The sequence below is a fragment of the Ochotona princeps genome, chromosome 1 (assembly GCF_030435755.1).
Source record: "Ochotona princeps isolate mOchPri1 chromosome 1, mOchPri1.hap1, whole genome shotgun sequence".
Classification (NCBI taxonomy): Eukaryota; Metazoa; Chordata; class Mammalia; order Lagomorpha; family Ochotonidae; genus Ochotona; species Ochotona princeps.
The window spans coordinates 55,550,053-55,838,410 of NC_080832.1; the positions used below are offsets into that span (position 1 = coordinate 55,550,053).

General features: G+C 43.1%; 1 protein-coding gene across 4 annotated transcripts; it reads right to left on the reverse strand.

Moving 5' to 3' along the window:
* Nucleotides 1-6,268: 6,268 nt before the first annotated feature.
* On the reverse strand, nt 6,269-126,294 carry PRDM1 (PR/SET domain 1). 4 transcript variants are annotated; one of them, XM_058660287.1, is made up of 7 exons: nt 126,266-126,294; nt 24,970-25,218; nt 18,516-18,635; nt 15,028-15,280; nt 9,233-10,377; nt 8,797-8,925; nt 6,269-8,408 (listed from the first exon to the last, which is right to left on the reverse strand). In XM_058660287.1, the coding sequence occupies exons 2-7, from the start codon at nt 25,150-25,152 to the stop codon at nt 7,833-7,835; spliced, it is 2,406 nt and encodes an 801-aa protein (XP_058516270.1). In that variant the 5' UTR covers nt 25,153-25,218; nt 126,266-126,294; the 3' UTR covers nt 6,269-7,832. The 4 variants fall into 4 exon arrangements, with proteins under 4 accessions (XP_058516270.1, XP_004580406.3, XP_058516275.1 ...); XM_004580349.3 differs by lacking the exon at nt 126,266-126,294 and adding an exon at nt 26,823-27,135; XM_058660292.1 differs by lacking the exon at nt 126,266-126,294 and adding an exon at nt 25,471-25,763 and having other exon boundaries at nt 24,970-25,220.
* Between the last annotated feature and the right edge of the window lie 162,064 nt (nt 126,295-288,358).

The following is a 288,358-nucleotide window of genomic DNA, read 5'->3' on the forward strand; positions in this document are numbered from 1 at the left end:
AGTTGGGTTGTTGGAGGGTTCAAGGCGGCAAAAACACTACCCGCGCCCCGACCTTCCCCCCTCCACTGCCGCCCTCCTCCCCCAGCCTGGGCCTGGGATGGAGGTAATCACAGTGAAACTACACACTCAAGTAGAGAACGGCATCCGCCTACAGCAACTGCTCTGTCACCAACTGCTGCGCTGCAGGGGAGGGCGCGGCGCCCGGGGGAACGGGGGCGCGGCGCCCAGGGGAAGGGGGGCGCCCAGGTCAGCCTCGGGCCTCCCTGAACCCGTGATTCAGTAATAACTGGAAGCACAATCGCCTTTTCACTCACTATTTTTTAACGGTTTATTCATACAACAATTTTTCACTTTTCACTTATTTTCAGCCCCTTTCACATCTACCGACTCACAGTTTCTGTCTTGGCTTAACCTTTCTCTCGCTGACTCTCTTTCTCTCTCAGCTTTATGAGTCTTCATTCCCTTTTTTTTAAAGATGTTGAACCGTTGAACAGTTCAAGGCCTCCATGGCCTTGCTCACGGAAGAGCTTCTCTTTCTTCATGGGGTTTTAAGTCACTTTGCCAATGTTCTTGTCTGCCCTTCTGGTGGGAGGCAGCAAACTTGAAATCTTTCTCGGTTGTCTTCCAAGTCTGACTTTGCTTTGAAGAGAGAGAGAGAGAGAGAGAGAGAAGAAAGGAAAACAAAAGTCAAGAGCCCATGAAACCAAATATTGTAGAATTCCTGGAGCTAAAGTCAGGCAGAGGCTTGATTAAGACATTACATGTAATTCTATTAAAAGAATTTTGATTCCTTTCAGATGAGCTGATTAGTTTCCTAGGGAAACTTCATGGTTCTCACGAATTGGTAGGACTTGGCAAGCTCAATCTCTTTTGCCAGAAGAAGCCAAAAGAGTCGTTTCCATATAGTCTCACACCCGCCCCCCCACCCGTTTCCATTTTCTCTGACATCTGCTCCTAAAATCTTAGTATCAGCCCATAGCTGCCATCAGAGTACCAAGGTAAACAAACCCACAGGGAATAAGAGAATGACAGAATCTTAGCATCATTATGGGCGTGAGCATTCCAAAGAAACAGGAAGATGCTCTAGGAAGGACTGCTTCATTTTAAGAACCAGGAAAATCAGCCCTTCCTCAAGCTTTTAGAATTTTCTTGAGTGCACACAGCCTCTGAACTCCCAGTTCTGTGCTTTTCCCATGGATAGGAGCTCATATCCTCAGGTCCCAGCTTTGGGGTATGCTCAGAGTCCACGCCTGTGTGCTGTGCAGGATCTTACTCCAGATCCTCAATTGCTCTTGTAGCAAGTCACCATCAGCTAATTTCTAAAATGGGAGGCCACAGGAAGCTTTAGTGGGAGCTGCCTTTGCTCATGAACTCAAGAAAGTGGTGCCCATGGTGGCAGAGAAGACAGACTTGTGCCCTTCTCGTCCTGAATGGCAAATGCCCTGAGTGACTGCACGCCTGGAGGTTGCCTGGCAGAGCATCAGGTGCTGGGCTGGCTGCGTGGCCCTGAGGAATCATGTTCCACCCCTCAGAACTCAGATGGGAAATAGCTTTTGACAATGTTTTACAAAGCCACATGGGTGCAGGGTGCTTCATTTTGGGATGTGGTGGACTGTCCCTCAGAAGAACATGGGCTCCCAAAACCTGTGTTTATGTTCACAAAGCAGTTCCTAGGAGGGCTCAGCAATGTTCAGGAACCCCGTGAGCTCTTCACCAAGACCTCCTCTTTCTCTTGTGGGCCGAACCGTGGTCATTGATGAGGTGGATAGATACCTGTGAGATGTGGGCCAAGAAAGGGCCTGCCAGAGCACAGTATCCTGTCCTTCCTTGGTTGTCACACAGTTGGCTCCTCACTAAGCCTTTAGGGATTCGGGATCTCCCAGGGGAAGGAGCTGGCTGTGTTGCAAGCCCTAAAGCCAGGCGTTGGCCTTTGACATTCAAACCCAGGGCCCTTGGGTCATGCTTGATTTCTCTGCGCCTCACCTAGAGGGGGAACAACTGGCTGCCATCATACCCAGGTGGCTCCTTCGGATGTTTCCACACAAGGAATTTGGCCACCTGTCCATGAGAACACAGCCCCTGCCACCAACACCAACTTCACCCTTTCATGAACACACTGAAGGATTTTTTTTTCTTAAAGATTTATAATTTTTATTTCTTTATTATTTAAAAAAGATTTATTTATTTTCATTGGAAAGGCAGGTTTACAGAAAGAAGGAGAGACAGAAAGATCTTCCATCTACTGGTTCACTCCCCTAAATGGCCACAAAGACCACAGTTGAGCCAATCCGAAGTCAGGAGCCTGGAGCCTCTTCTGGGTCTCCCACACAGGTGCATGGTTCCAAGGCTTTGGGCCGTCCTCGACTGCTTTCCCAGGTCACAAGCAGGGAGCTGGATGGGAAGTGGAGCAACTGGGACACAAATCAGCACCCATATTTGATTCCAGTTTTTGATGGGGGAGGATTAGCCAATTGAACCACTGTGCAGACCCACACTGAAGGATTTCCGACCCACATCACCCACTGCTCCTTTATCTGTTACTTCCTCTTTCTTTCATGTTGGGGAAAAGAGAAACGGACAGACTCATGTTCTCATGCATGCTGAACAAGCCCTGGTAGATGAAATTCAGAGAGAAGGTTCCATGTGGACTGTGGTTCACTTCTTGTCAACCCTGGAAGAAGCAGCAGAGTAGGAGGGTTGGCTTGTTTATAGTATTCTCCAAGCAACCCTGGAAGGAATACCAAATGAGGACAGGGCTCTGAGCTTATAGTATTCTGGGAAACTGGGCAAAGGAGATCATTTGCATAAACAGGGTTAAAAATATTTTTTGGGATCTTGCTTCTTTTTTGCCTGAATTACACGATTAAGGATGTATTGAGATTAAAATTACTTCTCACTTATTCGAGGAGCAGCTGTCAGCAGCACTTCAAGCAGAGGGACTTGTGGGTTTTGAGGATTTCAAGCTTGAAAAATGGTGTGATGGGGGTGGGTGTGTGGTGTGGTGGTTTCAATGCCTTGGGATGCTCCTGTCCCATATTAAGAGTCGGTTCAGATCCTGGCTCTGTGTGCGGTCCCACTTCCTGCTAATGTTCACTCAGAGACAGGAGGTAATGGGCCACATACTACTCTGCTCTGCTACTCGTGGAGGAGACCCAGAGTGAGTTCTGGCCTCCTGTCTTTATCCTGGCCCAGCCGTGGCTATTGCTGATGGTACAAGAGTGAACCCAGCAGCTGGAAGCTGCTTGGGGTGGGGGTGTGTGACTTTTTGTCTGTTTTAACAGGCAAGGGGTACAATGTGAGGCCTTGCCAAGGACCCTGCCCTCTAAGAGACTGCCAGTGCTCAGGGTGCACAGCTGATAGTGAGGTGTATGAACCTGTAGAAGAGCTTGATCATCTCTGAAGAGACACAGCAGCGCCTTTTGGATTTGTTGGATTTGTTCACTAGTTGCTTCCTCTCTAACTTTCCTCTTATTCAGGAAGTCTCTTCGCTCTGGGATACAGCCTTTCTTTGTAGGCATAATTATGCTAGAGGTCTGGTTTTACATTGGAAATCTTCTGCCATGTGCCTCTAATTATTTTCATTCCTCTCTCCCCGCCTCTTCTCATTATCTCTCTTAGAGAAGGCATTAAATACACACACACACACAGAGAGAGACTTATACCAATTTAGAGTCCTGAATTAACTTAATTTTCCCCAAAGGAAAAATCATCTAAAAATGTTCAAGAACTCCCACTTTTTCTGTATATTGTCTCAAGGTGAGGGAATTAAATGCACCATTTCTGCAGATAAAAGTTACCTTGTGATGGGAAGAGAACTCAGCAAGGGGGACTTCTTCAGTCTTGCTCTGCCCTACACAGTTGCATGAAGCCTCCATCTTACAGCATGGACTTCTAGCCAGGTGGATTTTGGGCTCATAATGAATATTATCTTTCTATGTAATGTTTCATTAAACAGCTAAATCTGCAAGTGTTCCCAAGATATATAACTTTCACGGAGGAAAAAAAAAAGACATGATTTGCTATGATTTATGGTAGTAACTGTTACACCCTGGATGTTACTGGGCTTTGTTTTGACCAATTATTACCACAATGGTTCTGTAGGATTTAGGAACATAACCAGCACCATTTGGCACGTTTATGACAACAGGGTTCTGTTTTTCTTAACTCCACAGTTACATGTTGGCAGCATTTCAAATTCTTGGCACAGATGTTTAAGTGAATTTAAAGAAGCAGCATTAAAAACACAGCTCAGGGCAGCTTTAAGTATCCAAATGCAAGGAGTATATTAACTTGTAGTTAGCAAGGGAATGGAACATGTACTTTGTGATGGCTGAATGAACTGAGATGCACAAAAATACTTACAAGCAACTTTCAGATTTTTTTCAGAGGGTGATATCACCTTTTTAGAATCATCTCCTGCTAGAATCATTATAGCTTCCAAATGAGGCTCACACTGACTCAGATTTTCTCTGGAGACAGGTTAGTTTCTGTAACATCCATGAATCAGCAAGTAGATACATTCTCATCATGTGTCCCATCATGTGGTCATACCATCTGAATCTTGGGTGTCATGTCAACAATGTCCTGATTTTTCTGAGACAGCTTTCTTGAAATTCATTTTAAATTCAGTTTGAAAGTAGCCAATCCGCTTCCTAGCTTAAGATTCAAACAGGGGTTGCTGACACTGTGGCTCAGCAAGGTAACCTGCCTGTGTTGCCAACATCTAATATGGGCAGTGGTTCGTTCACTGGCTGCTTCATTTCTGATTCTGCAACCTGCTGACGTGCCTGGGAAAGTAGTGGAGAATGGCCCAAGGTCTTCAGACCCCTGCACTCACAGGGCAGACCCGGAAGCAGCTCCTGCTTTGGATTGGCCTAGCTATGGCTGGTTTGGGCCATTTGGGGAGTGAACCAGAGGTTGAAGATCACTCCTTGACTTTTTTTCTCTGTAACTCTTTCAACTAAAATAAATAAAATCTTAAAAAAAAATTGAAACAGGAAATCACGGAATGTACACACATTCGCTGGGGCTGACATCAGTGGAGAGTGGAGTCGTACTCCCTCCCACACACTGGGTCAGCTGTGGAACAGGTCTGTCTTCTTTGCCTCCTCACTACTTCGTGTCATCAAGATAAAGCAAACCAAAAAGTCCACTGAAAGCAAAGCAGTCTCCCTCCACTAATTAATTGGCTTATGCTTGAAATGTCCTTAGGAAAACATTTGTTATAACTCCTAATTAAAGAGAAACTTTCACACTATTGATGGTTATGTGTGATCCCATAAATGTGCTGTTAGACCCTTTCTGAGAACCATCCCAGAGGGAGGTAGACACATTTGGGGAATCCTGGCTGTACTGCCAGAGTAAGGAATAAGCAGGCCAATGGTGTCCTTGGTCAGAACCTGTCCTGGGGCCACCACTGCAGCCATGAAGAGTTGTTTTTTTTTTTTTTTTTTTGCCCATCCCTCAAGACACCAGACACACATTGGTAAAGCAGGAACATTTATATTTAATTTACATTTTTGACAATTTGCACATAAATAACAATGTAAACCAGTACGTAAACATAAGATAGTTTGTTGTTCTAGAGAAGTAAAAAGCCAGTAACTTTGGTCAGTTTTAACTTTGAGGGGAAAAAAAAAAACCACTGTTAATTGTGGGCTCAACATTCACATGTAAGAGGCTGAAGAAGGAAAGACAGAAGGTTATGTAAAGCAGGAAGTCTTTATAAAAAACCTGAAATATAGAGCCAATGAGGAGCTGACATTCAAAAGCATTTGGTGTCACTGTCACGCTTTGGTTCGTCTACAATTCAGGACTCTTGTCAAACACTCATGCTTAAGGTCTTGTCAGTCTTGCCGGTTACAGAGACTGATGGATAAGGCTTTGAGGTTTCCCTGGATTGCAATAAAATTTGTTATCAACCTGCGCAGGTTGACACTAAGTGACCTGAACAATGTTGAATACATAAAACAGACTGAACAGTGATAGAGCGGTGCATAGTAAAGGGGCTGCGACAAGAGGAGTGACAGTGATGAAGGAAGAGACTGAGAGTGACTTCTGCTATTTGAATGTGACCACATAAGGAGCAGGAGGTGAAAACAAAAATAAAAGCTGTTTTAGCTGATCCTGAATCCCAAAAAGTGATACATGTCTTTCTCCAGTATTGGGATGTGGTCCCCATCTCTGCACCAGGTTTTTGGGTCTCTCTAAGTAGGCAGAGGGTGCGGAAACCTAATGGTGGGATTTAAAGCATAGATTCAGAAAGCAGTTTCTTTTTTTCTTATTTTTTGCCCTTAGGAAAAGCAGGGCCTTTTACATGCCTTGGCTCACAATTTAAGTGGTTATAAATATATTATATATACACATGGTATAGTGGTATAAATAGATTCATAAATACACATCATCCTCTGCTACACCTCGAATGCCAACATGGAGTGAGTCTTTGGCCTTGGCGGAGTGAAAGACGGAATGACACGCAGTCAGTCCATCTCTGCCGAGCACACAGACTCGGTTCTTCCCGGAGAGTAGCAAGTCATAGAAGACATCATTTCCTGCACGACTGGACGCACTCGATGAGGTAATTGTTGTTGAACAACTTAGCAATGCCCTTTCATCTTCAATTAAATTAACCATAAAATGCAAAAGCACAAATACTGAGGAGAACCACAGTTTTATAGAGAAGCACAACCGATGTGTTCAGCCTAGCAATGTTTATGACCAGCTTTGACCCTAAGACCAGAATACCCGTTTTCATCTTTTTGTGTGTTTGCCCTTAAAGTGTGGCCTTGAGCCCACCTACGTCAAATCCTTCCTGGTAGACAGGACCATGTTTGTGCAGTTTTGACTTCAAAATAAAACAAAACTCAACAACAAAAACCCTTTCCCTCCCACCTCATACACACACAAAGCCACCTGTGCTTTGCGGGAAATTCCACAGTGGATTTACACTTGGCAGTTGTTTTTTTTTTTTTTTTTTTTTTTTGTCTTCACATTTTCAGCTAGTAACATCAGGATGCAAAAATCACATGGATTTGAGGAGTGGGGAGGAACAGGCTGGAAGAGCCTTCTTGTCACCTTCTTGATCAAATTGTGGCTAGGGACCAAAATATGCATGAACTATCAACAGAAATATCCCAAGATTCCCTTTCTGACTTCTACTCATTGGGTAATTCTGCACACACACACCCCCCACCCACCGCATGCTACATGGGTGTTCAAACAGTACAATCCTATCCGTGAACACATCAACTTTCTAACTTTGGCAACATCAGGACCTGAAAACCTCATTTCAAATCATTATTATCCAGAGAGGTTGACGTATTTGAGAGTCACGTATTTGTTCAGTCATCTTAGGTACTTAGAACAGCTGTGCAGAAAGAATGGCCACAAGGCAACAACAACAAAAAAATACAACATTTATACTCAAATTACAAGAAATCTTTCCAGTCATTGTAAACGTTTTTTAATTATTGCTTTTTTGAATGATAAATTGTATAATAAATTATGAAGGATTATCATTGAAAAAATAATTATGGCTAGGCAATAGTCTTAGTAATAGGAAGGCTATGCAAAAACACATCCACACAAATAGTCAAAATACACAGGTTCAAATATATAGACGTGGGTGTAAATAAGTATATATAATATGCATATATATATATATATAGTCTACCTCTTTGTACGCCCTGAGATTGTAGAGGGGGAGGGGAGCCACCTGCTGTCCGGTGCACTTTGCAGAACTGGAATCATAGACAGGTCATATGCTGCAGGCACCTGCACTTGCTACCAGTCGTAACTGGAGAACCACGCACCACACTTGCTTGCTGACCACCTTAAGGATCCATTGGTTCGACCGATTCCTGTTTGACCTTTACTGGTACCAGAGGTAGTGGGTTGCTGTGAGGCAACTTGAGGAGGGACAGGTCTGATGACTCATAAAGGCCACACCCTGAGGACAGGAGTCCGCTCCCCGCATTTCTTTGCAAAGACACTTTCAGGTCAGTTTCTTCTTTCTCTTTTCTGACCATGGCCAGAATTTCTTTCTCCACCACCGAGGTCACATCAATGTTGTCCTCCATGTCCTCAAGCCGGTCCGCGTTGTCGCTGATGTCGAACTTCTCGATTTCTTCGTTGATGCGAGTCAGGTCATCCAGGGGCAGCCCGCTGGCCGGGGCCATGAGGCAGTTGCCCTTGAGGTGGACCTTGAGGCTGCAGAGATGGATGTAGCTCTTCTGGCACTGGGCACACTTGTGGGGCCGCTCCCGGGTGTGGAGGCGCTTGTGCAGCTTCAGGTGCACAAACTGCGTGAACTTGGCAGGGCACACCTTGCACTGGTAGGGTTTCTCTCCTGAGTGCAGGCGCAGGTGCGTCTTGAGATTGCTGGTGCTGCTGAATCGCTTGTGACAGACCTACAAGGAAGGGTAAGAGAGGGGCAACAAGGAGGACAAGAGATGATGAGCTGCCAACGGGAGGAGAGAGCCGACAGGCCAACACCCAGCAGTGCCCGGGGAGGGAAGCAGCGTCCCCAAGGCGCCTATCAAGCAAACAGGATGGGGGAGGGATGTGGACACAGGGGCACCCGAGGTGGTATTTATTTATTTCCCCTGCCCTGTTCCCACCCACTGGAAGCTAGCTGTGTCATCATCTTAGCTTATCAGCAGGCACAGGGCAGAGCCCCTGGGGTGTGCCACAGTGCCATCCACCCTGACAAGGTGGAATTCTGGTGTCACTACACGTGACACAGGAGGGAGGGGAGCAGTTCCCCAGACGTTTGCCAGAAGAGGTCAAAAGTTCTACCTGGCATTCGTGCGGCTTTTCTCCCGTGTGTACCAAGTAGTGTTTCTGCAGGTGGGCAAGCTGGGTGAAGCCCTTGTTGCACGTCTGGCATTTGAAAGGCCGCTCTCCGCTGTGCACTCGCAGATGGACCTGGGGAGGAGGTGGGGAGAAGCCACACAGGGTTACCACTGTGCTCTGTGCCCCATGCTCTGTTCAAACACCGGCGTGTCTTGGATGCGGCTGTCCTAAGGAAGAGCGTCCAAATCTCCAACGTGAGACATAAAGCCCCAGGCTAGCAGGGATTTTCTGAACCCAAAGGAGGAAGGGAACTTGCCCAGAGCCCCAAGAGCAAGGAGTAGCAAAAGCACAGGAGAAGCCACATGGACCCCTTGCCAACTAGCTGACCTTGCAGCTCCTGGCCACAAACACCAACCTGAACCAACACTCTGGAGCCTACCTTCAGATTTGACAGCTGCCCGAACGTCTTGGCGCACACATTGCACTCGTACTTAATCTTGCCGTTCTGTTTCTTCAGCGGGTAGGGCAGCGTCTTGTAGCCGGTCATGTTCCTCTTGTTCTTGATGAGATTCATGGCCTGGTCATCACCGCTGGCGACGCTGCCGCTGCTGCTGCTGCTGCCAGCGCCCGGGGCCGCCATGACTGCTGAGGTAGCTTTGGGTTGTACCACGTGTTCCGACGTGGCGGCCGTGCCCGCTGTGGGAGACCCGCTGGTGGGGCTGCACGTCTTGTCCTTGAGGCTGGCGGCTGCCCCGGTCAGGGAGAAGGCACTGTGGGGGGCAGGCACGAGCACATCCCGCGGATGCTCGGGTTGCAGCAATCTCCGGGCTCCTTCGGGGGGCAGGGAACTCGGGAGAGAAGCTGGGGTGAGCATGGGGTGCGACAGGTTCCCCCCGCTGAGGAGGTTGCCGTAGACCGGGTACAGCCTCGGGAAGAGGCCCAAGTTGTTGATGCCGTTGATGTTGCCCATGGCGCCTAGGCCGTTGCAATTCATGCTGTAGTGGGGTAGCAGGAACTTGGGGTAGTGGGCGTTGTAAGAGGGGATGAAAGCCGGTGGAAGGTGGGGTGCGGCCGGGTAGCTGGGATAGGAGCCCAAGCCTTCCCCAGCGGCACCGTAGGGTGTGTTCAAGTAAGTGTAGGAGTCAGAGCCAGGGGCCAGCGGGGACACGGTGTTGCCAGGGCTGCTGTGGGGGCTGGAGCTCTTGAGGCTAGGGTTAGGGCTGCTCCCTGCCGAAGGGCTCGGCGTGGTGGAGGATGGGATCGGGGAGTGGGTGATGTAGGTGGGTCTCTCCACGCCATAAGCCAACGAGGCTTTCAGGAAGTCTTCGGGGAGAGGGGCCCGGATCGGGTAGACAACCCGGGGGTAGAAGGGCATTTCAGGGCTCCCGTTTTTCCTGAAGTCATCCACGTCCTTCTCGAAAGCCAGGGGTGAAATGTTGGAACGGCGGTACAAGTCCTTGCCTTTGGAGGGGTTCGAGTCCAACTTGAGAATTTCTTTCACGCTGTGCTCTCTCTTTGGGGCGCTCTTGGGGCACAGTTCACCCTTCTCAGTACCCAGTAGCTTTGGGCTGCTCTGTGTTTGTGCTGAAAGAAAGGAGACAGGGGTCCGTTACAGGGACAACCCAAGCACCAGAGACCCCAATCCCCGGGGGGCACTCATGCCTTCCAGAGCCCCTGAGCCACTCTCTCAGAGGCTCTTGGTAGGTGGACAATGGTAACATCTCTAGAACGAGTAGCATCATGAGGCAGTTGTGTTTCCATTAGCCAGAACTACATTGTAGGAAAGTGCTGTTTGAGTTCAAACAAGATTGTGTCATGGGGAAAAAAAAATGGGGTGGGCATTGTCAGAGGAAATAAAAGCCAATTCTGCTGTTCGTAGTTTACCTCAAGGAAATCTGCACCCACTGTTGCCAACTAGATGTGAAAGATGAAGAGTCATTTCAAGTAATAAACAGTCATCAATTTTCACCTCAGTTCTGTTTAATACGAATTTGATAAGGCCCTGGTTTCAATGGCGTAGGCCCACAGCAGCTCCGTGGAGGTCATCTCATGGCTTCAGTTTGCCTGGGCACCCAGCAGTGCTATGGTCCCCTTGGGAATCACAAGGCAGACAGTCACCCCAGTCACAACAGGTACTTCAGAGCCAGTTCAACTCACTGAGCAACAAAGAAAACAGGCAGCCGAGAACCAGTGTTTGTTTCCAAAGAGAGTATCTCCTGACTTGGTAAATACACTATGTAGGAGCGGCAGCCAGCAGACAGTCCCAGGCCAGCCCTACCCACAGACACACAGGACGAATGATGCCTTTTGGAAAGCACCCGGCCAGGGCAGGAAAAAAGCGAAACCGCCCCTGCTCAGCCTTCCCTGGAAACCAAAAGTAAAACACAGCCATGCCTGGCCATGAGCTCCGGTCGCTGGAAGGTAATCACTCAAGCTGGGACTCCTGCCCTACGAGGAAGTCCAAGGCGGTGATTGCTTTGGGGGGGAAGATGGTGTCATTTCTCTCTCACTCTTGGACTAGCCACCAAAGAACTCAAAAGATCCAAAGCCCAGGAGAAGCACCCTTAATGTTTAAAAGTTTCCGGCTTGTTTGACTTCTGGCTATGGGAGAGAGAGGGGAAGTCTAGAAAACAACCGGTGGTGGAACTCCATTCTCCAGGCTGATGGGCCTGAGGGTCTGGGCTGCAGGCTGGAAGTCTGGGAGAATGTTATCTCCTGCCAGCTGTTATCAGTCACTGCGGGGAAGCCAGCAAGTCAGCGGGAGCCCCTGAATAAACACCCGGGCACAATCACTATCGGGGAAGATGCGGATCAGGGGACAGTGATGGAAAACTTGTTGAGGGAAGAGGGATTTCTGAAGGCACTAAACCAAAATAAATAACCTCTTATCAGGCCAATATCAGCCTTTCAGGGAGGCCCAGCAGGCAGGAAGTTCAAATTGTCACTTTTGTTTTTTAAAAGCTGAAATGGCAAAGGAGGAGTATGCTGATAGGCAAAGGCAACCCACCCCCCCCAACCCCGGAATTGCAGGGAGGTGAAAGAGAAATTGATCTGGAAGTATTTTTGTTTTAAAAGATACTGTCTCTAGAAAATGAAGAAATAGACACCTCATCCTCATAACTTGTGCCATTCCTGACTGGCTAATTACATCGAAGGTTCCTAATTTTCCCAAAGCCTTCAGTACTCTCCTGGTTCTAAAATTCAACAAATTAAAGCACGTACATTTAAGTCTGTCTCCCCAGTTGACTCAAGTGATCTTTCACGGAAGCCTCCTTACTGAACTGATAGAAAACCAACAAGGCGGGGAGCAACCAACAATGAAAAGTCTAAATGTTTAATTGTCTATGCCACAGACGTAGCACAGGTGCTTGCTAGAGAAGTCAATCCACATGAAATGACTACGTCCCCTAGGCCTTAGGATCCACGGATTTATGATGGAGCGACTATCCAGGGCAGAACTTTCCCCAGGGCCTTTTGGCAGGTGGAAGTCATGATGGAGTCCCTCGGAAGGCGCTCACGGTAAAAACTCATCCTTCAGCAGCTGAGTAATCAGGGGAGCGCGTGTCATTTCTGACTCTCCCACTCAGCAGCAGCTTGAGTTAACATGAAAAAGAAAATCAAGATCTGTTTTTGTTCTTAAATCTTAAATGGCTGTAGGCGGACGGAGTCATTTCAAGAGTGAACTGCTTCTGAAGGCTCTGAAAGGCTTGATTATGCCGACTCACATTTTCGATCTATAATAAGAACCCCCGAGACTACAAGAAAGAACCTAGAAGTTCTGCAGTAGGCAAAACAAAGTCTGTTTTCAACTGAAACTGAGAAAGCAGACTAACATTTAGAAGTTTATAATTTGGTCAACTGTTTTCTAGATGGGTTGGCTAGATAGGAAAAAAAAATACCCTGTCCCCCAAATTGGGCGGGTTGAGGGGCTTCACTTAAGAGCTATTTTACTCTAAATTTTCTTTCTTGTTTGAAAAAAAAGGACCCACATCATTCATTCTATGATTTGCTCTGTGCTTATTTTTCTTGATTTCAGTTTGTTTCAAGTCCCTTTTCAAAACTCTACCAGTTGAACCATCCCCGCTGTTTTTGAGTTCTCCTGGCCCGGTCTGGCATCAACCTCTGTGCTCTAAGCATGGAACCCCGACATATTTAGGAACTCAGATGGAGACACAGTCTACCCATTAGGGCTGATGAAATAGTGGAAATTTTCCTGATCAGAGTCTCAATCATCATCCCTTGCCACACCTAAGACAACAGGTTTCACAATCGGTAGCAGGAGTCTGGTAATGGGACTAGTTATTGTTAATTCTCATTCTTTACTATGAATATTAGAAAAGGAGAGGTTATTTGAAAATGCTAAATCACCATTTAGAAAAAAATCACACACAAGTGGAGGAACAAAAGAGTCACTTTACTGTACACATGACACTTCAGGACCCAAATAATCAGCCCTTGACTTGTGAAAATACTGGGTAACAGCACCTCCAGTTTGGAGAATAAAAAATGTCAGGCCTTTGGAACCTTGCTGTGACTGGCACAGGCTGCAAGAAGTCTGTAGGAAGCTTTGGGATTGGTGCAAAGTTATTGGGGTAGGACATTCCAAATGGCCTTACCATGTTAAACAACAACAACAAAACCCAGAAACCCACCACAACAGAGAAAGACATTTCCTGAATCCATGAATGATCGAATTCCAAATGCGTAAGCAGACCCCCAAGAGGAAGTAGCTGCCTTTGCTAAGCAAGTTGGGAGGAAGCAGCATCTCTTCTTAAGAAGAGATACCCTCAGTTCCTCAGAATGGTGACTGTGCCTTTGTGACTTCTGCTACCAGGCCCTCAGCACTGGGCCAGGCACATGCGAGCTCCAGCAGGGCAGACTGCCTCCTGGAATGTTCAGGCCCAAGGGTATGGCACAGCCTCTCAGTGACAGGGTGTGGGGAAGAGAGGGAGAGGAAGCAGAAAACTGCTACCTTAGCCAGGGCCTAATCATGATGTTCCTGCTAATGTTGAAGCCAGTCAGTTTCCAAACACTCCAGGAACTTTTCTGGGAGCTCAGATGTGTCCACTAGGTGCATTTATTACAAATTCAAAGCTGTGACCTTATGGGGAAAGCTTATAAGCTGCTACTTAGCCCCAGATTTTAAGAGAACTGCAGGAACTGTCTTCTGGTTCAAAGATTAAGGAAACCAAACAGCATGAAATGAACCCCAAATACAGATCTGGATTGGCTAACACAGGCCTAGGATGAATAATTGGCTCTAATGTTGAAGTCAAAATTCTAATTTCCATTAGAATCGATATTCATTCCAAAGTCACATCAACTATTTAACCTTTAGATAAAGCCAGATCAAGAATTGGTCAAACCAGGTAAAGGATAACCGGAACTTTTGCACTTTTCCAGAAATGCTTCCTTTTCTCATAAGGATGAGATGACATCCTTATAGAAAGGGACAAGCATTTCAAACACCGGAGTTTTTACCCTTACACCAAAAGAAGCTAGTTTTCCAAACTGCTACAAAATAAATTAGGCCGTCTGTAAGAACCTCCGAGTGTAGGCCTGGCGGAGGTGAGGATTTTATGTGACTCTGAAATCATTCATAGAAATTGCTTGAGAATGACTAAACCCAAGTAGCCTTTGCAGACACAGGCCATGGCAGCAATTTTGACACCCAATAAAAAAGTAAAAGCTTACGAACCTAAGTGACCAAGAATTTGTAAAGATAAAGTGAGAGGTGGTTACGGTAATACTGATCAGGAGAGTAGATTAATTTTTACCATAAGGAAGGAAGTGAAGATATGAAATCTTCAGGGTTATTCATTTAGAACAGTATTTGAAAAATTATGACATCATTTTTCTAGAAACAATTGTATGATGTTCCACATCAGACTGTACCTTTATGTTCAAATATCTACTCTAACATTTCAAGGTCTCAGTAAGATTGTCCCAACTGCCCACTTCTGCATCAGTGAGAATTAGACATCTATTCCTATAGGTGTATCCCTGGCACCTTCTGAATTCAGCTCTCCAGTGTTTTATTTTTGAATGAACCAGTTTCCTAAGAGAAAACAGGGACTAAAATATTCTTTTTCCTTGCCCTAGTCCCTGGTGTAAGCCACCTACTTGGCCCAACAGATGGTGAAGCCATGTAATTAAACAACATGTTATTAGCTCATAAGGGCAGAGCTGACATTACTGGCATTTTTGTATTTTCTTGTTCTGTAATCCACTTACTGAGATTCATCATTGTCAGCTCTCCAGGATAAGGGTAGTGAAGCCTTCCTGCAAAGTCCCGGCAATACCACACAAGAAGTTCCTGGTTGGCAGGGATAGGCTTGATGGTGTAGAAGTACACATTCATGCCGTTCTGACACGCAGCCAGGTTTTGCTCCCGGGCAGAATGTGCTGGATTCACGTATCGCATCCAGTTGCTCTTCTCCTCGTTAAAGCCATCAATGAAATGGTGAAGTTCCCCTCTGGAGTAGATCTGTCCAAAAAAACAGAAGAGAAAAACAAAGTCAGCCCAGAGCAATGAAAACCCGCTCGGCCCCCTCTTGCAATCCACACACAGCCAGGACTGTGTGTGTGTGTGTGTGTGAGATTTCTGATCCCCTGGCTCCTAGTTAGAAAAGAAAACAGCATCGGAACGGGTAAGCCAGAGAGGTCTCTTGAATCAGCAGAAAGAAGGGCGGAAACAGGTAAGGCACAGTTTGGCAGTTACCTTTTCCATTTCGGTTTTTTATCATCTTTTCATGTGCGGGAAAAATAACAGAAGAATGAAACTCTCCCCTCCACACCCTCGATTTCATTTAAGAAGCTGTCCCAAGCCGTCTGCTTCAACCACCAGCGAGTACTACTTTCGCTACAGCACTGAGCGGCCAATGGGCGAAGCTCCGGCCTTCACTTCGGATTCTGCTGACTTGGAGTGCTTTGAGTCACTGGGTAGGAGCCCAGGCCGGCTGACTGCGTCAAGCTCAGCCTCTCAGCTTTTTCTATGGCCTCTGTACTTGCCGTTTCCTACACCCCCGCCCAAGGCTTAGACTATGCAAACATCCTCCACCCCCAACCCTCCAGAGTCCCAAAGTAACACTTGTTCATATGAATACTTGGAACCTGGCCTGTCGGTGGAAACGCTGGGTGGGGCAAAGGTGAACTTCACCTGCCATAACAAAGTGAACGTGGGGAAGGCGGCCAGCGTTTGACAGTCTACCGAGAAGTCACTTTTTCTCCTGATCCACACGTTCAGTCTTGCGCTCTTCTTTTAAACCAAAAACAAAACAACAAAACAAAACAAAAAACGGAGAGACAGAATAGAGAGCGAGCTCTTATCTGGGAAGAGGGTGGCTGAGCACCACACACAGAACTCCCAGAGTGCGAGAGTGCTTTTGGGAAAAGGGCAAGGACATGCGCTCAGGCCGCTTGGCAGAAAGGCAGAAAGACACGTTCTTACTGGATCGCCTTGATGAATGTCTCCTGACCCTCCACGGCATGTTTCTCCCTCTCCCTGTTTTTTAAGAGACACCTCCTCTTCTTGAGCTGTCACACTTCTGCCTAGCCCTGTGCCAGTCCGCACCTGGTTACCTGCAACTTCTGACAGCAGGGAGGAGCAACTGTTGCCAGATCAGGGGGACCTGCTCTCCTCTTAGTCACTCACTGACTAGGCTAGTCTATGAATTGGCTCTGTATGTCACTCCCACATTATCAGAAATAAAAAGGAACTCTGTCCCTTTAACACGGGCAGTAAACACCAGAATCACTTTCTTTTCAGAGTAACTTCCTGTAAATTGTGAAGGGGGAAATACATGTGGCTTCATCAAAGCGGCTTGTGAGAGCTTTTGCGGTGTGTTTTGTTAAGAGAAAATGGAACAAGGCTGGGTGAATTCAGCTATCAAGAGGGGTTTTCAAGTTTGTTTACTCTGATGTGCAAACTTCCAGGAACTTGGGGTTCCAGCGCCCTTGCACAGTGCTGGGGCGGGCGGAAACTGCTTTCTAAAGCTCTGGGTCTCTTGATTCCAGGCAGCCTTCCTTGGACTGCAATTTACTGTATCTTCATTGACAAAAGAAAAACGCTGAGGCCATGAAATCACACACGCACACCCCCACTCGAAAAAAAAATCACGCACGCGGACCGTGAACGCCGCCGCCTGTCACCTTGCTGCATTTCCACAGGTATTATCAAGAAGATTAAAAAAACGTGCTGACTCATGGTACAGTTACAAGAAATGTCATCGGTTTCTCAACTTGAACATCCCTTCTCTTCTTGGACGGTGTGGCATTTGCATGAAACGTTTTTTCTTTCTGCATGACAGATGTTCGTATCACTGCCAGCAAAATCAGGATGCTTTTAACAACATGTGGGAAGTGATCTCCTACAACATCCTTTGCATGTGAAAGACTGATTCAAATAAATCCTCCCCAGGAAAGCCTCGCAGTGACTTAGAGTGAATCTGTAAGCGAAACAGGGAACTGGGCTCAAGATGGGAGAGTCTCAGGTGCGTCTTGGGTCTTATGAAAATGACCACATGTTAACGACACTTATGCTGAACTGTCTGATTTCAGACCTTCCACTCCAAGATTTATACACCTGTGTGGCTTGCTTCTGAGAAGAAAGGCCAAAACGTGTTCACACTTTCCCCACTGATAAGTCATGGAGTGAATATGAAATAATAATAAAACCTCAGCAAACTATTGTTAGTGAATCTGTAACTGCTCTCCTTTGATGAGGAAATGGTTAGATACATTTTTTAAAAAAACTCAAACTTTTCTGGATTATGCTACTCATCCAAAAGATGTTTTCTCTGGGCATCTCAGTCGAAGCGAACACTAGCCAAATTGATTATTACCACACACTTGTTTCCTGCAGGGGTTCAGATCATGTACATTTTCTGTCACGTGTTTTAAAAGATTTGCTTTATTGTACAATTGAGGAAAGTGAATATTCTGGAAGCATCTGTGGGGAGAGGGAAAGCAGGCTGGTCTTGCTTTTCTCTGTTCACTCCTTGCTCTGACTCCAGAATTCTACATCCGATTATTTCAGCTGGCAGGGGAAGTGGTGGTGAAGCATCTTGGCCAACCTGAACATTCCCAGGGCAATGGTCTGAGCCAGAAACAACCCCTCCCCCATAGGACAGGAAGGCATATAGCCTCACAGGACCACATACGTTTTCCTTAGGCCCTGGGAGTGATTTACATACCATCCAATCTGGTAGTTTGATGGTGCCCGTGCATTTAAGCAGCACCAGTCCTTTAAGCTTAATGCCTCTTCTGGTCCTCTTTCCTTACAAATGTCCATCTTCAAGAGAATTCCTTTATGAGAACTCCGCCATTGGATTAAAGTTAACTCAGCAAGAAACCAAGAAGGGGGGAGGAGTGAAATCTAAGGCTTTGGTGACTCACTACTACTTCCTAGCAGAGAAATGCAAATGAATGTAGCCTTGAAGCTAGCAGCAAACTGTTTCCTTTCATCACAAAGCTCTAATGAATTGCAAAAAAACCAACATTCACGCAGATCCCACAGCTCCATCACTAACCACCTAGAAGCCTCGTTTCCAAGGCCAAACGTGCAGCCAGTTTCTTCACAGCTGTTCAGAATCCCCACAGTCCACAAGGACCCCAAACACGCAGTGTTTTCCAGCACAGGTTGAAAAAGGAAGTGGCCTTGCTGTGCGAGCATGGTTTCTTCCCTAGCCCTTTATGAGTCTGGAGAAATTTTCCCTACTTACCCGCCAAAAATATTTCCTGTTGGCATTCTTGGGAACTGTATCATTGGTGTAGATTTCTCCAATTAAGGGTCCAAATCGTGTGCCCTTTGGGATGTATTCCTTACTCACCACTCCAGTCACCTAAAGGGGGTAAAACAAATGAAGCAATCACTTGAATCCTCCTGACTATTAACCACCTTTTCTTTACAGTGACTTCAATCAAAAGGAAGCTGCGTCAGCAAAATTTGCAATATTTCGGGGAAAGCAGACAGTACTGTTGCCTCCCTAATGAGCAGCCAGCTTCACCTAAGACCTCCACACTTTATAGCCTGAGATGAGAAGGAGGTTCTGAATCAAGCCCTGTCTGTCTGCAAGACGCGTTCCCCAGGACTTGGTCAGAGGGGCGGTCCTTCTGGCCTTTACTTCTCAGGCTGGACAAACAGGGGAGTCATTCTCTTTAGAATGAGAGTAGGATACTGTATGCAGAATTATGTGATCAAGATCAGACTAGTCAGGCCTGCTCCCACTTTTCTATTTCTCATTCTCCCTCAAACCATAAACACAGTGTGTTTGAGGGGCATGAAATAGTTTTAACCTCAGAAACCAAAATAATGCTCTTTCACTGTTCCACAAAGGCCTAAGAACCAAAAAACCAAATACATTATTTTTTTTTTCACTGTAGATGAGGTTTTATTTTTTTTTTCTCCCCCCATAGTTTCTGAGTTCTCTTTAATAGAAGAAAAGATCTTTCAAGTAACTTTGTTCTTCTCTGACATGTTCTACTCAATAGTGGTCAAAAATCCTGCTTTGAAATAGAATTTAAACCAAGGAGAGCTGTGGTTTCTAAGATCTGAGGAAATGACCTTGGATTGGCTGTATCACACATTTTGACTTTGTGGGGCTTGGCTAAAGAAACAAGTCAACTATACCAGTTCCTCCTTGATCGTAAATTTCTTTTGAGGGGGTTAAAAAAAAAAAAGACACCAAACCTGGAATCAGGAAGCAATTCATCACTATTCAAAAGAACTCCTCTCTCTGTAGTCCTTTATAACATTTTGAAGTTATGGTTAGTTTTGGTCTCTTTCCCTCACTTTCCCATTTTTATTTTCTTGTGGTTCAAAACAGCCTAAAAACTACTTATGCCTTATTGAAATAGTAGAGGAAGAGGGGAGGAACGGGGGAGAGGAAGATTGAGGTAAAAGAATATTTATTTCCATTTTCTGATCCCCTGGTGTCTCTTGGATGACGTCCACCTGAAGTGGCAGACGCAAATGGGAATCAGTGGCCTCTAAGATGCAGGTCATGATTTATACAGGTCCTTCACTAAATCTCATCAAGAACCTAGGTCTCAGTTTAACCTGGACATGAAGTCAGCATATCTTCACAGGCCCATCTTTCTCCTGTGAGTTTCTTATTAGCCAACTGTTTTTCTAAAACAATTTGGTATTCGATGATTAAGTTAGACTGGAGACAAAGAAAATTTCCTATATCTAACACAAGTTGAAACAAAGCTAGTAAGTTAAGAGCGTGATTTTTGGTCCTTTATGAATTTCTGGAAGAGCCAAAAAAAAAAAAAAAAAAGATGTGTATCTCTTGTTCCCTCACGTACATCTATGCATTGGCCCTTTTGAGAATAGTTCATCACTGCCGGTGTGTGTAAGCAGCACAGCCACTGAGGGCCCAGAAGTACCTCACAGCAATTCAGGCCAACAATATATACTCAAAGCTTAACTAGGCTGACTTACTAAGAGGCTTACTGCTTAGGGACATGCTATTAAGCTAATTCACGTGAAAAATTCATGGAATTGACTTCTGTGACATACACAGCACTTGACATTCATATTTAAGTGATCATTCCATAATATTAAAATGACAAACAGGAAAAACAAATAATGCCATTTGTTGGTGAGCCAATAATTAGCCGCTGATATTTTCAACATATCCACTTTAAAGCAGTAATTTTAAGGAAGGTACTCAACTGGTTCATCAACTTTGTTGTAAATTATAGTCTCCTGCAGACACTGTCTCAGGAGTCAGAACTTGATTACCAACAAGGAACATGACACAGGTGGCATGATTTCTCTTCTAAATTGCCATTCTTCTACAGAATAGGCCTCCTGGGTTCTTAGCCATCAAATTTACACTGAGAGAAAAAAAATAATTTTCTTATGGCCAAAAACAAGTTAATCAGGATCATATTCCTGCAAAAGAAATGTGGGAAGGCCGGAGCCACCCAATACCTATTTGAACACAATTGTAGCCTAGTCACCAGGGAAGATTCCAAGCAATCTGGCAGCAGTTCTTGCCTTCTATAACTTAAATGCAATTCAGCAGACAGAGAGCAATTAAAAGGAGGAAGGTTTGTTGTGGAAGAGAGGTTTATGAGAATCCTCACGTCCCAGACAAAACAAAAAGAACTTCAGTAACAGATTACCTTTAATGATTGGGACAGAACTCTTAACATTTTAAAATCTTATTACACAGTTACAGGGCATATACAAACTCACACCATTAGACAAAGAGACATAAAATCAGACTTGCAATATTGGAAGGAATCCTAGAAATCACCTGTATCAGTTCCAAGTCAGCTTTCTATACATGTTTTCAATCTAAAAATCTGTGTCTGAGATGTTCTCTAACAGTAGACAAAAGCTGCAATTCAGGGATGACGGTGTTCCTTCAGGTAACTCTGGAGGACAGCAGGACTAGGCGCCAGCCAGGACTGGTGAAGGTGGGGGCAGTGAGTAGATCAGAGTTCTCCCTCTGGGCCTGCATCAGCCTACCCCAGGCTCCCAGACCCACCACTGGCAGCGTCCCGTGCTGGGAGCAAGCGGTTAGCAGAAGAACCTAGAAGAACCTATGGCACAGAGTGCCTAGTGAAGCCTGTGATCACCTAACTCAGGAAGGAAACTTCACTGGAACTGACCAGGGTCCTAAAGAGCGAGAGCTGGGGACAGGCTGCCCTGTGAACATGGATATGCTGGCCTGGGACTGCCTGAGGAGGGCTCTGGGTGTGCTCCTGCGCATAGCAGATCTCCCTGCCACCTAGGCGGGTCTGTCTCTGGCAGTGGCCTCAGTTCTAGAACCTACTCCAACATGATCCCATACAGCTTCCGGACCAAAAACAGTGCTGCTTCTTGGTTTTACAAAGTGATTTGACAGCTTAGAAAGGGATGAATGAACAATTTGACAGCAAAGATAATACAGGATAGCTGTTTTTGGGGGGGTGTGTGTGTGGATGGAACGGGTAAAGAAAGCCCTTCTTCATGCAAACACACATACATAGAGCAGTGGGCTGTAAGCAGAAACAGTGTTCAGGTCTAAATGTGATGCGAGCATTTTCACGCCAGATTCCATTAGAATCACTGTAATTACCAGCTATCTCTTTCCTTCCTTGAATGCCACCCCATGAAAGTGACTCATTCAGCTAAAATTCTGTTTTGACTGCACAGATACTGGAGTGAAGAGGACTAGAACCTCGCAGCGGACCAAGACCTTGAGCCTGTAATTCACCCTATTTTTAAAAGGAGTGAGGGGAACGGATATGTTTTTTTTTTTTCTTTAGTGGGGAGGGAGGAGGGTTTCCTCTTTCATTATCTTTATATTAAAGGAAGCGTGGCAATGCCTCAGCACATCGTCCCCCAAATAAAAGGCAGTCCTGGGAGGGAATTGCATGTTACAGCGAGATACTCGTACAGATGGCTTGAGTTAATGATGGACTTCAATTAAAGTGGACACCAAGGGCCCGTGATCAGATTGATATTTATCAGCACGCGACCTCTGGAGGTCAGACTCAGAGCGCCACAGTGCCTCTTGAGGGCAACCTCGACCCAGCTGAGGGCAAAAACTCTCCCAGGCCCCCCGGGCTGCGAAAATATAAACGTTGAAATTGATGTTTCTGTCAAGTGTTCATGTAAGAGTATTTCAGGAGGACCAGGGGAAAATCCCCATAAAAGAATAACCCCTCAGATAAAAAAGTTTTCAAAGTTTTGAATAGCATGTCTATATTCGGTTTGCACTCTGGAAATAGGAAGTAAGAACAGCTTCATTAAAGGTGCAGAATGATTCTGCACCAAATCTAAAAATGAGGGGTCAAGATCAGAAATGTGATTTGTATGTTTTGTTTTTAAACCAGAAAAAAAAAGGTGCTGACACATAGCACAAATTCATAATGAAAAATGGTTTTGTTAAAAAAAAATTCCCCAGGATGTCAGCACCACAGTACATAATGTAACCTCTCCTGGTATTTAGATGAAAACACTTCAAGAAGCATAAGATAAATCAGTCAGATAAAAACTAGATGTAAAAAGGTTTTTTTTTTTTCTTTCTATTTCCACTGCTTGTGGGACTTCAAGAACTAACTGAATAATAATGCAGGCATTTCATCAACACTAAACGTTTATCCTAGGACCAGTTTGCAGCCCTCGAACCCTCTCAATGGCTCAGTTCCACCATCCTTTCCCCCACCACCCCCCACCTCCTAAAGGGAACTGTCCTTTCCCAAAGTTTAACAAGGAAAAAGAAACAGAAAAACAGGTACAAATTCCAGAGTGAGCTCAAGACAGGATTACATTCAAGTTTGCCTCCTGGTCGCTTTCTCATCTATTCCTGGCTTTAGTTCAATGAAATATGGGGAAATAGGATAAGGGAACCCAGAAAGTTCGGAAGGATCATCTTCAGGAACACAGGTACTGTTTGTAGTTGCTTAACATTCTGAAATAGGGAGTAACTGCACAGACAACAGCCATCAAACATCCTTAATGAGGGCTTAGTCTGAAATATGTTACTGTGATAACTAAAACCACAGTGACACCAAGAGGGGCCAGTGCAGCATAATCTCAAAGCACTTCAAGGCAGAACTCTGCTCTAAGTCCTGCCTCTGGTTCAGACTGATGCCTTCTGTGCTGGGACTATCTTTCTGAACCTCGGGCCAAGTCACCTAAGAGCATTTTTTAAGTAGAATGATGGAAACAGAAAAACTTAGCCTAAGAGCTGAAGGGAAGATCAGAACATGATAGAATAGTAAAAATAAAAAGCAAAGATGACTAGCTGAATGGAGACCCTTGATCCAGTCTAAATGGGTTGGGGAGGACAATGTATCACAAATGAATCTTAGAAATAGACCAATAGTTGAACAAATCTGATATAAAGACAAAAGAAAATGAACATACATTATAAAGCCACAGCCAAACCTTAAACACCCAAACAAATCCTACAGGAATTTCAAGCACCACACACAGTAAGAGACTTGAGGCAAGAGCCCTCCTTTCAGGAAGTGGGATCATGAAGGCTGACCTTTGAAGTTATATTTTTTGATCACATTCACGCACTACTACAATTTAAATTCCACTCTGTATAAAATCCTCCTGCTTTCTCCCAGCAGTGAAGAAAGCTTGAACTTTTAATGTGACTGCGAGTTGGAGCTGCCCTCTTGAATGCTAGATGGCTGTGTCTCTCCCTCAGATGCAAGGCAAAGTGTTTCCCCCAATAGGTTTCCCAGCTCCTCCAAATACTGTTCGTTCCTTAGGGGAAGGGGGAAAGTGAGCTGGCTTGGCTCGGCTGTCAGAATAGTCCCAGGGCAAACTCTGCGTTCCTGCTCCACCACCATCTTTTCTTATTCTAGGCACTGTGGCACTGGGGCTGGTGTCAAGGCCAAGGAGGGGTCAGTGTGTTCAATCTGGACTCAGCAGTAGGCTGCTGGTAGCGAGGGCAGCTGCAGAAGCCACAGCCTCCCAACCAGAGGTGGTTCTTTAAGTTATTTCACAGCTAACCAGCACGCCTTGCTGTCATAGTTATATGAAAGGGTAAACACAAATCAGTGGCTCATTCCAATTTTGAGTTTTCGGCCCCTTTGAAACAACAAAGAGTGTACCCACTTCAGAGGCCAATAAGGCATGGCTCTGCCAGCCAGGCAGAGCAAAGGAGCTGCCGCAGATAAACAGTGGTTAGCTCTGTAGTCATCCGGCCAGAGGACACTGCGCTTTTACATGACCCTCCCCTCGGCTTCTACCGTCACCTCAATTCATAAACACGTCAAGGTTTTGAGAATAATTTTAGAAACCCAGCTCATAAAGCCGCTCGTTAAAAAAGAATAAAGCCATCTAATGACCAGAGGGAGACAAAAGAAACATGAAAAACTTTTTTCCCTCCTAAGAAAAAGTGTGCTCCTTCCAAAGAGGATGGCCAGTGGGTCCAGATATTTCTTGAAGCTCACCAACTCCAGGCTGCAGGCCAAGCCGACTTGCCTAAGACAAGTCCATTGGCCGCAAGATTTAAGTGTTTACTAATTAGCGTGGCACGGGTGAGGGCTGGTGCAATGAAGGAACTGACTTGCGAACAGAGAAAGCCATGAGAGATGCAAACAGGGACTAATTTTTGCCTGATACTTACAGATTCTGAGAAAGAAAGAGAGAGGGGCCTAGAGGACAGGTGGGAGAAGGTACCCACTTCCTTCAGCCCCAACTCAGAGGCTTACCTCTTTGCTGTTGGTGGCGTACTTGAACAGCAGGTTCCTGGGCAAGGATGCCTCGGCCTGTACTGGGGTCCCTCCATCGGGACCCGACTCCCAGGGGTGATCATTCACAATGTAGGTGCACTTCTCCTCAAACTCTGCCTCTGTCCACAGACTCATGTCCGCGTCCTCCATGTCCATTTTCATGGTCCCCTCGGTGCCCTGTGCCAACCCTTGAGACTTCACAGCGCTGGAGCTGCACTTGGGGGCAGCCTGGAAGAGAGAGGGAAAGGGCTTTAATCCCCCATTGTCCGGCCTCCCTGGCTGGCTGTGGCTCCCCTCCCAGCGGCTGTGACTAATGCAGTAGTCCGAGGGACTTTCAAAGCAGATGTACAGTGCTTGGTACAGTTGAGTAAGAGCCAAACAGCCGCATAAAGCACACTGTCTTGCAGAAGCAAGGGTTTTAAGTGCTTCTCTTAGTTAAAGAAAAAAAAAAGTGGCAACCTCACTTTGGAGGTGGGGATGTTGAAAATTCCCTGCATTTACCTCTCACGGCAGAAAAATGTTGTGGGTGCCCAGTGCTGTGTCCCAGAGCGCCTGGGGTCATGGCCGCCAGACCCTCAGCACTGTGGAAAAGCTGCCTCAGAAAAGTGTCACAAACAAGGAGAGGAAGAGGAAGGAGCTCTGTCTGCCTCTGAATGAAGCTAAAAATGGAAAGCGCGTGTGGTGCAGGAGCGGAACCCAGCCTGCCTTTTTCCAAATGGGGAAGACTGAACTTTCCCACCAGCTCCCAAGGCAAAACAACTTTCAAAACAACAGCCTCCCTGGCGCTGCGCGCGCTCGCTCATCCCCCGCGCCTGGCGCGCTGGCCCGGGACTGCAGCCGCCAGCATCCCCCTAGCCTTGCAGCCGAGCGCGGGGCCTCCCGAGAAAGGGGCGAGAGACCAAACACCCCAGCCGACCGGGCTGGCCGTCTCTTTAGATGTCTGGGCATCTCCCGCCAACTCCCTTGAGGTGGGCTGGGAGGAAGAGAAGCAAACAGGAAACCTACGGACTGCTCAAGAGAATTCCCTAAAGAGAATTCCTTCAGGAGTCCTAAGCTGCAAATAGCCCTTTCCACTGAAATCCGAAAGTGTATGGATTCCCAGAAGTCACGGATGCGCTGCAGTTTACTGTAACTCAAGTTGTAATACAGAAAGACTTGGGAGGATGAGTCCCGCTTCTCCTCGTAAATTGATCAGGATATTCCCGAACATCCTCTCCTCGTGCACAGAAAAAGTGCTTTTCGAGGAAGGGGATAAAAAAAAAGGAAACAACAAGGTAAAGAACGTCTGTAACGCTTTCCCCCTTCCCATTAGCCGAGGCTGATCAAAGTTAGGAGCCAGGGCATCCTCCCCAGGGCGGACGTGTAAACAGAATACGGGGAAGCATTCACCTAGCCCTGCGCGTCTTCCAATTCTTCTCTAAATAGGATGCTCTTAGGAAAAAAAAAAAAAAGGCAGAACTGTCTTTCCCACGGTTGCGATTTAAATAAACCGGCTTTAATTTTTTTTATAGTTCCAACACGCAGACTTTACAATGCCGAAGAAATGCTGAAATAAAAAGAAAATAGACGACTTAAGCCAACCCGGTAGAATTGCTTGGTTAGACGGGAGCGGCCAAGAGCCAGGACTGAAATGGCAATCTGGAAATGGAAGGGTTAATGATCCATAAGAAGAGGGGAAAAAGTCATTAAAAAATGTATGACAGTCCTAAGCGCACCCAAGCAGAAGCTTTTCTTTTTACCCCGAGTACGTGATCAAAAACAAAAACTAGAAAGAAAAAAAAAGTTCCCAGATCAATTTCAAAACCAAAAGAAAAAAAAATCAACTTCCTTACCAGGGTCGTCTCCACACGCTTTTCCAAGCAAATATCCAACATCGGAGACGCGTTCGGCTCAAGTGTACCCGGCCCACATCATGCCCGCGTCCAGGCGGGCGGGCTGAGCTGCACTGACGCGCGCTGCGCCGATCCCTGCTTGCCGGCGCCCGCGCCCCGGCTCTGGGCGGACAGGTGCCGCGCGCTGCTCTCACCGCTCCGCAACACTGGAGGGCCGAGTGTCACGGCTGCACTTTGTGTGTGTCAGTGTGAACCAGCTCGGCGGCTCCTTTCCCCTCCCTCCTGCTGTAGATTTCGTTAGCCACTCGTCTGATTCACTGCTACCAGCTGCCGGGAGTGGGGGCGTGGCCACTTCAGGCACCTGGACTCGCCGGAGCTTAGCCGGCTCAGGGCTTTCCCCAGCGCACAGCTTCCTCTCTTCGCATGTGAATTTCAACATGACTTGGAATCTTCCGACTTCCCTTTGAAGGCCCAGAACCCCGGCGTCGATTTAAGCCGGTATTGTATTCTAGAGGCAGACCGCCCGTCTTCCTGCTGCGGCGCGGATCAAGGGGGCGCACACTCCCCAAATGAAAGGAAACCTCAGAAGTACCTGGACAGACCGTCTGTGGTTCCTCAGCTCTGGAGCCCGCAGACCCCAGACAGCCGCGCGCCACGAACTTGTAAAGGGCAACTTCAATTGATTTTGCCTCTAAATGACACACCATGTATCTGTCCAGTCCCAAGCTAGCGCCCGTGTTAAGGCTCGTTCCCCTCTCCTCGCACTCCAGCACTCCTTCCCTTCCCCTCTACACCCCCCGCCCCGCCATCTCTCCTTGCTTGTAACTAAACACATTCATTTTTGGCAGGACTAACTTCTCTCTTTCAACTATTCAGTAAATAGGGAAATGGGAAAAAGTTAGGATCCTACAGATAAACCCTCTCCCCGCCATCCCACTCTGTTTCTTTTCTTCCCAGTACCCAAGGCAGACTTAGGAGCAATGGGCTAGTAAAATGGACAGAGGGTTTAAGGGGATACTGAACTGGTCACTGAGAGGGGAAAGCCATCCGAGGCAGTAATTAGTGGGGCTCACTCTGAGCCCTGGCTGGCTTTTCCTCCAGCCCCAGCCCAGCCAGTGCCTCTGTTGAAGGAAGGACATCCTGTGATGATGCCATACAATGTCCTGTTTGTTTATTATGAAGAGCGTGGACCTTGCATTCCTGCTTCTCATTACAAAACAAACCAGATGCTCGACTTCCTTCAGTGCTCTCTATGTGTGCCTTCAGCAAGGAATCTTCCAGTTCAGAGAAACAATGATGCAAAGACTCCATTTATAGCGAGCACCCCAGTACAATGACCACTATTAGATCACTGAAACATGAGTCTTCCACTTTTCCTGCTTGCCTCACCATAGGTAGCTGTGTTTGCTTTTTTCGTCTTCTCTTTCGACCTTAGACTTCAACATCTTTGCTAGCCTTTCAAATATACGTGTGCATACACCCCCCCACACACACGTCCACACCCACATACACACACCCAGTCCTAACCTGATGATACTAACTTAGTCATGCAATGAAGTGGACATCTGATGATTTGTTTACAGGAAGAAATGAAACAAAGCAAAACAAAAGCCCCACTCAATCATAAAAAATATGTCTGTTTATCTTTAAATAGTTTTTTTCTCTCTCTCAGATTTTTTGCTTGTTTTGGTGGAGGGAGAGAAGAAGGGGGAAGCCAAAAAAGTTATTTAGATTATTTGCCAGAAGATGGTATCTGTGTCTTAAGTCCTTGTAGAATCTCCGTAGCAGCACACAGCAATTACATTCCCACTAGGGGACATGCGTAGCACACACACTCTCCACTGACTGCAGGTCCGTGTTATTACACGTTATGCCAGAGGGGACGCTAGCACCAAGAGGAAGCGGGCCCTTGACAGCTGATGTGCTAAGGGTATAAAACTGAATGAACCCTCCCCAAGAGTTCTCGGAGAGCTCAAAGATGATAATTAAACAAGAGAAATCCAGCCTCCTCGAGAGGGTTTATTAGCTGATGCTGAGTCAGCGCTACAATGGACAGAAAAACAATGTAGTCATACTGAAGGCTGGCCTGCTGCTCACAGTCTCCCTTGCAGATGTGAAAGAGTATTTCACTTCCCTTTTAGGATCAAGCCGTCCTCTTAAAGCCACATAGACCAAGCAAATGAGCATGAGTCAGCCATGATGGAGGAAAGGCACAGGCAGAAAGTTGGGTATTTGAGGTGGGAAAGAGGGCTATTTTAGGCCAAATAGTTGCTTTAATGACTGGAAGAGGTCAGTGAATCAACTCACTGTTAATTAATATCAGCCTGCACTCACCTTCAGAGGTGGTGAAATGGGCTTGAGTCTGGGGAAGACGCAGACATCAAATACCAGTGTGAGGCTTAGCTAGGCAACCCTAAAATTAGTTCCAGGTGCTCCCTATGAGCTGGACAAGGGTGGAACTTGAAGGAAAGTAAAGGCACAGAGTAGTCGAATACAAAATCCTTCAAATGTTGACTTGTTGTCTCAAAGCGATAGGTAAAGAACAAAAAAGTGAATTAAGAAACCCCTCCAAGCAAATTTTGCCTATGATTACAGCGGTCAAGAACAGACAACAATGTCATTTAAGATGATAAGAAACAAAACAGAATCAAGGAATGGAAGCAGGCTCTGCAACAGGAAAGCTAACTGTTCACAGGGAAGAAGTGGGCCTGGTCCTTTGGAGTCCACTCAGCCCTTCTAGAAGGCCCGAGGGGCATGTCTGTAGGGCACTGGCAGGAGCTGGCAGCTACTGGCCATGGCACACTTGTGCCAAGAGCACTGTGAAGCTGTCATATCCTAGAACCCCAAGTGTCAAAATGTTTTTATCTGAGTAATACCTTAGTGAGATTTTAGTATCCCTCTGAGTTCCCTCCCTGTTTGAATGCCAGCAAGAAGCGTGGGTTACCTTTATTAATCCGCATTTCTCAGGCAGTCATGATACCACAGCAGGCAGCATCACAAATGTCCCAGAACTCTCTAAGAGCCTCCTCTTCAGCCTTAGACAACACCATTACCACAGCACAACCAGCCCCTGCGATTTCAGCGGCAGCTCCTGGGTCAGCTTTTTGGCTCCCAGTTCTCGGTGGGGTGGGCTGCGAGTGGCGATGTAGGCGGCCAGATGACTATATTGGAGGAGAGGAAGGAAGGGCTATTGTCAAGTGGAGGGGAGTATTCAATCTGGAGACCTGACTCCACTTGGGGAAATAATTTTTTTTTCCTAAGGAAAGTAAAAAATGGGATGAAATGTGCCCAAGATGAAACATGTTTTCATTTTCTAATTCAACTCCTGCTATACCCAAACAAGGTCAATGACAGGCTAACCACATCAAGAGAACACCCCCCACCCTCTGCTCCCCACTCCCTACCCACCCGCCCTCACCCCCCACACCCATTTCCCACTTCCTGTAAGTTAGGCATCTTCATGCTGGTAAACATTTGGGGACCAACTGTTAAGCTTGAGCCTGACAGAGGGGCATGTAGGCTTTGAAGCCTTCCCACATGTCTCAAAGCCAGGCTGAGCACCAGAGGGTTACTTGGAGTTTCAACTCCAACAGTCTTTTTAACTCAAATCGCTGTGCTGGACTTCCTGGTTGCTTTCCTTTTGCAAAGATGAACAAGAACGTGTGTGTGTGTGTGTGTGTGTGTGTGTATGTGTGTGTGTGAGAGAGAAAGAGAGAGAGAGAGAGAGAGAGAGAGAATGCATGCATGACACATGCTGTGTTACAATGCAGCCTGTGTGTCACTGGTATGACGTGTGTGATAGATTTCAACGATGTGTTTCATCCATTTAAAAATAGCCCAAATTTCCACCTTAAGACACAGCTCCCTTCTCCCCAAACCTTTAGAAAACATACCCGGGGCCTGAGCCTTGGGATAGTGAGCTAGGAGGGATACTAGAAGTTTGGCAATGAGGTCAATGGTTTGACTTCCTCAGTAAGGGAAACACAAATTAGGCAAACTGAAGAATCAAAATGCAGCGCCTTTCCCTGGTAGGCATGAAGACAGGGTAAATGCTATCTGGAGGACCTTATAAAACCCACACCATGCCTGAGGCCTCAGTATTTACCCAAGTCCCTGTCATTATGTCTAAGTATATTTTTCACACTACCTCAGACAGACGGCTGGATTCTTATCATATATGTATCTTTAAATTATTCATTTAGCTTGAGACCTGCCAACTTAATATATACCAGCAATAATAATCACTTCCATATGATTTGAGAGGGGGAACTGAGGTTGATTTCCAGTACTTTTTTTTTCTAATTATGTTTTTATCGTGGTGAATCTTCAGACATGGGAAGGACTTTAATATGTGACCAGAGATCATGTCTGAACCCTGAAGGCAAACAAGGAACTGTTAACAAGGGACCAAAGGAACTGTTAACAGATGTCCAACAGAGGCTGACACTGTGGTCCACTGGTTTAAACCATCACCCACCTGTGACACTAGTGTCCCATGAGTGCCGGCTTGAGTCCTGGCTGTTCTACTTTCTATCCTGCTCTCTGCCAATGTGCCTGGGAAGTAACCCAGTGGCTAGATTCTCTCTCCGTGAAACTCTGCCTTTCAAAAATAGAGAGATTGAGAGAGAAAAATTCTCCAGCTACTGGCTAACTCCCCCTAGGGCTGGGTCAGACCAAAGTCAGAAACCAGGAGCTTCATTTGGGCCCCCTACGTGGGTGCCAGGGGCCCAGCTGCCTATGTCATTTTCTACTGGTTTTTCCAGGACATTAGCAAGGAGTTGGATCAGAAGTGGAGCAGCAGTTGATGCTAGCCCGGTACTCATATGGGATGTTGGCTCCACAGGTAATGTTTTATTTATTGCAACACCAGTCCTGTAAATAAATCTTTAAAAAAAAAACAAAAACAAAAAACAAAAAAACCAGGGGACCAAGGGTAATGGGCCCTACTGTCACTATCTTGGTTGTCTATTTGGGGAAGAGAGAAAGGAAGATGCTTTCTTCTCACCCTGAGTGGGAGGAGACTGTTTTGGGAGAAGGGAGGACCAGAAGCCCAAAGAGAAAGGCGAGTGTGGCTGGGAGCATTTTACAGACTGAGATTAAAGAGAGAGCATGGGTTGAGTCCGGAAGGGGACCAGAGAAGGATGCCCAACAGCAGTGGGTGGGAGAGTTAGGGGTGGACAGGAGCAGTGGCCAGGGGTTCGCTTTCCCAGAACCACAGGATATTAACCAAGGGGGTAAGGAAGACTTCCTTTTTTCTTTTTCTTCTGCTTTTTTTTTTTTTTTTAATTAAAAAGGAAACTCTTCCCCTCCTTCCTACGGAAAGATTCAAGACTTCCTTTTTGGTGACTGCATCTTGGGTAGCACTGCGGACCTGGAAGATGCCAGCACAAACAGGCAGGGCGTGCGTCCCAGTTTGGCTCTCTGCATTGTCACCTGAGTGCTGGACCAGAAGCTCAGGTGCAGTTTTATTATGCGCCCAAGGTACAGGTTGGGGAAAGAGAGAGAGAAACAGGGTGCCTTACCGCTTTGGTAGAACCTTTTAAATACTAAGTTGGTGGTGACATTAAATACATTCCTTTTCAGTGCACTTACTCAGCGCCCAGATTTAGAAGAAGGTGACTGGTCTCTTAAATGCCACCTTCTCTCCACCCTAGGAGCTGAGAGGTGATGAAGCACAAAGGTATTACAATAACAAACTCACTTAATAGACACCTTATCTCTGGAAAAACTCTATTGTTGACCAAGAATAAAGCCAGGAAACCTTTTAAGAGGGAGATAGTATGGAGATTCCGAAGTCCTCAGCCCCAGCTTATCTGGTCTCCATCTCTTTCCCATTGTTCCTGGAAGAACACACCAGGGAGCACCAGGGAGCAGGATGGCCATCAGAGTTCAATGGGCCTCTGCCCCCTTCAGGTGTGCCTCTGGGGACTGACCAGCGCACTCCATTTCCCTAGAATGGGACCCTTCACAGAGCAAGTTAACAGCTCAGTGCTTTTGGCAGCCTGAGTTCCCAACGGCTTCTTGGAGAAGAATGGGCACTGCCTTTGGGAGAGATAATCCCACAATGGAGGTCCATTAAAAGTATTAGGATGTAGCAGGCCACAGTGATCCTCAGGAGGAAAGCGCCACTCTGACAATAGACAATTAAAGCTGATAAATCCAAGCTACTTGTTGCTGTTCTAATTCCTCCTAATTGTATGCTACTTGTCTCTGGCTCCTGCATTCAGGGATGAAGCAAGCTTCTCTAATCTCCAAAGCACCTGACCTACTTCCTACAGGATCTTCTCAGTCTTCTTTTCTTCCATCTGGACCCCTCTTCCTCTTCTGCCTCTCTCCTCTGCCTCACAGCCTGTGCAGAGAAGGAAGGATGGGTAGAGGATGAGGGAGTGGCATTGTGGTGTGGAACAGAAGGCTGCCTCCAAATCAATAACTCAGGGCCAGCTCTCTAATAGGTAACAGCTAATCAAGCTCCTGGGCACACACATCAGCAATTAGATTGCACTTTGCATTAGGCTCAACAAGTGGCACGGGGCACAAATGACAAGCCAACTGCCAGATTCCTGCCTGTTGCCAAGTCTGCGCATGCTGCCCAAGTGTGTAGAGGACATGCCTCAGTGATTCTGTTTGTAGCTGATGTCTCAGTAATTATGCTGCCACTGCCACTGACAGGCAGAGTAAAACATTCATTCTCACCCCGCATCCTAAAGGATATAATGCCATGGAAACAAAAGAGCCTGAAATGCCAGCTTGGTGCCTGTCCGCATGTGCACACTCTCCTTAGAATCTCCTTCCAGAATCCATGGGAGCAGTCAAAAATATGCTTGCCATATTTTGGGGGTTTATAAATATTAATTTTTTCAAAAGATTTATTTATTTTTATTGGAAAGGCAAATTTACAAAGAGAAGGAGATAAACAGAAAGATCTTCCACCTGCTGATTCACTCCCCAATGGCTGGAACTAAGTTGATTTGAAGCCAGGCGCCAGGAACCTCCTCTGGATCTCCTACGCAGGTGCAGGGACACATCTGGGCTCTCCTCGACTGCTTTCCCAGGCCACAAGCAGGGAGCTGGATGGGAAGCGGAGCAGTTGGGACATGAACCAGCACCCATATGCGATCCTGGTGCATGCAAGGTGAGGACTTTAACTACTAGGCTATCGTACTGGGCCCCTATGTATTTTTTTTTATGAAAAATATATTTATGGAGCCATCTCTTTCAACTCTTTCTTGCTCAGTATCCCAAAGCATTTATAATAACCTGTAATTTAAGAAACACAGCTTTGAAAATAGCAGGAAGTCCCACCATCAAGAATTTTGTGTTGGTTGCCCACTGGCACTTCAAAAAGTTCATGGAAAAATAGACTGAAAAGGTAAGTTTAAGTGGTGCCAAAAGCCCTTTCAGATTTATGTGTAAGAGGAGTCTTCAAAAAATTCACGGGCGTGGTAGCCTAGTGGCTAAAGTCCTCGCCCAGCATGTGCCAGGATCCCATGTGGGCACTGGTTCATATCCTGGCTGCTCCCCTTCCCTTTCAGCTCCCTGCTTGTGGCCTGGGAAAGCAGTAGAGGAAGGCCCAAAGCCTTGGGATGCTGCATCAATGTAAGAGACCTGGAAGACACCATTGGCTTAGCTCAGACAGTTGCAGCCACTTGGGGAGTCAATCAGCATTTAGAAGATCTTTCTCTCTCTTCTCTCTGTAAATCTGACTTTACAATAAAAAATAAATAAACCTTTAGAAAAAAAGTTCATGGGAAATACATATATTGGGGAACTATATGATGCCTCTCTAAGTGTTTTGCACAAAAAACCAAGTTTCCTCTCTTTGAAAGATTCCCCCCTATTTAAGTGAAATCTTTGTTTCAGATGTACATATTGAAATATTTACAGATAAAATTATATGGGTGGGTGTTGTGGCTGCTGTTTGGGATGCCCACACCTCACACTGGTGTGCTTAGATTTAAGTCACTAATATTTGGCTCAAATGTTTGTGTTCTTGGGAGACTCAGATTAACTGCCTGGTTCCTGGCTTCTGTCCAGCTCAGCCCCAACTCTTACAAGCATTTGGATAGTAGTTTGCAAGTAAAAAGGCATGTCCCTTGGATAATGAAAATCATCATCAAATAAGTTTAATTTTGCCCTTTAGATAGAAAGGAACATCCTGCTCATTTGATACAGTTTTACAGTGGTCCCATCAGGAGGTGATCATGAACCCCTTTTGGGACGGGGAATGTATGTATTGTAGGAGGTGAAACTCTCCCAGTCATCAGAATCTGTCCCAGAGCAAAGCAATCCACTCATCTTTGAACAAAGGGCTACGAACAAAACAATTGAGACAACTCACTTTTTCTTGGCAGTAGGCTGAGCAAGTGGCTGGCTGCGCTCAGCAGGGGATCAACTGATAAACTGTGTCAAACTCAAACCATTTGTCAGCTCCAGAGAGAAGAGAACAAGCTGAAAGATGGGCTCAGGAAGTAGATTTATCTGGAGCAACACATTAACTAGTATAAATACCAGTGGAAAAAAAGTAAATACATTTAGTCAGCCACCAAGAACTAATCACAGGGACTTTGCTACTTAGTGTTCTCCCAAAGCTTTCACCTCCTCCGACAAATAACACCAATTCATCTTGATGTTCTTGGGATATGTTTAAACAAATCAAAGGTTTATTTCCTTACTGCCCTTGACTTCATCCACAGCAAGTTTACATTCATCTAAAAAGGTTCTGCCAGACTTGAAGGAAAGCTTTCTCCCGTGAAAAGATTCCCCCTCCCATAGTTTCAAAGAGAGAAAGTTCTTCCAAAATGCCACTGCAGATGAAGACACTTCATGGGAAATGAGTCCTGAAATTGTGCATGCAACTTATAAATTCATTGCTGGGATTTGGGGCATTTCTCGGAAATACTTTTAAAATTTCAGAACTTCCGGCCAGCAAAGATGCAACACCACAGGCAGCCAGCAGCACTGGCTTGCTGTGTCACTGGGGAGTTCCTGGGGGGACAGTGCTGAGCCTGACTTCCAGGCTGAGCCTGTGTGTCCCATGAAAACGGGGGATGTTGGGCTCCATTTCCTTCTGAGGACCATCTCACTCTCCACCCACGATCCTCTCTTGCTGAGCAAGGCTCTCTCTCCATGGTCTTCTGCTTGTGGCACTATTAGTGATCACAGGCCTCTCTGAAAACCCAGCACTGGCATTGTGCCTGGCTATGATCTACTGGATGACGGATTCAGGTATATAGCATGAAAGGACCAAATCCAGGGCCGAGATCCAAGTTGTGAATGAGCTACTGCAGTAGGCTTGAGAAAAGCTGTCCTTTTCTAGAGAAAGTATACTACCTCTCAGTCCTTGTTCATGGGGCTTAAAAAATATTCTAGGGCAGGAGCCACAAACATGAAAACCACGTGTGCTTAAGGGGAAAGGAAGAACCTACCATTGACAACAGCGCTTGAAAGTAGGGTCACCTGGTGTGGTACCTCAACTGTCCAATCCTCTAACTGCCTGTGCCGGCATCCCCGATGGGTGCCGGTTCAAATCCTGGCTACCGCAATTCCGATCCAACTCTCTGCTTGTGGTCTGGGAGAGCAGGGATGGCTCAAGTCCTTGGGATCCTGCATCTATATGGGAGACCCTGACAAAGCTCCTGGCTCTTGGCTTCAGATCAGCTCAGCTCTGGCCACTGCAGCTATGTAGAGAGTGAACTAGTAGATGGAAGATCTTCTCTCTTGTTCTGTCTATAAATCTGCCTTTAAAATAAAAAGAAACAATTTTTTTAAAAAGGAGGTTCACCCACTAAATACACGTGTGAGAAGTTTCCCAACCAAAAGCAATGTGCTCTTGTGTACTCTCACCCATACGTGCCGCTGGATGCAAGCCTTCTTTGTCAAATGTTCTGCCAGTCCTTAGGGCCTCCCTCCTCTTCAAGGCCACTCCACCCCACACTAATTAGGTTTAAGTAGAGCAATTAACAAAACAAACTCCTTGCTGCTTAGTGGGCTGATAATTCTGATTGCAAAATTGTTTTAGGATGTGCACGGCAGTTTCAAACAAAGATAAATAAAGTTATGCAATCTTTCCCATATAATCCATTTGTTTGTGTGTAGGAAAGAGTTGAACACCTTAGACAATGTAGTCTAAAATGGCACCGTGTCTTACCAACAACTATGCCTTTCCTCTAACGATATTACTTGTGATCTAACAATTCTTGACTCAAATGCCTCATATTTAAAACAAAAACACGCCGATAGGTCTTATAAGTTTTTTAAGTAGGAGGTTGATGTGAACAGTCAAGATCATCCAATTTCCTGGATGCCTTTTACACAAAACATAATATAAAGTCTTATTTTTGCAAAGCCACCACTACTTTTTCTCTACGTAAAAAGTAGGACAAACCCAATATTTTCCTTACTGTTCAATAGTAGTATCACATAACATTTCAGCTACAGATTAGTAGTTTTACATAGCTTGATTTTACTTGTACTGTTTTTTTAATGATAGATTTATACTGTCTTCCTTGACTTCTGGAGTGGGAGAGTGATGATGGAAGTGTGAAGCCTCCACGTGCGATGCTGAATCCTCATTTCAGAGTAACTGGCTCTAGTTCCAGTCACTCTGTGTTTCTGACTCAGCTTCCTTTCGATGCATTTGGGAAGCAACAGATAAAAGACACAGTGACACAGTTTTCCACCCTTTGGGTCATTGCCTCCAAATAGCCAGAATGGTCAAGGCTAGTTCGGGCCAAAGGCAGGAGGCAGGAAATCCATCAGGGTCTCTCCTGTGGGTGGCAGGGGCCCAAGCACTTGAGCCTTTATTTCTTACCTCCCAGAGTGTGCATTAGCAGGAAGCTGTACTGAAAGCAGAGCAGCTGATCATACAGGATACTGGTGTGATAGGAGGCAGCTTCAACCATCCCATCATTATGCTGGCCCCTCAAGAATATAAAATAGAAGAAAAGGAAGCTGTCTGCCATTCTCCCTAGAAAGGGAAAGTCTGTTTCCATTAAAAATATGGTCTCAGGGGATAGCAAATTAAGCCGCCTCTTGTAATTCTGCTATCCCACACGGGTACTGGTTTGAGACTGGCTGCTCCTACCTCTGATCCAGCTTCCTGCCAATGGTCTGGGAAGGCAGTAGAAAAAAGGCCCAGTGCTTGGACCCCTGCACCCTCATGGAAGACTCAGATGGAGCTATGGGCTTCTAGCTTTGACATGAACCATGTTGGCCATTACGGCCATTTATGAAGAGTGACCCAGGGACGATTCAAGCTCCTGGATTTGGCTTGGCCCTGTTCCAACTGTGGCCAACTAGGGAATGAACCAGCAGGTGGAAGATCTCTCTCTTTGTGCCTCCCTCTCTCTCCACAATTACCTTTAAAACTAACTTTTTAAAAAAAAAAGATTTTCTTTATTTTTATTGGAAAGTCAGATATACAGAGAGGAGGAGAGACAGAGAAGAAGATCTTTCGTCTGATGATTCACTCCCCAAGTGACCGCAACAACCGGTGCTATGCCAATCCAAAGCCAGGATTCAGGAACTTCTTCCAGGTCTTCCATGCGGGTACAGCATCCCAAAGCATTGGGCTGTCCTCCACTGCTTTCCCAGGCCACAAGCGGGAAGCTGGATGGGAAGTGAAGCTGCTGGGATTAGAACTGGCACCCATATGGGATTCCAGAGCGTTAAAGGCGAGGACTTTAGCCACTAGGCCACGCTGCCGGGCCCTAAAATAACTTTTTAAAGAAAAATTTCTTCTTAAAAAAGCATGGTTTCCTTTCTACTAGAAGTTCTAATAAAGATTTGGTAGTAATAAAATTTTCAGTGTGTTAAAACTGGGGTAATCAGATCAGCGAAAAGATTTATCAGAGTCAAGATCATTTTATGTTTAATATAAGATTATGGAATGTATGTTTATCATTTTAATTTTCCAGTAAGTCATTATTGTAAAGCATTATATCCTTCTTTTGATTGTCATTAATCACTGTAGATAAAAATACAAGTCTCAAAATGTATAAAACAGTGTCCGGCATGGTGAGCTAGTGGTTAAAGTCCTCGATTTAATATGCCGGAATCCCATACGGGCACCAGTTCTAATCCTGGCAGCCCTGCTTCCCATCCAGCTCTCTGCTTGTGGCTTGGGAAAGCAGTCTAGGGACAGCCCAAAGCCTTGGTACCCTGCATCTTGCATGGAAGACCCAGAAGCAGCTCCTGGCTCCTGGCTTCGGATCAGCTCAGCTCTGGCCGTTGAGGTCACTTGGGGAGTAAATCATTGAACTGAAGATCTTCCTCTCTGTCTCTCCTATTCTCTGTATATATGGCTTTGCAATGAAAGTAAAATAAATCTTTAAAAAATATATATATAACACAGGTTAAGTAAGAAGTAGGTCCTAGAAATCTACATTAGCATGGGAAATTAAGATTTTTGAAAAATGCTTTGGAAATGAAGCCATTGAAGGTTACTAGCAACCTGTTTCTGTCTTAAAAATCTGGTTCAACTTATAGAAATTTGGTTTTAGAGAAAAGTTGCAAATATGATGTATGCTGACATATTAATTAACATACAAATAAAGTTCTGTTACGATGTTTAAAATTAACGCGTCACTTTTCATTTTATTATATTTTTTAGTTGATATAAAGAGGACTGAATACATGTGGTTCATGGATACTTCCCTTCCTCTCTTAACTTTCTTCTTTTTTCTAATTTGGTCAGTAATCAATCCAATCAATGCTTTCTCACCGAATAGAATTGGGACAAGCAGTACTGTAATTACAAGAACGGTGAGATCACAAACTTTTATGTGATGATAATTACCATCTTTAAACATTGTATGTGACACTTAATCAATGTCAGTTATACCTCTGATGCAGGGTCTACAGAATGGATCCCTTTCTGCCTGCAGTTCACTAGGCCTTTACCAATAATACTTCACCTTTCAGTACAACTAATCCAAGTGCACTTTTCTATATTTATAATCCTTCTTCTTCCTAACATTTTATTAGTATTTCACCTGTACCTGTTTAAATAACAGGATTTTTCAATCCATAATGATCATCCTTCCAAATAACTCCTCTTGGCTTTAATGGGAACACCTCTTATTTGTTTTAACTTGCCTTATTTATTTTGAAAGGTAAAGACACAGACACTGGAGAGAACTCCCATCCACTGGTTTCCTTCTCAGATGCCCATAACAGCCTGAGCTGAGTCAGTCAAAAGGCAGGAGCCAGAAACACAAACCCAAGTCTCTTACATAGATGACAAGGACACAAGTGCCGGAGCCATGACCTGATGCCTCCTAGTGTGCATACTGGATGCATTTTAGCAGGAACTGGATCGGAAGCAAAGGCGGGGCTTGAATCCTAACATGGATGCAGGCATCCGAAGCAGCATCTTAACTGCTAAACCAATGCCCACCCTGGCAAAAACTTACTACACTGTTTGGGCCCCTGTCCACCCACGGGGGAGAAGTGGATGAAGTTCGTGGCTTCTGGTCTCCACTTGCCACATACCCAGCCATTGTGGCTGTCTGGAAAGTGGACCAGTGGATGAAAATTCTCTTTTGTTCTCTAACTCTGCCTTTCAAACAAACAAACAAATACATCTTTTTTTTATTTTTTAAGAAAATACATAGCAGACATGTTCCAAATGGTTAGAGAGGCACCTCCTACAGAAGAATTGTAACTAAAAAGTCCTGTACTACACAGTGGGCATAGAGAACATTTAAAAACACAAGCCAATCATGCAGAAGTTCCTTAAGAGCACTTCTAGGCAATCAATAAATATGTAAATATTATCTTACTTGGGTTAATAAATTGTTTTGAAGCAGCTGATACTGTAAATAAGTAAAGAGGAATTGCAATTTTTTTATTTTTTAATTAAAAATATTTATTTTTATTTGAAAGGCAGATTTTGAGCAAGAGAGAAAAAGAGAGAGAGATCTCCTAGCCATGATGGCTAGAGCTGGGCTGGGTCAAAGCCAGGAGGCAGGAGCTTCTTCTGGGTCTCCCACATGGTACAGGGACTCAAGGACTTGAGCCATCTTCTGATGCTTTCTCAGGCCATATGCAGAGCTGGATCGGCCATGAACCAGTGTTCCTATAGAATGTCAGTGCTGTAATGGGGAGGGTTAACCTGATATGCCACTGTGTCAGTCTTTGGAACAGCGATTTTTAAAATATCAGGTGGGCATTTAGGCTGGCAGTCCAGACACCAGTTAAGATGCCAAGTTCCTCGTCTAAGTACCTAGGTTTGATACCTGAATTTGCCTCTGAGTCCAGCTTTCTGTTAATGCAAATCCTTGGAGGCAGCAGGAAATGCCTCAAGTGGGTTTGTCCCTATCATTTCTATGAGAGACCTAGACTGAGTTCCTGGCTACAGCCCTGGCCCTATCCCAGCTATTGCTGGCAGGTGTGAAGTAAACCAGTGAACAGAAACTTCCTCTCTGTTTTTCTAGCTCTCAAATGAATCTAAAATTAAAAAAATTTTTTTCTATTTTCCACATCTTTTCTCAACCACAAAAAATAAAATCTAATACTTTTAAGTTTGAAGTATTGACTTCATAAACTAAACATTATGACCTTAAAAGATAAAGGAATATAATACAATCCCAGAAAACATACACATAGTAAGTTGGGCAAGATGACGATGGTGGTTGTGCTGTAGGTAAACTGTGCCAATGAGATCCTTATTAATTCAAAATGTGGGACAGGCAGTGGGTGCAATGTTTATGCCACTGCCTGGGGAGCACGCTAAGCTGCTTGCAATACCAGCATCCCACATTGGTATGTCAGTTCAAGTTCTGGTTATGCCATTTCCATCTCAGCTCCCAGCTAATGTACCAAGGAAAGCAGCTTTAGATGGTACAAGTACTTGGGCTGCTGCCACCCATGTAGAAGACCTGGGTGAAATTCATGGCTCCTGCTTTAGCCTGAACCAGCTGTAGCTGGTTGTGGCCATTTGGGGCAGTGAACTAGTAGATGCAAGATTCTGTCATTCATTCATTTTCTCTCTCTCTCTCTCTCTCTCTCATTTCTTTCTCTCCCACTCTCCTGGTCAATCTTCTTTTCAAGTTGATAAAAATAAATCTTCATAAAAGAAAAAAAGCCATCCTTTGGGACACCTACATCCCATAATGCAGGGGCGGATTTGAATCCCAACTCTTGTTCTGCCCTGGCTTAAGCTGGTGCTTCCTGAGGAGGAAGTCAATGATGGCTCAAGCAGCTGGATTGCTGTTCACTACATGGGAGCCCTGGATGAATTTTAGGTTCATGACCTTGACCTGACTCAGTTCTCACTGTTTTTTCTTTTTTTGCACTTGGAGAGTGAACTGGTAGATAAGAGATCTCTCTTTGTCTTTCTACCTCTCAAAACAAAAGTAGATAATTTTTTGATGTTTAAAAAGATTGATTTATTTATTTATTTTTGGGAAGGCAGATCTACAGAGAGAAAGAGAGACAGACAGAAAGATCTTCTGTCCGCTGGTTCATTTCCCAAGTGACTGCAATGGCCAGAGCTGAACCGATCCAAAGCCAGGAGGCAGGAACTTCTTCCAGGTCTCCCATGTAGGTGCAGGGTCCCAAAGACTTGGGCCATCCTCTGCTGCTTTCCTAGGCCACCAAGGAGCTACCTGCTGGGCTACTGTGTTGGGCCCAAGAGACATTTGAAAAGTCTGTGGAAAAAATGACTATCTTAGCATTTACCTACAATGCCATGATGCACTTAAATAGCAGAATGTTAAACTTATAACTGTGACTAAAGGAGTATAGCACTGTAAACATGGGGGAAATGGTGGGAAGGGAAGTGGACTAGGAGAAAGGGGAGATACCTAATACCTACAGAACTGTATCATGGAAAACAATAGCAATACATTTTTTTTTTTTTTTTACAAAAAGTTTGAAAGAGGTCCTGGCGTGGCAGCCTAGTGGCTAAAGTCCTTACCTTGCATGACAGGGATCCCATACGGGTGCTGGTTCATATCTTGGCTGCTCCATTTCCCATCTAGCTTCCTGCTTGTGGTCTGGGAAAGCAGTCAAGGACGGCCCAAAGCCTTGGGACCATGCACCCATGTGGGAGACCTGGAAGAAGCTCCTGGCTCCTGGCTTCAGATTGGCTCAGCACCAATCATTATGACTACTTGGGGAGTGAATTTGTGGATGGAAGATCTTTCCGTCTGTCTTCCTTCACTCTGTAAATCTGCTTTTCCAATAAAAATAAATAAATCTTTAGAAAAAAGATTAAAGAAAAGCATAAACTGTATCTCATTGATTTTGATTTTTTTGTTAGTTTCATCTCATCAAAACACTTTCTTCTGATTAAATTCTTGAGTGACTCACAGATCATACAGTAGCATCATTTTCTTCAAGAAGGTTCTTGAATTTCTTTTCATTTCTTCAGCGACACATTAGTCATTCAGTAGCATGTTATTTAACTTCATGGTGTTGTTAATTTCTTTTTTTGTTTCTTTCTTCCTGTTGTTGATTTTGTTTTGTGGCTTTTCATTTACAGGGATGTATAGTAACTGTGTAATGGAGACTGTCATTTCTAGCAGCTTGTAATTTAACTTCATGGCATTGTAAATGTCTTTTTCTTCCTGTTGTTGATTTTGTATAGTGACTTTTCATTTAAGGGTATGTAGAGTAACTGTGTAATGGAGACTATCATATCCAAATACAATGCAGTATGCATCTTTACTTCCAGACAAAGATGGACTCCCACTGAAACAATTTACTATATCCTGACAATAGGATGCTGGACTCTGCCATTGTCCATGCCCGCAATAATGGACACATGACTGTGTATGAAGAACTACACTACAGTAATGACATAGGGAAACTTAATGAGGGGGGAGGGAATTGGGGAGGGAATATGAGAAACTGTATCATATAATGATAATAATAAAAAGAAGTAAAATAAAAAAAAAGCAGAATTCAAAATGAGAAGCAAAAATTGTTGGCACTTGATGTTTGTCCTGGAGCTTGGAGTGTCTGATCACAAAAGTACTAGGTTTGGAAGCCACTGAAAAATCAGCAGATAAGAAGAACCCTCCGAAAAGGAGAAATAAAAGGGAAATCAAAGACCTACTGTTGGGAACCAGCAAGTTAAAGTATTGCCTGTAATGCCAGCCTCCCATATCAGAGAGCTGGGCCAAGCCCCAGCTACTCCACTTGTGATCCAACTTCCTGCTGAGGGGCGCCCTAGAACCTGCAGCTGATGGTCCAAGGCCTGGAATTCCTGCCACCCACGTGCAGATTCAGGCTTGGCCCAGTCGTGGCTGCTGTGGGTATTCGAGGAGTTGAGGCATGAACTGGTAGATCAAAGATCTCTCTCTTTCTCTCTGTCAAATAAGTAAAAACAAACATCTCAAGAAAGTTCTGAAAATTGAAAGCCGTCTGATGTTTTATTTGCATTGCTATAGCTCAACTCTTCCACTGTCATACTGCCATGGCTTTATAATTACCTCCTCCATTTCCACTTTCACTCCTTTGCAATTTTCATCACCCCCACTTGTCTCTGTAATCTCAGCCTTCCCATAGTCATTCCCACCCCTAAAACCTCGCATGCCTCCTACCTGGGTTCCCTCCTGCTCTCTACTCTGCAGTGCGAACAAAGACACCATGATGTTGGAATAGGCACATGTTATACAAGGCATCTTTATAATCATTTCGGTCTCCAGAAATCAGAAAAATTTCAAGTTTCAGGTCACATATGGTCCCTGAGGGGAGCATGTGAGAGTATGGGCCTCAGACAGGGTCAAAACGAGAGCCAGGCCTCCTTTCTTGGTTGCCCACTGGGCTCACAACTCCACGTCCAAAGATTGAGCATGTTCCCAATAAGTAAGGTCAGCTAACAAATTGCAACATTTTTTTAAATAAAAAATGTATCACAAAATAACTTCGCCATAAAATGCTTAGTTACATATCATCTAGACAAAACAATAAACCAAAAAAGTCATAGTTCCTTAACACCATACAGCTGAATAGAGCATATGCGGGAGCAAACTGCTTGATTATTTTAAAAACACTTATTAAAATTTTGGTAAGTATAGAGTATGACATAACAGGCCCTTTAACAAGAACAATCTAAAGAAAATTTGAGGCAGATTCTGATTTAGAATAATAAAGGAAGGGGTATTTGGCTTAGGGGTTAAGAGATCACTTGGGATGTCTGAGTTCAAGGCCCAGCTTAGACTTCCAATTTCAGTTTCCTGCTACTTCACATCTTGGGTGGTAGCAGAGATGGCATCCTACTGTCCATGTGGAAGACTTGGACTGCGTTTCCAGCTCTGGGCTTTGGCATTTCAGGAGTGAACAAGCAGATGGGAGATTTTTTTTTCCATATGTCTACCCATCTTTCTGTCTCTCACTCTCCTTGCTTCTGCCAAACACACAACTCAGGATGACACACATACACACTCATCCCTTGATTGCTGGGAGTTTGGATGCCTCCAGATGAAGGGAGGGGCCAGCAGGCCGCTCTCACCTCTTCTCCCACACCTTGGTTACCTCTCATGACCTCCTCTTCCACCAGAGCGCAATCTGTGCACAACACAGGCTATATCTTCTGGGGAAGCTCAGAGTCCTGTTGCCATAAGGCTTCCTTCAAAGCACCCCTGGAAGTCTGCGTAGGTTGAGGAGTATTGAAACCATCCCCTTTCCAGAGAAGAGCTAAATGCAGCCCACCATGTTTCTGTTCTCTTCTTCCTCGGGGGCTGTGACAGAAGTGGGTAAGGGTTGTTTTGAAGTTCCCCTACGCAGGCACCACCACAGACAGTAGCAGAAGCCACACACACATCTGGGCAGAGACTCCCAAGGGAGGGGAAGAAATCCCTGAATCTGGTTTGGAGGGTCTAAACACAGGAAGAGGGGATGGCTCTCTTTTTCTCAGCTTCTGCCTTTCTCTTCCTCTTCTATAACAAGAACCCAGAGGACTTGTGCTTGGGCACGTGAGCTACCTTAGCCCCAGGTGAGGCATAGATACTGTTTGGTGCTATACTTAAGTACTGAGGACAAGGCCATAGTTCCAAGGGCGCCACTTAGTTTTTCATCTGGGATCTGGCCTTGAGAGTCACAAAGAACTGAAGCAGTGTGACCAAGCACATGTGTGACCAAGCAAATCAGGTAGGCTGGCTTGAGTCTATGGCCATGGGGTGTGTCTTTAGCTCCAGTAACAGGTGGAGAGGAAGATTTAGAAAGCAAGTTCCAGCAACAGTGTGGATGAGGAACACAAATGCAGTACCCAAAGCTAGAAGATCAATTCAAACTCTTACCTTCGAACAGAAATAGGTGCTGTCATCTTCATGATTTTTTAAGTTGGAATTTAATTTTTTTTTGCAGTCTCAAACATGTTTTAATGGAGTTACTTCTTATCTAGACCAGTGCTTTCATTTCTGGCCTGAACAAACTGAAGCCATCTTTCAGGAGACCTTGGCTCATGCAAAGTGCTTTTAAAATCTATTTTCATTATAGAAACTGGAATTACAACTTAGACATTCCCAGCTAGCTTCCTAGAAGTCTACAGGAAAATTCAGAAGTCTGTGCAAGACCTGAAGCTGGTGGATGTCTCTGGGCCCTCAGCTTCTCCCCAAAGCACACTCTGAGCAGGCACATCCCTCTTCTGCATCTGCCTATTGGTCTTGTATTTTACATGGAGGTTGCCTTGTATCAGAGAGAACATGTGATACTTGTCCTTTTGGGATTGGTTTATTTCACTGAGCATACTGATCTCTACTTGGGACTATTTGGTTGTAAATGATAAAATTCCATTCATTTTAATGGCTGAGTAGTATTTTTACCAAATGGGTTCTTATTTTCTGAAAGGATAAAGTGGCAAAATGCATTGTTCATGTGGATTATTCAAATACATCACTGTAAATCATAAACATTTGAAGAATCAGTCTGCAAGACTGTCTTAAAAGTAGCTACTTGGAGGTGGCAAAAAGCTGCTCTTTGGAGTGATGCCATATGCCTGTCACACAGCCAGAGTCCAACATGTTTGTCATGTAAACAAAAGATTACACCATTGGGTACTTATCCAAATATTAAGAATACCACCAACATGTGCACAACAAAAATATAAGATGGAAATTTGGAATTAAGTATAATTTTTAGATATTTAAAATCTATATTTTGTTGGGATAACTTTCTGCAAAGAAATTTAGCTAACTATATCAACGGACTTGAAGATTCATAATCCTGATCCAATGAATATACGAGTGGGAATACATTCACAGGGAAATAATTTGAGCAGAGATATGAGCATATTAATGACAATATTATGTACAATTATGTCAAACTGCAAATAACTGTTAAATAGATTATGACATGGCCACATGATATGAGTATTATTGGGCCATTTAAAAGTCTTAAAATAAATGTAATGTGAGAGAAAGTTCATGATAAGCTACTGGATTAAAAAAAGCAGATGTAAATTTGTACTATAATTCCATTTGTATGCTTCCTACAACTACCAAAAATGTCCTACCTTTTATGTAACAGAAAAACATCTAAAACAATTAGAAGGGGGTATCTGAATGTTAATTCCCAATTCAATTCTCTAATTAGTCTTAATGAAGTCAGCAGTTGTATCATAAATTTCAATTAGCTATAATCCCCATCTGACAGAAGCCCACTGGCCCATATGCTGGATCTCCCAGTTCACCAAATGTAACCGCCTTTGAAAACTGGTTTTGCTGAAAAACACACAGCAGCCAAAACAGCAGCCACTTAGAGAATCGGAGAAGATCATCATTAGAAGCAAACTGAGAAGGAGGAAGAATCAAGTTACCCATTACATCTATGTTCCAATACTGTTCTAGCATACAGTAATCAATTCACAGCCCATAAATATCTTAGGGAAACTGTTTAAACTGAAACGGCACAGCAAGGTGTTATAAGCCAAGTCCTCACTTCCCATTCTGCTTACTAAAACAACCCCTCCAACTTGAAGCCAGGCAACCAGAGTCGAGGGAAGCACACCACAGCACATTTTTTATCCAGCAGAAATATTTAGCTTGGCTGTCTGCCAGGCAATGCTGGAAGAACGAACTGAATTAGGAGATTTACCTTCCGCGTGTTTGGCACGTGTCCTTTAGAGCATCTGAGAGCTCGTCTTTTCCTTTTCGCTGTGGCATCGGAGCAGCGCAGACAGTTGCCAAACTACAGGAAGGGCAATGTCATGCCTCACTGTATAAGATATGTCATGGGAAAAGCACTGTGTGCTTTTCTTATTTCAGATTCCAGTTTGCTTTCTTTCCATGAGAGATAGCACTATTAAAAGGACAATCTAGATATTTATTGCTGTTGGAAGTAAAATAAAAAACAACTAAAATATAAGGGATCTTCATAAAGTTCACGGAAAATACATATTGTGAAAAACCAAGTTTAAATCTCAAACTTTTTTGCATCACAATAAACATTAAATTCCATTATCTTTGAACTCTTTGAAGTATCTCTTTGTATTTTCCCTCAATTGGACATATTTTAAATTTAAATTTTTTTTCAAAGATTAGTTTTATTTATTTGAAAGGCAGAGTGAGACAGAGATCTTCCATCTAATGCTTCATACCTTAAAAGGCTACAATGCCCGGGACTAGACTAGGCCCAAGCCAGGAGCCAGGAACATCATCTACGTCTCCTACATGGGTGGCAAGCACCTAAATATTTGGGCCATCATCTGCTCCTTCCCCAAGAGCATCAGCAGGGAGCTGGACAAGAAGCAGAGTAGCTGGGACTCAAACCAGTTCTCTGACATGGGATGGTGACATGCAGGTGGCATCTTCATCCATGCACTGCACTGCTGGTCCCCATTATCAAATTCTTGCCATCACTATGGAGTTGTAGAAGTCCAGAAACCATTTTGATAAACTTGATTTTAAAAAAATCCTCTGTGTGATAAGGCAGTGTTAACATTTTCATGTATGGCTGGCTTTACCAGGATTTCTTTGAAAAATTTTTAAGACATTCCTGGAAGACACATAAAATCAAGTGATTGATTTTGTCCTTCGCTGAGTGTGTTCCAAGTTTTTTCATTGATTAGAGGCCCTGTGATAAGCCACTAAACACCTGATGGACCCTAATGCCAGATATTGGGATCCTCCAGATTCCATTCATTTTATGAGAGGCAAAATGATCCACCAAGACAATGGTCAGGGGTAGTGGAGCTGACTATAGATCTGAAGTCTCTTCTTCAAGTCTCAGGGTGCTCTCTGCAGTCCCACACAGCTTGCTCCTCAAGAGGAAATCACTTACTGCTAAGGAAGGCTCTGAACTTACTGACCTAACAATGGCCAAGGGTGGCAGACAGACAAGAGCCTCCAACAGCGGATGTCCATCAAGCACAAAGCCCTAAAGAAAATGAAATCAGAAAACAAAAGAGGATGACATTAATTTTGTTATATGGAGGAAAGAAAATACCTGCTTAGCCTCTTCTTGCAAGAGGCCATCATAGTCTTTTGTGTTGGAAGGTGAGCCTGAGAGAGCTCTGTGTTTCCGGGCCAGGATGCCTATCACTTGGCCCAAACTCTCCACTCAGTACGGCCAGGTTAGGAGCTACATTTGAGGGAAAGACCGTGGTTGGCAAGAGAGAATTTATCAGGCTTTGAAATAGTGCAAAGAATTAAAGGGGGATTAGTTTCTTTAAATAGAAGTTTAAAGGAATCTTCAGCAAAAAGGAGAACATATATTCTGTACACAGAAGCTGCATGGGAAACTGCACAGATCTGTTACCTCTCAGAAAGAACCAAGTGCCTCAGACTTGTTCGAAGATTTCACTGTGTACTTTTGTCATCTGTAGAACTTCAAACTATGTGACTACATTTACCCAGGCAAAAATCAGTATATTTTAAATAGATTCATGCAAATCACTTTACATTTAAGAAATAATGCTGCTGGAGATATGCTAAATCTTGATGCAAGGCAATCTGACAATCTTACACATTTTTTGAGCTGTAGTAAGCTAAATATTTACCATTTTAATCTTTAAAAAATTGATTTATGCACGAGCCAGAGAGAGACAAACAGAAATGAAGACCGCTTTCAATCAACTGTTGGTTCACTCTCCAAATGCCTGCAATAGCCAGAGCTGGGCCTGCCCTGGAACCAGGAGCAGGTTAACACAATCCAGGTATCCCACATAGATGGTAGAAACCCACACACTTGAACCATCACCTTCTGCCACTCAGGGGCTTCAATAGCAAGAAGTTGGAACTGGAACCTGGAATTGGGAATTAAATCCAGTGACTCCAGTGTAGGACATGGGCATTCTAACTGGCATTTTAGCTGTTAGGCCAAATATCAGTTCCTTAATTGCTTTATGATTTTATTTAAAGACCTATTTATCTTTACTTGAAATGCAGATTTTACAGAGAGAGGATAGAGCAAGAGAGAGAGAGGTCTTCCATCCACTGGTTCATTCCCCAAATGGCCATAATGGCCAGAGTTAAGTTGACCCGAAGCCAGGAGTCAGGGTTTCCCATGTAGATGAAGGGTTCCAAGGATTTGGACCATCCTCTGCTGTTTTTCCAGGCCATAAGCAGAGAGCTGGATGGGAAGTGGAGCAGCCAGGACATGAACTGGCTCATCTAAGGGATGCTGGAGCCACAAGGCAGAGGTTTAGCCTGTTGTACCAAGACACCACGCCACCCCTCACATAATCACTTTAAGGAGTACACTTCACTAGTATTAATGATATTCATACTATTACAAAACATCACCACCATTTCTGAAGTATTTTCATCAATGAAACAGAAACTCTGTACATATCAAAGAATGACCTCCAATTCTTCCCTCTCCTGGCTCCCTTGTAACCTTTATTTTATTTTCTGCCTCTTGATTTTATCTTGTTAGATACCTCACAGAGGTAGAAACACATAATGTTTGTCTCTCTGTGTCTGGTTTGGTGATTTACCATAATGTTTTCAGACCATCCACATGTAGCATTTATCAGAACTCCACTCCTTGCCATGATTAATGTATCTTGGTCCTCTGTTCTTTTGTTGATGGACTTTTGCGTTGCTTCCCTTCTTCAGCTGTGCAGAATAATGCTGCCCTGAACATTAGGATACAAATATCTGAGTCTCTGTGTTCAATTCCTATGGGTATACATCTCATAGAACTTCTGGGTCATATGGTAGTTGTATGTTAGTTTTTTTGAGGAGGTAAATTTACTATGCATTTCAACACAGATATTACATTTATAGGAAATGTGTTCTAGAGAAGTAATTGTGGACAGCCTACTCTAAATCATCCAGTATACAGGAAGCACCCGCCAAGCACCTGGCACACAGGCTGTGCTTAGGAAACACCGACAGGGAGGGTCTGAACACTTTGAAATGAGCAGGTCCAAACTGTATCGGATACATGTGTCAAAAGATAGGCAGTAACAGAGAAAACAAACTGAGAAAATAAGAACACTAATGAGCATTACTATATACTCATTTTTGGTGGAAACCATATATACATGAAGGCACCTCAAAAAGCCTGCGGAAGGAAAAGTGCTAGGGCACCAAAGCTGGCTAAGCCACAGCTTGTGACACCCACATCCTATGCAGAGGTGCTGGTTCAAGCCACGGCTAATCTGCTTCTGATCTGGCTTCCTGTTAATACACCCTGGAAGGCAATCGATGACAGCCCAAGTTTTTGGGCCCCTGCCACCCACATGGGAGACCTGGATGGAGTTCCAGGCTCCTGGTTTTGACCTGGCTGAGCTTTGGCTGTTACAGCAATTTGGGGAAGTGAACCAGTAACTTGGCTGTTATGGTCATTTGGGGAAGATCTTTCTGTCTCTTGGTTTTTCAAAATAGATAAACGTTTTAACCAAAGTTTACAGAAAAAAATGGGAGGGGTATAAAAATACATTTTTAGATTCATAAATACATTTTATAATTCAGGCCATTATTCATATTTATTTCCTTTTATAAAAGGAATGTTTACTTATAAAAACTTGGAAACTCAAATTATGAGAAATTGGAACAATGCTAGAAAACCAAATTAAAAGATAATTTTATTTTGGTGCAAAAATATTTGAAATCCATGCACAGCTATTTCATGATATGCATTTTCTAGGAACTTTTTCACAACCCCTCATATGCATTTCTTAATTTTTCTTGCATTAAAATGGAACTCACTTTTTAATTGCATTGTCCATGACTTTTTGGGGTCTCTCATTTATATCCACAGAAAAAAGATTAGAAACATACACAAAATATTGAAATATTAAAACACATATTTATAAAACATCAAATGCATTTAATATTTAAATTAAAATAAAACTGAATGGTAGAAAACTAACCTTTTTTCACCATAGTTTTTGAATCTTTCTATGCTTTTGGTAATACATTGTACTCCAGAAAAAAGTTAAAAATTAGGAGAGGAGCTGAGAAACACCCATCACATATTTCAAATGGATGCCTAAAATCAAGTACAGGGTATTGTACTCTTTTTTGAAATGGATTTGAAAAGCCAATGTACTCTGAGGAAAAATAATAAAGCAGAAAACTCCACTTCACACAACTGCTGAGTTCATTAGAATCTTGCTTTAAAAATCTTCATTAGAATCCCGTAATCGTCTTTGCCGGTGAAGTTCTGAGACGGCTGTGGCAGGGCCCTCCTCTCAGCCTCCTCCTGCCCTGTGACATGATCAGCAAGCTCCCGTCCACCCGTATGATGAATTAAATGTATGACAGTTATGACAGGTGAGGAGTACATGGAGGGGCTTAACCAGTAGGGATAAGATAAAGCCCCCATTTATGAACAAAGCCCCCACCAAATCTCACCCATTAACGACCAGGCACTGAATCGCTTTATTTGCCCCATTTGGAAGGAGCAGGCGGAAACCAGACACAATGAGTGGCTGGGCAAAGTGGCTGCTTCTGCAACCAACTAATTGACAATCTTTGATTTTCTGCTCAGTACACAGGACAGGCAGGCTCAGCTTCTGTGTCCAGGACAAGCCTGCCTTTCAATGTTATATTAATTCAATAGACTTACTTTTATAGCTGTACTAAGTGGAATTATTGTATATAAACCATAATATCTATCTGCAGGGATCTGGCTAAGCCCTAGAGAGACAAGGCCCGCAGGACAAATCCAAGGAATTTTGGAAGTCAATCCATTAGGATTATGTAGCAGCCCCCTGATTTTGGAAGTCATAGGCTCAATCGAGGGAAGCAACAAAGTCTCAATCTTCTTTTATCCTAACCTCTTATCTGCACATTGACCCAGTTTTTATTTAAACAAATTGATAAAGTACAGATGACATTTTAATAGTTTTCTATAATATTTATACGTGCCAGGCAGCCTGATCATATTTTAACTCTTGTGCAATAATGTCAAATGTAGTTTTAAAAACTGCTTGGCATACCCAAAACATAGCTCATCTAACATATAATAATGTGAACCTGATTAACAATACATACTACTAAAACAACTAACCACTGTTGGTTTCTATCCCCTCCTTCAAGACTTTTGCCATTGTTCATTTCAGCTTATTAAAGACACAGGTATTGCATAACAGGCTAAATGCTAGGATGCCGTCTGAAAATATCCTATTATCTAGGGTCTAAGGGTCTAGCTCTGATAGATTTGTTTATGTGAGGACAGATCTACACCCAGTTGGTACTCGAGAAATTTCTACTGAGTGGCTGGCATTGTGGCTCAATGCGCTTGGAACACCCACATTCCATACCAGAACACTCATCTGAGGGTCTGCTACTCTGCTTATAATCCAGCTCCTTGCTAATGTACATGGAAGGCAGCACTTGATAGCTGAAAGACTTGAGTCCCTGCCACCCATGTGCGAGATCCAGATAGAATTCTTAGTTCTTGGCTTCTCCCAGTCCTGGCTGTCACCATCATCTGGGGAGTGAACCAGTTGATGGAGTATGTCTGCTTATCTCTCTCTCTCCCTCCCGCCCTCCCTCCCTCCTAGTCTATCTTCAAATAAATAAATCCTTTTTAAAAATTCCCCATTGAGTAAATAATTGTAAAATTAACAAAAGGACTCAAAATCCTACAGACAACTCCTAGTCATCCAAAACAACCTCCAAGTTCCTTGAAGATCAGAATAAACCAGTGGATGAATGCCCTCAGCCATTCCAGTAGTCTGTATGAAGTTAGTGAGACACAGACTGAACCCATAGCCAGCAGAAGTCTTGTTGAGAATCAAGCAGACTAAGAAAAGGGAGCATCAAAACTTTCTGTGGCAGGTGAGCCAAGAGCGACTCAGTTGAGCAACTGTCCTGAATTCAAAAAACAATACAGAGGCTGGCCTGAGAACCCAATCTATGTGTGCAGGGGTCTCTCAAACTCTTTCCAAGAAGGCTCTTTTCTGTCCAGCTGGTCCCAGCTCAGCAGAATGCTCCTGATGACTGCCACATGTTAGTTCAGCACTTGGGAGAACTTCAGCTCAGGTGGCCTGCCTGCCTTCCCATCCAGCTCTCAGAACCTCTGAAACGCAAGAACCTAAACTATGTCTATGCTGAAAAACCAGAGACGGGGTCTCCCTGACCCTACTGGTCAAGAGAGATGGACACTGCCTACATGCTCTGGAGGAAGACAAGTGTCCCTTCTTGCATTGCCTGCTTGTTCCAGTTCTACACATGAGTAGAATTCTTCCCATAGTCATCAAAACAGAGATTTAAGTGCCTTGGCAAATACTGCTCAAATCTCTGTATTTGGACCACTTGGACCAATCGTGAAGACAGCCACCTGTGTGTAAACAGCTTTCCCGTTTCCCTGCTGACCGGGCCTCGCACCAAGAGTCTCAGTGATTGCCGGGGCCGCCCTGTGAGCAGGCCTGGCTTTCATCTGTCCACGGCTCAACACCAGAGAGGACATTTTGCAGAAGAGTCAGATAGACACCCAGGCAAACTGCTCTGGGCTCTTATCTGAATGACTATGCTTAACTTTCACCACCTGGCTTGGGTCTTGCACAGGAAACAGTCACACTCAATTATTGTCTCTTCTTCCCAGGCAACTACTGTTTAATCCTATCTCCAGCTGATAGACACTGGTGGGTCACCCACTGCTATTTTTAGACAGAACAGTGATTTGCTCTTTCATCTATTCGCAATGTACTTCCTCTCATGGCTGCATTCATTCCAGAGACTGGATGTAGAGTAACATTTTTTAATATTATGGCATTATAACCCTTTGCAGAATGAATAAGTTTTGAGCTTTCTAATTCAGTTTTAGATTCAAAATCAACCTGTTTATGTACTCTTTAAAAACAGAGGTAAATATATCCCTGCAAGTCACAACCTGACACAATGAGGCAGGATAATTTCCTTTTAAATTAAATAAGATGAGCATCTAAGGAGGAAATTCATCAAAATAACATCATAAAAGTTTCCCGACACATTTTTTTCCCTTTATCCACCTCTTCCCAACTGTTAGCCTTCTCCCATATTTTTGAGATCAATGATTCAGCATATGGTAAACTTAAAAAACAGAATTCCCAGAAATGATTAATAAAATAGTTTTGGATTTATCATCGTTTGTTTCTGTTGTTCTTTTCAGGACTTTTTAGGAATTGCGAACTTCTCAAGGAACCGGAAATCATGCATTGGCTCCCAGTTCTTCACAGAAGATAGGATACTTTATAGAGAAAATAGACCACACAGGGCAAGCTGTTATTGCTCATTGTGAGTGCCCCAAAAGGAATGGAAAACTCATGCGTAACATAGTAGCATTTTTTGTTTTATTTATTTATTTTTAATGTGACTACCATTTCTTGGGACTGGGACATTTATTGGCAGGATACGGATTAAGGTAAAAAAATTCTACTTGTGAAACAGACTTCAGATCATACCCGTGGGGCCAAGACAATCTGCTCTGTGGCCTGCAAGGATTGGGCATGCAAATGTTCAGTGCACAAGGCAGCCTTTGAAAATTCTATTATATTATTTCCCCTGGTGCTTTTTTGCCATTTGAAGAACGATCGGGAAAGGAGGTGTTGAGTTAGTTTACATTGACCTCGGCCTGACCTAGAGGTAGAGGTTTTAAGAGGCGAGTAGCAGTCAGAGTATGAAAGCCCCAGGAAAACAACTCAAGGAAAGCACTGCATTTGCGGGGACCCCAGAATCACCCCGCCATTCTTAATGTAGAAAGAGGGCAACCCCTTCACCCTCTAGGGAGAAGGGAATCCATCCATCTTCATTTAGATTTGGGGTGGGGGCAGATGGGAACGAGAGGGGACTGCCATTTCCTTTGGCTCTTAAAAACAGAAACTAGCAGCGATTATTCATTTCTGGCCCCAGTGCACCCCACCAAACTTTTGGCGGCAACCAGGGAGGAAGGAACATTCTCTGAGCACATTAGAAGTATTAGCAGTCCTCCAGTTTGGAAACCACAAACTGAGCAGCAGCAAGCCAAAGCTTAGTCTAAAGTCGACCACTCACAACGTGTGTGGATTGCTTCAGGGTCAGGGGGTGTATAGACAAGAGACCTGAAAATCCATTCATTTTCAACTACTCTGGATAGGAGCAACTCTCCTTAGGGCAACTGGCTATGAAGTGTATTTCAATCTAACAGGGGCCAAGTGTAACTGACATTTTTTTGGTACACATCCCGCTATGATGCAAACAGTGAAATTCTGCTTCCTTCACATTTCCCTCTGCAACTGTGCCCTGGCATGTTGAGAATGGGACAAGTATCGAAATTGCTCTATGGTGGAAATGAACAGAAAAGTCAGTTTCAAGATGTGAGATTTTATATTACAAATTAGCTTCTAGAAGGAATTATGAATTTTCCTTCCCTGTAAGAAGAAATAGCTTCTCAATTTTCATTACACCTGTCTGTTTCTCTTTCTCTCTCGATCAGGGAGCATCAAAAAACTCATGGCAGGGCTGGCAAATGGCTCTACTGGCTCCTCTTCCTTCCACAAGCAGTAGCATCTCATTCAGGTGTCAGTTCCAGTCCTAGCTGCTCCACTTCTAGTCCAGTTCCTCACTTATAACCTGGGAAAGCAGAGGAGGATGGCCCAAGTCCTTGGACTACTTCACACATCTGGAAGATCCGGAAGAAGCTCCTAGCTCCTGGCTTTGGACTGGCTCAGTTCTGGTGCTGTGGCCATTGGGCAGTGAACCAGCAGATAGCAGATCTTTCTCTGTTTCTTTTCTCCACAAATCTGCCTTTCCAATAAGAATAAATCTTTATTAAAACAATCCTCATGGCATAAAACCCCCTTCATCCTGTATGTTGTAGATTAAAAACTTCACTTGATAGTTCTAACTTTTATAGCTGTTCCCCTCCAACCTCAAATCTACATTGGCATTTTCCAGCTATTTTCATCTTTTGCAATCTGCTAAACAAAATGGGCTGGGATATTAGCTTCAGATTAGAATAGGTTCTCACCTAAATATATCTTGTGGCTGCATTTTAAAAACTGTCTGTTTCTCTTTCAGGTCTCCTGGTGGGGTCCAAGTTCTCAGCCCACTCTCCAAAGTAGAAAACTGACTGTAGATAGGGCAGAGCTGAGTCTGCCTGTTGGATACCATTAAAGTCGCAAAAAGTCTCTGAAATGCATGAAGACCTCTGCCCCTAATTAGCTGAAAGCCTTGAGCTCATCACTCAATGTCTCTCAGCCTCAATTTTCTTATTAAGACCTTCAACTCAAACAAGAAACAGCATATTTTTATACCATAGTATTTGTTGCTGAGGTCTAAGACACAAACGTATTGTTAAGGGTAGCCAAAAATTGAAACAGAAGAACTCCAACTCAAATTACAAACTACAAAATATTCTCAAAATAGCAACCGGCCACAGAACATGATTGTCAAACCCTGATACTGTTGAATTAAGTTGAGCAAAGTAAGGGACATGCTGGGAATGATAGTAAGTTTAAACCAGGTGTTTTAAGGACAAGGAGGATGTGAACTGCTGGGAGGCACTCCAGATTGGTGGAGCCACTTAACTGTTTTAGCAAAGTCCAGGGACATGAACTGAAAAACCACAAAGGAATCAGGGGATTTGGTATTGGGGTGCTTGCTTCTGTAACAGTGTCTACTCATTTCTCCTGACCCTGGCCCCAACCCCAGTTCTGTTTGGGCACAAGACCTTAGGAATCTGTTGTACTTTGGTTATTGTGGTCATCCACAATCTCCACTTGTACCCTTATACTGAGGGAAAATTTTTATGCGCTACTATTACTTCTTTGACCTCTGATATCATCTGTCTTCCTCTCGACTTAGCCCGCATCCCAGGCACACACTTCCAGTCCTCTTCAGTGGTCATCTCCCCATGAAGTTTACTTCCCCCAAAGCCTCTGAACTCCTCCTCTTGAGTCTTCACAGCACTTTTCATACTCTGACTCCAAACATTTTTCAAATCTTATCAATCTTCTAATCCAGTGATACTGCCCTACTTTTTCCTTCTCCAATATTAGTGACTCATTCTCATTTCCCTTGTCACCTAACTTCAAGTTTATGATCCGCCCTCCCTTGCATTCAATTTTCTGTGACATAGTCACTACACTTCAGACTTATCCAAATCCCTAGTACTCAAATGAGTTATCAGTGCTTACAGGCACCACTTCTTTCATCCTAGTCTCTTTCCAACTCATTGTAAGCAAGCGTCCCCTCCCACAATTGCACTGAAATAACTCCAGATGTTCACCAATGACTTCCGTCTTGCCAAATACAAAGGCATTTCTCTGTTCTCAGCTTGTTCATCTATGAGCAGCACTTCACAATCATGTTCTCCTTCTTGAGATTATTCTTCCTTTGAGTTTTGACTACTACACTTTCCTGTTTTCTTTCTACTCCACTGGCCACTGCTTCTCGTTTCCTTTATGGAATCTTTGTCTGCTTCCTTGAGACAATAACATGACCTGGATCTCCACTGCCATGTCTAATGCTTGAATTTAAATAACTGTCTACAGTCAGTACAGGCTAATAACTCTTGATTTTAATCTTCCATCTAGTACATTATGCTGAGCACCAGAGACCTATGAACACTTCCTCCTTGTCTTCTTTATTTGGGTATTTTATGGACAACTCAGTCTTCACAATCCAAAACTCTGCCAAACTGCTTTTCTCCCTCACCTTCATTCACCAAGATCAAGTTTAGATCACCAATCATGTCTGGATGCCTTGGCTCTGCAGCTACACTGTCCACAATTAATCCATTAGCAGGTTTTACTGGCTTTACCTTTCAAGTATACCCCAAATCCCCCAATCATAGCCCACCATCTCTTCTACTACCATCATAGCCAACAACACTACCTTAATCCTGCTTGAACCCTTTTGATAAGTGTGTCTAGTAACTGGTTCTTCCTCTCTGATTCTTGTCCCCTACTGTCTAAATTTAACCCAACATTCAAAGATCTGTGAGAGCACAAGTCCAATATTAACACCAACGTAATAAAATCTTCCAAGGGCTTCCCATCATTCTTAGAATTAAAAAAAAATCCTGATGTACCATGTATACCTAATGGTATACAAGCAAAGCCTTCTATGGTCTACATACTCCTGGGATCTTATCTCCTTTCTTTTTTCCCACAGATTTTTTAGGTTCTGCTCACACTGTTTTTGAGTTTTGCTCATCTTTGCTGTTTCTTTAATAATAAATAAGCTAGTTTCAACCTTTGAGTTTGTACAGGTCTTCTACCAGATACATACAGATTGGTTGGTTAATCATCTCACTGTGATTTTTACTCAGATGCCGCTTCCTGGGGCTGGCGTTGTGGTAGTTAAAGCTGCAGCCTGTAACACTGGCATCCCGCATGGGCATCGGTTAGAGGCCAGTTGTTCCACTTCTGATCCAGTTACCAGCTGATGCATTTGGGAAAGAGCCAAAAGGTGGCCTCTGCACCAATGTGGGCCTCTGCACCAATGTGGGCCTCTGCACCAATGTGGGCAAGCCCAAGGAGGGTTCAGATTCCTGGCTTCAAACTGGCCCAACCTTGGCCCTTGTGGTATTTGGAGAGTAAATCAGCAGATAAAGTCTCTCTGTCCTTTTCTGTGTAACTCTGAGTTTCAAATAAATAAATCTTTTTAAAAAGCCACCTCCTTAGAGAGCTTTCTTGTCTGCCCTTATCTGAGGTAGCACCCAATCCTGTTCATTGTGTATCCGTTTACACTGCTTAAATTCTTTTTTTTAAAAAAAAGATTTTTTTTTTTTTTTTTTTGGAAAGGCAGATAGAAAGAGAGGAGGAGAGACAGCGAGGAAGATCTTCTGTCTGATGGTTCACTTCCCAAGCAGCCACAACGGTTGGAGCTGAGCCAATCTGAAGCCAGCAGCCAGGAGTCAGGAGCTTCTTCCAGTTCTCCCACGCGGGTGCAGGGCCCCAAAGCTTTGGGCTGTCCCTGACTACTTTCCCAGGCCACAAGCAGGGAGCTGGATGGGAAGCGGGGCTGCCAGGATTAGAACCAGTGTTCATATGGGATCCAAGCACATTCAAGGCGAGGACTTTAACTGCTACATGTTACGCCAGGCCCAATACTGCTTAAATTCTACTATAATGATCGCTTTCTTATTTTCCCCCAATATCTCAATCTGACTAATTAATGTTTTAGTGGACTTGTCCATCTTTCCCACTAGAATATAGTAACCACTGGAGTTACAAATGTGGTGGTTTTTGTTTTATTTTGCTTTTATGCATTTAGAATGATGCTTGTACACACTGGTACTCAAGAAATACTTGCTGGATGGAAGAATTATTGTACAATGGATTGAAACCTTGAATGCTATAAATGTTAATTCATTGCGTGATTGTTGTACAAGTTGATTCACTGATTTCTTGAACATGAGGCTGACATTTTAAGGAGGAAGTTAAAAGAAATACTTGGGCTGCATGTGTGGTAATGCTAAACTGAAAACAAATGAAGGTCAGAAGCATTTGTTCTGAGGCTGTCATGGATTAAATGCTTGTGTACTCTTAAAATTCATCTGCTTGAAATCCTAACCCCTACTGTGTGATGGTGTTAGGAGGTGGAGCCTTCATGAATGACTTCAGTTCCTTATAAAAGGCATCCAGAGAGCTCTCTTGCCCTGTTCCCACCACGTAAGAACACATTAAGAAATTGGCAGGTAGAAATGTAGAAGAGGGTCCTTACCAGAATCTGGTCTTGACCTAGATGCAGACCTGTGAGCAGTAAATTTTTGTGGTTTATAAGCCACTTGGTCTGGGGTACTTTGTTATAAAGCCCCAGCTGACTCAAGAGACCCCTAAGAGTTGAAAAAGACTTAGCAAATGCAGGGATAGTAAGAAACATAAGGAAGGCCAACGTGAGAGAGTGGGGAAGCATTTCAAGAGTGTAAACCTATTCAGCAAAAAGGTGCTCTCTGCCCATGGGAAAGCCAGGAAGAACTGACCCAGGGGCCAGAGAGCAAGTCTGCATTGCCAACTTTACCTACTTTTTTAAACTGCAAAAGTTCAGCTATGATTTGCATAATATGCCCCTTTTATTTTTGGTTTTACCTGTATTAGTGTAATTGAAAAGAAAACAGGAATGGGTGTTTGGCTCAATGGTTAAGGTGCCAGTTGATCCACTGGTATCCCGTATCTGAATGTCTTGTTTTAAGATCCAGCCCTAGTGTCAATGCTAGTTTCCCTGCTAACACAATTCCTAAGAGGCAGCAGGTAGTGGCTGAGTATTTGGATCCCTGTTGCCCATGTGGGAGACCTGAATCTAGCTCCCACCTCCTGACTTTGACCAGGCTCAGACCCAGATCGGATCATCAAAAGCATCTGAGGAATTAACTAGCTAAAGGGAGACTTACCTCTCTCTCAAATTAACAAATAAAAGAGAATGGATTTGAGGCCCATTTTTTTACAGTAAGTTACTTATGACTGAAACTAATTTATAGAGAGCAAGAATCATTCATTACAACATGCAGTATCATTTCAAAAGATGGTTGATGATTCTGCTAGGCAACCCGTCATTCCAAATGATTTACAATGGCTTTTTCACATGTTTTCTTTTAAGACAATGTACTTGGCATTCTCTTTGTAGACATATGTAAAGATGATTTATTAGAAAGAAAAATCAATACTGTGTAATCAACCAATAAATTATCCTAAAAATTCAGGAGAACACACACACAGTTCTACGAACTCACACTCCAGTCACTATACATATGAAGCCAACAATTGTGATCAGCTTAAAACCACTGCCTACTCTTCAGCGTCTACAAGAAATAGCTGCATTTTTGTGAATGTATTTGGCAGGTGTATGAGGCAAAAGGTTTCTCTCCACCTTTCTGCACAAGTATAACATTAACAACAGTGCTTAAACATGCTTTTTTTCTAAACCACTCATAAAAATTCTTGAGGTTCTCAACCTTACTGGAAAAGAAAACCTCAGATGACTATAAAGTAAATACACAGCATATTCTCAATATCATGGCCATCTTCAAGCAATTTCTCACACTTATAATGCATTTATTTTTATATAAAGCAGATGCGTGTCTTTGGGGCAAACCATGCCTTTTATTCTTATGTTGTGAAAGTCCCTTCTAATTAAAACAGGAAATACAAATTTCCTTGTCTAGTTCTAAGGATGAAGCCCACTTAGTGCAAGCAGCTGTCTGCAATTTCTGCCGAACACTCTCTGGCTTTTCTAACCATGCACTGCTGCTGAATGCATCTTTCTTAAATACCCTTGAATCCACGTTCCCACAATAGAAGCCACACCCATTGTCCCTGCAGTCTCACCTTGGGTGCCTTCACAGAGCAGTGCTGCACCTCCAACACCTTCCTTAGAACAGAAGAGGCTTACTAGGTTCCAGAGGAGAGGCTAAAGAAAAAGTGTAAAAGAAAAAGCCCTTCAAAGAAAAGTCTTGGGGTTGAAGATGGCAAAGAATGCCAACGAATTTCTTTTTAAAGGTCACTCTTCTTTAAATGCTTTGTATTATAGCTCAAATTGCAATTAAGAAGAATCTGGTCCCACCCTTTAATTAAAAAGCACAAGTAGTCTCTCTAGTGGCCACAACAAAGGCCCAACAGACTCAAACCCACTTCCTCTGCAGGAGCTGTGCTTGCTGTTCCCTAGCAGGCTGTGTGTGTGGTTGACAGAACAAGCCATGGGGTCTGCAGGAATTAAAGTTCCCCGAAAGTATATCACACACAGTGGGCTGGAGATGGTATCTGATTCTGAAGCCATTTTCTCACCCATCTAAAGGCAGATTAAGATTTTCTACTAATTGCATTTCAGAAATGATCAATTAGTTCAAGTCAAATTTCTTGTACTGGGGAGGTGGCAAGAAGTGGGGTAGCCAGAAACTGCCCTCCTCTTAGGAGGTAGCTGGGAGTCCAGCTTCTTTGGGTTTCTTCCATTTGGCCACATAGCAGCTGGGCCTCCTCACTGGACATCAGAAGGAGACCAGGGACCTTCTGTCCTTCTAGGCTGTACAACAGAGATTTGGAGATGAAAGTTTGCCCTTTCAACAATGAAATAAAACTGCTCTATAACTTCATCTGTAAAGAATTATGATACCTAAATTCCTTACTTGAAAGAGATTTCTTTTCATCTTAAATATTTCAAGTTCCACCTTTAAAGCTGAAGCAGAAAAAATTTTTTTTTTCCTTTTTGAGTGGTAGAGTCTTGTTTGCATTTCAGAATGAAACACTCTGGAGCAGGTATCGTGGTGCAGTAAATTAGCATGCCCATTGGGATGCCCACACCCCATTGGAGAGTTGTGGTTTGAGTTCTGCCACCTCTGCTTCTGATCAGGCTTCTTGTTAATGTGCTCTGGCAGGCAGCAGATGAGGCAGTTGGGTCCCCAGCACTCATGTGCAAACACAAGACCTAAATGGGTTTCTGGGCTCCTGGCTTCAGCCTGGAAACCAGTAGATGAAAGATACCTCTTTCTCTTTCTGTTGCTCTGCCTTCCAAGTAGATGACAATAAGTAAATAAATATTCAAAAAGAAAGAAAGAAAGAAAGGATGAACCTCTCAATCCTTTCTCACTCTCACACACTGCATTCATTTTATTTGGACTTTCAGTCAAAATAATCTTATTGCTTAAACTAAATTGTAATTTCAGAAAAAGGATAGTTGTGCCTTGAAATAACAACAGGCACACTGGCAAGTAAAGTGTCAATAATGACTTCTAAGCCTCAAATAATCTTAAGTTGGGGCCAGGAGTTGCACCCTTGACTTTCCATAAACAAAGCAAGAAAGTTAGTTAATAAACACCAACTAACTTTTTTCAACTGCAGCAATAAATTGTTCCGTTGGGTAAATGTCCACAAATTCCACTCAAAACATAGTATGAATTGTTTAATTAGCAAACTCTTGCAACACTCAACAAATAGATATTGGCAAGTTCAGGAGACACAAGGTCCCTTAGGTATTAACTATGCTGATAATCTAATCTGTGGGTTTTTTTCAAGGGGACATATAATACATTCTTTTCTTTTCCCCTTTGGTTTCAGAAACTCAAGTGACAAATATTTTCCACTGTAAATGTTCTAGCAAGTAAATTAAAAACTAAGAGACAAAGAAAGAAATAGCTACAGTCGTGAGCCAGGTTGCTAATTACACCCTAGGCCCTAACCAGATGAATCCTACGTCTCACATGTATGATAACGCAGGACATGAGTGTACCCGCCCATAGCAATGACCGCATTTTGATCACACAAATATAATCAAATTAAAGAAAAAAAATTCCTCCGAAAGTCATCTTTTTGTCTCAGCTTCAGATACACAGTTAAGGTCCATCCCCACTCTCCCCAATCTCTTCAGAAGGTTCAACGTAAGTTTTGAACAATCTCAGGTTAGAACTCTGGATCTAGATGGGAAGGGGTCATCCTCACAACAGCTCTGTTTCCAAAGAGGCCAACCATTTGTGTGGGAGGCACCAAGTCCTAACTCCGGAACTGCTGGGAAACACAAGGTAGAGCCACACTTGTGGGTGTGACTTCCTTTCACGGCTCAAGACAGTCCTGCACAGATCACCCTGGAAATTGCTGGTTAGCTGATGGAACCCAGGTCACGGATGAGCCAAGTGTTATGGATCAATGCAACACATTTTGTCCAAGAGTATAAATGAACAGCCAGCACTCCTGGTACAATTTCTGATGTTTAATGGAGTGCATGGGTTGTCAAAAATCTATTCTCACTATGAATCCAAGATATGAGTCAGCTCTGTGGAAGGATCAGGGATAAGTTTTTACTTAGGAAGGAACACATAGGTACAATTCTCATAAAATCACAGAAATTTACCTAATTTCTAGACACAGAAAAAATTGGAAAACATCCAATTCAGCTTCTTCTTTCTCCTTATAAAGTGTAGTTCATTATAATCACTACAAAATAATTCAGTTGCATTTAGCTATTCTTAGCCCCACCTGAAGAAATAAAATGCATACGGTCCTTATCTTCTCAGAGCTTACACATTAATCTGACTCTGATCCTCTTAGGCGAAAATGTCTCTGTCTTTCATATATTAGTTTGAAAACCACAAAAGGAAATGTACAGAATTTATGTTTTAGTTGAAGAGCTATGCTTTTTTACTCATCTGGTAGTCTTTTTAAACACTTGACATATTCTTGAAAGAAAACCAAACACCACCAATGATATTCCTTGTCTTCCTGTCCCTTCCACCCTTCCCCGGGCCCGTTCAAAGTTAGCTGTAAGGGAGCGACAGACAGATGGGAACAAGCAGCAATTTGATTCTCAGTTTTAAGCAGAAGCATACCAGGCATACATACACAAAATTTTAACAAGAATTAAAATATTTGTATTTCACTTACTTCCTAGACAAAAAGTATTTGAAGACCCACCCAGAAAATATCTAAATTTGTATCTTCCCGACTTTCTTTATGCAAACCGTTGATGTAAAAAAAAAATAGATGACCTTGTGATCTATTCTGTCGGCTCCAATGAAATAATGACAGCTACCTCATGACACCATCCGTCTTTGGCTTCCAGTTACCCAAGCAATAGGCAGACAGATGCTGCAGGCAGATGACCTATGATCCAAGATTTTAGTCTCCACGGGAAAAAAAAGGACCCCAACACAATGAACGTGCTCTGTAATGAAACCCCAAAGGGGCTTTTATTCTGTAGCTTTTTACAAGTAGTCCATAACCTTTGTACTCTAGACACTCATTCAAACTATCTCAACACTCTGTAAACTAGGGGCTAAGGATGCTTGAAGGCATGAACTTTCTACCCAAACAAAGTATTGTAAACATTTGAGGGAGGCATGGTGCTACTGCTAAAATAAACCATAAAAAAAGGGGGCATTAGCCAAGACACTTTTATTCAGGGAGCTTCTCAATTCAAGGAACTGCATTTCAGCTCAAGAAGCAGGTCCTAATGAGATTGAGTCAACTTCCTTAGAGTATTGGAAGTTAAGTTTTTTATGTATCCTAAAGTGCTAATAAGTCTATTTAAGAGAATGAAAACAAGCAGGATACAATAGAATTGTGTATTTTACAAGGCTTGCTCTAAGCAACATTTATTCTTTTTTTTTTTTAAGCTGTAAACGGGAAAACAGGGAGCAATCACATAAAAGGAAGAATGCTATTCTTCAGAGATTATTTATTACTTAACATTTCTGCTTCCTTCTAATTTGGTTGCTTTCATTTGTAAGTCTCCACTAAGAGATCTTCACTTCCATCAGATTTTAAAATATTTTCAACATAAATTCAAATGATCTGATTTTCAACAAGATTTTTTTTTTTTGGGAGGAGGGAAAAAGTAGAGAATAAGGAATCATCAGTGCTGATGTCATTGACCTTGCTCTAAAGCTGGCGTAGGTGAAGTCATCAAGTTAAGTAGGAAGTGAAGCTGGGAAACTGGGAACTTGGCTAAACCGAACAAAAAGGACACACTCACAAACTCAGATATAATTTAAAAATACTAATTCCAGTTATTATCTTAAGTAATGAACTTGTGGAAAATAAGGTTTATAAATTTTTGGGTTTTAATCACCACGGGATTGTGACCATTATCTTTTAGTTTTGAATTTATTACGGTGAATTTTTTACTATGCTATAGTGTGATGAAGACAGAAATTATTGATATCAAGTTAGTAATTATTTTTAAGAGTATTGTTGTAAAATGCTTGAAGCATAAAACACAAGAGACATCATTAGCTAGAAATTGAAGAAGACTATGTCTTAAACACATGGACATTAGTCTACCTTCCATAGACTAAATTAATTTTGACAAAATCTTCAGTTCACCTACAAGAAAAACAAAACACACAATGTGATAATCAGAGTTACTGGACCAACTTTTCACACATTTCCTTTGGTGTATCTTGCAATAATATTGATAAATATTACAGAACAATATTGATAATTATTGCTTTTTTATCATGGTAAAATATACATAATGTTGTATGTGCCATTTTAGCTACTTTTAAACGTACAATTCATGATGTTAATGTCTATTCACATTGTTGTGAAACTGCCACCACTATCCATGTCTAGAATGTCTTCATTGTGCCCAAACCTACTAAGCAATAATTCCCTGTTCAATAATTCACTCTCCCTACCCTGGTCCTTGGAAGCCCTTCCTCTACATTCTGACTCTATAAATCCGACTATTCCAGATACAGCCTAGAGGTAGAACCATATCAAGTGTATCTTTCTGTGTGTGGTTTAGTTCATTTAACATAATGATAATTTTCAAATATGCAAATCTGAGTTAGCCAACTTATATATGAAGAAAGAAGACTTATTACCCAGAAAATAAAAGGACCACACCATTTCTAAAATCCAGTCTTGTCATTACAGGTCACCCGCTCATCTTTTTGAAAATAATTTTTGCTTTCTATAAAACAGATTCCGGTTTCAGCATTTCCCCCATCACGGTCCAGACTTTACAATCTTCCTAGTCCAGCCATCCTTTCTTATCCCTTCTTTCTTCCCGACAAGAAGAAAGTTATGCCAGCTATCCTAAGCAAGCCTTTGCTGTGGCACACACCTGTTCAGACAACAGGTCAGTTAAACAAGCAAAATAACAGCTGAGAAAGTCAGGTCAGCTACCCTGTGATCTTTAAGACATTTCCAGAACTGGTCCCCCTCCTCTGCTCTCTTTATTTGGAAATAGCAGTGTGAGTAACAGGACTCCTTCCCTTCCTGTTTGAAGACAGTGAAAGCCCTCCTGCTGTGCCTCCACCCTAGAGTCTAGGGAGGGATGCCTTAATCATCCAGTCCCCAAGCTTGAGTCTACCTGGGGAGAAAGGCACACCTCTCTGGAGTTTGGAGTTTGCTAAAGGAGACAGGTCCAATCCTAGAGTTACCCATTAACAGGGACCATATTGTATGTCACATATTCTTGTTACTAGGATTTTTACCCTAGTTATAATCAAGGAACCTTTGGGGTGTTCTGATCCTTCTGAAATTTCTCTTCAATTGGACTCGAATGCTCTAAATGCAAAAAAAGAAGAAAAAATACAGAAACTGAGAGAATAATATTGTGTACTTATGACAGATGAAATCTTGACTTTTCTAGGGAAACAAAACACTGTTACAGCGCTATAGGATAGTGATAACACCAGATAGTTAGACAGAAAGGTTTTTTTTTATGGGTATACCTCTTTCAGATACACTTTTCCACATTTTCCCCAGGTACAACTTATCACTGGATCATGAATACAGAAAGCATACCATTTTTTAAAATAAGAATATGACCTTAGCATCTTTCTTCCTGTTAGTTGTAACTTCCAAATAGTGTGCCTCTCACTTCTTCACTGTGGGCCAATTGGTTTGTTTTCACTCAAGGAAGAAAACAAGGAATGGCCCATGTGCACCTGGATGCTGACTGTTATGAAGGATGTCCCTGGAGGTGAAACATGGTGGGACATGTGCACTCAGTCAGTGAGGCCACAGGGAGCCTTTTGTGGAGAGACATGATTCTCCTAGCAGGTCAGATAAATGATGTGAGCCAGCCTGGCGCTCCCAGATAGCAACAGTTCAAGAAAATATGTTCTTGGGTCTAAAGTCATGGTGCAAAGGAAGGGCAGAACACAGGCCCAAATTAAGTACTCAGACATTTTTGGGGAGTATGTGAGCAAAAGGGACTTTGGTGGGGTCCTTGCCATGGTGTAGTAGATGAAGCCATCGCCAGTGGTGCTGGCATCCCTTATGGGCACTGGTTCATGTCTCAGTTACTTCACTTTCCATCCAGTTCTCAGCTTCTACACTTTCTATCCAGTTTCCTGCTTATGGCCTGAGAAAGCAGTGGAGTCATTGGGAACCTACACCCATGTGGGAGACCTGGAAGAAGCTCCTAGTTCCTGGCTTTGGATCTGCTCAGCTCTAGCCAGTGTGGCCACTTGAAGAGTGAACCAGCAGATGGAAGATCCCGTTCTCTGCTTCTCCTTCTCTCTGTGTAATGCTGCCTTTCCAACAAAAATCTTTTTTTTTTTAAAAAAGTGACTTAGGAAGTGTTTACAAATGTAAGACATGGGGAACTCATTCATGTAGACCCAAAATGTTTACAATTATGTCAGCAACCAAATGAAGTTACAGATTTCAACATTTAATGTTAAGGTTTTCTAGTATAGAAATAGTGAAGGTCACATAATTGGTTTGGAGGGTTGCAACTAGCTTGCTTTCCAGTCTCAGTTGTTTCTCTCATACATATAGTTACTTTCCTGCTCCTAAACATGCCAATAGAAAGTCATGTAACAGGGCGGGTGTTGATGCAATAAGTTAACATCCTGCTTGGGATGCCCACATTTCATATTAAGAGACTAGATTTGCGGCCCAGCCGGTAGCCTAGTAGTTAAAACCCTTGCCTTGCATGCACTAGGATCCCACATGAGTGCTGGTTCATGTCCTGCTTGTCTACTTCCCTTCCAGCTCCCTCCTTATGGCCTGGGAAAGCAGTGGAGGACAGTGCAAAGCCTTGGGACTCTGCACCCATGTGGGAGACCTGGAAGAAACTCCTTGCTCCTGGCTTTGGATTGGCTCAACTCTGGCCACTGTAGTCACTTGGGGAGTGAACCAGCAGATGGAAGATCTTTCTGTTTCTCCTTCTCCCTGTATATCTGACTCCCAACAAAAGATAAATAAATCTTTAAGGAAAAAAAGTGACTCAGTTTGAAGCTCAGGTCCATTCCTGATTTCACTTTCCTAATTCTTATATGTACCTAGGGAGACTGCAAACAACAGCTCAGGTAGCTGGGTCCCTGCTGCACCCATGTCAGAGACCTGGAATGAATTTGAGGCTCCTGACTTCAGTTTGGCTCACACTGGAGCAGCACTGAATCAGTAGATGGGAGATCTCTGCCTCTCTGCCTTTCAAATAAGCAATAAAACAACAAATTAAAAGTCAGTCTTTCCTTCACACTAGGACATGGTAAAGGTTAAATCTGAAGCAAGACAAAAGTCACAACAAGGAACTAGAGGAAGGCCCTCACCGAACTTTTCAACCTTCACTATTCCATAAAACACACTTTTCTTCTGATAAGACCTCATTCTGAGCAGACAACCCAGTTTACTGCAGGTTCACTAACCGAACTCAGCTGTCTTTTTCAAGGATATCAACACAACCAGGAGAGTCATAAAATTGTGAAACTGCAAGAAAAAGGGGCTAAGTCAAACATGGGCTCGGCTTGGCCTCATCATGACAGGTGTGGAAAGAACTAAGCTGCTGACTTGGTGACATTGCAGCGTGGTCATTTGTGAATGTCCGAGTCCCACCCAGCTCTGTACACACACACACACACACACACACACACACACACACACACACACACACACACACCTGCTGTTGCTGCAACAGGAGCTGTCATTTTGAGAGACATAGGACTGCACCATCAGAAGTGTAGAAAAGGGAGACGAATTTTGCCCAATAAAATATAAACAGAGACATAACACGAATGTGCTAATTCCCACTACATTTTAGGATTTTCAGCACAAATTGTTCTAAGAAGAGTTGAAAGTGAAGCTTCATGGCTTAAAAAGAAAAAAAAAAGACAAGACTACCTCTTTATTCTGAATTGATTGGTGACAATGCCTCATACACTTAGAATTGTACAGACCTTCAGAGGAGCCCCTGGGTTTTAAGCTCCAAGGACAGTGAGGGTCGGAACTCAGAATTTGCTCCCACTTAGCCAATCCACAGCGGAAGTGTCTGCTTTCCAGAGTTCTCAACTCCCAGTTCTTACTTTCTCAGATACCAGAAATTATTTCCTTATTAGTCTTTGAAATTTAGAGAAAGCCCTTGTAACTTCTAACCTTTTGGTGCAAGTGTTATGAGAAATTACGGCAAAATGTGACTTTGGGGGCTGGCCCTGTGGCATGGAGGATTAAGCTACCACGTGCAGTACCAGCAACCCACATGAATGCCAGTTCCACTTTGGATCCAACTCTCTGGTAATGCACCTAAGAAAGCAATGGAAGATGGACCTGGGTGAAGATCCTGACCCCTGGCTCAAGTTTGGTCCAGCCGTGGCAGCTGTGGCCATTTAGAGAGGAAAGCAACAGATGCAATGTCTTTCTCTACCTCTCACTTTCTCTCTATAACTCTGCCTTTCAAATAAGCAAACAAATATTTTTGCTACGTCTCTCCTGTTGTCAAAAATTAAAAAGCTGCATTAATTGCCAAACAATGATCTAAAATGAGGGGACATACCATAGGTAGCACTTATGTGCTATATGCAGTACTTATGATTAAAACAACAAGTAAAAATGCCAAATTCCTTCTACCACCTTCTGTAATTATTCTTTGCTAATATTCCTGCAATAGATATTAGCAGAAAAATCAAAATGATTGGTGCAAGATGATAAAGCACTATGAACATCCAAGACACTTAAGTATTTAATTTGTTAAAAAACATGGAAGTCATTTCACATTACTGTCAATCTCTTAAGTTTTGCTTTTTAAACTTCTAAAGCCATAAAATAAGAGTTACAACCTATAAAGACCTTGTTGAAATTTCAGAATCAATATCATTAGGGGGCATGCCATCTTACCTCTATAGCCAAAAAGGGACTCTCAGGACATGTTTAGAATCTCAGAGAATTTATAACCCTGGACTGACTTGTCCCTCCATTTCCTCTAATTTAGCTGGAATACGACTCCGTCCCCACCTCCCGGGGATGGAATACTCACTTTCTGCTCAGGCAGCTTGCAGCTCTGGAGCAGTGCTCAGCCCTTGCCTGCTGCTCCCTCTGGCAGAGCCCAGGCCGGCAGCGGCCACTCGCTGTGCGCTCACCACACAATGTGGCTCTCTAGCAGAGGCCTGTGTCAACAGCCCTATGGCAGGAGCACATGACTGGCCTTTGTCTCCTTCCTGCCGGGGTGTCAGTCAGTGGTCATGGCCAATGCCTGCAAAAGGCTTCATCAGCTCACTGGCAAGTCAAGAGGGAGATGAGGGCCAATCCCCCTGCTCCCACCACAGCCTGCCAAGGACTGGTTTCTCCCACCCTGCTGCCTCAGTGCCTGCGAGCAACCAGAGCAAAGCAGATCTCCAGCCAGGAGCCCACCATGCTTAAGCCATGGAAAGGAAAGCCAAGTTGCTGGGTCCCCTTGGAGACCAACCAGCTCCTTCTACTGACCCTGCCTCACCAGCAGCTGCCTCCCCTCCCCCGGAGACAGACCCACTCCCTCTCCCGGCTTGAGTATCAGGCTAATCAGTTTGATCTGACAGATTTTAATTACATTAATTAGGGCTTTTCTGAATAGGCGTGATTAGCATGCTATCAAGGGGTTTTGGCTTGTTTTACCCCTTCTCATCTATAACATTACTGCTAGCATCCTTCAATAATGGTAACCTTTTTCTGTCTTCTCAAGTTAAACAAGCAGATATTTGGTAGCACTGGGTGTGGGAGTATATTTCATAGTAATTTCACACACAAGGATATGAGGTGGGCTCTGTGTTTACCTTGTGAGTCGGGAGATGAGATTGCTTTTAGAACTTTTTTCCTAAAACACACACATTGGTTTTCTTTAGCTTTTGTCTATTAGACACTGTATTTACATTTAGTTTGAGTTTTAAAGACTTTAAATTTGCTGTTTTATTGCTTATTTGAAAGGCAGAGAGGCAGAGAGCTCCCATTAGTCATTCTTTACATGCTCAATAGACTGAAACATAAAAAAGTAGAATCTTGGACCTTGTATTATTTTTTCTACCTGTTTTAGAGAGAATCAAAAATATACTTTAAGAATATCACTTCCTAAAACCGTCAGGATTAGCTCTGGCTATTGCAGTCACTGCGAGTGAAACAGCAGAGGGAAAAACTCTGTTTTCCCTCCATAAAATCTGCCTTTCAAACAAAAAAATAAATAAACTTTTAAATGACAAAAAAAAAGCTGATGGAAGTTTAGCAATTGTCTCTCCACTGTTTCTCAGAATAAAAACACCTTGAATGTCAATAAGGTTTGTACTAGAAATATTTCTCAACTACTTTTAGCCAGTAATAAAAGAGAACAGCACTGTTTTCTCAGAACCATGCACAATGATTAGCATGGGTGATACTTGGCCGTGCTGGTCATCTGCACTGGAATTACTACTTTAAAATAAGGTGCTTTGAATTAACCATAATAAATGAGGGCATAGTTCTAGGTACCAGGAAAAAAACCTACCCAACCAAATAAAGCAAAATTTGTTTGCTTTTTAAAACAGGCTAATATAAAACTAATTTTTTTTAACCTTGTATCTTAAAAGAAGCAGTAAAAGTGTGGACTTGCGACCCTTAATCCAGGTTTTGCATCCTACCAACGCCTCTATCACCCCATTGCAAATTGTGCAATAGCTTTTTCTCTGGGATGAAGAATGCAACTTCCGCCTTACTCCAACAGTACCTATTTTTTTTTAAAGAGTTATTTAGTTTTATTAGAAACGCAGATATACAGAGAGGAGAGACAGAGAGAATGATCTTCTCTCCACTGGTTCACTCCCCAGGTGTCTGCAACAGCTATAGCTAAGCCAACCTGAAGCCAGGAGCCTCTTCCAGGTCTCCCACATGGACGAAGGGTCCCAAGGACCATCCTCCACTGCTTTCCCAGGCCACAAGCACGGAGCTGGATGGGAAGTGGAGCAGCCCATATGGGATCCTGGTGCATGCAAAGCCACTAGGCTACCATGCCAGCCCCAACAGTATGTATTAATGATGGCATTTACTAGGCTAGTTCCTTCATTGGTTGGGACATTGGCAAGACAGCAGGAAAAATACATTTTCTAACCATGGTACCCTCCCAAAATGTCAAACACTTTCTAAAAAATCAATTAAAAACATATTTTAATGCTTTATTTTCTATTTAAAATGCATTCAGTCATTGTATGTTTATGGATTAATTTGGATTTAACATTTCAAGCTCCCTGGTTTCTAGTCACTTTAATAGAAGAGAACCTTCCAGAAGTGTGTCCATTTTGAGGGGAAAAACTATTTGCATTTTTTAAAATTTGAAAGCAGAGGGACAGACAGATCTGTTCACTGGTATACTTCCCAAATGTCCTCAAGAGTTAGTAAAGGGCCAGGCCAAAGTCAAGACCCAGGAACTCAACCTGGTTCTCTCAAGTAGTTAGCAGGCACCCAAGTACTTGGACCATTCCATGCTGCCTCCTGGGAGGCTCACTATCAGGAAGTTGGAGTTTGAAGCAAAACCTGGATTTGAACTCAGGCACTCTGGTATGAGAAGGTGGCACCAGCAGCATCTTAATTGTTGGGCCAAACACCCACCCTGAAAAAAACTAATGTCTGCTGCATTTTTGTTGTCACCTAATTATCACTGGAATTCACAGTGATTCTCTTCTTTTCTCTTGTCATCTAAGTAGACAGGATGTCCTTAAAGAATAAATGCAATTCTGTCTTTGGTAACTGCCAAGTTTATGCTTGAGCTTCACATTCTCAAGAATGGTAATGAGAGCCAGCGCCATAGCTCAGTTGTCTAATCCTCCATCTTCACATGGGCATCAGTTCATGTCCCAGCTGCTCTACTTCTGATCCTGCTCTCTGCTAATGTGCCTAGGAAAGCAGGACAGAATGGCCCATGTTCCTGGGATTCTGCACCCACATGGGAGACCCAGAAGAGGTTGCCCATTGTGGCCATTTGAAGAGTGAGCCAGTGGATAGAAGATCTTTATCTCTATCTCCTTCTCTCTGTAAATCTGCCTTTCCAATAAAAATAAACTAATTTTAAAAAGTATCAATGATTCAGTCACTTGCAGGGAAAGTAGCAGGAATTAACATCTTTCAGCTCTACTTCTTTGGTCCACTTTGAATCAGACAATTAAGCATTTCTAGGATGCAACTGTAAATTATCCTGGATATTATCTGTTGTACATTTAACAGTGATGATTAACTTCTGATTTCCCTATGCAAAACAGTGCATTTATTAAACACACAGCAACAACACAATATACAGCCCACACTTAATCACCTTGTGCCAAATTTTACCAAGTATTCAATTTATTTGCTTAATTACAGTTCCAAAATCTTCTCTAGCAGGGAAGAAATTGCAACTGATACTTGACAAACAAAAATGTAGAGAACAAAAGAATTTGGTCAAGGGAAAAGTTTTTTAAAGAGAGAGATGAATAACAAGAAGGAACAAAAAGAGATTAAGTGACTTGAGGGAGACCAAAGAATTTAAAGGTCTTGTTCTCCAAAGAAACTGATTGGTACAAAAGCCATAGTAAGTTTTAAAAAATAAATATGGACAAATACATATAAACAATTATGTAGCTGTTGTTGGGAATGGGATACAAAACCAATACAGAAAACAGATGAAGCTGAGGGACAAAAATCAAATGGAAAAGAAAGGGTTGTCTAGATTTTAAATACTCAAATATAGAACACAAACATCAGTATTTATTTTATTAAGACATATGAATAGTCACTGAAAAAAATCTCAATGTCATTTACAGATCATTTGATTAAAAAGTCCTAAAATCAAGGTGTAAGCTTTGCAAACCTATTTGTGCATTCAGTCAGTCAACTAGTAATTACTCAATGAGCACCTACTATGTGCTGGGCACTGTGTTAAACAGTGAGCACACAGTTTTTAGAAAAACTGACCCCACAGCCTTTGCTCTCAGTGGAACTCATACTGAAGAGAAACCAATAGTAAATATTAATGTAAAAATAAATACAAACTCTCACAGTGTCGAAAAAAATGGGGGAGTTGTGTGGGAGAAAAGGGAGTGGAAGGATACCGAGGCACCCCCTGAGAATGACTTCTAAGCTGTGGCTTAAACGAGTCAATTCTGAAGAATGGAGAGGGAGGTAAGACTGGGTGTAGGTAAGAGAAGCATTCCAAGCTCCAGAAGGAGGATGCGCTGGCTGCATTGTGAACACCATGGGGTACGGCTATGGCTGAGTGTGATGAGAGTCAAGGTGCACAATTTTGTAGCTCATGGGAAGCAAAGGATTTCTCTCTCCAAGATCAAGGTTTGTCTGAGGGCAAGTCTACTGGAAGTGAAAGTTAAGTGTTTATTCTTAAGTGTTCAGATTTCACAGTTTTTGTAGCACACTTAACTTTTTAAAGTACTGCAATGAAAGACCAGATGAATCAACTGGATAGATCTGGTGAGGGAATATCTAGTATGGTGATCAACCACATTAAAATATTTAAAAGAAAATATAATTATTGAACCCATCCTAATACAGTTATATCACTGAATATCAGGCACAAATTAAATGAAACAGAATATGTTATATCTAGGAAAATGACTTTTAGAAAGCTTTTTTCATCCTCTTGTTGACCAAAAAAAAAAAAAAAGACGCATAATAGTTTTCAAACACAAGGACAGAAAATAGGATTTCTCTATGTTAATTGTTCTATAGTTACACGAGTTTGCAGGAAGGGGACAAAAGATGCACACCATACTGTTAACAATGAAAACAGAGTTTTACTTTATAGCAATTTTTGCTACTGGAAGGAATAAGAAACAGTCGCCCTTGTGATCCATTACAGGTAGGCACACCTATGAGGACAACAGTGAACCGCTGGATATAGGTTAGAATAGAGGAGTTGTGGAGGCTGCAGGCAGGATTCTTAATCACTGGGAAAGTAGAACAGAAACTGGGGGCATATCTCTTAAGCAGACTATCTGCAAGTCCTTCAATCCTTTTACCAGAGGCTCAGTACACCCTGGCTTGCATGCGGATGGAGGCGGTATGTTCCTATGCGTGTGCATGGGCATACGTGCAACTTGTTTACTCTAGCACCACACTGCCCATTACTCTCCACTGGTCATACAGTCCTGGAAGAGAAGGGACGGATAAATCAGTTCAGCAGGTCACTCACAGCCTTCTTAAGGAATAAGTCCAATGCTATGATTTCTTCATGAATGTCAACAAAAGGAGAATAATAGGTCCCAGCCACTAAGCCCCTCACAAAGCAAGATAAGAAAGAGTTAAGCAGATGATAATCTGTGCATTTAGCTGGATGTCAAATGTTTGGCTGCTTAATCATTTCTTGCTTGTTGGGCAGTACCCAAACACATGGGAAGGCTCATGTACTGGTACTAGACAGGGGAGAGGAAGAGGTTTTCTAATGAGCCATGGAGAGTGTGGAAAGATAGAGAATTTACAATGGTAGAAAAACCGGGGAGATGTCACTGGCAAACTTTGCCAGGAAATGAAAACGTTTCTTAATTGCTATTTGGGAAATAGGCTAAACACAATCTCACTAAGCCGCAATGGACAAGCTAACTGATTAAGACAGTGATGTCAGCAGAAATACTTATTTCTAATATTATATGACAATAGATTTGTGACTAACCCAATTAGCACTATTGTTCTGCAAACTAGCTCATTTAAAAATCTTTAAGTAACATTTTAATCATGTTTCACTGAACACATCAGGGGTAAAATTATACATGTAACTTAATAAGGAGACAGAAGGAAGCTAATTCCGGGTGGCCTATATTTCAATCCTTATAAAATAAAACAATAAGTTAATAAAATAACAGTGGTTGTTTCCTGGAATAAGTGGATTTAGGAATGTGGATAATATGGATTTGTCTGATATATTGGCACAATGTTTCAGACACACTTACGATGAACCAAAATAGAAGCTGTGACAGATAATCCATCTTTGTTAATAAACGATGGATTAGATTATACAGAAACTTAGTAAAATAGAATCTATTCACTTATTTCAGGTGAAAAAAAAAAACATGCAAGAGGACTCTGGAAAGTTAATGGGTAAGAAGCGCCCCAGCTAGACAGCAGTCACCCTGGCAAGACCTGTATGATGCGACTATTTTTTTACTATATTATTTTTATTAGAAAGGCAAATATTTACAGAGACAGAGATTTTTCACTTGCTGGTTCACTCCCCAAGCAGCCGCAATGGCCAGAACTGAACCAATCTGAAACCAGGAGCCAGGAGCTTTTTCCAGGTTTCCAACGTGGGTGCAGGGTCCTAACACTTTTAGGCCATGCTCCACTGCTTTCCCAGACAACATGCGGAGCTGGATTGAAAATGAGGTAGCTGGGGCTCAGCAGCGTGGCCTGGTGGCTAAGGTCCTTGCCTTGATCCCATATGGCCGCTGGTTCTGATCCCAGCGGCTCCACTTCCTCTCTATCTCTTCTCCTCTCAGTATATCTGACTTTGTAATAAAAATAAAATAAATCTTTAAAAAAAAAAGAAAAGAAAATGAGGTAGCTGGGATGTGAACTGGAGCGCATATGGGATCTCAGCACCTGGAACTGGAGGACTAGTAAATTGAGCTGCTGTGCTTGACCGATGTCCGACGTAACCATTTTATAGCCCTGGAGTCTGCTGAGGATGTGCAACGCCTAGGGCAAGCTCTGGACGTTTAACTGTGGTTCATATGAAGTCTTAGCTCTGCAGGCATTTTTGAAACAGATTTTAGAAACACTGTGAGAGGCTGAGTGACTGAAATAGTCCCTATCTTCTACATGTCACTAACTAAGTTCTGATCACTAATTGTCACTCCTAACCTGGGAAGTACAGACCCAGCATCTTTGCTGCAACCTCTCTGTTGGTGGCAAGCTCTCCTCCCTCTAGTGAAAGCAGCTGCCGGAGGATGCCTTGGATCAAAACCCTCTGCCTTTCCAGTTTTTTTCTTTTTCACCTTTTGGGACCTGGACATTAAAAACTAGGACATTCAGAAAACAGAAAAAGTGATCATTAGAAAATGATCACTTGGGCCCGACGCTATGGCCTAGCGGCCTAAGTCCTCACCTTGAACACGCCGGGATCCCATATGGGCGCCAGTTCTAATCCATGCTGCTCCAATTCCCATCCAGCTCCCTGCTTGTGGTCTGGGAAATCAGTAGAGGACAGCCCAAAGTCTTGGGATGCTGTACCTGCATGGGAGACCTGGAGGAGGTTCCCGGCTCCTGGCTTGGATCAGCGCAGCACCGACTATTGTGGTCACTTGGGGAGTGAATCATTGAACAGAAGATTTTCCTCTCTGTGTACCTGGCTTTCCAATAAAAATAAATGTTTTTTTTTAAAGGAAAATGATCACTTATACCCAACATGATGTTAAGGTGAACAGAAGATCTAAAATGAACTTAAGTTTAGATCTGAGCTGATCTTTGGCACATAGTCTATAGCATAAAAACTAAACCAAAAAAAATCTCAAAAAATAAAAATAGCAATCCCTGATAAAGATGAGCTGATTTTCACGTTTATCTCTATTTTAGATCCAAATGTTCAACTTAAAAAAAAATCCACATGGCATATAAAGAAATAGGAAAGTATGGTCAATTACAAGGAAAAAAATAACAGTAACTGTCTCTGAGAAAGACCTGGAACCAAACTTACTAGACAGAGACTTTAAGACAACCGTCTTGAAGACGTGTGGAGAAAGCAATGAAAATCATGTAGAAATAAAACTGAAGTACCAAGGACAAAGAAAGCCTAAAAGAAAATTTAGACCTCTACATCTAAAAAGCATTAATGGAAATGCAAATTCAATGAAGAGATTGTGACAGATTTGAGCAAGCAGAAGAAAAAATCCAGAAACCTGGAGGTAGGAGAATGGACTGAATCTCAGTAACAGAAAGAAAAAAGATTGTAGAAAAGTGGACAGAGTGTAAGAGCTGTAGGCATCATCTACTTGGCCAACTATTCATCAAGACATGAGACTCTTCTCTGAGGAGAAGAAAAGAGGCAGAAAGAATATTTGAAGAAATAATGGCTGAATTATCCTCATTTGGTGAAAAGACATGAATATAAACATCTAGGAAGTATAGGTGAACTCAGAAACCAACACTGACATACGTTGTCTTGAAAGAAGTGAATCATATACAGGGAACTTCAATGAGATCAGTAAATTTCTTATCAAAACCTTTGGAGAACAGAAGACAAAGCATTAATATATTCAAACTGTTGAAGAAAGAAAACTCAGCATAGGATGCTATATGAAATGAAACTGCCCTTCAAAAGTATGGAGAAACTTACCCATCTCCCAGATAAACAGAAGTTTGAGGGAGTTAGTTACCATTGGATTGCCCTGTAAGAAATAACAAAGGAAGTCTAGCAGTTGACATCGAAGGGTAGTCTCCAGTAATTTGAAACCACATGAAAAAATGCAGATCTAAAAATAATTAAAGGTAAATACACAGGAAATCATAAAACTCAGTACTAGCATAACTGTTAATTCTACTGTTTGTTTTCTACAAGATCTAAGAGATAAATACATTAAAAGCATAATAATTAGCTTATGCTTTTGCACATATAATGCACAAAGATGCAGATTTTCAGTGTTGGAAACTGAAAAAGGTAGGGCTGGAGCAATAAATGAATAAATATATGCTGGCTAGTTAAGTTAATACAAATTCAAATGAGAATGTTATAACTTTAGGATATTAAATGTGAGCTCATGTTAACCTCAAAGAAACTGGCTGTAGAATGCTTGCAAAAGGGGCAGGAGTTGTGGCAGTGAGTTGAGCTACCACTTAGGACACCCACATTGTGTATTAGAATGCTTGTTTAAATCCTGGTTTCTCCATTTTAGATCCAGCTTCCTGTTAATGTACCTGGCAGGAAGCAGATGGTTACTCAAGTACATCTATATACTGAGTGTTACTCTGTCCTAAGCAAGGATGAAATCCTGTTAGTTGCAATAATTTGGATGGAACTACAGTTTATTATGCTGGATTCAGAGTCCAGAGTGCTCACCATTACACCATGGAACCTGCTACAGTTTATTATGCTAAGTGAAACAAGCTAAGCACAGAAATGCAAGTATCACAAGATCTTACTCATATGTGGGTTCTCACATAATTGGAGATCTTATACAAGTTTAAAATATAGTTATGGTTACTAGAGTTTGGAGAAAAAGGAAAGGAGGAGACAGGAAATGGTTGATGGTTAGTAGGTTCTATTACAGTTAGATGTAAGAATTCTGGGAGTTTATTACACAGTAGGCTGAAGATAGATAATGTTAAAATACTATTTATTTCTCTGTTAAAAAATCAAGAAATCGCTTCTCGGCCTTTTGGCTAAGATCAAGTGTAAAAAATCAAGAAGATATGATTTAAATGTTTTCTCTATAATAAAATGTTAAATGTTTGAAGACATATATTTGCCCAGAATAGACATTACGCAATTTATATACTTATAGAAACACACAATATCTCATAAATGTGTACAATGCTCCTATGTGTGCTAAAATCTTGTTAAAAATAAAAAAAACTTCTTTCTTATTTTTAAAATATTTATTTATTTTCAAGGCAAGTGATAGAAGCAGAGAGAGAGAGAGGTTTTCCATCCACTGGTTTACTCTCCATATGGCTACAACGGCCAGGAATGGGCCAAGCTGAAGTCAGGTCTCCCACATGGGTGGCAGGGAGCCAATACCTGTACCTTCTTCTACTGGCTTCCCACGAGCATTAGTAGAAAGTTAGATTGGAAGTGGAGAACCTGGAACCTGGACTGTCACTTTGATATGAGATGCAAATGCTGTAAATGGTGGCTTAATCTAATGCACCATAGTATGGGTCCTATTAGCAATAAGTGTAAGTCAACTGAATACTGAGGAGACAGTCATGTAAAAAATGGACAACAACTAGCGCCTCTATAAGTCATATGCAGAACAAAGAGCAAAATAACAAATAAGCCTGACTTTAATCCATTTATGGATTAAATTTTCCAAACAACTGAAAGACATTTAGGCTAGCAGTTAAGACGCCCACATCCTCGGGCCCAGCGGCGTGGTCTAGCAGCTAAAGTCCTCGCCTTGAACGCACCGGGATCCCATATGGGCGCCGATTCTAATCCCGGCAGCTCCACTTCCCATCCAGCTCCCTGCTTGTGGCCTGGGAAAGCAGTCGAGGACGGCCCAAAGCCTTGGGACCCTGCACCCGCGTGGGAGACCTGGAAGAGGTTCCTGGTTCCCGGCTTCAGATTGGCGCAGCACCAGCCGTTGTGGTCACTTGGGGAGTGAATCATCGGACAGAAGATCTTCCTCTCTGTCTCTCCTCTCTGTATATCTGACTTTGTAATAAAAATAAATAAATCTTAAAAAAAAAGGATGCCCACATCGTCATTTTTTTTAAGATTTATTTTTTTATATATTGGAAAGGCAGATATACAGAGAGAAGAGATAGAAAAGAAGATATTTCATCTGATAATTCACTCCCTAAGCGGCCGCAACAGCTGGAGCTGAACCAATCCAAAGCCAAGAAGCAGGAGTTCCTTCCAGGTCTCCCACGCAGGTGCAGGGTCCCAAGGCTTTGGGCTGTCCTCTACTGCTTTCCCAGACCACAAGCGCGGAGCTAGATGGGAAGTAGGACCACCAGGACACGAACTCATGTCCATACGGGATCCCAGCGCGTTCAAGCCGAGGACTTTAGTCGCTAGGCTACTGTGCTGGGCCTGTAAGATACCCGTATCTTTTATCAAAGTGATGGGATTTTATTCCAGGCTCTGGTTCTTAGCTTTTTGTTAACGCAGATCCTGTGAGGCAGTGGTGGTGGCCCAAATCATTGGGTTCCATGTAAGCAGGAGATCTGGACTGCATTCTGAGCTCCTGTTTTCAGTCTACCGAGGGCACTTGGAAAATGAACCAGTGAACAGGCACTCTCCTTCTCTGTTATTCTGTTTCTGTGCTTCTCAAATAAATACACAAATAAATATTTAAAAAAGAACTTGAGTTGAAACAAGAATTTTTAAGGAACAGATATTGGCAGATGAGACTTAAAAGCATGACTGAATTTTTTTGAGATTCATTTTAGATCCTAAAACACAAATAAGTTGAAAGTCGAGGTGGAGTGGAGTGGGTGGCTGAGGAACTGAATCTAGACAATTACATCAGAGAGTTGCAATTTTGCCTTCCAAGCAATAGACACTATGGAAGAGTTGGAGAATGGCAGTGCTGGTCAAACGGATCATGAGCAAGGTGCCTGTGGTAGTGGGGGTGGCACAGGGTGCGGTAGTCTTTTTTGCCTTTTGTGCTTCTCTTTCATTCAGTGTAACTCTACATCTAGTTTTTTTTATCTGGCTTTTTAAAAAAGATTTATTGCTTTTTATTTGAAAGGCAGATTTACAGAGCGAAAGACAGAGAGATCTTTTATCTATTGGTTCACCCAGTGGTCACAATGGCCAGAGCTGAGCCTATCCAAAGCCAGGAGCCACGAGCCTGGAGCTGCTTCCAGGTCGCCCACGTGGGTGCAGGGTCCCAAGACTTTGGACCATTCTCTGCTGCTTTACCAGGCCACAAGCAGGGAGCTGAAGCCAGGAGCCAGGAGCCTCTTCTGAGTCTCCCAAACAGGTGTAGAGTCCCATGGACTTGGGCCATCCTCGACTGCTTTCCCAGGCCATAAACAAGGAGATGTATGGAAAGTAGAGCACCCAGGACATGAACTGGCACCCATATGGGATCCTAACACTTGTAAGGATTTAGCCAGTGAGCCATCATGCTTGGGGTCCTGACTACTACTCCCGGCTAATGTGTCCTGCATGCACTGGGTGATGACTTAAAGTTCTTCAGCTCTTGGCACCCATGTGGATGATCCAGATGGAGTTCCTGATTTCTAGCTCTACTCTGGCCCAGTTCCAGTTGTGAGCATTTAACTAGTGAAAGAAAAATCTCTCTCTCTCTCTCTCTCTCTCTCTGTGTGTGTGTGTGTGTGTGTGTGTATCACTCTGCCTTTCAAATAAATAAATGAACAACAAAGAGACTTACCCCCCGGTCTGGGAGGCTTAGCAGTATGCTCCTGATATGTGCGGTGCTCTGGTGACGTCTGCCGTAGGCTAGAGAGCATCACAATGGCAGAAGTATGTGCAAGAGATTGTTGGATGCAAAAGAAGTCAGAACGATTTGCAGGACACTCTTGTTCTTTTTAACAACCTACTCCCATGGAAACTAAGCAGGTTCTTGCAAAAGCTGCCTGAATTCCTTCCATGGGCTGTACTAGAACGACATAGGCCTCACCTCTAAAATACACTACCATCAACACCATTACCCTGGGGACACATATACTTATAGGGAATACACTCAAAGCATATTCAGACTGTAGCAACAGCACTACAATAGTTGGAGACCTCACTATTCCAGTCCCAGTAATGGATAGATCAACTAGATGGGAAATATGAAAGATCTTCCAAAGTCCATGGCACACATTTTTTTAACAGATCCTAAAAAATTTCTGCACTAAATTAACGTTGGTTTTAATTCTACTTTTCCATGTACTTTTTGAAGTATCCTTGTAGAGTCCTTGAACAATACAATAAACTAATTAGATCAAATAGGCATATATAAGACACTGCACTCAACACCACAATACCTTCATCTCAAGTGCGTATTTTCCAGAACATAACATATGTTAGGCCATAAAATAAGTCTCCATAGACTTAAGAAGAAAGATGTTATGTAAAATATCTTCTCTGACAATAATGGAATAAAGTTTGATAACAGTAACAGAAGAAAAACTAGGAAATCAATAAATCTGCAAAAAATCAGAACAGATTCTTAAAACAAATGAATCAAAGAAGGAGTCAAAAGAGAAATTAGCAAATGCTTACAGAAGAAGGAAAACAAAATTACAGCATACCAAAACTGAAGGAATTCAGCAAAGCAAGGAAGGGGCTGGCAATGGAAGGTTCTAGTAACATGTACTTTCACTGAGAAAACAAGACAGACCTCAAATAAACAACCTAACCTTACAACTCGAGGAAGTAAAAAAGAACAACAACTTCAGTTCAAACCTAGCAAAGGAAACCATACAGCAGAGAATAGAAAATAGAGAAATCAACAAGGTTCAAGGTTGGCTCCTAAAATGTCAAAAGACTGAAGAATGTGTTGTATATAGACTAAGAAAAAAAAAAAGATTTTAGTTACCAACAGAGATTTAAATGGAATAGTATCAATGATTCTATAAAGACATAAAAAGAATTATCAATGGGGTTACTATAAATATTTGTATACTTACACATTTGAATATTGAATAACCTAAATGAAACAAATTCCAAGAAATATAAACCCTTTCCAGACTCAATGATAAAGAAACAGAAAATCTAAAGATAACTCTAATAACAAGATTGAATCAGTGATTTAAAAAAAAAAAATCTCTTGGGCCCGGTGGCATGGTCTAGCAGCTAAAGTCCTCACCTTGAACGCACCGGGATCCCATATGGGCGCCGATTCTAACCCTGGCAGTTCCACTTCCCATCCAGCTCCCTGCTTGTGGCCTGGGAAAGCAGTCGAGGAAGGCCCAAAGCTTTGGGACCCTGCACCCGTGTGGGAGACCAGGAAGAGGTTCCAGGTTCCTGGCATCGGATCGGCGTGCACCAGCCCCTTGCGGCTCATTTGAGGAGTGAAACATTGGATGGAAGATCTTCCTCTCTGTCTCTCCTCCTCTCTGTATATCCTGCTTTCCAATAACAATAATAAATCTTAAAAAAAAAAAATCTCTTGACTGTGACACAGTAGGTTAAGCCACAGGTTTTAAACAATGGTTAAGAGTCCCAGCTACTCTGCTTCTGATTCAGCTCTCTGCTATAGCACTGCGAAGACAACAAAAGATGTCTCAAGTACCTGGGCCACTGCCTCTCATGTGGGAGACAGGATGGAATTTCTGGCTCCCTACATCGTCCTGGTTCATTAGGGAATGAACCAGTAGATGTAAGATTTCTGTGTCATTCCAGCTATAGGCTACTGCCAAGGATGCCTTGAACCTAGGCAAGTGTTAACACTGCCGGAAGAAAAACAACCAAGGCTGGTGGGCATTCTGTGCCTGGTCAATGCCAAATTTGTGTTATATACTAGCATACCAGCATAGTTGTCTATCCTATTTTTTTAAAAAGATACGTGGGTAAGATTGGGAATGCTGGGCTGGGACACATCATCCTGGCCCCCAAGCAGGGAGGCTGCAGATTGTATGGGAAAGGGGTTCTGTGGACATAATGAAGTGGGAGTGGCTGAGGGCATGCTTGGCAGGGGAGGAATGACTTCTGGGGCTTTCATGAACCTGGCCACTGCACTTACAGGTAGGTGAGGGAGCTGAGATGAAGCGATTTAAAGGGGGGAGATCAGAAGGTGTGTCTGGGTCAGGCCAAGGCACCCACCCATGTGGGAGGTCTGGGTTGGGTAGCAGGACTAGCTGGGCCAGGCTGCAGTACCCACTTACCAGCATCAGAGCAGTGGGTGGGACAAGTCAGGTTGCACCGCAGCACCCACCAGAATGTAGGAGAACTGGATTTGGGGGCAGATTCTGTAGGCCTCTTGTGGGCTTTCGTCTGTGGAACTGCAGCACCTGCCCATTTGTGCAGAGAACTGGGTGGGGAGGGGTGGTGGTGGTGCTGACATGGCTAGGCTGGACCATGGAACTCATCTGACAGGAATCCATTTAGGACTTGAGGGAACTGGAGCTTGGAGGAGAACAGATTGGGCTAAGCTGCAGCACCTGCTAGCACATGCAAAGGCCAGCTCTGAGGGCCGACCATGCCAAGCAGGGCTGCAGGACCCATGGGTGCACGTGAGATCCTGGACCTGGTAGAGAGTCTGAGGAAATCCCCAGCAAGGCCACAGCTTCCACAACAGCCAGGACTGGGGGTAGGTCAGGCCAGGCAAGGCTGTAGCATTCATCAGCATTTGTTTGGGGGCAGGCCACGCTAGGCCACGCCATTACACCATTGGCACACCCAAGAGCCAGGACAGGGTGTGGATTATGTATGCCTGGCTGAGCTAGGCTGTAACACCCTCCAGCAAGAGCTGAGACTGCAGGTAAGCCATGCTAGGCTCGGTTGAAGCACTTGTGAGCATACACAAGATCCAGGGCTGGGAATGGTTCTGGCAGGAGAATTCTGAGGAGTCCCCCCTGAGGCTGCAGCTCCCACTGGTGAGTGTGAGAGCCTGGTCTCTGGCAGACTGGATTGGGTTGGGCTGCAGCACCTGTTGGTTTGTGTGAGATACAGAAAAGAGGTGGAACTGACCTGCAGGCAGCTGCATCCACCAGTATGACAGAACAAACCTGACCTGACACTGGCTGGGACACACATGAGTCAAGCCTGAGGTCACCCCAAGCAAGGTTTCTTGGGGGACTCCCTAACTAGACGGCTGGACTCAAATCCATATATTGTTAAATCACAATATATGTGATCCAACCTTGGGGTATATGTGTCAGGACTGCACCTCCTCAGTTGCTGATGCCTATGCAGTGGTCAGCATGCCTAGATGCACACTGGGGATGTGACAGCTAGGTCATCTAGGCCAGCAGAGGATGTCAAGTGCCCTGTCAGAGGATGGAAAGCAGAACAGGTTGGACCACTCTCTTAGCCAAGCTTTGCAACCTGTTCTTGGGCCAGTGGATGCACTAAGGAGGATTTGGTCAGCCAAACAGTATTGAAAGTTCTAGCTTATAGTAATTATGCAAAAACAAGCAAACAAAAAATGGTGTATAAGTTAGAAAGGAAAAGTAAGGTCATCACTGTTTGCAGATGAGATGCTCTTAAATGTAAAACATGTTAAAGGTTTCACAAAAAATCATTATAATAAATAAATTTAGCAAAACAGTAAGATACAAAGTCAATAAACACAAATTACATTTTCCCCATATTCCATAGAAAATAGAATAATCTGACAAGGAAATTAAGGTATCAATCACATTTAAGATAAAATTAAGAAGAAAAACATTACATAGAAATTAACCAAATGGTAAGAGACCAAAATAATGACAATCCAATCCATGCTCTTGGTTGGAAAGTTTGCTTTGTAAAAACACTAATGCAATCAAAACAGATCTATACATTTACTGTAAACAATCAAAATCCACACAGTGCATTTTTACAGACTAGAAAAATCCATCTTAAAATTTTGATGAAATCTATGGTTCCATGAACAGCCAAAAACTCTGAAACAGTACAAAGCTGAAAGTCTGGGCCCAGTGTGATAGCCTAGCAGCTAAAGTGCTCGCCTTGAATGTGCCAGGATCCTGTATGGATGCTGGTTTTAATCCTAGCAGCTCTGCTTCCCATCCAGTTCCCTGCTTGTGGCCTGGGAAAGCAGTTGAGGATGGCCTAAGGCCTTGGGACCCTGCTCCAGCATGGGGGACTCAGAAGAGGCTCCTGGCTCCTGGCTTCAGATTGGCTGAGCTCTGGCCATTGCGGCTGCTTGGGGAGTGAATCAACGGATAGAAGATCTTCCTCTCTGTCTCTCTTCTCTCTGTATATCTGACTTTGCCATAAATAAATAAATAAATAAAGCAAAGTTTGAGGTCTATACTTCCTGATTTCAGAATGTATTATAAAGCTATAGCAATCAAAATGGTATGGGGTAGGCATTAAGACAGACCTATACACCAGAGAGCTAGAACAGAGCTCAGAAATAAATGGGAATATTTATTCAAATTAGTTGTGACCAGAATTTCTTTTCCCAAGGAAAATCAGTCTTTTAAAAATATCGTGCTGGGAAAATTGCATATTCACATTCAAAAGTATGATGGTCAACACTTACCTAAAATTATGTATAAATATATATTTTTAAAGATTTATTTATTTTTATTCGAAATTCAGATATACAGAGAGGAGGAGAGACAGAAAGGAAGATTTTCTAACTGCTAATTCACTCCCCAAGTGGCCAAAACAGCTGGAGCTAAGCTGATTCAAGCCAGGAGCCAGGAGACTCATTCAGGTCTCCCATGCAGGTTCAAGGTCCCAAGGCCTTGGGCCGTGCTCAACTGCCTTCCCAGGCCACAAGCAGGGAGCTGGATGGGAAGTGTATCGACCAGGACACGAACTGGTGCCCATATGGGGTCCTGGCACATGCAAAGTAAGGACTTTAGCCAATAGACTACTGCGCAGGGCCCTAGTACAAACATTAACTCAGGAGTTAGTGTTGTAGCACAGCAAGTTAAAACGTCCATTTGTATGTCCGTATCCCATATCAGAATGGTTGTGATTCAGTCCAACCTCAGCTTTCAATCCAGCTTCTGGCTAAGCCACACTTGGTTAGCAAAACGGTAGTAGCCCAAGTGCTTAAGTTCTCATCACCCACAAGAGAGACCACAATGGAGATTGTGAATTCTGGTTCAAGTCTGACCCATCCTTGGCTATTATGGATAGATCTGTCTATCTTTGTCTTCCCCCCCTCTGTGATTCTGCCTTTTAAATTTAAAAAAAAATGCATAAAACATTTTTAAAGGGGTCCAGCACAGTAGCCTAGTGGCTAAAGTCCTCACCTTACATGCACCAGGATCCCATATGGGCACCCATTCGTATCCTGGTTGTTCTACTTCCTTTCCAGTTCCCTCTCGTGGCCTGGGAAAGCAGTAGAGAACAGTCCTAAGACTTGGGACCCTGAACCCAATGGGAGACCAGGAAGACGTTCCTGGCTTCTGGTTTCAGACTGGCTCAGTTTCAGCTGTTGCAGCCACTTGGGAAGTGAATCAGCAGACGGAAGGAGCTTCTTCTCTCTCTCCATCTCTCTGTAATCTACTTCTCTCTGTAAATCTGCCTTTCCAATAAAAAATAAAATAAAGTAAGTAAAATTAGCTTAAAATGATCAAAGATATAAATTAAAGACTGTGAAATTTTATAAAACTGCTGGAAGAAAATGAAGGGCACAAGCTTCAGAACATTGAAATTTGGCAATGATTTCTTGGAGAAAACATCAAAAGCACTGGCCAAAAAAAAATGAGGGACAAATATGATTTCACACAATTTTCAATCTGGAGCATCAACAGACGCCACCGAGAGAGAGAGAGAGAGAGAGAGAGAGAGAGAGAGAGAGAGAGAGAGAGAATATTAGCAGAGTAAAATAGGAACCTGAGGAATGGAGGAAAATTATCTAAAAAATATCTGAAAATGATTTGATAAAGAAAATTCCTGTAACTAAACAATATCAACAACAGTGAAAACAAGCAATCTAATTCAAAACATGGGCACAGATGTTAATATACTTTTCTCCCAAGAAGGCAAAAAAAAAAAAAAAAAAAAAACCAACAAGAACAAGAAAAGACGCTTGACATCATTAGCCATTAGGCAAAGGCAAATCAAACCACGACAAGATTCCATCTCCAAACTGCAAGGATAGCTACTATTACAAGAAAAGGAGCCCAGTAACAAGTGTTGAGAAGGATGTGGGGAAACTGGAAAACAGTGCATTGCTTAGTGAGAATACAAGGTCATCCAAGTGCTTCAGAAGCAGTAAAGCAGTTCCTCAAAAGTTGGACAAGAGGCAGGCACTCTGCCTGGTGGTTAAGCCGTTGCTTGGGACACCTGTATCCCATAGTAGTAGTCTGGGTCTAAGTTCTAGTTCCGCTTATCATTCCAGTTTCCTGCTGATGTGTAACCCGGGAGACAGTAGGTAACAAGTCAAGTAATAATAACCCTGTTACCCAGGTGGTAGACCCGACTGAAACCCTGGCTCCAGTTTTGTGGACATCTGGGGAGTGTACAGAAATAGATGGAAAATCTCTCCTCCTCTCTGTAATGTAAGCAAGTAAATAAAAAACTGTCATTTGATCCAGCATTCCATTTCTTTGTATATATTCAGAAGAACTGAAGGATATTCACATGTTCGCTGTAGCATTACTGACAACAGCTAAAACATGGAAGCAACCGGATGTCAAAATTTGACAGATGAATAGAGGCAAAATACAGTACATACATTCACACAAAATAGAGTATTAGCCCTAAAAGAAAAAAAATTCTGACATACGTTATATCATGGATGAACATGGAGAATAATATGCTAATTGAAATCAGCTAAGCCAAAAAAGACAAACATCATGTAAGTCTATTTATATAAGGTATTAAGAGTGGACAAAACTATTGAGACAGAAAGTAGAATGATGGCTGCTAGGGGCTAGCACATAAGAGCAATTCTTAATTAAATACAATTTCAGTTTTATAAGATGAACAACTACAGAGATACATGGTGATGATAATCCTGTAACATTACAACTTATGAATGTATTTAATACCATAGACTGAACAGTATATTTAAAAACTGTTGGATGTTAAACTTTATGAGCACTTAAAAACAGATCTTATTATTGGAAAGGCAGAATTACAGAGAGAAAAAGAGATATATAGAGACAGTCCATCTTCAGGTTTACTCCCCAAACGGCCCCATCGGCTGGAGATGGATCAGCCCAAAGCTGGGAGCCAGGAGCTTCTTCCAGGTCTCCCACATGGGTGAAGGGGTCTGTGCAATTGGGCTATCTTTTGCTGTCTTCTCAGGCCTTTAGCAGGAAGCTGGATCAGAAGTGCAGCAGGTAGGATGTGAATTGGCACCCATCTGGGATGTTGGCATTGCAGGTGGCGGATTTACTCACTACCCCAACACTGGCCTCATTATGTGCATTTTATAAAAACACAAAAGTGGGATAAAAATTACTCTTTTTAAGATCTGCTCTGCCACTCTAAGTATGTGTATAATTTCTGTGTCTCTACAATGGATTTTCGTGTGGCCCCAGTCCTTCAGCACAGTGCTAGGCAGACAGTAAATTTGTAGTACTGTTAACTCTTATTCTTACCTAAAAATAGCTTTAGTAGCTGGCATGTTGCCTAGTTGTTAAATGGCCACTTGAGACACCTGTGTCCCACATCAGGGTTCCTGGTTTGTGTCCTGACTACTCTGCTTCCTGCTGTTGTCCACCCTGGTGAGTGGCAGATTGCAACTCTTTTGCTTGGGTCCCTGACACATACTTGGAAGATCTGGATGGGTTCCTGGATCCCTGGCTTTGGTATGGCCGAGCCCTGGCTGCTATAGGTTTTTGGGGAATAAACCAGCAGATGGAAGACCCCTCTCTGTCATCTCTCAAACTTTCAAAGGAATAAAACAAATAACAAAAATAATAATTTAGAAAATCTTAAATGAGTAGAGAAGAACCAGAACTGAAATAATAATTGGGGCCCAGCGGCGTGGCCTAGCGGCTAAAGCCCTCACCTTGAACGCCCCAGGATCCCATACGGGCGCCGGTTCTAATCCCAGCAGCTCCACTTCCCATCCAGCTCCCTGCTTGTGGCCTGGGAAAGCAGTCGAGGACGGCCCAAAGCTTTGGGACCCTGCACCTGCGTGGGAGACCCGGAAGAGGTTCCTGGTTCCCGGCATCGGATCGGCGCGTACCGGCCCGTTGCGGCTCACTTGGGGAGTGAATCATCGGACGGAAGATCTTCCTCTCTGTCTCTCCTCTTCTCTGTATATCTGACTTTGTAATAAAATAAACAAATCTTTAAAAAAAAAGAAATAATAATTGATAACAACAAATAGTGAGAAATGTACCAGATAATACAAGGGAACTCATTTCTTCAAATTTACTGAAGGTTGTCATTGAAAATAGAATTATCAGTCAGTATGCCTAACTGACCAATGCTTACTACTTAAAATTTTAATTGATGATTTCCTAAACAAACATGTCCATTTCCTCTCTGTTTTAGGATTTCTTACTTATTTGAGAGAGAGGGCACTCTCATCCATTGGTTCACTCCAAGGGCCAAAGCCTGAAGCCAGAAGCCAGGAATTCAATCCGTGTCTCCCATGGGGGTGGTAAGAACCTGATCACTTGCGTTAGCAAGCTGCCTCTCAGGGTGCATAGCGGAAGGAGCCTGGGATCTAGAAGCAGACGCAGGAATTCAACACAAGCATTTCCATGTGGGATAAATGCATCAGTCACTGCCCCTACCCTTTTTTTAGCACAATAGGTTTCAGTAAGAGTTAGACTGTGACACCTTAGGGAAGACATTATCTTTAACTGGGTGGCAATGTATACTAAGGGAAGGAAAAAAAAAACTCACAGAAAAAAAGAAACAAGATTTCTGTGTCTGGTGGGTTGCAAACTAATAAAGAAGGCTGTTGGGATCTAGGTAGGAGGGGGTAGGAGTTGAGGGGTAAGCCCCACAAACAAGCATGAATGGTAATCAGACGACAAGGATGTAAGCTCAACCCTGCCTTCTTGTTTGGTTTCTTTTTCAAACTTTACTGGAAAGTCAGAGAGAGGGAGAGGTGGAAATCTTACCTGGCTGGTTTATTTCCCCCAAATGATCAGGAAGAAGTCAGGAGCCTGGAACTTAACCCAGGTCTCTCGCAAGGGGAGCCATCGCCACTGCCTCACAGGGTGCACATAAATAGGAAGCTAGGATTGAGAAATGGATCTGAGGCTCTGGATGTGTATGTCAGAAGCAGCCACTTACCTGCTGTGCCAAATGCCCTCCCTTGCCTTTTAGGAACCTTCCTGTCAAGGCCCTTGTCAGCACTGTTTCCTGAGAGCCTGCGATTCTACCTTCTGGGGCCTTGCACCCTTACCTCTCCATCATGCCGGCCTCCCCACCAGGGCTCTCATTCCTTTTCTACAACCTCCGTTTCAAGCCTGCCTTCTCAAGCCTCTGGTCCTTCTAGGAAATGCAGTCTAATTTACAGTTACAGGATATGGATCAGTATTTGCATGGAGATGTGGATAGAAGAAAGGAAGATGAATGAATGGATAATGGATAACAAAGAGGCATAAGAAAACTCGGGAGGTGGGATGCTGAAGGAAGTTTTATTACCTTTTTAAATTGATCGACTGCTATTGCAAATGCCCACACCAGCTATGGCAGGCGGAAGCCAGGAGCCTAGATGGATCTTCCATGTGGATGGCAGGGACTCATTTGCTGCCTTCCAGGGTGCATAGTAACAGGACACTGAACACAGAAGCAGAGCCACAAGCTGAACATAGGTACTCCAAAAGGAGATTCAGGAGTCCCAAGCACTGTCTTCCCTGCTGCGCTGAACACCCACCCCCGGTTTGTTATTTTGATTGGGATCATTTCACAGTTGTTTGCAGATGTCAACATTTACCATTTCATACACTTTAAGTATTTGTAGTTTAGTGTATTTCAATTATAAAAGGGGGGGAAGTAAGTTTCATATGTACTTACTATTGTTTAATGTGATAATGTGGTGTGATCACATTTCATTGTCATGCTTATGTTACTGTGTCATGTTTTAGTGTTCCATACATGAACACAGTGACTTCTGTAACCACACCCTTGCTATCGGACAGTCAAGCGGCTTCCAACCCTTCACTACTACAAACTGCAGACAGTATGTTCAGTGAGAGAAGTCCAGATCCTCAGTTGTACTGTCTCTGCTGGAATACTACAGCCATGAAGCAAGGGTTTCACATGAAAATTCTGTTTTACAGTCATGAATTTGAACTTGATCTCTGGTCTCAGATTGTTGCACTAAAAATGTTTGCACTTGAATCCAAGTTACCGGCTCACCTCAATATGAGATAAGACAAGCATCCACCTGGCCCCACCATAAGAAAATAAGGCATATGTTTACATGGTGGCAGTTTTCAATCTCTAAATGCAAAAGTTCAGCCTTAAAGGAAGAGTGAAAGAGAAACCAGCTATCTTACATAGTCAACGTGAACTAGGGGTGGGTGAGGGTAGAAAAGGACTGCAGGGAACCCTCTGGAGTCTTCCAGCCTGGATGCTGCAGCTGCGGGGACACTGAGAGAAGCAAGTGGAAGAAGTCCGCCATGTGCAAACCAGCCTGTGGAAGGAGCTACCTGACCTAGCAGTAGGAGACGGTGAATGATCAGCAAAGTGACCCAAAGACATTTCCCCGAGGCTTAAAAGCAAACAAACACAAAAAGTAGAACATAGATATTTCCCCTTTTTCTCCCTGAAAAGAAAGGCATTCTGTTCATGCACAAGGCATTCCTGAATGATGAGATCAAAACTGCTGCTTTAGACAGAGGAACTATGCATTATTCAATCGCACTGTGCCTCTTAGTGCAACACCTGAAGCTGCTGCGCGCTCTGCCTCCCTCCATGTGCCACTCCTACTTCTCCCCACAGTCTGTACTTTACAACTTCATGCCAAAACGGCCCTTTGAAGTCGGCCTCCCATTAGGGCTCTGGTGTAGGTATTCCGAGTGATCACACGGGTCCAGCAGAGCTCCCCAGCATCCACGTTCTGTCTGTCGGATACAGTTGTTTCATGTGGCGCGTGATTTACAGTCTTAATTAATGCTCAAAAGAAGAAGAGCACATCTTGGTGGAGTTTTTCCCCCCCTTTTTTCTACAAAACAGGACTCTGGGGGTTTCTGTGGACATTGTGCAGGATGGTTTTGCCAAATGGAATGAAGCACACTTAATACTTTTCCTTTATAACCTTTGCCATAAATCAGCTGGCACTCCGTTTGCACAAGTGCAGCGATTAATGTCATGCCCCTACCCCAGCACTTCCCGAATTTTAAACAAAGTAGGAATCAACTGAGGGTGAGCAGAGCCACGGGCCCAGTAAATCAGTTTAATGAGATCTGAATGGATCACATAGGACAGATTGTGGCGGAATAAGGTGGGTGGTGAGGATCCGCGCGTTTCAACATCGCAGGGAGCAGCGGGGTCGAGGGGGAGTAGAGATGCGAGTTGGTGGGGAGGAGTCGCTCAAAGCCCGACACATGTCTTTGGTAAAAACAGCACGTCTTACATCCTCCTTCCCCATTTGCCGAAACTGACTGCTGGGGCTCGTTTAGACTGAACGCTGCTTCCTGTCTGTGGTTTTGCTGCTCCATGTTTTCCCACAGATGCAGGGCTTTTGCACTGCTGCTTCCCACCAGGACTGTCCTGATCTGCCTTCATTCTTCTGTAACCTCCTTTCTACAGATCCATCTTCGTGGGCACAAATAGTTAATCAGAGACAAAAGGGGAGACCTGGAGATCTAAGGCCGAGCTGCGTAAGAGGTGGGAAGCTAAGGACGAGGTGTCACGCAGCCCTTCACTTACTGTCACGCACACCCTGCCCTCCTCTTCCCTACCTTTCAATCAATACACAGATACAATTTCTGCTGGAGCACAAACTATATTACAAGACAAAAAGAAACCTTCTTTCCAAGAAGTCTGATGATGTGTTTTCTTGAGGTCACTCAGGAACAAAAGCAAAGTAAACAAACATCTCTGTGAGGGCAGCTCTTGTGTGTTTCAGGACTTGAGGCAAGACTGTTGAAGGAAATCAACAAGTGAGAAAAAAATGAAGGGAAATAAATGAATGCCTTTGTACTGCTTCACTTCATTGATGAAACATGAGGTCTGTTTCAACACTCCCAAGTCCCTCTATACAGATTATCAACTTTTAGTCATGTTATTGTTCTTATTACTCTCCACGACTAAACACCAGAAAGACATTAGTACGTTAAAAGGCCAGCTGACTTTGTGGGAAAACTCCACAAACAACTTGCTAACTTGCCAAAGAACAAATGTGAGGGCAAGGAGATGTGTAACAAAGTCCTGTTACGACATCTCTGAGCCTTCGATATGGGAAGAAACAGATCATTCCGCTTTCTCTGCTTCTCTCTTTTTAAGCCTCAGCATGCTGAGCAGCCCCCCCCCCCCCCCGGGGTCTCATACAAAGTGTGTCATCCCAGCTCCCCCTAAGGCACCTGGGAAAGCAGCGGGTCAAGGGCCAAGCGCTCTCATGTGAGAGACCCCGACAGAATTTCAGGTTCTTGACTTCAGCCGGTCCATTTCCTGCTCTTGCGGCCACTTGAGGCCAGTAGACTGAGATCTCTCTTTCTCCCCTTCCCTCTCCCTGTCACTTCTCAAATAAATGCACATTTTAACAACAACAACAAGAAGTTTCTTCTGAAAAGCAGATTCATGATTTGTATATTCCAAATCTGTGTTTGAGATGGGAAACAATTAATTAAAGTAGCACTGTCTAAAACTTGGAGAACAAACAGTAAATAAACATTATTCAGCTTAAAAAATAGCCAGCACACTAAACCTGAGAAGGTCAGTGAGCTGAAAGTTACAGATCTCCTATGACAAATTCAGACCTCTTGTGCTTCCGGATTATTCTGTAGGATGGGTTGTGTCAAGCATATGGCATAAAAGTTAACAAATTCAACAACACAAAGGAATACAGCTTTTTACAGAATTTTGCATTTTAAGCTTTTAGTGCTTCTTTCAAACTTAACATAAGGTCTCCAGCTCCCCTTCCCTCTCCTTTTCAATGGGAAAAAAAAGTTGATTAATAGCATATTTCAGCATCACCAGATACTACAGTCATGGTGTGCCTGCTAAAAAAGCCCCAATTATAAAGTATACAAAATTAACAGAAAAAAAAAGCCCCAATTATATGTCATACAACTAATTTTTTTAAACATTTACTTAGTCTATATGAAAGGCAGAGAGAAAGATGGTTCACTCCAAATGCCCACAACAGCAGAGCTAGGCCAACCCAGACCCAAGCAGTTCAGACTTCACCCTGGTTCTCTCAGGTGGCTAGGAAGGGCCTGAGCATTTGAATCATCCCCTGCCTCCTCCTGGGGTACAAATCAGCAGGAAGCTAAGTGGAAAATGGAGTGGGCAACTTAACACAAGCACTGTGATAGGGGTGCAGGCATCCTAAGCAGGGACTTCACTCTTGAGCTGAACTCCTACCCCAATGTTATTTGTTGTTAAATCATGAATTTTACATTGTTTTCTGAAAGAGTTCAAAGATGCTTTACCTTGCATAGGTAATCAATATAAAACTTGGCCTACAGAGGCCAGGGGTTGTGGCAAAGAGAGTTAAGCCACCATTTGGGACATCTGCATCTCATATTATAATGTGTGGGATCAAGTCCCACCTCTGCTTTTGATCCAACCTTCTTAGGATGTGCTTGCTGGAAGCAGCAGGTGGGGGCTCAAGTACCCTGGGTGCTGCCAACCATGTGAGAAATTTCAAACGCCCTTGGCACTGGTCTGGTTTAGTCCTAACTATTGAGGGCACATGGGGAGGGAACCAGCATAAGGGAGGTGTCAGTGACTTGAATAAAATAAATTTTTCTCAAAAGTATGAATTTATACTATAACAACATTTTCAAACATCACATGTTTTGTAAGAAAATAATTCCTTTCATTAAGAGCAATCCAAGTTTTAATTTTCCACTACAATCTGTCATACTTATCATATCATGCAAAATGTTTAAAGATTTATTTATTTATTTTGCAAAGTCAGATATATATAGAGAGGAGGAGAGACAGAGAGGAAGATCCTCTGCCCGATGATTCACTCACCAAGTAACCGCAACAGCCAGAGCTGTGCCAATCTGAAGCCAGGAGCCAGGAGCTCCTTCGGGACTCGCACATGGGTACAGGGTCCCAAGGCTTTGGGGCTGTCCTCGACTGCTTTCCCAAGCCACAGGCAGGGAAAAGGATATTGAAATACAATGAAAGGAATATATGCAGTATCTTCAAAAATTCATGGAAAATGTGTATTATAAAAAAGTATGCATAAATTTCATACGGTTTTTGTCCTAAAGAAATTTATCTTTCCATTTCATTTTTTCATGAGTTCTTTGTTTTGATTTTTATTTGACACGCAGACAGATGGAGAAACCAAGACACACAAAGAGTTCATATGCATTTGTTTACTCTCCAAAAGCCTGCAAAGTCAGGTGTGGGCTAACTTGAAGCCAAGAATTAGAAACTCTATCTGGGTCTCCAACATAAGTGGCAGCCCCCGTCTGCTACCTCCTGGGGCGCATGTTAGCAGGACGTTGAATTGGAAGTGGAGCAGCTGGAACTGTCCTAGGGACTTCAGAATGGGATTCAGCTGTGCCAAGTCATGCCTTAACTTCTGCAGCAAATGCTTGCCCCATTTCCACAAATATTTAGAAGTACTCTCATAATGCTAGCTAGGTGGGCAGAAAAAAGTGTTATTGATAATGAAAATTATGCTAGGGTATAATTTTTCTTTTAAAGATTTAATTATTTTTATTGGAAAGTCAGATATATAGAGAGAGGAAGAGACAGAGAAGATCTTCCGTCTGATCATTTACTCCCCAAGCGGACGCAATGGCTGGAGTTGAGCCAATCCGAAGCCAGGAGCCTCTTCCAGGTCTACCACACTGGTGCAGGGTCCCAAAGCTTTGGGCCGTCTTCAACTGCTTCCCAGGCTACAAGCAGGGAGCTGGATGGGAAGTGGGGCCACCAGGGTTAGTTAGAACTGGCACCCATATGGGATCCCAGTGCGTTCAAGGTGAGGATTTTAGCCTCTAGGCCATGGCACTGGGCCTGGGTATAATTTTTTTTAAAGTCAAAGTTCTTTGCCCCTTTGAGTAAAGTTATAAGCATTTATAATGTTGCATTTCACTTTGGAAATTTATGGCCATTTTGGGGTAGCCAGGGTTGGGTTACATGACCCACAGGAGGAAGTGGTCTCTCCAGAAGCAAAAGGAATCAATCAGGTTTCAGAAACCCTTCAACAGACACAGTGGCACTGGCTTGGTGTTTCTGCATCATTCATGAAAGAAAAAGTAAGGATTCTGGTCACAGTGGAGATGTGAAAAGGCATCAGACGTCAGCCATCAGATTCCAGCGTCACAAGCAGGGCCATCTGTACAGCCCAGTTTCCTTCTTTGTACAGTGTGAGCAAGACCATACAGACCCTCCAGCCTGTGCTAACAAATAGGCAATTTTAGGCATGATGTGTGGCTCCCACCACAAGGAAGAGCTGAGGTTAACCTGAGTAGGTTAACCTTGAGTAAGGAATTGATAAAATAAGAAATTAAGTAAAACTGTTATTGAATGAATAAGAAGCCATGACCTCCACTGGCTAGTTAATTAAAGCATCTTAGATCCAGCACTCGAGTACCTGGTTCAAGTTCCAGCTACTTTGCTTCTGATCCAATTTCCTGTTCATGAGCCTGAGAGGCATGAATAATGGCTCAAGTACTTGGGTTTCTACCATCTACAGGGGACCCACACGGATTTCCTAGCTCATGGCTTAGACCTTGAATAGCCCGGCCATTGTGAGAATCTGGAGGGTAAACCAGTAGATGGAAGATCTGTCTCAAATAAATAATGGATCAAACAAACAAGACAGGTAACAAAGGTTTTGTCCTAAAATCATGGCTATTTCCTAGTCCAGGTCAATTTTTTCTTAAATCAAAGACTATGCTAAAAATTAATGAGCAAATTTCCTAGCACAAGAGTCAAAAACAGGAACAGACTTGAGTTGAAAGAAAACACTTCAATAGTGTTTTCTCAGAAAGCCAGAAAGACAGAAGATCTTCCTCTCTATCTCTCCTCCTCTCTGTATATCTGACTTTCCAATAAAAATAATTAAATCTTAAAAAAAAAGTGAAGGACAGAGAACCTAAGCAGTCAGTAACTCATACTTATGATGACCTTGAATCTTTGCAAAATACTGAAATAGTGTTCAATATTACATTTAGCACTTGAGAATCCAGGCCTGGTTTTCTAGATTTACATGGAACCTCATAGTTTCCATCCACCAGAACAGTTGCCCTTTCAATACAAACACCATTCTGTTTCTTCAGTTCATTCACTTCTCTTTCTCTTTCTCACCTTATTCTACTCATAAAATACATAAGCCAACCGTTCTGGTGGGGTGAACTGGAAACACCAGGCCCCTTCGTCAGCACCATCTCCCTCCTCGGGGAAATCTGATTATTGGCATATACTTAAACAAACATCCCAGTTGGGGAGGGGCAGGCTTGGGAAGTGTTTTCTTCTGGTTCTTAGTTAACTGAATGGCTTTCATTATATCCAATGACAGCACTCAAGGAAGCTTCCTCATTGCCCTGTTAAAGGAAAGCAACCTGCCTGGGAGCTGGAGTTCCAAGAGTAAATGTCCAGGAAAGGAATGATTTCTGCATTGCTGCCCATCCCCTCAAACCCACACGTGCCCACAGGTGCACAAGCACGCATACACACACACACACACACACACACACACACCAGTCTTCAGTGTCTCCCTCTATTCTCTGCATAATCTATTAAAATTGGGATGGAAGAGGGTCAGGAAACTGCTCAAATGTAGGAAACTGGAAATACTTTACCAAAAAAAGAAAATAAATAATGAAAGCCACTTCTGCCAGTAAGCCTGAAGTCTGTTCAGTTTACACTTGGCATCAGATTACAAGCTCTTGCCAACTTGACTTAATGTGCACACTTGTGTTTCTCTTCAATTATCAAAAACCAAATAAAATTATCTATGATGGATGGCTTAGTTTTTACTTTGCTTATTGATGCTAGTTTTCTCTGAGAGCCCAAATTCACACCAACAGAATGCAGATTGTCAGAGAATCCTAGAGCAGCCTGGGCCTGTGGCTGCTGCAGCATGGCATTCAGGTGTGACTGCTGGACTTCTTCTGGAGGTTTCTTTCTGTCCCTCCGGATACTGAAATTCAGGTGTGAAAAGAGTTTGGTAGCTAAGAGCCATCAATGGACTAGCGCATGTAGCCAAGGGCCAACGATCAGCCTAGCAATTATACAAGTCATGGGGCAGTGGGCTAATGTGATAAGAACACGGCCTTAGGATGTTCTATCAACCAGGGCCAATCCTGCCTCCCTCCTTTTTAACTTCACCATGAAGGAAAACAAAAGTTTGGTGTTAAGAGAAGCACAATGGGAATACAAACAGTGCCCTAGAGTTTTATAGACCTGTGCTGGATCCACATTGGTCTGAAAACTGCAGGCTTAATCTCATCAAGACTCAGCTTTTCCTTCTGTGTAATGGGGGACATGACTCTATAGTCCTTATCTTCTGAGTTTTTGTCAAACAATATAAATAGAAAGTGCCTAGCATACAAGAAGCTCTAAATAAATGTTTTTCTCTCACCTCAGTAAAATTTCAAAAGGAAAAGGAGAAAAGAAAAGCATGTTGAAAACAAAATTAGAGCATCATTTGTTAGCAGGGATTAAAAAAAAACGTTTGAGGAATATTCACACCTATTTCTCAACCATTCCAGCGTCCTCTTGGCACAAATGAATGAACATGCAAATTAATGAAATGACCAGTTCTAATTTTTTAAAAAAATTGTAGTTAAAAAAACTGAAAAGCTATAAATTGAACATTTGTGATTTAGCTGTATTTCAGTTACTCATTTACTTTGGGATGTCACTTAGATAAATATGCATGAGTAAATAACATGGGAAGCATACAAAAACATACAGTCACGCCTCATTAACAATGGGGATGCCTCTAGAAATACATTGTTAGGCATGCTCATGGTTATCAGAACGTCGCAGCGCATACTTACACAAATAACAGTTATGACTCACCAGCAGTCCAAGGGTCCTCTACCTTATCTGTGGTTGGAAGCCGACTAAACATTGTTATGCAGCACTTAACCATTGAAGATTCTACTTAGGATATAAAGCTCAGGGTGGGCATAGTTTGACAATGGTTAAGCTGTCACTTGGGGCCCCTGCATCTCATACTGAGAACTCAAGATCAAGTTCCACCCTTTCTTCCAATCTATCTTCCCACAAAGGTGCCTGGGAGGCAGCAGCTGACGGCTCAAATATTTGAGTTTGTGTCACCCATGTGGAAGGCCTGCATTTGGTTGTAGATGGCGTGCCTGGCATCTTGTTGCAACCTGGCCCAGCAGTGGCTATTGGGGGGCATTTGGGGAGTGAACTACCAGGTTGCAGATCTCTCACATGCTCTCTCTCTCTCTCTCTCTCTCTGGTATGTGTGTGTGTTTCTTTCAAATAAATTGATAAATAAAACAAAAAATAGAGTACACACTTTCATTACACCAAGTAATTCACATTGACACTCTCTCATCCTGGTGGTGCAGAGCTGCTATTTTCTGAAGTGTGAGCTGCATCTAGCGACTGACTTCCAAGAGGTAAGGTATGGAAGGGTGGAAAAGGGTAACTTTCTTTCTTTTTTTTTTTTAAAGACTTATTCATTTTTTATTACAGTCAGATATACAGAGAGGAGAGACAGAGAGGAAGACCTTCTGTCCGATGATTCACTCCCCAAGTGAGCCTCAAGGGCTGGTGCGCGCTGATCCGATGCCGGGAACCAGGAACCTCCTCTGGGTCTCCCACGCGGGTGCAGGGTCCCAAAGCTTTGGGCCGTCCTCAACTGCTTTCCCAGGCCACAAGCAGGGAGCTGGATGGGAAGTGGAGCTGCAGGGATCAGAACCGGCGCCCGTATGGGATCCCGGTGCGTTCAAGGAGAGGACTTTAGCTGCTAGGCCACGCCGCTGGGCCCCAAAGGGTAACTTTCTTATGCAGAAATACGTCAATGCTACCTAAGCCAGGTGATCCTGATCAACAGGAGCAGCAGTGAAGGCAGGCCAACAGTTGGTGCCTTGACAGGATGTGGTGAGATGGCACTTTTCTCTGTGGTCTTCCTCCCACAAATTCATCCAATCTAACCATTAAACAATAACAATCATACCAACATAAATGCAGCCAGACAAATCTCAGCTGATGAATATTCTGAAAAATATCTGACCAATATTCCTCAACACTGTCAAGGATCTGAAATATGAATAGTCAGAGACATTGTCATGACCATTCAATGCAGCATACAGTGTGCTGGACATGATCCTGGAAAAGAAAGATATCAGAGTCATATCTGAATAAAGTGAGAATCTGTCAAAATGAGTTTAACACATGTGAAGTGAATTAACACATGTAAGATGTGAAGAACTAAGGAAAATTCATGTCAGGAATATGGAAACTTCATGTACTATCTCCTCTATGTTTTTTTGGTAAATTTCATGTTCTAAATTTCATGTTCTAGCCTAGTGGATAAAGTCCTAGCCTTGCATGCAGGCATCCCATATGGGCGTCAGTTCTTGTCCCGGTGGCCCTACTTCCCATCCAGCTCCCTGTTTGTGGCCTAGGAAAGCAGTCGAGGACAGCCCAAAGCCTTGGGACCCTGTGCCCACATGGGAGACCTAGAAGAAGTTCCTGGCTCCTGGCTTCAGATTGGCTCAGCTCTGGCCACTGTGGCCACCTGGGGAGTGAACCGACAGACAGAAGATCTTTCTCTTTGTCTCTCCTCCTCTCTGTATATCTACCTTTCCAATAAAAAATAAATAAATATTTTTTAAAAAGTACAGTCTATTTAAGAAATACTATTTAAAATATTAACAAGCCATTTTAATAACTATGTATTTCATTGCTAGCAACACATTTCCAGCTCAATTGTACTTCATTTCAGCTGCATTAAAAAAAATCTACCTATGGACTAACTATCATTAAAAACATCAAGTTAGTTCATGAGAGCTGACCAATTCAGATGAAACTATCTTTGTATATCTGTACAGCTTTTTCTTCTAGTAATGATGACTGACAGAGTCAACCGTGAGGGGATTTCACTAAGTCAACATCCCTCCAGGGTTCCTTTTCAGAAATGAAAAAAATCTGGCAGCTGGCCTTGGAGCCAGGCTGGTTTAACTTGGTCAGAGCTGCTGCACCATCCATCATTGAGAGATGAGGGGACATGTGCCCAGGGTCAGGCAGTCTAGCAACTGTGTGAACTTACCAAAACCAACTACTGTGCGTCACGCACCCCCAACCTCCCTTGCCCTGCTTCTATACTTAGTTGCTTTGTTGTTAACCATGGTACCCCCTGCAGGGGTAGGGTGAGATACACAGGTCATCCTCCATGGTCAAGTCACTGTGAAGTCACACACTTGGGACTCAGGCATACACACAGCCAAAGTATTTGCCATTAGCTCATGGTCATTAATACTGCCTTCTGGCTGCCATAGTGTATTTAGAAAATGGCTATGATTCAGAAGCTACTTCCTTCTAAATGCCATCTAAATGTGCTCTGACTTCAAGCTGATTCCAAATTCAACAAGATCGTTGCTTCAAAATGGACAGAGATGAATAAATGCCATAGACTTCTCTTTGTCTTTTATGAAGCAAATTTGAAGCTTATTTTTAACTTACTGTTCAGTCATTTGACAGACATTAAAGTGCCAACTAAAACACCTGCTTGTTATTCTGCTAGTTCCCAGGACATAGAAATAAGCAAGACATAAAGACATGGCCCTGATGTTCAAATATGGTTCCCAGACTAGAAGGAGAGAGACTAATGTAAATAATGCCAAGTCATGAGTATGCAGGGCTATCAAGAAATCACTGGGAGGTTTACAGCAGGAAGATCCACAAGAGCCAAGAAGTGGAAACAAGCTGGACAAACAAATGTGAGCTGTACATAAGGTGGAATATTATCCAGCCATTTAAAAGAATGGAACTCATACCACATACATGAATTTTCACCGTGTGAAATAAGCTGGATACTAACGGCCATACACTGTAGGATTCTGCTTCTGTGACATACCTAGAAAAGCCAGATCTACACAGACAGAAAGTAAAGCAGAGGTTTTTAGGGCAGAGGGGTAGGAGGAGAGTTCATTGGTGGATACAGGTGGAGTATCTTGAATGACAAAAAAAGTTCTGAAAACAATAGTGGTGATGATTGTACAACATCATACAACATGAACTTACTGCCATGAAATTACATACAGAATTGCATAAAACTATAGATGGTATTATCACAATTTAAAAAAAATCAAATCCCATTCCACAAAAACAAACAAACAGAGGAGTAAGTAGCAAAGATACTCAGGGAAAAGGCAAACTCTGGTCAGCCTCTAACCATGCCCTTGCAGGGGCCAGTCCATCCCTTGCTGTCCTGGGAGGAACACTGCTGCTGCTTTCTCCTTCCCCATTCTTCCCTGGGAGAAACTGGCTCGACATTGTTATCTTTCAGTCTTTTGTATACAAAAGGTGGCAGACTATATGCATTGCTTCGCACCTTGGCTTCATTTAAATCTTCAGGGGTTTGACATTTTTAAATACAATCTGCTGTAGTCTACTACCTATTCAAACCAGAGAGGCACACAGACTTTTTCTTGAGGCAAGGGGCACTTTTTCACAAGTGCAAAGAAGTTCACTTTCTACTTCATTAACAAAAGTTAAAAGGAAAAAACACACAGGCACTGAGAAGCAAAGAAATGTTAACTGCAAGAAGCATTTAGGGTTGGCTGACTTGCCCTGGGGGAAAAGTTTACAGTGTGTCAAGCTCCTCTTTCAAAGCAGTCCTATTTCCCTAGCCCACTAAGAGATTACCACCTTGTAAAAGAAAGGAAGAAACACACCCTCCCCCGCTTTGAGTTATTCATCCCAGGAAAGGGAACACTAGTGGCTGGGCCTGGCCTCTAGATGACCAGGTCTCCAACTCCAAGGGCAAGGCTCCTTTAAATGTAAGGAAGTTTGCTGGGCACCCTTGGGAATGGTATCTTGAACTACATGAACTCAAGATGGTCTAGCTCATAAGAGCTCAATCAACCTTGTGGAGAAGGGGGTACCTAGCCCACCAACTTCCCAAACCATTTTGGTCACAATAATTTACAGCTTTGGCAATTTGAAAAAAAAAGAAAAGAAAGGCACCTGTCACCGGGAAAACAACTGCTGCATTTTAAGGTTCTATGAAAACACAACACTAGAAATGCCTATATTTATCATGGATATTTAATCTCTAATAAGACATTTCTATTATAAATGATGTTTAGATTGATACTATAAAGGTAGATAATGTACTTATCAAAAAAACATGGCTTCAAAGCTTTTCAAAATCCTAAGCACCTTGCCATCTATATTTTTTCAAGTCATGTATTTATATTTGTTAGTCAAGCATTTCATTGAATATCTTGTATGTGCCAGGAGCTGTTCTAGACACCAAAGACACGACAGTGAACAAGGCAGATGAAAGAACTTTCGAGCCTCATGACATTAGCATTCTGGTCAAAGATACAGACACTAAAACAAAGGAAAGCAATGAGTAAATAACTTTAGAGACAAAAACCTATGAAATCATACAATAAGTCAGGGGAAGTGGATGGGAGAAAAGCAGCGGCAGGAGACATTCTTGAGAAGGTGTCGTCAAACCCAAAAGAGAAAGGGGGAAAAGATCAAGGCGAAGACAATTCCACACTAGAACCAGAACATGGACTCTGGGCGGGAAAGGACAGAGGATGGTGTGGCTGGGTGGCGGTGAGTCGAAGAGAACAGGGAGCAGCCCCAACCACGTGAGCAGCCTAATCTCCAGCAGACAAGTGGTACCCTTGACAGGAACCAAGGACAGAAGCACTGGCCAGGGTGGTTAAAAAGCATTGCCATGCCATGCTGCATTTATATATCCAAAAGTTAAGCATGCAATGGTGAAACGAATGATTATGCTATTGTAATAACTTGGGGACAAATAATAAGAGGAAGAAAACAGGGAGGGAGGTGAAAGGGGGTTGCTTTCCTATGCCTATAAGAGATTTACAGGCTAAGAGAGAGAAAGAAAGGAAAGGAAGAAGAGAAAGGAAGGAAGGAAGGAAGGAAGGAAGGAAGGAAGGAAGGAAGGAAGGAAGGAAGGAAGGAAGGAAACAGAAAGCAGCAGCCATACGGGACACCTCTTCCTGTCCTGGAGTGCGGGGGTTCAAATTCCAGCTCCACTACCAGTTTCAGCACCTGCTAATAGAAACCCTGGGAGGCAGCAGGCGATGGCTCCAGCAGCAGGGTTCCTGTCACTCTCAGGGAGACTGAGTTCTCAGCTCATGGGTTCAGCCTGGCATACATTTTGGCTGTTGCTGGCATTTGTAGAGTGAACTAGCACATGGGAAATGTTTTATTAGTCTTGTTCTCAAATGAATAAAACAAGCATGTTAATTAATTGAAAATTGGAAATTAATATATCAGTTATCGATAACAGCGGCCCTTCAGTGAAAGCAGGGACATTAAGGATGATTAAAGAGCAATTACATGCACGCATGAAGATAAATTCAGTTAGGGCAGGTACATAGATAACATTTCTGATTTAGAAAGATTAGGAGAAATAACAGAGACACTGAAGCTATCAACAGTTTATTGTTCAAGGGTTAGTTTATAAGGGGAGACAAAAAGGACATGGCAGATCTTATATAGCCAACTGAATATTCCCATTTGACAACCAAAAACAAACGAACAAACAACCACAGGGAACAAGGGGGCGGCACTGTGGCACAAAGGGTTAAGGGACCACTTGTGACACTGGCATCCCCTATGAGTGCTGGTTGGCAACTTGGCTGCTCTATTTCCAATCCAGCTCCTTGCTAATGTTCCTGGGAAAGCAGCAGAAGATAGCCCAAGTATACTCACATAGAAGACCCAGCTAGCATTGCTGGCCCAACCATACCAGTTGTGGCCATTTGAGGAGTGAAACGATGGATAGAGTATCTCTCTCTCTGTGTCTCACATAGCACAAGTTCCAAAAGTTAAAAAATAAAACTAACCTGGGCTAGGTGCAGTAGCCTAGTGGTTAAAGTCCTTACCTTGCACCTTGCACACACAGGGATCCCATATGGGCACTGGTTCTAATCACAGCCACGCCACTTCCCTTCCAGCTCCCTGCTTGTAGCCTGGGAAAGCAGTTGAGGATGGCCCAAAGCCTTGGGACCCTGCACCCACGTGGGAGATTTGGAAGAGGCTCCTAGCTCCTGGCTTTATATTGGCTCAGCTCTGGCCATCATGGCCACTTGGTTAGTGAACCAATGGACAAATGATCTTTCTCTCTGTCTCTCCTCCTCTCTGTCTCTCTGACTTTCCAATAAAAATAAATACATCTTAAAACAAAAACTGAAGTTTGAACCCACAGGGGTCCAAGTACTCTTTTGCCATTGCCTATCTCTCATGTTTCAGCTCTTCAGAATTCCTGACGTCTCAGAAGTGGCTCTAGCAAGCCCTATATACCAGCACAGCTGCCCAGCGGCTGGAGGAGGAGGAGACATGGGAACTGAGGAGCCAGCAAATCAGTGGCTGTGTGTGCTTTGCAGGGGAATATATGTTAGTCAAAAGCACAGTGCATGGGTGATATGAATGTGTGGTATGAGGTGTGCTATGTATTTGTGGTATGTGGAATGTACGACAGGCTTGCATGTGCGGGGTGTGTGGTATGTGGAGTGTTGTGTTTTTTGTGGTGGAGTGTGAGGTGAGTGTGCCTATGTGTGTAATGTATATGTTAAGTAATGTGTGTGTGATGTAGGTGTGCTGTGCATTTTTGGTATTTGGAGTGCATGGCAGGTGCGCATGTGTATGGGGTGTATGTGGTATGTGGAGTGTTGTGTTTGTGGTGGATGGAATATGAAGTGAGTGGTATGTAGTATGCTGTGTATTTGTGGTATGTGGCAGGTGTGCACGTATGTGGGATGCATGTGGCAAGTGGAGTTTTGTGTAGTTGTGAGTGTGCATGAGTGTGATGTGTGTGGTATGTGGTATATTGTGCATTTGTGAGATGTGGAGTGTGTGGAGACTTGGCTGATCAGGAATAGGAGCTCTAGCCATTGAACATCCCATTTCCACTTCCACTGAATGCTGAAGTGTGCCTGGGTCACAGCCCAGTTCCCATCCCTTTGCAATGTCACTGTTGATGAGGATTAGAAATATCACTGGGTACAAGTACTTACACTAAGGCTTCTGCCTCTCACTCCTGTTCTCCTTCCAGCAGGGCAGGTAGCCTGGCGGGTGGGGTGAGACAGTGGGGGAGAGAAGCAGGTGCTCCTGCCCCAGGCGTCTGGGCGCCGTGGTCTGGAAGGGTGCAGTGTACTCAGTGTGCGGCCCACACTCCCACAGCTCACTCTCACCGGCTGCGCCTCCAGCTTCCACTCCAGGAAGGCAGGGCCAGACAGCCCTGTACTCTCCCAGGACAGAGACAGGCAGAAGTGCTGTGTCTCTCTCAAAAGACCAGCGTGCCTGCTAGATTTAAGGTGGCTCCGTGGAGAAATGCCAATGTGGTGTCAACTTCCCTTCTCACAGGCCAGGTCAAAATCAGGCAGAACACCTCAGACAGCCTTATCTCTGGAATATTCATACACAAAAAGTGATGTTAAGCCTCCTGCATATCTTGATTACTCCCTGTAATAATACTAATTCTTTAATAGAAAAGCTTGAGGCAGATGCTTAGACAAGCAGTATAGGCCCTGCCTGGGTCACTTCCATCCCATGAATTCCTGGGTTCAACTCCTAACCCCCACTCTCAATTCCAGCTTCCTCTAATGCACACCCAGGGAAGCGACAGGTAATGGTTCAGTATTTGTGTCCCTGTCACCTATGTGGAGGATCTGAATTCAGTGTTGAGTTCTGGCTTTGGCCCAAGCCAGACCTGCCTATCTCTTGTGGGCATTTGAGGGTGAACCAAAGATAGATCTCTCCCCTCTCCTACGTGTTTCAAATAGATTTTTTTAAAAAAAAGATTTAGGTGTCCCAGTTGATGAAAGGCTGTGTAACATCTATAGCCATACTTTGCCCTGGTTGGAGTACATTTTTAACAGTTGGATTGACTCAGCACATAATAAACAATATCTCCATGCAGATCTAAATGTGAGATTGTGCATTTTATTGATGAGATCAGGTTATTATGTGTATATATGTCAACAGTAAACACACACGTCCATTGTTAAGATTCTTGGGAAGCTTTTTGGTACAAAGAGGGTTCTGCTCCTTAAAGTAGCAGAGGATGGGAAATGCCTCCAGGGGCGTGTCCTCCCAGATTCTTGTGTTTCTCAAGCTGTGAGACTTAATTATACCAACTAAATTAGCCAGCTGAGGGCTTTCACCAGCCTCCCCGCACCCACTCTAGAGAAAGGGACTGGGGTTAGCTTTGGGGCCCATGGCTAGTCCAGGCTGCCCTTAGGCTGCCTGGGATTCCCCACGGTGGCCACTTGAATCTTGTAGGAGAGGAGAAGCATCAGTTCACATCCAAGTCAGATGCCCAACAACCTGCCTTCCCTGCAGGCTAGCTCCCTGTCTAGCTTCAGGGCTTTCTTCTGTAGGTGTATCCTTAATTCATCAACTCATTTTAATTCTTTCCTTGACATAGTTTCTTTCTTCCCCTGCCTAAATACATATGCAGCTGTATCTTTCCTCCTTTCTTCCTCCCCTGAATATGTGTGAAATTTTTAAATAAGGTGAGTTCTCAGGAACAATAAAACATAACCCTGGGGGAATGACTTGCCTAAAGAACGCTAATTATACACCCAAGTAAATGCTCAGCCTTTTACAATTTTTTTTTTCCTGTAGCCTGGTGTGATCCAGCCCTCTGGACCAGAAGGAAGAGCAAATAATCCTTTCCAAAACTCCCTCTTCCACTTAGCTGTGACTGACTGGGCCTTGCTCTCCTGCTGCCACTCAGAGGAAGAAGGGGAATCCTAGAAAGCAGCTGGTCTGACCTGTCTGTTTGCCCCTGTGCCAGGCACTGTTAAGTCTTCCCTGTAGTACAGTGGACACATTCAGAGCAGCAGACGGTGCGGTTTGTGAAAGCGTTTGCATGGGTGCAATTCCTGGGAGGCCCAGCTCCGCACATGCACAGTGTTCCTGCAGGGGTAAGTCATGTGGGATTCCGCGGGGGCCATTTCCTAAAAGGCTTTGAGAAGAATGTGAGATTAAGTTGCTTGAAATTCAGTCTGCACAGAATGTAAAGCCATTAGAGGGTCTGGGGATAAAGAGATTTAATAAAAATGGTGCAGTGGAGGTGGCTGTTCAGTCTCCCAGTGAAGAGGCTGCTTGGGAAGCCTGCTTCCGCTTTGCTGGAGGGCTGGTTTGAGTCTCGGAATGTGGGGAGGAAACTCTCACAGAAGATATCTATCTTCTTAATAAAAAAAATGGATAAATGAACTTTAAAAGTAAATTGTAATGTTTTTTAAGAATGCACTGAGGTCACTACAAATAATCAGCATTAATTTGAGCACAGTGTGTTCCAGTCTGCTGGGATGTCTTCCAAATCAGCCGCCAGTGGCATAGGCTATCGCTGATCAGGTTGGAAGAAACCACTGGTGTTCTTAAACTTAGCAGCGAAATAACCAGATGCTGTTGTCTAATTAGGAAGGCCATGAGAAAGATTTTCGCCTTCTTCTAACACTCCCTTCCTACTACAGCACAGTGCTTGAGCAGGAAGCTGACCAGCATCCTCGAGGGAGAGCTGGGAGTAGCTAGAACTGGGACTTGGCTGGCACCTGTGGTTGGTAGCTTTACCTGCTATACCACAACCCCTGTTCCTCTTCCCTTGGTTTTTACATTTTTATATTTTGGGTAGCAAAATGCAACAGAGAGACTGTATAGCAAGGTAAGAGAAAAGAGGAGATGTCTAGCTACAAAGGACGATTTGAAAACGATATCTGGAGTTAAAGGATGTTTAAGAGAATTTGAATCTCAAGAGTTCAGGTTTACCCCATACAGCATGTGAATTCTCAAAATAATGAGCAGGAGTCCTCGGAGGAGGCACAGTTGCTTCATTCTCCGCACAGATTTTGCTCCCTTTGATACCAAAGTCAAGGTTAGGCCTTAACAGCCACTACTCAACCACCTGGTGGTCTAGAGAAACCATTGATTCCTATCATCTATGGAGGAGAGAAACAAGGAGGACCCCCACTGCTCTTGCTGGCTGCCAATGTGGCACACAGCATGCACGCCTCAGTCTAGTCCAGGCTCTGTTCTCCCCAGCTTACAGCTCCTCCCAGGATTGGAGGAGACACACACACCTTCCTCAGATGTGTGGAAGCTGTGAGGAAGTAATATGCATTGTGGATGAGGACTGCTGCTTGGAATTCAAGAGGCTAGAAGTGGCTGGTCTGTGGTCACATAACCAGTCTGTGCCTAACTTCACAACCCTCAGAAAATTCTCAGATTGCAGAGAAATAATCTGCCTGTGAACTCCACAGAATTACAAATGCCAACAGAATCCCAACCCAGAAAGATATTCTACTCTAAACTCTTCCAGTTTCCACTGTTAAACTTAACATTTCCAGATTTAAATCCAGGCACAGCAGATATTTCATGGGGGTGGGAGACAGGAGGGAATCTTAATGTATTTTCCTATGGTACAGTATTTTTTTTCTTTTTCCTTATACAACACCTTTCAAAAAAACAGGGCTAGGAATGTTACAGTTTTACACTTATCCTTATATTTCCAGTAAAGCTTAGACTGAATGTTTTAAGGAAAACTCTCAGATTTGTGTATGTGTGAAAAATCGAATAGTCAAGTTTTTGAACTCAAAACTTTTGAACTGAAAGTTGCCCTCCTCCCAATTTAAAATGCTTTCTGGATTGTATTTACTTAAAACCTAAAATCCAAGGGGTGCCTGTGAGCTAACAGGAAATCTAAGCCTCACTGATTTAGAAAGTTATTGAAGGATGGGTACAAAATAAGTTCCCTTGAAATTAAACACCTGGTTTGACAGTTTCACTAGTTACAGTCCACCCTACAGAGGAAGGCCAAGGCCTGTGGCCAGGCAGACAGATTAGCCACAGTTACTCAATAAGACACCATTTAGTAGAGACAAACCCTGGGAGAGAAACCTAAGAAGTCCTGTGCATATCCAAACAGGAGGCCAGAGTAAAGAAATCCCCTTAAGTCACTTTCGGCTTCATTAGCACATGAAAATGGGGTAATTGAACATTCTTCAGCCTTCCATCAAGTGCCAAAATCAATCATTCATGGAAATTAAGTTTTGATAAGAGGTGTTTAAACACTGTCAAAGACTTCTTGAATGTGTCATTCTTCTAGCCTTAAGAAGATTCCAGCTAGTACTTAACTGTACAAAAGGACTGAAGAATTAAAGGTAGCAGTTGTATTGTAAACTTAACAATATTAGAAAACTCAGGAACCGGAAAAGGAAATCTAACAGAATTCATTGTCTATAAAGATACTTCTTTTGGGGTTGTTGTTCCCTTTTTCAAAAAGGTAATGTTTTGATAAGCTTATGAGGATATATGTTAAACTAAACAGAATCTAAGAAAAAGCACTTGCATGCCAAGAACATTTTTAATCACAGAGCCAAATGTATAAAATGGAAGGGGATGTAACTTCGATAGTTTTAGTATCTGTAAATACTTTAATACCCCCATTAACAACATAATGAGGCATAGCTTTACTATAGTAAGCATCCTCTCAAAAAATTTCACCTAGATTTTGTATTTCCAATGACTGAAAAGCAAAACCTAATCATTAATCATAATCTTCAACAGAAAAGAAAGAAAATTAGAAAAATCTATTACACCCGCACAAGCAAAACCTTCCCTTTTTTGCAGAAACGTTATCATCCAAACCACAGGAAAAGCAGAAAGTCAGCCCCTACAAAGTCACTGGGCTCTTTTGCCAAGGCATATTCTCTCAGCCTGCAAATATTTACAAAGTGCAAGAAGTCACTCAGGTTATGCTTATCTTGGGTGCCGCAAACATCAGTCTTTTAAACAATATAAGTCAACAGTTGCATTCATTAATCCCAAACAAAAGGATTCTGAACCTAGGCACTGAGCTAAAAGATGCACAATCTGCTTCAATATTTGTGTTGGCGTGAACATTCCTGACTCCTTCCTCCCTCCAGAGGTAACAGTTCCTACATGCATCTAGCAGTTCTGGCTCAGACCCTGAGCAAAACCTTGGGTCCAACAAATGAAGAGTAACAAATGTGCCGCCCAAGCGCCAGACCCCTGCCCCCCTTTCAGGTGGTGTAGTCCTTCTGACCATCTGCAAACACACACTCCCACATTTTGTATTCTCAGTTACAGACTTCAGAAAGGCTGGCAGGGCTGGGGGGTGTGAATGTGAGAGAGGCCGGTGTTGTGGTACAGAAGTCAAGCAGCTACTTGGGATGTCAGCATCCTATGGTGGAGCACTTGGTTAGAGTCCCCACTGTTCTGTCTGCAACTTAAGTTCCTACTCAGTTCCTGGGAAAGCAGCACATGATAGTTCAAGTACTTGGAACCCTGCAATCCAAATGGGGGACCAGGATAGAGTTCCTGATTCCCGATTTCAACCTGCCTCAGACTTGGCTATAAATGGGCATCTGGGGAATGAACCAGCAGATAGAAATTTCTCTCTTTCCTTCTGTCTTTGTCAGGCTGTCTTGAAAATGAATAGATAAATACATCTTTTAAAAGGTAACCCCCCTTTCTCCACAGCCACCTCTCACTGGTGACTCTCTTTGGAGAAGCATGCCCCGCATGTAAAGCAACAGTGCTGGGACATCCTGGAACACAAAGCCACGTGGCTGTGCAAGTCAGGTATGCTAAAGGCTAGCAAACTCCTGATGGGAAGGGCAAGTTTATGCTTCATTCAAGTAAAACCACCTACAAAACGTAAGACTTGACTGAGCAGGAATCAAAAGCACAAATGCTACTTGGAAATCTTCTTCCCCAGTGATCAAAGACAACAGCTAACCAATGTTGCCTGGAGAATGGTTCGGAGCTCAAAAAAATCACCTGACTGCAACCAAAGACAATTTCCAACGAAATACACAAGCTAAAGATCATTTTTACCAATTATCTACAGAAAATGAGGAAGCAAGGTAGAGACTCAAGCCCTAAGAAGCAGGACTGAGATAGGGCTTGTGAATTAAATGAAACAAGCAGACTACAGCAGGGCACACTTAGCACCCAATAAACCTGAAGTCTCCGGGGGTTGGGGCTTTATTAATAGGTGCAGTGCCTTCCCAGAAGCCTGCCCTTCCTTCTAATCAACTCTTTCCTTTCCTTCTCCATCCTGAGAGAGTTAACTAAATTATTAAACACTTCCTGACTGTAAGAAGCAGGACACAGCAGCCCGAGCTTGCCGGGGAGTCTGGTTTGTGTTCCTGTCCTGTGAAACACTTCCCAATGCTCCCTTTCACTCTCAGAAGCGCCCTGCTTCAGACAACAGATTCTATGATCACGTTGCTGATGATATGTAAACACCAGTATTCACACATGGTCCCACATGCGTCTGTAAAGGAATTTATTCTCTGATTACTTATGTCTTGCTCTTTGCTAACTTGGAATGTATGAACTGACATAACAGAAAGAACAAAGAGCCCAAAACTAACATCACTGCCTTTAACCAAGACTCCCAAACATCATAATATATAATCCTATTGAGTGTTCCACCAAAGAAGAGTCAACTCCAGTGCTTTTCTCTTGGCCACACTCAGCTGAGATACCTGGCCAAGCAAAGCCTAGATCTGACGAGGCTGAGAAACAGAAAAGTCTATGACTGTGCCCTCTCCAGGTACACACAGAAGCACCCGGAGCCTTTCCTTAGTAAGTCACAGTATGGAATCAATCTTCTAGTAGGCAAAAGTAACGGAGGAGAAACTTTAAATATTTGTGACACAATCCCACTGGATGCAGATAATCCAAAGTCGTCTTTAGGTTTGTATAAAGCAGAACACATTTCATAAATCAGAGCTCCAAGTATCTTCCTAGCTTTAACTTTCAAGTTTGTTTCTAAATTAGATGCCTTAAAGATGATTTAAAAATTTTCTCCAACTAAACCATGACAATCCTAGTTTTAGTCATTTCCCCAAATAAGTTATGAAATCTCATGTTGTCACCATTCTTTAACCACCTCTAACCCACAGCATCAACAAGGTAAATGTTTCTAAGCAATTCTCTCCAAAGTTAAACATTAAATCAAAAAATTAAAACACTGCTAAAAACCTGGCGATGACCTGAAGGCATTTTAAGAGCAGCAAAGGTTAGAAGGGCAGTTCTCAAATAACACCCATTGTTCTCTCTCTGCATAAGGACTGAAGGAGAAAACCCATTACCTGCTTTTACCTTGCCATCTTAATTCAAATGCTACTCAAGAAAACAAAAAACCTCAAGTTTGCAACCCAACACTCCTCAGCAGCTAAATCAAACTGATTTTTCTCTCCTTCGGGTGTGCTGGGGCAGGGTGGAAGTGCACAACAATTTACTGTTTTCAGGCATCAAAATTCAGAACATCCCAACTGATAGCACATTTGAAGCTGGCTGAGGTTAGGATCAATTTCCCAGGCCATTTCAAAGCAGACCCAACAATTAAAATACAGAAAATATTAAATGTTTCCAGCTTGGAAAAATCAGTGGAGTAATTTACAGATATGAGTATACAAGAAAATATTTTATAATGCTTAGTCACTTCAGAAAAATAATACATACTGACCATAAAACTCATGGAAGATCAAAATAGTATGAATAACTAAAACAAGTTTGAAAAATACAGTTGGGAAACTCACTGTACCTTGGCGTCAAAACACAGTTTATTCCACTGTAGAGAGATGAGGATAAGCAAACATTCCAATGAAAAGAAAAGGAACTTCACCAAGCATTTGTGAAAGTGGTGGGCTACTTAAATAAGGGTGCTTGAATAAGTAAATTTTCATTTGGGAGAGAAAAATACATTCCTATCTCACAAAACGTAAAACTGCATTTTACACAAACTGAAAATGGAGAAAATTGTTACGAAGCCTTTACAGGAGTAAGCGCACCTGTGACTTCAGCATGAGGGAAAGAAAGAAAAAAAAAAAACAATAGCATAAACTCAAAAAGAAAAGCGTAAGAGCCCAAAAGAAACTCTAAAGGAAAATTACATATCATTATGTTACAAATTAGGGTGGGCGTTTGATGAGGTAGTTAAGATGCTGTTTTTAGGGATGTCCACATCCCGTATCAGCACATCTGGCTGGAACCCTGCCTCCTCGCTCACATAGAGAGTAGAGGCCCAAGCACTTGAAATCCCATCTGCCACCTCTCAGAGGCACTAGCAGGGAGCTAGATCAGAAGTGGAGCTTCTGGGACCCAAACCACACATTCCACATATGCGATGCAGGTGTTGGAAGCAGCAGCTCAACTGACTGGGCACAATATTGCCCCCATGTCCCTGAGGGTTTTGATTTTTTTTTGTTTCTAAGATTCATTTATTTTGTTATTTGAAAGATAAAGTATTAGAGATAAAGAGAGAGACCTTCCATCACTGGCTCACTCTCCAAATGCTCCCAACAGCAAGTGCAGGTTAGGTGAAACTAGGAGCCAGGAACCCAATCCAAATCTCCCACCAGTAGAAGGGGACCAAGCCCCTGGGCCTTCCTCTGCTGCCTCCCAGTTACAACAGCAAGGAGCTGTATCAAATGCAGCAGTCACTGGCATGGAATCAGCGATAAGACAGGATTCAGAATTGCAACTGACAGATTAAATCACTGCACCATACTGCTGACACCATGTCAGATTTTTAAAAATAACTCAAATCATACTACAAACACATGCAAATATAACCGTAAAACTGCAAAAACTAGGTATAAAAGCAACCTTGGTGATGAAAGAATGAGAGAACAGAGGTAGAATATTTGGGAGACATAAAAATAAGTGTTTATTTTTCAAAACCGAGACAGGGTCCAGTGTGGTTGCCTTACAGGGTCAAACCGCTGTGTATGAAGTCAGCACTCTCACTAGACGTGTTCTAGCACTTCCATGAAGGTGCTCCACTTCTGTTCCAGCTGTCTGCTAACGTGCCTGGGAAGGCAACAGAAGATGACCCAGAGCTTGGGCCCTTGCCACTCATGTGGGAGGCCTGGCTGGAGTTTCTGGCTCCTGGTCTTCGTCTCGCTCAGGCAGGCCTGGCTGTTTCAGGCATCTGAAGAGTAAACTAGAAGCTAGAAGATCTCCTCTGTTTTCTCTGTATTTGCTTTTTTTTCCTCTGTCACTTAACCTTTCAGAAAACAAATAAATAGATTTCTAACAAAAAATTAACAAAATTGAGGCAAAGGTGGTTTCAATGAACCTTAAAATAGCTGCATAAAAGCTAGTATGTTCAGTATAGCTTTTGCTAGAGTTGAAATATATGAGGGACTTCAAAGTATGGTTTCAATAAACTATATTTTTAGTGGATTTTCTTTTGAGAGGCAGAGACAAAGGAGGTGTTTTCATCTGCTGGTTTACTGCTCAAATTCCCCCAATAGATGAGGCTGGATTAGTGTTAGATAGGGGCCAGAACTGGGAGATAGGAATTCAATGCAGATCTTCCACATAGGTGGCAGGCAAAGTCATCACTTGCTGCCATTCAGCGTATGCATTACCAGCAAGCTGGACTCAGGAAACAGAATCAGGACTTGAACTTATCTGTGCATTACCATATGGAATGTGAGTGGCTTAAGTAGCATCTTATCTACCAGCCCAAATGAAGTTTTTACAACCATCACAACGGTATTAAGATACTCTAAAATTTAAGTTAGATATTCTTTCAAATATCACTGAACTTCACCAGTCCAAAGGGAAACCAAGGCACTGCAGTTAGTAATCCCAAAGGTTACCTAGGCTTGGTGGTTAAGCATTGGGTCTCAGACTACTTTCCTCAGCACTCAAGGCCCTGAACCAGTGACACATGATGGAAGGCTGGGAACTGGAAGGTATGCTTAGTTACACCTGACCCATCACAATGACACCTAAGTCTGAGAGGACCAGGCACAATGCAAAGAACCCAGAGGTGCCAACGCAATAACCAGAGTTCATAGGAGAAATGCCCTGGGCCGAGTAAACACTGCCCTATGACATCAAGTCCAGGCACTGGCATCAAGGGTGGACAGGATGATGACCAACAGAGCACAGAGACCAGAGTGCCTTGAATGGGAAGCTTTTGGAAGGCCATTGGGTTGGTTTTGTATAGAAGGAACTGATTCTTGCTTATTCTGAGTTATAGTGATCTACCGAATCACCAGTGATTTTGGTAGCCCAGAAAATTCTGGAAGTGGTGTTTTGCTCCAGTTTAACGAGAAGAATTACATGTCATGTTGGCATACAAGTTCTGTTGTAATTGCTCACAATGCTTTTTCTAAATTTGATCGAAAAGAGTTCATGTTATTATCTTGAAAATTCCAGCGAAAACGCTACCAGATCAACAACCCTAGATGATGGGCCCGGCGGCGTGGCCTAGCGGCTAAAGTCCTCGCCTTGAACGCCCCAGGATCCCATATGGGCGCCGGTTCTAATCCCGGCAGCTCCACTTCCCATCCAGCTCCCTGCCTGTGGCCTGGGAAAGCAGTCGAGGACGGCCCAAAGCTTTGGGACCCTGCACCCGCATGGGAGACCTGGAAGAGGTTCCTGGTTCCCAGCATCGGATCAGCGCGCACTGGCCCGTTGCGGCTCACTTGGGGAGTGAAACATCGGATGGAAGATCTTCCTCTCTGTCTCTCCTCTCTGTATATCCGGCTTTCCAATAATAATAAAATCTTAAAGAAAAAAAAAAAAAGAACCCTAGATGATGACAAATGTCCTTCTGATGACAGTCCTTTGACCATGGTCTAACACAAGATGGCAGATGATGAAATGAAATTCTGATGGAGAACCGAGAAGAAGTGTTGTTTTATTTTAAATAAGGTGAACTGGTTTCTTTGAATCCAATTCAGGACGATAGTATTTGAGACTGGTAACCCTGTGATACAGAAACATGTAAATGAAGTAAAATTAACTGTCAAATATGTGGAAATATACCAAGAGTATCCATTTGTCTGCTGGGTGTATTTATGGTCCAAGGAGTGCATCAGTCAAAATGTTGTTCTCTGTTTAATTTTTTTGTCAGAACTAGGGATAGGAAATATTCTCAAATTCAAGGTATTCTAAAAGTTTTTTTCAAGTATGGCTCTACTATTCATTTTTAATTTAGAAAACAAAAAAATGTTTATTCACCCGCCAAGTTTCAATTTGATACCCAAAACAAGATACATAGATATTTCAGGCAGGAAAATCTGTGAGAGGCAGCAATGTTAACTTAATAAGAAGCACCTTGTTAGAAAACCGATTAGAAGAAAACTTAATTTGTAATAAAAATATTTAAAATTCATACAAACTTGTTGTACTGTTCCTGCATATGTTAATGCAAAATAGAAAGGAAGCAAACACACAGCTTCCCAATAGAGCATTTCTGAACTCTAATAACTGGCTTACTTTTTAATTCTGCTTAAGCACACAATGCCATTTTACTAACTGAATTAGTTACAAAATGTTGACTCTCAGCTGTCAGATGTGAATAAATACTATAAAAATTGATCTTTTATTTCAAGCAATGATGCTCATCATTACTGAAGTTTTAAGTTTCCCAGTCAAAAGAAACAAAAATATTTTTCTTCTGCACTGGTAATGTTTAACACACACGCTTTTGTTCTTATATTACCCACAGATTGCATTAGAATTCATAGAACCATATTTAAAATTTCATTAGGGAAAACCTCACACATATTTTACTCAGGCAACTGTTGAAAGACATTCTGCCTGGTGTACAAAAACCTTCCTCTGCTTATTCAAGTTTTAGAACTTTAAAGGCTAAGAACAAATGTAGCTAAAATATTGAAAGAAAAAAAATCTTCAAATTAATGAACTAAGAAACTAACATGTAAAATTTAACTACCGAACAATCAAATAGTACTGAAATACTATTTGAAATACTATTTGATCTTTTTTTCAATATATTCTCTGGAAACCCAAATGCCCAATGTAATGTCCTAAGATCTCACCTTTTGCTTTCCAGTAATTTCTACACCTTCTGATTCTATAGTTCCCAAAAAGTGAAGAAATACTTCTAAATCCCATTTATAAAGCTTGCTTAGGAATAGCACTCTTTAGAGAAGCACCCTTCCAACCTTCCTTTCCAAAACGTTGCTAAGTGAAGTGATAACTGAAAACAGTACACGTGCAGTCTCATCACCTCTAACCCATTATGGAGACCAAAGCCTGGCCTGAGAAACATCACTGACTTTACAGAACAAAGAAACGACTTGGCTTAGAAAGGACGAAAATTTTACCAACAACTAAGCAAATCTCCTAGTGTAAATAAAAATGAGAGTAGAAGCTAAATTTTTTATGTTTTCCATGACAAATGAAGAAGTTCAAGAACAATTTAGACAGCTAGTAAAAGCTATTTGGAACCAAATGCAAAAACAATGCCATTGAAACAATTTTCAGGAAAGTTAGCTTGAGCCATCCCAGTGGGTTCACATTGATTGATGAGACCTTTTTCCATGTACCAAAGTTCCTCATCACCCACTTTTTACTCCCATGCTGTGGTGTGCGCACAAAACCACGTGCCGTTTAAATCAGGTCACCTATCTAGGAAAGTTTTACTACTCAACTCCTGCAGCATGGAAACATGGCACAAGGCAGTGAAGTGAAAGAATCCCACAGCCATAAAAGCAGAAAGCAGCAGCGGCTTATGTGAGGCCAGCATTTGTTTTTTTTTATTTACTTAGATGTGGCAAGCCAAAATTGTGGTGATGTGACTCCAACCCAAGAGACAGTTTATTAGGCAGACACCAGTATTGAACTCGTGTCAGAAACATAGGATCCCAAGTCCCCTCTACTAGAAGTAGGCTCTGGAAATGGCATCACCAAGACAACTCAAAGCTGTAGCAGCCCAACAGGCTCCAAGAGATGTGGACTGCAAACAGCACAGGGTCCTCACTTTGTCATATTCTTTTCTGGAGATATATATATATATATATATATATATATATATATATATATATAAAATTTTATATATACATTTTATTTTATTTTAACTTTATATATACAAACATATAAGATATATATATATATATATATAAAGTTGAAATAGCCATATTGGAGGTGGGTGTTTGGTCTAGGGGTAAGTTAGCAAGCTGCTAAGACACCCACAGTTGGGTTCCTGCCACCCATGAGGGAGATAATTGATGCGGGTTCCTGGCTCCCAGCTTCAGCCTGGCCAAACTTCAGTCACTGTCAGGCTCTGGGGGAGCAGACCAGTGAATGGGAGTTCTGTCAGTCTCTCTGCTTCTCAAACAAACCAATTAAATAAATAATCATAAAGATCTGCCGGAGGATGATTGGTTATTCTTGCAGAAGAGGCTGAAGTCTGTTGGAAACCAGATTTGAAACACGGCATACATTAAAATACACACCAAATGGCAGTGGTTTTTGGGTGGAGGGGCTGAGTGCTACAGAAAACATGTCCACATTCAGCCTCTTTCTTATGTCGTAGTAAACAGATAATTTACAGTGACAACTCTTTAACACGTAACATAAAGAACTGCTAAGTGAATGGATATTACATATTGCATGGGCATGCCACTCAATATTTTGTCTTAGTGCTGTTTACTCAAATTTAGAAATGCTTATTAATGAGCTTCTACTGTACTGGCAAAACTCTTGTTTGTGACAGACCTGATAATGACTAGAGAATGATTTTCTGTGGTTGTAACTCAGGGTCCTAGAAGTTCGATGTCACTCAGATTAAATGATGCCATTTCAAAGCTGTACTGAGATGCACAGGTGCTTAAGCATGGTTCTGAAAAACATTTAGATGATCAGATGGAATGCAAGTTAGGAGAGTGACCAGGATTTCACCTTGTCCTGCTGACTTTTTAAAAATCAGGACCAAAAAAAAAAGTTTTCAGTGGCATTTCCTAAGACCAGAAAGAGATCAAATTAGAAGTGCTGGGAGCCAGGAGGGGAGCCTTGGCCCATTGATATATATATTTATATATATATGTTTATATATTTATATATATTTAGCATTGATGGTGGAAATGACGGTATGCCAAGCTTCTGGGACAAATGTTTACCGGTGTTGCTTGTGCCACAATGTTTAAAAACATAATATTTTAATTTTAAGCCCTATAAACTAAATGTCTCCAAAAATTAATTACACTTGTTATTTTGGATCAGAGTTTGTGGCTGACAACACGTGTTGGAGACTTCATTGCGACTCCTAATTAAAGGACCAAGTCTAGTTGACTGATGAAAAAAGAAATTTAATTCAAAGCGAGATGTCATACTGTGAAAATAAACCACTCTCCTCCACAAATCTTCTCCCTGGCAGGAAGGCGGTCAGAGGGAGAAGAACTGCTCCGCGGTGGGCACCGTGCATCTAGCATCTAGTTGATTCTTTTTCCCATTTACTGGGTCCGTTGTATTCGTTGCAGCTAAACGACAGCCACCTGTTTACCTGCGCTGTTAGTTTCAGGAAGCACTGCTACACAAAACACCTCCAAATTAATTATTTCCCCGTTTGTTCCTGTTTTGAAAATTTAAGAATCAGTTCTATAAATATCAACAATATTTTTAGGAAAAAAACATTTCCTTAAGTTCCTAGAAGGTTCCGTTTACAACTTAAGAATCAGAAACGGACACAATCCTCGGATGCCCGAAAGGGCTGAATCTTTGCGTCCAACCTGGGCAAGAGAGAGCGAGGCAGCGGGTGGTGGATGCCTGGAGCTCAGAGGAAATTGGACCGAGGCACGATAGGCGCCGGGGCTGGCACCTGCCCAGACCCTCTTCTGCCCGATCCATTCCAATACACTAGCCACCACCTGAGGGCTTGAAGCACAGGGGATAAGGTAAGGCCGAGGCTGCATTCACAAGGGCCAGTGGGAAGCCTTCGATCTAGGCGTTATGCATGCTGCAAAGAAAAAAAACCACATGCTGTGACGTTCTCAACCAACCGCCCTCTCCCTTCGCCAGAAAGCCCAAGCCTGGGTGTGGTCTGTGGAAGGTATTTGGACCTACGCACTGTACCCTGGCCAGGTAGGAGCACGCACTGCGGCACAGGGGCTGCTGCGAAATTTGCGCGAAATCCACAGCTCCAATCACCCACAGCCCTAACTCCAGCTCCGTGAAGGAAGTCTTTGGCAGGACTGGGGAGCCCGAGGCAAGCCCTTCCCCCGTGAGCTGATCTTGTCGAGCCCCCAGCGGAACTTTAGAGTCCCAGTTTCGTCTGCTCTCAGGACCCCACCTCGACTCTTCCCATCTCTTCCAAGGGGAAGCAAACATAAGCGCGCGATTCTCTTTCCCTTTTTGGTGTGAGTGACTTTACAATAAATAGGGCTAGGGCTTACGAGTTAAGGTGCATGCCTAACAGAGAGACCACCTCGGTCCCACCATGCGTCCTCACTCATCTCTGAGTGGAAGCGTCCGTGCCTTATATTATTATACAATTTGGGCGGATGCAATCCAACCGAGCTCGCAGCGTACTTTCAGGCTGTCATCCGGTGGCGTCTGCCTCTTCCAGGACGACCCTGGGGCCAGCGGGAGTCCGGCTTGGAACCCGATTCCCCTCCCCTGCAGCGGCAGTGTCTTACCTGGGCGTTGCCTCCCCAGGCGCCCCAGGAGGGTGCCTGAGCTCCAGGCTGGCCCTGCGCTCCTGCTCCGGGAGCCCCATCCCCAAAGCCGCTCCCCACCCCCCACGCCCCACACCCCTGCTCCCCGTCTCCCTAGTCATATTTCGCTGCGCTTTGGGACACTGGGTGCAGCTTGTACGTGACCGACGGACGGGGACTCACTGCCCCTGCCCCGGTTGCACGAAAGTCCACAGCCTTGCCCCCTTGACCATTTCACGAATTCGTAGCACAGAAAGTTTACATTTCCAAACAGGGGTAGATCCGAGTTGGCGTTGCTCACCCGCCTCACAGGGTGGACATGAAATCCTGCTCTTTAAACACACACACAACGCAGTGACCCAGACCAACGCCCATCTGTCTACCCCATCTTATGAAATACTACTACATGCCCCAGGAGAGTGAGCTGTACACATTCCCAATTTTTACGGATTAGGTGATAGCACAACCTCAAAATCCACGCTCTTGACCATATGCCTAACCCTGGGGCGTCCTTCTCACTAAAAATCCTGAGCAAAAGGGTTTTTGCCCTCAGGATCCTTGAAAATCTGTTTGCAAACGCAACCAATTTGGCTTTTCCAAGCCCCTGCGATTCCCCCTCCCCGCGCTGTCTCTGCGGCACACCTGCACGGCCTGGGCTCCGTCCTTGGCACCAGCGACCCTCGGCCTTCCAGAGTCCCTTCCCCGCGCGCCTCGATGGACTGGGAGAGCCAGCCACGGCTAGCAACTCACTGAGAAGCAACTCACTCTAGGTCCTCTGGCCGGCCACCCACGCGCCCCTGTCCCAGGGCTGGGGCCAGATGGGACTGGCGGCCGGCTTGGGGCCCGGGTGCCTTCTCAGTGGTGTCTTAAACCAATGCTATTGTTATTTAGGCTTAGTAGAACTCACTTTTTGTCTCGGAATAGCTTTTTTTGGGTTGTGGGGGCAAAACTGAGGTGCCACAGTGACACCTCCTAGCAGTTTCTGAAAATGCAGAAACCTTGCCTTAAATCGGAGCTTGAGTTCCTTAGGATAGAGAACGGAACGTAAAGGTCCAGGTGCCCTCCAGGGTCCTGTGAAAACCCTTTGAAAGGAGCGCGCACGCCTGCACCTAACTGCCCAGAAGCACCGGTGCACGCCCAACAACCTTTGATTCTGGGGAAATAGGGACGTTAGCGGGCCTCTTTGGGTCATGGCTTGGGCCCAGGAATTTCGGACTCCTTCCAATCAGTGCCTTGCGCTGTTGTCTGGCGGCCGAGACCGGTAACCCCAGCGAAGAACCAGACAGGACCGAGGCCACGTCCTTCCCGGGACCTCCTGGGGACCCACACCTCACTCCTACCCCGCCAAAAGAAGTGGGCCGGTGAAAGTGGTTGTGCACAACGACCAGGAGCCGCCGAAGGAGGGCCGACCGACTCTCAAAGTGGGCAGGTTGGGGGACACAGGGTCGAGCACTCGGCACCCGGCACCTGAGGCGACGGTACGCCCGCTTACCCGCTATTCGAGACTGAGGCTGAGGGAGCGTCTCCCAGCCGGCCGGCGCGCGTCTCGCGGGGACCGCCCTGGGATTGGGCGGCTGCGAGTCACGTGACGCGCGGCGCCTGGCGCCCCGCCCCGGCCTGGCGCGCTCCGGGGCGCGGCTGCTAGCGGCCGCGCGTCTGCTTTCACTTTCTGCGCTCAGGGCCGTCACACCTGAGGCGAGCCCGCGCGTTCTTTTTTTTTTTCTTCTTCTTTCTTTTTTTTTAAACAAAGGGATTTTGAGGGGGAATCGATGCTCCGGGAAGGCATTCTGAGGAAATAAAGAGTTGTGCGTGTGGCTGTGGGCGGGCGGCGCGCGGGAACCGAGGAGGGGGAGGGGAAGCTGACCCCCAACTCCGCCCTCCGGGAAGGAGCCGGCGGGAGACGTACTGGCTGGGACTGGAAGGGTAAAATGGAGCTTGTGGTTTTACACGCCTAGTTCTGCGAAGTTACTGGGGCTTCCAGGATCGCAGCACAAAGCAGGTCTGCAACCTTGCGAGCGCTGACTCGGTTTCTGGTGGGGTGGGGGGATAGTGGGGAGGGAGGTGCGCGTCTGGAAAAAGTAAGTTGGCCCCTCACCTGGGGTCCGGGGCGGTTGTTGGAAGCGCACCGCACAGCTCCGGCGGCGAGCCCCGGGGCGCTCGCAGCTCGCAGTCGCTGGGGTTGTGCCTCAGCCGTACAGCGCTTTCGGGGCGTTGGTCTGAAGCCATCTCCCGGGATCTCACACAACCCTGTTCCCCTCAGAGAGGAAACACCCCAAATGGCTAACGTGCGCTTGGTTTGTTCACCTGTTCGATCATGCGTGTGACCTGTCACGTAGTGTCCAGTGTCTGACCTGGGCACCGGTCAGAGGTTGCTGCGTGCGGTACCCAGAGCGGGTGGAAAGAGTTCTTTTCCGAGAAAGCTATCTCCACCACTCCTTAGTACAGGGACCTCCTTCCCGTTCAGCTCAGCCCTGTTTTTTTTTGTGTGTGTGTGTTTGTTGTTTTGTTTTCTTAACATTCGTACACATCCGGGGGAGGGGGGAGTAAGTGGAAACCAGGTGAAGTGCGCATAATTGCCTAGCGCGGTGCCTGGCACAGAGTAAACAGTTATTAATATTGAAGTTACACAGTGTACTTCCTCTGTGTGGTTTTAGCGACAACATTATAGTGTTCCCTCTTCCACGCTTTATTTTTATATCGAGGTTTGATTAGGGAGAAGGGAAAGCTCATGGAGCAATTTGCTTCAATTGTATGTTGCGATAGTAACTTCCACTAACTAATTACATGTCATTTTGAAAGTATTTCCTCAAATTTGTTCTGAATGTATAATATTGCCTTTGAATTTCTTTAACTTCTCCCATATACTTTTACAAAATGAGAGGGTATGGCTTTATACCACTGGTTATTTTGCAACCAAACATGGTGACTCCTTGAGAGTAAGACGTTATTATTTTTGCTAGGCAGTTAGCTGAAAAATGTACCAAAAGTGAAGTCTAGAATGAGAATTAATTTAATCACTCCCCATCACATTATTTTTACTATAGGCAGAAAGAGCAGATACATAGGATATTAAACAGCCGGTTGTATTTTTAGACTTAAAGAGTTTATTACTTTTGGAGAGAACTTATTTTCAACTTATGCTATAGTCAAAGGCTTCATGCTCCAGTAACCAGAGTTTAACAAATAAAAACTAATTACTGTATTTTGATCTCTGCTTTTGTTAGCAAACTTGAATGTTTGAAATGAAAGTTGTTTTCACTTTAAAATTAGTGGAGAGTTGGTAGGCAGAAAGAATATCTCTGGTCTAACTCTCCTGAGCTCTGAAGTCCCTGTTTCACAGATGGCACTGGAACCACTTAGCTGGACAGTTAGCCTTCTGCATGCCTGAAATGAACCAACTGCCAATCAGAGATATTGAGAGAAAATGTTCCGTCTACTGAGCAGGCACATCCTATTTTTCCTCGTCATTATTCCCTAAACAGTACAGCACTGCGACTGTTGACATCGCTTTTGCACTGTAGTAGACATTCTAAGCGGTCTAGAGGCAAAGTATCCAGTGGGATCAGCATAGGCTGTGTGTGTATCAAGCACTTGGGCAAATCTATAGATTCTGTTGACTTGGGAGTGGGTGGCAAGACCCTGGAGTCAGTCCCTCCTGGATAGAGAGGAACAACAACAGTATAGGGAGCTAAATGCATCCCCTTCCTTACCCTTGTCCATCTGCACATTCTAGAACCTTGCTCACTTCATCCTGCCTGCCATCCCTGCTACAAACTTAAGGGTCGTTTTTCTCTCTCCCTCCACTTGCAGTCAGTCCTCAGGTGCTGCCTGCCTTAACCTCCCTCATACACCCTGGCGACATGGCTTCCCCTCTTTCTCATTCCTCCTGCCCCAGACCAGGCTGTCCTTGCCTGTCATTATCATGCTCGCCTAGTCCCTGCCTTGAGTGACTTATCAGAAAAGCAGATCTGAACATGCCACTCACTTTTCAAGGCTTCCCATTACTTCCCAGATAAGAATCTAAGCTCTTCCCCACACCATTCAAAGTCCATCTACCTCTCTAGCATCTCCTCTGTCTCAACTTCTTGCCCTGTCCACACATTCCAGACCCAGTTCCTTCATTCTCTTCTATGCTGTTAGGTGCCTGCTGTTGTCCTAAGCACCTGGGGATACTTCAGGAGCCAAAACTAAGATGTGTGAGTTTGTGGAGCTGTGTGTGTGTCTCTGTGTGTGTGTGTGACTGAAGCATAAGCACATTCAACAGAAAGCGGGGAGAGTAATTCCAGATAGGCTGAAAAGGTCACTCAGTAAAGGAGGCGTGAAAGGAGCTGAGGCATCAAGCCCGTGTGGACCAACAGGAAGATCAACTAGGCAGAGTAAACAGGCAGCACAAAGTCTTGAGGCAGGTGTGAGCTTGCACATCAAGGAGAGAAGACATGAGACAGGGCAGAGAAGAGCTGCAAGGCGAATATCTAATCTGAAAATATGAAATCCAGAAGGCTCCAAAACCTGAAACTTGTTAAGGGCCAGTGTGACACTATGGATGGAACATTCCATAAAAGATTGCATTCAAATTGTAGGTGTGATAAAAATACTGTCTCTGTGAATAAGTCAAGGATGGAACATAAATGCATTTCTTTTTTAGACTTGAGTCTCATCCTCCTGGTGTTTGACAATGTGTATGCAAATATCCCCAAGTTTGAAAATACTGGAAATTCAAAAGCTTCCAGACTCGAGACATTTCAGACAAGAGTTGCTCAACCTATAGTTGGAAACAGGACAGACAGAAAGCAGAGGGTGTAAAGTGTCAGTGGGGCAGGCAGTTGTTACCGCTGGAAGAAGTTAGGGGTTTGCTTTGTATCACTGTGGAGTTAACTGCTTGTGGATGTACTCGCCCCACAAGCCCTGCTGTTTAGGCCTCATGTCTCCTCCAATGGGGCTTTCTGTTGGGCACACCGTTCTCTTAGCTAGGTTGCTGCTTCAAGCTATTCCTTTTGATGGTCTCTTACCATCATTTGCCATAATAGTTGAGACTTAGGTCTCAAGGAAGGGTTTTCCTGACCAAGTTCATATTTGGCTCTCCAGAACCCAGTGGAGACCCTCAAAGGCTTGACGAATGAATAAATGAAGGATAATGTTTGTTTGTAGAGCTCTTGTGCATGTCAGGTGTAGTGTAGTATATATGTGTTCTTTTTTTTTCTCCTCTGCTGCTTCATTCCCCAGATTTCCTTAGTGATCAGAACTGGCAGGGAGAAAGCCAGGAACACAACCCAAGTCCCATATGTGGGAGGCTGGAACCCAATTACTTGAGTCATCATGGCTGCCTTCTAGGATCTGTATTAAGTAAAAGCTGAAGTTGTCAGGTAGAGCTAAGACTCAAACCCAGGCATTCTGATATGGGATATTGGTGTCTTAATCACTGGGAAAAAGACCTACTCCTGCTTATTAAATATGTTTTTGAAAACATTTATTTATTTGAATGTCCAAGAGATTGAGAGATATCGATCTTCCATTTACTGGCTTCCTCTCCCAAAGCCCTCAGTGGCTGGGCTGGGTTGAGCCAGGTTGAAGCCAGGAACCTGGAACTGCATCTGAGCGTCCTCTGTGGGTAGCAGGAACTCAAGTACTTGAGACATCATCTGCCATCTCCCAGCTGCAAGTGTAGGGAGCTGGATCTGAAACAGAGGGGGCACTGGATCCCCATCACCGTGATGTGGGATTCAGATGGCCCAAGCTGGGCTTTCACCTGTTGCATCACAAGGCGCACTGCTGTGTAATCTTGAAGCAACCCACCCAGGCAACTTAATCATACTCATTTTGCAGAATAGGAAATGAAGTTCAGCGAGGTGAAGTGACCTACCTGGAGGCTCTGTGCTACTGAGCTGGGTTTCAGAGTCAGTTGGCCCTTTGCTGCCCTTGATCTCTTTTCATTGCTGAGGTGTCTTCACTAGACTGAGGCAAAGAGCTGGAGGGAACATAACTCTTAACTTTGTTTCTTGCTCTGGATTTCTTTATATGCCTGAAAAAAAAAAACAGCTCATGAAAAAATAGAATTAATAAATACATTTATTTTTGTGCCCCCAAATTGAGATCCAGCCATATTTTTTTCGTAAAAATGTGTTTGTCCATTTTCCCCATTTGTCTGTTTATGAAACCATATCCTATAATCCTCTATAAAGTTTTAGGTATTATATAAAAATCAAGATAATCTCGGCATATTGCTGTTCATTTTTTACCCTTCAACTTCTGCTAATGTGAATTTCTCTTCCTAAATGAGATCACAGTCTTTATGTATAAAATCTCAGAAACATTTTCATCTCTCTTTTTACATTTTTATTTGATAAGTTACTTGACCCGCTCATTTATAAAGAGCTAATGCAACATGCCTGTTTTTAGAAGTTATTAAATTCCAAAACTGTGAAATCTGAGGGTTTATTCAAATTATTTTCTTCTGCTGGAATTTACTGGTGTGTTGCATCATTGGCTAGACTTTGGTAACTTGTGGCAGAATGCACTCTTTTTGTATTATGCTGATGGGAATGAAATGTAGTTTTAATTACTGTTCAATGGAAGAAATAGCCCAGGAAACCAGGCAAAGTGGTGTGACTGCCCCAGGAAGAAGCCAGCTTGGAAAATCAGAGAGCCTCCTTCAGAAAGTAGCATTTTAGTGCTTTCTAGCTGGTGGAAAATTAATAGGTTGTTCTCAACAGATTTCCCTTGTTTTTCAAGTGGGGATATTGTATTTACCACCATAATAACTCTAATCTATGAGTTGATTTTCAAAATTAAAAATTTAAGGATGAAAATAGTTCCTTCGACAACTTGAAACTGGTGGTGGTGGCAACAGAGCAGTTGTTTTTAATAAGAAAATGATGGGGAAGATCAAAGAAGTGCAGGGATCAGGATGTGGGAGTGAGTCCTCTTTATTGTAAACTGCTCTGGAGGGAGGTGAGAGATGGAGATTAGAGATGATGAAGAGCTTTCCTTCGGGTCTCTGTGATCTAGCCACGGATGATGCGAGTCTCCCTGGATGAGCGTCAAAGAAAAGACATGGTTAAATGGGTCATAAAAAAAAATCAATGGCCCGTAAATACTAAGTGTTTTAAGTTTAAAAATTTCTCTTAAAAAAAACAATCAAGGAGTTCAGTGATTGCAGTCACCATCTATAGCTTGTAAAACATGGGGATCCCTAATGGAACAAGCCCTGCAGGCTTTGGTTACAGAAAAAGATAGGAAGATGTGAGAATTCTGATTTCTGGTCAGTAGGTGCTTGTAGGGCCTATAAGAGGGCCTCCGAAGAGGAAAAAAAAAGTATGCTGGAAAAAATTATGAAGTACTTTTTTAATATTAAGAAAAGGCAGGAAATTGTTCCCCCACTAATACTAAGCCATTTTCTCCATCTGGTGGAATAAAATAAGGCAGATATGTTATCCTGCATTGTTGTGGAAAAACACCACCAGCCAGCCAGTTCCATGCTTGGAGAGTATTGTGGCTGCTCTAAAACACCTCCCTCCCTACACACACACACACACACACACACACACACACACACACACCAGTGTCTGTGCTGTGTCTGTAGGGCCATTACAAGCTTCTGGCTGGTAACATACAAACATCTTGCTAAATCAGCTAACGAAGTAATAGAACTGTCTTCCTTACACAGATAAGGAAATCTTCTTTTGCCCTATTTACATCATTTTGATGGTGATTTTGAGTGGATGGGCCAACCAAGGGGACAGTTTCACTCTTAATCTTTCTTTGCTTAGGAGGTCTGTGTCCTTCCACATCCATTGAATTCACTCCATCCCTTGAGAAAACCTTATCTGCTGGTGACCCAGGAAGAAAGAGTAACCACCCCCAAAGGAGCCCTGGGAAATTGAACTTGATGTTGCCCTTGTGTGCTTCTCTGCAGAGATCACGTGTGTGCTCTCTTTTCTGTTGGGATCAGGGGCTGCATGTGTGATAGAGGAGGGTGTGTGTATGTGTTCTGGGAATGCTGAACGCATAGCCCATAGTGTTGTGTGTTTTCTGGGCTGCCATGCATAGCTTAGGCCCAATTATTGCCGAAACAGATGACGCCCTGAGGGTGAGTAACTGTTGCCCAGGACGTCCAGGCAAACATGGATGCATTGTTGCATGCTGGCAACTAGGTCACAAGAATAGAAGTGGGAAAGGATCCACTCCCTTTTCTTCTTTTTAAAATTTATTTACTTTTATTGGAAAGTCAGATCAACAGACAGAAGGAGGGACAGAGAGAAAGATCTTCCATCTGCTGGTCTACTCCCCAAGTGGCCACAAAGGCCAGAGCTGAGCCAATCCAAAGCCAAGAGGCAGGAGACTCTTTCAGGTCTCCCACGTGGGTGCAGGGTCCCTATGCTTTGGGCCATCCTCGACTGTCCTCGCAGGCCACAAGCAGGGAGCTAGATTGGAAGTGGAGCAGCTGGGACATGAACCGGTGCCCATGTGGGATCCTGGCACATGCAAGAGGAGGGCCTCAGTCACTAGGGCACCATGCTGGGCCCCTCCCTTCTCCTTTTTAGCACACATGACAAAAGGAGCTGTTCCCCCTGGGTAGAGGTTTTACAACCGGGGCAGGCACCATGTCTGGGGCTAGTCTGGCAACCGGCAAAGCCGTGGGGTGGCATTTTTGCTCACTTGCACCCAGGCAGCAGCACCTTCCCCTGTGTGCCACACAGCAGTGGAGTGTCTGGTACGGTACTGCCAGTAAAGAGAAGGTGTTCATATGGGATCTGCTGGGACCCAGGAAGAGGTGGATTGGGCTCCCTGCTCAGCCAGGGGCATGCCCTAGCATTGCCTCCCTGCCATGGTGATGCGTTGACCTGGGATTGTACGACTCACATCAGCTGCATTCAGTCTTTCCAAACACCTGGGTTGCACATCTGGCAGGTGTGGAGATGGGAGACCGTGTAGAGAGTTAAGTGGGACTCGGGAGCCCTGAACTTCAGGAAGGAATAAAGAGCTGACTTTGTGGTGACTCTACTGCCTTCCAGAACCAAGGTTACTATTATGAGAGGGACGGGAATTGTGCCGATTTCACAGCTGGGGATACTGACACTTGCCTGGTGCATGATCCTGGAGCATGTAGCTGTCTAAAAATATCAAACTTGCCAAATCAGACCCTTGCTTCCTCCCAGCTTCTGCAGGTGGAAAGGATTTGCTGTACCCAGGACAGGGTGCTGACATCTAACTGGATGCAACAGAACCTGGTGCCCACACTGGGTGCCATCCCCCCTCACTCAGGCCGAATGAAGTGGGGGTTGGGTCAACCTTCCCCTTCTCTTGTAGCCACCAGCACAGCTGCCTTTCACCTTGAACATCTTGAAATTCTAGCCTCCAGTTGCGTTTACTCAGTTGCCTCCCAGATATTTTACGTCTACTTAGATATCTACAAAGCTCTCTGTTTAACTTTCTGGACATTTTGCCTCTAGCCTGCCTCACCCCACGTCCTGCCCTCTGTTCTACTTCAGAATAAGAGTGCCATTCCTCCAGCTGCCAACCCAGGATTTGCTCAGGCCAAAACCCACAGGGCAGCCTGGATTCCCAGCCGCTCCAAAGGGAGCCTATGGCAAGTGCTGCACCTATTTCTTCCCTAAAGTCCAGAAGCTGACTGTTTCTATTTATTAGTTTTTAAAGATTTACCTGTGTATCTCAAAGGTAGAATTTGAGAGAGAGAGAGAGAGAAAGAGAGATCCACTGAATCAGTCCCCAAACTGCGGCAACAGTGGGGCTGGGCCAGGCTGGAGCTAGAAGCCAGGAACTCGCTGCTGGTCTCCTCTACGAGTGGCAAGGGTTTAAATACTAGAACCACCTTGAGCTGCTTTCCTATGTGCATCAGCAGAGAGTAGGACAGGAAGTGGAGCAGCCGGGACTTGATCCAGTGCTTAAACACGGGATGCTGGTTATCATCAAAGTCTGCCACCCAGTCTGCATGCTCCCACCTTGTTCCCTTGCAGTACATTCTCTGCATGGCTGTCGGAGTGATTCTGGGAGCTCAGCATACCTCACTCCCCAACCCCGGAATCCCCACTTCACTCAGACTTTAAGTCCTCCGAGGGACCACTCCATCTCTGGCTCTACTGCTCTCCTCTTTGCCCAAGCCCACTCCCCTCTATACTGGCCCTCCTGCTTTTCCCTGCCATCTGCCCTCCCACTCTTACCCCTCAACCCTTAGGGGGTTGCCTCTGTTGCCTCTTCCTGGAGCAGAGTTAATTTCAGCTGTTTGCTCATTTCACTTTCTGGATAAAGTTTTCTCTGGCCATTTTGTTCGCATCACAACTTCATCCTTTCCTTTTTCTTCTCCCTCCTTTTCTATATATTTCTTTTTGCTTTCCGTTCTTTTCTTCCCCTTACTTCCCTGTTCCTCTATAAGAAGGAAAGTAGAAGGTACTTCAAAAGTTCATGGAAAAAGTGAATGACAAGACGAGTTCATTTTGAAACTGCAAAATTTTTGAAATTAAAAAGTAGATTTTTCCGGCCTGGTGTGGTAGCCTAGTGGTTAAAGTCCTTGCCTTGCACACACTGGGTTCCCATATGGGGCACCAGTTCATGTCCCAACAGCCCCACTTCCCATCCAGCTTCTTGTTTGTGGCCTGAGAAAGCAGTAGAGGATGGTCCAAAGCCTTGGGACCCTGAACCCATGTGGGAGACCCAGAAGAATCTCCAGACTCCTGGCTTTGGTTTGGCTCAGCTCTAGCCATCATGGTTACCTGGGGAGTGAACCATCAGATGCAAGACTTTCCTCTCTATCTCTCCTCCTCCCTATATCTGACTTTCCAATAAGAAATGCATCTTTAAAAGTTTTTTCATAATACACATTCTCCATAGACTTTTTGAGAAAGAGTCTTTTCATATATAAGGAGCAGGATTTTAAAACACTGCTCTCAGTGGCTGTAAGAGTCCCTATCACATGGAAAGTGGTCAATAAATTGCTTTCATGTGTGAAACCTGCAAGAAGATGAGAGAACAGTTATGTCTGCTGCTTCATAGCTCTATGACCTTGGAAAGTGATTTTTTCAAGTTTGTCTATATATTTGAAAGGGAGGGTGTGTGTGACGGTTAGAAAGAGAGAGCTCTTCATGCACTGGTTCATTCTCCCAGTGATTATAACAGCTGGGATTGGGCCAGGCTGAAGCCAGAAGCCATGACCTTTGCCTTGATGTCTGTGGCTGGCAGGTGCTTCAGTACCTTATGCCATCATCTGCTGCCTCCCAGGGTGTGCATTGTCAGGAAGATGGATTGAAAGTGAAGGTGATGTCTTGGTGTGTTCGAGCTTTTAATTGATCGGGATGATACTCTGCTGGCTCTGTCTTCAAACCAGAGAGGGTATACCTAAGAAGCCATTGAACTTGACTAGACAATAAGATGCTGGACTCTATGTTTGGTATATGCTTGCAATGAAAGAATCTCAACTGAACTTGAACTATGTTTATGCAACAGGTGGAGGAATCCACCATGGTGGGAGGGTTTGGGGAGGGGTGGGGAGAATCCCAGTACCTATGAAACTGTGTCACATATACAATGTAATTAATGAATTAAAAAAAAAAAAAGAAAGTGAAGGTGAAACTTGTTGCCAGGCACTCTGCTACAGGATTTGAGTGTCCAAGTCCATAATGCCTACCCCTGGACAAGTTATTTAACTGCTTTAAGCCTCAACTCTCCTATCATAAATGCTGATAGATATTACTTTACAGAGTTATCAAGAACAATAAAATAACTATGGGACCCGTGTTGTGCCAAAACATCTTAAGCCTTTAATTGCAGCATTCCATAGGGGCGCTGGTTGCTGTTCATCTGCTCCACTTCTGGTCTAGCTCAGTGTGCCTAGGAAAACAGCAGAACATGGGTCAAGTGCTTGAGCCCCTGCACTGGTGTGGGAGATTTGAATGAAGTTCTTGGATTCGATCTGGCCTAGCCAGGGCCCTTTAGAGCCATTCAGAGCGTGAATCAGGGTATGGAACTTTTTCTGACAGATATTGTTGACAGTATATATACATGGGCCACCTCTGTGTATATATGTATCATGTACCCTACATATCTTTTCTTCCTTTTCAAAGATTTTTTTTCTTTTTTATTGGAAAGGCAGATAAGATTTAAGGAGAGGAGAGATAGACAGATCTTCCATCCACTGTTTTATTCCCCAAGTGTTTGCCATGGCTGGAACTGAGCCAATCCAAAGCTAGGAACCAGGAGTTTCTTCTGGGTCTCCCACATGGGTGTAGGGTCCCAAGGCCTTGGGCCATCCTCTACTGCTTTTCCAGGCCACAAATAGAGAGCTGGATGGGAAATGGAGCAGCTGGAACGTGAATTGGTGCCCACATAGGACCTTGGAGTTTGGAAGGTGAGGACTTAGTCATTGAGCCATTGTACTGGCCCCTTTATAAACCTTAAAAAAAAAAAAAAAAAGACTTATCCATGGATTTATTTGAAAGGCTGAGTTAGAGAGAGAGATCTCCCGTGCAATGGCCACTCCCCAAATGGCCCCAACAACTGGAGCTGGGTTGGTCCAAAGCTAGAAGCCAGGACCTTCTTCCAGATCTTCCATTTGGGTGCAGGGGCCCAAGCAGTTGGGTCATTCTCAACTGCTTTTTTTCAGACACATTGACAGGGAGCAGAATTAGGAATGGAGTAGCCCGGACTCGAACCAGAGACCATATGGGAGGTCAGCACTGCAAACAGTGGCTCTCCTTGCTATGCCTCAGTGCTGGCGTTATACCTTTTAGAAGTCATTCCTTAGAGTGTATTTGTTAAGACCGTAACATCCTGGTCAAATGGCTTGTTCATTAGTGCCGCAGAAGTCTTCCCGGCATGGTTACTGCTGACAGCAGAGAACATTTCTTCTAAAGGTCTGGAAAGCATTTTTCACTTGGTTTGTGTCAGCACACTCACCTACCCTTACCATCATCTTCAGTGGAAAGGGAGAAGAGGAAGTCAGATTCCTTGAACAAATGCAAATTATCGTTTTTCATGACTTCATAAGGAAAATTCTTCTTCTTCTTTTTAAATTGGCTTCAATAACATAAAAATACTTTCTCATAGTTCTGGGGGTGGGAAGTTCAAGGTTAAAGTGTCAGCAGGTTTGGTTTCTCCGGAGGCCTCTCTGCTGGGTTTGCAAACAGCCACATTCCTGTGCTCTTACGTTGCTTTCCCTGTGTGCACAAACCCTTTTCAAGGGAGATTCTTCTGAAAAGCCAAAAGGCTGGGGCTGCTGGGCTTGGGCTGGAAGGGACACACACACAGAGACTGCAGGGATGACCGGCCATGTGGTTTCCCAGGTAAGTTCCCACTGTTTCCACTTCCGGCGCATCTCTCTGTTAAGGCATCTGGGAAAGCAGCAGAGGATGACCCGAGCACTTGGGGCCCTGCCAGCCACATAGAAAGTCTGGCTAGGTTCCAGGCTCCTGGAAGTTGTGCCCATTTGGGGAGTGAAGTAGCAGATGGAAGAGCTCTCCCTCTGTCTCCCCCTTTCCCTGTAATTCTGCTTTTCAAAAAAATAAACAAAATAACAAGAGTGAATGAATCTTTTGTGATTTTTAAAAAAGATTTATTTATTTTTGTTGGAAAGTCAGATAGACAGATATGAAGGTCTTCTTACTGATGATTCATTCCCCACGTGGCCGAATGACTGGACTTGAGCTGATCTGAAGCCAGGAACAGGTACAGGGTCCCAAGGCTTTGGACCGTCCTCCCAGCGAATAGACTTCAGCTGCTAGGCTACCGCAGCATGCCCAAGTGAATAAATCTTTTAAAGGATAAAAAAATGACGGAATAGGACTAGAATATGGCTTCCCTCCAAACCCTGCATAGGGAATCCTTATATGGTATGTGTATATGCATTTGTGTTTGTGTAGGAAGCGGGGTGGTAGGATTTAGCAAGGGACATGGGATGGCAGCTCTGTTGGGCTCTTCTTGGTGGCTCCAGTGCACTCAGTATGGCCTTGCCTTTCTCAGATCTGCCTCTTAAAATCCTAACTGCTTGACCCACACTCTGCAGTGGCACCAGCTGACAGTCCCACCCAAAAAAGGACTGCTATTCTAGTGTTGGGTCTCCCATTTCCTTCTGGTTCCCAGGGCAGGGCCTAGCACACATGGTTACTGTCAAATACTCCTCGGGTGATTGATTGGCTCCTCAAGTTGAGGTTATCTCGTTTTGCCCCAGCAGCTCCTGACATTAGTCCAATAATCCCAGTGAGATAATGCAATTGGAAAGCATCATGTCCTATTCTCACACCAGTTGTTCTTGGTAAATGTTACAATCCCACTCCCTCTACTCCACACCCCACCATCTTGCAAAGAAAGTGAAGGCCAGCGAGGGTAAGTCACCTGCCCAGGGATGAAGGAGAGGCGGCATGCAGGCTCTGAGCCACAGACTTCTTAGCAAAGAGCTGGAGAAGGCAGCGCACAGCATCGGACTCGGCCTACTGGTTGGGGGGAGGTCGGAGGCTGCCGCCTTCTGCCACATCCCTCTGTGGCTTCGGCTGTGTCCCCACCGTGGTCCTGTGGCCGAGGCAGCGTAGCCTGGCGCGCTACCAGCCAGCAGTCAGCCAGAAAGGTGAGGACGCCCTGCACTTTAAGTCCCTGCAGGTGTCCGGGCAGCCCGAGCCTTGCGAGCAGGAGCCTGTCGCGGCGAGCCAAGGAAGGCCCGGCAGACGCAGCCCAGGGCGGGCGCGGGATTCCCCAGAAGCTCCCCGATCTCCTTGGAAGACACAACGGCGCGGGCAAAGTAGAAGCCGGCAGGAATCGGTCAACCAGGAAGCCGAAGCCTGCGGGCGCTGGGTGAAGAGGCTGGAATGCGAGAGTGCGATCTGCGGGGACCAGGGCGCGGGAGTCTGTCTCCCCTAGCAGCACATCATTTAAACTCCACGCAGAGAAATCAGAAAGCCGCCTGTTAAGGTTCACCCGGGAGCCGGTTAAGCCAGACCTTGCGGGAGTTGGGGCCAGTCTGCCCTTCTCCCTCCAATCTACAATGTACTTCCTTGCCCCTACCCCTAGGGGAGGAGGTCCCTTCAATCACAACTTTGTCCCGAAACACTTTTTTTTTTTTAAAGATTTATTTTTATTGGAAAGGCAGATTTACAAAGAAAAATCTTTCCTCCACTGGCTCACTCCCCAAGTGGCTGCAACCGCCAGAGCTGAGCTGATCGGAAACCAGGAACCAAGGGCTTCTTCTTGGTCTCCCACGTGGGTGCAGGGTCCCAAGGTTTTCGCAGGCCACAAGCAGGGAGCTGGAAAAGGAAGCGGGGCTGTTGGGACATGTATCGGCGCCCATTTGGATCCCAGTGCAAGCAATGTAAGGACTTTAGCCACTAGGATACTGTGCAGGGCCCAAGACATGATATTAGAAGTCCAGTCAACAATTGCTGGGAAATGAGTGAACTGTTAGGAAGGTGGAGTAGTTTTAGCAATTCGTGTATTATCCAACTGCAATAATCTTTAAAGCTTGTGTCTTACCCTGTAGGCTTCTGGGGAATGGGGAAAGAATTAGGTCGAAATAGCTGAAAATTCTGGTAACCACTATTCTGACAAGATAACTTCAAAAAGCATGTGTTAATCCATCACCCCTCAAAAAGCAGCAGCATGCCAAAAAACAACCATAAAATAAAATCAGTGAGGAAACCTGCTCAGCATCTCCAGTCCTGGCTGGAAACTCAAAGCCAAGTGTTTGAGTTCTCAGTTACATATTAGTGTTTACATCGATCTTGGCTCAAAAAGGTGGCCACTTGCTTGCTGTAGGATTCGCTTCCGTTTCTCCCTCCAGATCCATTAAAGGATGTCTTGGAATCATTAAAACAAAACAAAAAGGAAACCGCCCACTGTTCGTCTTTTTGTTCTTTTCCTATCTTAGTTATTGGATCTTCTGCTCTTGGCTGATTTATTTTAAAAGGAAGGTTTATTTTTAAATGGTTTTTGGAGTCAAAAGCAATTGAGATGTTTGGCAACCTCAGAGTAAGGTATAAAAGCATGCTAAGAATGAAGACCTAGAATTTAGTCCCATTTCTGGCTCCATTACTCACTCAATTGATGTGGCCTCTGACAAGCTCTTTCACTGTCTTGAGCCTTTGGCTCTCTCCTGCAGGGCATGGCATTGGTCTTGGCTATTTCCCTGCCTCTGGGGGGTGTTGTAAGGGTTAATGAGATATGTGGTGAGTGCTTTGATTCAGGGAGGGGGGAATGACCCTGGACAAATAAAACATGATTACCTCTAGGTCCGTCTTTGATTCATCTGAATAAATGGGCCTTCCCTTGATGAATGCCTTGCTCGTTAAGTTTTGCAAACTGGGTTATTCGGTGTGAAAAGTCTACATGAGGCATGCTATATGTAACACCCTGTGTAAAAGTTCTGTTAGCATGTCGAAGAGAACGGGTGCTTGTTCAAGATATTGAATAACAATTTTTTGTCATCTGATCATTCCATGTATCCATTCAACAAATATTTATTGAAAAATATACTGCTTGTTGGGACTTCAAAGGATACAAAGGGCTTTGGAAAGAACTCCAGTGTGTGCCTCTGGCTGCTGGGTGCTGTGCTAAGCACTTTATGTCACTGTGTCATTTGTTCCTCCTAACAGCTGAGATGTGCGTGTTGTCCTTACCCTGTGTGGGCCCAGCCTGAGGGATTTCTCAGTCACTCAGTAAACCCTGTACTGAGATTCTGAGTTGAGGATGGCACATGCCAGCTGAGTTTTGGGCGGTCACTTGCAGCAGCAGAGAGGTAATTTTTTGAAATCTGTGCTAGACATTTTGTTTGATTTTTTGAGGAATGGGGGAGGGAGGGAGAGAGAGAGAAAGAGAGAGACAGAAAGAGAGAGAGAGAGAGAGAGAGAGAGAGATGCTGGCCTGGGAAGCAGGGATTATATTCAGGCCTTCCAACACATGTAGCAGAAGCAGATGTGTGTGTGTGTGTGTGTGTGTGGTGGCAGGGATCCCACTCCATGAGCCATCACACCATTTCTACCGCTCCCAGGGTCTGCAATGGCAGGAAACTGGAATCTGGAATTGAACCCAAGTGCTCTGATGTTGGATGGAATGTGGGCGTCTTAAATACCAGGCTAATTGCCCATCCTGGGTCATATATATATGTTAAACAAGAGTAAGGGCTCCTTCTTCTTTCCTCCAATACTGCTTCATGAGTTATGAAATTCAGCTCTCTGTATTGTTTACCAGGTTTGGATAATGTCCTTCTGCAACTGAGAAGATCGGTTAAATATTTTTCTGTATCCTTAAAATAGCAGGATTTAGTTGAAGATTTATTTATTTTTATTACAAAGTCAGATATACAGAGAGGAGGAGAGACAGAGAGGAAGATCTTCCGTCCAATGATTTACTCCCCAAGTGAGCCGCAATGGCTGGTGCTGCGCCGAACTGAAGCCAAGAACCAGGAACCTCTTCCAGGTCTCCCACACAGGTGCAGGGTCCCAAAACTTTGGGTTGTCCTCCTCGACTGCTTTCCCAGGCCACAAGCAGGGAGCTGGATGGGAAGTGGAGCTGCCGGGATTAGAACCGGCGCCCATATGGGATCCCGGGGAGTTCAAGGCGAGGACTTTAGCCGCTAGGCCACGCCGCCGGGCCCAATATTTAGTTGAAATTGGCCAAACATTAAAAAATAAAACCTCCTTTGGTCCCAATCTCCAAAAATAAGCAAGGAAATCCACATAAACTTCCATGTGATCCCTGTTGGGTAAAAAGTGACAGCTTAGGAAGCAGACTGTTGACACTGATTTGAACTTGCACCTGGTATTCAAGTTCAGCACTGCCGAAGGTCAGTGCCATGCAGAGGCTCCCTTTTTGGATGTGCTGTCTGAATTACAAATGAGCAGATATTTGAAAAGATCAGAGAAGAAATGGCAGTGTAACATAGTGTAGCAAATACATGGATCATTTGTAGGCCAAACTTGAAAATTGAAAAAATGGACATTCTTCACATTTAAAAAAAAGGCATTCTGATTCCTCTGTAGTGAGAGAAAAGTGAAACCCTGGTGTGAGGTTGATTCGAAAGCAAATGCAAAAAATTCCCTACTCTGTGCCTGGAAATACAATCCACCAAAAGATGGCAGGTAATGTTGGCTAGGAGGACAAGTAATAAATTAAATAAAAAATAAAGTGTTTTGTATACTGACTGTGGACAATTAAGCCAGCTGCCACAGATTGCTGAGAAAGTTCACTATTTATACCCCAGCACTGTGGTATTACACATTTGCTGCATGTTGACAATGTGCTAAGTCATCAGCATGATTAAAGTGAACATCCATATGCTGGGTTGACAGTGTCCTAGTTTATGGTCCCAGACATACAATACCAATGCACACACACATGTAACAGAAGCAGATGTGTGTGTGTGTGTGTGTGTGTGTGTGTGGTGGGGGTGGAGGGCAGAAGTGCTGACTGATTCAGATATACGGGAATTAGTTCTGATGTTTTCTGTGCTGAAGAAAACAGAAAGTGAGATCTGCAAGCCACCTCTAAGAGAGAGTATTCTGGGGGACAGTTAGTGGAAACGCCTGCTTTGTTTACAGTTACTTGGTTGGAAAAGGTTCTTAGGAAACAGCCAGATATGGGGATTTCAGAGTAACACATTCGCAATGTGTTAGCACTGAAAATGTCTTTAGAAGTCAAAATCTGCTTTCGTGTTTTGTGAACCAGGTGAGGCCCAGAGCTCTGGAGTGGCAAGTTCAACAGCCCGTCTGGAAGTGTAATGATGACCTGTCTCTGCTGCTTCAGTGCTCTTCCTTTCCTGCCATTATTTATTTATTTTGTTAAATTTTGTTCTGTCTTATGGAATGTGTTAAATGTCTACAAAACAAAATAAGGTAGAATAGTATAATGAGCCTGTATATAATGAGTCTAGGTGTATATTATTCTTGAGTATTTTAACAAATACCAACATCTATGTTATTTTGACAGTACATAATTCAGAATGTTTCTGAAAATGTTGAGGATTTCTTTTTTTGTTTTTAAAGATTTATTTATTTTTTATTGGAAAGTTAGATATACAAAAAGGAGGAGAGACAGAGAGGAAGATCTTTGATCCATTGATTCACTCTCACACTTGATCTTAGCCAAAAGGCCGAGAAGCGATTCATTGATTCACTACCCAAGTGGCTGCAATGGCCAGAGCTGAGCCAATCCAAAGCCAGGAGCCAGGAACTTCTTCCAGGTCTCCAATGTGGGTGCAGGGTCCCAAGGCTTTGGGCCATCCCCGACTGCTTTCCAAGGCCACAAACAGGGAGCGGGAAGGGAGGTGGAGCTACCAGGATTAGAACCAATACCGATATGGGATCCTGGCATGTACAAGGTGCTAACTTTAGCCAAGGCCAGAACTTTAGCCACTAGGCTACCATGCCATGCCCAAGATTTTATTTTTTTGAAAGGCATAGTGATAGAGAGAAAGAGAGAGAGAGAGAGAGAGAGAGAGGGAGAGAGAGCAAGCTTCCTTCTGCTACTTCATTCTGCAAATGACTGCATAAAGGCCAGCCTGAAGCTGGGAGCCCCTGACAATCATCTGGGTTTTCCACATGGGTGTCAGAATCCCAAGTTCATTGACTTTAGTCTTATAATATAGCCCATTAAGGCTGGAACTGTGGTGTAAAGCTGTTCCCTGTGATGCTAGCATCCCCATGGGTGCTGACTGGGGAAAACGGTGGGATCTGCCAAATAGGAGATACAGAAGAAACTCCTGGCTTATGGCTTCAGATGGGCTCAGTTCCTGCCATTGCCATCTTCCGAGGAGTGAACCAGTGGGTAGAAGATTGATCTCTCTCTCTCTCTCTCTCTCTGACTTTACCTTTCTAATAAATAAATAGATACATCTTAAGGATTTGTATCAAAATACTACATTTCAGAATTTCTGGAAGTAATTTTTTTCTGTAAGTAGTTATACCACCAGCCTGATATACAATTAGGTAGTCAAGATGCTTTTGTTTCTATTTATTTTTAAAGAATGACTGTTTTGTAGATTTCTAGATATACAATTTTCATGATTCCAAAGTGAAAACTATGTAAAAATACAGTCACAGATATTTTCCTTCCATTGCTATTTCCCATCTTTACCCCATCTATACCAGCCATGATAATTATCCTTTCATCATTTCCTTTTGGGCGTATAAGCAATACCTATACTATATATATATGTATTTAGATTTTCTCTCCTTTCTCACAAAAAATACAGCATCTAATACTTTACTTGCTTCATTATTTAACAGTATACCCTAACTATATGCTGTAGATTACATATGATAGATAAACATACTAACTGCAAAAGTAATATTATACATTATATATAGCATATAGTTTAAAACATGCAGAATATTCACATCAATATGCACTTGTTTTTCTCATTTTGTTTACATCTGCATAGTAGTCCACTCAACCAGCTTCCACTGATGAAAGTATGGCTGCTTTCTAGTCCTTTGCTACAGTGAATTATGCAACTATAATTCTTCCTTCCTTTCCTGCTCACCTTCTTCCTTCTCTTCCTATTTCTTCTTTCACAATCTATCTTTGGGTTTGACGGATAAATGTAACTGAATTCCCTTCCTAGGGATTACTATATGTTAGCGTTTCCCCTGGCGATGAGTGAGGACAACTAATTTTCCTTAGTCTTGCCAACAGGGTATGTTGTCAAACATTTGGATTTCTGTCAGTCTCATAGGAGACTGTGTCTCAATGTAGTTCAAATTTACATTTCTCTTGTTCCCAGTGTGTTTTTCTGTGGAGAAAGGTTTTGGATGTTAGAGAGTGCAGTATGGAGAACTTAGATAAAGGCTCAACATGTGCATGGATGGAGAATGAGCATTTAATATGGATTTAAGCTTTATATTGCATTGTGATCCTCCAAAGTGACCTCTGTCAGGGTCTGAGGTAGCAGTGGTTGTTTGAAGACAAATGTTTTTCTTTAGAGAGACGGGAGGCTGTTGGTGTCCAGTGTTTTGGTTTTTCCCATAAAATGTTGATGGCCTAAGGGAAATCTGCTCATCCTCCTGCCGTGGTCCTCAGTGATTCATCTGGCTGTGTTCCTTCCTGTTTTGTGTTTTCTGTCTCCTCTGCTGGTCAACTCCACTTGTGTGGGAATCTGGGGTTACCCTTGCTGTCCCTGTCACTGTACTCCTGATTCAATGCTGGGAGGTCTCATTAATGGCACTTATATTAAGTGGCATGCATCCCTTACAAGGAAGCTTGGTAAAGTGAATTTCTGATACTTTCCATTTTTAAATAGACAGCTTTTTCTGCTTATACTGGGAATCACAAGATTGGAAATTCTCCAAACATGAGAGAGGCTGTTGAGACTCAGTACACCCCAACATAATGACCACTGTTTTCCATAAGATTATTTCTTATTCTTGGCATTGTGAAAGAGTCAATAATGAATAAACACAGCCCATAATCCCTAGAATAAGGCTAGCACAGGAGATGGAACCATACTGAAACGAATACAAGACACTCTAAGAGGTAAGGTCGTTTATTCTGGGCAAGATGATCAGAAAAGATTTCTCAGAAGTAGAATCTGATGTAGGATTGGAAAATGGTAGACAATATTGACATGCAAAGAGGAAGTGGGTCAGAGAGAGCTCCAGTAGCCAAGAGGAGGATGTGGGGCCCAGCATGATAGCCTAATGGCTGAAGTTCTCACCTTGCATACATCAGGATCCCATATGGGCACCAGTTCATATGCCGGCTGCTCCCCATCCAGCTCCCTGCTTATGGCCTTGGAAAGCAGTGGGGTCTGGCCCAGTGCTTTGGTATCCTGCACCCATGAGGGTGACTCAGAAGAAGCTCTTGGTTCCTGGCTGTTGTGGCCACTTGGAGAGTGAATCAGCGGACAAGAAGATCTTCCTCTCTGTCTCTCCTCCTCTCTGTGTATCTGATTTTCCAATAAAAATAAATAAATCTTTTTTTTTTTAAAGAAGGATATGACCAGAGCTCAGAGTTGCTGGACTGTTTGGAGAAGTGACTGTCTTCCCCATAGATGGAAACATTTTTAAAAAGAAAATTTTTGTCCTATCCAGAGCTCAGAGTCATTTGCCATCAACTGAACATTTTATCAATAAACCCAGGGAACTTCAAAAAGTTTGTAATAAAACAGCATTAAGAAGCAATGTAAATTTCACTAATATGTCAGGAGCCTGCAGTTTGTTGACTGACTGAATGGATCAACTTGAACTTTATTTGAGGGGAGTGTATTTTATTTATTTATTTTGCTGTAACTTATTTTACCTCGCTAATTAAAGGGCAGAAGAACAAGCTATGTCTGTCTCATTTACTTTAATAGGCAAATGTGTGAATGCCAAAAAAAAAAACCTCTTCTGCTATATGGTTTTGCTTTTACATAGTTTACATACTTATCTGAGAATGAAGAATGCTAGGCGTTCTTCAAGAGCAAACAAAGTGTAAAGTTCCACAATTAGAAATGAATTTCTCCTTTGTTAAGAGGAACAAATCTCTTGAAAGACAACAAAGTGTACTTGTGTAAGCATGAAGAGATCTGTGCTTACATAGGATAGCTGAAAATTTATAGTATAGATTTTCTCTAAATTAATTTATAAATTTAACTACATAGAAATATGAAGTTTTTTTAATGGAACTACAATAGTTAGTATTAAAACTTCTACAGAAAAATAAAAATTCAAGAATAGTTAGGAAGATATTGGGCGCAGGGGTGGGTGGAGGAATAAGAGGGAACTAGCCCTTTCAGACTTTAAAACAAGACATAAAGATCCCCACAGCTACACTTATGATCCTAGTGCAAAAATAGACATGTAAACAGGAAGTTTAGAAATAGAACCAAGTACACATGGAAATGATAAAGATGGCTTCTCAAATCACTGGAGCAAGAATGGACATGTTATTGGAATAGCCAATAGCTACTTAGAAAAATAAAATATAGATCCATAACTCACATTATATACAAGAACAAAGTCCAAGTGAATAGAAATAAATGTAAAAAAAAATAAAAACCATTTACAAATGCTTGGGAAAAATGGATATATTTCTCCATATCCTGAGTGTAAGGAAAGACTTTTTATCTCAAAATCCAGAAGCAGTTAAAAATGCCTTAGATTTTTTTTTGCACTGTACAAAACATCATAAAGTCAATGAGGAAGAAAATATTTGCAGGATATGATACAAAAAAGTTAATATTGTAAGTTTTTTTAAAATTTCATTTTTGTTTGAAAGGCATATGGAGAGCGAGAGAGAGAGGAGATTATCCCTCTGTTGGTTCACTACCCAAATCATTGCAACAGATTGCAGTGGACTGGAGCTGAGCTAATCTAAAGCCATGGAGCCAGGAACTTCATCTAGATCTCCCATATGAGTGCAGGAGCCCAAGGACCAAGGCTATCCTCTTCTGCTTTTCCAGGCCACAAACAGAGAGTAGGATGGGAAGTGGAGCAGCCTGGATATAAACTGACACTCATATGGGATGTCAGAACATACAAGCAGAGAATTCACCTCTCGAGCCACAGCACTGGCCCCTTCATATCTTTATTATATAAAGGATTTAAAAATTGAGGGAATGACCATACAGATGCTGAACTATGTTGGAGACCAACCGTACTTAAAGAACATATATAGGATACTCTACCCAACTATACTAGACCCAACTATACATTTTTCTCAAGCGTGTGGAACATTTTCCATAATACACTATGTGTTACACCACAAAACAAAGCTGAGTAAATTAACAAGATTGAAATAATACAAAGTATCTTTTATAACCACAATAGAATGAAAGTAGAAATTAGTTAGTAGTGGGAAAACCTGTAGATGTGTGAAAATTAAATGGCAAATAGAAACATCCAATGGGCCAGAGAAGTCACATGAGAAACTAGAAAATATTGTTTTTCCTTCCAGAGTATTTACTTATTATTAATAGAAACAATTTGTCAGTCTACATGTCTCATGTTTCATAGTTCTGAAACACAGGTCAATGAAAAACTTGTATCAAATTTAATCTGAAGACACTGGCTACATCTCCCAATCATTTCTACTTTAGAAAGATACCAGGGTTCTTCATCTCCAAATCTTTCCAGGGATCATAATTTCTGCAGGAAGCTGCCAATGCCCTCTTTCTTCGTTCAGCCATAACAACGTTAGAGATGAAACCCCAAGGAGACGGTGAACATTCCAACAATGTTTGGCCAGAGGGCTCTGCAATCAAGCTTTGCCAAAGCACTGGGCACCAATGTAGTTATTGTCCTCAACACTTGAACCCTTCCAGTTATTAGAGAAACAGAGAGCTTGAAGCAAATGAATATGAAAATACAGCATATCAAAACTTGTGGGGTGCAGAGTTAAGAGGTACATTTAGAGGTGTAAATACTTGAGGAGGAAGAAAGGTCTCAAATCAACACTCTAAGTTGACATGTGAAGGAGCTAGAAAAAGAACAAACTAAACCAGAACCCAGCAGCAGAAGCTAATAAGAATGGTTAAAGGAGATAATCAAAATGGAGAATAAAAGCTTACCAGGGAAAGTCAATGAAACTAACAGTTTGTCCAGTGAGAAGATCAATTATATCGACAAGCCTTTAGCTAGACTGATGCAGGGATGAAAGAGGGGACAGTACAATCAGCACCACAGAAATAAAGAGGAATTACAAGAGAATACCATCGCCAGCTGTACTTATACAAATCGCTCACCTAGATGAAATAGATGAATTTCTACAGACACATTTGCAAAAGAATGAAGATCATTTTTTTTGTGTGGCCATTTGAGGGTTGAGCCAGCAGGTGGAAGAGCTCTCTGTCTCCCTCTGCCTCACCCAATCCAGCAGAAAAACAGAGTGAGGTTGTGGCAAAGCAAATGGATCCGAGTTGAGGGCATATGTGAGTTTTGCGGACAAGACTTCTTACAACTTTTGTGCATAAAATAAGAAGTAGAAAACAAGAACCAAATGGTAGCCGCATGAAACAAAAACAATTCTAGTGTTATTAATCAATAGAAGTGGAAGTTGTGCCGATAACAAAGGGATATCATGCAAATCAGTGGCCCAGTATGGCCTTGGGCCATTTCTGTTTTCTCCACTGAGGAGTGATTGAAAATTGATTTTATTAGCTACCAATCTCTATTTTCCTGTTAGTCTTTCATACACCAACAATTTGCTAACACTGAAAATCCTCCAACTGTGGGAGAGACTGCTAGACTAATTCTAGAGACATGATTATTGTGATATAAATACATATTGTAAGATCAAATGCCAACAAGCATTTGATTTGTGGCTTATATTACAAGCAATGGCTACTTTTCAGTGATAGTCAACACAAACTTACTTTGGTCATCAAATTTTGAATGCTTGCCTACAATGTCCTGATCTCCGTGACTGTTTTTGGGGATTTAACAAAAAACAAAGCAGACAAGAAATATTTTCACTTTAGAGCCTCCACTTTAGTGTTTAAAGGCAAACAAAACTGTGGAGTGAAGAAAAGGGGGGTAATACATTGGCTCATGTGACTTGTGTCCTAGTCAGCCATTTCTTCTTGAAGAATAACTGCGTCTCTCTCGGTGACATAGTATAGCAAGCATTTATTTAGCTTGCATATCTGGGGTGGCTGGACCAGCTCTGCTGACCTCAGTGGAGTTGTTTGTACATCAGCTGATTAGGCTCCCAAGGCTGTGATGCTGCGCTGGGAGTCTATTCCATTTGGGTTTTGTTTTTCTTAGACTAGCAGGTAATCTGAGGCTTACTTTATGCAAAGCTATTCTGCATGTCACATCTATTCAAATCCCATTAACAGTTATTTGATAATGTTTCAAATCAGGGGTGAGGAAATATATTCTCCCTTTGAAAGTGGGGAAATCTCAAGTCTTAGGGCAAGTAGGGAGGGGCAAAATTTGGGACCATTTATGCAGTTTGTCAGCACTGGGAAACATACAGCTCCAGGCTGGGTACTTCTTGTTTAAACTTAATTGTCTTTGTTGGAAAAGCAGATTTACAGAGAGGAGGGGAGACAGAGAAAAAGATCTTCCATCCACTGGTTTATTCAACAAATGGTTGTAACAGCTAGAGCTGAGCCAATCTGAAGCCAGGAGCCAAGAGCTTCTTCCAGGTTTCCCACATGGGTGCAGGATCCCAAGACTTGGCTCCTTCCTCCACTGCTTTCCCACGTCACATGCAGGGAGCTGGATGGGAAATGGGGCAGCTGGGACATGAACTAGTGCCTCTAGGGGATGCCGGCACTTGCAGGCAGGAGATCAGCCAGTTGAGCCACTGTGCCAGCTCTTAGGTTGTCTGCTTTGACCTCTCTCCCTCTCCTACTGTTAGTCTGTGATATGTATGCAGATGTGTGTGGTAGGTAGTACTGCATTGACCATTTTCTCCTGTGGTTCTCAGGATCCAAAGATAGAATGATCCAAAATAGAAGTATGATACTTATTTTCTTGGTCTTCACCTAGTGAATTTCAGAGAACTTTTTTGAGGAGGGGTGGGAGGAAGGAGGTCCATGCATGGGTTCAGTGCCTGACTTGGTCTAATACTTTGGGTGAATTGGAGTGTCCTAATCGCCAAACCCTGGCCTACCTCTGCATTGGGCACTGTGATTGGCAACCTACTAGAATCACATAAGAATACTGAATGGTGAGGGCTAATCTTTTCCAACAGAAAGAGACTGCTCGGTAGACAAATCTAGGCAGCTGTTATCCAGTATTTTGGAACCTCCTTATATAAAACAGTATTTTCTTTTTAAAAAGATTTATTGGTTTAGAGTTTTACACACAAACACACGATGGAAATTATTCATTTTGGAACTAATGGTGAATGTCTGTTTCAGCCCTGCATGCCCTGTTAGCAGCTTATCCTGATCCTTGGTTTCTCTGGAGTTCACCCACAGGAACTCAGCCAAGCTGACCGTGAAGGACTCATTCTTCTTACTTGTGAGTGGCTTGGGCATGGGCCATTCTTTAGTATTGGATAAGCAGAGGGGAAAGAATTTCTTGCCAACACATCCTAAAAGGAGACCCAAACCTCTGAGCACTGGTGTTTGAGGATGAGATGCTGTAACTGTCTTGTGATTATGAGAAGAGCTAACTCACAGCCCGATGATGAAGGAGGAAGATGCAAAGACCCTGGGTATATGAGCACGTTGATGAGCCACTGAATTAATCAACTCGAACTGATCTTCTGCCAGGCTTTTGTTATGTTAGCAAATAAACACTCTTAGCAGCAAGGCCATCAGTACTAGGGTTTTCCATTGCTTACTCTTGAAGACATTCTAGTGGAACTCGAGAGCTGCTTTTAGTTGTTTGAGGCCTCTCTCTGTCCTCACTGTGAGTACGTAACAGGAGAGGAACTTGGGCACCATCATGCTTATCTGCCTCAAACTCTGAGACACCTATTGCCTCAGGAAGACACATTCCTTATTGTGGCGTGTACAACTGTGTGCAGTCCTGTGCACAGTAAGAACTCTAGTCTTTTCTGTTCTACTACCTAATTTTCCAACAGCAATCTGTTCTACCTTGCTCTCTAAAAAAAATGACTTAGGGCTTGGCACAATGGCCTAGTGGCTAAGTCCTCGTTTTGTATCTACCAGGATCCCATATGGGCACTGGTTCTAATCTTGGCTACTCTGCTTCCCATCCACTTCCCTGCTTATGAACTGGGAAAGCAGTAGAGAATAGCTCAAGTGCTTGGGATCTCGCGCCTTCTTGGCAGACCTGGAGGAGGCTCCTGGCTTCTGGCTTTGGATTGGCTCAGCTCCGGCCATTGTGGCCACTTTGGGGAGAGGACGGAAGATTTCTCTCTCTCTCTCTCTTTCTTTCTGTAAATCTGACTTTCCAATAAAAAAAAATCTTAAAAATTGACTTCATATGTGTATTTTTCTTTTTTCTTGTTTTACCATAATGAAGTTGTTTATTCAAGAGTTTTTAAATTAATTAATTTTATGATGTAGTCCCAAAGGCTCTGAGGCTTCTTCTCCTCCCCCCCCAATTCTCCCTATTTATTGCATATTTATTACTATATTTTAGTGCTTCAGAAAACAGTCATAAATCAATTGTTCTGCAATTTAAGTGTATCTTGACATTGTAGGTTTGAAGAATGGCAGAGTCCAGCATCCTATGGTCAAGATATATTCAATAGTTTCATTAGGAGTCCATCTTTGACTTGGAAGTAGAGATGCACATTGCATTGCATCTTCACATCTCAATATGATGGACTCTAGATGACTGTGTGTTTACCTCATATCTATTAATTTTGTATTTTGCATGAAGTTTGCCTTCTTTCAAAGAAAACAAATGATATTTTCCTTTTTGGGACTGGCTTATTTCACTGAGTATAATGGTCTCTAGTTGGGACCATTTGATTGCAAATGGTAGAATTTCATTCTTTTCAATGGCTGAGTAGTGTTTCATTATTAGATGTACCTTTGTCTCTTTATCCATTCCTCTTTTGATGGGCATCTGGCTTGTTTCCATGTCTGTGACTAGAGATTGCACTACTGTGAATATAGGATTACAGATCCCTTGTTTACATGCAGATTTCATTTCGTTGGATATATTTCCAGAAGTGGAATAGCTGGGTCTCACAGCAGATCAATTTTCAATTATTTTAGTCTTTTCTGTATTGATTTCCATAGTAGTTGTACTAGCCTACACTCCCACCAATAGTGAAGGAGGCTACCTTTCTCTAACATTCATTGTCAGCAGGTGTTGTCAGTATAGTTCTAAATGTAGACCAATTTCATTGGAGTTAGGTGGAACCTCAATGTTGTTTTCATGTGTATTTCCCTGATAGCTTGGGAGCTTGAGCATTTTTCATCTCTTTATCTAGAAATTGTAAGTATAGTTCCCATTAAAATAATAGAGAGGAATCTTAAATACCTTGGAATTAACCTCGCCAAAGATGTGGAAGACCTCATTGGTGAAAATCATAAAACATAAAAAAAAAAGGAATAGAAGAAAACAAACAGGTGGAGAAAACTACCATGTTCCTTGATCAGCAGGATCCTCAGAATCAAAATGCCCATATTATCAAAAACAATATAGAGATTCAATGCAATCCCAAAGTCCAACAACATTCTTCTCAGAAATGGAAAAGATGATATAACAGTTCATCAAGAAACAAAAGAGACTACGAATAGCCAAAGCTAAGTTGAAGAATGAAAATCAAGCTGGAGGAATCACAATTCCAGACCTCAAGACCCACTTCAGGGCAGTAGTCATCAAAGTAGTCTGGTGCCAGTGCAGAAGCACAGAATATTGATGGAACAGAATAGAAACCTCAGAATAACCTCAGAAGGGAGCCCATACATGTACAGGCAACTAATCTTCGACAAGACAGCTAAAAATAATCCCATCTTGATGGGCTGGAATCCCATATGGGCACTGGTTTGTATCCCAGCTGCTCTACTTCCCCTCCAACTCTCTGCTTGTGACCTGGGAAAGCAGTGCAGGACGGCCCAAAACCTTGGGATCCTGCACCCATGTGGGAGACCTGGAAGAGGCTCCTGGCTCCTGGCTTTGGATTGGCTCAGCTCTGGCTGTTGCAGTCACTTGGGAGAGTGAATCAGCAGATGGAAGATCTTTCTGTCTCTCTTTCTCTCTGTAAATCTGCCTTTCCAATAAAAATAAATAACTCCTTAAAAAAGAAGTTCTATTTCTACCTGTCTCTCTAAGGACAAGAACAATGAAGGATGGATAGCTCTTCATTCTTAGCCCTCAAAGTCTTAAAGTTGAGGGAAGTATTTATTTTGGTAGGAAGAAATAATCCTGTAGCAAAACATGAGAACTGGAGTGTTACACCCTGTCATACTGTTAGGCTTTAATTTTCTTCATATATCTTGCTTTCAGCATCTTGTAGTTTTGAATGCATGAGTAATTTTCTCATGTAAGGGACTGGACTACTGAACACATACACTTGCTCTCAGCTGTCTGTGTTGATCCTAATGGGCTCTGGCTGCCGGCATCCTCTCTAGAGGGCTAGTCAATTTAGCCTCACCATATGCAAGTCTCCGAGAAGCCAGCAGGGCTGACCAGACCCCTTCCTCCCTGGGAGAACCAAATTCTTTGGGTTTTGACTCATGCCTTATTGCCCGTCTCAGCTGCACCCGTTAGCTCTAACAGCTAATTTAAAATATTTTCTTTTCCTCAAGCCTTGTCTGTTTCAATATTGATGAAATCTTAATAAAGGGGAAGCCCCTGGTGGAGGACTATGTTGACTTACTCATTGTTTTCAGATGACACATGTTTCCGATTTAACATCAAGAAAGTGAATTTCTTTTATTTCAAAAACAAGACAGTTACCTTCCTTGTGGCCTCTTGGCAAGAAAGAATTTTATGCTCCACTGATGAGTTAATTTCTGAGCAAGTAATAGACAGTGCCTCAAAAGGGAGGAAGGAAGGTCGGCAGAGGAGGTCTGAAGCCACCTCATTATGGTGAGCATAGATTTTCTTTGCTAAGCTTAGAGTGGTGTCTTTCCATTTAGGTCTCCACTGGAAAGAGGAGGGAGGATTGAGTAGTGGGAGGTTTAAAGTTAATTTCTCTGAATTCTTTTTGTAAAGTTTTCTTCATTTTTATTGAAAAGGCACATATACAGAGAGAGAGACACAGAGAAAGAACTTCCATCTGCTGGTTCACTCTCGAAATGGCCACAATGGCCAGAAATGAGCCAATCTGAAGCCAGGAGACAGGAGCCTCTTCTGGGTCTCCCACATGGGTACAGGGTCTCAAGGCTTTGGACCATCCTCTACTGATTTCCCAGGCCCCAAGCAGGGAGCTGGATAGGAAGTGGAACAGCTGGCCTGGAAGTGAGTCCATATGGGATGCTGCCACTTGTAGGCAAAGGGTTAGCCATTGAGCCATTGCCCTGGTTCCTCTTTTAAAAAAAAGATTTATTTATTGGGAAGAAGAACAAAAGGAGAGGGAGAGAGAAATAGAGAGGAAACAAGGAAGGGAAGGAGTGGAGAGACAGAGACTTTTCATTCTTAGGTTCTCCACCCAAATGGTTGCAACAGCCAAGGCTGGTCCAGTTCAAAGCCAGGAGCCTGGAACACCATCTGGGTCCCCCAGGTGAGTGACAGGGACCCAAGCACGTGGGCTATATCCTACTGCTTTCCTGTGAACATGAGTAGGGAGTTAGATTAAAAATGGAGCAGCTCAGATCCAAAGTAGCCCTCCAATATGGAATGCCTGCATTGAAAACAGCAATGGCTCAACCCACTGCACTGCAAAGCTGGTTCCAAATCTCTGACTCCTAAGATACCCTTTGGAGTAGCCAGTCAGGAGCTAAAATTTCAGGTATGATACAGAATATAGATTCTGTTTAAATCGTTTTCATGAGGCCTGATGCTTCTGTGACTAGTGCTGGAGCCAGAAATCAGCAGGTGAAGCAGCCAGGAATGATGGACCTGAGGTGGAGAGCAGCTAAGGACAGGCTGGAAGTCATGAGGATGACCTGCAGCACTGATGGGTCTCTTACCACCTTCTTAGCTTTGATGATGGGAGGAACCTGCAGGATAGTGCAGCCGTTTTGTCTGTGAGTGGCACCTGTGCTTGGCCAGAGGCAGGCAGGCTGAAGTTCCTCTATGGGAGCCCAGGAGCTGCATACCCAAGCCCTGGGGGAAAATAACTTTGTAAAAGACTTTTTTAAATTGGACAGGTAGATCAGATTTATGAAAAGGAGAGACAGAAAGATCTTCTTTCCACTTCCAACCTAAATAAGAGCAAGTAAATTAAGAAGTTCCATAACTGCCCTTACAAAAATAAAGTAGAACTCTTGAGCTGATGTATATTTTAAAGTTGCCATCTCAAGTATTTCTTTATGAGGTTAAATCATTGCAAAGATGTAGTTGGTGAGTGTGCCAGCAGACAGTTGCTGTAGTTTCTCCTGAGAGAGTCTTCCCAAGGGAGGACTACCCCAGCCCTGGAGGAAGAGTATAACTCTCCTAGGTCAGTTCTGGAATTTTCTTCTATCTGATTTTGTTGACTCAAAGAATGCTCTGAACTCAAGGACAGAGAGGCTGGGAAAAGCATCTGGACTTAAAGATTAATAAGGGTCCTCAGTATTTTCCTTTCTCGATTGGGAGTAACAATATCTACTTTAAAGCACTGTGAAAACTTTATAAAATAACACCCAGAGAGTACTTAGCATGATGCCTAGCACCTTTTGAGTACTGACTTCTAAGCAACTGCTAAGTCTATACCTCACCCTGTCTCTCACTTTCCCTGATTTTCCTGGGCTTTTGGCCATTACAATCAGTGCTTGTTAAGGTTATCTACCACAAGTCTTTCACAGCAAAAGCAGTCCACATTCTGTGTGCATTCCAGATCTTTACTTACAGTGTTGGAATTTTTCCATGATCTGGCTCCAAGTCCCTCCTGATTTCAAGTTTTGTCTTACTATTCTCATTCCCTGCTCTCTCCCCAGGCCCCTACTATGTGGGATCACCTTCATGGTCATACTCTCAAGCTTTCAAGATAAGACTTGTGCACTCAGTGTGGGACCCAGTGCTGGTAGTGCAAAGATGAAAGAAGTCACACTCTTGGATCTTTGGAAGTTAGCTTTCTAGTTACGAAGAGTCGTTTGTGCAGAATTAACTATAACACTTACAGCAGGTGCTTGAGAGGCATGTAGGTCGCGTCAGACACCCAAGGGAAGTTATCAAAAAGGAGAGGTTATATCTGCAGTGGTCGCATTCCTTGCTCACACTATGCCTTTTACTTGGATTTCTGTTTCCATTTCCTGAGCAAATCACAATACTCACTCAGCTGTTAAATATACCTTGTGGTACCCTGTGGCTTCTAGAGCTGCTGTGGTTCTGTGATTCATTCTTGTTTTTTTTTTTTTAAGATTTATTTATTTATCAAAAGGCAGAATTACAGAGAGAGGGAGAGATAAAGATCTTCCATCTGCTGGTTCATTCCCCAAATGGCTATAATGGCCTGAGCTGGTCCAGTCCAAAGCCAGGAACCAGGAGCCTCTTCTGGGTTTCCCATATGGGGACAGGGTCCAAGGACCCAGGCCATTCTTCACAGTCTTCCTAGGATCATTGGAAGGGAGCTGAATGGGAAGTGGAGTAGCTGAGACTTGAACTGGAGCCCACACAGAATTCTCTGCTATGCCATTACAAGTGTATTGTTTTCAGCTTGTCCCCCACGGAGTAGAAAAATACTCAGAAGAAACAAACTAATGGTGAACATGGCAGGACAAAAAAGAAAAATAAAAACCCCAATGGCTTGGCCTGGAAGCAAAGTTTTTGATCTTACCAACCTAGCTGGTTTTATTCTTTAGCTTCCAGAGTCCATAAAAGTGCTTCTAAGCAAAATTAACTTCCAAGTCCATAAAACTGTGATTTATCATTTACAGCATGACATTTATAGTATCCTCTTCTGGTGCTGGCAAAGGAAGCAGAAAGAAAGGTGTGAAGACCTCCTGGCCTTTGAAGATGGCTAATGACGACGTAGGATATTGTTACTTAGAGCTCCAAAATCAAAGCATGCGGTTGTGGTTGCTCAAATCTGACTAAGAGAGGAACTTAAATACAACTGGACTCTTCACCCTTTAAACCCCAAGTCTGTAGTTACACTACATTATAGTAAGCAATCTTTCAGAATTCTTGGACAAGAGCATGCATGTGAATTTGAAAATAGAACAATTGATAGGGCTCTGTTTCCATTTACCTGAAAACGTATTTTTTATTTGGAAGAGTTTGAAGTATTTGAAGTATTTTTTATTTGAAAGAATTATAGAGAGAAGGAGAGACAGAGAAAGATGATCTTACATCTACTGATCCACTCCCCAAATGGCCACAATGGCTAGAACTGAGCCTATCCAAAGCCGGGAGCTTTTTCCAGGTTTCCCACGCAGGTGCAGGATCCCAAGGTCTTGGACCATCCTGTATCACTTTGCTAGGCCACACGCAGGGAGCTGGATGGGAAGTGGAGCAGCTGGGACATGAACCAGCATCTAAATGGGATCCCAGTGCTTGAAAGGCAAGGATCTAGCCACCAAGCCATTGCTCCAGGTTCCAGAGGAAAGGTTTGAGTAATTTCTCCTAAGGGGCTTATATGGCTATACAAACATGCTTTACTTGAAGTAGCTGATGCACTGTGGAAGACGATGAAGCATTTAATGTAGCAGTGCAAGTAAAGCTCATGGCCTGCATCTGAGGTGATAGCAGTGAGACTAGGGAGGAATGGGAGGAATTGAAAGCTTTTGGAGATATGGAACCAACAGTACACTTGCTGGCTACATTAGAAGACTTTTATTAACTCAATTAAGAATTATTTCATTCTCTGTAGCCACAAAGATAAGGTATTTGAGGAGGTGGCGTGATACAAAGTGCAAGATTGCCTATTTTGTAGTGGTAGTTTATATTATTTCATAGAATATTTAACATATAATATGTGTAATATTATGTAAGCATACTTCAAAGAGTTTTCAGGCCTGGCGGCATGGCCTAGCAACTAAAGTCCTCGCCCTGGACGTGCTGGGATCCCATATGCGTGCCGGTTCTAATCCCGGCAGCTCCACTTCCCAGCCAGCTCCCTGCTTGTGGCCTGGGAAAGCAGTCGAGGACAGCCCAAAGTTTTGGGATCCTGCATCCAAGTGGGAGACATGGAGGAGGTTCCTGGCTCCTGGCTTCAGATCGGCGCAGCACCGGCCGTTGCGGTCACTTGGGGAGTGAATCATTGGACAGAAAATCTTCCTCTCTGTCTCTCTTCCTCTCTGTATATCTGACTTTCCAATAAAAATAAATAAATCTTTAAAAAAAATTACTCCTCTATTACAAACCAAAGAAGTAGTAAGCAAAATTAAGTACTTACACCAACAGATTGAAATTACATATGAACATTAAGAATACTCATAAATAGTACTGAACAAGACAAGCATTAACATTGTCAAGAGGGAACAAAGTGCAGAGTGATACACACACACACACACACACACACACACAGAGAAAGAGAGAGAGAGAGATTTTTCTTTCACTAGTTAAATGCTCACAACTGGAACTGGGCCAGAGTAGAGCTAGAAATCAGGAACTCCATCTGGATCATCCACATGGGTGCCAAGAGCTGAAGAACTTTAAGTCATCACCCAGTGCATGCAGGACACATTAGCCGGGAGTAGTAGTCAGGACCCCAAGCATGATGGCTCACTGGCTAAATCCTTACAAGTGTTAGGATCCCATATGGGTGCCAGTTCATGTCCTGGGTGCTCTACTTTCCATACATCTCCTTGCTTATGGCCTGGGAAAGCAGTCGAGGATGGCCCAAGTCCATGGGACTCTACACCTGTTTGGGAGACTCAGAAGAGGCTCCTGGCTCCTGGCTTCAGATCTGCTCAGCTCTGGCCATTGTAGCTACCTGGAGAGTGAATCAGTGGGTGGAAGGTCTTTCTTTCTCTCCTTCTCTCCATAAATCTGATCTGCCTTTCCAATAAAAATAAACAAATCTTTAAAAAAAATAGTAGTAGCCAGGGCTCGAACCTGCATTCATTACAGAACATGAATGTCCTGTGGTGGTTTAATTCACTGTGCTACAATGCCACCCCCCTTTTCTTTATCACCCTAAGCCTCAGATACTTTGTTGTGACAACAGAAAAAGACCTAATACAACTTTTTATTTATCCTTTGCATTGAAGTCCTATTGATTGTCGCTCTATATATTTTGATGGTGATAACTCACGGGGTAAATTGTATCTTCATGCTGTAATGGGCCTTTTAGTAATATATATAATGCTCTTTATCTGTTGTTACTTTCTATGATTTATAGTCTTTTTAATCTCAAACTAATGTAAGCATTCCCACTCTCTTGTCATTACTCTTTGTAGGAACTCTCCATTCTTTCACTTTCAACTTATTTGTGTTTTCCCTCTTCCCAGGAAAACTAGCAGTGAGAGGAACAGGCAGTGACCTGTTAAACAGTTCATGTTGGATGCTCTCCCACCCTCCCCCTCCCCCTCCCCCCCGCCCCGCCCAAGCATTTGTAATGTAGTGTACTGATGAAGATGGCAGTGCCATTGCTTAGCTCTAACTTTTGTGTCCTAGAAAAGCAGTCCAAAGTTTAGAAACTGCGGAGGGAAGAGAGTAATCAGGGCGTTAATCTGCTGACAGTTTGCCGGGTAGCGCCAGACAGCTTCATCTTCAATTCTGGCCAGATTGTCTTATCTCTCACTGTGGGAAGGGAAATGGGATTGCTAGGGTAAAAGGAAGGGACAGATTTTATCTATACTGATTTTAGCAAGCATTTTGATGTGATTTTTTCCATAATGAAAAGGAGAAGTGCAATTGGATTCTGTGAGTTAGGTATTGTGGATCAATTGTTCAGGATCAAAGGCGCAGGGGTCCTCCCGCCTTCTGTTTACAATAGCTAACAGCTCTGCTCATTAGAATTTGAATATAGTCAGATCCTACACATAGAAACAACATGGAATCCTGGATGCCCAGGGAGTTTATGGCTCTGTAGTAGTAACATCTTTGTGTGAAAAATAGTAAGTGGCACTGTGAGGAAATTTCTTTAAAAGATTTCAGTGAGACCTATTAAGCTTTGATGCCTCCATGAAAGAAGTCAGATGCATCCTGGTTTTTAGTGATAAATTAATCATTCATTCAAAAATGTACTCATAAGGAAAAAATTCAACATTATAGATCAAACCATCAGGCTTTTGGAAGGTTTGTGGGGTGATGGTGTCACTCTCATTTCCTTTATTTCTGGCTCGGTACTTCTCACATATTAAAACACAAATGCTGCTTCAGGAGTAGAGATGGGGCCTGAGAACTGGCATTTCCAACAAGATGTCAAATGGTGCCAAGGCTACTGGTAGGCCTGGCAACTAGACTTTTTTTTTTTTAAGGCAGAGTTATAGAGAGGGAGAGAGGTTTTCCAGCTACTGGTTCTCTCCCCAAATGACCACCAGGGCTGGGCCGGACCAAAGCAAGCAGCTGGGAGCTTCATGTTCATCTCCATTTAGGAGATGCATTTAGGAGGGAGCTTATTGAAGGTGGAGCAAGTGGGACATGAACTGGCATCCACATGGGGTGCTGCCATTGCAAGTCATGGCATAACCTGCTTATTTTATTTGAAAGGTAGAAGATCAATGGAGAGACACAGACATAGGTCTTCCATTTGCTGGTTCATTTCCTAAGTGACCTCAACTTCCAGGGCTGGGGCCACGGTGAAGTGAGGACCTAAGAGTTTGTTCTAAGTGTCCCAAATGGATGCAGTGGCTCAAGGACTTGGGCTATCTTCTACTGCTTTTCTAGGCATATTAATGAGGAGTTAGATCAGAAGTGGAACAGCTGGGGATGGAACCGGTGCCCACATGGGATGCAGGTGCTGTAAGCAGTGGTTTAACCTGCTACACAACAGTGTCTGCTCTGGGGACCACACTTTGAACAGTACCAAGGGACAAACCACACTGGTTGAGGAAATATCAGATACAGATATCTTCACACTAACCTGTTCAAGAAGTCCCTGTTGCTGAGACTCTTGATGCCTGGGACCAGGAAATTTCCTACCAGAGATGCAGGCAAGAGAATATCAAACTGGTCAGAAGGGATAAATAAAATTACTATAATGTAGCATAAAAAGAAAAAGAGAAACTTCAAGGTGCTATAATAATCATATCAAATAGGCATTTTATTGAAGGAGGAATGAATTAGACAGTACTTAGAGTAGAAAGAAACCTTAAAAACACTTAAGACCAAGTTTTTAAGAGTCCATCATGTTTCTTGAAGATTTATTTTATTTATTTGAAAGACAGGATTAGAGAGAGAGAGGGAGAGAGAGAGAGAGAGAGAGAGAGAGAGAGAGAGAAAGTCATCCATCCATTCACTGATTTACTCCCCAAATGACTGCAAGCATCAGTGCTGGGCTCATCTGAAGCCAGGAACTTAACCCAGGTCTCCCACATGGGTGCCAAGAGCTCAAGCAGTTGGATCATCCTTTACTGCTTCTCCAAGCACATTTAGCAGGGAGCTAGATAGGAAGTGGAGCAGTTGATACTGGAACAGACATTCATATGGAATGCTAGTTTTTACAGGTGCAGCTTAGCCCACTATGTCACCGTGTCAGCCCTCATTCTTTTTGATCTTGATAGCATGCCTTTTAAAGTTTATCCTTACTATTTTATGTATTAAATACCCATACCCTTTTCAAATATTAGGCAGGTGTTTTTCAAGCTAGATTCCATTAATCAATTTTTAAAAGATTTATTTATTTTTATTGGAAAGTCAGATTTACAAAGAGAAGCAGAGACAGAAAGAAAGATCTTTCATCTGCTGGTTCACCCCCAAAGTGGCTGCAATGGCCAGAGCTGAGCCAATCTGAAGCCAGGAGCAAGGGGCTTCTTCAAAGTGTCCATGCAGGTGCAAGGTCCGAAGGCTTTGGGCCATTCTCAACTGCTTTCCCAGGCCACAGGCAGGGAACTGTAAGGGAGGTGAAGCAGCTGGGACAAGAACTGGCACCCATAAGGGATCCCAGCACATGCAAGGCGATGACTTCAGCCACTAGGCTACCACACTGAGCCCACATTAACCAATTATTAAAACATTTACTTTCATTTAAATGGATTAATACATTAAATAAGAAAAGTTTACTGACTAGTGTGCCAGAACGGAGCAGTATTTGGTGGATGCAATTCTGGCAGGGCATATATTGTTTGTCCTCTGAGACTGTACAGGTCTATAGGAGCAATGGGGCACAGGAATACTCAGTAGAACACAGCATGAAATAGTTGGAAGACCCAACTAATCCACATTAGGATAGATCTCTTCAAGAACCTGGTGTCTGTGACTTGAAGCCTAGGACAATAAGTCTTGGATGGGTGCCAAGGCTTAAGCTTTTGTCTGCAGCACCAGCATACCACATGGTGCCAGCTAGAGTCCTGGCTGCTCCACTGTTCTGGCTCCCTGATAGTGTACCTAGGGTAGCAGTGGAGGATGGCCCAAATTTTTGGGCCCCTGAACCCATGCAGGAGATCCAGAAGAAGCTCCTGGCTCCTGGCTCCATCCCAGCCCAACCCAGCTGTTGAAGTCATCTGGGGAGTGAAGCATTGCATGAAAGATCTCAACCTCTATCTTTCTCTGTAACTCTTTCAAATAAAAAGGAAAAAAAATATTAAAAAAGAGAGAGAGTAAACCTGATACTGGTGGGGAGTTCTGTTGGGTGCAGAGGGTGCGAAGATCGTGACAGTGCAGGAGAGAGTTTGCAGATCTCAGAATGTGGAGGTGGCTTGGGCCATCAAGTGAGCCGGAGAGAGTCGAGGTGGAGTGGAGTGGGTGGCTGAGGAACTGAATCTAGACAATTACATCAGAGAGTTGCAATTTTGCCTTTCAAGCAATAGACACTATGGAAGAGTTGGAGAATGGCAGTGCTGGTCAAACGGATCATGAGCAAGGTGCCTGTGGTAGTGGGGGTGGCACAGGGTGCGGTACTCTTTTTTGCCTTTTGTGCTTCTCTTTCATTCAATGTAACTCTACATCTAGTTTTTTTTATCTGGCTTTTTAAAAAAGATTTATTGCTTTTTATTTGAAAGGCAGATTTACAGAGCGAAAGACAGAGAGATCTTTTATCTATTGGTTCACCCAAGTGGTCACAATGGCCAGAGCTGAGCCTATCCAAAGCCAGGAGCCACGAGCCTGGAGCTTCTTACAGGTCTCCCACGTGGGTGCAGGGTCCCAAGACTTTGGACCATTCTCTGCTGCTTTACCAGGCCACAAGCAGGGAGCTGGATGGGAAGTGGAGCAGCATGGACATGAACTATCACCCATATGGGATCCCGGCTCTTGGAAGGTGAGGATTTAGCCACTAAGCAATTGTGCCCGGTCCTTTTCCTTGCACCTTAAAGCTCCTGCCCACCAAGCTCTCTGGCGTTCCGCTGCACAGAGCATTGCTCCCTCCTTATTCCTGCTATGTGCCAGCTCTCAGCCCCTCCTCTGTCATCAGGATGGAGGTGGTTGGTTTCTGGCTCTTCCTGTATCTCTCCCTACTTCTGTGGTCAGGCTTGTGGATGATGACTGCCATGCCTGGGCTTGGACTGTGCCCTCCTCCCACACCCCTACCCCCTGATGGTGTTTGCCTGTCCGACTTCAACAACTTGTACCATATGTCCTGGATGCTTTCTTGGTCTTTTATTACTGTTGCTCCAAAATTACAAATTGAAATGACTAAATTTCTCCAAAAACACAAATTAAAATTGCTAATTTGAAGTTTTCAGTCTATCATAGCTCTTCTCTGCCCAATTTTTTCTTTTTTTAAAAAATTTATTAATTTTTATTAGAAAGGCAGATTTACAGAGAAAAGAAGATATAGAAAAATCTTCCATCCTCTGGTTTACTCCCCAAGTGGCCAAAATGGCCTGGCCAAGCTGATCTGAATCCAGGGGCTTCTTCTGAGCTCCCACGTGGGTGCAGGGTCCCAAGCTTTGGGCTGTCCTCTACTGCTTTCCCAGGCCACAAGCAGGGAGCTGGATGGAATTGGATAAGCTGGGACACAGACTGACATCCATATGGGATCCTGGCATGTTCAAGGTGAGGATTTAGCTACTGAGCCAGGCCCCATATGTCTGATATTCTTGCAAAACTGCTTCTATCCCTTTCACATTCATGAATGAACAGAGAAGTGTGTTTTCTATGGGGTAGTTACTGGTCAAATAGAGAAGAATGTGCCTATCTCCTCCTCAAGCTCCCCAGTCCTGGGGCGAGTGCCTAGGAAGATCAATGTTTAGATGTACCTTCCCATAAAAATTCATCGTACATTCAGACATCTGCTCAAGTTCCTGGTTTAACCATCGAGGCTTTGCCAGCAAACCTGCCAGGTCTTAAGGAAGGGTGGCTTCCACAAACTGCCAGGGACTGATGATAAGCAATGGATAGCTTCTCCTGAATAGCTTTGGTTTTTAAAAATATTTATTTTACTTATTCCAAGTAAGTGAAGCAATGAGAGGAAGAGAGAGGGACACACAAACACACACACACACACACACACACACACACACACACACACACACACACACTCAGCGTATTTGGTGGTTTACTCTTTAAATGCCTGCAATGGCAGGACACTTAGCGGGCCAGGCCAAAGCTGGGAGCCGGAAATTCAAGCCAGGTCTCCCACAGGGGGACCTCGAGACCCAAGTGCTTGAGTTTCATCACTTGCAGCCAGGAAGTTGGAATCAGAAGCAGAGCGGGACTTGAACGCAGAGACTCTGACATGACATGTGGATATCCCGTGCAGTGTCCCAACCACTAGGGTAAACGCTTTCCCTTGGATCTCTCTTGCTCTTTTTAAAAAAAGATTTATTTCCATTACAAAGTCAGATATACAGAGAGGAGGAGAGACAGAGGGGAAGATCTTCCATCTGATGACTCACTCCCCAAGTGGCTGCAACGGCCAGATCAGTGCTGATCCGAAGTCAGGAGCCCAGAGCCTCTTCCAGGTCTCCCATGTGGGTGCAGGGTCCCACGGCTTTGGGCTGGTCTCAACTGCCTTTCCATGCTAGTAGGGAGCTGGATGGTAAGTGGGGTTTCCAGGATTAGAACAAGCGCCCATAGGGGATCCTGGCGCATTCAAGGTGTCAGGACCTTAGCTGCTAGGCTACCGCACCAGGCCCACCCTTGGATATCTCTTAAATGGGTTTAGATGGTTAAACATGAAAGTAACATAAGGCTGAAGATTTGTTTCATATTTTACTAATCATCCTGCCTTATGTCTAAGTACATCTGTCTGATCCAGATATTCTACAGTAAGCTTAGATGCTCACAGATAGTCCATGTAGAAAGTACCATGAATATAAAGAGAACTTAAATTTGAAGAAAAAGTCACCTGTTACCCAACATTTTAAGGAATCAATCCATAATCAAAATAAAAATGTCATAACATTGTAGTTAAAGGAGGTTAAAATATAAAGGAATTATATCCCAAATCCATCCTCTATGATTCCTTATTGGGTTTCAATTTGAAGGTTTCTTTTTTCAAAAGTTGAAGTCTTCTTGGTCTTCAAAGTTGTATCAACTCACCACTGAGGCTCTCGTGTATCTGCCTTGTCTGTTTTTAAGAGGGAAAAAATTAGTAGAATAGACGAAGAATCAAGAATAGATAAAGGTTAGAGAAATAGCTACCACCAGGATATTTAGGACACAGGCCAATCCCCAGCCCGGGGCCGTTCCTTCAAGGAAAATGATGTTCCGAGAATTCAGGACTCAGATTTGTCAAACAGCATGGCAGAGATGCTGGAAAAATGTCTTTTTCCTTTCAGTCTTTCCAAGAACTGTCTTTTGATGCCAGATTTTTTATGATCCATGAAATAAATTTAATTGGGAGAAAACTTCCGTCAATTGTGAATTGACTGATTTTTTTCGCATGTTAAAACCAGCTTCATGTTCCTCAGATGAATTTTATTTGGCCAAGTGCGTGATCATGTTTACATGTTGCTGTGCTTGGCTGGCTGTGGCTTGCTGAGATGCTTTGCATTGGCACTCTCAAGGAGTTGTGTGCCCTGTTCCCTTCTCTTTGGCTAATGTTGATGTCAGACAGTCCTTGTCACCAGAGAATGATTTGTGGAGCATTCCCTCTTCTGTTTTGGGGAAGTTTGGGGTGAATTGGTGCTCTTTTTTTTTAAGCACTTAGTACTAGTAACCATTGAAGTCAGTTGGTCCTCGGATTTTGTTCGTGGGAAGTTTTTTGATTACTGGTTGAATTAGTAGTGTGCACCCTAAACATGGACTAAAAATCAAAAACAACAAGATCATCTCAATCGACAAAGAGAGTACTTGACTAAAGCAACAGTATGCTATGACAAAACAAACAGATAAAAATACTCAATAAACTGGGAATAGAAGAAAGGAATGACCTCATTCTTCAAAAACCCACTGCTAATATCACGTAGGATGGTGACATCCTGAAAGCTTTCGTTCCAAGATCAGAAACAAGAGCATGTCTGCTTTTGCCACTGCTATTTAAAATATAGTGGAGTGGCCACCACTGTGGTGCTGCGTGTTAAGCTGCAGCCTGCAGCAATGGATGGCATCCGATATGGGTGCTGGCTTCAGTACTGGCTGCTCCACTTCCGATCCGACTCGCTGCTACTGCATGTGGGGGAGCAGTAGAAATGACCCAAGTTCCTGATGACTGCACCCACATGGAAGATGAAGAGAAGCTAAAAGAAGCTCTGGTTTCAGCCTGAACCAGTCTAGGTCATTGTAACCATTTGGAGAATGAACTAGCAGGTAAACAATCTCTCTTCCTCTCCTTCTGCTCTAACTCTGCCTTCCAAAAAAAGGTAAGTCAATCTTTAAAAGAATAAAAAGCCAAATCATATTAGAGGTTGCATCCATAGCAATAATGCAAGAAAAAGAACTCAGATTTCAAAGAAAGAAGTAAATCTATCTCTGTCTCTAGTTATAGATGACAGCATCCTAAGATGCAAAGACACATCACCAAATCTATTAAATAATAGAGATCATAAATAAGTTCAGCAAGGGTACAAGTTATCAATTCAATATAAGAAGACTAACACAACTTTTGTACTCTTGCAGTGAACAATCCTGCTTATACCAGTATCCCATATGAATGCCGATTTGTGTCCTGGCTTTTCCACATTTTTAAAACCTTTTTAAAGCTTTATTTATTTTTATTGTAAATTCAGATGTACAGAGAGGAGGAGAGACAGAGAAGATCTTCTGTCAGCTGATTCACTCCCCAAGTGGCCACAACAGCTGGAGCTGTGCCAATTTGAAGCCAGGAGCCAGGAGTTTCTTCCGAGTCTCCCATATGGATACAGGGTCCCAAGGCTTTGTACTGTCCTTGACTGCTTTTCCAGGCCACAGACAGGGAGCTGGATGGAAAGCGGAGCATTTGGGATACAAACTGGCACCCATATGGGATCCTGGTGTGTACAATATAAGGATTTAGCCACTGTGCCATTGTATCAGGTCCACTTCTTCATTTCTGGACCCAGCTCCCTGCTAACACACCTCAGAAAACAGTGGAAGATTGCCCCCAAGTCCGTGGGTTTCTGCACCCACTCCCAATTTCAGCTTGGCCTGTCTCTGGCCATTTGATGCCATTTGGGAAAATGACTGCACTTTTCTTTCCAAATAAATAAATCTTCAAAAATGTCCATTTATAATAACATCAGTAAGAATAAGGTCTTCAAAATAAATTTAAAGAAGTGGAGCTAACAAGTCTATTGTTACTTTTATGCAGGAAAGAATTTTTGGAAGCCTCTCCATTTTCACTAGAATAACCTGCTTTTCGATTTGATCCTTTCTTTACTAACACTGGCAGAGTTTGCCCTGTTTCTGGAATTGTCTCCATCTTTCCTTTTACTTTTTCAGTGCTTTATGCATCAGGTCATTGTGCTTATTATACATTCCCTTATAGTTTATTTCTTGTAGTCTCTTTTTTTGACTTTTTTTTTATTAATTATTATGCATTATGTGACAGTTTCATAGGCTCTGGGAATCCCCCCACCCCTCTTGTAGTCTCTTCCACAATATGAAATATAACCTGTCCAAAACATTTTTGTTCACATTTTGTCTTCCCTACCTTTTTGGGTTGGCTCATCCCACCTCTTAAGTGAATATCTGATTCAGGTCTTGAGGCAATCTGTGTTTGGGTTTTTCTTGGGTCACATTCATATGACCCATTGTTACTATGTCTGCATGATTATTTCCAGCAATTTTTCAGCATGGCCTTCAATCCAATTCTAGTATGAGACAGGCAGTACCTCTGTACTTATCTGTAACAAGTGTATTATCTTGAAATCTACTCAGTTTATCTTTTGAATGGCTTATGCTGAAATTCGTGAACTTTCTTAGATGTGTTTAACTTGTGTGTCACTAACTGGCATTGCTGTCATTTTCTTTTCAGCGTCATTGCTCACGTGGACCTCACCTGCAGCTTTAAGATATCATTTCCTAGGAGTTTCCAAAATCTGATTCCAGGGAAGGAATTTTTAGCTTACCATCTGAAATCTCACCTTTTTCCTCAGTTAGGTAATTGGTTCCCAACCAATGTTTCTTATAACATCCTTTTTTTAAAAAATTTTCTTTCCAAAGTGTTGTTGCATCTGAATGTATTTCCTTTCATTTTTCCAAATGTCAATTCTGTACATCTAGTCATCTATATACTCTGTAGGTATTTTTTCCCCTAGTCTTCCACAATTTCTGTTCTGAGTAAAATGGAAGGATCATTTTCGCTGAGTTCTTTTTAAATGACTGGGCTTGCCCGGCTACCAGCACCTTCCCCGTGGCCGTTCTGAGGTGCTTAGAGACCTAGAAGCCTTTGCAACAGTGGGTCCCACTAGTCTCAGCCTAGTCTGCTTACCAAGGGAGCCTGGCTTTGTCCAGCTGTGCTCCCCGCCAGCTGGCACCTGGAGAGGTATCCTCAGGCTAAAGGCTCTGCTCGCTTCTTGCACTCGCTGATGGAGAAAATCAAACTCCATGCTTGGCCAAGGGTGAGAGAGGGGGAGAGCCAGCAGGCAGGAGCGTGAGCCTCTTCCAAGGGAGGCAGGAAGGGAAAAGCCAGGCTTTCTCCTGCTGCGGAGACGTCATGCTCCGCTTCAGAACCGCCTTACACCTCGTTCTCTGTCCTTGGCAGTTATTTGAAACTTGATATTAAGCCTTCTTATCTGCTAGAGTGAACTCTGCTTGATTCTTCATCAAGGTTGCCCTTGCGCATTTCTATATAAAGGACTGTGTAGAAATGATTTCTTGTGCAGACAGACCAGCGTCATCTCCCCTCAGCTGGATTTTGGGGACTATGGCACTGTGTCTGAAGCTGCCTTTGGTGAAGTATCTTCACGGGACAGACACTGCCGATACAAGAACACCTGTATCACACAGTCTTTCATTTAGGGAGGCCTTCGGAACTTTCAGTAAAATTCTGTAGTTTCTTATCTAGACACCTCCTATATGTTTTAGTAGATTCATTCTTAGCATTTTATTTCCTTTTGAAAAAGGAAATTATTTTTATTAGAAAGTCAGATATACAGGTAAGAAGAGAGACATAGAGGAAGATCTTCCGTCTGTTGATTCACTCCTCAAGTGGCCTCAATGGCCAGTGCTGAGCCAATCTGAAGCCAGAAGCCCAGAGCTCCCTCCGGGTCTCGCAGGCAGGTGGACGGTCCCAAGGCTTTGGGCCATCTTCTACTGCTTTCCCAGGCCGCAAGCAGGGAGCTGGATGGGAAGCAAGGATGCTGGGTTTAGAGCCAGCACCTGTATGGAATCTTGGCACATGCAATGTGAGGACTTTAGCCCCTAGGCTACCATGCCTCACCCTAGCATTTTATTTCTTTGGTTGCTATTACAATTATTCATTGTTTATTTAGAAATGTCATTGACTTTATATCTTATCCAATAATCTTTTTAAAGTAATTTAAGCTTAACATTTGATGGATTTCATTGGACTTTTAGGTGCACAAGTATGTAGATAAATTCTTTAAATCTGTTGCTTTCCTTGTTGCATTGTCTAGGACTAAGGATACCAGTGAAGTAGAAGTGATGCTACTAAGTACGTTGGTTTCACTATCAGTCTCAGGGAAAATTTTCCAACCTTCAGCATTACTTCTGATGTTTGCTGTAAAACTTTTATAGCTAATTCTTATTAAATAAAGGGAATTCTCTTTGGCTCCTGCTGTGTTGTATTCTAGTTTACCTTAAAAGGTGGCTTGTCTTCTTGAGGTCAATATTTAAACTATTGGCTTGAAATCTTTCTTCTTTTCTCATATATCCATTTCTAGCTATGATCTTTAGCTGCTTGCTACAATTTACGACAACTCAGTTTCCTTATCATTAATTTAAAATAGTTTAAAATGCCAATGATCTTTTTTTCTCTGACTCTTAGGTACTCATTTTATATTTCAAAGATGTATATTAATAGTCTTAAATAGTGCTGCTCTTGAACTTAATTCCAGTATAGTGGGGGACATATGCTTTATGATTCAATGCGTAAAAATTTGCTGACACTCACTTCATGACCTAGCCAGGAGAAATCTTGGCAAATGTTTACTATGATACATTTGGGCATGACCTAGTCATGATAAATTTTAGTGAACATTTAGATTTGAAGCTGCATATACTCTGTGTGTGTGGTGCCATGTGTATGTCAGTTAGAATTTGTCTATTAATAACAGTCTGTGCTGATATTGCAGGTGATCATCATGTGAACCCCTCCCTGGTCTGTGATAGTGACTCACAGATTTTGCTTGTTTTTGAATGACCTTGATTCTTCTGAGGAGCATTAAGTATTCCATAGACTAGATTAATAATCTGAGTTTGTCTTATATTATACAGGGGTTATGAATTTTTGGAGTGCTGTCCGCATCACATCGTGTCAAAGATGCCTGCCAGAAGCATGATTTGTCATTGATGATGCTAATCTTGATGATATGGCTGATGGGTCTTGTTGGTTTCTGGGCTGTAGAACTGTTTTCTCCCTTTGCATTTTCTACACTTTGGAAGCAGGTCAGTCAGTAAGTGTAGTCCACACCGACGTGGCAGAGTCAGCTTCCCAGCTGTGAGGGAACAGTAATTATTAATGCTCTGGTGACTGCCCGGTTGGTTGCTATTCCTAGCTCTTCCTATCAGATACTCCCTTGAGTCGATGAGCCATTCAGTATCTTTCGATGAGAAATATGAAATTTCTCACTAAATTGATTTGCTTTGCAATAAAGGTAAACCACCATTGTGAATACATTTATGGACGTCATGACACCGAGATGAAATGTGACAAACTGTTTAAAAAATGATTCATTCATTTGGGAAACAGAGACACAGAGGAAGTGCCCACCTGTTATTTCACTGCCAACAACTCAAGCCAGGCATCCCATATGGGTGGCAGGAATCCAGCTACTTAAACTGTCACTGCTGCCTTGAAGGGTCTGTATTAGCAGTCAGAAACTGGAGCTGGGACTTGAATGCATCTACTATGATGTTAATTCATGTCCTAATCAGTATCTTAACTGCTAGGCTACATGCCTACCACAATAGGATTTTTTTTTTTCTGAACAGAAAGTAGCACTTCTTTGAATGTTAAAATCTAGCTTAAATTATACTTTATAAATTTCTTCTTTACAGCCCTTAGGACTCTATCATGAAAACAGTTGGAAATGATCTGGGTTCCAGTCTCAATTGTTGCTCTAATTAGTCACTTGATATTGGGAAAAAATGAGTTCTATAGTTTGATGCTGGGTTTTTTTATACATCCCCTTAAATAAGGCAGTTATGTAGAATATAATTTCTTTAAGTTTCAACAGTTTCATCCATTTCAAAAAATCTGAAATGATTTTTAAAAATGTGTTTTAATTTTGGAAGTCCAGGAGAGAAAGTGAGTTGTGGGGGAAGAAGGATGGGAGGAATATTTAGAATTTAGAATCTCTGCTGGTTTACATCCCACATGCCCACAATGGCTGGGACTGGGCCAGGTGGAAGCCATCAGCTTAGTGAGTGGCAGGGACCAAACCACTTGAGCCATCACCTGTCACCTCCAGGAGTACAGATCAGTAGGATGCTGGAATTGGAAGTAATTATTTTGGAAGCCAGCCACTCTGATGTGGAATGTGGATGTTCAAAGCAGCATCTTAAACCACTTGACCAGATACCTAGGTAAAAAATGACTTTTTAAGTAGGTATTTTGCCATGTGGTTGGTATAAATTTCCTGTGATATCTCTAGATATTTGTTACAAAAGAAACTTCAGTGATGGAATCTTTATTTTTAGTGAGCAAATTGTTCTTGTTCGGTTCCAAGTTAGATGACCAGCAGGTCCCACCTGAGAAACTGATACACAGGAAAAAGCCCTGTGTATTCCCTGAATACTTTTAGGAAGAAAAATAGCAGGAGAGAAACAAAGCAACACACAGGTTCTGCAGCGCCGAGAGCAGCAACACAGCTTCCGTCCTCTCTCCTTCCTCACTGCCAACCTACTTCACTCCATCATCTGTGTGGGACCAGAGAATATGCATCTCTTGGCAGAGAATAGAGAACGAATTCCTGTGGTGGCTGAGTGACATCACGCATTTTTGTGGTTTAGTGAAAAACAAATGAAATTTCTCACCTCAAATTTCAGAAAACAAAAGAGCCCTTCCCAAGAAGAACTCGTCATTTCCTTGGCGTGATTATGAAACCTGTCTGTGGCTATGGTGAATTTTTCTTCTCCAGGGTAAATTCATGAAAACTCCAGATTTCCCAGACTTGAGAAATACTAGGCAAAAGACATGAAAAAAATACTCGGTGAACATCTTCCTTGTATTACTTCAGTGTTTGGATAGGATTCCCATTTTGTACAATGTCTGCGGTGGGGGTGGGGGTAGGGAAGTGAAATGCTGAGAACAAGCAGATAGAATGAAAGTTGGATTGTGTGGACACACACATGCCTGGCTGCTTTGGGGCTGTGTTTTTGGAGGTGGGAACGTGGAGGAGAGGATTAAACAATCCATTCATCTGAGTTAACGTCTGTGTCAGCACCTTGCAGGTGCTTAGAAATGGAGTGCTTTATTTTAGTCATTATAGTAGCCCATGCCTGGAAGAATAACAAGACTCTTTCAGCCGGCCTCTGAGTTTAAGAAGCCTCACATTTCAGCTCTAGGGCAGTTTGCATCCCCGGGAGAAGTTGAAGGACCCCATTAGTGTGAATGATGGTTTCCTTTTACATGCTGGTCAATTTTCAGGCAAGGCTTTTCACGCTGTCAGGAGATTAAAAACAAAAACCCACACCCCTTTTTGAAAATGTCCCAAAAGTGACTTCATGGCAGCAGTAGATCCGAGATTAGCCAAAGCAACTGTTTGTTTATATTGTTCAGTTATTTTGAAAATGGTTAACCTATTGTTTCCAAGATGACAAGCAAGTGGATTCTAGGGTCACTTGGAATCAAATGTTATCTTCCTAATGTCAACACCAGGGCAATTGGGGAAAGAAAAAGAATGTCTTCCTTGGCTCACACCAGGACCCTTGTTTGCTGTTTCTCTGTAAGTCTTAGTGTTGAAATAAGGATGATCTCGGCCACTGTTTTCTTCTCTTGATGCCTGCTTTGGACTAGCTGGGAGAAGCCCTTCCTACTCTCTCCTGCTTTGGATGGTTGCTGTTTATTTATTTATTCAAAATTTATGTCTACCCATTAAAAATTTTTATGGGGCCAGCACTGTAGTGCAGAGAGTTAAACCTGGCATCCCGTATCGGGTGGCTGGGTTGAGCTCTGGCCGCTCTTCCTCTAAGCCAACTCCCTGTTGATACACCTGGGGAAGTAGCAGAAGATGGTGCGAGTGCTTGCTCCTCAGATGGAGATCCTTGCTCTTGGCTTCCGTCCAGTCCAGATGTAGCTGTGTGACCAGTAGGGAATGAACCAGTAAATAAAAGATTTCTCTTTACTCAAAATAGGGAAAAGTAGACGCAGTGACAAAGAGAAAGATAAAGAGAGAGAGAGAATTTTCCATCTGCTGGTTCAGTAAAATGAATCTTTAAAAACCATAATTTGATAAAATTCTTAAAAATATTTATTTACAATAAATAACTCTAAAAAAAGAAATGTATTCATTTACTAGAAACAGAGTGGTACAGAGAAGAGAGACACAAAAGGATCTTCTATCTGTTGCTTTAATCCCCAAAGGATTGCAACAGCCAGTTGTGGACAAGGTTGAAACCAGGAGCAAGGAATTCCACATGGGTGGCAGGGGCCATCTAATGTTGCTTCCAGACAAATTAGCAGGGAGCTGGCTTGTTAGGGGACAGTGAGACTGGAACTATTGCTTAGATATTGCGTGAAGACCTTGCAAGCAATAGATTCATCCTTTGTGCCATAAGGCCAGGGCCCTTAGCTTCCTTTACACAGGTGATAATTTTACAAATAAATTAGCTTTAAATCAGGCTTGCACTAGTTTTGCTCTTTCAAGAATTCATTTTTTCACTTAGATTCCAAGGTTTGTCTCTTAGGTTTTTGTTTTTTCACTCAGTGGATCTAGAAAGGAGTCAGCATGAGAAAGATATTTCACAAATTTAAACTCAACATCTAGATAGTTCTACTGAATTGGCCTTAGAGGTAGCAACTGACAGCTCAGGAGGAGCTTCCACAACCAAATATGGATTCAGCCTCTCCTCAAACACCTGGGACATCAAGCTGAACCTGGTCCTGAGGCTTGCTCTTTGCCTGAAGTTGAGCTCCCCTTTGGGGCTGGTTATGACTGTCAGAAGCCCGTCAGTGAGATCTTTATAGCTTTGAAACTCCAAAGGAAAAAGATTGGGATCTATATTCTTTTTCCTCTAAAAGATTCCCCCTCCCATTTAAAAAAATCTTTATTATTTTTTTATTGGAAAGGCAGATACACAGAGAGGAGATAAAGAGAGGAAGATCTTCTGTCTACTGATTCATGCCTCAAGTGGCTGCAGCAGCCTGAACTGAGCCAATCTGAAGCCAGAAGTCAGGAACCTCCTCCAAGTCTCCCATGTAGGTGCAGGATCCCAGGGCTTTGGGCTGTGCTCCACTGCTTTCCCAGGTCACAAGAAAGAAGCTGGATGGGAAGTAGAGCAGCTGGGACACAAACTGGTGTCCATATGGGACCCCGGTGCATGAAGAGTGAGAAATTTAGCCAGTAGGCTATTGCGTCCTCAGCCCCAGCCCCCCCTTTTATAGTGTTTATCTGAAAGAGTGATGAGAGAGTGTGTGTGTTGGGGTGTCTGGGGGAGTGAAGACAGGAGAGAGAGCAATTTTCCATGTGCTGGTCCTCTTACCAAATGCCCACAACAACCAAATGCCACAACAGCCAGGGAAGCAGAGAGAAGCAGGGAATCCAGGAGCCTGCGCCTCCATTCCAGTCTGCCATGTGAGTGGCAGGGGTTCAAGTACTAGTACTTGGACAGTCATCTGTTGTCTTCTCAGGCATATGAGCCAGGAATGCTGAGCAAAAGTGGAGTAGTCTGCACTTGAACTTGACGCTGGTATGGGATGTAGACATCCCAACTAAGGCCTAATGATTACATCACAGTCCTTGGGTTTTCTGCATGGGTAGGCTCCCTTATCAACAAGTTGTGGCAAGATTCTGTATCTGATCTGAAGTTTACCCAGTACTGACTCCACATCTTCCCCCATTTATTTTTCAGAGGAGATCCTTCCCAGTAGGCCACTTGCACTGCTAGCTGTCTCAGCATCTGCTTCCTGGGAGATCTGACGCACACACTTGTGAATTTGCTTTTTGGTTCCATCTTCCCAATAACCATGGGTGCTGAGGAAGTAAGTGTCAGGAGACACAAGGAAACCAGTCATTTGGTTTGCTGAGTCTAGAACCCCAGTTCATAATACCCACTTTATACCTCTCCCATGATATTGATCAGGAGGTTTCTTGGCTCCTTTCAACTGAAAAGGAAGTTACAGCAAATTCACAAAAATCAAAGAACACTAGGGTGGATCCATGGTTTTTCAGATGCGCCCCTATTGGAATCAGGAGGTTTCAACCTTCCCTTCCCCACTCCACCCCCCTCATCTTGTGTCTCTCTGCTAAAATTCAAACCTTTAGAGCATGTCTGTTTGGGTCTTCTTGGGTCCCATGACCACACCTTTTCTCAAAGAAGGGCTCTGAAAACCTTAAATAAGGATCTCCACAAACCTGCACCAAAGATAAGGGAAGGTATGAATTCTTAAAGTAAGTGTTTCATCTGAAGAGACCGAAATGGGTGCTGAGAGGCAGCATAGGTCTTCATTGGTCCCTAAAGCCATGTGCACATTAGGGATCTTCAAAATTCATGCAGGAAAATTTAAAAAAAGGTATGCATAGATTTCAATATTTTTTGTGCCAAATAAACCTATTATTTAACTCCATTTCCCATGAATTTTTGAAGAGCCTCTGTGTCTTCTCAGAGGAAAAATGAGTTGGTTTCTTCTGAGATGGTGGCTAACATGCTTGGGGCATTTAGTGGATCCTTATTGAAGGGATTTTCTTGAAGGAGCCAGAGAGCTTGGCTGAGAATTTCCTGTTCTCATCTGAGTCAGGCTGGTTGTATGTGTGGAAGTGATTTTTTTTCTCTTCCCTCCCCTTCTCAGAGTGCTAATACTTTAAACAATTATTTTTTTTATTATTGGAAAGGCAAATATGCAGAGAGGAGGAGAGACAGAGAGGAAGATCTCCCATCTGCTGACTTACTCCCCAAGTGGTCACAACAGCTGGAGCTGTGCTGATCTGAAGCCAGGAGCCCAGAGCCTCTTCTAGGTGTCCCATATGGGTGCATGTTCCAAGGCTTTGGGCTGTCCTCAACTGCTTTCCCAGGCCACAAGCAGGAACTTGTGAAGCGTGGCCACCAGGATCAGAACCAGCACCCATATGGGATCCTAGCATGGAAGGCGAGGACTTTAGCTGCTAGAGTTCTCCCTCAGTAAGCCACTTGCACTCTAAGCCATCTCAGCATCTGCTTCCCAGGAGATCTAACTGACCGACACGCAGCACAGGGTCCAGTGCTGATACTTTTGTGGGGAGCTGAGGAACTTGCAAAGATTGGAGGAAGAGTGTTCTTGGTCAAAGGAATGGCACAGGGCTTGAACTCTGGGCTAGGCACACACTGGCTGTGGTTAGAGTATAAGATGGTGGGCCCATTAAGTCTGCATGGAATGACTGCCAGGCAGAACAGTGCTGGGGAAGCTGGGGAGGCAGCAGGTGTTAAATATTTGTGTTTCAGTGAATGGGGCTGACTTGTTCTCTGGGGACAGCAGGCCCAGGTCCTAGAGTCCCTGATTCTTATAATGCCCATGAAAGTATCAATTGCATTTGCAATCACAAGAGCAAATGTTATAACAATAATAAAAAGTATATGATAATTAACCCTCCCCAGATGATATTCTTTACACTAATGTAGGAATAAAACACAATTGCTATTCTTTTTGCAGGGAAGGGACCCATGAAGATAGTAGTGCCCGAAGCTCATGAATGTCATAGCAGAGCCCTGGTGGTGAGGATATGCTTTCTAATGCAAGGCAACCCTGCCTGAGTCATCAACAGTTTCAACCAAGTGGTAGAGTTCTCTAAGAGCTCCAGATATCTACGTCTAGGTGCTAAGATTCTCTCCCCTCTCCTTCCCTCCCCTCCTCTCCCCTCTCTTCCCCTTCCTTCCTTCCTTCCTTCCTTCCTTCCTTCCTTCCTTCCTTCCTTCCTTCCTTCCTTCCTTCCTCCCTTCCTTCCTTTCTTTTCTTTTTTTTTAGATTTTTTTTTTATTGGAAAGGCAGATATACAGAGAGGAGGAGAGACAGAGAGGAAGATCTTCCATCCAATGATTCACTCCCCAAGTGGCCACAACGGTTGGAGCTGAGCCGATCCGAAGCCAGGAGCTAGGAGCTTCTTCCTGGTCTCTCACGTGGGTGCAGGGTCCCAAAGCTTTGGGCCATCTTCAACTGCTTTCCCAGGCCACAAGCCTGGAGCTGGATGGGAAGCAGGGCCACCGGAGTTAGAACCAGTGCCCATTTGGGATCCCAGTGCATTCAAGGCAAGGACTTTAACCGCCACGCTGTCTTGCCGGGCCCCTTTTCTTTCTTTCACTTTTCCTTTCTTCTTTCACAATTATTTGTTCATTTATTTGAAAGGCAGAATCAGAGAGAGAGAGAGAGAGAGAAAGGAAGAGAGGGAGGGATGTAAGGAGCGAGGGAGAAACTCACAGAGAGGTCTTCCATCTGTTGACTCACTTCCCAAATGGCCGCAGTGGCTAAGTGGCTGCAGTGGCTGCAGTGGCTAGTGCTGGGCCAGGGAGAATCAGGAGCTTCTTCTAAGTTTTCTCTGTGGGTACAGGAGCCCAAACACTTAGGCCATCTTGTGCTGCTTTCCCAGGTAATCTTATCAAATACAAATAATTTATCTTGGGTCTGGCATCGTAACCTAGTGACTAACATCCTTACTTGCATGTGCCGGGATCCCTTATGGATGCTGGTTCTAATTTTGAATTTTTGTCTTGTATCATGAAACAAAAATACAAAGGAAAAGATCATGCAATGGAAAGTTTCCCCTAGCACTCATTTGACTTGTTTTCACTGACCTAAAGTGACCAAAATTTAAGCCAACTCAATGAGAATTTGAGAACTGTACACATAAGGAAACTTCAAAAGGTTTTTGGAAAATGAATTAGGAGTTTATTTTGGAGCAAAAACAATTAGAAATCTGTGCTTCTTTTGGTAATAAGTATTTTTTCATGAGCACTTTGCAGATCCCTTGAACTACATTATATTCCTACATATGAGCAAGAGAGAAACAAAGATGTCTTGAGAATGTGAGTTTAGTAAGGTGTAACATGAGATTATGAACTCTAATATGCCTTTATGCCCAGGGCACCCAGCCAAAGGTTTGCGATGTGGGGCTTCATTGCATGTATGTTTGTGTCTAATCGCAGCAAGAGCTCGAAACCTGGAGATGAATCTAATCCAAGATAGGCTGAACACATGTTGTGGGATACTCTTTCTGTATGCTGCTCCCTAAATGTCTTTTCTCTCCTGTTTATGCATATTCTTCTAAGTTAGGAACCCAACCCTTGGTGATTTTTATTTTTTTGTCTTCATTCTGGGAGCAAGGGCTCCTTTCATTGTATTGAATAGACATGCATCATGAAATAAACCCCACTTCATCAAAGGCTAGTGAAGGGACAGAGTTAGGGTAGAGTGAGGTAGCAGTCAGCTTTGCATTATGACTATGACATTTCTGATACAACTAAGCTAGCAAAGAAGAAAGGTTCATTTTGGTTCATGGTTTTGGAGGCTCACAGGCCAAGCTTTGGAAGCCCCCTTGTTGAAGGTCCTGTCTCTGAATGCAGTAACTGAGGCTTACATTTCTACCCTGTACTTGGACTTTGGGGTTTAAATGTCCATCATAGTTCATGAGCAAAATCACGTTCCAATCATAGCAACCACAACTGTGTGGCTAAACAAATATGATGTTTGGAACATCCATCTTGATATTGTCACTATTATAGATAGAATAGAAGTAAAGAGACCTCAGATGAGGCTTTCTGTGACTAGATAATCACATTCATGATAAAATTTCTCAGTTTGCAAGTTCAAAAATAGTGCCTACTATTGTAATGTGTGAATTTGAAGAATTCAGAGCTTGAAATACATTCAAAAGTCAGGGAAAAAAAGCTTCATCTCTGAAAGCTTTCTCAGGCCAAGTTAGGTTATTCCGACTTGCAAGAGACTGCGAGGTAAGCCAGTTGGACATTTAGTCTACACTAAAAAATGGTTAACTGTAGCAATATTAATATTTAAATATTGAAAATAGATTTTTTTCATTTATAGGTAGAAAAACAGAGGGCAGAGAAAGAGAGAGAGAATGAGAGAGAGAGAGAAAAAGAGAATTGAACTGCCATTTGCTGGTTCAATCTCCAAGTGTGCAAATGCCAGGGCTGGGCCAGGCTAAAGGCAGTAGCTGGAATCTCCATTTGGGTCTCCTGGTTGGGTGGCAGGAAACCAAACCATCTGAGCCTTCACCTGCTCCCTCCCAGGATGTGCATTAGCAGGAATCTGGCATCAGGAGTGGAGCCAGGCCTTGAATCCAGGTGCTGTGATATGAGATGTGGGTGGCCCAAATGCTGTCTTAACTGTCGCACCAAGCACCTGTCCTTGTTTGTTATTATTGCTATTATTACTTTCCCTTATTCTACACAATTTTCCTTCTATTCTGATAATCTATGTGGAGACTTTCTCAATACAACCATTCAGGCTGTAATGTGTGGATTGTTCACTGCAATCCTTTTCCAAATTTGCCGCCCTGAATCCATGCTCTTATCACCTTGCTTACTTTTTTCTTTAAAAGTATTATTTTTTATTATTTTCCATTATACATTTTTATAGGTATAAGGATCCCCCCCTTGCCTTTCCATTTCTCCCTCTTTATTTTCCCTTCTCACCATTTCCTACCATATTCTTACAATAATATAGTACTTCAGTAACAGTTACAAGTTTTATATTCTGCTATTTAAATGCATCATGGAATTGTAGGTATAGAAAAAGATGAAATATCTAGTATCATACTGCCAAGGCATGTTTAACTGTTCCACTGGGAGTCCTTCTTTTATTCATGAGTAGAGATGCCTATTGCAATGTGTCTTCCTTTCCCAGTATGCTAGTCTCCGTTATATAGCACATCTTGAGAATATATGTATACTGTTCACTTGTGCATCTATTTGTTTTATGTTTTGCATGAAGGTTGCCTTGTATCAAAGAGAGCATATGGTATTTGTCCTTTTGGTATTGTGGAGTCTGCATATGAGAGAGTGACATGTAACCTATATTTATAGAAGCACAATCCACAATAGTGAAGACATGCAAACAACCCAGATACCCATCAAAAGAGGAATGGATAAAGAAACCATGGTACAACGATTTCCTGGGATACTACTCAGCCATTAAAAAGCATGAAATTCTACCATTTCCAACAAAATGGTCCCAACTAGAGACCATCAGGCTCAATGAAATAAGCCCCGTTCACATTACATCTCAAAATTTCTCAGCCCCATATTCTTTGCTTACTGCATACTCCCAGTATCATTCCATTTGCATTCTTATTTTCTAGTTGCACTCTCATGGGATAATCATGTTGATAAAATTTCTCAAGGATATGGCCTTGTCTTTATGAACTGCAAGTGTTAAACCAAATGTACCTTGATTCTGGCAGGTGCATGAAGACCAAAACGTTCTGAGAATGCTCAACATCCTTTTGCTGCCTTAGTTCTGAGACCAAACAGTCATGTGTTGCAAATCCAGGTGACCTGCTTCTCCAGACAGCTCCACTGTGCTCACACCCAGCTTTACCTTCCCCTTGCTCCTGACCCCCAGCTGAATCTTGATTCCACCTGCCCTAGAACATTGCTGCTCCCTGATCTGTTTGCCAGGTGTCTTTGGCAGTGCTCTTACCATCTGTGCCTCTGTGGTTCCTTCCGTTTGACACCTCCCACCTGTCTCTCCTGCTTGTACCTGGCCCTCACCTCTCAAGAGATACTTGAATGTATGTAGTATATATGTGCATAGAAAAGGAGTGTGTGCATTCTCCTTTTTAGAGCAAACAGACACAATTTTGGAAAATGAAATTGCCTTCCTCTCTCAACTGACTCATGGTGGCAAGTAGCTAAATGAGGGAAGGACAAAAAGGATGTGGGAAAGATGACTGGAGCGTTCAGGACTTATGAACACATGGATACCTCAGGTCTGTGGTGTCTTCTGGGTCTTCGTGTCGGCACGTAGCAATCATACAGAGTCAGGAGCTTTAGGAGGTGTCAAGGATGATTAATAAATTGCATACATTGAATGGTGGATGGATGACTACTCAGTCTGACCTCAAAGAAGAAAACCCCATCCAAGATGATTAACAAGTCGCATACATTAATGGTAGACCAACAAACCCCCAATGTGATAAGTGTTATGGAATTTCCTGTTTCAGAAAGAGTCTAATTATTATTTCCAAAGAACCTGCATAACCTGCTTGTTAATCTTAGACTTTAGGCTTTATTATCAAGTTCTATTGATCAGTAAGTAAGAATGTTTATCACTCCTAAAGATAGTACTGTTGTCAGTTCATATAGTGTGCATTAACAATGTGGAAAGCACTTCTCTTGTGAGCTTCCGAAAATGATCAAAGTCATTCTTCTAGGCTGAAAGGATTGTTGCTTGGTGGGTAGAGATTTTCACTTTTGAAAGATGAAAAGAATTCTGGAGAAAGAGAGTGGTAACAGTTGCACAACACTACTGAAAGAACGCTCAAAAATGGTGCGTTTCATGTTAGGTATATTTTGCCATTGAAACATAACAAAGGCCTTTCTTACTGATGATAAAAATTTAACATAGATACAGTCATTTGCTTGGTCTCTGCCTTCCTCAGAGATGGATACTGTTGACATCTTTTTAAAAATCTGTAATCTAGCAGGTTTCTAAATTGTTACTTATTTTTTATTTTTTAACATTCACTGTAATTCATAGAATTCTAAATATTATATTTAATAATATTTCCCCCTTTTCTTCTTCCTTCCTTTCTATTTTCCTTCCTTTTTTTCTGTTTTCGAGATAACGTATAAGTTCATGTTACAGTCAAGGGCTTCATGCTCTGCAAAATAAAAAGTTCAAAAAATAAAAAGCAAATAGATCCTACTGTAGAGGAAATACAGGCAAGGGCTACAATAAAAAATAAAACAGAAAGATGACCATTTCACACATAGATATTAAATTCTGAAATACTCATAAATCATTTAAACTACACTGTATGGTATTCTTAGCCATTGGTTTACCAAAATCTAAAACTAAGATTCACAAAGCTATTTTTGCAGTAATATGGATACATATGTACTTGCTTTTTTTGTCTGTTTGTTTCTTCGTTTTCTTTAGATTTTAGCTCCCACATGAAAGGGTGAATATGTGGCATTTGTTCTTCTGTGTCCTTATTTCACTCAATATGGTGCCCTTCAGTTACATCCATTCTGCTGCAAATAGTAGAATTCTTTTTTACAACTGAATAATATTCCAGCCTGTGTGTGTGTGTCTCTGTCTGTGTGTGTGGGTGTGTGTCTGTGTGTCTGTGTGCCATTCATCCACTCATCTGATGAAACACACTTTGAATGATTCTGTATTTTAGCAATTGAGACTAATGCTGTTATCAATCTTATGGTGCAGACATCTCTTGGATAGTAATGTGTTTATGGTGAGGCTATTCCTAGTTAGTTAAAAATTGCCGCATTGTTTTCTGCCGTGGCTGCAGGTAATTTACATTCACACATTCACACCAACAGTGTTAAGTGTTCCCCTTTCTCTACATCCTCACTAGCATTTGTTACTTCCTGGGTTTGGATTTTAGTCATTCTGACAGGGGTGAAATAATATCTCACAGTGGTTCTGATTTGCATTTCCTAATGGCTAGTGATGTCAAACCTTTTTCACATTGTTGGCCATTGGTGTTTTTCCCTTTGACAATCATCTATTGAGGTATTTGCCCATTTCATAACTGGATTGATTGATTAAGGTTCTGGGTGGTTGTCTTTTAAAATTATTTGTAATTTTAAATTTTAACTAATATTGAGCAGATTAGATACGATTCTAAGAACACAGTGACATTCCCTTAATCCCTCCCTTCCCCCTTCCATTCTCTCTCCCTCTTCCCAAACTATATGTTCTCTTTAATTTTTGAGATAACATGCTGTAGACTTAAACCACAGTAAAAGGCTTAATATTTTGCAGAATAAGAAATTTAACAAGTAAAATGCAAGAAGATCTTTGTTTAGTGGGAATACAGAAAGCTGCCATAATTAACAATTAAATGAAAGAATGATAATTTCACCCATATACTGTAAATTATAAGATAATCACAGATCATTAGAACTGTAGAAGCCCTGGTTTCTTAGCCTTGGTTTGACAAAGGTATAAAACAAAGTTAGAAAACTGTCACTGCAGCAATACTGACACATACAGACATCTTTCTGTTTTTCTTACTTTTGGGTTGATTTAAAAAATTTAGCTCCCTCATTAGGGAGACTATGTAGTACTTGTCTTTCCCAGTCTGGCTTATTTTATTCAACGTGGTATCTTCCAGTTGAGTACATTAGGTTGCAAATGGGAGAATTCATTATTTTTAATAGCTAAATAATATTCCATTTTGTATACCACATTTTCTTTACCCATTCATCTGATGATAAACATCTTGGCTGATTCCATAGTTTGGTTATTGTGAATGGTGCTGCTATAAACACAGTGGTGCTGAGATCTCTTTGGCTCATTATGTTTAAGTCTTTAGAGTATAGGTCCAATAGTGGGATTGCTGGATCATATGGCAAGTCTATTACTAGTTTTTAAAGAAATCTCCATACTGTTTTCCGCAGGGGATGCCCTAATGTATGTTTCCACCATCAGTGTACACATGTTTCTATTTTCCTACATCCTCTCCAGCATTTGTTGTTCTCTGTGTTTTGGATTTTAGTCGTTCATTTGGGCAGCGCTGGCATCTCATTATGCTTTTGATTTGCATTTCCCTAGTGGTTAGTGTCATTGAGCACTTTTGCCTTTATACTTGTTGGCCATTTGTATTTCTCCTTTTACAAACTGTTTGTTGAGGTCTTTTGCTCATTTGTCAACTGGATAGGTTGGGTTTTTTGTTGTTGTTGCTGTTAAGTTGCTAACATAATGGGATATTGATCCTTTGTCAGGTGGTTTGCAATTATTTTTTCCCATTTTATTGGATTATATTCACTCTATTGACCACTTTGTTGTGCCAGAGCTTCTGAGTTTGAAACGGTGCTTTTGTTGCCTGTGCTTTGTTGATCTTATCCAAGAAGTCATTCCCCATAGCAGTGTCTTGTAGTATTTCCTCCACATTTTCTTCTAACAACTTCATAGTCCAGACTTAAATTCAGATAATCAGTTCATCTTAAGTTGATTTTCACATGTGGAGAGAGGTATGGAACTAATTTCATTGTTCTAGAGGTATATATCCAATTTTGCCAGCAACATTTGTTGTAGACATTACTCTTATTCATATGGTCATATGCTCTGAGCACTTTGGTCAAAATCAGTTGGCTATATGTATGTATGTTAATTTCTGGGCTCTCCATTGTGTTCCATTGATTCTGTATCAGTTTTTATGCCAGTACCATGCTGCTTTAATTACTGTAATTCTGTAGCATATTTTGTAGTCAGTTTTTGTGACACCTCTAGCTTGACCTTTCTTTTTCACAATTGCTTTGGATTCTTTGGATGTTTTGTGATTCCAAATATATTTTGAGTTTTCTTTTCCTAGTTCTATAAATAATGTCTCTGTATCTTCATAGGGATTGTATTGAACGTGTAGATTATATTGAACGTATAGACGTTTTCATGATGCTGATTCTTCCGATCCATGAGCAAAGAATATCTTTCCCTTTTTTGTGTCACTGATAATTTCTTTCACCAGTTTGATAATTTTTATAGTAGCAATATTTCATTTCTACTAAATTTATTGCTAAATATATTGATTTTTATTATTCATTTTGAATGGAATTTCTTTAAGATTAAAAAATTCTTTTGAAAGAAAGATTTACAAAGAGAAGGAAAGACAGAGAGAGAAATCTTCCATCCACTGCTCTTCTCCACAGATGGCCACAGCAGCCAGAACTGTACTGATTCATAGCCAGGAGCAAGGAGTTACTTCCAGGTCTCTGACCTGGGTGCAGATGCCATTGGACCCGGCCCATCATCTGCTGCTTTCCCAGGCAACAAGCAGAGAGCTGGATGGGAAGTGGAGCATCAGCAACATGAACTGGCACTGATGTGGAATGCTGATGCCTATAGGTGGAGTATTATCCTGTTGAGCCATGGTGCAGGCCCCCTTGAATGGGATTTCGTTCTTGATTTATTTTGAGTTAATCATTAATGTATTAAGCAATTAGTTCGTATTTTTATTTTGTAGCCTACAACTTTACTCAATTTGTTTATTAGCTATAGCAGCTTTTTGGTGGAATATTTAGGTTTTTCCATTTACAACATTAGGTCATCAGTAAACATGGATTTTTTTGACTCCTTCTTTTCCAGTTTTTGTGCCTTTTCTTTCTCTACTGTTCTTGCTGACGCTTTCAGAGCTGTATTGAATTTGAGTATTGGAAGTATACATTCTTACCTTGTTCCCTCCCTCCTCTCTCTCCCTTCCTTCCTTCCTTCCTTCCTTCTTTCCTTCCTTCTTTCCTTCCTTCCTAACATTTATTTACTTTTGTTGGAAAGATACATCCACAGAGAGGAGAGACACACAGAAAGATCTTTCATCTGTTGGCCTACTTCTCAAGTGGCTGCAACCGCCAGAGCTGTGCTGATCCAAAGCCAGGAGCCAGGAGCTTCTTCTAGGTCTCCCACACAAATGCAGGGTCCCAAGGTTTCAGGCCATCCTCCACTGCCCTCTCGAGCCACAAGAAGGGAGCTGGATGAGCAGTGGGGCATCTGGGATATGAACCGGTGTTCACATGGGATCCTAGCTCAAACAAGACAAGGACTCAAAATACTAGACTACCATGCCGGGCCCGACATTTCTTTTTTACTTATTGTCATAAATTTCACTCAGCTTTTCCCATGTCCCATAGATTTTGATCTGTGCTATTATCATTTTCATTTATTTCAGAAAGTATTTGAATTCTTTTTAAAATTTCTTCAGTGGCCAATTCAATTAATGACCCATTGATCATTCAGTAGGATATTGTTTAATTTCCATATTGTTTAATTTCCATGTACTTATGAGTTTTCTAATGATCTTCTTCTTGGTTTCTAGTTTTATTTTGTGATCTGAAAACATACATGATATGATTTGAATCCTGTAAGATTAACTCAGGCTTGATTTGTGGCCAAATATATGGTCTGTTCTAGAAAATATTTCATGTGCTGAGAGAAGAATGTGTATTCGGTAGTTTTTGACTGAAATATCCTGTCGATTCTGTTAGGTCCGTTTGCTTGACAGTGAGGTCACCCACTATTATTGTGTTCGAGTCTCTCTCTCTCTCTGTTTCTCTCAGGGTTAATAGTACCAACTATGAATATTTTGGTGGTCTTTGTTTGGTGTATATGTATTTACCATACTTATGTCTCCCTGCTGAATTGAAAATTTTATGAAAATAAAATATCTGCATTTGTTTTTACTTTTTTAAAGATTTATTTATTTTTATTGCAAAGTCAGATATACAAAGAAGAGGAGAAACAGGGAGGAAGATCTTCCATCCGATGGTTCACTCTCCAAGCAGTCACAATGGCAGGAGCTGAGCCAATTCTAAGCCAGGAGCCAGGAGATTCTTCTGGGTCTCCCCCGTGGGTGTAGGGTCCCAAGGCTTTAGACCATCCTCTACTGCTTTCCTAGGCCACAAGCAGGGAATTAGATGGAATGTGGGGCTGCTGGGATTAGAACCGGCACCCATATGTGATTCTGGCATGCAAGGTGAGGATTTTAGCCACTAGACTATCACACTGGGCCCTGTTTTTAGTTTTTAATTGAAAGTGAGTATCTGATACAAGGATAGCTAACCCTGCTCATTTTTTGATTCCATTTGCCATAGATATGTGTGTGTATATATATCTGTTTATCTATCTATGTATCTAAGTATTTATCTATCTATGTGTGTATTTTCCAGTCTTCCACTTTCAATTCATATGTTTCATTGCTTGGAAAGTGAAGTTTTTATAGGCAACAATGGTGGAGAACTTTTTTTAATCCGTTTAACCAACCTCAGTCTTTTGACTGGATTATTTAATCCATTTACATTTGTGAGAAGTATAACACTTATCATTTTGTAGGTTGGGTACGAACTTACCTTCTTTGTTAATGAATTTCATGGTGTTGTGTTTTCATGTTTACTTCTACTGTAGAATGTTTTTCAGAATTTCTTGTAATGATGATAAGGTGGTGATAAATTCTGTTTTTGTTTATCTGGAAAATAATTTTTCTTCACTTCTAGAGGATAGCTTCACTATATAATATTTTTGGTTTCAGATTTTTTTTTTGAAGACTTTGAATATGTCATCCCAACTCTCTTTTGGCTTGTTAAGGTTTCTATTGGGAAGATTACTGTTGGTCTAATTGGTTTTCCTTTATATGTAACTTAGTGCTTTTCTCTCTTTTTTTTTTTTAAAGATTTATTTATTTTATTGGAAAGTCAGATATACAGGGAGGAGGAGAGACAGAGAGGAAGATCTTCCATCCAATGATTTACTCCCCAAGTGAGCCGCAATGGCCTGTGCGCACCGATCTGAAGCCAGGAACCAGGAACCTCCTCAGGGTCTCCCACACGGGTGCAGTGTCCCAATGCACTGGGCCGTCCTCGACTGCTTTCCCAGGCCACAAGCAGGGAGCCGGATGGGAAGTGGAGCTGCTGGGATTAGAACCGGCGCCCATATGGGATCCCGGGGCGTTCAAGCTGAGGACCTTAGCCTCCAGGCCATGCCGTGGGGCCCTAGTGCTTCTCTCTTATTGTCCTTAGGATTCTCTCTCTCTCCTTAACTTTTATTTATTTATTTATTTTTTAAAGATTTATTTTATTTTCATTACAAAGGAAGATATACAGAGAGGAGGAGAGACAGAGAGGAAGATCTTCCGTCCAATGATTCACTCCCCAAGTGAGCCGCAATGGCCTGTGCGCACCGATCTGAAGCCAGGAACCAGGAACCTCCTCTGGGTCTCCCACGCGGGTGCAGGGTCCCAAAGCTTTGGGCTGTCCTCGACTGCCTTCCCAGGCCACAAGCAGGGAGCTGGATGGGAAGTGGAGCTGCCGGGATTAGAACCGGTGCCCATATGGGATCCCGGCACGTTCAAGGCGAGGACTTTAGCCACTAAGCCTCACCGCTGGGCCCTGTCCTTAATGTTTAAAGGTTAACTTTAAATTGGACTATAGTATGCCTTGGAGAAGATACATTTTTTGAAGTTTTCTTTTCTTTTTTTTTTTTTTAAATTTGAAATACAAATTTACGGAGAGAAGGAGAGACAGAGAAAGATCTTCCATCTGCTGGTCCACTCCACAAATGACCACAACAGCCAGAGCTGAGCTGCTCCAAAGCTGGGAGCCAGGAGCTTCTTGGTCTCCTCTATGGGTATAGGTGCCCAAGTACTTGAACCATCCTTTCCTGTCTTCCCAGGTCCATTATACTTTTATTACACTGAAAATTTCATCTCCCAAATTTCTATTTGGCTCTCCTTAATGGTTTCCTTTAAATAAAATATGCATTTATTTATTTTGGATCAGAGTTACAGAGAGAAAGGGACACACGTACACACACACACACACACACACACACACACACACACAGATTTTCTATTTACTGGCTCACTTCTCAGATGGCTGCAATGTCAAGGACCAAGCCTGGCTAGAGCTAGGTGCCAAGAGAGTCATCTAGCTGTTCCACATAGAAGTCAGGGATCCAAATGATTAGGCCATCTTCTGCTTTTCCAGTGCATTGGTAGGGAGCTGGATTGGAAATGGAGCACCTGGAAAATGAACTGGTGTCTATGAGGAATGCCAGGGTTGCATGAAGTGGCTTTTTAAAAGATATATTTTATTCATTAAGGCAGAATTACTAAAAGTGAAAAGGAAAAAGCAAGGAAAATCTTGCATCTGCTGCTTCACTCCCTAAGTGGTTATAGTGGTTGGGGCTGAGCTGATCCAAATCCAGGAGCCCCGAGCTTCTTCTGTAGAGGAAATGGCCCTCTGGACCTGGGCCTTTGTTCACTGTTTTCCAGATACATTGGCAGGCAGCTGGATCAAAACTGGAACAGCTCTGACCCCACAGGTGCTTAACCTGATGTGCCATGGTGCTGGCCCCAACAGTGGCTTTACCCACTACAACAGAATTCTGACCCCTTCTGAATGGTTTCTGTGTCCTTAGTAATATTTTCATTCATGTCACTCATTAATTTCTCATTTCCTTGGCCTGTCTATTCTGTTGCATAGCAGTAAGTTTCCTTAGAAGCATTGTTTTGAATTCTGTTTCTGGCATTTCATACATTTCCTCCAGTTCAGGATCTAATTCTGGAGAACTCTTGCATTGGTTTGGAGGCATCATGCTACATTGCTTCCTTGTATCTCCTGTGTTCCTACACTGATGTCCATTTGTTGTGCTTCTCCCTTCTTGATGGAGTAGGTTTTATGAGAGAAGCGTTTATGAATAAACACCAACATTTGACTTGTTAGGTTAGTTTTGGTTTTCTTTGAGCCCAGAAGTGCAGATTCTGAGTTATCTCTTTTGCTTTAACCAATGTCAGTAGAACAAGTGACACAGCGGGCTGGACTGCTGTAGTTGCCAGGTCTAGAAGTGTGGCTTCACTGTGAATTTGGGTTTCCTATGGTGTGTATCTTCCTGATCTCATTCTGTTGGCAAGTGTGGTTAATGCGGTGACTCCAGGCCTATGCGAGGCAGAGGGGCACTTCCTCGGGTCCTGCTAGGAAAGTCCAACTGGTGCTATGACTTGAATCACCAGCAGCCCCAGTCTTGGGGCTGGCGATGACAACCAAACACTCATCTAGTCCTACAGGTTGACCGTAATATATTCAGGAAACTTTGCTCAAAAAGACACAAGGGCAGACAGGCAGAAAGCAGGTAGGCTATTCCTTTGGGCCACTAGGTAGATTCCAATGGAATTAAAGCATTTACAACCGATTGTTTTAGTCTTGATGCTTTAGAGTACAGTGGTACCATTATCCAGATCTACCAGGGTGGGTCTTTTTTAAAAAATTGTTTTTATTTAAAAGGCAAAGTTACAGAGACACACAAACAGATCTTCCATCCATTGGTTCACTCCCCAAATGGTCACTAAGAACTAGGCTCTGAAGCTGGGAGTCAGGAGCTTCTTCTGGGTCTTGTATGTGGGTCTAAGGACCCAAAGACTTTAACCGTCCTCCATTGCTTCCCCAAGCCATTAGTATAGAGCTGAAGAGGAAGTGGAGCAGCTGGAACTCGAATTGACACCCATAAGGGATACCAGCTCTGTAGGCTGAAGCTTTAACCTGCTACACCACAGTGCCGGCCCCTTGGGAGTGGGTTTTTATGGGCTACTGCTGGTGCTAGCCCCCAGAAGCTAAGGGGAAACCCCCCATATCATGCAGCACAGCTCTGCGGCTAATACCCCAAAACTCCCACAGTTACAAGATGCAGGGGCTCTGTTTTCTGTCCCACACATTGCCTGCACTCTGACTCTATTGTTTCTGGTGGCAGTGGTTACAGAGCTCTGCTGCACGACTTTCAACAGCCGAGTCCGGCCCTGTGGAAGGTAGTTTCCTTTCTTGAAGCCGACACGCAGCTCAGACCCTAGTTAGCTGCCCAGTCCTGGCTGAACATCAGTCAGTGACTGTGGAATTCTTTTTTCAGCTAAAACTGCAGGTGGTAGGACTCATAGCAATTTCTTCCAACCTTGGCATGGCAAGATGGCAACTCCCAGCAGGTAGCTAGTTATACCTTGCATCTGGCTGCAGCAGTGTCTCTGCCCACTCTCCTCACTGTCCCACTGTCATTGTTTTGTCATTTCTACACCAAAAATTTCCATGAGACAGACCCCTGGAGATGTGGCCCTTCTTTTGTTCTTTTCATATCCCGGGGCAACTGTTAAAAATGAGTGTAGCTATACCCTATCCAGCCATCTGTGGTCTCTGTGCAAGGTAATATATTTATATAATGCTATGTTTCCATTTATAAAAACTATTCCAAACACAAAGTGACCAAGAGGAAAGGCTGAGATAGAGAGAAAAAAGTCTTGCATTTGTTCGTTTATACCCCAAATGTGTCCCATGGCTAGAACTGGGCTAAGATAAAGCCAGAAGCCAGAAACTCCATCTAGGTCTCCCACGTGGGTGGCAGGAGCCCAAAGATTTGGGTCATCACCTGCTTCCTCCCAGACACAGTATTGGGAAGCTGGAACTGAAATGGAGTGATAGGAGTTCAACCCCAGGTATTCAGTGAGGGCTTTGGCCATCTTAAGAGGTGGCTTAACCCAACCACACCACAAAGCCCACCTCTGTGTTACTGTTGGTTGAAATGTATACCTTCCGACACCTTTCATTTATTATTTACTAAATCTTGAACGTGTGTCTTTGTGTATCAGTATCTATGGTCTACTGTGTGATATAGCTCCCAATGATGGATGATGGATATTTAACTCCATCCACAAAGTCACACAACTGTTTTTCAGTTAGAATGCATATCTATGCTTTTTGTTGCTTTTGTGTTTTGTTTTCTGACATCTGACTTCGATGTTTGCCTCTTTGTAATTATCTTTACTGTTCTTCATTAATTTCAATAGGCTTAGACAAGGGCAGTGTTGGTGATGCTATTCTCTGAGCAATTCAAAATCAGGTGCTTGTTCTAGTCCACAAGGAGTTAGCATTCTTCTTAAAAATGACAATTTACCAATAGTGTTAGCTTAGGGTGCCCAGATCTGACAAGTAATCTGTAAATTTAAAAGTAATGAGGACTGGCTTATATGTTTGCAAACTTGGCTGTAAACCTGACTTTGAGATTACTTTGCACACTAGTCCGTCATTCATGAGCAGCTACCATGCCCACCTGCATCAGATTCTTTAGACAAGACAACATGACCCCTCTCCCTGCAACCCTTTATTCTTGGATCTCCTTATTCCAATTCTCTCTCTCTCTTTCCCTTGAGGCTGTGAAGTTCCTTGTTTTCCTCCATATGCAAGAATTCCTCACCCTCAGGCTTATAGACGCCCTCATGCTATTCATAGCATTTCTTGTCTAGTTGGATGAGTGAGAAATGCAGATACACATTCACTATAGACACGTCTCTGCTCAAGGTGGCCCTGTCTCTGTGAGGGAGCCTCCCTGCTCACTCCCCAGGGGTTCACAGGTGCACATGGCTGTGACTGTCACGGCTGCACTGATGAAGCCGTAGGACACTGCAAGCAGCTCGCCAGCATGATGTCCTCTCAGGCTCCTGTGGGTACCTGCTAGCCTACGCACCCTGTCTGAGAAAACATTTCTAGTTAGCAGTTGGCCAGGAAATGAACTTTGAGCAGAACCCATCTGGAAGTGGGAAACAGCTTGTTCTTTTTTTCCAAGACATTCCCTTATATTTCTTATGCTCTTGCAAACAAATATCTGTGGTTTTTATTCTCGCTTTGCATACACTGGGATCCCATGTAGGCACCGGTTTGCATCCCAGCTGCTCCATTTCCCATCCAGCTCCCTGCTTGTGGCCTGAAAAAGCAGTGGAGGATGATGCAAGGTCTTGGAACCCTGCATCCACATGGGAGATCTGGAAAAACTTCCTGCCTCCTGGTTTCAGATCAGCTGGGCTCCGGTAGTTGTTGCTGCCTGGGGAGTGAACCAGTAGACGCAAGATCTTTCATTCTATGTCTCCTTCTCTCTGTCAATCTGTGTTTCCAATGAAAATAAATAAAGCAAAGATTTATTTATTTTTTCAAAAAATTATTTATTTGTATTGGAAACACAGATTGACAGAGAGGAGGATCTCCCATCTGTTGGTCCACTCCCCAAGCAGCCGCAATGGCTGGAGCTGTGCTGATCCGAAGCCAGGAACCAGGAGCTTCTTCCGGGACTCCCGTGCAGGTACATGGTCCCAAGGCTTTGGGCTGTCCTCAACTTTTTTTCCAGGCCACAATCAGGGAGCTGGATGGTAAGTGGGGCCTTCAGGATTAGAACCAACACCCATAAGGGATCCTGGTGTATTCAAGGCGAGAACTCTAGCTGCTAGGCTAATGCACCCAGCCCGATGGATGACTTCTTTAAGGTGAGATAACCTAATCTAAATTTTGTTATTGATCACTAGCCACCCAGTTATCTAGTAATAGGTAATATAATAGTCACAGAATAGCATGCATAAAGATTTTTACTTCACGCATATGTGTTGGGCTTCATTTTGGCCAGCTTCTGTGATTTGTGTTTGGTTGTAGTTGGGGTGGTAGCTGTGGGAGTTTAACAGTCAGGAAGAAAGTAACTTGTTTCATGAAGGGAATAAAACTTTTCCCTCTTTGTCTCTCCAGTTCATGTGATATGGCTGGAATGTGCTGAAGATACTGTCCCCATCTTGCTCTTTCCAACCAAACCTGCCCACAAGGACATGATCCAAAGGCATGGGAAAGATAAATATAGAAAGAAAAAACCCAGTTGGGAAAAGTTATGCTGGGAATGTATTAAAAGGAAACCAAGGCAATACATATTTGAAAGAGTGAAATTTTGGGGCATGCCCTCAAAAACAATTAGTGATGGAGCAAGGACTTTGGGTAGATTTCTAAGTCTTGGAACCCAAGGCTGTGTTAGGTAGACTGATTGTAGAACTTAAACTTTTCAAAAAGTTAATCAAGCCCCCCCATTTGTCTTTTCTCCTCCTCCCTTTCTTAAATAAAGCATTTTAAAAAGGTTTCATTTAGTATATTTTTTGGGCAACTATAGTTTTTGCAGTGTCAGAGACTTTACCTGTCAAAAACCAGAGATATGATTTTGCTTTTTCTTCTTTAAGTCCCAATAGGATTATATTAAATGGATAGTAACTTGACTGCAGTCAAACATTTATTGCAATGACAATCAGCACCTCTGTCCGAATTTGCATGCTCAAGTCTTTTTACCTTGTCCTAGAATAGGATTGTTATTGGGGGTAGTGTCTTTGCAGAAGTAAGTTAAAATGATGTCACTAGGACAGGCCCTATTGCAGTGTGACTGCTGTCTTTAGAAGGGGGGATTTGGAGACAGATGTGCTGAGAGGGAGTACAGAGCATGGCACCCAAGGAGAAGATGGCCATCCATCAACCAGGCAATGAGATCAGAAGATGAGCACCTCCCTCGTAGCCCTCATAAGATGCTAAGGCTGCCGACACTTGAATCTTGCAGTTTTAGCATCCACCACTATGAGACTATGTCTGTTGTTGAAGGCTTCCAGTTGCTTGGTACTTTGTTATGGTATCTCTGACCAACTCAGCCACTGATACACCCAGCCCTTAGAGCTGGGGAAGAAACAGAGTCAGCTTCTTGGAGTGTTAATGTGGAGCTGATGGCACTGCCCACAATGGTGTTCTTGGTAACTCCAAAGGTGGAAGTTGCTAGTTTCCATAAATTTAAACTGGCCACCAAGGAAGTGGCTGATGGTCGCTGTGGGAAGCTCCAATTAGACAGAACAGGGTTCCAAGGACAAGGCAGGCCAAGGAAGCTCATTTTTAGGTGAATTTAACATCTCTTCTAAGAAATAGAGTTCATTTTCCTCCCCCACATGTGTGGGAAGTCGTCTATAATTAGACACCCAGGGGGAATTGTTGCGTACCTGAAATATCACAAAAGAGGGTGAAACTGTAGGTGAAGCATTCATTGCAATCATTGTTTATGCTTTGTCAATTATAAGGAACTACAGGAATAAATGTTCTATGGCCTTGAACGGGGCAAAGTCTTTATCAAGAAAAGACAATAGGGGCTTCTGGAAGTGTATGAACTTGAGAGCCCTGCAGGGTAGGGGGGAGGGCAGAGTTTGAGGCCAAAAAGACGTTCTGTCCAGAGCACAGAAGTGCTGTATAGAACAATACCTTCCCCTCCACCTCCCAGCTGCAGGTGGATGACCTTGAAGATTTAAAGAGGAAGAGGCAATACTTTACAGGAAAAATCAAAGTTTTGTTTGCTTGTTCCCTACTAAAACTATCCTCCCCCTAGTATAGAATTTCCCATCTCCTAAACCTGGCTTGGTTTGTGGCACGGTGGTTTGGAGGCCTGGATTCTAAAAGCAGGCTGCCTGCACTTGGATCCCCACTTGTGTGAACTGGACCTAGGAGCCCCGCCTGTAAGCCCCAGTTACATCATCCGTAAGAGGTGTGTGCTGTAGTAGTGTCTGGTGAAGAGCTGCTTGGCGAGTGGAGGGAGGTGTTTCAGGTGAAACCTTCGGTGGACTGTGTCTGGCCTTGAGTCTTAAAACTCACACGGCCAGCATGCTGCTGTATGAGAACAGGGAGGTGGGCACAGTCATTATCCTTTAAAATTAGACTTCCATGTTTGGCATTTGGGAGGCAGATTTGCTTTCAGTCGCCTGCTCTGGTTTGGCCGTAAGCAGATGCTCTGCAGGAGGAGGGGACTTGATGTTTGTATTTTGGCAACTTGTGTTGCACTAGAGCAAGAAAATAGCATCAGAGTTAATGTGGTTGCACACATTTGTATTGCTCTATGGGGGAAATTAGATCAGGTTCCAGAGGAGGTTAAACTTGGGTAAATTAAAAGGTGATTACTTCGATCCTGTATGTAGCATGGGACACAGCACCAATGGTGATGCTGGGGGCGTAGGGGTAGGGTCGGGGAGACAGAGCCTCTGGGAATTCTTGAGCTGAATTTTGGGTGAATCAGAAAGCATGAGAGTTTTGTGCAGCATAGAATCACGTGGAGGATGTTGGCGATATCAGGGGAGGCCACAGTTTGACAGTGCTCTGTGGTTTTGCTGGATTTCCCAATGCTCTTACATCACCCAGGGTCCCAGCAGAAAAGAGAAGGCACACGCAAACTGCTTAACAGGAAGAGAATGTTCTAAAGGGACATGTAAAAGTACTTGGCCCTGGATTGAGTTCCTGACTTCTGGCCTGGGCCCAGCCCAGCCCAGCCCAGCCCAGTTCTGGCCACTGAGCCAGGAATATGAGCTCTATCTAGTTGTCTGTCTACTGTCTTTCCAGCAAATGAAGCAATGAAAATCTCAGAAGAAATAAAGATCTTGGCAAAGTGGAGGGCCACCGCAAGAGTGCAGGCTGGTGGAGCTGCCACTGCTGCCCTCTAACGAGACCGTGGAGGGACAGGTTTTTAGGGAGGCATTTGGAGGAAGAGTGTGACAAGAGCAGGGAGCTCTTGGGGAATTGAGCCAGCCCACTGCCATCCAGTGCAGCAGGGACAATCTGGGAGAAAAATCCCTGCTCTCTGCCTTCCCTCCCCTCTCTTCTGCCTAAACTATTTGATGCGGTCTGTGCAGATGAGTTCCTGGAACCACAAAAGGATGGAGAGACGTGGAAGGTGGATTTGGAAGTGCCATGGTCATTTTACTGTTAGTGCTGGCGTGTGGGGGGGTGTGGGGGCGGGGCAGGAAATGGAAGCGTCAGGCCATCTGTTTTGCTGTGCTCTCTGCAATGGTTTTGAGAAATGTACCTATTGGCTGTTGCAACCTGTGTCTCTGGATTGTCTATTAGTAAGGCTTCCTCTTTTTTCATTCTATGTTGCTCAATATCCTGGCACATTTAATTGTTATTGCATGAGTAATTCAGTTTTTATTTATTTGAAAGGCAGAATGACACACATGCAGAGGTAGACGTTTCATCCACTGTTTCATTCCCCAAATGTACACACAGCCAGGTCTCAGCCCAGGTCAAGTCAGGAGCCAGGAACTCCAGCCTGATGTTTGGGTAGCAAAGGCTCCAAATCTGGAGTCATCTTCCATTGCCTTTCTAGGCACATTAGCAGGAAGCTGGATCAGAAGCAGAGCCACCTGGGATTCAAATTAACACTCTGAGATGGGTTGTGGGTATTCCAAGTGACTGCGTAGCCTGCCCACAACACTGGCCTCATCAGCAATTCATTTTGGTAAGCTTTGAAGGAATAAATTGACACCACATCCTATATGATGTAGATAGCATTGGAGACTTTTTTTTGAAAACCTCTCAGTCTTTGATCCTAAGAACTCAGAAAATTGCAGTTTGGCTCTGACAATGCAGTCAGCATAATCAATAACTTTAATCAAGGAATCAGTCATAAGTAATCTATTTCCAAAAGGGAAATCTTTCCCCAGGCAAGCTGAGGTTGGAGGAGCTGTAGCGTGGGGATTGACTACTAGTTTTTTTTTGTGAGGAAATGTTGACATGTGATTCATCAGTGCAATGCCCATCAATGTTCAACAACTATTGCTCCTGGGGAGAAACCTGACTTGCAATATGTGTCAATTTCTGTGGTGTAAATCGTCCCATCATGGCCCATTTGAAGCTACCATTGGAACATCGCGGAATTTGTTGTTGAGAGGAGACTTGCACAGTTGGCTCTTGAAAACCTGGACTTGCTAATTGGAGTAACTCCCCATCTCTATCCTTGCCTGCTCCGGATAGCCATAGGTAAAAACACTGTGGAATTTTCCCTGAGGCTCTCCGATTATTTTTAATTAGGATTTTGATAATTTGATGATATCGTGCATTGAGGTCTTTAAATCATTCCCAGTTGCGGCTTTTAGGAATGGACTTTACTCTGCAGGACAGTTAAGATACACTGGTATTTTCATCCAGATCTCTAATACTTACTGGAGGGGTAGGAGTAAATAGTTTCCTATGCAGTAAAATAATTCCAGATGTCATCCATTCTTGTGTATAGCTGAGCCTTATCATATTCTTTTTTATCCCCCATTTTAATATTTGTGATTTTAAAGAGTCACCTAGGATCCTATATGGGCACTGGTTCATGTCCTGGCTGCTCCACCTCCCTTCCAGCTTCTTGCTTGTGGCTTGGGAAAACAGTCGAGGATGGTCCAAAACCTTGGGATCCTGCTCCCGAATAGGAGACCTGGAAGAAGTTTCTGGCTGTGGATCATCTGGGTTCTGCCTGTTGTGGCCACTTGGAGAGTGAAACAGAGGATGAAAGATCTTTTTGTATCTCCTTCTCTCTGTAGATCTGCATTTCCATTAAAGATAAATAAATCTTTTTTAAAAAAGAGATTAAATTGTATAAATGTTGAAAGTCATTTAGTCTTCTTAAAAAAGATTTATTTATTTTTATTGGAAAGTCAGATATCCTGAGAGGAGGAGAGTCAGAGGGGAAGATCTTCCATCTTCTGATTCACTCCCCAAGCAGCTGCAATGGCCAGAGCTGCGCTGATCCAAAGCCACAAGCTTGGAGCTCCCTCTGGGTGTCCTATGTGGAGACCTATGTGGGTGCAGGATCCCAAGTTTAAGGCTGTCCTCGAGTGCTTTCCCAGGCCACAGGCAGGGAGTTGCATGGCAAGCGGGGCCTGTGGGATTAGAACTGGCACCCATATGGGATGCTGGCACATACAAGGTGAGGACTTTAGCCACTAGGCTATCACAATGGACCCTTAACCTTTTGTTAAATACCAAAAATCCATGGCTTGGTGCAGTAGCCTAGTGGGCTAAAGTTCTCTCCTTGTATGTGCCAGGATCCCATATGGGTGCTGGTTTGTATCCTGGCTGCTCCACTTCCCTTCCAGCTCCCTGCTTGTGGCTCAGGAAAGCAGTTGAGCATGGCCCAAAGCCTTGGGACCCTGCACCAGTAGGGGCGACCTGGAAAAAGCTCCTGGCTTCGGATTGGTTCAGCTCCAGCCATTGTGGCTACTTGGGGAGTGAACCAATGGTGAGAAGATCTTTCTGTCTCTCCTCTCTATAAATCTGAGTTTTCAATAAAAAATTCCAGTTAGGATATGGATTATGGATTTCTTCCTAAAGAGAACATTTGGCATATTACTGCTTATCCCATCTAGTGTAGTTCTCATCTTATATATATATCTCATACTTCATTCTGTGATCCAAATATATATTTCTATGTGTCTATTAAGTATGAGTACAATATTAAGTCATAAAAGGTACAATAAAATTAGTATAAAAATAAGCAACAAACATTCCATTTGCTTTTAATCTTATTTAACATGGGATTGTTTTTTCATTGTATGTAAAATGTACAGAAAAGGTGTAACTACCCTGAGAATAGATGTGGACAAATTTCAGTATGTGTTTTTTTTTGTGTGTAATTTTTCTCATATTTACTCACTAAATAGATTAATGTGACCTTTACTGCCATTATAATACTCCATTTATTTACAACAAATACTCGACCAAATTGAATATATGTTTATGTTGATAAGTATATATAATTTTTAAAGTAAAAGCCTAACTGGTTGGTTTCTCTCTGTGCATGTCTCTTTTAAAGATTTGTTTTATTTATTTGAAAGGCAGAATTACAGAGGGAAGGAAGACAGAGAGAGAGAGAGATCTTCTGTGTACTCGTTCACTCCCCACATAGCCTCAACAGCCAGGAGCTAGGAGCTTCTTGTAGTTCTCCCACATGGGTGCATTGGTGCTTTGGGCCATTCTCTGCTGCTTTACCAGGTTATAAGCAAGGAACTGAATAGGAGCTGGAGCAGCCGGAACACTAAGTAGTACCTGTATGAGCTGTTAGAGCTGCAGTCAGAGGCTTAGCATACTATGCCATGGTGCCAGCCCCTGAGATGGTATTTTTTTGTGTGTGTGAAATGGAAATATCTCTCATGTAAACACATTTGAACCATGTATAATTTGGAGACATTTAGCTTATTTCATAGTTGGCTTTTTAAAAAAATGCGTTGAAGACATTGACTATAGCTGCAATAAGCCTTTGATTATGAAATAATGGGATTAGGAAAGTATAGAAATTAGGGCCATCCTCTGCTGTCTTCTGAGGCACGGTAGAGGGAGCTGGATCAGAAATGGAGTAGGTGGGACTCAAAGTGGTTGCCCATAAGGGATGCTGGGACCACAAGTAGATGGTTAACCCACTACACCACAGCGTTGCCTGCCCATTACTCTCTAGCTTCCTGTCCAGTGGTTGTGATGTTTCCATCTCTCAAGGGTCCACCTTGGTACCTCCACCATGAGGACTTGACCGGAGCTGCGGTCATGCTGTGAGGACTTTCAGGCGCCCAAACTGTGAGCTAAATGTATCTCTGCTTTACACGTACTCACCCAGTCTCGGACATTTCCCGAGAGTTACAGCACATAGACCGACAGCCACTAAAATGTCTTGTCATTTTGACATGGTCTAATTTTGAAAAAAATGGGCTGTCATGACTCTCATGCACAGAACTCCCTGAAGGTGGGGTGTGAAGCCAGACAGGTGACGTGAGAGAGCAAAACTGCTCGCAAGATATGCCTTTGCCATGAACTTGAGTGGCCTGAAATATCAGTGATTGTTGGTTTGGGTTGTGGGGGGTCCTACGATCTGGGCTGAAGATTTCCCCACATTTTATAATCAGTTCTTGGGTTTGGATTGTTTTGAAGGTCAGTGCGGTCACTGAACGGAAGCTAAGGAGGTATTCTTTTCAAATGGAAGGTTCTCTGAGGGAAGAGGCCGAGCTTAAGGCTTACGGGAACTAGGACATCAATCCGGTCCAGAAGTGAAAAGCGAGCAGTTCCTGCCACATGCTGCTTCTCCGTGTCTCTCACCCATGGTGCATGTTCTAGTAGGGTTACAGATTTCTGTGCGATTCATGGTGCTTACTATGACATACTCATCTACAATGTGATTGCAAAGATTTCAGAGATTTGAAGATATATGAGGGGTTTCAAAACTTCGTGGAGGGCCTGTTGCGTTAGCCTAGTAGCTGGAGTCCTCGCCTTGAACACGCTAGGATCCCACATGGGCACCAGTTATAATCTCAGAGTGCTGCTTCCTATTCCGCTCCCTGCTGTGGCCTGGGAAAGCAGTCAAGGATGGCCCAAAGCCTTGGGACCCTGCACCCGCGTGGGAGACCCGGAAAAGCTCCTGGCTCCTGGCTTTGGATTGGCGTAATTCTGGCCAGCTGTTGTGACTACTTGGGGAGTGAATTATCAAATGGAAGATCTCCCTCTCTGTCTCTCCTCCTCTCTGTATATCTGACTTTGCAATAAAAATAAATAAATCTTTTTAAAAAAGTTGATGGAAATATGTCTTATATTTTAATTCCATTTCTACAATTTTTTGTAGCCCCTTCATATATAGACTCTTCAACACATTTGAATAAATGACTCTTTTGTGTTATAAAACAAAGATTATGACCACTCCCTCTATTTTTTTGGCTTATTCATTAATCATTTATCTGTCTATTTAACATTTTTTTTTAACTGGGTAACTACTATGTTCTAGGATGAGTGCTAACTGCTATGGCTACAGGAGTGACCAAGACAGACAACATTTTGACTCATTCTGGCAACTCTCAGAGGACCACCTAGAAACAGACAGTGGGAATTCTCGAATTCTTCTCATCAAACCTTATTGGTATTCTGGCTTCTGTGCAAATGGTCTGCTCTCCCTCCCTTAAAGGACCCTTGAAGGTGGAGCCTTAATCCCTTGTATTGGTAGGTGGTTGCACACCTCTAGTGGTGAGGGAAAGTGAGTTGTGAGCCCAGGTCTGGTTCTTGGACACATAGCTCATCTCTTGCCTTGATATCCAGCTTCTCAGTAGTTGAACAGCTCCCTTATTGCTGTCCATTTTCTTGTACTCCCCACATGGCTGCAGTGGTTGGTGTTGAGACAGGCAGAAGTCAGGAACTTCTTTTAGGTCTCCCACATGGGAACAGGGTCCCAAGCGCTTGGGCCTTATTCTGCTGCTTTCCGATGTGGGTTAGCAGGGAGCTGGATTGGAAGTGGGGCAGGTCAGACTGGAGTCAGTTATCCAAATGGGTTGTTGGTGTCGCAGGAAGCTGCTTAAATCACTAGGCCACGATGCTGATCCCCTCGGAAAGCATGTGTAAGCCTCTGTTTTCTTTATCTTTAAAATGAGCATAATAAAAATTCCCACCTTAGGAGTTTTTATGAAGATTAGGGAAGATAAGACAAACGAACTACTTAATGCTGCCTGACCCTGATGAGGTCAGTGACACCCTGTCTTCACTCTTCATTTCTCTCCCGGAAGACTGTGCTATGGATGTCTACATACAGCAGCCATCCTTTTTCCAACCGTGACCAATTTAAATACAGCTGAGAACACTGTATTCTTTTTAGGATGAGGTTAAATTTAGAAAATGTTGATTCAGAAGCAGAACTTCTCAGCAAGTCATAAGCAAGTGGTGCTGCAGGAACAGAGCATCAGCTGATGTTCTGCAGTGCCTTAGCCAATGAAAGACATCAACACTGGGGGATGTGCTCAGAGCTCAATTCTCCGAAATGAAGTCGGCCCCATTTTCTGAAGACATTTCAGTCTCAACCGTTAGATTCTTTTAGTAGGCAACAATAGTCTAAACCAGTTTTGGCGTGCTTTGCTGAAGTCATGTTCACATTCCTATTCATTGCTGAGAAAAGGAAAAGACTTTTTCTTCAGTCTTAGCAGTTTGTTGCCAAAGTTTCTGCAAAGTTGAGCATTCTTGCCGGTAATTGTTTGATGGTTGTTTCCAATTTTGTTTTGCTTATAACACAGCCCCATGGGAAAACATCCAACACCACAATTGTTACTTAAAAAAAGATTTATTTATTTGGAAGTTGGAGTTAAAGAAAGGGACACACACACATAAAGTGAGCCAGGGAGCTGGGATCCAGGAGTCTCCCCAGATTGCCCATGTGGGTGGCAGGGGCCTAAGCACTTAGATCATCTTCTGCTTCCTGCTCATGCATGTTAACAGGGAGCTACATCAGAAGTGAATTATCTGGGACTCAAATTGGCACCCATTTGGGAGGCTGGCATTGCAGGTGGTGGCTTTATCTGATGTGCTGCAACACCAGTCCCGGTTGTTATTCTCTTGACAAAACTGCTTCGGGTTGATCAAGAGATGGAACTGAAGTGGCATGTCGTTATTGAAGAACAGGGAAACAAGCATCTCCACGAGGGGGGATGTTAGTGTTCTTAGTGTGAAGCTCAGTTGAGATTCAAGTGTTCCTAGCCTCATGGTGCAGGTGCAAGTTAGCTTTGAAAAGCAAGATGGCTCTCTCTTCCCAGGGGATTTAAGGAAAGTCACAAATCATGTCTATATCAGGAAACTATATTCTAGCCTTTCCTTGAGCTGCTGAGGAAAGCATCGTTCCAGATGGGTTTCTGTTTATGGAGTCTTTACATTTTTACTTGCACTGGTTTATTCCATTGGCAGTTATTTCTAGTTCTATTTCTTAAGATTTAGAGCCCACACTAGTATTTATAGAACAGGAAGACAAGCGACACTTTCACTGAGAAAAGAAATAAGAGAACTCCTTATTACTTGGGATCTTTCTCAAAGGCATCACCAATGAGAACGATGGTTTGTCAATAGGATTTTCAGGATTTCGCTGTGAAAATTTGAAGGAATTACATTGTGACTCTGCATATTTCCACTAGGCCTATTTCTACAATCTATAATTAGTATTTTGCTATATTTATTTTACATCATCTCTATCCCCCTTTATTCCTCTAATTATTTGTCAACATATCTTACTATTATTTTGAAAATTATATTTCAAACTTAAATGTAGATATTTGAATCATAGAGGACAGTTTGGCCACTTGGAATGCTGCAGTGATTAAAACTAGGTTTAGCTGCAATTGACAAAAATAAAAAGGACTGGCTTAATATGTTTTAAAAGTTTGTGTTGTCTAGCCTAGCAGCTAAAGCCCTCACCTTGCATGCACCGGGATCCCATATGGGTGCCGGTTCTAATCCCAGTAGCTGTACTTCCCATCCAGCTCCCTGCCTGTGGCCTGGGAAAGCAGTCGAGGAGGACAACCCAAAGCCTTGGGACCCTGCACCCATATGGGAGACCTGAAGATGCCCCTGGCTCCTTGCTTCGGATCAGCTCAGCTCCAACCATTGTGGTCACTTGGGGAGTGGACCAGTAGATGGAAGGTCTTCCTCTCTGTCTCTCCTCCTCTTTGTATATTTGACTTTGCAGTAAAAATAAAATAAATCTTATAAAAGAAGTTTATGTTCTCTGTTAAAAAAAAAGGCTCACTTCATTGGGGGTTGCAGTTCTCCTGTTTTTGTTGGCTGCTGTCCTAGCATGTAGCATTCATCAAAAAGGACTTTCCTTGCCCAAGGAGGCTGTTGGAGCACCGGTAATCTTACTTTCCAAGAGGAAGAAGAGAATAAAGGCTTTTCAAATTATTTATCCCAGAAGAATCAACAATTTTATAATTGATGTGTCTGGCTCCAGAAAAAAACCCCAATACATGGAATTTTATGGGAATCACATTATATTTATAGATTAGCTTAAGAAAAATTGACATGTTTATATTGTTTGTATTGTATTAGCAAGAACAGAGTCACACTTGAGAGGGTGAGAAATATGAGAAATATACTGTTTTATAGTCCTTTAATGATTAAAGTGGCTTATTGAATTCAGCTGTTTTCTTTTGTTGGGAAGACCAAATGTGCTGAGGTTGATTGCCTTAGCACCACTGTGCGGATCCTGGGTTACTTTTAGGGACATTTTTAGGGGCACATAAGGTGACTTTGCATAAGTACTCATGTAATTTACATTCAGGGAAACCAGTTGCTCAATAAATTCATTGAGCTTTATGTTGAGCAATATTCAAGTGATACTTGTTTACAGGATACACATAGTGATTTTACCAAAACAAAGCTCAGTGGTTTAAGGCCAAAGAACCACATGGCAGTGGCTACCATTCTCAGGTAGAATCTCAGGAGCACATTGGTTAAGGATCTGCTCCTTGGGCTAGGAAGATGGCACAGTAGGTTAAGCCTCCACCTGTGATGCCACCATCCTACATCAGAGTGCTGGTTTGAGTTCCGGTTGTTCCACTTCTGATCCAGCTCCCAGCTAATGCCACTGGTAAAGCAATGTAAGTTGTTCCCTGTCACATAGGGGCATGCTGGCTTCTCTTCTCCTCTCATTCTTTATTACCAGTGCTCTTCTACAACATCAAGTCTCTTAAATGCATGTCTAATACCTGATTTTCAGTGATGGACATAGAATAAGGTTTTCCCTGAGATTCTCCTGGGTCCTATGTAAATTAGAAATGCAAATGGTTCTTGAATGAGAATCAGGGACTGCCTAATTGCACAATCAGAGACAGCATCCGTTGCTGACCTCCAGTCCCACTGGGATCTAATATCTACCAGGAGTCACTTATCTCTATTATCTTAAGGGCTCCTTTGAGCATTCCACAGATCAGGTTGGAGAAAATCTTAGTAGGTGTATATTTGATTTAGAACCAAACCATCTTTTATAAATATCTATGACCCAACTTCAGAGACAAAAATAACCTGCTGTTTTAGCTTAAACAGTATTTTACAGTATTTTACCTTCAACCATAGGCTTGGGTTTGGTGAATCACCTTCAGTGTGTATCATTCTAGCCTTGGCAGTGTCTGTGTGATTGTAGGCATGGCGAGTGCACCAGCACGTCTATATTCCTCCTTGCTGTTGCAGAATTTGGGGCAGAGCTTCTCTTCATCTGTAGCCTCACTCAGTGGTTGCAATGATCTGGCATCAGACTCATTTGGAGAATTTGTTAAAATGCTGCAGGGCCCCCTTCCTGCATTGAATTCTATAGATCCAGGGGTCAAGCCATAGAGTCCCTTTCCTTTCCTTTCTTTTCCTTTCCTAGATTTAATTATTGTACATTTGAAAGGTAGTGTAATGGAGAGGGAAGGAGAGGCAGAAAGAGAATCTTCCATCTTCCGGTTCGTTCGGCAGCTACTGGAACTACAACTACTGGGACTGAGCTAGGCAGAAACTGGAAACTTCATCTGAGACGCCCACTGTGCTGTATGTGTACATCTGCATGTGATAGTCTTCACTACACAGATACTACTCATCCCTATAAATGAAAAGCCACCAAACAAAATCAACATCAGAGAGCAAAATAGAAAATTTATGACAATATGAAGTGAAATAACACGCTACTGAATGACCAGTGTGTCACTGAAAAAATGAAAAAAATCAAACGCCTTCTTGAAGCAAACAATACTAATGTGTGACCTGTGAGTCCATGAGGAAATTAATTAGAAAAACAGAAACTTTTTTTTGAGTAAGTGAAAAATCAAAAGAAAAAATATCAAATCCCTTGAGATGTAGCAAAAATGGAATTGAAAGGGCTATTGATCATGTATTTTGCACAAAAGTTGTTTTATATAAGAACATATGATATTTGTTTAACCCTGTGAAGAAATAGGTGAAGGACATGAACAGACATTTTTCAAAAGAAACATTCAAATGGCTAACAGACATATGAAAAGATGCCTAGGCTCCTTAGCTGTCAGGGAAATACAAATGAAACTACATTGGGGTTCCACCTAACTCCAGTGAGATTGGCCTACATTCAAAACACTACTAACAATACCTATTGATGTGGATGTGAGGAGAAAGGCACCCTCTTTCACTGTTGGTGGGAATGTAGGCTAGTACAACCACTAGAAGTCAGTACGGAGAGTGCTTAGAGAACTGAAAATTGATCTGCCGCATGACCCAGCTATCCCACTTCTGGGAATATATCCAAAGGAAATGAAATCTGCATATGAGAAAGGAATCTATAAGCCTATATTCACAGCCGCACAATCTACAATAGCAAAGACATGGAAACAACCATCAAAAGAGGAGTAGATAAAGAAATTGTGGTACATCTAACAATGGAACACTACTCAGCCATTTGCAACTAAATGGTTCCAGCTAGAGGTCATTATGCTCAGTGAAACAAATCACCCCAAAAAGGACAAGAGAATATTTTTCTAAATTCCTAGTGCTCTGTGTCAGAAGTTGGTGAACTATGGTTTTGGGGCAGGTCTGACTTCCTTTCAGCTTTTACAAATGAAGTTTTATCAAAGCAGAGTGCTGCATCCTCATCTGTATAGTTTTTGGGATTCATCAGAGCAGTAAAGTAGTTATAACAGAGATTGTGATCTGTCAATCTATGTGACCCAACTTCAAAGATAAAAAGCCCCCGCTACTTAAAGGATATTTTATAGATTGACGTAGTCTTGAAACTTGGTTTCTTGCTTTTTGCAGAAAACATTGGCCAATCTGTGGTCTCTGTGTCCATCTGAGCAACATTTAGGGAAGTGTTTTGCTTGCAACTCAGTGGTAAACACCGTCAGTTTACTTTAGCAGATATGAAACTTTCATCCTATCACTTTCTTCCGCCATGCCTCGACCCTTCTCCAGCATGGAAAGTCACCCAATAAGTGAAATGAAACTTGGCCTGATCAGCATTATTTAGAAAGTGGAAGGTGAAAGTGTTGACATCTGCTTGTGCTTTTGTAGCCCCAACTTCTCCGGCAGCATGTGATAGGGTGAGAGTGCTCTGGTCAGCTAGGCGTCTCTCACACTTGTGGAAGATGGCCTGCTGCTTTCTGACTCTGCTCGGGTTTATGCCTGTCGGGAACTGCAATTTGATAAAAAAAGAGCATATTTTCCTACATAATGACCTTGTAGTTAAAATTCCTCCTTCTTGCAGTTTTGATCATTTCAGGCAGTTTGAGTGCCTATTGTATATTGAATATGTATGTCCATCTATTAATATGCATGCAGGTTTATCTTTGGGCATCTGTCCAAATCGTAGTAAAATACACACAACATTTCTCATCCTAACCACTTTCAAGTATTCAGTTCGGTAGTGTTAAGCACATTTATATTGCAGTGTTAATCTCTAGAACTTTTTCATCTTCCCAAACTAGAATTCCATGACCATTAAATAACTCTCCCCATTCTTCACTCCAGCCAAACCTACCCTGTGTCCAAGCATTTGACTGGTCTAGTTACCGCACAGGAGTCAGGCCGCACAGTGTTTGGATTTAAGCATGATTTTGTTAAAGTTGATGCATATTATAGGAAGTGTCAGAATCTCTCTCCTTGTGTAGGATCATATTCTGATAACATGTATTTGCTCTATTTTTCCATTCATCTGCCCATAAAGATCTGGATTGTTTATACATTTTGGCTGTTGCAAGTAATGGCAATATGAACATGTGTGTGCAAATATCTGAGTATCCACTTCAAATTCTTTCAAATACACACTTACAAGTGGAATTGTTGGATCACATAGTTTTTTGGTGGAAGGGTGATGTGTGTTTCTGTCAGGTATGCCTATTGTAACTCCTTCACCTCTTATCTCCTTCCTGATCTTATCTGTCTCTGTTGATTCACCTTGCCCACAGGAGCTGATGGGAGACCAGATGAAAAGCACCAGGGGTTTATTAGGAAAGTGCCTGTGAAGGATAAAGATGAGAAAGCAGGAGTGATTGGTGAGCAAGAGGACTGCATGGGCGGGATCAGATTTCAGTGCTGTTCTGAAGCCACAGGGGGGTGAAGGAGTGATGAGCTCCGTTGTCTCCCAGGTGAGAGTCTGTGCTAGTATTGCTGTCATTGGTGGGGGTGGTCAGGGACACTGGTCAGTGTAGAAACACACTGGTGGGTCCACAGGGGCAGGAGTTCACGTGGTTGCTCAGCATCTCAACATGCTCCCTGCAGCAGGACACTGAGTAGTGTGCATTTTTACAGTTGATGTACCCTGGTCTCCCTTACATCTTGCCACTGAAGATATGGCTTATACAACAGAAAACAGTTGACATTATTCTCTAAAGAGACAACTCCCTGCTGCTTCCCTTTTTCTGGCAGAGTAAAGTTCAAGTCCTGTAAAGGCTCAGCCACCTGACCCCATCTGACTACGCAGCCTTTTCTCGCCCCTACCTCCCATGCAGAGGAGTGCCTGAACATGCCATATATTTTTCTGTTGTAGTCATTTTGGTTTATCTTACATACCTGCCCTCGCCTAGCTGCCTATCAGAATCTGATATCCTTTTATAGTATTCTCCCCCATAAATGGAATCAACAGGTCTCTCTCTGGAATCCTATTTCTTTAAAAAAAAAAAAAGATGAATTGGAGTTCTATGCTGAATGCTATGAAACATACACAACTGAATCAGATAGAGATTCTGTTCTGAAGAATTGACTTGAATAGGAAAAGTGATAGCTCATAAAAATGAGCTGTTAAAAGAGAAAGTGAGAAAGGTATGAGCTAGGCATGGAGAAAATGTACCAGGAACGCAGAAGAGGGAAAGATGATCTTCCTGTCATAGAAACCCAGAAGGAATAGGGTGTGAAGAATGGGGGAAAGAGGGACTTTGAAACTGAAGTCGAAACTGATGGAGGTGTAGGTGCACATTTCTCTGGGACAGTCTTAATCACTAGGGTTTTTCAAACTGTGCATAGACTCTTCATGGGATATAAAATAAATTTAGTGGTCTTACCAGTGTGAAAATAGAACAGGGTGCAGACTGAAGCACACAGTATGTAATGAAAGCATTATTCGGTTTGACAGTTAAGCATATATATGTTTATTTATATATATCCAGATGTATAATGGGTCACAGTACTGATTACTGTTGGACAAGCTTGCATTTTATTTGTGTCTATTCAATGCAAGATTTTTTTTAAAGATTTATTTATTTTATTACAGTCAGATATACAGAGAGGAGGAGAGACAGAGAGGAAGAGCTTCCGTCCGATGATTCACTCCCCAAGTGAGCCACAACGGCCGGTACTGCGCCGATCTGATGCTGGGAACCAGGAACCTCCTCAGGGTCTCCCACACGGGTGCAGGGTCCCAAAGCATTGGGCTGTCCTCGACTGCTTTCCCAGGCCACAAGCAGGGAGCTGGATGGGAAGTGGAGCTACCGGGATTAGAACCGGCACCCACATGGGATCCCGGTGCGTTCAAGGAGAGGACTTTAGCCGCTAGGCCATGCCGCCGGGCCCAATGCAAGATTTTCAAATAGCTCCTATATGTTGGCCCCTGGGCAAAGTACTGGGTGTATGTAGGATATTCTATAAAAATATGTAATAGCATTCTATAATATTGCTTGAATATATATTATTTATTAATGTAGCAATATGCTAATTATTAATATAGAAAGGTGTATTTACATATAATGGAATGCTATATATTTATTATATGTATAATTCATGAAAAATACCAGTCTATTATCTGAAAATTATTATCTATTATAGTTGTTATCAAATCAGCCTTTCCCTCAGTGACCTGGAAATTTGTATTTCTAGAAAATTTCTAAGGAGTGCTCCAAATGCTGCCATTAGACATGGGTCCAGTGAGTTCCTTACATAAATAAGAGTTACTATGTGAATCAAAGTGTGTATAATGAAGAAGAACAGAGAACTAGGAGAGAGTAACTGGGAATCTGCTTTCTACTGGATGGCCAGAGTGGGCGTTTGAGAAACAGACAGTAGGGCAGAGGGAGCAGCACTCACTGACCCTGAGCGGCTGAAGGTGTGGAGGACACCAGACTGTGAAAGCAGTTGGGAAAGTGGGCAGGTGCTAGATCTCACAGTGTTGTGAGGCTACTGGTCTTCAAGTGGGAGATGCACTTTCCAAAACTTTTTGGCGTGTTTTTGTGTAGGAGGATACCATTTTCTGCAGTAAGTATAGTGGAAATAGGAGTTATAGAAGACCGCAAGATGAAATTCTTAAAGTGCCCTTGGCTGCAGAGGGAAGATTCTGTTGTCGCCTGAAGGTCTGGACTGAAGGCTTGAGGTTGTGGGGTAAGGGAATGAGCATTCTGGAGCATAGGGAATTGGCTTGAGGAAGTTGAGTGGATTTGTGAATTGATGGGCTGTGAGTAGGATGCCATGCGTGTATGATGGCTACCAATCATGGCTTAGCTGTCAGTCTCTTGAAGTTGGAGAAAGCATAACTACCTCCTATTAAGCCCCCCTTTCTCTCTCTCACTTCTTTTCTTTTAGTCTTCTATTGTCACCTCTACAGCAGTATAGGACACTGAGTATATGTCAAGTGAATATCAGAGTGAGACGGGGAGAATGTTGGATGTAGTTAAGTTTGCGGAGCGATTTTGTAGCTGGTGAGGGCAAAGTGGGGTATGAGAAAAACACTTGCAAAAGCTAAGTCATAAGGTGCTTCCTCTCGGGCCCAGAGCGGTGGTCTAGCAGCTGAAGTCCTCACCTTGAATGCACCGGGGATCCCATATGGACACTGATTCTAATCCCGGCAGCCCTGCTTCCCATCCAGCTCCCTGCTTGTGGCCTGGGAAAACAGTCGAGGACAGCCCAAAGCCTTGGGTTCCTGCACCTGCATGGGACCTGGAGGAGGTTTCTGGCACCTGGCTTTGGATTCGTGCAGTTCCGGCCAGTGCAGTCAATTGGGGAGTGAATCATTGGATGGAGGATCTTCCTCTCTGTCTCTCCTCCTCTCTGTATATCTGACTTTGCAATGAAAAATAAAATAAATCTTAAAAAAAAAATCCTTCCTCCCCACTTCATTGACATCCTATAGAGGGGACAGGGCTGGATGACTGGTTGCAGCTCGATGAAGGAAAAAAGCCTGGGAGAGCTGCAGTTCCAGCCCTCAGACAAAGCATCGGATGGCATGGTGCACAGTGGGAGATTTCCTCTGCGGAGAAGGTAGCTGAGGGGCAGAAAGTACCTGGGGTGGCAGCTGCTCTGCCATGACCTTGAGACCTGTGCCTGGCCTTGAGAAAAGCTGTCAGACTCTTCATTTGGGAAGGGAACATTTAAATCAGTATTCTGGGCATTCTATGTTCTGCTCTATAAAGTGATATTTATTAAGTTATGAAAATCAGAACTAAAAGCCCAGTAACTTCTGTTTCTCCACATCATCCTGCAAAGGAAAAGATCGCAGTGAATTTTTTAGTTCATTGTTTAACGGGGAGAAAAAGGGAAAAGAAAGGAAAAAGTAAAAAGTGCTTCTTCTCTTTTTGAGAACCATCAAGCTTCCTCTGCCTTCTCATAGTTCCTGAGTTGAATTTTTCCATCTTAGCCCAAAGCGTCTCATCCAGGTTTCAACTAATTCCTTGTCTGTATTCCCTTTATTTAACAAGAGGAACTAGGAGAGGCAGACAGTGTGTGGGAAGACAGCAGAAAATAAGGAAAGTACAGAAACCGCCAGAGATGGAGATAAGTTAAACATTCTGGCAAATTGTCATGGTGTATTGCTCATGCTGAATACGCAGCCAGTTGGGAAGGTAGTTAAGAGAATGGCTTTCAATGCTTCCTCTAATTGCAAGCAGCTGTCGATTAGTGGAGCTTGACCAACTGTTTTTCATTGAATCCGTGGCGATGAAGAGAGTGAGATTTTGAAGGGAAACTGGCCGGTGCTGTGCCTACCCCTGGAGTTGTTCACCACCGCTTCCAGGGTCACCGGATACAGTTAGAGCTCAGAACTGCTCTCTGAAAACCTCGCCTGCTTTTGTGAGCATGTTTATCCTGAATGGTACCCAAATTTGTTGGGTTTTTAGTGGCAAAGAACTCTGTTGTCTACTTCTGGAATGATTTAGGAGAGTGATTCATTCCCCAATGCTGAGTGTGTGCCCCATGCCAATTCAGAAGCAATTGTTCCTTGGGGGCTGCAAATCTAAAATGGGAGAGAATAATTCCGTGTAGGAGTCTTCCTCGTGGGTCTCATTTAATTTTCTTTGTAAAATGGGAAGATAGGGAAAGTAGCAACATTTTAACTGATTTCTTCAGCTGTCATATCTGGTGGAAGATCGCTTGACTCACTTTTATCAAGCTTAACACTTTCCTTGATGTCTTCAACTCTTTTTCCTCACAAACTTAGTCATCTTTTCTGTTTTTTATCTGTTTTCATTTCTTGTTGTACATTTAGATACTTTTATTGCAATACTCTCTTAGTTGCAAACTGAAGAAAATACTACATGGAAAGCAAAGAAGCAAAACTTCTACACAGCTAGGAAATTCTAACAGAACATTTGTCACCAGTCTGATAGTGTTTCAAAGCAGACACCCAGAAAGAATGAGGCTATACTTCCTTGACAATAAGTACCACACATTTTATAGACTGAGTTTCAGCATTCTGGAAGAGAAAGTAGCTGTCCTGTGTCTATGGGCCACAAGTTTCTTTGCCACCATATTGTCAATAGTAGCTCAAAATTAGAAATATCCTAAATATTTCCAGTTGGCATTAGCTAAATTGTTTGTGGTATTCATATGTGCATATTTTAAAATATTTTGCAAAATAGATATTAGGGCAGACATTTGTGGAATAGCAGTTAAGCTGCTGTGCCCCAAATTGGAGTAGCTAGGATGGAGTCCGGGTTCCACTTTCCATCCATTTTCCCACTAATACACCTGCTGGAGGCAGCAGATGATGGCTCTTGTATGTGGTTCCCTGACTCCCAACTGGGAGACCTGGATGAAGTTCCTGGTTCCTGACTTGGCCCTGCCCCAGCCCAGCTGTTGTGGGAGTTCAAAGATTGAATCAGTGGATGAATGACCTCTGAGTTTCTCAAACTTTCTATCACTCTGCCTTTCAAAGAGAACTTAAAAAAATGTTGTGGAAGAATACACAAATGACATGGGAAAATGGTCAGAATGTACAAGATGAAAAATCAGGTGCAAAATGAGTCATGTTAAGAGACATCGATACATACCAATCCATCTAGACCTAGATTGGTTATATTTAAAATTGTGTGTGACAAACCAAAGTTAAAAAAAAACAGTGAAACAGAAAACAGTTGTGATGGGAATATTGGTGACTTTCATTATTTTCAGCTTCTGTGCATGCTATTAATGTCCTCTAAGGAACATATATTGTTAGAAAAAAAAATCCTTGTTTTCTAATGAGTTTCCCAACATGTCAATTCTTTTCTTTTTCTCTTCTCTTCTCTTCTCTTCTCTTCTCTTCTCTTCTCTTCTCTTCTCTTCTCTTCTCTTCTCTTCTCTTCTCTTCTCTTCTCTTCTCTTCTCTCTTTTCCTCTCCTTTCCTTTAATATCAAGGGTTTTCTTTTTGGTCAGCATGAAGCTAAGGAGGAGACTCAGGTTGAGCAAAAGGAAAAAAAAATCCAGAAGGGATAGCACTCAGTAAAAACCTAATTTCGTTTCTGATCTTGCGCCTGTTTGAAGGGCTCACACTTGTTTTGACTCAGCCAGATAAGTGAACTTCTCTAAAGCAGTCACAATTTCCACCAGCTGTTTGGGATGTTTGAGGTTATATTTTTGTTTGAGTGAACTTCGCTGCTTATCCCTGGACCAAGCTGATGAACAATGGTAAAGGAAGTCTTTGAGGTGGACTCCGAGGAAAGCTGCTAATCTCGGGATGTCCACGCAGAGCTGGGAAGGCAGCGCGATCTGTGCTATTTGTGTTTTCCTTCCAGGGCAAGTCTCTTGATGTCAGAAAGTAGGACCACTCCTGAATCCTTGGCCAGCCCTCCCAGTAGAGCCTGCAAAACTCCCCTTGTGGCCACGCACGGGCTGGGTAAGAGCCATGCGGGGCGCCGGGACCTGTCTTCCTCGCCCATTCTGGGTCCTGTTTGCCATGCAGTCATTCTTTTCCACGATTTCAGAGCTTGTGAGCTTTCTGGACAGGAAGCGAATTCATCACGGAAAGCCACGGGAGGGGGGCTGCTGCGGTCTTGGCTTGAGACTCCTCTGAGGTATCAGCAAAGGGGTGCTCATCCCGTGAAGGGGGCCAGGGTGTCTGGAAACTGCCTTGGACAAGAGGAAGCTGACTTACATGCAAGTCACCCTCTCAGCTGTCATACTCTGGCATCTCTCCCACAGGCTTCTTGCGGTGAAATGGTGAAGCTTCTTGTGGGTAGTTGGGATTTAGTCTGAAATATTCTAGGGTTCCAGTGCAATGGCCCAGTGGCTAAATCCTTGCCTTGCATGTGCCAGGATCCGGTATGGGCACTGGTTTGTGTCCTGGCTGTTCCACTTCCCTTCCAGCTCCCTGCTTGTGGCCTGGGAAAGCAGTGGAGGATGGCCCAAAGCTTTGCTATCCTGTACCTGTGTGAGAGACCTGGAAGAGGCTTCTGGCTCCTGGCTTTGGATTGGCTCAGCTCTGGCCGTTGCAGTCACTTGGGAGAGTGAATCAGCAGATGGAAGATCTTTCTGTCTCTGCTTCTGTCTGTAACTGCCTTTCCAATAAAAAATAAAAGAAAGAAATATTCTAAAGCTTTATCTGGCTTTGAAAGCTCACTTTTGAAGATTGCTGTTTGGTATAGCTTAGCATAATTTCTGGGATGCTTTGCTCAGTTAACCTACCTTCAAAAAAAAAAATCCTTAGGGAAATGTATTTGGCCTGGTGACAGCATTCCGTATGAGAGTAGCTGGATTCTAGTACAGGCTCTAGCCTCCTGCTAACATGCATCATGGAAGGTAGCAGATTATGGCTGAAGTGATTGGGTTCTTGCCTCCCATATGGGAGACCAGGATTGCTTGTGTCCTGGGCTCCCAGCTTGAACCTGGTTAACTCCCAGCTGTTGTGGGTATCTGGGGGAAGGGAACCAGAAGCTGGAAGATGTTGCGTGTCTCTGTTGTGCCAATAAAATTAAACAAATATACATTTAAAATCTATTTTATTTGCATGTGTAGTATTAAAGCTCTGTCTTGCTATTTTTTAAAGCTGTTTAAAGTTTCTATTGTGAGCCAGCTATTGTGTGTGGCCACCAAGGAAACCATTATTTTTACACTGAAGATGCTTACAGAGGAAGGAAGGGAGACAGCAAGCTTTGGTAAGGCAAGGTACTAAGGGCAAATAAAGACATTTGTTAGGAAAAATTTCTAACATTTTCCAGAAGGGTTAGCAAAGCTGCCAACCTCATAGTTCTATCCTTCAGGAGAGAAACTGATAGGGCAATTGGCTACTTATGCACCTGCTAACCCAGAGCAGTCATGAGGTAGCTGGCAGAGGTCCCTCTTATGCCAGACCAGGGTTTCTGCTGTCTCAGCTCAAGTTCAGGAGTGTTCTAACTTCAGGGCCTGCTGGATCCAAATAGTCATCTTTTTAGGGGAGGATTTCTTTAGACTCCTGTCCAAGTTTGCTGTTTGTGTCTGGTGTTGTCTGGTGGTGGTGGCCAGACTTACACCCTAGCTGCTTCCCAACTCCAGACGAAAAGGAGAATTCTTGTCCAAAGGAGAATTCTGCTCTTACACTGACTCTGCTTACAACAATCTGCCTTAGAACAGAGCTCAGTCTGATGCCAGCTTTGAACCAGTCATTGTGAGTTAGGGCACCACACACTTATTGGACAGATCTAAGATTTGGACCTGCTCCTCAGGGAGTCAGATTTGTGTTACCCTCAATCATACGGACTAAGAACTAGGGAGGAGTTCTCCAAGGAAAAGAGAGGGGTTATTATTGAAAAGGTGAATAATGGGTAGACACTTCCATTTTGAGGTCTGGAGTGTTCTTTCCTTCTTCTTCCTTTTTGATTTGCTTATTTAAAGAAGGGGGGATAAGGAGAGGGAAGGAGGAAGGGAGGGAGGGAGGAAGTGAGGGAGAGAGAAGAGGAGAGGAGAGGAGAGAAGAGAAGAGGAGAGGAGAGGAGAGGAGAGGAGAGGAGAGAAGAGAAGAGAAGAGAAGAGAAGAGAAGAGAAGAGAAGAGAAGAGAAGAGATGAGAAGAGAAGAGAAGAGATCTTCAATCTGCTGTTTTTTCACTGGTTCACTCCCTGAAAGGTCAACAACCAGGGCTAGTCCAGGGTGAAGCCGGGACTCAGAATCTCTGTCTGAGTCTCCCATTTGGGTTCCAAGGGCCTAAGCTCTTGAGCCATCCTCTGCTGCTTTCCCAGGTGCTTTAGCAGGGATCTGGATCTGAAGTGGAGCAGCCAGGCTCACACTGGTATTTCAATAGCGTACACCAGCACTGCAGGCAGCAGCTTAGCCTGTGCTGATCCTTCTACTGTCCTTTTCTTACAGTATGTTAATCTGAACTATCCTAAGATCTCAGAACGATTCTGGTAATTTCCAACCTTGGGAGAGAAGGGGTGGAATTTTGGAGTTTCTGATTTTGTGTTTCCTGTGCAAGTTTCATTCCTATGCAAGTTTCTCCACTTCTTCCCCAGCAGTCTTTTTCTCCAGGGTTTTAGGAAGAGGCAGCTAGCCTTCCCCCAGTTTACGGTGAGCTTCTTTATGTTTGCATGACAAAGAGTGACTCAAATATTTAGTGCAGTGGTTCTCAAGGTTGTGGTCCCCAGATCACCATCATCAGTATCACCTGGAACTTGTAAGAAATGCAAATTCTGTAGCCTCATCCCAGAGCTACTGAATCAGAAACTCTGAAGGTCAGAACCAGACATCTGTGCTTTCACAATCCTCCAGGGGTGGGTGTTTAGGTTAGTGGCTAAGATGCTTGTTAAGACACCCACATCCCATGTGGGCAGTGTACTTGTGCTTCATGCTTGGCTGTAGCATCTGATTCCATATTTCCATTCATGTAGACCCTGGGAGACAGCATTAATGGTTCAAGTAATTGGGGTCCCACCACTGCACAGGAGAGTTGGATTGAATCCCTAGCTCCTGGTTTTGTTCCAACCCAGTATCAGATGGGGTACATTTGGGAGGTCAATCAGTAGATGGGATTTCCCACCCCCAACTCTATCTCAGTCTCGCTTTTTCCTTCTCTCTGCCTCTCAATAAAGACAAAGTCTTCCAGATGATTCTGATATGTGTTCAAGTTTGGATATCACTGATTTAGGGAATAATTCAACCTACTCTAGGAAGACTCTGAGTCCACTGGACTTTCTGTTTTACTTTCTATCTCTTTCGTCACCTAACACCAAAGCTTTCAGTAATTGTTGATGCCCTTTACTGTAAGTGAAGCAATTACTATGCTTAGAATAAGAATCTGGCAATGAGCTGCAGCTGAGAAATTCTTAGTAGATTCCTGTTGGTCACACCTCAAATTATAGAGAGGCTGCGACTTCTCAGCTCATTCTAGGTGAAGGGACTTTGGGCATCTGTATAATGCTCAAAGGGGGCATTGTTTGCAGTTGATCTGGTGGAGTTCTGAGGCTGATCAGAAGTCTACACCCACATATCCATACAATCCATTAATCATTCACGTATAATAACCTCGGGCTAGGTACTGGAGGCACAACTGTCTACAAAACAGATGTGCTTTCTGCTCTCCTGGAGTCCAAGGTCTAGTGAAAAGCTAGATATATAAACATGAAGTAAAAACAGAGTACACTGGAGAGAAATACAGAATACCTGTTGGCTTCACCATCAAGGGTCTCTATCACACACTAGACTGGGAAAGAATGGCTTGTCAAAATGCATTTTATTTTAAAAATTGGACCTGTGGAATGAATAGTTATTGTTAGACAAAAAGAAGAGAACATCTGATACCATAAGCAAAAGCCTGTAGAGAGAACTTGGGGTGGAGGGGGGGCTCAAGGAACTAGAAAAACTCAGCATTGCTGAATTATAGAGTCTAAAGGGGGCAATATAACCCACTAAAGAACTTTAGGCAGAGCACATGAGATGATTGGATTGATTCTACAAAATGAAAATATGGGAATAGATTGAGACTGAAGTAGTGAAGTGTCAAGATCACAAACAGGAAGATGTTGGCAGACTACTGTGGAAAAGAAAGATGGTGAGCTCTTGGGCTAATATCAGAGCAGTGGAGCTGAAGAGGAGTGGATGAAGGATGTACTGGTGTGTGATTAAAGTGGGAGCTGAGGGAAGAAATATTCCATAGATGTCTCCTATGTGGGTAGCTTGGGCAACAAGTGAATAAAGTGTTTCTACCAGTTATTGATAAAAACTCTTGGATTGTATAAAAACTAAAATTGAAATGTCAGTGAGGTGGTCACAGGATGTGGTTAAGAACTTGCATTTTTTTTTAACATATTGGTTGCTCAATACTATGTCAATTAATTCCATGGCATTGTAAATTGTTGCTGATGTTATGTTGGGGCTTTTAATTGATTGGGATGATACTCTGCCGGCGCTACCTTCAGACCAGAGAAGGTCTCCCCAAGAAGCTGTTGAACTTATCTGGACAATAAGATGCTGGACTCTATCCTTGGTATATGCTTGCAATGAAAGAATCTTAGCTGAACTTGAACTGTGGTTATGCAACAAGGTGGAGGAATCCACCATGGTGGGAGGGTTTGGGGAGGGGTGGGGGGAATCCCAGTACCTATGAAACTGTGTCACATAATGTAATGCAATTAATAAAAAAAAACTCTTGGAGGAGAATGGGTCTCTAGGAGAAAGTCAAGAGTTCAGTCTTAGCCAAATTGGATTTGTAAAATACCTAAGAGGAAATGCCAAGTATGCAATGGCTGTCCGGGTCTGAGTTCAGACAAGAGGTCTGGGTGAGAATGCACACCCAACCAGCATTGGCACATGAATAACACCTGAACGGCCAGGGTATAGGGCAGGTTACCAGGGGGAGAGTGCTTGAGAGCACCGAGCCCTTCGGAGCTTGAGTATTAGGAACCAGAGGAGGAGAAGGCTGTGAAAGCAGCTGAAGGATGGCCTGGAGAGGTGCACAGGATATGCTGGCTGTCATGGAGGCCACTGAGGACAAGTTTCAGTGCCTTCTGGGAGTGGCCAGGGGTGATAACCCAAGTTCTCTGGGGAAGTGAATGCAGTGCCATCTGTCACCTGCCAGCAACTCCTGTCAGGATTTCAAGTAGGTTCATTCCCAGGTACACTTTTTAGGAAACATTGCTTTCCTATAATGACTTTCTTAGGGAGATTAAATGGAACTCATCAAATCCCAATTTACTTAAGCAGATCCCATCCACTTTGCTTCAACTTGCTGTCTCCCCATGACATCAATTAGATTCCTGGCATATTTTCCTCCTCCCCTTACCTCCTTGCACTTTCAGTTCATTCTAGCTCTCCCCCAGGCCTCTGAACCCTGGCATACGTACAGACAGGTGGTTGCAGACAAGATGTATACTTGGCAATTGCAAGTTACCCAAACACTGTGGCTGGAGCCGCACATCTCCCAGGGCTCAATTGTGATGTGCTCTGTGGGCAGCTCGTGTTGGCAGCCACTGCTGATTTCTCCAACTGAATTCCTCTCTTCGTTCTTTCTCTCCCTCTTTCTCCATCTAGGTACTCTGGGGAATTCTTTTGGCCAGGATTAGATAGGCACAGCAGACGCCCTCAGCTGCACATTCTGTGGTTCTCTTGGTTCTACATAAGCTCTTGAGCTTCTGATAACTTATTTGCAGGGAGCAGGGAGAGTGACCCACCCAGATATTCTTTAAAAGCGTGAGAACTGACTCTGATTTCCGTGGCACATCCTGTCCATTGATGTGAGTGGGAGAGACAGTTCGAAACTGAACAAAATGAATCTAGGTACCCTCAGAAATGCATTTTTTCTTAACTTTCAGACTATCAACAAAATAGCTGTGGCCTTTTGTTATGATAATTGATGCACGTATACATGATTCAGACATCATGACACAGCTCACTAGATGAAAAGGATGCTGTAGCTTTATTTTTTTTATATACTGAACTGTCACCAACCATGAGGGCTAAAAATCTAACAGAGTTGAACACTGCAAAAATATGAGCATTTTATTTGTAGCTTTAGGTGTCAACTTCACATAGAGGATTCCAGATTCCACTTTCCTAGGCCTGTCTTCTCTCCTAAGCCCTAACCTAAGGTCTCCAATCATCCATTGGCTCCTTTTAACTAAATGTGTGGCTAGCATTTTCTTTAAGTTTCTAGTTTCCTTCTGAGATCTTCTCCAGATATTTTTTTTTCTGTCCTATGGCTTGCTGTTTCTAGAAATTCTACTACCCCCTTGTTCAGGGTCTTGCCGTCTTCCCTGACCCCTTTCCCTGTTCTCCTGACACCCAGCCTGTGTGTGCCACTGAGTCATTTCTGCTGGTCTTCCTTCCACTGTGGTCAGGTTACCCCTGACCCATACAATTCCACTGTAGCAGGACTGCAAACGCTTCCCAAGTACTCAGTGGTGTTTCTTCCTTCTATTTCTTCTCCCATGAATTCTTTGCATGTGCGAAGTCAACCTTTTAAAATGTGACAACCATTCTAGTGCATCACGGTTGTCTGCAGGAGGTGCCCAAGGCTGCCCCACAATGACTCTGAGGGGCTTGCACAACCTCTCCGGCCCCTCTCTGAAGTTACTGCAGACGGTCATTGTTCCCTTGCTTACAGCTTGTCAGAATCATGTGGCAGCTTTCTGCCATTGGGTGTGTTTGTTATTCAGCTCAGTTTTGTGTCAGTTACATGTGAGAATATTTTCTTTTCATGCATTTGTTTGTCGATAAATACTATTAACATGATGGATCAGAAACACAGAGACATGTCTTAATGATTTCTGGAGGATTGGATTCTTGAACTGGGAGGCTTGGGTTGTTATTAGTCTGGGAAGATGATGATATCCCTCCTATTGTATTCTTACTGGAACATTTCCTAGCTTTTTCGGTTATCCTTGATTTCTTCATCAAGCATAACTGAGTGCTCCCTTTCCTAAACACACAGCTGGCCCTCCATGTCCATGATTTATGAATCCGCAAAATTGACCAACTGCAGATGGAAGTCTTTTGGAAAGTATTGCAACTATATTGAACATGTACATACATTTTTCTTGTTATTGTTCCCTAAATAATAAACAATGTTTTATACAATGTTTACATTGTATTAGCTATAAGTAATATAGAAATGATTTTAAATACATTGGAGGATTATGTGGGTTATATGCAAGTGCAATGTCATTTTCTATCAGGGTCTTGAGCAATCACAGATTTGGGTATCTCTATTTAGGGGGCAGTTCCTGAAACTATTCCCTGAAGAAATGAAGATAGTCATTAATTCCTTTTTGTTCTTAGGCAAAGTTGCTTCCAATCCACTTCTTTTATTTGTTTCTTTATTTCGATTTGAGAGATTGATACTAAATAACAGTTATGACTAGAGAAAAGTTGGATATTTACTTTGACACCTATGGAATAACTTGTATTTTTCTGTATTGTTCTGGTTACTGTTGTGATATAAGCAACACTTCCAGAAACATAGTGTCCAAAGCAATAACTATTTTTTACATGCTGTTGAGACAGAAATGGCAAAATGTGCAGTGGGGAGATGATTTGTTCCAACCCCTCCCTCTGTGTGTCTGAGGCCTTACCTGACACGGCTCAAAGGCTAGAGCTGGAGTAATCCAAGAGCTAGAGCTGGGTTAATCCAAGAGCTTGTTCAATCACACATTTGGCACCTGGGCAAGGAGGAAGACCAGGACTGCTACCTGGGGCACTTGCTTGTGGTCTCTCCATGTGATTTGGCTTCCTCCCAAAGTGTCAGCCTCAGGGGAGACACACTCACCTGGGAGCTCGGGCCTAAAGTTGTGACCATTCCCGAGAACAAGGCCTAACTGCATGGTTGTATATGACGAAGCCACAGTTGTCACACAGGAACACAGGCTTCAGATACAAAAGGAGGGGCTGTGAAACCCACCTCTCAGTAGGAAGAATGTAGAAGAATTTGAAGAGATGGTTTCAAATTGCCATGTGTATGGAATGAAAAATCAACTATAGCAATTGGCTTTGTCTGTTCTGGTTTGTCGGGAATTGTGTCAACTTTTGTACAGCTAACTTAAGGTAAAACAAAACAACTTGAAGAAGTATAATAATCACACATACAAAATTTGTCAGAGCTAACTATGTTGTGTGTGTGTGTGTGTGTGTGTGTGTGTGTATTTAGGTTTGAGCTTTTTTTTTTTTAAACAAAAAGAAATCTTGGCAGACCATATCTTAATTTTTCTCTATTAGGATAGAGCTGACACTAAGGCTTCACCTAGGTGCTTCTGGGAGTTTCAATGTTTGGCAGCTGATATTAAGTGCGAAATGTCATTACATAAACCCCAGTTTGGGTTGAGAGGCAGGTGGTATTTTTGGAGAAGTCAGTGTCAACGTGAGGCTGCAGCCGCACTGACCGCCTCCAGCCCATCTGCAGATACATTTCTGTCTCCAGCAAGTAAAACCCCCTCCCTCTGCCTGCTTTGACTGCCTCTCCGAGTTCCCCTTTTTGTTGGGCCTTGAGTTTCAACTTGATGAGTCGTCAAAAGGACAGGGCCACTGGATTCTACCTGACAAGAACTTCAGAGGCTGTGGCTGTGGAAGGGCTTGTCTCCTGCTCCTATTCCATCTGTGTTGACATTCATTAAACAAATACTCCTGGAGGAACTTTTATGTCCCTTGCACTGTGCTAGAGAATATAATTACAAGCAATGACCCGAACCAGACGTAGCTCCTTGCCTTCACGGCACTTACCTGTAGGCAAGCCTGAAGTTGTAACTTGTCCAACCTTGTAGAAGAAGTGCATGGAGCTATGCAAGCTTGTGCTAAAGTGGGGTGCATTAATGCTGGGACTTCAGCAAAGTTTCCCCGAGGAAAAAACAGCTAAGCTGGGGGCTGATGCATAGGTAGGTGTTAATAAGGAGAGGAAGGGAGAGTGGTCCAGAAGGAGATGAAAGCCAGAGGAAGATGGGGAGATAGGATGAATGGTGTAGACGTAGTTGACAAAAGACTAATGTGAGTAGACAGAGGAGAGGGAGCAGCAATGAGGGGGAGAAGGAGGAAGCTGTGAATCAGACTGTGTGATTCTCCACCAAAACCTTTAGGTATATATGGATGTATGTGTGTGATCTTAATAGTTAATAATAATAAAAATAGAATTGTAGGTCATTTATATATAGCAAACCCAGTAAGATACAGATATGCATTTTATAATCAGTTGTTAAATATGTTTAGCATAAAAATACACACTCAAGAGAGCTGGCAAGTCTGAGATCTGTGCAGGCTGGTAAGAAAGCTGGACATGGAGGCAGGAGTTGGCTCTCACAGTCTTGAGAAAAAAATTCCTTCCTTTAGGGAAAATCTTGGTGTTTGCTCAAAAGAATTTCAACAGATTGGATGAGGTCTACCACCTGAAGGTAAATGTTAAACACAGTCATTTAATGCTTTCACAATAAAGTCTAAATTATGGTTCAGTTTAAACAATTTGATCCTATAGTCTAGCCAGGTTGATCCATATAACTAACCACCTCCTAGGAGAAGTTCACTTTTGATTCTCAGAATCATGGAAAGTTCTAGAAGGCATTTGGAAAAAGGGGAACTTGATTTGATTTGCATTTCCCAGAGGCACAGACCTTTCGGAAGAAGGTTTGTGACTTAAATATCACTGCCTTGGAGGGTTCCTGTGAGGATTGTAAGGTGCATTAGAACATCCATGAAGGCTGCTGGAATGTTCCTGCCCTACATTGCTCAGTGTTGCTGCTTGGTTTTACCATCTTGAAATTGCTTCGGAAGTGCTACATACCCAGTTGTACTTCTTTTTGTTTTGACTTGTCTTTCTAACTGGCTATATAGCCCCTTGGAGGCAAGAATTACGTGTCATTCAGTAGTGCATTTTTAGTGCTTAGGGCAGTGCCTGCATGTGGTAGGTACCCAGTAAATATATGTAGGTACATTTGAGCCGGAATGAGTTTAGTGTTCCATATAAAGTGCCTTAGGAGAAATTAAGGATTCATAGTACCAGTAATTCATTGGCTGAGGGTTAAGCCAACGTCTGCCATGGCATGCAGGCCGAAATTCCCTATCTGAGGCTCAGTTTGAGGCCTGATTACTCCTCTCCTGATTCAGCTCTCTGCTAATATGTGCAGGAAGGTAGGCAGATGGCCCAAGTCTATGGGTCTCTGCCACCCATGTGGGGGACCCAGATGAAGTTCCAAGTTCCTATCTTTGACGTGACTCAGACTTTGCTATTGCAACCATTTAGGGAGTAACCGTGTGGATGGAAGATCTCTTTGTCTTTCTTTGTTGCTCTGCCTTTCAAATAAATAAAATAATAAAAAAAACCAGTGTTAGTAGTTCTAAGCAGCAACAAACTAAAAATCATTATGCCGTTATTTAACTTACTTTTGTTGGCATAGTCATAATTGCTTTTACTGACTTTCCATAGCTTGCCTAATCTATAGTATTTTCCTAAACTTTTAATTTTGTTACAGTTTTGGATATAGAGAAAAATTACAAAGATTGCACAGATTACCTGTGTACCTTCCAGCCAGTTCTCCTAATATTAACATCTTATAAGACCCTGGTATATTTATTGAAACAATGAAATTAACTTAAGTACGTTACTATTATCTAAACTCCAGTGTATTATTTGGTGTTCACTGATCTTTCTGTTGATTTCCTCTTTCTGCTGTGGCATCTTATCCTGGGTATCAGTTGTTTTTAGGTGGTACATCTCCCCAGTCTCCTCTAGTCTATAGTGGTTTCTCAGTCTTCCTTTGATTTGCATTTCTTAAGAATCTTGAGGAGTACTGAGTACATATTCTATAAAATGTCTTCTGTCTAGTTTGTCTGATGTTTTTTCACGGTTTTGGTTTGGGGCTATGGATTTTAGAAAGAAAATCACAAAGTGAAATATCGTTTGTATTGTACCACATGACAGGAAATGTGATGTCCATATGATGTCACTTGGATGGCCACCTTGATGACTAGGTTAAGGTAGCTTTTGCCAAGTAGGTTTCTCTTACTGTGAAGATGTTTTGCTTCTATTTATTTACCAAAGTCTTTGGAAGTGAGCCACTCAGTGAAATCCATCCCCAAGCAGGGAGGAAGAAAGGGGTAAGCTGTGCCCCCAGGGATTAAAGCACACTGTGTATATTTCTGTAAGAAAGGTTTATCTCTTCCCCCCATTTCTTTGTTGACTCAATAATTTCCTTTCACCAGTATGGGCCTATGTTTATTTTCTACCCTGGTTAACAATCTAAAAATGTCATTTATTTATTTTTATAAAGATTTTTTAATTTTGAAAATCAGAATTTTAAGTGGTAGGGGGAAATATAGACACATAGAGCAATCTTTCATCCACTGGTTCACTCAAATTCAGAGCCGTATAGATGGTAGTGCCCCAACCACTTGGCCCATCTTCCAGGAGGGGACTGGATTGGAAGTGGCAGCATCATAGCCAGCAGCTTTAGCTGCACTGCCCCATTGCTGGCCCCAAGAATGTGATTTATTTTGTTGCTTACTTTGTTCTACCTCTGGTGACTCCAGTTGGTTCCTGTGGCCTTTGAAATGCCCTTATATTTGGTTTTCTATATTTGCCTTTGTATTTGGTCCTTATTTTCTGCTATTGTAAGAGGTTCTAGGTTCATCTTCAAGTATGTCTGTACTCTAGCACTAGGAAATAGTACAACACAGAACTTGAGAATAGTCTCGAAAGCTGGATTGCCTGCATTCATATCCTGGCAATCCATCACTTATTAGCTGCATAACACTAAATTAATTACTATCCTCTCAATTTCCTCATGTTTAAAATGGGGATAATAATGGTATTTAATGCATGAGGTTATTTGATGATTAAACAAGTTCCCATATACATGTAAATGCTGAGAATAGTGTGTGGTATAAGCACATTGTAAGCAGCATTTGAGTGTTCACTATTATTAGCACAGAAATAAAGTCTATTTTAATTGCTGTGAGAGTAATGTCAGATAAATTGGGGCACTATCTACATTTGATTTTTAGCATTGGCTCCACATGTTTATCTGACAGCATTTCAGCAAAGGAGTTCAGATACAACTTCTCTCTGTTCTTGCTCTCAGTCACGCATGCTGTCTTTCTGTATGCAATTCACATACATTTCTCCAGTACCTTTTTGTGATTCGGAAAACCTATTAAGATGTAAGGCCACGATTGTTTTTCTTTTCTTCTTTTTTTTAACATGCTAACCCCGAAAACGTTGGTCTCCTTGAGGTCATGGATCACAACCTTGTCTAATTTGGTGTCCCCACCTTCTAGTGCATTGCTAGAACAACGAAGGAAGGATTGAGTCATAGTGATTGACAAGTTCAGTAGTCTGAGTCCTATGTTCGGTTGCTGGTTTCTTATTTCTTCTGTAGTTATGCCTGGTTTCTCTGTGGTTACCATTGTATGGGAAATCACAGACTTTTGTAAATCTAGAAATAGAGATTGGGGGCTGCACTCAAAATATTTATGATAATGTTCTGCTTATTGTTGTTATTAATACTGTACATCGAAATGGCCATGGTTTCTGCCCAGTGGTGGTCAGCGCTTCTGGGCAGGATCATGTGTTACCGACATTTTAATTAGGCTTCAGTGAACCCAGCTGCAGCCGTGTCAGCAGAGTCTTGAACTATTTTTCACATTGGGGTTGGATAAAACACAATACGTATTTCCCCCACCATTTTCCCTTTGTACTAAAAGAACGCAAAACAACCAAAAAACACAAACAAAAGCCCCACACAAACCAAAAGTGCATATATCACACCAACTAGGTGTTTTTAAAGGTAAATTACCTTGACAAAGGGCTACTTTGAATGATCAATATTTAAAATGGAAACAGTAGCCCTGGGCTCAGTTCTTTCAGACAAGTAAGCTGGGCCCCTGAAAGACGGAACAAGGTACAGTCATTCTGATGTGGTGGTTGAGCTGTTGCTTGAGATGTCTGCAGCCCATATCAGAGTGCCTGGGTTGATCCCTACTTCCCATCCCGCTTCCTGCAAATGAGTGCACTGGCCTGGGAGGTAGGAGGTTATGGTCAAGTACTTGGTTTCCTGCCACCCATGTGGGAGACCCGGATGGAATTCTGGGCTCTTGGATTTGGCCTGCCCCATTCCTGGCTGTTGTAGGCATTTGGGAAGTGAACCTATACACGGGAGATATCTTTGTCTCTGTCCATCTCTCTTTCTGGTACACTGCCTTTATAAATAAAGAAAATACAAGTGAGGAAAAAGAACAAGAAATAATGTATTTGGCAAGAAGTAACTAAAGTCCAAATTTCTTTGCAAATTTCTATCTGACATTCTAGTAACTTCTTCCTTATTTTAAGCATCTTAAGGTTTCATAGATTTCAGTATTAGTGTTTTGCATTACTGCAATATGAGATAAGATGGTCAGGTCCACAGAGCCAAAGGTGGATTCCAGCCATTTGGCTATGTGGAAACTTTGCCAAGGACCCATGCCTGGTGTGCTCCCTCAATCAGTAGAAGGACAACGAAGTCAAACACCTGCCCTTATTAATCATCCATGGCCAGTCACATCACCTTATTCCCTTTGCTGAGATTTCACTGCTTATGACCAGAGGGCGGCCAGCTTCCCATTTCTTCACCAATATTGGATTTTAGGAATTCACTTCCATTCTGCTCAAGTCTGATTTACCCTTGGGATGCAAAGGTAGATCCTTTCTCTTTTGTTTTTATTTTTATCCTCAAGACTTGTTTGAAAGGCAGAGTTTTGCACACACACACACACACACACACACACGTCTCCCATCTGCTGGTTCACTCCCCAAATGCCTGCAATATCCAGGGCTGGGCCAGGGCATTGCCAAGAGCCAGGAAACCCAGTCACGTCTCCTACCTGCACAGCAGAAAGGCTCCAGTGCTTGGGCAATCTCCAACTGCCTTCCCAGGCACATAAGCAGGAAGCTACATCAGAAGTGAAGCAGCTGGGGTGTAGACCAGTGCTGTGATCTGGGATGCAGGTGTTGTAAGAAGATGCTTAGCTCACTGTGCTACAATGCCAACCCAGACGCTTTCTTTTTTAGATACACCGCCTATCAGGTGTTGCTTTTATGAGGATAGTTTATGGACTTTTGCCTCCCACCCCCAAATCTTATCCCCACTTTTTCTTGCTATGGTTCAGGAGGTTACAAGGTGCAGGGCAGAAGCACTTGTGGATTTGTTGTAATCTGAGGAAACGAGGAAGAGACTCAGAGGAGGTCACATTCGTTACTGATGAACACCCAGGTCAGGCACTGACTGGAAAACAGGCGCAGCTGAGCCCCCACCGTGGGCCAGTTAGGTGTGAGAGGCCGCCTGACTTGCGCACAGCTGTGCCGCCGCAGTGGTTAACCTCCCACCAGGGAGTCGGGCTGCCGTGGGCAGCATTAGTCACCAGGGGAAATGATTTGGCCATTTCTGGGGGAATTTGTTGTAAAATAGGTCTATGTATATAATACCGTCGATTGTGTCACTCAACACACTTCATAGAGCAAGAACACTTTCTGCCAAGTTTGAAGCAGGTGTCTATACAGTTCAGCGATAAGAAAATAGATCAGGTTTGCTTGACTCCTATGGGTCACTTACCACTAGCCCTCACAGCTGTAACCTCTAGGAGCTAGCTTGAGCACTGATCACTTTCTTTGTGGCTGCTTCTGAGCTGGTCAGCCTACCCACTGTACTGGAGAGTCTACCAGCACCAGTAATCCACTCAGGCAGTTGTCTGAAAACTTTTCTTACCATGTGACCCAGATTTCAGGATCTCATCTGGCTCAGGGTCTGCCCAAAGCTCTTTAGAGATCTGTGCTTTCTCATGGATAGCATGCTGGCCATCATGGCTTCTGCTACCAGAGTGAGGAAAAGGCGATGGCCTCGACACATGCCCAAATGGTTGTATGACTGTTCTATTGTGACAAATGGTTGTGCGACTCTTCTTTTGTGAGAGTGATCAGATTCTGGTATCCTTCAGAAGTGATCAATGCACAGAGCAGGTGGGCAGGATTGAGTTTGGTTGCTACGGGGGAAGGGGGATGTCTTCCGTCGGATGGGGATTAATCAGCGACATCCGGACCAGAGCCAGACAGCTGGGTAGAATGAATCAGGACAGCTTAGAGGAACTCCAAGGCACAGAGATGAGAACTTCTAGTCGCTCTTCTGGGGACTTGCTCCAGGTGCCCTCACTCTGTCCCAGAATTCAGTGCTCAAGAGGCAGGTTCCCAGCTAGGGGTCAGGACGTGGGTTGGTGAGTGGGGAGGAATGGAGCAAGACAGACTTTTGAATCACCGGATCTAACCTCAAAATCACTGTGTTCCCTGATCAAGGTTCTTAACTCTTCCCAGTCATAATGTTTTATCAGTAAGATAGGAATTAACAGCAGGTTTTTTTTTTGACAACATTCACTTATTATAAAATAGACGTGGAAATTATTTACATAATGGAAAAGAACTTCAGTAGAATGGGCAGTTTCCTATAATGGCATTTCAGTCAAGATTTCAGTCGAAATGGTTTCTAAGAATGTCTCGTCATCTCTACCTAAAAAAGTATGCCTTGTTGTCTAGATCCACTATGGTGCTTGCATATTCTGGAAAGACTTTATCTCTAACTTCCACATTAATTGGGTGTATGCCTCCACCAGTTCCTTTAGGGACCAATTCAGCAGCTTTTCCTGTGACTTACAATACTTTCCCTTGAGATCTTTCTGGAAGCATGATGCCTCCTTGGTGATCGTTTCCTTGGAATTCCTGTCTACCTGTACTCAACAGGTGGAAAAAGCATCTTAAGGGTTAGTCGTGTCATGGCCCCTATGCACAGCTCCCGTGGCTCTCATTGAGGAGTGCTGTGAAGTTGAAGGTCATTGTCTGCTACATGACAGCTATTCAGTCAGGAGTAGATGTCATTCACGCTAGCCCAATCGTGACCAAGTGTTACAGGTCAAAGATTTTAATCAACTCAATTCTATGTCCTCGTAATCCATAAGAAACTTTCTTTAAAATATTTCCAATTTTCTAAAGCTAATTCATATTCAACATCAAGTGTTTAAAGGCAGGAAATTCATCCCACAGATATTGTTTTGTGAACTTATTTCCTCCATAAATGTATTTAAATAAAATTCATTTTATGACTCAACAGTGGTTTTATAGCGTGCTTTTTGCACTGAACAGTGTAATAAGAAAGTTTTTTCTTAACTTTCTGATTTCACGTAACAGGAAGTTCCTGAAAATACTCTCTTCGAGGACACTTTGTCATGTGTGCTTACCCCATAGAGAAACAAATTCCTATAAAGTGTGAGAATGCACAACTTTACAAACAAAGGTAAGTGCAAAACTCAATACATCTGCTTAGAGATTGCTGAGACTGGGGGAAATATTATGCAATCTAGTTTTTAGCTAGCCGAGCTTGAAAACTGGAATTTGCACTTCCTGGAGGTATTGTTGTAGGAGTTGGAGCAGGGGGAGGCATGTGCTAGTTCACATGGATTTTGTGTCATAGAAAATCCCAAACATCCCAGGAGTGAAGGGGATCATCACCAGAACCTTGGGCTTTGCTTTCCTCCAGCCTCAACCGCTGTGACAAGGAGCCCATCCTGTCAAGTCTGGCCACTGTCCTTTCTCCACCAGCAGCCTCCTCCATTGCTTTGTTGCTGGTGTCAGGTATACCATTTGTTTCTCATGAGGCACCCTCTGAGGGCTGTCTCTGTCTCTCCGGAGTGTCTGCCTCATGCTTCCCCCCGCGCTGCAGGAACATTAGGCATTAGGATCAGACAGGAAGAGATTCAAATCTAAGCCCCACTGTGAATCAGCTGCAATTCAGGAGAAAGCAAGCCTCAGCCAGCCTTGCCTGGAAAATGGAGTCTGTTCTTTCGAGAAGAATTGTAAGGGTTGAGGGAGACGGTGTTTGCTGGTGTTCCTCAGTGGGTGGATGCTCAATAGACAGTAGACGTCTTACCTCATTCCCGTCTTGCTGCTCACTCCTGAGGTCAGGGCTCTGACCTTGCCATCCTTATCTCTCTCTTTTTAAAAAAAGATTTATTTATTTTTATTGGAAAGTCATATATACAGAGAGGAGGAGAGACAGAGAAGAAGATCTTCCGTCTGATGATTCACTCCCCAAGTGAGCTGCAAAGGCCAGTACTGCGCCGATCCAAAGCCAAGAACCAGGAACCTCTTCCGGGTCTCCCACACTGGTGCAGGGTCCCAAGGCTTTGGGCCGTCCTTGATGCTTTCCCAGGCCACAAGCAGGATGGGAAGTGGAGCTGCCGGGATTAGAACCGGCGCCCATATGGGATCCCGGTGCATTCAAGGTGAAGACTATAGCCACTAGGCCACGCCCCATCCTTGTCTCTTACAGCAGTTACCCTTCAACCAACTACTTTTAATGCAGATTTAAGCTGTCCCATTCATAAGTCAAACTTGACAGGACTGGAAGTTAACAGTTTCTCTGCCACTCTGTGCTTGAAGCCTAAACTTGCCCTTTTTATCCAGGTCCACTTGGGTATACCAGATACTTATGTTGCCTTTACTCCTCTCTTTGCTCATCAGATTGAACTGATTTCGGTGTCTGGAACAATTTGCCTCCCTCTCCTGAAGCAATGTGCTTCCAGTTTTTGATTGGGTCTGGAGTTGGCTCTCTGACTGTTAGGGTTCTTTGATGTCTATCTGGTTTCTGATTGGCTAATTCATTGGTTGAGGCAGAATCACCTTTACTGGGGCATGATGGACTGATGGAGGGGATCCCCTGGAGTCTCTGAGGTTGCTGGGAAGAGAGTGTGAACTAGATGTGAGTGAAGTCAAGACTCGAGAAGGGGCTGACAGGATGAGGTAGACCAAGGCTGGGGCAGATGGAGGTGCCTCTCTTAGCAGGGTTAATACACGGACAAGGGACACGGTCCCCAGGGTATAAAGACACGTGGTACACAGATGGGGAGGGAGTTATGCAGTGGGACTGAGCATAGCAGGTGCTTTGGGGAGGGCTGAGGTTGGCTATGTAGGGCCTTGGTAATCCTACAAGGGAAGGCTGGGAGGCTTTAGCAGGGGTTTGCCTCAGTTGTTTGGTACTCCTTATGCCCAAATCTACCTGTCAGCATCGGCATCTGTATGTGATGGTGGGGAGAGTCTTCAGCTATCGTACTTTCCCATTCACTTTGCCACTACAAAACTGGGACCCAGGCAGCCCAGTGTAAGCAAAAATTCCCATCTTTTTCTTGGTTTATTTCTTTTTGGCTCTGACAAATTCTAGAGATTTTTGGTGTGTATTTCATAGCACTTCTTTTCTAGTCATTGCCCTCTTCTCTAAATTTAAGGGATGTGTGTACTCTCCTATCCCTCCTCGAAAGTCAGTATTTATATTCCCTTAGTGGTTGGCTCCCTGTTCTATCCCTTCTCTGTCTACCTCATCCCTCCCAATGTGTCCTATAGGACTTGACTACCAACAGCTCATCTCCAGTCAGTTTGGTGTTTCTTCTCTGATGAGTTGTCCCTTGAGAATATATATTGGTGTAAGGTTTGAGCTTTCTCTTTCCCAGAAATGAGGAAGGAGGAAGAGGTTGAACAAGAAATGCTTTAGGGGTTGGCACCATGGTGTAATAGGCTAACCCTCTGCGTGAAGTGCTAGCATCCCATGTGGGCATCAGTTTGAGTCTCAGTTGCTTTACTTCCATTCCAACTGCCTGCTAACGAGCCTGGGAAAGTGGCAGAAGATGACTGAAGTGTTTGAAACCCTATCACCCATGTAGAGACCAGAGGAGGTTCCTGGATCCTGACTTTGGCCTGGCTATGGCAATTATAAACAGTTGGGGGGAGAACCAGGGATGGACGATCTCTCCCTGTTTTTCCTTCTCTCTCCATAACTCTGCCTTTCAAATAAAAATAAATAAATATTTAAAAAACAAGGAAAACATTTTTAAAGAAGCGTTTTGAAACTGTGAGGCCTTTTCTTCTTTCCCATCATACAACTCTACCTTAACCCATCTGGACTTCTACTCACGTGTACTCCTCCTCACCTGACTTGTCAACAGGACAAGTTTTGCAATAGCAGGTGCTCCCTCCTGGTGACCACTCTGTGACCTCCTGCCAGAGTCCATCCAGCTGTACTTATGGCTGGACTCCCACTGTGGCATTTGCCGGTATCAAGTCAATTTATGATAAAGACTTAACCAGAAACTCCAGGCCCACCCTTTAAAAAGTATTAATATCTAAGCTTTGACCTCATTCTTTGTGCCTGTCCCTAATTTTGAAACCAGCCTATACCATGTACTCTTGTTCTGCCCATGCAAGACCAGAATTCTGTTGTGACATCCTGATTGGGGGAACTTGGCTCCCTTCTTCTTCAAGAATGTAGGCTGGCCTGAGTTTCTGAGGTTTTTAAATGCCTCCTGGCTGGGCCCCTGCCTGTAATAGGGTATCTGTACTATTTTCTGCCGTGTTTCTTAGGCCTACTTGTGGATGCTTTGTCCTTGCTGCTGGGCTGCTGCACCTGCTTCTCAGTGCATTGCCCACTATTGTGCTCACACAGGGCTATCTCATTCACTTGGCTTTACCATAGGTAGTGATACTGTATCTGAAGAGCCAACTGAATTCTCTCATATTATCTCATTTGTTCCCATCCTAAGGGGCAGATGATATAAACTTTTTACAGATAAGTAACTGAGGCCCTGAGAGGTTTATTAATTTTCCCACTGTGCTTCCCTATATACTGGCAGAGTGGAATTCTACCTATAAACACATAAGAAATTCCTAGGAAAGCAAGGACATGCAAATTCATGGTTAGTATCAAAAGACATCCAGGCATTGATTTAGAATCAGTTTCTTGGGCTATCCTTTGGCACTATGCAATATCCTAGTTTTCCTTGAAATAAAACTATTAGCTATTGTGTCCTCTCTGCACAGCATCACTGTGTCTCATTGCATGTAATACAGATGAGACATAGTTTGCTTCTGTCTTCAGAGACACACATGTGCCATTGCCTATGTCAGTCAGTTCCTTCTGGAAATTGCAGATTTGGGATACATGCTGTCAATGTGTAGGGACTGAATAAGGAAGCCTGTTCTATGAAATCAAAACTGAAAGGTCAACAGAAAATGAAGGTGATTATCTTTAGAGATGGCTTCCTAAAAACGCACTCATGGTCTTAGGGTATCATAAGCAATAGCCTCAAATGTACCAGATTAGACAAGTTGTGAATTCCTTAAGTGTGTAGCAATCTAAGTAATTATCAGACTGTAACTAGCAAGGTATGTTAAGTATACAGCAAGACAAGGTTGTGAGGTGTCCCCATTTCTCATTGAGACGAGGGCAGTCAGTCTCCATCCCTGGTGTAGAAACTTCCATGTGGAGGAGAGCACTAGCTAGGAATATTTCCAGTAGCAACCATCCCATAACAGCAACCAGCTTCCTTTTGTCTGAAGTTGAACTGACTAAGCGATTGGCTTGCCACATGTCTGGCGGATGGGAAAGGCATGTGGACGCAGCTCTCAAACCAGGCCAGCTCATTTGTTCTGCTTGACCAACTGCCCTCAGGGAGGCTTGGATAGCATGAACCCATTGCCCCAGAGCATGATCTCCATTCGTTCAAATGACTGAACTTGGGTTTTTGATGACTAAACTCTGAACCCACAGTGACTCCATCAAATACTGATGCTTGTGACATTCAATCTGGAGCTATGAACCAGATTTTTTTTTAGTTGCAAAATAATTAAAATATCATGAAAAGAACACCTATTGTGGCTGTTGTTATGGGATAGCCTGTGATGTCAGCACTCTGTGAGTCCTGGTTCGAGTCCAGCTCCACTTCAGATCCAGCTTCTTGCTAGTAGCTTGGGAAAAGCAGCAGAAGATGACTGAAATACCTGAGCCCTTGCTACCCATGTGGAAGACTTGGCTGAAGCTCCTGGTTCCTGGGTTTGGCAGCCATGTTGGGGAGTGAATTTGCAGGTGGAACATCTCTTTCTCTGTTTCTCCCACTTTCTATAAAAATGACTTTCAAATAAGTGAATAAATCTTTAAAATTTATTTGTCCAAGCTTAGGGATTCAGGGCTGGGCTACGGACCACTATAGCAAGGTTAATTGCCAGGTGTTCTAAATCCTTAAAACACTAGGAAAAATCAGAGATTGAATTTTCTACTGAGGAAAGGATATGGAAAATGCTGCTTTTCCTACTTGCCAAATATAAAGCTTGCTACAGATATGTATCTGAACATATACAGAATGTTAATTTGCTTATATTCATTTATTTGATAGGTAGAGGTAAAGATAGAGAATTTCCATCTGCTGCTTCATTCTCCCAAATGCCCACATGGCCTGACTTCAGGCCAAAGCAAGAAACCTGAAACTACATCTTGGTGTTCCATATGGGTGAAAGTACTTGAGCTGTCACCTGTTACCATCTGGGGTGTACAATTGTAAGAAACTGGACAAGAAACAGAGCAGCCGAGACTTGAACCAGGTGCTCTGACATGGGATGTGAGCATCCCAGGCTTCACTCAAGTCTCCAACAGGTGACTTTGGGTCTCCCAGATACATGGATAGAATATTTAAGTGATACAACACAGGCAATTTAAGCAAAGGAAAAGTGAACAGCTAACCAGAAAGAGGCACATGTGGGGTTAGGATGTTTTTTGATTTCTCATTCCATAGTCAGTTATTCCAATCCATGTCACTATTCTGCTTGTTCTTTCCCTCCATTTTGGTCCTTGGTTATGGTGGGCTCAAGAATCCCTTTGCATTACAGATCTTGAAATTTTATCATCCATTTGGTAAAGAAGAACTAGTATGTGTGCTTGTTATGATTGTAGAGAGCTAGGGATTTTACCTGCATAGCTGCCAGCATCAAGCAGAGTGAAAAATTTCCCTTATCAAAAAGGTGATGTTCAGAGGCTTTGCATAAAGTTGAGTCCCAAAGGAAGGGAGCGTAATTTATTTCAGGAGTAAATCAGCAATGGTCCAGCCAGACTGTTGGTGAAACTTGTGAGGGACCATTGAGGTGTGTATGTGTGTGAAAGAAGTTAACACTGCAGCCCAAGCTGGGCACATAAAGGGCATCTTATGAGTGTGCATGAGGATACACATTAGACCATGTTCTCCAAATCCAAACCCCAGACCCTGAACTTCCTTTACAGAAAATTCTCTAATATACCCTTAATTCACACACCATTAATTTACAGGACTTTCCATGTCAATTAGGGATGGGGAAACATTTGTTCAGCTGGAGGCGGGGGTGTGGGTGGGGGCGGCATTTGGATCTTTATGACATCATCTGTGAGCCATACAAAATGATCAGGTTAAATTCAATCTGGTATGGATTAGTTGAACTTCTAATCCCACTTTTGGTTGCATGGGACCAAATAATTTCATGAGTCTGTACAGTCCACAGGCTGGATGCTCTCCAACGCTGTGGGGGAAACTTTTCATTTTCCTTTTTTGAAAGGATTTATTTTTATTTGAATAGCATATTTACAGAGAAAGAAGAAGAGACAAATTTTCTATCAGAGGTTTACTCCATGAATGGCTGTAATGGCTGGAACTGGGCTGGCCCGAAGTCAGGAGCTGGTCACTTCTCTGGGGTCTCCCATGTGGGTGCAAGGGCCCAAGGGCTTGAGCCATCATTTTCTGCTGTTCCAGGCACATTATCAGGGAGCTGGGTTGGATGTAGGATACCTGGGACTTGAACCAGCATCCATATGTAGCATAACAGGCAGATGCTTAAGCTACTGTGCCATGGCCCCAGTCCCCAAAACCATCGTTTCTATGATGCTCCCTACCCCTGTAGATTTGTGGTGATTGGTTTGCAGAGACTCCATTCCTATATTCCTATCCCTGCTTCATTGTGTTCAACACTCAGCCTTTTGGTATAGCCTCTGGACTGGCTAGCTGGTCAGTTCAGGAAAACTAGAGTAAACTTGTGTGTCACAGTGCAAGCAATCAGCTTGTGATGTTATGCATATCCAATTGATGAGGTTTTCTAGCTCAGCACACCAACAGAACCACTGTACCAAATGCCGCTTCTGCGTCTGAGTTTATCCCTGAACCCAAACTTCCCTGGCCCCAACAGATCCAATTTCCTGGAAAAGCAGTGAATTCTAGGACACCAGGGATTGCTTTGAAGTTTCTCTTTCTAAGAGAAGGACATCCTTTTAGACATCACCTCGGCTTCTACTGAGGACTTGCAGTTTTTGAAAACAAGCCTACAACAGGCTTTGGCTAATAAGTCACATGCACCACAAAGTTGGAAGGTTGCCTGTCTGGCCTGAAACATTTTTGTCTGTGCAAACTGCTTTGGGGGAGGCACCGGGAGAGGTGATCAGAGAGGAATAAACACAGCTGGCTTCAATATCAGAAGCCCAGTTAGGCATTTTCTTCTTTCTTGTGGTACCTGTTTTAGGAATCGCATCAGACACGAACATCAGGAAGCCCAGGGCGCGTCGGCGTCCCGGCTGGGAAGGTTCTTGGGGGTGGGGGGAGGGTCTGTACTCCCCTCCTCATAACTCTGTGGTAACTGCATCTTCCCCTAGGCTCTCATGTCAGCATTCTTGGTTTTCACTCATTGTGAAAGTTCCTCTTTTTGCAGAAGGATCTACGTCTTCCTTGCCTTGTAAAAAAAAAATCATCCTGAATTGAAGCTGCAACTGTGAAAAATCCCCCAGCCAACAAGAAGCAGCCTTTCTGATCTGAGTTATGGGAAAGTAGACTTTACTTTTTCTATTTAGAGGAATGTGAGTCTTCGTAATGTATTGGTAAGTCTGGCACCAAAGACCATGATGAGGCCTTGACTGCACAAGCGAAGGCCGTCTTGAAAGCCTGCGTCCATTTCTGCTCAGAGAGGAACACTTTGCATCTTTATGAAAAATAGACACACACTTTGGGAATTGGAAATAAAGTCACTTATTTTCAAAGACTTATTTATTTTTATTGGAAAGGCAGATCAAATTTACGGAGAGAAGGAGAGATTTTTCATCTGCTAGTTTACTCCCCAAAGGGCAGCAATGGTTGGAGCTGAGCCAATCCAAACCCAGGCACCAGGAGCTTTTTCCAGGTCTCCCGCATGAACTCAGGGTCCCAGGCCACAAACAAGGAGCTGGATGGGAAGTGGAGTAGCTGGGACATGAACCGGTGTGCCCATACGGGATCCCAGCACTTGCAAGGAGAAGATTTAGCCATTGAACCCTCATGCCGGGCCCTGTGAAGTCACTTTTAATGCAATGATTCTTACACAAGGTTTAAAGAAAAAGGATTAAAAAACAAAACAAAATAAAACAAAGCAAAACAAAAGTAATAGGTGTTCCTCCAATTTACCATTTTAGTGAGACCTCTGTGTTTTTAGTCAAATGCAATCAAAGTTAACAAGACTTGGTTCTGCTTGTTGCAAGGTATCCACTCCAAGTTCAGCATTCCTTTACTCCTCTGGTGCCTGCTGCATGTTGCCACCGGACTCTTTTCTAACTAACAGTAGCTCTGAGTCTTCTGGAGAGGTGATTCTCTGTCCATTACCACTTTCAGCTCTGCCTCCTTAACCTTCCACATTCTACATGTTCTACCTGGGTGAGCTCATTTTTCCTCTTCTTGTTAACAACCTGATGACTTTTAGAGACAGTTTTACTCAGTGTCTACCCCTCTCCTGCACTTGAACAGGCAACAGGAATCTCCAATTCAAAATATTCCAACTGTACTGCCTCATCTAACAAACTCTCCTCACCACTGCTTTCCCTGCACCCCCTTCCTGATACCCAAGCACCTAAGAGTCATTCTAGACACAACTTCTCCTCTTGCCTTAAATCCCATCATGATCAACCTCATGAACTTGGCCTTTTCACTTGGTTCCAAGTTCTTTTGTCATCATTCCCATGGTCACTGCCATGGTGCAAATGTTACCCCAAACGAGGACAATAACCTTCCACTTGATTTACCCACTTCCACAATGGACTTCTGTTCTTTCTGCTCCTCTTCAGTCACAATGTGCTTCCTAAAACACATTTTGGGTTTAATGATTCAGCTGCTGGCCAACATTATGTGGTTTCCCTAAGAACATGAGCTGGAGTCTAAATCCTTTAGCCTGCCGTTCAAGGGTCCCTATGGCCTGGCTTCCTATCTTAAGCACCATTAGCCATCCTGAAGTCTTCATATTGTTTGAGTCATCTATGCTGTTTCATATTTTATAGGCTTTGCCATTGAGCATTCCATCTGCTTAGAACTTTATTTTCTTACTTTTTTCCTGATGGATTTTTAAATTTTTTCTTTTTTTTTTTTAAGACTTGTGTCAGGTCATCAAAAGCAAGTCAAGCTCCTCTAGTTCCTGGGTAGGTGAAATCAGGTAAAACCAAATAAAGAAAATCCATTATCTCCTTTCTGCCATCTCTGTGTTTCGCATTCTCGTCACATTATGTAATAGTTGGCTTTTACAGTTTTCCTGGGCATCCTCATTCACTTGTCTGTGTGGTGTACCAGCCTGTAAGTAGTTTGAGCTGGTGGTCTTTGTTCAACTCATGTGCCCATCCACAGCACTCACTTGGGAAATAGTAGATAAGTAGGAGCCTGTGTCTTAGCTCAATGGTGAAGCCACCATTGAAACAACAGCAACCAATTGCCACATCAGAGCACTGGGTCAGGTTCCCAGCTCCTCTGCTTCTGATTCTGCTTCCTGTTTATGTGCCTGGGAAAGTAGCAGATGATGGCCCAGATACTTGCATTCCTGATTCCAGACAGGAGTGTCAGATGGAGTTCCTGGTTCCTGGTTTAGCCTGACCTGGCTGTTGTAGGCACTGGAAGAATTAACCAGCAGAAGAAAGATCTCTGTCTTGTTCTTTTCTCCCTCTATTACTCTGCCTTTTGAATGAATGGATGGATCTTTTAGTAAATGGTAGCCAGGTAGTTAGGGTGTCTATTGAGTGAATGAATTCTGTGGCTTTCTAAATGTCAGTAAAAGAATTTAGGGCTCTCCTTAACTTAATGTCAAGTACAGGAAAAAGATTCCTTGTACTCCATCTCTTAGTGCCCAGGATGGATTGGGAGAACAGTGAGTATGAATGAGGTTCTAGATAGGTTTATCTTTGTTTAGGATTGCCTTAACCATATCTTCCCTTTTGAGCCATTCAATTAGTCCCTAAGTAGATTGAAGCCTTACTGAAAATGCCACTTGGGCAGCAGAGTCACTGGTTCTAGATAACCTCTCAGAAATTTTGTAGAAGAATACATCAAAGTATAATTTTCTTGCAATTTCTAGCATTAACACCCCTATTGAGGAGGTGATCTGAAAAAGTCACAAGTGATGTCAAACAGTGAGAATAGAAATGGCTACTTATGTTGCAGTGGGATACTGCATTTTGCATTTTCTATGCTGAGCCTTCCTGGGTCTCAATGTGGTGATAAAGGGTTGTTTGCCTGTGGCTGCTCAGAAGACCAGCCACAAACAGCCACCACTGTCATGTGGAGTTGTGTGCACTGAGAAGGTGCCAGAATCTGAATATTATTATTTTTTTAAGTTCTTATGTCAAAATCCTGACTTCCAAGATGATGGTATTAGGATATGGTGGTGGAGGGGGGTGTGTTTTGTGAAATGATTAGTTCACAAGAGTTGCACCTTCAAGAATGGGGTTACTATCTTAATAAAAGAGGCCCAAAAGGGACATGTACAGCTTCCACTGTATGAGGACACAATGAGAAGGCCACATGTATGAGTTGGGAAGTGAGCCCTCAGCAGATGCTGAACCTGCCACTTCCTTCCTCTTGCACTTGCCATTCTCCGGGCTGTGAGAAACATCTTTCCATCACCTGTATGCTATGCCAATTTGTTGTATCTGCCCAAGGAAATGAAAATAGAAGAGCTTTCATCTTGTAGGAGTTGTTTTTCTGGTTTGAATGGAGACACTCTCACTCTAAGAACTCATTTATTCTAACATTCATTTGTGGGCTAGGATCAGGGGCTTCTAAGACATGATTTGCACAGGACCATGATATATCAAGAGGTCCTGTTTTAGAAAAACATGGGGGAGTTTTAGCTCAATCCCATGTCCTGTTCTCCTCAAGTGAGTTTGGAACCGATGGCTGTATATGCTGAGAATTCACCTTGTGTATTCAGGTTGCTGGTCTCCCAGTACCCTAGAAATAAGAGTCTTGGGAGCTGAAAGAGCTGAGATTAAGTGACCCCAAGGGCCATCAAATGTGAGTCTCAAGGCCCACCACCACCAAGCCTCAACCTAGGGAGCCAGCTGACCACAGACTTTACATTAGGGTCAAAACTGGATCAGAACAAGGGTAGATTTATCCTTTTCCTCTGAGAATGTGTGCTCTTTCCTTTCCGAGAGCGCTACAATTAAAATTCTGGACAGCCACAGTGGAAGTCACATCTGACCACCTCCAGACTTGGGGCTGTTTTTGTGAAAGTCTATTTTAACCAGAGGAAATCCTGTTTCACCAGCAGCCCTGGCAACAGCCCTGAGATGCACAGTCTCCGGAGTGTTGTGAGGATACAGGCCCTCTTTAATCTCAGAATAAAAATATTTGATGTTTACAAGGTGTATTAGTGTAATTGGAATGTGTCTGCCTGTCTGCCAGCCTTCCTTCCATGGTGGGACCTCATAATTAAAGAGCATTGCGTTCGTGTGGCTGCCTGTTTATCCCCTCAGAGCCTCTTGTGAGCAGTCATAGTCAAGACCGTTAGCCTGAGCTTATAGACATCTCATCCGGGCAGAGACAGCTGTGGCCAGAACAAAGAGGAGGCCATAGTCCACTTACCCTCCCAAGTGCTCTGGGGGCACTGAGGGAAATGAGGCATGCACAGCTCAGGTTTTAAGGGACACCTGGTATATTAAGAAACTACGTGTGTGTGTGTGTGTGTGTGTGTGTGTGTGTGAAATTATCTCCTCTTCCCAAGTATAGTATACCTATGTTAATGGTGATTTTTCTTTAAGTGAAAGCCGCAAAAAAGAAATACCCTTTTCTGTGTGTGTACACCCACCTCTGTAAGTTTTTTTTTATGATTTCCATTGCTAATGGCTCAGGACTTCACCGGCTAGAATCCATGGCAGTTACATGAACACAAAGAAATCACATACCCTCAGTGTGATTCTGTGTTGAGTCCCACTCTCTCATCACTCTGGTTCCTCCAGCTAATAGTAGATGCTCTAAATATGCTTTGGATATGTGAACGAAGCACCCCACAGACTTGAATGAATGAGTGAATTCCTCTTTAGGTCTGTCTCCTCCTTGGTGAGAATGGAAGTCCCCAACAGGGTGTCCTGCCATGGACTCAAGTTGGTCTGTCAGCTGCAGCCACCTTGTGATCTGTGGTGGGTTCTAATTTTCCCACCCCGGATCCTCTCGTTGCTTGAGGATGCCCCGTGGCTTCAGCTATTGCTGCTCTCCTGTGACCGGACATCCGCACCACCATGCTTGCTGCCCTTCCAGCCTCCAGAGCTGTGCTGTCTACAATTTTCTTCTTTGTCTTTTTAGAATTATTAATAGCATCTCAGTATGATATTTGGATCACAATTAATGAACCACATCCAACTTCTTCCCCAACACTTTTTTAAAATCCAGACTCTCTCTGTTTTTCCTGTGTCTCCCTCTTAGGAATGCCCCTTAGGGATGGTCACTCTGTTCAGATTGAGACGTATCTGGTTTCATGCTCAACTTTCTCTCGCCTTTTGGGCTCTCCTTATAGGCACCTAAACCATCTGTAGAACCAGGTGAGCAAATGTCTTCAGATCTTTTCCCTTTCCATGTTCTTGACCCTCCCATGCGATATTTACAGATACTTGGCACAAGAATCTTCTGTTGAGACGGAAATAAAAAACATCTTTATCTCTATTTCCAGCTCCAGTTATAGAATTATGTGCACACAGGCTCCACCCCAAGGTATTTGCATCCAGTGGGTCTGAAGTAGAACTTGGGCATTTGTGTTTCATGGGGCTTGTACGTGACTTGAGTGTGCAGTATTTTCTGAAGGTGCAGGTGATCACCTTATGCAGACACCTGCTAGCAGTGATGCAATCGGCTAGAAAGTGATAGTGTCTTTTATTTGAATGGCACCAACTTTAGATAGATACATTGGTCACTTTAATAGAAGGATTGAAACTACAGTGGCAGCACTGAGTCCCTGTCCCTGAAAATGTCCCAGGAAGGATTGATGGCCAGCCTTTGGGATACTGCAGAAGGGGATGGTACATACAGCTAGGCTGACTTGAAGATGCTGTGATTTTATTCATTGATAGGACACACAGTGAGTCCCTGTTGTGCATTTTTGGGTACGAAGCTAGAAGGATGAATCATGATTCTTTCTCCACTGACTCATTCATTTACTTTGCCAGGCAGAGTGGCCAGTTCTTTACTGAACACTTAGTTTAGCCAGCATTGTAAGTTCTGGGCCTATTATTATGAATACAACCCCTGCCCTCATGCTTCTTACATGCTTTATTTTTTAAAATTTTATTTTTATTGGAAAGGCAGAACAGATTTACACAGAGAAGGAGATACACCGAGAAAGATCTTCCATCCACTGGTTCACTCCACAAGTGGCTGCAAAGGCTGGAGCTGAGCCAATCTGAAACCAGCAGCCAAAAGTTTCTTCCAGGTCTCCCATACAGGTGCAGGTACCAAGGCTTTTTGGGCCATCCTCTACTGCTTTTCCATTCCATAAGCAGGGAGCTGGATGGGAAATGGAACATCCAGGACATGTACTGGTGCCTATATGGAAAGCAACCCTTGGAGATGAAAGATTAGGCAGTTGAGTCATCACACTGGCCCCTGTTCCTTACATTCTTCTTCTTTTAAGATTTATTTATTTTTATTGCAAACTCATATATATATATATAGAGAGAGAGAGGAGGAGAGACAGAGAGAAGCATCCTCTGTCTAATGATTCACTCCCCAAGTGACTGCAATGGCTGGTGCTGCACCGATCCAAAGCCAGGAGCCAGGAGCTCTTCCAGGTCTCCCACACAGGTGCAGGGTCCCAAGATTCTGGGCCATCCTTTACTGCTTTCCCAAACCACAAGCAGGGAGGCTGGATGGGAGGCAGGGCTGCCGGGTTTGAAACCAGCGCCATATGGGATCCGGGCGTATTCAAGGTGAGGACTTTAGCCACTAGGCCACGGCCCTGGGCCCTGCTTCTTACATTCTAAAGGAGAAGAGCGACAATGAGCTGGAAAACATCCACTCACATGCATAGCACTGTCAACAGCATGGAGAATGTGTCTGATGTGAGTTCTATATCAGGTGCTCTGGGAGTTCAGAGAAAGCCTACCTGTATAGGTAGTTTGCCATTTAAGATTCAAATGCTGAATGAAGTGCTTAGCTCAACCAATGGCATTTTTTATGAAGCAAAAAACCCAGCTGTAAGGCTGGGTTGATCAGATTGACTGTTTCTGTTCCTGCTGCTTCAAGGAGCATTAGAATGGTTCTTTGAAAAAAGAGTTCACAGGAAGGATGGGGCAGAAAGTCTAGCTTCTTCATTTTTCTGTATCGCTTCTACCCTGAGAACAGACCTTGACATGTGGTTTATGGAACTGAAATGAAGTGAAATAACTTGTCAGCTGATCTGTACCCCACACCTAATAAAAGACCCAGAGGAACAAGCTAGTTGACAATTACACAGCATTTTCTATTTGAAAGTTGTTTGTCACAACCACAAATCTGAAGTGTGTCAGAGAAACAATTTTGTGATTCATCTGGGTAACACTGTCTTTCCTGGAATGAAAAGATTCCTTTTCACATAGAAATTGAAAAACAACTACATCCTCATCTTGAAATTACAGTTCGACTTGTAGTTGACACAGATTTGTAGAGGAAAATAACTCTAAAGTAGCAGACACTTTTCCAGTCTGCTGGAAATGGGAATCTTAGGATTGGTCTAATAGTTGGTTTTTGGGGGCAACTCACTCTTGCCGTCAGATTCCTTCTAGCCTCTGCTCAGCCTTCTGAGAATGCACTTGAGTCGTGGCACCTGTTTAGGACAACAAACCTTCATTGATTTTATGCACCACTATTTAAACTTTTCCAATGATTTCTTTTACAGATATAGCCTGTACCAAGCTTATTTAATCAATAAGAAAGAAGGAGGAACTCCTGTCCCCTTAGATGGAAAATGATTGAAAGCAAGCATATATAGCTCTCTTCTACTTGATTCTCCTTAGATTCTCACAGTCTACTGCTGTATAATACCTAGTCTAACATCTGACACTTTTGGTCCTTTTAATTTTTTCTTTTTAAAGATTTATTTTTTAATTGGAAAGGCAGATAGAGAGAGAGAGAGAGAGAGAGAGAGAGAGAGAGAGAGAGAACTAGATAAAGATATATTGAGAAAGATCTTCTATCTCCCAGGTCACTCCCCAAATGACCCTAACAGCTGGGGCTGAGCTGATCTGAAGCCAGGATCCCGGAGCTTCTTCCTGAGTTCCACATGTGTGCAAGGGCCCAAGAGTTTTTGGGCTGTCCTCCACTGCTTTTCCAGGCCACAGCATGGAGCTGGATGGGAAGTAGAGCAGCCAGGACATGAGCCGGCGTCCATGTGAGATCCTGGCACTTCAAGGGTAGGATTTGCCAATTAAGCTATCATGCCAGGCCCATATTTCTTAGTAAAAAAAAAAAAAGCCTATTGTCTTGAGCAAATAGCTTTTTGTAAATTTTTGAATGTCTAGAAAACTATGAGAACCTGGAATCACAGGTAGTATTGGGCATAAGTGAAAATAGTAAAGAAACAAAGGAAAAGGCCTTGAAGATAAGGAATTGTAGACAGCTGTGATTGTGGTTATTTCTTTCCCCTGGCACTTTTCTCCCCTACAAAACACATGGTCATTATTTGTTTTTAGTATAAGGCCTAGAACAGCATTAAGTTCTAAATGTACATGAATGGTCAGAAAGCAAACTTTGAAGCCCACTCAGTCAGTTCCAGGTTATCTGATGCTTTTTCCTTGAAAGAGAGTTCTGAATTTTTTCATACTTCCCTTTAGAAATGAGGTTTCTTTGAATAACTTGGGACTTGAAAAGTTACAACACCCTGTCTTCAGTTCGTCCACAAGACTGTCTTTGCACGCAAACAACCCATTGACGTCAGCAATCAGTGAAGTTCTTTTTTTTACTATCTCTGGGAACTGGGGGCAGTAGAGGGATGAGGTGCTTGGTATTGAGTGCTATGGGTGAGTGGACAGCGACGAAAACTGGAGTGTTACAGTTCTGTAATAAAAGTGAGTCTTGTACTGTTTTCCTATAGGACAAAGAAAAAAATTTACTCAGAGTGACGTTTATTCTGGGAACTTGAAAAAAACTTCCATCATCTTTGATGGACCGGCGGCGACTGTTTTATGGTTTATGAGGACTGGATAGCTATAAAGAATTTGGCATTTGATTCTGGAAAGCTGCAACTGGGCTGAAATTTATTACATTCTTTCGGACTGACCTACAAATGGAGATCATGTGCCTTCGCTTCATCCTAGAAGAGGTATTCCCAAGCATTTGTGTCTGAAATGAGTGACTGATGAATTTCAGAAACATCCAAGCACCTGATATTCTTAGATATAAAATAATTCACGGTGCTTAGTCCATGTTTCATGTTCATCCATCTTTCTTGTCTAGAATATCCATTAACTTCTAAAACATCCTATTCTACCAAATGTGCAAAATCATCTTCTTTGAACCCTGACTAGAATTATTCTGCTTGATGAGCAATTTTTTTTCTGGGTGACTTTATAAAGAATCAAAAAATCTCTAACCTAGTGGGGGAAGAAAAACAAACACAAAGTGTTTATGAGCCTTATTCTGCTTTTGTGGTGGTTTGAGGTCTTGGTGTCATTGCAGTTTATGGAAGAGAGAGGTGGTGCTTTTTGTTGAAGGAAAAGAAAGCTTCAAGGAAGAAATGGAACCTTGAGTGGCTTTGAAAACATAAGATTTTAAAATATCAAAGGGTGATAGAAGATGGGAAATTTTAAAATTAATCTAGGGTTTTTTGGGGGCTAATCATGGAGTCATGTGTAGACAAAGTTTCAAATTGAGCTATGTCTTCTTAGAGGATAAACATGTGCCTGTGAGTTCTTATTGGACTGTGTCTTTTATTTATAGTGCCCATATGATTTTGCTCATCTGGTTGTTACTAATAGTGATAAAATTTGTGGGCACAGGAACATTTTGAAAAGAACATTTTATGCATTTTTTAGGTCTTTAGCTAATTTGAAGAGGAAACTGAACAAAAAAGGAGCAACCAAATACTGTGAAACCCCTAATTTTTTTGACCTTACACCAGGTGTCTGTTGTGAATCTTATTAATTCTAATCACTTTTAGCTTCATTTAAATTAAGTAACATGAAGATCTTTTTTCATTCAATTCTAGTTTTACATAGTTGACCAACTAACGAGTATTTATTGAGTAGCTAATATGTGCTCTGAATTTTCTTACCTGTCTACGTAAGCTTTAACTTCTGCCTTCTAGAGCTTAAAATATTAATTACAGAAATACAAGGCTGAGAGTTTTCAAGTATTGGTTAATTGTGTGAAGAAGTTCATGAAAATATATGTAAAAGATGCCTACAATTAAGAGAGATAGGTATCCAATGAGAAGAAGAACTTATAGGTCATTGGAAATGAAGGGGGCAGGGTACTGAGGCTAGAGTAAAGAGGGTGAAGGAATTAGAATCATAGAGTGTTTCACAGGAAGTTCTGGCTTGCTTTCTTTATCTTTATTGAGAAGCCAGATTTACAGAGAGAAGGAGAGACAGAAAGAAAGATCTTATGTCCGCTGGTTCCCTCCCCAAGTGACCACAATGGCTGGAGCTGAGTTGATCTGAAGCAAACAGCCAAGAGCTTCTTTCGGGTCTCCCATATTAATGCAGGATCCCAAGGCTTTTAGGCTGTCCTCTACTGCTTTCCCAGGCCACAAGCAGGGAGTTGGATGGGAAGTGGAGCAGCTAGGACATGATCCTGGTGCATGCAGGCGATGACTTTAACCGTTAGGCTACCACACCAGGCCCCTCGTTTGCTTTACTAGTGTGGACAGCAAAGAAAGTCTTGAAATTATCTTATTTGGCTTTGTTTGACAAAGTTCTCTCACTCTCTTTCTTCATGCACACATAAAATTTCCTAATTTCTTTGACTATCTTTGTATTTGATAGTAAGAAATAGTTAACTATAACTGGCAAAAAAAACCCTTTTGTGATGATTATGTTCTTACTTTTTAAGATTTTAACAGAGGTCTTATTAGTAATGGATCAGATGTTGATATTATTTCTAAATTACATACTAAATATTCCAAGTGAGTGAGCAGAAAATTTGAGATTTCATGGTGTTTTTGACAAAAGTCAAAGCAACCAAGACATGCACCGTTTCAATAGATTATTTGGAAGTAAAAGTTAAAAAACTAAGTATGAGAAATGCAGAAGTTATAACGGGAACTTGAGAATCTATTTTTAGGCCATCAACCAGATACTTTTCTTGGCTAGCCCAAGACCCATTGAAAAAGTGCTCATCCAAGAAATGATCATCTAATTTAAGTGATTGTGTCTAGATAAAATTCAGATGAATGATTTGCAGACCTCTTTGGGGGAATAGTGTTTTAAAAGAATGGAGCATCTCAGATGTTGATGTACACTTGTGGTGCCTGGATATGAGAATGCAGCTTCTGATTGAGCAGGCCAGGGAGCAGAGTGGACTGTGCATTTCTAAGGAGTGCCTGGCGTTGCTGGAACATGAACCATGCTCAGACAGCGAGGTAGCCGAGCCCCCAAGTGCAGGGTTAGGCCGGGCAGGCACTTTTGTGCTTGTAGTGTGGCCATACAACTGTAGTTTATGGCTCTGTAGACAGCTGCGGTTGGGCAGTGACCAAGCCATTCCCGTTCTCCACTATATCCTAGTAGCTCCATCAGCCAGGATACTCAATGAATGAGTGATGGGCCAGTGAATACACCCAGGCTTGCTTCTTCCTCAGTTTATAAACAGCAGAACCTGAGAAAGCCCAAGTCTTCTTATCTCAGCACCATGACCATCCCGACCTTCTCCATCCATACACTCCCATCTAATTTTTATAGAATAGGTCACACAACCACGCCACTCAGACTGACGTGACTCAGGGGAAAAAAAGAGAATCCAATGATAGCCAATCTTCCTGGAAGACTCTCTAGACAAAGTGCTTAGGTCTGGAGCCTGCTCCCACCCCTCCTAACGCTGCTTCTGAGGGGTTCAGCAATGCCTGGCAGGCTCCTTGGCTCCTTGCTGGGTTCACCTACTTTACTTGCCTTGTGACCAAGAGAGAAGATACACCTTGTCATCTGTAAGCATAATCTGTCACCCTGTCCTTTTGACTGGCGTCTTACTATTGCCTGAGAATTTTGCACTCCAAGTCCTACCTATCTAGTTCCTTAAGCACCTTAGAGTTACCCTCAGACTCCAGTATTGCACAGCAGGCCTGACTGCACTTGGGCAATGATTTCTATCACATATTTTCCTCTTCCTCGCTTTCCCCCCACCTCGTGTTAGCCCTGACAACATGTTTCTTGCTACCTACAGAAGCAAAGGCAGACCTGCTGCCACAAGGTAGGGTTGGATATGAGGGAATCATAAAGTGTGTTTCATCCAAAGCATGTTTATATTGATTTTTACACTTATTTTGAACATGGGATGCAAAATTTAAAAAATTCTTAGTGAAAGCATGACACCAAAAGAATAATTCATTAGATCTGTGGGGGGAATTTTATAAGTGTTCACTTGTTAATTTGAAGAGAGGGGTGGGGAGGAGAAGAGGGAGAGATTTTTCAATTGCTGGTTAACTCCCCCAACACTCCTGCCACCCCATGCTGCAACAGCTAGGGCTGTGCCAGCAAAAGCCTGAAACTGAAACTGGGTATCCAGTGTGGGTAACAAGGACCCAATTACTTGGGTCATCATCTGCTGCTTCCCCAGGGGTAGGTGGTAAAGGAGCACTGTCAGGAAAATGGAATGGAGAGCTGATCTGGGATTCAAACCCAGGCACTTCAATATGGGATCCAAGTGTCCCAAGCTCATTTTTGAGCACAGCACCAAATGTATCCCCCTTTAAAGATTTATTTATTTTCATTGGAAAATCAGAGTTATAAAGAGAAGGAGAAAGATCTTCCATCCGGTGATTCACTCCCCAAGTGGCTGCAATGGCCAGAGTTGAACCAATCTGAAGCTAGGAGCCAGGAGCTTTTTCAGGGTCTCCCACGTGGGTGCAGAGTCCCAAGGCTTTAGGCCATCCTGGACTGCTTTCCCAGGACACAGCAGGGAGCTAGATGGGAAGTGGAGCAGCCGGGGATACAACCCTGCGCCTATATGGGATCCTGGTGCGTGCAAGGTGAGTATTTAGGCACTAGGTTACTGTTCCGGGCCACCATACGCCCTTTTAAAACTCAACTGGAGAACTTCTCCAGATCTCAAGGCACCACTTCCAGGCCTAATGCCTTTTACTAGGAGAAAAGAGTTCAAGACAAAAGCCTTCTGATCATGTGCGTTTGTTGCTGATGTCCTTAGTACAGCGCGCCTTGCTGCACTGGCCGGCACTGAATTCAGTGCAGCCTCCCTGGTCCTATTCACATCTCAGTCTGCAACACAACCGCTTGCACAAGAGCCGCAGGACTTGGGCTGGCTGACAAGCATCTAAGGCTCCTCTCCCCGGCACTTTTACAAGAAACAGGAAGCAGTTCTGATCACATCTATGAGGGTCTCCTAAAGCCCTGGGTGGAAGTTTCAGAGCTATTGTCCTTGCACCTTTGTGTAGTGATAACACAATATCCTAGCATGTCCTGCCTCTCCTATCCTGTGGGATGCTGGGTGATTCTGCCCTGAGGTCACCCCCTTTGGGCTTTTCTCCCCACGGGTGCTGGTGACTCACCCGTGACATGCCATTAACCCTAATCTTCCTGGTCTGCTGTATTTTCCCTCTGCTTCCTTGCCAGGAGGTTCTGCTCTTTAGCTTGACCAACGTCTAATTTTCCTTTCCTGGCCTGGCCACTGGGCTGTAATCATTCAGGCCCCTGGTTAACTTCTTTTCATGTCCTCTTCCTCTTCTGATGACATAAATGCCCCACTTGAGCAAACTGTGCTGCTGAGCTTCCTCTGCCTGTCCCCATCCCCCGCCGCCAGCCACCGGTGTTAGTGGCATTGCCATTGTGGATTAATGGAATTCACAGTCTTGAAAAACATCTGAGCAGATCTTTCCTGACTGGGAAGCTTCCTTACTTAGACATGACAAAGTGCAGAATTCTCTTCTGGCATGGTGCTCTAGAGACCTGGGGTGGGTTCTCCCTCGCTTCTCCATGACTTCCATCTTCTCTTGATTTTTTTGCATTCCTCTTGCTTCTGATTTGGTGACTGATACCATCTCCACGGTCTCCTAAAACCCACAATGGATTTCTTCTTCCATGCCACCCTCCACAGTGATATTTTTTCCACCAATCAGATCAAGTATTGTTTTGGCTTTAAGTTCCTCCTATAAAAAAATGTGCCAATAGTCATTTCTAAGTCACTGCCCTGGCCCCCTGGATGCTCAGTGTGGCTTAGAAACTTTTCATGGTCTGGACTCTGCATCTCAACCTCAACTCTTGCCACACCAGCACATGCTCTGTGTTCAGCCAATACTGAATTGCTTTCAGTTCCCCTCCCGCACCATGCCTTTTCCCCTTGCTGCCCCTTGCTGCGTGCTGGCCCTCTCTCCTTGGCAGGAGCCCCGTTTCCAAATTGGGTGTGCCAGTGACCTCTTTCTGTATGTCCATATTTCTATGATTCTGTGCTTATGCCTTACACGGTCTTCAGCCTTCTAGATCGAACACATCTATCTGTCTTTTCCTGCTCAGGAAGATCAGCAACTTAAGGGAAGGCAAGATTTTTACATCCAACTTTGTATATCCTGTGATTCCTCAACATAGCTGGACTTTCAATAGGCAAATCCAAGGCAAGGTCATTTTCATGGGATCTGAGGGAAAAACCAGTCATTGTGATTTTAGTTCCCAATAGGGAGCCACCGATTGAATTATTGAATCCATACACGAACTAAACTTTTCTAGGTTTGAACTAATATCCTGATAAGATCCATTTGTTTTGCCTTCAGCAAGGTAAAGGTTAACTCACTGCTTGACACACTATATATATATTTTTTTAAGATTTATTTTTATTACAAAGTCAGATATACACAGAGGAGGAGAGACAGAGAGGAAGAGCTTCCGCCCGATGATTCACTCCCCAAGTGAGCCGCAACGGTTGGTACTGTGCCGATCTGAAGCTGGGAACCAGGAACCTCTTCCAGGTCTCCCACGCGGATGCAGTGTCCCAATGCATTGAGCCGTCCTCGACTGCTTTCCCAGGCCACAAGCAGGGAGCTGGATGGGAAGTGGAGCTGCCGGGATTAGAACCGGCGCCCATATGGGATCCTGGGGCGTTCAAGGCGAGGACTTTAGCCGCTAGGCCACGCCGCCAGGCCTGACACACTATATTTTTAATATGTACCAAGTGCTAGATACTATTGATAGGCCTGTTTATTGTGAATTACACAAGCATTTTTAACCAAGAAACCAGCAAATCATTTCATTTACCTAAGAATTTGCACCTACTCTACAGTTGAAATTCCTGGTCTATTTTGTCCTTTCAATGTCTTTTGATAATGCTCAATCTGCCTTACACAAAAGCAAAGGACACAATTTAGGAGATCAGAAAGTCCTGTAGGAGTAAGGCTTCTTTGAAACTACTGATTCAGGTTTCTGAGTGTAAGGACCCAAGAGTGTGCGCCTGAAGCTGTAACTGCAAACCAGGTGAAGGTGAGCTCGACTCACTCTTGCTTATTAAAGAAAGCTGCTCAATAGAAACACCGGACGGGAACCCACACAGATACAGTCAAATAATATTTGACAAAAGGACAAACGATAATCCTGGCAAATGGGAAGGTCTGTTCAATAAATGCTGTTGGGACAACTGGTTGATAGCTTGTAGAAACAAAAAGATAGACCCACATCTCTCACCATACACCAAGATCAAATATAAATGGATAAAAGATCTAAACCTACATCCAGAAACCTTCAAACTTTTGGAAGAAAACATTGGAAATACTCTGCAAGATCTAGGGGCAGGTCCCTACTTCCTAAAAAGGACTCCAAAAGCAATAGAAATCAAGACCAGAATAAACAAATGGGACCTCATCAAACTAAGAAGCTCTGTACAGCAAGGGAAACAATCAATAAAGTAAAAAAGCAGCCCACAGAATGGGAGAAGATCTTTGCGCACTACGTAGGTGATAGAGGGCTAATCTCCAGAATATAGAAAGAACTACAAAACAGCCAAAACACCAAAACAAACAAGCCGCTCAAGAAATGGGTATGGGAAATGGGCAGACATTTCACAAAGGAACAATCCCAAATGGCAAACAAACATGAAAAAATGCTCAAGTTCCCTGGCAATAAGGGAAATCCAAATTAAAACATCAATGAGGTACCACCTAAAGCCAGTTAAGAGTGGCCCACATGAAAAACACCAACAACACTTGTTGGCGAGGTTGCGGGGAAGAGGGAACCCTACTTCACTGCTGGTGGGGCTGCAGGCTGGTACAGCCTCTATGGAAATCAGTATGGAGAATATTCAAACAACTCAAAATCAACATACCGTATGATCCAGCAATAGCACCCCTAGGAATATATCCAAAACACCTGTTTTACGAGAAACCAACATGCACTCCTATGTTCATAGCCGCACAATCAGTAATTGCAAAAACATGGAAACAACCAAAATGCCCATCAGCAGAGAATTGGATAAGAAAGCTATGGTTCATCTACTCCATGGAATACTACTCAGCTATTAAAAAAAAAAAAATGCAGTTCTTTGTGGCCAAATGGGCCAAACTGGAAACCATAATGCTAAGGGAAATGAGCCAATCCCAAAGGGTTAGATACCACATGTTCGCCTTAATTTAAGATGATATGATGTTATGCATAACATGTTATGTTATGGATGTTATGTCATATGTAGTATATAAACTAAAATGGAAATGTGAATGGGGTGGTCACAGAATGTGGTTAAGAAATCGCATTTATTTTTAACATGTTGGCTGCTCAATACTATGTCAATTAATTCCATAACGATGTTAATTGTTGCTGATAATATGTTAGTGCTTTTATTTGATCGGGATGATACTCTGCTGGCTATGCCCTCAGACCAGAGAGGGTCTCCCCAATAAGTAGTTGGACTTGACTGGACTATAAGATGCTGGACTCTATGCTTGACATGCTTGCTAAGAGGGAATCTCAACTGAACTTGAACAATGGCTACGCAACAGGGTGGTGGAACCCACCATGGGGGGAGGGTGTGGGGAAGTGGGGGGAGAATCCCAGTTCCTATGAAATTACGACACAATGTAATTAACGAATAAATTTATTTAAAAAAAAATAAAGAAAGCTGCTCGTTCTACAGCCTGAAGTATAAAGATAGCTGAGTCGAAAAATGAGCCGAGTGCCGTGAAAATTGCTAATGAACACTGCCTCCAATGCAGCTCCTTATTACAGGGATGGATGTCTTGAAGCAATTGGATTTTAGTAGACCAGAAGTGGGACTTCACAAGAACAAGTATGATAGAATTGACATTCTTCATTCAAGAGGGCCCTCTCTCTCTGAGTTAGGCATTGTGCTTGGTGCAGGATACGTGAGGCAGAGGAAGTGCCAACGCTTCTTCACCTGGCCTCATGGAGACACTTGAATGTATGCAGACCCTCAGCTGTAAGCCACAACGCAAATAAGCAGTAGTGGCAGCAGCCACAGAAGCACCAGAGATCACAGAAGTCGGGTTTGGTGTGGAGAAGGGCTACGTAGCTCCTTGGAGATAGAGCTACCATATCTTCATGAGAAAGAATGATATAGGGCCAGTTATGTTGGGGGAAAGAGGCCTTCTGAAAAAGTCAGTACAGGGAGCCCCAAGTGAGGGCCAAGCTTTTCACAGCCAGAGATGGGAAGCAGACTGGGGAGGTGAGGGTTGGTGCGCAAAGTGGGGAGAGGTGAGTGAAGACTAAGGAACAAGGTTTGTATTTTGTGCTGAACAAAAAATAAGACACTGGTAATGGAAATGCATGTCTGGGTTACACCATACTATGATCATGCCAGGATCCAAACAGCCCCCTGTTACTGCTGCTCAGCAGCAGCGACACTAAAAATGCCTAGTCATACTCTTGGGGATCCGGGAAAAACTGGCAAAAGCGGCTGCGTTTAAAACCTTTTCTCCGCTGCTCCTGTCCCCGTCTGTCTGTCTAAGCTTTCCTACCTGCTTCTTCGCCACCCTTCCTCCCGTTTTCCACCACCCTTCTTCCCAATTCTTCCCGTTTCTGTATTCCCCCCATTCCCCACATAAGAGCCACCAGAATGTCACGAACCAAAAAGACCTTTATTGCCGAAAGCGAGCTGCTTAAATGTAGTTCTTCCACCAATCACTTCAGCCCGTGGTCCACAGGGCACTATCTGATAGGCCAGCAATTGCAGCGAGGGAGAATTAGCCTATCCTTCTGACTTCCTGCCTGCCTCCTGGCGGGAACAAGTCCCGCCTCCTGGCACTCAGCCAGCCGCCATCTTGAAGCCCCTCATCTGTGTGGGGTCGGCCGCTCCCCACAGCCCCCTTTTGGCCACTTTTTGGCCTTGGGATGTGGGCCCTTTAAGAGGTGATTGGGCCACGAGGACTCCACCCTCCACACGGAATAAGGCGGATTAAGGCCGCCCAGGAGGGAGTTTGTATGGCTCAGGAGAACTGGCCAGCTGCCTCTGTGTTCTCTGGGGCCCCAGGGCCCCCCCCAGTGCCCTCGTACCTCCTGACGTGCTCTGCCAAGTTGTGGTGTGTGGCAAGAAGTTCCCAACTTGGTACCTGCACCTGGATATTGGACCTGCACTCCCCAGAACTGTGAGAAACACGTCTTTTGTTTGTTTGTTTGTTTGCCTGCTACTAGTTAACAAGCATACGGTATCCTGCTAAGGCAGCACAACACAGGCCGTCTGGGGGCGGGCGGACTGCAGTGGGGGCAAGGGCAGGAGGACGGAAGAAGGCAGCAGGCGTCCAGGCGATGTGGCAGGCGGACTGGAAAAGAAGAGGGGACACGTCTGTGGCAGGTTTTGGGAGGTAGAACTGATGGTTTTGTTGGGGGATTAAATAAGCAGCATGAGGGGAGGAACTAAGTGAAGAGACTGCGCCCACCTGGAGAACCCGGTGTTTAGCACTGCTACATCAGCCTGTGAGAAGTGAAGCCTAAACCTCCCCCAAGCACTCTTGGCAGGACTTTGCCTGCTCAGAGTGGGGGTGCTCTGTAGAAAATTAATTTGATGTCTTACCATAACTTAGTCCTTCCCATGAAGCACCCTGAAGTGCACTTTTAAAGGAACAAAAAGCCAGCATCTTCTCCAAGAGCCGTGTCTTGGAGGCATGCGACTTTATCTGCTGTCTTCTAGATTGTTCCTTCCTGTTATTCTGTTTTTGCTAACAAGTGAGAAAATATTTCCTTCTTTAAAGATTTATCTATTATACTTGAAAGTTGGAGTTACACACACACACACATACACAATCTTCCATTTGATGATTCATTCCCCCAAATGGTTACAACAGCCAGAACTGGGCCAGTCTGCAGCTGGGAGCCAGGAGCTTCTTCCCTGTATGTCTTGTGAGTGTAGGGGTCTAAGGCCTTGGGCTATCCTCCATTGCTTTCCCAGGCCATCAGCAGAGAGCTGAGACTGCATATGAGATGCCAGAGCCACAGGTGTCGGATTAATGTGCTTTGCTACCGCATAGGCCCCAGAAAACATTTTCAATACTTACAAGTACTGAAGATCTTTTTGGAAGGCATAAAAGAGCTTTCCTCTGCCTTCTCTCTTACACTCAGGTATTTATAAGGCAGCACAACAAAAATGGGCAAATGGATTGAATAGGCATTGCACAAAAGCAGATATTCAGTAAGTATAATAAGTAAGCATGTAATAATTATGTAAAGTGTGCTTTACTTCATGAGAAATCTAGTAAGACAACCCTTTCAGAACCACCAGAGGGGCTAAAGTTTAAAACAAAAAAGATTTTACTAATGGTTGGGAAGGATATAAGAAAAACTAGCATCCTTATATACTTCTAATGAAAGTGTAAATTGGTACAATCGTTTTCAAACACTGCTATTATTGACTAAAGTTGAATTTAGCACATCCTGTGACTCAGCAATTTCTATTTCTGTGTCCAAGTGAAATTTATCATTGTATGTAAAAACCCGTGCACACATGTCTTTAGGGGGGTTCTTTTGGCTCTAAAGTTAAACTGCCAGTAAGGGTGCCTGCACCCCACAATGGAGTGCTTGAGTTCAGAACCTAACCTGGTTTCTGACTCTAGCCTCATAGTTGGTCTCTTGCATCCACATGGGAGTCTTGGATCGAGCCCCTTGTTTCCAGCTTCCATACCCTGGCCATTGTGAATATTTGAGGGAGAGTGAACCAGTGGATGAGAACTCTACAGCAACAAGAACAAAACCCCATTTAAAAAAAATTAAAGGAAAATGTTTAGAATGCATGACCAGTTAAAGGGCTGTAATGAATCTCATGCGCATGAAAGATACTTACAACCTGTATGCTTCCATGGATGTCCAGTTCAAATGTGGACAGAACAAGTGTCCAGTGGTGGGAGTTAGGCCTCTCTGGGAGAGGAGAGTGGAAAGTAGAAGGGGGCCTGGAGGAGGCTGCTGAGGTGCTGGCCATGCTTATCTGCTTCTCCTTTGGGTGTTGGGGGTGATATTACCTGGTGATGTTGCATCAGGCTGTACCCTATGGTATTTTTTCTGTATGCATGAATCTATGCTTATTTGCAGTTCTGTGGCTTGGAGGGTGGTTTATTTCAGAAAGGCTGGGATCTCCTTTTACCCTGGATCTCCCCAAAATATTAGAGGAAGGGAACTTCATGTCAGTTTCCCTAGTCCTCCTCAGAGAATTTGCTTAATTTCTTAAGCAAATAACCTTATGATTTTGGTGGGGAGGGCCTAGAAGTTGTGTGTGATTATCTCTCAGATGGCCAGGAGGTAGGAATTGGGGTGTGGGATGGGGTAGGTAGCACTTCCCTGCTCAGATCTTAGGAGCTTTTCTTCTTATCCTTGCCACATGTTCTCCATGCTCTGCCTCTCTCCTCCCCCTCTCCACGAAACTTCCTCTGCAGGAGTTTAAGGCTGTGGCTCTCTTCACTCTGAATGCTCAGTACGTCGTCCATCTTTCAGAAGCCTCTGGAAACTTGTTCTGCCAGTTCCTCTGCAGATCCTTGCCGTGATTTTTTTTTTTATGGGTGTCTATTTCTTTGCTTTTCTGTATGTTTGATTGCGTTTGCGGGGAAAGAGCAGGCAGGTGTGTTCTACTTTGGCCATTTTGATCACAAAAACACATACCCACTCGGAGATGTTCTTTCCTGCTTTATCATGTTCTAATACGTTACACCGCCCCCCAGGAGGGATCAGAGCATTTTACTACCTCTCACTTCCCTTTCCTGCTTCAACTTCTGATTTTTATCATTTCTAAATCGTCAAGGTCTATGTCATTTACATTTTTTCCTTTAATAAAATTAAGCTGTTCTGTTATTGCTCTAAAGACTTCTAAAAATTAAACCCCCCCCAAAACAGCAAGAACAAAGTCACTTGATTGGGCTCATTTTGAAGGAAAGATGGTCCTGGGCCACTGACAATCTTGTTGCTCAGAATAGGAGGTCTCAGTTGTCAAGGTCTGGTGGATGCCCTTTCCATAACGTTCAGCTGCTTTTTTGGTTCTTTCTCAGTCACAATCCGATGTCACTTAAGCATTTTGTGTTTATATTTATTTGAATTACCTAGAGCTGTTATCCATTGTTTTCCTCCCCAAATGCTCACACAACAGCAGGGGCTGGTTCCAGTGCAAAGTCGGGAGTTCCAAACTCAGTATGGGTCCCCAACAAGGATGCCAGCAACTGTAGTACTTTACCCAGTCTCACCCTCTCCCAGGATGTACCTTCATAGGAAGCTGGGCTGCAGAGTAGAGCTGGGACCGCAGCCGGGAAATCTGATGTGAGCTGTAAGGATCCAGGACAGCACTGTAACCGCCCTATCCAACTACTGCCTCACCACTTCTCCTTTGATTCATCTGATCCGCTTCTAAAATTCTTTGTATGGAGTTCGCTGATCTTCCTTGAGTAATATATTCATATTAGATTCTTAGGTAATAGTGATAATATTTCTGACTTCTTGCATGATCAGAAATGTCGTGATTGAGTCTGGCGTTGTTGCTCAGTGGATGAAGCTGCTGCCTGCAATGCCATCCCACAATGGAAGTCCAGTTCATGTCCTAGAGGACATGATCCAGCTTCCTATCCTGTAAACACAGCAAGTGGCCAAAATGTTTGGACCCCTGTACCCACATAGGAGACCCAGATGAAGTTCCAGGTTCCTGGCTTTGTCCTGGTCCAGCCATAACCATTGTGACAATTTGGAGGTTGACTGATTTTTCTTTCTCTCTCTCTCTCTCTCGCGCGCACGCTCTCTCTCTCTCTCTCTCTCTCTCTCTCTCTCTCTCTCTCTCTCTCTCACACACACACACACACACACACACACAGTCTGCCTTTAAAAATATATATATATTTAAACAAGTCTTCATTGACCCTTGATTGATATTTGGCCGGGCTTAAAGATTCAGATTTAAATAGATTTCCTTTACGACACTGATGGTGTTTACTTCTGGAATTAAGTGTGGCGATGAAAAGCTGGTGTCAGTCTGTGTCACATTCCTTTCAGGCAATCTGTTTATTTTCTTTGGAAACCATGAGGCTCTTTATCTGAAGAATTTTGAAACCTCACGGTGTCACGCCTGGCTGTGCATCTAGTCCCTCACCTTGGAAAGCTGTCGTTCTCAGGACTTCAGCTGTTCCTTCAGCCTGCTTAAGGTTTATTATTACTTTTGATTGCCAACACCTTGTATGGTCTTTCCTTTGAAGCAGAAGGAGCACTGTAACTCTGTCTTCCCATTGTGGGTTCCTTGTGTTGTGGCTGCTTGCAATGTCGCTCTGCGTCCTGGGATAGCACCTGGACTTCAGGACCTGGAGCACTGCCTTGGTCTTTTCCCCATCTGATTGGCTGCTGAGCCTCCTTGTATTGCATTTTAGGAATCACATTTTTGGTTTTGTGCAGTTCTGTCATATACTCTGATCATTCCTTTTTATGCTAGCCTTTCTTCCTCAGGGGATATGAAACCATTAATTACCACATCACCATTTTACCCATTTTACCGCCCTTTGAATTTATTTATTATTTCTTCTGGGGTCAGTTTTTTTTTCCTGTTCATTTATCCTAGGCCTTTTTCTGCTACTTGTAAATATTCAGTAATTCATGTTAGCAGTTTTCACTCATAAAAAGTTACCATTGCTAAGCATGGATATGAAGTTAGGAGTTTCTGCATATATAATTCATTGAAATTTTGAATGGAAAAGTTTTCCCCATTTTATTAATAGAAGTTGCTTGACATATATAGTAATCTTAGCAATTTTGGAATAATTCTTTTGTGTTTTATTTTCATTGTCTTTTTCATTGATTTTATTAGTAAATTATCATCTCTTCAATTCATAATTCTTCCAGGTTTACCTTTCATTGCTGCTTTATGTGTTACCGTTTCTAATATTTCAGTGCCTGTGTCAAAGACACTCTGACATGCAGAATACACAGAAGAATGGTGGATTACAGAAACTTAATCTGTAGGTCACCGTGTTGATTATACAACATCAGGCAACAACAGAAAAAATGACGAATCAGCTGTTTTCCAGGCAAAGTGAGGGTAAGGGAGTCAGCTTTGGTAATTCTCCACTGAATTTTGTACTTCTGGTTGAGGCTGATGTAGAAACGAGAGCACTGAAGTTTCCTTTGTTTTGTAAATTATGAAAAATTTCTATTAAAATTCAGGAAGCTCCCAAGATGGGAATCTAGAATGAAGCCCGTCTCTCTTTTGAGGCCAGTTGATTGTTCTCTCTGGTGGTAATTGGCACCCCAGATGTAGAATGGATGCATGTGCTGCATACTCACTGTAGAGTAATGTTTAAATCTTCAGCAGAAGATGGATTGAATAGAGCTGTAATCCTGTAGTGCCAGACACTTAAAGCAAAACAAAATGAACCAAAAACCCTCAGCAGCAATAGTGCAGGCTCTGATTTTAATGAGACAGAATCTCCTCTCTTACTTCATGAATAGGTATAATGATTAGAATTTTTTGTTCGATGATTCTGAGAAAAGCATCTACTGCTTGGGTAGGCATTAGCCTAGTGGTTAAGATGTATGTTTCTTTTTCTTTCTTTCTTCTTTTTTTTTATTTTTAAAAGTTTTCATTGGAAAGGCAGATTCACAGAGAAGAGAGACAGAGAGATCTTCCATCCACTGACTCAATCCCAAATGACCTCTATGGCCAGAGCTGCACTGATCTGAAGTCAGGAGCTAGGAGCCAGGAGCTTCTTATTTGTTTCCTATTCAGGTGCAACATGCCAGGGACTTGGGCCATCCTCTCCTGCTTTCCTGGGCCACAGGCAGGGAGTTGCATCAGAAGTGGGGAAGCTGGGACATGAACCATTGCCCATATGGAATGCCAGCACTTGGAGATGGAAGATAAGCCAGTTGAGCCATTGTGCTGGCCTCAAGATGTCTACATCCCATTCCAGAAAATTTGCATTCAACTCCTGGTCTAGTTTCCTGACTCCAACTGCTAATGTAGACCATGGGAGGTAGTGGTGGTGGCCCAAGCACAAGTAATTGGTTCTTGACATCCATATAGGAGACCTGGAATGAATTCCCAGCTTCAGCCTAGCCATTGTGGGTTGGCAGTGGGAATGCTGAAACATACACGCACACACACACTTACTCTTGCTCTCTTTCTCTGTCTGCCTTTTCAATAAAAAGTATCCACCAATTTAATTTTAAAAATCTGCATAAAATACCTGACTACTTTTCTTTACTATAAAATATAAAATATAAAAATATAAATATAAATATAAAAAATATAAAATAAAATAAAATAAATAAAAATAAACATAAATAAAAATAGAAATATAAAATATTATAAAACATTCTTTACTATAAAATATTTACTATAAAATACAGAGCTAATACTTCAGAAAGTTAATGTAAAACATAGAATTATAATATTTATTTTGGTGTTAAAAACCAATCCATGCCTTTTCAAAGAAATGACTTTTCTTTACAAAAAAAAAAGTCTTGTGAGTGTGGATTAGAATTATTTTTCCAAAAAAATGTAAGAATTAGTTTTCCATTTTATCTTAGTCATTACATAAATGATAGAAAGTGTCATTGGAATTCCTTTTTTTTCTTTTTTTGCTTTGGCTGTTGTGGATTTCATAGAAAAATCTGAAACTCAGTTCCGTAATTGTGAGATCTTCAGCTCACATTTATTCTTACTAATCTGCGTTGCCTCAGCTTAACCGTTGTTGAATTTCTAATATTGCTTGTATACTTAAAATTTTCTAGTTTTGATTGATTTCAAGTCATTTCAAGTTTTTTGGTTGCTACAAAAAAGGAAGGAAGGGAAAGAGAAGGGTAGAAGAGAAACAAGGAGGCAGTTTATATGAAGATTCTTTTTTCTTAAAAAGGATCTTCTGGGTTCTGGCTGAGACTTGGCTTGGGCCAACCACTAACTTGCATCATCTTCTCTTCCAGCTCTGTCCTGATGCTTGCCACAAGTAGGCAGTCCCTAGAAGTTACTACTTACTCAGTGAGCACTGCTGACAGGTGTTACTGTATACTGTCAGCAGCATTTCCTTCAGTGGACACGGAGTGGTTCACAGGCACTGGTGCTTTGTTCACCCCGTTGTCCATAAGACTCAAGTGACCACAAGAGCCCCTGGGTCAAGGACAGGAGGAAGGAAATTAGCTGTGTCAGGAACTCTCAGTTCTACTATTGATGGGAAAGTTCTTTACTTTCCCTTTTTGGGTCTGGGTCTGATTCCTCATGTGTCCTCCCAACCCCAGCCAAGGTGCCTGGGCATCAGGCCCTCAATCCAGGGCTCTCACAGGTGTGACAGGAGCCCAGAGACTTGAACCATCCCCACAGCCTTCCTGGGACGACATTGGCAGGAAGCTGGAGTCAGGAGAGGAATTGAACCCCAACACTCCAAAATGGGGCATGTATGTCTTCATTGCTCCACCAATGCCTCCCGTTAAAGTTTGTCTCGGGAGACATTAAATTCAATGGTAATAAATTTGCTTCTACAACTGACCCTAAAGTTTTTTTTTTTTTAAAGATTTGTTTAATTTTATTGGGAAGTCATATTTACTAAGAGGAGGAAAGAAAGAGAGGAAGATCTTCCATCCTGTGGTTCATTACCTATATGGGTACAACAGCAGAAGCTGAGCCAATCCATGTTGTGGGCTAAGGAGTTGGTTAGCACTCGTTAAGCTGAGCACTACAGGGAATGGGTTTGGGGCTGAAAGCACCTGGTCTAATCGAACTCAGCTGTATCCAATATTCTGCTAATGAGGGTGTGGGGGAAAGAGTAAACAAGAACTAGGTGAAAGGTCAAGAGAGGAGGCAATAAAAGGAGAGAGACTTCCACCATCACTGGTCTGCATGTCAGTGCCTCATCCCCAGATTCTTCACTGTGTCCACGTTACTGGGCTAGCAGGCCGAAACAGATCCAAAGCCAAGAGGTAGGAGCTTCTTCTTGGTCTCGCATGTAGCTGTAGGGTCCCAAGGCTTTGGGCCATCCTTGACTGCTTTCTCAGGCCACAAACAGGGATCTGGATTGGAAGTGTAGTAGTTGTCTTATGAACTGGCACCCATATGGGATACCGGTGCATACAAGGCTAGGACTTTAGCCACAAGGCTACCATGCCAGTTCCCCATAAAGATTAAAAAAATGCTTAACATGGACAAATGCTTTTGCCTTTTCTTTTTTTTTTCTTTAAAGATTTATTCATTTTATTACAGCCAGATATACACAGAGGAGGAGAGACAGAGAGGAAAATCTTCCGTCCGATGATTCACTCCCCAAGTGAGCCACAACGGGCCGATGCGCGCCGATCCGAAGCCGGGAACCTGGAACCTCTTCCGGGTCTCCCATGCGGGTGCTTTTGCCTTTTCATTTGTGCTTGCTGGAGTTTCCTGTCCATAGGGTGCTTCAAATGCAGGTGGCCAACTAGGGAGGAGCAGGAAGCTTTCCTCTCCAGCCCTGCCATGCCTAACTGACCATATCTACCACATTGACCCTAGATCTTGCGTCTCTTATCTGCCCCACCCTGCCCAACCCCCAACAACATACATACCAATTACTGCCAGAAAAGAGTATTATTGTTGTGATCTCAAGTTCATGAACAGATAGGACCCAGAATTGCTTTGATTCCCACCCCCAGCCAAGGTCTCCATTGTCCTTGGATAGAACAACACCCTATAGATGTACAATCGTGTGGTACTGGCTTTGGTAGCTGGACAATAGCACTGACCCTGAGAGCATCAAGCCCAGCTGGGTCTCTGGGAACACCTCAGCTGAGTTATGCAGGTGCGGAGGATGACAAACTCTGAGGCAGTGTCTAGAGTCACTGCTGGGGCCAGAAGTTATTGGTCTTGTGAGGGTATTGCCCTGTACAGCTAGCTAAGCTGGAAAGAAAACAGATGCAAACAGACTCACATGCCACAGTCTTTCTTGGATTTGATGGTTATGGCAGTTCAGAGGCAGAACTCCTGCTTGCCAATTCACAGAGGTCCAAGGGTGTCTAGGGCAGTGTCCGGTGTCTCCATGGCTTGATTCAACAGCCAGGCTGCTTGTGACTCCTCTGTTCCAGGCTGCAGGAGCTGTGATTTGATTTTAGTATAGACAGTATTATCGTCATTATTTATATTCATAAATACATTATGCCATGTCATTCAATGGCTAGAAGGTAGATTTTAGATGTACTGCAGAGGGAAATTCAGGGTTAGGTAAAGAGACCAGTAACGATAATTCTGCGTTCCTGGCAGGGAAGGGTACACGTGGGCATGGCTGAAGTTCAGCTTTAGTTTCATCATCACCCTCCTTAGAGATAAGCCATGTTGGGAACTTGAGGAAAGCCTGGAGAATACAGGGTCAGGAGCAGGCAGGAAGTCTAGTTTTAGGATGATATTTGAATGCTGTACGTGCAGCCAGGTATGCTCTGGGAATTGAGTCTATGGGGCTACAATAAAACCTATGGTCAAATTTGGAAAGTGGTGTTCTGCCCTGGGCACCTTTGTCAATAGTTTGCATTGTAACCAGAAGTAGATGAGGTGTTGAGGTTTGTAGCTGGTCCTAGTACCTAAATAACAAGTTTGGCTTGAGGGATTACTGGGGTGATCTTCTCCCAGCGCCACTGGGTTTGAACACACCCCCGTCACTTGCATCTGTGGGTAGTTTGCCTTCATTGGGAGGTGGAGAGAGGGTGGGGAGAATGGGGAGAGAGCTTTCCCATTTGTTGATTCAGTCCCAAATGCCTGACAGCCAGGGAACTCAATGTAATTCTCTCATGGTGGCTAGGAGCCAACTACTGGAGCCATCACCTGCTACCTTGCACGGTGCCTATCAGCGGGAAGCTTGAATAGGAGCAGGGGTAGGACTCAAATCCAGGCATTCTGCTTTGGGATGTCGTATCCCAAATGGCGTCTTAACCTCCATGCCAAGTGCCCACTTAGGGTAATTTGCTTTTTAACTGAGCCATCTACTCTTTTCTACATTATCTTCTTGTTGACAAAATCGCCACTTATTGGGAAAAGATTGATTCCCTTTGCAACTAAATTCAAAGATCTTTTGATATCTAATGATAGTTGTTATAGTGCCAATGACATGCTAGGCATGGGCTGGAAGTTTTACATATTCCATGTGAGAGTACTTCATAAAATTCACGTGAAATGGAACTAGAAGCTGCATTCGTTTTTAAAGCCATCTGAAGGGTCTTTTAAAAGTTGATGAAAATGTGTATTATGAAAAACTACAGGGATTTCAACTTTTTTTTCATAAAATATACTTCCCATTCTGTTTTCCATGGCCTTTGTGGAGTAGCCTCATATTATCTCTGATTCCCACAATGATCTCCAAAGCTTGCATTCTCCAGCTCATGGATGAGGAAGCAAAGGCTCAGGGATGCCACTGAACGTGGCCAGGGGCACAGGATAAGGCATTCAAGGGACAACTCTCAGTGCAGGGCTGAGAGTAAAGCCTGCCCCTTCTCCTACTTCTAGACCCTTCTGTGCCCTCTTGCCTGTCTTGGGTTTCAGCTGAGCCAAGGGGTGCAAATTTCTTTTCCAATGTATGGAAATCAAGGAGAGTTGTAAGTATTCCAACATGGACTAAAACATTAAGCAAGAAAATAAGCAAAGCTCTTGCTAAGTCAGCCAGATGTTCAAATTTTCGGCTAAATATATTGGATTTAGAAAAACAGGATCTGGGGTAGAAAGAGTACAGAACATAGAAAAGGAACATAGACTAGAGTGGGTGTTGTCGTGTAGCAAGGTAAGTCCCCACCAGGGATGCCCGCATCTCATCTCAGTCATGTTCCAGCTACTCTACTGTAGATTCAACTCTGTGTTAACCCATCCTAGGAAGCAGTAGGTCATGACCCAAGTACCCGAGTGTCTGTCACTTATGTCAGAGACTGAGATGAGGTTAGGCTCTGACCTGGCTCAACCTAGAATTGTAGCCCCATGGTGAATGAACCAGAGTAAAAAATTTCTTGCTCTGCCATTCAAAAACTGAATAAATAAATCTCTTTTATTTTTTTAAAGAAAAGGAACCTAGACTAACAGAGATGAAGTGGATTTGACTATCCAACTGTAACAGAGCATATGGGGGTGATATCATCAAAGAACATGTGTTATGTATGAATTAAATGATCCTCTAGCAAGCTTGGATCATTCAGACCCTTTCCCTGCCTCTGGGAATAGTGGTTGAAGTTGCTAGACATCTGTGGGACACACAGAACTTGAGTGTGACCCATTTGAATTGGGTGCAGACCCAAAGTGAATGTACTCCCAGGTGATGGGCTTGAGGACAGGGCAAGGTTGGGGAGCCTGGTGGAAAGAGCTGACACCTCTCCCTGGGACACAATCAGAGTTCTACCACCTCCTCAATCCAGGCTTCTGCTCAGTAAATGTGTGGTATGATCATTGGGAAAAGTGACCTGCCGAGTGCAACGCTCATTCTCCTGGATTCACAAGGCCCATTTGCTCTTAGTAGTGGTGACTGCTGTCATCAGCCTTATTCACTTGATAGGAAAAATGACCTCTTTTCTGAAAGACTCTTAGGGGGTTCTCATTTCTAATACAGTCTTCAGTGTATGAAGCCAGTGCTTAGTGCCCACCTGTGTTGTTTTGGAGCAGTCGGTGGGTCCTCGGCATCTCCGACCCTCCTCTCCGTGTTGAGGGCAGATGTGGCTGGCAGAGAAGGGCTGGGGAGCTAGGGAGGCAGGCCAGCTGGGGATCGTTAGCAACAATCAAGAAGCAGCATGAAAAGGCAGCTGGGGTGAGGTCTTGGTTCTGATGCTGGCCTGCCTGAGGAAGCCATCTGGACAGAGGAAATTTGCCTTAAACCTTGGCAAGAGAACTTTGTTCTGTTTGAACTCTGTTTAAAGCCCCTGAGTGGGGGATCATTTTGTTTAAACTTTCCTTAAAACAAAGAGTGGGAGATTCCCTACAATTAACAACAGGAACCTTCTTCCTCTCTTAACAGATTTGATAGGAAAAACGCTGGGACTGCTCTGACATCCATTAACACAGCATAGTTCGCAGAAGGGAGAGAAAAAGCAGTCGGGTGTTGAGGTCTCCTGGCAGTTCAAGAAAATGGAATAAAGGTACAGTCATAGGATGCTTCATTCTAATTTGGACATTGTCCCTTTTGGGAATTATTCCAACTGGTGAGCGAGGGCTTCATTGTGAGGCTGCCTGATGTCAGCAGCAATTTCCATTTCAGTAAAATTTCCTGCGTTCACCATTCATTTTGCACATGGAGTCACACTGTGCTCACGAACAATGAGATGTGTCACTCTGTCTTCAGGTGATTCAGTCGGGGGGAGGGGCACATTCTTATTTTTTAAAGATTTGTTTGAGAGGTGGAATAACAGACAAAGCAGAGAGATCTTTCATTTACTGGTTTACTAGGGTTGGGCCAGGTCGAAGCCAGGAGCCAGAAACTCTATCCAGGTCTTCCAGTGGATGGCAGGAACTCAAGTATGTAGTCTGTTACCTGTTGCTTTCCTGAATGCATTAAGCATGAAGTTGGCTTGGACAACTGCAGCTCCAACCAGCACTCCAACATAGGATGCTGGCATCACAAACAGCGTAACAACCACAACGCTCTCTAGGGGTAGAGCATCCTTTGAGCTGTGAGGCAGGTTAGAAACATTGCTGCACATCTTCTAGCATTGTATGTTTCATGCAGTTCACATATTGGAGGGCAGCTGGATTCAGGAGAAGATGCTAGTGAAGTCAAAAGGTTTTTTTTCTTTTTTTTTCCCATTAAATCTAAAGATTACCATGATGTTTGCATCCGTATTCTCACCCTGCAGAAGGCATATCTCCACACAAGAAAATGCAGACATATGGAGCCCTTATAGGAAACGAACCTAAGGAAAAGCGCAGGTGCAGGTGGTGGCAGAGCCGGTTGCTTCACCTTGCACAGCATCAGCCAGTTTATCTGGACAGCCAGTTTATCTCCCTGTCAAATGTCTGAGTGGCACTAACCATACCCTACTGCTGTTGCACCTTCTCTCTCTTTTTTTTTGCTTGTTTGCTTATGGTTGAGCCCTTGGGCAGCTGCACTGCAAAAATGCCCTGCATCTCTACATATCTGCCTGGGCTCCTTTTTTCTTTTTCTTAAACATCTATATGTTTACTTGAAAAGGAGAATGACTGAAAGGAGACACAGAAGGAGAGAGATCTTCCATTCGCTGTACTAGTTCTCTTCCCCAATGGCTGCAATGAACAAGGGTTGGGCCAAGCCAAAAGCAGGATCTTGGGACTCTGCTTGGATTTCCTATGTGGGTGCAAAGACCCAAGCAATTGGACCATCCTTAGCTGCGTTCCCAGGTGTATTAGCAGAGAGCTGCAGCAGCAGTGGAGCAGCCAGGACTTCAGCGCAGCTCTCTGGTATGGAACCCACTGTACAATACCAGTCAGCGTCTGGTTCTCTTCTGAGTATAGCTATCAGCCTCTTGTTTGCAATGCACCAGCCGCTGGCCTACCTTTTCTCTGTGCTTTCAGTGTTTGCTTCATTCTTTGCCTCTTTGATTAGACATTATGCCCTACAGGAGAGAAGGTTCATCTTCTCTACCATGAAATCTTCGGGGTCCAGTGCCAGAGCTAGTGGCTGATAATCAATGGGATCCAAGAATTCTTTTTTGAATATGAGGGGTGGTAAAACTCTTGGAAATGAATGGTTGACTAAAAAAGAAATAGGCCCTTCCTTCATTCGTGAACCTTCATAAGAGGTGAGATCACAGAACCCCAAAGGAAAGGATTGCAAATATTGCTGCCCTTTGACAGGCCTGACATAGCTGCTAGCATGGGGCAGAACTTGAAAGAATATTTAAAAATAACACCCTGATGGCTTCCTAACTTGTTCCATGTGACAGGATGGGGGTGGCGTGAATGGAGGTGGAAGCTTTGTGTGTTCCTCAGCAGGTGCTGGGGAACGTGACAAGGAGAGGATTTTGAGTAGAAGTCAGTTGGTGAGAGACCCACATACTTCTGGCTCTCAGGCCCTTCTCTGGCTGGAGAGGGGAAGCTCGTGCCTTCCCTCCTGCCCCTCCATCAGCAGATTCAGGATCCAGGAGGGGATCTTGTTTGTCAGGGTGCTCTAGGTGCCATATGCTCTCTAGGAATAAAGTTTGGGGTTCGTGCTCATTCTTTCATTGCTCCCTCTTTGCATTCCTGGGGCTGATCTCCCACATCCCCCAGATCCCTCTGTGTGCTCAGAGTTGTGATATGGTAGGTTCCTAATTATAAAACATACTAGTTAAGTCTATCAATAATTAGTTTCTGTTGCTGAAGAAATACAACAGATCTTCAACAAGTTCATGGACAAGAAATATGAAAACAATGCATGGATTTCAAAGTTATTTTGCACCAAAACAAACCCATATTTTAATTCAATTTTCTGCACATTTTGAAGTGTCCTAGTATCTGAAACTAGCACTTATATATTGTCTTCCAATTTTGTATCAGACCAAAACACTTTCAAAAATGCTGTTTTTTTTCTAATTTTTTAAAAAGATTTACTTAGGAAGCTGAGTGAGAGACTGAGACTCACTCCCAATATGATCACAATAGTTAGGGCTGGGCTGGACTGGAGCTAGCAGCTAGGAACTCCATCCTAGTCTCCCATAGGGGTAGCAGGTGGCCAAATATTTGAGCCATCAGCTTTGCTTTCCCAAACATTATTTGAACCTGGATTGGAAGCAGAGCAACCAGGACCGCAACCTGGGCTCTCTTATCTGATACTGGTGTTGCAAGCAGCACCTTAACGTGCTATGCCAAAACATCAGCCCCTAATTTGTTTCAATATTAGGAATATCCAAACATGGTTTGTCAATGAAGAAGACAAGTATGAACTTGTGTCTATTTTGTGCATAGTAGAAACACTTACTTATCAAATGTTCATGTGTTGTATCTGATCATATTTGACATCTACAAGGTCTGCCCCAAAGAAATGGTGTAAAATGCCAACAGCAACATATGCAGAAAGATGATCAGCACAGTATTACTTATAATAGAAAACCTGGGAACAGCATAAATGTCCAACTTTAAGAGAATGGATAAATAAATGGTAGTACAGCCTACTATTGACAGGGAAGAAAAGCTGTAAAGTACTGTGAAAACTGATCTCATGGAGGATGCAAGATGATCAATAGCACCATTGACACACTAGTCTGTACAGATGCAGTGTCCAGAAGTGTGTGCACAACAAGGCTTTGCCAGTCACCCTGCACAATGCTGAAAGTGATGGTCTGAGGGGTGAGGTGAGTAGGTTTATTCCCCTTGTGATAGTTTACAAAATTTCTTCCGTGGATCAATATTATAAACAATTATTTTGCCATAAGAGATTATGATCCTAAAAATCATAACCCATGTTCTGTCATTGGGATATATACTAGCTCATCAGAATTTTTGGGGGAAGCAAATATGACTTCTTTTTTCCAAAGCTATCAGGTGTATCAAGAGTTCTAAATAATGTTTTGTAAGCATGTGCAATCAGATTTCCCTTCTCTAAGGAAAAGCAGCATTATGCAATTCTTGCTAACAGTTTTGTGAATGCATGAGTAAGTTTTCTCCTGGGATCAATAGTTCATAAATGCTATCAAAGCAGAAGTAACTGAGTGGGCCAGTAGTTAACAGGATGTCTTGCAAAGAGGCTGCAGCCTTCATCAATGGCAGCTTGCTTTGTACTTTACATCACAATCCTTGAGGTTGGAAATCAGGTGATTTGTGTCTCCATGTAGCTATTTGGGGGCAATAAATGGGGTGGGGTGGGCCGGGGGGTGGTAAAGGAAGACCTTGGTCATTATGGACCAATTTGGGATTGCTCTGTTGTCTCACAAACATTACTTGTGCAGGCAGTAGCCAGACAATTCTAAATTAGTGGCGGGCTCCTTGAGGATGGTGAAGCTGTATAATTAAAGGTCCAGGTCCTGGCACATTTAATTTGATGCAATATTCTTTCTTCCTCTGAAGAGGTGGGGGTCAAACAGAGGCTTCAGGTCATGTGTGGACATGACTGTGGTCTCTGCATCCCGTTTTACCAGTGTTTCAAAACTACCCCTGATGTGCCACAAAGAGGGCCTCTTTCTAAGGGAAGACTGCAGGCCAGAAGCAGAAAGGGCTCTAGGAAAGTTGGGTCAGAAAATCCCTTACTCTTTCTCTCAATTTTGTGTACAGTTTCCTTCATTCTTGCCTTATTTGCATCTCTGAGTTTGGGGGCAAGAGTGATCACTCACTGATCTTAGAATGACCAAATATGAAGAGCAGCCAATGTAGGATAAGCGCTGAGAACCAAAGGTAAGAACAAAAGGAAATAACTTCTGCATGGTCCCTATTCCAGGCTTTGTGCCTCAGAAATATTCTGCATATCAGCTGGTACCAAGAGGGGGCTGTGTTTCTGATTTTTATTAGTGCTCTACTACCATGTCTTATGGAATCCTTGCAGCCACAGTATGAATGAAGTATGATTCTTCAGCTTTGATCCAGAGAGTGGCCTTTCTTTCAAGCTATCAAAGTAAGGAGTTTCCACAGAGGATTGTGCCTGTCTCGGGGTCACCTAGAGACCACCATACTGTACAGTAAATGACAAGTGTTGGAACGCCGAAAGTGCCTGTGTGTTTGCAGTTCTGGGGAGAGGGTGCTGGATCTGTCTTAACGCTCAGGGTGCCAAGGTCCTCAGAGACTACAGTAGTTTAAGGGGCCTGAATCTCCTCTTCATCTTAATCTGCTGATAGCTCAAACTAAGCCAAAGAATGAACATGGAAAGGCCCTTCTGCTTGGGTAGGGCCATTCCCTGTGGTGTGTATCTGTATCTTCCTTTCATGTTCCTGAGAAACAGGGGAAGATGGTGGGAAAATGCTGATGGGAATTTTGATTGTCATCTGTCTTGTTAGCATTGCCCCTCAGCTCCTGTGGAGGGCAACCTGCATCATTGTACTCCCACCTTGAAACACGTCAATGGGGCATTTAGATGGTTTCCAATTGCGGTGGAGCCCAGGGATTTATGGTCATAGTTGAAGTGTAATAAGTGTACCTAAGGAGTCTTTGGGCACAGAAACATTGGTTGCAGATAGTAGGGCGGTTATGGAACTGAATGTAAAGGCAAAAGAATTGAAGGGCCATGGAGGTTGATCACTTGTTGACTTCACTCAACTTCTGAATCCAAGCAAAAAGGTGTTTTTTTTAAAAGATTAATTTATTTATTTGAAAGTTAGAGACATAGAGTGCTTCCACCTGCTGGTTCACTCTCCAAAAGGTCTTAACTGGCCAAAACCAGCAGCTTCATCTGAGTCTCCCATGTGAGTGGCAGGTGCCCAACCACTGAAGCCATCTTCAGCTTCTTTCCTAGGCTAGTATCTGGCAGCTGGATCAGAAGTGGAACATCTGGGACATGAACTAATGCTCATATGAGATGCTGGCATTGCAGGAAGCAACTTTACCTGCTATGCCACAGTGCATCTCACCCTGCCTTCAATCCCCACTCAAGCAAAACTTTTTAACAGATTATTAGGAAGTAGTTTTATTGCTCTGAGACCTTGCCAATGTTTTTGTTTGTTTGTTTTTAAACTGAAGCTTCTCTTTAACCAGAGAGAAGTTGGTAATTACTATTGATCATTTACCAACAAGGCATCTGAGTATGCAGCATAGTCCAAAGATATTAAAAAAAAGAGTTAAATTGGCTTTGATGGGGACAAAGACCTGAGAAGATATCAGTTGCTTAGTCAAGGCTCTTAAATGAATTTTCTAAATTCCCACTGATTGTCCAGCTCATCATAATTTTAACACAAAATTACTGCCTCTAGACTCTTCATCTGGGCCCCCACCAGTCTCCTCTCCTATGACACATGGGAGAAAACCCTCCCCTGCTGTTTCTGGTCGCTGGCTGGTGAGTAGGGGTGAAGTGTGCCATTTCTAGGTCAAAAGCCCCGTGGAGAGGCCCTCCTGCGACTCCCAAGCTTTCTCTCCCTTGGCTGAGATGGCTGGGAAACCAGGGAGAATGGCATGGTGCCACAACATGCTCGTCCCACGCAGGAAGGGAGCTGTCCTGGAGAAGCACAGGGCTCCCTGGGCTGGCTGCAGCCCTGAGAATGACTCTGGAAAACGTTCCGGGTGAGCTGCTCCTGATGAACATACTAGCTCTTGTACAGGGGAGCAACATGGCACCTGTATGTCTTCTATAATCCATTTGGAAATAATTTTTCATTTTTTCAAACCTATCATAAATCTGGTTCGATAAAGGCAAGTTGCTGAAAACAGGAATCTCCTTGGCGTCCATTGTCTAGGTTTCTCAGCCTGCAGGTGTCAGAATTTTACCCAAATGGTTTTGCTGATACTCTTGTGTTTTCCTGCTCACAAGTGACTTATGTCCTGGACTCTGTCGTGGAACAGTTGAGAAAGACTTGAGTCTCTTTGGTTGTCTCCATTCTCATGATTTAATCTCTGGATTTCTGCATGACTTTCTAATACAGAAAATGTTCCTTTCTACCACCTTCATGATTTTTGCGTATGTTGACAATCCCTTTATTACTCTCTCTACCTTGCATTTTTCTTTAGTATTTTCCTATCAGTTTTTTGAAAGTAATTATGAACACTTTGTAGCTGCTGTAAATGGAAATCTACTATTCCTTACTGGAAATAAAAGGTAACCATAAAAGTAACTGTAATAATTAAGCTGAAGCTAGTAAAGATTGCCTGCTGAATGTCCTGAGGCCGAGGGCTATGTTTTCTTTGAAACTTGGATTGGGAGGAAAGCAGTTTTGATGTTAAGGCCACAGTGGCCCACGCGGAGCCTCCTGGGTTGAGGCATTCAGAAGGATTGGAAGAGAACCGAAAAGGGGCATTGCTTCCCCAGCATTAACTCAGGCACTACTTCCAGTGGTATGTTATGCTTGGACATCTACAACTGAGAGCAAGGGGAAGGATCCTGGCTGTGTATCCTGGACCTTCTCTTAGGAGTAGCACCTTCTGCTCATGCAAAAGAGCTCCAGAAAGTTCATGGAAAGTGGCTAATATGAAAAAATAATTTGCATGCTTCTTTTGTACCAACACAAAATGTCAAAAAAAATACTTATTTATTGCAAAGGCAGAGTGAGAGAACAAGAAGGGCACACAAACACGCACACGCATGCGTACACACACACACACACACACACATTTTCTACCCACGGGCTTATTCCCTCAATGCCTGCAGCAACTAGACTTGGGACAGGCTGAAGCTAGGATCTGGGAGCTCTCTCTGGGTCTCTCCTCTGGGTGACAGGGACCCAAGCCCTGGTGCTGTCACCTGCCTCCCAGCTGTGTTAGCAGAAATTTGAGTAGGAAGCAGAGGCAGGGCTAGATCTCAGGTAATTTGATATGTGAGTGCCTCAAGAGGCCACTTCACCCACTGTGCCTCAGGGCCCTTTCCTAACTATAGTTTTTCCTTTTCACTTTACTCTTGGCTAAATAGATCTTTGTGGAATGTTATGGTACGGAGATTAAGGAGGGAAGTCAAACTATGTTTCACATAAAACTTAAAGTTTTTCTGTATGGTGCACATTTTATTTTGAAACTGTATAGATTTGAGCGTTGAAGAAAACCTGGACACAAAAAGGAAAATTATCTTTAAGTCAACATATTTAGTTTAGTGTTTAGTAGCAAGTTTAACACAAAATAATAAATGAATAAAACTCTGTTCTTTTCTTAATGAGCCACTAGTTTGGAATTCTGGTCTACTTGTCCTCCATTCCTTTGGGAACTCAAAAAAAAAAAGCAAAAAAAAACACCCCACCCTGGTTTATCAACCATAGTGATAATAGAATTTCAGAATTTATGCAGCTTTCTGAACAAAGACTTTCCAAACTTTGTCCTAAACGTGCCCATTTTCTTTTTCTATGTTTAAAGTAACATGCTGTGGTATTCTATGAATTGCTGTTCATGACAAAGCTTTTCTTCTCCATTGGTAGAAGAGTTGGCTAGTTGGCTAACATGCCAGCTCCCAGCCAGATGTCGGAGGACTGACCAGCACCTAAGTCCTACTTTACTTGCTTTCCGCCAGTCCTCAGTGAGGAAGTTAAATATTGTTTCCCTGGCTTTGGCTCTGAAGGCTCCCAATCTTTTAATAACTTTATCAGTTCCTTTGTTTTCATGGTGACTGTCCCATGGAGGGTGAGCTCAGCAATCTGGCATCCTCAAGGTCCCTCCAGTGAGTCATCAGCCTAACACTTGGGGAATAGAGTTTGATGGTTAAATAATAAAAGGCTGAGGAGAGAGCCTTGGCCCGGATGCCAGGAGGCTTGGGTTCCCCTTCTTGCTGAAGGTAAGCTGATTTCCTTTTAAGGCAGTGAGCAGGAACTCTGCAGAAGATTCCTGGCAGAAGGTTTCTCTTGTCTATAGGCATGGTGAAGAAGCCTTGGCTTTACCACAGTGTAGTTCTGGGCTGATTTATATTTTTTCATACAAGTCTACTTAGCCCCAATAGTTCATCATCTTGTATTTGTTTTATGGTTATTCTTTTTTTTAAAAAAATGTATTCATTCTTATTGAAAAGCCAGATTTTTTTAAAAAAAATTTATTTATTTTTATTGGAAAGTCAGATTTACAGAGAGAAAGAGAGACAAGGAGAAAGATCTTCTGCCCACAGGTTCACTCCCCAAATGAGTCCAAAAGCCAGAGCTGAGCCAACCTGAAGCAATGTGGTACAGGGTCCCAAGGCCCTGGGCCATCCTCCACTGCAACCCTAGACTATAAGCTGGAAGCTGGATGGGAAGTGGAGCAGCTGGAACAGGAACCGGTGCCCGCATGGGCTCTCGGTGCCTGGAGAATTAGCCAGTTGAACTATTGCATCAGGTTTTATTTGTTTTATTATTTTTTAAATGGTGTTTTTCCAGTTTTGTTCTCATGTCCCTGCCAAACCAGTACTGCAGGTGCACCAGCAGTGTGCTGAGGAGAGGGCAAGGGTGGAACACTGGCTGGAGCCCAAGTGCTCTCTTCTTGCTCCTGGGCTTCCCAGAACCACTTGCTCCTGGGTAGTCCCTTCACCAAGTGCAGGGCCAGCTTCCCATGTGTCTGGGTTCCTTGGGGGGGGGGGTGTGTGTGCTGAGTCCTGAGCACTGCCCCTCCTCTTTCCTGCATTCCGTTCTGCCATTGTTAAGCTTGTCCTTATGCAGGGAGGCTATCCGCGCCCAGAGTGCTTCCTTGCCTGCTTTTGCTTTGTTGGATGAGTCCCTGCTCATTTCATTCTACATCACAGCCCTGGCTGAGTCACCTTGTCTCCTTGCCTCTTGCTTGGATGCTTAATCTCCAAATCCTATCTTGCTGCATTTCCCCAGCCTGCTGGCTACAATTGAAAGTTTCCCGCTTCCTGTCCAACAGCCAAATTCCATTTTTCTTTCAACTTCCTCATTAAAACCTTGCAAAGTCTTGAATGGACAGTCCTCAGGAGAAAGGGGTGTAAACTAGACCATAAATGCCTGTTCCTGCTAGTAGGTCTTCATAGGGGTTGCGCTTCCTTCCTGAGCCCGACTCCTGGCTGCCCAGCACATGCCTGCTTCACTGGGATGTGCATGCAGCTAACAGCCCTGGGGTGCTTACCAATGAGGAGTCTGTCCCCTGGCCTGGGTGTTGGTGGTCTCCAAAAACCCAAACATGACTTGGCTTTCACTGATTCCCAGTTGCTGGACTTTGCTCATTGTGATCGGGTGATTTTTCTGAAGTATGAGTAGGGTCTCCTTACTATGGGTAACCCTTGCCAATCAAAACTTATGAGCATGTGCCTCTATATTTTTGTATGGATACAATACCTATGTGTGTTCTGTATTAAAAGCTGCATACATTTTAGAAACAAGAATGTTTTTAAGATTTGGGCTAAGTCAGCAATAATCTGCTTGGTGACAGTTCTTGGACACAGCATTTCTAAGGAGAGTGTCAAAAGTTTTCTCCAAGATCTTCCAGCCTCCTCGGCTGGCCTTCCCTGCTCTCCCACTTAGGGGCTCTCAATATCTCATTGTATGTGGGTGTTTTTTTTAATTTTCCAAGCTAGATTTTCTTAAATTCCCCCTAACTGGAAAGGACATGGACCTTGTACTCCTGCCACCCTTGACAACCTGATAAGACAAGTGCACAGGAGGCCTTGAGGCTGTGAGATGTTGTAACTGGGCAGATAATAGGGCTAACACAGGTGATTTGAACTGGCTGATGTCCACTCCTATCAATGTTGATCTTTAATGATGGGGAAAAGTCTGGGTGTCTCACCAGAGCCTGGCATGGAAACATTGGTCTTGAAGCTTCAGGTTAAGAATTTTTCTAGGGACACTTGTCCCTCCATCCAAGCAACAACAACAACAAAATTCTGTTAATAGGAGCCAAGCATCAGGGTAGACCCTGACACTGTGAATGGAGGAAACCCCATAGGAGGCTGAGATGAAAAGCATTAGGGCATTGAAAGAATAGGATGTGGATTTGGGTAGCTCTGAAGCCCAAAGATAGAGCCACATGGAGATGGAAATGGTGCACAAGAGGTTAGAGCTTGGCACAGCAGACTGTTGGCCTGGGGCCATGATGGGTGGTGGGAGTTAGGGACAGGACTTTGGATGATGGCGGGCCACCTGAATGTCCTGTTGATCACCCGTGAAGAGCAGAGCAGTGCCTGGAGCAGGTCTCCTGGACCTGTGATTGTTGTTCCCTTTTTCTTTTCTGTTGGAAAAAGGTGTAACACTGAGTGTATTGCCTGTTGAATATGTTCTGTATAGCATTTTCATTGGATGAAGCTGTATTGCTGGAAGAAAGCCATAACTTCCTTTTATAACATCAGCTCCTTTCTGAAATTAGATCATTTTAAAATATATTTTTAAAAAGAGTTATTTTATTCCCATTTGAAAGGCAGAGTTACAGAGAGAAAGAGAGAGAGAGAGACAGAGAGACAGAGAGACAGAGAGAAAGAGAGAGACAGAGACAGAGAGAGAGAGAGAGAGAGAGAGTGTGAGTGAGTTAGTTTCCATTTGCTGGTTCATTCTCCAAATGGCTGCAGTGGCCGGAGCTGATATGATCTGAAGTGGGGAGCCAGGAGCTTCTTTCAGATCTCATAGATGGTGTAGAGGCCCCATGACTCGGGCCATTCTCTGCTGCTTTCCTAGGCTATAAGCAGAGAGCTGGATCTGGATGTGGAGTGGCCAGGACACAAACCGGCACCCATATGAAAAGCTGGTGCAAGCTGGTGGAGAAATAGCCTGTCAAGCTACCATACCAGCCCCAGTTTACATTATTTTTTACATGGCATCTTTGCTAGAAAGTTCTTCTAAATAAGTTTGAAGCTGACCTATCATAACATCTACTTGGGGGTACTCTGGAGCCTTTGATTCCTCCCTCTTCCCCAGATGTTCAGGAGGTGCATAAAATGAATCATGTGTACAAGTTTTTGACAATAGCCAAAGAACTGCTTCGCATTAACATGACAGAGAAGATTTCCTGTCCACGAATACTGAGTCTCATCTATAACACTTACCATTGAATCTTCTGAGCCCATAACAAGGCTTGGCATATAGTAGATGCTCAATAAATATTGGAAGAATGCATGAATAATCTTTTTAAAAAGATAGACAAACATATTATGTTTTATTGTCTCTGGCATTTGGTGTCTGTTGGCTTTAATTCTGTAAAGAAGATATTCATCAATGAAGAAACGGTTAAACATTTTAAGTTGAAAAGAGTGTGTGCTTTGGTGTTTAAATTGGATTGGATCATAGCAGATGGGTCCCCGAAGGTAGAGGAGTGGGCTGGGGACAGCTGAGACACATACTCGTCCACTCAGACCAGGCTTGGGAAAATCCCTTTATTGTCTGCCACAAATGTTAATTATTTTCTTTTAAACACTAGTGGGCAAAACACCAAATGTATTATGTTGGGGACAAATTTTTCCCCATTCATTTTTCTTTGAATCCATGTGTGTTTTAGGGAAATGCAAGCCATAAGTTTTTGATTCATTTACACTTAACTCATCAAAATGCGCTTTGGTGAGCACTCTTTGATATCCAAGAAGCCTGGCAATCCTTGCTACGATACTGTTCCAGCCCTTGCTTTTCTTTTAAACTGGAAGCTGGATTTGGCCAATGATAGGTATGTACAATCTTGTGACAAAATATTCTGAGTTGCACTTGAACACTATTGGAAAAAATGTTGTCACAGTCAAATGCCTTTCTCCTGTATTGAGAAGACAAGGGATGCTGGATTTGATGTGGGATGCTTCCTGGTTTGTTCTTTCCAGGGGATTCCTGAAAGCTCCCTTTTAAGGAATGAATCTCCATGTCTTCTAGTGGGTTTTAGTTAATAGATGGGACAATCAAAATATTGGTTTTCCCTCCTTACACTTGAATATAACTGTTTTTTAAAGATTTATTTAATTTATTTGGAAGGCTGAGTTACGGTGGTGAGGGGAGGAAGGGAAGGAGAGGAGAAGAGAAAGAGAATGAGAAGAGGAGAGGAAAGGAGAGGAAAAGAGAGGAGAGGAAAGAGAAAACTTTCTATCTGCTGGTTCATTCCCCAAATGACTGTAATTCCTGGGACCTGGGCTGGGTTGGGCTGAAGCCAGGAGCTTCTTCCAGGTTTCCCAGGTGGGTTGCAGTGGCCCAGGGACCTGGGCAATTTTCTTCTGCTTTTCCAGGTACATAATCAGGAAGCTGGATTGGAAGTAGAGCAGTCAGGACTCATTTGTCTGTATGCGATGTTGGCATTGCAGGTGGTGAGTTAACCTGTTATGCCACAATGTTGGCCCCATTGGGTATTACTATTTTTGTCCAGTGGGAGCAGATAACATGACATATTGTGGGCTGGAGCACTTGTAAAATTTTAGTATTGAAAGAAATGAATGGTCTATACATAGACAAACATACTCACACACCCAGTATCTGGTTAGAGCAGAAGTTTCATTCCCCAAAACAAGTATAGTGTTGTTAATCCATATATAAATTCCATGGTTATTTTATTATAATACAGAAGAAAAATACTTTAAAGTAGCTCTTATGTATATACTTAATATAGAAATCATACTTCTCAGTTTTTTAAAAAATATAGATCATTATCAGAATATTTTATCATCTAATTTTCCAAAACCAAACCAAAATCAATGAGACACCTGTAGAAATCAAATGTTCTGGATCCCAAGGCTCTAATTTCACAATCCAAGCAGGTGGATGGAAATATCATGCACCTTGTCTGACTGCATATAACATGTATTTAGTCTTTGTATGCATCTTCAGACCTCAGGAAACATGCATTTACTCCATTTTCTGTAACAAATTAGACTGAATGCTGAGCTGGCAAACAGCTGCCATGAGTTGCATGAGAAAAATAACTCCAGAAATAAAAAAATGTTATTGGTTCCTTAAATACTGGAGGTCAGGATTTTGAGAAGACAGGAAACAAAGTCTTCTGGCTTTGGGGTCTTGCCAGGCCTCATCAGTTTCAGCTGTAGACAAAGGCCTTGTCTAACCCCAGGCTTTTTTTGTATTTTTTTCTGCCTAAGTGTGAGTGATCATGGACAGATTTCTTCTAAGGAAATCACTGAGAAGACATCAGAAGATAAAAACAAATGTCTCTTCAGATGTCCCATGTCATCCTGAGGGCATTTTCTTCTTGGTTACCTGGAATTAAAAACTGGATTTCCTGAGCCCGATATCCTTAATTAGTAAAGGTCAATTTGTCCAACTGAGACAAGTGAGAAGGCCCAGGGAGCCTGCAGAAGGTGGTGCTGCTGAGTCCACCAGTGACTCCCAAGACAGCAAGTGCTTTTGTTCAAAAACTCGTGTAGAGTAGACAGTGAGATGTGGGATGACGGTGTCACAGGGAGAGATGTAAGAACTCGAGGCCACTCTAAACTTTGAAGTCTTTCCCAATTAAATAATGCCAATGCTGGAAGCAAATGATGTAGGCAGTTTTGCACATCATCACATTTTTTCCCAGTGAGTTGCTTCTGCAAGAGACTCATATCCTGTTTGTGTAGTTAAACACAGGTTGGTCATCTCAACGAAGCAACATTGTATAGACAAGGATACACGACGATCTTTGGCTGCCTTTGCCTGCGATTCCCCGATGGTGACAAGATATCTAGTTCGGCAACACATTTCTTTGGACACATTCCTCTAATCAAATTCATTGGTGGATAATTCCTAGGAATTTGGGAATACCATTGATTGTTATTTACCTTCCCTGGACTGGTGGCATTCCTGTCTTGAGTTCTTGATGCAGAGAACGCTTGGCCAGTGTACCTCATGGTACACATGTTCCTGTTGGCAAAATGATTTCAGGAATTTGGTGCTGGGTACTTGAGATGCTCAGTGATTTCAACGAAACTGATGGATCACTATGGAAAAAAGGTGGAAGATGATTATCTTTTTAGGCTCAGATGAAGTAATTGTAATTTCATAAATGAGAGTTTTCGGCAGAAGTAGAATTTTCCAAAATGGTGAAATTCGTCCCACATCATTGCTCCCCCTCTTTAAGGCACCAGATCACCAGAATGGAGGCTGACTACGGAAAAAGCAGTCCCCCTCCAAGGTGGAGCTGGTCTGCTTCAGCCTTCTCCTATATGGAACACTGGTGATTCATGTCTTCCTCTGCTGTCACATTGTCAGCATCCGCTAATCATAGCCCCGTGATCACAGGGCTTGTGCATATAAACAGTTTCCAGGAGGAACAGAGCAGCCCAGGGACCTCCTAGCCATAAACACCAGTTATTCTGTAATCCATTTTACCCCCCTCCTCATCTTTTTGACATGTGCTTGAAGTAATAGCTTTCATTAAAATGTTTGAACATGTCAGTGGACTTGGTCTTTTCACTGTCTTTGGCACATATAGTTTTGTTTTACCAGGTCACATTCCTTTGGAAAGAAAATCCATTTTTTAAAATTATGAAACTCAGTAGATTTTCTTGAAGACTATTGGGGGGATTTGCTGATGGAATTTCAAACACATGCTAAGGCCTCTTGTGTGTTGTTATATATTTTAAATGACCCAGGGCACTAGAGTAAGGATCTTTACTGCTATCATGAAGCAAATTAAATACATTTTGTGTTTAAATTTGTGTCTTTTACGCCCCCCTCCCCTTAACACCAATAAGTTAGGTCATTTAACTCCCACTTCCCCTCAAACAGGTGTCTTCAGCAAACTCAGTAAGTTCCTCCAGTGAACCTGTTTGTCTTGAGGCAGGCATCAATAACTTCTAGTTTCTCTGATATAATTAGTTTTTCAGTCAATATGTTTATTGAATGCCCATTGTGCCACATGTAACAATAGGTCTTGAAGCTTCAACAGGGGATGAAATAGTTTCTGTTCCCATTGTGAGTCTAAAATCGAGAGAAGGTATTTACTTTGAAACTACAGTTGTCCAGTAGTTGCAACCTCTGCTGGGTTGTCACAGCAGTGGTGGGTGGATTTCATAAAGTCTCTTAATACTGAAGTCTAAACGTGAAAGAAACATGATCTGCTATTCCATGTACATCTAACTTATGTGTGCTTAGAGATGAGAAAATGAGAAGATTTTGTCTAGTATTGCCTTTCTAGGTGTTATTACTTCTCTGTGTTTCAAAGCCAAGTCAAAGCTGATAATTTTTTACAGATTCAGAGACATTTGTAAACCTGTCTCCCCATTCCTTCCAGCAGCCTGGCATAAAGATTAGCTTTTTTTTTTTTTAAATAAATGAAGCTGTAGCCTCAGCACATTGACTTATTTAAGACAAATTAACTCTGTTAGGATCAACTTCTGATACATTATCTGAGAGGAACATAAGGGAGAATCTCCAAGTCACTTAAGTACCACTTGGGACATAATTTTTTGGGTAATTATACTTTTCTTTCATGCTCTGGAAATTGACAATACCTTTATTCAATGAAACTGTAATGTTAAAGGTCAAGTGCCATGAATCATTGGCAAAAGAACATGGGAAAGTAAAGAAAATATTGAAACATACTGTAACCAGAAACATACAGATTAACTTAAAGAAGTAGTAGGCAGTAAGTCATAAAAAATGACAATTCAATTGTTACCTCATGAAATAGATCTCTTATACTTTGTTAGTGGCAGTTTAAATGGAGATAAATCTATAGGAGCCTAGATTGGTGCTATCAATAACCAGGGAAGGGCTCATGTGAATTTGATCCTATCATTTCATTTTTAGGAATCATTCCTTGGGAGTAATCCAAACTATGGGGAAATGATACAAAAAAGTTTACAAGTCCTGTAGGATAATAGTGCATTGCTTTGATGTCGTTCACTCCATAGATCAATGGCTATTACATGTATCGACAAGGTCAAAAGCGTAGAATACAATGGCAACTAAAAATGTAAAACTAAGTGCCTACCCATCTCCTTGGCGATTACAAATAAGAAGAAAGCAGATGCAGTGGAAGGAAAATGGGGTTCACTGTCAAATACGCAGGAGACCCATTTGCCTTAGAGGAAACTTGGCCTGATGCTAACAGAGCTTGAGGTCACAGGACTTCTTGGTGGTTTTCTTTGTCTATTTTCCAAAATTTCGGTCATGTTATTTATACTACCTCTATTCAAATTATCAATAAAAATATATCTGATTGAGTTGATCTCCACAGCTGTGTGGAGGCTGCCCAGTGGGTATGGGAGTGAGTAGGAGGGAAGGGGCGGAGTCGGAGCCAACCAGCAGAACATGTCCCAGCACACATTCTACCAAGCAACCCACCAGAGAGGGACAGTTACTGAGAGGAGCATGTCCTACAAAAAGCCTTGCGAGCTATTTGTAAGCAGTCATCATTTGTTCATTCTGCTTCATTGGATATGGTGGGGGTAATATGAGGGTACTTCCAAAGACATTCATGGGAAAAATGGGATTTAAAAGATACACATAGTTTGGAGCAGAAAAGTTGGAATGTTATAGTAATTGAACAGTGGTTTCCTTATCTGACAAGTAGTGGTAGTCTGAGTCCCGCTTACCTTGCAGTATTATTGTTAGAATCAAATGAAATAATGCATGTAAATGAGTATTGCTGATGCCAAGTACTGCAGAAATGAAGGCTGTTATTTTTGCCCATGCACCTGGTTCCCGAGGCATCGTGAATTTTGGAGTGATGCTGAGGCCTAGCTGTACACGGTGGCGCCTGTTTCAAATTGTTGGGGTCATGACTTTCTCTGGCAGAGAAAAGATGAATTCTGAGACTTTTCTTCCAGACCCTGACAGTCCAAGGAAAGAACATCCTGGTTCTGTGTTAATCATGGGAGTTGTTAAAGCTGAAGGCTTCCCAGCGCGGTTTGTCACAGGTGGACGACCTATCTGAAGACTGTTGGGGTGATTGTGTAGGCTGGTGTGGGGGTGGTGGAGGTATGGTGTCATTGTCCTCAACCTCTTGAGATAGGAAGCAGCAACCCTCCATGTTGCTGCAAAAGCTATGGCACATCAGGAAGCTACCAGCAGGCCCACTTTTGGAGTTTCCCAACTGTTGTTCAATCAGAAACCCAGAATTTTTGATAGGGAAAAAATTCGGTTGAAAATAAATCCATCCAAACAGATCACCTTCTGCCATTTTCTGCCCTGCATCGATCAGATTGTGACAGAGAGCTCAGAAGTTCCTGTGATGTTCTGAATAGTAGTTAGAAAGAAATCAGGAAGAGAAGTAGGCCCCCCTTCTCCAAGGTTGGGCACCATGTGTCAATTGTGTTCCAGTTGGAGTGTCATTGTTAGGGATCACACGGGAAGGAAAAGTCCAAATGTTCAGGGCAGATTTTAAGCAGTTCTCAATTTGTTTCTAGCCTTAGAACTGGGCAGACAATTTGGAAATAACCATTCACATTAGCTGTATTGAGCACCTGAAATGTTCTCACAACTGCTTATGTCTTCCAAGAGAGATGGAATGTCAACACAATCCATTTATGATTTACTTTGGGGGAAAAGCAGCGTACATAACACTTTCCCACAAAGAGAGAAAAGTGGAATACTCATACAGCACATCTCACATGTAGGTAAGAAAATCCCTTCTCAGGGCTGGGTAAGATAGGTCACTTCCCCTCTTTAAGAGCTCCACACTCTCAAATATGACCTTCCTCTTCCAGTTAGAAAGTTGTTTGACCCTCCAGTTTTACTAGAACATGATTTTCCTGAGAAGTCTGTTTAAAATCAAACTCAGCCGCAAAGGAGAATAAAGAATTAAAATGGAAAGGAGTAGGAGTAGGGAGGGAATGGAAGAAAAAGGAACTTAAACCCAAAGGTCGGTTTTTTTTGGAGGGGGGGACCAGAGTTTTCTATTGCAGCAAAAAAAAAAAAAAAAAAAAAAAAAAAAAAAAAAAAAAAAAAAAAAAACAAAACAAAACAAAAACCCCAAAAAACAAAAAACGAAAAACAACCTTGTTGGGACTGAATTACGTAAGATACAAAAAGCTGGTTTACATGTTTATATCCGGCAAATTCAGTAGAGTTCTGATTCTGATATCAACTCACTATGTGACAAAACATCAAAACATCAATCACCAAGTGGACCTTCAGTTTTCTCATCTGAAAATTCCAAGTTACTGATGATTAAATTGAATAATGTCTATGTGGTACCCAGAAATATCCAATAGTTTGTAGTGAGCACATTAATGTATATGTTAAAGATACAGCATTCAGGCTATTT

What these genes read in the sequence shown, in the direction of transcription:
- PRDM1 (XM_058660292.1), bottom strand. Translation starts at nt 25,552, where the DNA reads ATGACCCCAGGCGCTCTGGGACACAGCACTGGGCACCCACAACATTTT. An exon ending in TAAATGCAGGGAATTTTCAA is followed by an intron (nt 25,221 to 25,470) that starts CATCCCCACCTC and finishes CCTCTCTCTTCC; the next exon opens with AGGCTGCCCCCAAGTGCAGC. An exon ending in ACGCCACCAACAGCAAAGAG is followed by an intron (nt 18,636 to 24,969) that starts GTAAGCCTCTGA and finishes TACCCCCTTTAG; the next exon opens with GTGACTGGAGTGGTGAGTAA.